The following is a 214,054-nucleotide window of genomic DNA, read 5'->3' as shown; positions in this document are numbered from 1 at the left end:
ATTAGACAATATACTTTGTTCTACTATTAATAAATATAGTAAGATTTTAAATTTAGCCTTTAATTAAGGTAAATATGTATTTTAAATAACACTGTATGGTCTTAAATTTATAGTGGTAACATAAATTTGAGTTTTAAATATTTCTGTAAGGTCCTAATATTAAATTTAGTAAGGTACATGTCTATTTTAAATAGCACTGTAAGATCTTAATCTTAATATTTATTTTAATTGGGTAAATTGGATTTGAGTTTTACATATTTCTGTAAATCAATTCAAATCTTTCATTCAGTCAAGCACAAAAATAAATAATACTAGAAAGTACTAATCGTAATATTTCATTTAGTCAGGCACATTTGTATTTAAAATATAGCATTAGGGTCTTAATCTTGATAACCTTGATTTAAACTTGTTTGGTTAATTCACAGCACTAATATTATTTCTCTCCTGTAAGGCATTTTTGTTGTTTGAAATGTGTTGCATAAATAACAGCAAATTGACTGCAGATTTGACTTATGAGTACGTTGCTTTTGCGTCGTCTGTCAAAGCAGTAGAACTCTTTTTAGAATAGTGTCATAAAGTTACTAATAATTTTGTTAGTATGATTTGTGAAAGAAGCCATCTTAGCTCTCAGAACTGAGGCAGGCATGTATAAATTCTTTGTTGTGAAGATAACTGTGTATAAATGTATAATATAAATAATATAATAATACAATATAAATGGCATCTCAGCAAAAGTTCCTAAATCATTGTACAGTATGACAGGGTGCTGTAGGATCTTAACGACCAACAATAAAATGACAGACAGTGAATGACTATACCACATCAATAAGTCATTTCTTACATTACATGCTTTTTTTGCCAAGATTTATTTTTGCTGTTTTTGGTGATGTGGAGACAACAGCATCACCCAAAAGGTGACGTGTTGCACCAGCATTCACACTGTTAAGTAGAAAAAAAAAACAATACAAGGCTACCAGAGAACAACAAACGGACCATTGCTTCTGAATGAGAAAAGCCAAACGATGAAATACTGCATAACAGTAACTTGTAGTATCTAGTTTGAACATACAGTACAAGTAAACTCAGCAAGAACTCCCTGCTTTCTCTTAAACTAAATACATCATAATCCAGTAGTTACATTTGTTTGTAGTGAAAAAAAATGCACTATCTGTCATATACAACTCGGAATAATTCATGTTTGCTTACCAACACCACTGTATCTAAACCTTATTTAGACATACAGCAATATTTTACATTTTCATGAATCCTGTGGGTATTATCAGTTTTCTTCTGAACGGTCATTTTGTCTGATAGTTCTTTAAATCTGACATTCGTAACTTAAATGTGCTCAGGAAATGCTGAATTAAACAATCTTTAACATAATAGCCATCAAAGCAGCACAGAGAAAGCAGTTTCCACACTCACAACTTTTTTTTGCCAAAGTAGTCCATTCAGTATTATGATGCAACTTTTTTTGTATTCATCAAAGAAAATGAGAAATGACATGCCGAGGAGGCTGACTGATGAATAGTAGGGATGCTGCTGTCTGTGTCTTCAGAAGAGAGGCTACTGTGTCATCAATAACAATCTCAGAAGAAGGACAGAATCAGGACAGGTAGCAGGACAAACAGAGGTGAAACTCAGAACAGCAGTTAGTCAATGTCCATTTCAGGGAGCTTGTTCTCCGTTTCCTGTTCCGTGCCCGCGGAAGCTGCTTTGTCTGGGTTGCTTGGCTGGTTCTCTGTTCCCTCCTGCCCATTGACTGGACCATTCTCTGTCTTCTCCTCCTTAGGAGGCTCCACTTTGGGCTTGGGTTTAGACACCACTGGGTTGCAGGCTGAATAAAGCTCCTGAGCAGTGAAAAAGAAGAAACCATGTGATAATAGTTTGTAATTGAAATTCCGTTGATCTTTACAACCAATTGGCACAATGAAGACCAATTAATTCAAACTTCTTTGTCATGACTACAAAACTACAGCCAACACCTTTTACAAAAACAGGGTTTCTACAGAAATCAGCCAGTCAAATTTAATTATTTTAATGCCATTTTAAAGCTATACTGTAAAAATTTTAATGTCACGACCGTGAACTCAACAAAATACACGTGTTTGGGTTTTTTTTGTAAAAGATGATTTTTATCTGAAAACAATCCACACATTTCACCATTTCTGAATCTGGAAACCACCCAATTATCGCAATGCTTCGGCATGTTTACGCAGATGCACATATCTGACGAATCACAGTCTACAAATAGATATTATTATATTAATTATTGTCAAATATTTTTCTTGAAACTGCAGAAGGAATTTTTAATGCCACTGAGAATCGATTTTAATGATTTTTAATGCCATTTAAGGCCTTCATTTTCGCAAAATCAACTTAATGACTATTAATTATTTTAAAGCACTGCAGAAACCCTGAAAAATGTTTTAGGTCTTGTATTCTTTTCCAATATCAAGTAATATCCTCACATTCATAATAATAGCCTAAAGGAAACCAGACTAATCACAAACTGTTTGGGATTTAGTGTGTATGACATCACTAAAACCCAAAGCTTGAGGCTTGTAGACTGAATTTGTGAGGGTAGCAAAAAGAAGATGTTTGTGAAGGAAGCCTCCGGTATCGACTTGGATAATTTAATCATGTAGTGTGCAGGTGCCTTTAATGCACTCTCTGTACCTTAGTCTTTGCCTGGATCTCTGCAACTTTGACCACTGGGTCCAGGGTGAGGTCCTGATTGTTCTGCTGGTTCATCTTGGTGTTCATCCAGACCATGGCATCGTTTACCTGCTTTCCCACCCTGGTCACCTCCAGCTCATCCAGGTGATCGTACAGTTCATCCTGTTGAGAAAAATACAAGTAAATCTGATCATCTGCTCGGTAAGAAAGTTGTTGTTAAAAATTGGAACATCCCTGCTCTTGATCACAAAGACTCCTGATACAGTTAGGGAGACTATAGTTGTTTAAACAGCAAAGCAGTCTCTGTGCCCACTTACCTTTGCCTTGTAAGCTTCAATGATCTTCATGTACATCTGGATCTGTCTGCCAAGCTCCTCAAACACTTTTGGTCTCTCCTGAGTCTCCATGTATCTCTCATGAATAGGTTGGCCAAATTTCTATAGAGAGAAATATCAAGTTTTGTCAGTTCACCATCCAGCAAGACAGCAGATAAGCGTGTACTGCACTGCAGTCATGCATCACAGTCTGCACAAAGGCCTTACAAATAGTTTTCTCCATGTTTAAACCTTGAGAAAATAGAGTGCAGTTTTATTATTTAATAGTGAGCAACTTCAGTACAATCGCTGCCATCTCTTACCATGAACACAAGCTTCAAAGCTATGCAGTGAGTCATGTCAGGCCTTTTTAAATTCTCCAAGTACCCTTTGAAATAAAACTGGTCTAGTCATACATTACACACTTGGTTACCTTCAGCTCAGCCAGTTTGTCTATGTAAACTTGTTTCTGTTGGTCCTCTCCATCCTCATACAGCCAGTTCTCTGTGTCCTCCAGTTTCAATGAGAATGAATCACGATCCTACATGTTGAACAAAATGTGAGATTAAATTTCCCAACTTAAAAACATCACAAGTGCAAAACATTAAATACACACGTGGACAAAATTGTTGGTACCCCTCAGTTAAAGAAGGAAAAACCCACAATTCTCACTGAAATCACTTGAAACTCACAAAAGTAACAATAAATAAAAATTTATTGAAAATTAAATAATCAAAATCAGCCATCACTTTTGAATTGTTGATTAACATAATTATTTAAAAAAAAAACTAATGAAATAGGGCTGGACAAAAATGATGGTACCCATAACTTAATATTTTGTTGCACAACCTTTTGAGGCAATCACTGCAATTAAACGATTTCTGTATTTGTCAATGAGCGTTCTGCAGCTGTCAACAGGTATTTTGGCCCACTCCTCATGAGCAAACAGCTCCAGTTGTCTCAGGTTTGATGGGTGTCTTCTCCAAATGGCATGTTTCAGCTCCTTCCACATATGTTCAATGGGATTCAGATCTGGGCTCATAGAAGGCCACTTTAGAACAGTCCAACGCTTTTCTCTCAGCCATTCTTGGGTGTTTTTGGCTGTGTGTTTTGGATCGTTGTCCTGTTGGAAGACCCATGACCTGCGACTGAGACCAAGCTTTCTGACACCAGGCAGCACATTTCTCTCCAGAATGCCTTGATAGTCTTCAGATTTCATCGTACCTTGCACACTTTCAAGACACCCTGTGCCAGATGCAGCAAAGCAGCCCCAAAACATTACTGAGCCTCCTCCATGTTTCACTGTAGGGACAGTGTTCTTTTCTTCGTATGCTTGGTTTTTGAGTCTATGAACACAGAGTTGATGTGCCTTACCAAAAAGCTCCAGTTTGGTCTCATCTGTCCAAAGGACATTCTCCCAGAAGCTTTGTGGCTTGTCAACATGCATTTTTGCAAATTCCAGTCTGGCTTTTTTATGAGTTTTTTTCAGCAGTGGTGTCCTCCTTGGTCGTCTCCCATGAAGTCCACTTTGGCTCAAACAACGACGAATGGTGCGATCTGACACTGATGTACCTTGGCCTTGGAGTTCACCTTTAATTTCTTTGGAGGTTGCTCTGGGCTCTTTGGATACAATTCCAACGATCCGTCTCTTCAATTTGTCATCAATTTTCCTCTTGCGGCCACGTCCAGGGAGGTTGGCTACTGTCCCGTGGGTCTTGAACTTCTGAATAATATGAGCCACTGTTGTCACAGGAACTTCAAGCTGTTTAGAGATGGTCTTATAGCCTTTACCTTTAAGATGTTTGTCTATAATTTTTTTTCGGATGTCCTGGGACAATTCTCTCCTTCGCTTTCTGTTGTCCATGTTCAGTGTGGTACACACCTTTTCACCAAACAGCAGGGTGACTACTTGTCTCCCTTTAAATAGGCAGACTGACCGATTATGAGTTTGGAAACACCTGTGATGTCAATTAAATGACACACCTGAGTTAATCATGTCACTCTGGTCAAATAGTTTTCAATCTTTTATAGAGGTACCATCATTTTTGTCCAGGCCTGTTTCATTAGTTTGTTTTTTTAAATAATTATGTTAATCAACAATTCAAAAGTAATGGCTGTTTTTGATTATTTAATTTTCAATAAATTTTTATTTATTGTTACTTTTGTGAGTTTCAAGTGATTTCAGTGAGAATTGTGGGTTTTTCCTTCTTTAACTGAGGGGTACCAACAATTTTGTCCACGTGTGTACATGCAACATATTTGAAGTTAAGTTTTAAACTTATTGAAGGTTAGATCTAAGGTTGCACATTTCCACTGAAAGGATAAGTGTCTGATGAAATGTTCAATCTGTACTCACAGCTTCATTAACAAACTTCTCCAGGACGCCGTGCAGTTTGTCTCTCATGTCGTACACGTACTCTTCTACATTGTTTTTTGCATCATTCCTCTCTTTCTCCAGCTTGTCCTGCATGATCATCTTGCCCTGGAAGAGTCACAGTGAATTGCAGATTAGTCAGTGCACAGCAAACACAGTGGAGAAGGGACATCTAACCCTTTGTATGTAGACGGCTCAATCATTTATTTCCTGATATTATATACTACACGTTTCACATAGGGCGTAAAAGTGATTTCTAAGAAAGTTTGTCAAGTTTAGGAGCAGGAAATTTCAGAAGCACTATGATGGGAAAGAAAAATTAGAGCCCATATCAATAATCAATCTTAAAATAATGAGGTAGGTAATATGTACGACATTATAACGATAAATTATCAACTCTCCTAAAGTCACTTCTTTTTGTTTTAAATATACCGGTAGCAAATTCACTCAGGACCAGTGGGCCTCACTAGCACATTACTTGGACAAATACTGTGTGAGCATGCTAGACATTCCTGGTGATTTTTAGAGCATTACCTCATTCTCCACAAACGTATTTAGTTCTTCACTGGACAGCTGCCAGTGCAAATTGTTCTCTATGGGCAGCTCCACTGTCTTCGTTTTCACTTTGGGCTTCTTCGCCTGAGGAGGCTGGTCATTCTTCTTTTCCTGTTTGGCATCCTCTGCCGATGTCTGAAAAAGGAGAGATGAACAATAAACACTGGAAAGGTTGAAATACTGCTGTTACCCACCAACAAAAACTACAAGACATTTGTGCCGTAACCCACCAAATGCCTAACACAACATGTGTGAATACAACCTATGCATGTTTTAAAAAAATCTTATCTTTCTGTCCTTTTGTTCTCAAAAAGATACCTTTATAACATAACTCCTCGTGTCAATTTCAGTAATTTTCCAGTGTTCGTCCCACACCTGTCAAGCTACAGCCTGTAGTTGAAGTAAGTTCTGTGCTTTTGCATCTTAACTGTGACAAATCACTCGCTTTAATGAGTGTTACACTGTCAGAATGAGCTTATTATGCTTTCTTGGTGAATAAATTAAATTCAATGAATAATCTAAACACCTTTTATTAATATTTCATATTTATTTCTCAGTTAGTAGTTCTATGTAAAATTTTCAGTCACTGTTATCTTCAAATGTCTTTGTGAGGTTATTATTTAATTCCCCTTTAACTCGTAAAAGCATGCATGAATAAAAATAAGTGAGCTTCCACACCAAGAGATAACATGCAAATGCCAAATTCCTTTATATATAGTAAACTTTTCTATATAGTGTGGGCGTGTGTGTGTGTGTTCATCTCTGTGGGGAACAATTTGAATTTTAAAAATACATTTTTGGAAAGTAAGGGCATTAAGGCTAATTCTCACTTTCCAAGACACCGCAAGGAACTGATTGAGATTTGGTGTCTGGGAAAAGACCAAAATAAGGTTTAGGCTAAGGGACTAGGGGACGCATTATATCGATGAGAGTCCTGACGAACACAGAAGCATTAACGTGTGAGTGTTCTAATAACAGACTGTGTCAAAACTGTGTTGCTTAAAAAAACAAAAAAAAACTGGTACACCTGATCCATTGGTTACCTAGTGCTGGGCGATATGGCTAAAAAAAATGTACACAGTTCCACAATTTCTGTATCATGCCAGCAATATTTATCACAACACTTTCTATTTAGACATACACATAAAAAATGTTGCTCTCAATCATTTAATATCACAGCTTATGCTAAAATGTATTTGATGATACAGTAAGAATAACTTTTTCTGTTAGAAAGTTTTTCTGTTGAAAAAGTTTCCTAAAGACTGATAACTTATTTGTGTTGAATCTAAAAACCAATAGTAATCCTTTAAAGGACTATCTGTGCTCCCCAAATATTTTTTTAATTTTGTTTTTATTTAATGACAGCTGTTTTTGCTCAAAAGCAGTCTGTAATGCAACTTGACACATTCTTTGGTGTATTTTGTAACAGACATTTTGGATGAAACACTGGAAATGCTGACATGGGAACATTTTTTTCTGTCTACCAATACATTAAGCTTTTCTGAACTGATGACTCCATCATGCCATCCTTGCTGAATTGTCAATCACATCATACTTTTACTTTGCCATCTTCCTGCCGTGCTCTCCATTGCCGTGTGAATTTGTTTTCATCAGAAGCAAGTGGGTTTCCTTTAACAAATATAAAGGCTTTTGAAGTCGTCACTTGCCCAGTACTTGTAAATGCAATGTCATTTGTTCTATATGTAGTATCGAAAATGTTTTGACATAATGGTTATTGCCTCATCGCCCAGCACAAGGTTACCTCCATTTCTTCAGTCTCTGATTTCTTGTCTCCGCTGTCTCCAGCCTGGAGTTTCTGATCCTCCTGGTCCACCTGCATTTTGTTCTGACACACGGTAACAAAGCAAAGAACAAACATAAATGACACACAAACACTAAGGTAGCACATGGTTCTCTGTGGCTGGTTTTATCTAATTAACCGGGATTAGACAACTTCAACATCAGCAAAATAACCAAATATCACTGAGAAACCTATAATTGCAGGCGTTGATGTTTTAACACCGATATTGAATTATCAAGATTCACTGGAATTGTACACATGATCTTCTTTGTTCATTTCTGTTGTGTCATGCAGAATATATGATCCTTTTCCTCTCTGTTTGAGGCATTGAGTTGGTTCTTTAACTGTCCAGGTCTTAATGATATTGCGTCCTTTTTTTTCCTTTTCTTTAGGATATTGTTTGGTCATGTGAAAACCTGCCTTAGTAGGTTTTAATGTGATATTTCGTAAGAAAAACAATTAGAATGCATTACTGTGCACTGGGGTGGAGACGGTGACAAATATCCCCAAATGAAAAGCTAAACAGAATATAAAAGGCATTATCATTCAGCCCCTTGAAGCTGTCTTAATGTTGTTACAGCAGAATGACTACATTTCACAGTGAAGATAGGGCTAGCAAGGTGTGGCAGCAAAAAGGTCTTACAGTGAAAAGGATGTGAGAGAAAACACAATGTAAACAGCATACAACAAGCCAAGAGTTTCTCTTCTGTCTCTTTGTCACACACACACCCACATACACGCCCTCTCTATGTCTTTCATGTCTTATAACTAGTGCAAACACAACAGTACACACCTCCTCTTCCTTCACTGTCTGGTCTGTCTCCATTGGCTCCTCTCCTTCAGCTGTTTTTACAACTTCTACCAGTGACGCGCTCGATACACTGAACACACCGTGAACATTGACCCGAACTTTCACCTTGACCTTAGCACTCTCCCCTGATGGCTGAGGAACCACATTCTGAATCAAGAACTGGCCTGCAGGGTGGAGAAAAGAGTCAAAGCTTAACACAAATGAAAATGTTAATAAAGTGCAGAGATCCAACACAGGGAGCTAAGTGGAATCACTGCCTCTAGCTTACGTATAACTGGCAGACTCTGGACTGAAAACTACAAACTATAAATTAAATTAGGAAATACAGAAGATTTCTGGGCATTATATCTTTAGCTCTAAGTCTAACGGGTTCATTAAGCAGAGCCCTTTTAACAGAACACACGTATCTCTAGCAAAGAAATTAAGCCTTAAAGAGGTTGTGCCTGCGGTACCTATAGTGGTGACAGGGTAGGTTAACTCTTTGGGGTTGTTGTAGTAGGCGTCAAGGGTGAAGGGCTCTTTCCGGTAGAACGTCAGCACTTTGGAGAAGGGAGCTGCATGGTTTTTAGGGAAAACCTCACATTCACTGTAGAAACACAGCAAAGAGAGATCAATGACACAAGTTACAATCTAAATCATGTGGAAACTCTCAATTATGATTTGTACAAAGTGCACTGGCTTACAGGCCTTAAATACCCTGCAACAGATGACAGTTACATTTTTTTTCCAAGAGCAAGAGTGGTGATAGAATGACCAGGAGACACTGTAGCCTACTGTTTGCACAGTGTAGGTTTCCACCCACGCAGCCACCCACCCACCAACACACCAATCTGCTATTTGGCAACAGTTTACAAAACACATACAAAGTCTCCTTCAAACTCTAACAGCTTTTGGGCGATATTTAAGGGCTTTAATGAGGATTTAGAAGTTTTTTAGTGAAATGTCAGTGTTTCTGGAAAAGAGCTCCGACAGCAGCTTTGGATGGTACAAATTCAGAATGAGTATGGGCAGGTGTGGCAGGAAATCCTCCAAGTACAAGTAGACATATCCAGAATCAAACTTCTATTCTACTGATCAGATTTTAGCACTGGCAACGGTTTAACATTTCCCTAGCTCTGGCAAAATCTAGCAGTTTCATTGAGAACTAAAAAATACAAAAACATATTACGCTGTTGGGGTAGTTGCCCTCAAGACGTCTTATGTTGGGCTATACAGGGCCTTGTGGTAATTTACAAAGTAAGAAGCCAAATTCTAACAAGGCATTGAACTGCATTTATACACCTCATACCTCAGTCCTTCCTCTCCAGCTGAATTCCATTTTATGGAGATGGAATAGGGGACAACATCTGTAATGGAGAACTCTCTGACTTTGAAAGCTGGTGACAAGATAGCACACTGAGGAGGGAAACAAAAAATACAAGTTAATGAAGCCCAAAGTGTAGTCTGAAAGTTTCTCTTACCCTGACCAACAGCAAAAACCCTCCACCCATGACATACAGCAAAGATAAACACGTTTTAGTTTGTTTTTTCACTCTTATTAAATATTATAAATTACTAAACTACTGTTGAAATTTCCAGAAACAGTTGTTAAACTGTTAAAACTATCTTATTTTCTGTCCATTGCCTAAGTGTTAATTTGTCGCAAAATATTCAACATATTCAAGCAGTTGAACACTAATCCTGCAGTGAACAGCAACAAACATGTTTCATCGTCCTCCCACTGTGCCATCACAACTGCCAGCAAGTGAGTCTGCTGTGTGAGTCACTAAGAGGACGTAAGCGTTTGTCATCATAGGCAAAACTGTACCTGCAGAGCACAGCCCCTGGCCACGGCCTCATCGGCGTTTAGAGTGGTGCTCAGCTCTTTGCCGAAGAATTTGCTGATCCGCTCTTTGATGGAGGGGATTCTGGAGGCGCCGCCCACTATCTCCACTGCATAGATATCTTCCTTTTTCAGCTCTAAATACAAGAAGCAGTAGACAAGGATGAGGCGAAACAGGCTTGTTAAGTTTACAAAGTCACAAGTTCACTTTCCAATACTCTGATTAAAAAAAACACTAAACGTCACAGTGATTAATTTGTTGAATGCAAACAGTACAAGACTGAACAGATGAAGCCCGTGTGTTTACAATAACATTTAAGGACTACTTAATATTACAAAGATGAAAAAAAAACCTGAATATTTTGTTACATACTACTTGGAATTGACAATCAAGAGTAGGCAGAAATAGCAAGCAGGTGAGGAATGATGAAAGGAAGGCAGGAAAGGCAGATATGCTGATGGTGTCTTGAGGGGAGGGCTGTCTCAGCAGAGCATATGACTGAACCTCATCGATGTGAATGTGCACGTGCTTACGGGGATAGTCCAGCTGCTATTAAAGTCGTATGTACTCACTGGCTTGTTCCATGACGCTGCGCAGGGGACCCTCTACTTTGGCCAGCAGCCCCGCACACATCTCCTCAAACTGGCCTCTGGGGACACATGGTTGTAAATTATTAATAGATGCAGCCGAACACACACACACTTTGGAAAACTCCACATGTGCAACGCAGCAGTGTGACATAGGTAGACTGATGTTAAGTACTTTTACAAGTGAATAACAAGACAATTTTTTAACGCACTTTTGTTTGTTTTTTACACTTATTACTGAGAAGCAGCAACAGCAAACAGCCCACAGAATAAACTGTTTTCAAGCCCCTTTTGATGATTTTAGTTAAAGCTCTCCTCTTTAAGACACCCCAATGTTCCACAACAAGCTTTGTTCTCTTAATTATTAATGTAACTTTGCATCTCACCTGTTGAGTTTACTGGAAACATCAATGTCATTCATGAAGCACTCAATGTTGAGAGGCAGGTCCGAGGAGTTGGCGCTCATCAGCTTTTTGAGCTTCTCGCACTCTTGGTAGAGCCGCACCAGAGCTCGGGGCTTGGACTTGACGTCCAACTTGTACTTCTTCCCAAACTCCTCACAGAAGTAGTTGACCAGGATGGCATCAAAGTCCTTCCCACCAAGGTCTGAATCAAATGCTGTAGCCAGGATCTACCAGTGGAGAAGGATACAGGGTGCTCATTTGAAGTGATGGAAAATTACAAAACTACTGGATAAATATTTCTCATAGTTTCATCTTGAGGTTCCTTTATTATTATGTACGAGGAGGGAAAACCAGGACAAGAAATGAAAAAAATCTGACTTTCACCATACATTTCTACTTATTCAGTACATTTGTTTGTGTTTAAATTATCACATTACTCACACAGGTGAGGCAAAAAACAGATAGTTTTTTTCTAAATTATTTTCAGATTTTAGGACATATATAGGGGGTATCAACTATAAACAGTAAGTTTTTTTCTTTCTGATTGAAAAAATTAACTCTATCACCACATTTCAGCAACATAACTGAACGCATGATTACAAATCACTGAGAAGGACCAGCACATACCACTGTATTTGTAAATGCTCACATGAACCTAGAACCTACATTAAGCTGCATCATTATAACCTCCCTAAAACTTCACCCCCGTCAGTATTTCTTTTCAAAATGGGCACAAATTATTCATCACTCACCTTGAGCTTTCCCTTGTTGAAGGCACAAACTGACACCTGGTAACCGGAGTGGCCCAGATCCACAAACACCACTATCCGGGGCTTTTCTTCTGGAGCTGGCAGGTCCTGCTTGTAAATTCCATATGCCAGAGTCACTGCAACAAACAGGCAGGTACAAGTTGTTGTAAGATTTTTGTCACCACTAAATATGCATACTAAGTCGTAAGTTGTATTTCAGCTGCCCTGTCCTAAAATAATTCTAAAATAAACGCACAATTGTGCCTACCACACTCAAAACACATACAGAAAAATATAGACAAAGCTTAGAAACATGAATCTGTTACACAGTATCTGACTGAGTTACAAACTCATACATAAATCAGTGTTTCTGCATCTCTCTGAAAATGTACTGTAGCACCAATGTGACATTTAAAAGGGTTTACAGATTGCCTAAAAGCTGGCAACATTTACTCAGCAATAATGTAGTTTTCTTAAAATAGAAGCAAGACAACATGTCTGACTAAAGCCATATTTGCACAGGATTGGTATTACCTCGGGACCATTGGTGATTTGTAATGATTGCCGAGGATGTCCGTGATCTAACCAAGTGTTTTTTGTGTCCAAACCTAATGAGACCATAACAATAGAGTTGTTACAACATACGCTTTTAATGTTTGTAATGTTTATTCGCGCGATCAGTGTCCGTTTTTCTTTTTTTGCGTGTACCGGCCGGCCACTTTGCACATGGATGTGACAACAGTGGATGTTGCAACGTGCACAGATTTGACATCATATCGGGGCTGTAATGTCAGTAAATTCGAGTAAAATACAGATTTCGCTTATCCCATGTAAATGCACTGAAATTCAGGTAATTCACAAATTACCAGAGATTCCCAGGTAATACTAATCCCAAGCGCATAGTACATAAGTATCCATGAGTCACGATTTCACAGCACAACTTTCAAGTGTTGCTATAAAGAAGTGTAAGAGATATTTAATTACAATGATTCAGATGTTGCCTGTCCTGCATAGTTTACCACGTTTCTATGTACCTGCAGTGGTTTCATTCATTAGTCGTAGACAGTTGAGGCCTGCGATCTGAGCTGCATCCATGACAGACCTCCTCTCTGCGTCAGTGAAATAGCTTGGTACCTGGATGGGGACAAAATTATTTAGTAAACAAAGAGACTAATGTCAACATTCACAGAGTGAGGGCAATGTCTGAACGCACAAATGATAAAAAGATATATAAAATTACTGAGGCTGATGATACACTTCAAATGCCCTTCATTTCTTCCATGTGAAAGATCAGTTTGGACACTAACAATGTATAAATCGCCTTCCTCACAAGACGTCTGGATAAAATTACCATGCTAGTTACCTTGGGTTCCAAAACAAAACATCTCCTCGGGGAAAAGCTCAAGGGCTAAATTTAGCCACTTGGCCACAGTAATGATAACATGTTATCCATCTCCAGGGCTGATGTAAACTGTAGATTTAGGCCCAGTGAAAGTAACAGCCTCTCTGTGTGAGATCTGTGACATTACACAACAGATGCTGTTGGTGAATGCATACAGCGAGCTCAAGAAATGCGCACTTCCCACACTTCACCAACAAGGTGCGAGAGAGGAAATAAAGCTTCCAGACAAGACATCTGGTGAGGTGCTCAGAGCTCAAAATGTCACATGAACAGGTGGTAATACATAATACACCTTGCAGGCAGCTTTCACTTCTTTTTTTTTATCCAAACTGCTTGGAAATGCAAGAGGATGACATTAATAGCTGCCAGTCAAATAGCAGGATATAAATAGAATTTAATGTTCTACTCAAGTACAGAGGACATCAGTACAGTAGGTAAAGTCATTTTATGGTGACTCATGGGTCCCTTGAAGCCTCGTCAGTGCAACGTCTTTAAATAAGCTGCGTGCAGAAATCCAACAAGTAAATTAACACCTCCTTAGACAATAATGCCAAATAGATTTAAAAACAAAAAACACTGCTCCAAAAATAAGTCTAGAAAACATGTAGCTGGATGAGATAAGTGGACAGCTTTTCACAAGCAACTAATGCACAGCACCAACAAAGCAGTCCAAGATGTTTTATAGATTTCTAGACACCCTGCCGTAGCGGTTGTTTGCAGGAATGCTTACCGAGATGACACAATCTGCAACCGGTTTCTTCAGTGCACTTTCAGCAGTCTCCTTCAGTTTGGTCAGCAGCATGCCTGTAACCTGCTCGATGCTGAAAACCTTCTCTTCCTCCATGTACATCACCTACAATTGGTGAGATGGAGGAAGATGATTATTTTCAAGGCAAATCATTTGTCATTTTGTACTTATACAAGGCAAAGAATTTTTATCTTTTTAAAAACAGGCAAACAATAATGTGACAGACAACCAATGCTTCACTGAATGCATTTAACAGACTGTCTGCTCATAAAAGAAGCCTCCACAAGATCAGTTATTTTCTCAGAACTGGGAAAAATATGTAAATGTAATAAAATATGTAAAATGAAAATTCAACGCAATGAATAATTTTGCAGACAACAACAGGCTGTTGCAGCTTCTTTGATTTGACATTTCTTCTGCTCCCATGTATCCTGAGGAGACACATTAATCATCTCCACAGGGACACAACAACATGTTGGGCTGCGTGTTTACAGCGTGCCTCGCCACGCGTTGCCATTTACATACTCGCAAAAACTGGGGGTATGCTTTGAGTTTTACACTAGTTATTTGATAGCACCGAAGACGAGCACATTTTTCATACTTAGTCAGCTGAGTGGAAGGCTCAGAGAGATAATATCATGATCATTCTGATGACAAAATAATATTCAGAGAGGCATAATAACACACAAAAACTAACTCAACAAAACAGACTTTTCTTTGGATAAAAGCACCGAGAACCTGGATAGAATGGGAAGATAAAGCAGAGGAGCTATGATTCAGAGGAAGGACCATTACATGAGGCACTTCTGAGAGCACTGCAGTTAAGTGTGGAGGACACCGTCTTCTCAAGAATAAACTGTCTGCAATGCTTTTTTTTTTTTTGCTTAATTTCTTCTGGCTGTCCCTTTTTATTTTTCACTGGCCTATTTGGGCATAAAGTACTATGACAAATTGAGGACAAGGCCCTGCTCAGAATTATAATACAATAATGACTTGTAATCTTACTTTTATACCAGTGGACCCAGAGGGCATCTGTGCCAAGTCGTACACCAAGTTAGACTTGGCTGACTGGACATAAGGGTCTGAGAATGCCCTGCCATGGAATCGCCTGAAGCCCTGCACTGTGTTCTTACAGTTGGTCACCACCTGGACATGATTAAAAAAACAACAAAGAAAACCGAGTTACAAACTAAGCATTAGCTAATTCAGTTCCTGAATTATGCATTCATTTTGAAAGAATTCTGCCAAAGATGACAGGATGGAAAAAATGATTTTTACCTGGCTCTTTGCAGCAGCTCCTATTGATCGATTTCGTGGTCCAAATGATACAAATGACCTGGAGAACAAAAAAGCAAAATGTTGCAACATGCCTTGAAAAGCAAGTTCTTTGAGCACATGTTGTAATCCGTCAGTTTGTGAATATACCCCATACCAAGACAGATTTACTTGCCAGTGAAGTTTTACGTGGTGTCATCTCATGCCTACACATGACATGACATGACATTTCGGAGCCCAACCCACGTAATAAATACAGACCATTTTCCAAGTCTGTAGTCACAACACTAGCAGTTTGTTATGGTTCGGAACAAAATCAGGATTTCAGCTTACGGTTTGTATAGTAGCAGTTCTACGTGTGCTGTTTCTCCTCAATGAAAACAAGAATACAAACCGTCACAAATCCAATACAAATTAGTTTTCTAGGAAATGTCTTTTGAATCCATGATTGAGGCTACAGGCAAGCTTGTTGAGATTCATCTCTCACACAGCGCTATATAAACACAGTCTGAAGTGGTGTGCTCGATCCACTTGAATGCCAGTGGGTTGTGGTCCAAACATGGCTGTCATCATCATCCCTATCAAGCACAGACGCTACTAAGAGCTACAGTTTCTGTCAACACACAAGTGCAGTTGGTGATGTCAAAGAGAGGCCAACACTACAAAGTATCTGAGGAGAATGGCTCAGTGGATGCTGGGCCACAGCTTGACCCAAGTTAAGATGATGTAGTGATTTAGTGATGTGAAGGAGAGAACACACAAATAAAAGAACATCCAGAGCAAACTAAAATGAGGAAATTTAAAAGGAACAATCTTGAAAAGTAATGTAAAATCTCTTGAAAGTAACATTTAAGAACTCTGTGGACTTGAATGGTTATTTAATTGTGAAAGTTGACCTCCACTATCTTTCTGTGCATTGATAAATCCAATTCTTTAAGTGTTTTGGTCATGAAAGGTTATTCAAATTTTCAAAATAAATGCTAACAAGTCCATGAAACACCAAAAGGCTCCTTGAAATCAATCCAGCTTAGATATGTTAAATCATACAGCCATATGATTGAGGTTATCTTTTTAATTTAATATATCCTCGTTATCTTCAGTCACAGTCATTAAATTACAGACAGGTCCAATCTGCATACACTTTTTCCTCTCCCATTGGGATACATACATTATAAGTAGCTTCTCAAACAGATTTTTATCTTCCTTCCAAACGTTTACATCTCTTCCGGTCAAAAAAAAAAAACACAAATCTAAAACTTTTCAAAGGGATAGCTGCATATAACAGATGTTTCTGTGCACCAACTTTTTGTTATTTTTAATATTTCTGTATATTGTGAAACTACACGTAACTGTTCTACACTCTTTTAATTAAGCATTTGATAGATTTTGTATGTTGTAGTACAAAGTGTCCATAATGTATTGAAACGTTGCATTTTTGAACCTTTTCTTTTTCCTATTTTTAAGAAATCATCCTGTGTGATACACAGATTGTAGAAACAAAAATATGATTACAAAAACTTAGAAACAAGACATGTCAGACTTTTTTAACACAAGACCTGAACTTAATCAGTTTCCATGTCGCTCTAAACGTGAGATATTTCAATAGATATATAAAATCATGGTATATCTGATGGGATAACAACAACTCTTTTAAAAGCTACATATCGTAGCGCTATAATCCAGTTATTAGTTGTTATAAGCAGTCCTATGCTTGAAGTTATCCACATAATCTACATGGGAGCACACGTAGACATGTCATCTGCTTACAAAGGATACTAAAATCCTCTTTATTATACATTTTCATTAGGAATGAAGACAGAACAGAACCAGTGGAAGTACAAAGTGTTCCGTCTAAGCCAAATGAGCTGAACTTAGGCAATATAAACGCCAACTTGACAATGGCAATGCTTATAGATAAACAAATGCGCTTTAAAATGTGACGATAAAGTGTTTATTTCTTCAGGGTAAGTCATTTCAGTCTTAAAGGCTCTAAATTTTGCTAGAATATTCCAACAGGAGATTGGCCGCTGTCGTCATCGCGCGAACAGCTCAAGACGCCTACTTTGCTATATGGCTTACACCGGTTGGACGGAGCTTACGCCTTCAAGAGTAATACAACTGCAATTAGAACGACAGGGAGGGAAACACCGCCCGCTCGTGTTCGCCGGGCTCAAGAAAGCCCGTCATCAAACCGCTCAGTGCCGTTAATAAAACTGTGAGCTTAGCTAACCAGCTAGCATGCCGGAGCTCCACGGTTGGGGGTTGAACAAGGTGTGTGAGTTAAGGATGATTTTTGGGCGGTTCCATGGTCGCCATGAACACATTGACACATGTGTCACTATTTAACTCAATAAGTCAACACATCATATTTAGAAAGACATAAGGACAGAAGTTTAGCTAACGGCTGCTCGTCAGTAAAGCCGCTTCACGTGAATTACCGTTGCCCTGTGAGACAGGGTTACTATTCTCCCTAGAACTCCCAAAAGCTAAAAATGATATTTTTGGTACTTACGGTGTACATCTGTCGCTGTACTCGTTGGCGATTGTCTCGATTCCTCCGGCTCGGGCTACAGCTACATAGCAGCTTTGAAAGCCCAAGTCAAATCCCACCACTGACATTTTCAGGGATAAGTCTGTCTTCTGGCTTTCACGTTTTCTCACAGTACGACTTAGGAAAATAAAACAAGGCTTAGCTACGGCTTTACAATTTTGTAAAAGTCAGGTGGAGTTGTTGTGCTGCGCTGTGTTAGCTAGGACTACTTGTAGTCATAATCCACACCGCTGACTATTACCGGTATCTCTGATCTGCTGGCAAGCTGCAGCAAGGTGGTTTTACTGACTTCTCGCCGCGAGTTATCGCGATATTTACGTAGTTCGAGATATCTCTGGACTTTTCTATAACCATGTGAGAGACTGTTCTCCAGTAGTCGAGGTTTTGCGGGAAATGTCTTGAGGTTTCTGTTGATTTTGACGTCATTTCGAATCTGAAGATTTACCGTGTTATCACTTAGCATGCCGGAATCAAGAACTGCTTGATCTGATGGTGTCTCGGATAAGCCCAAGGTGTGAAACAAAAATAGACTGTAATGCATGTGTGATGAAGTCATATGTCATAAACTACCACACGCTTTAAAACGACTGAGTGAGCGAACCACAGTTGCACATTTACTCTTAAGAACATATTAAATCTACTGTAAAATCATTTACTTCATTTTGTATAGATTATCATAATTATATATTACTTTTTATAACTGTTGTCTGTTACAAAACAGTGTACTGTACACGTGATGTACAACCCAACTCAGGACAAAGATATAAGACAAAATATGAGAATAATATGAAACCAATGAATGAAACTTTTCCTACTGTATGCCTTTAGCTTTGTTTATCTTATTATATTTAGCATACTTGTGTTTTGTTTTGCCTTTTTAAATTAACCAATGTGAAATATATATGACATTTGGATTCCCTTACATCTCATGCGTTTTGAATACATTTAAAAATATAATAAGACTGTAGAATTAAAAGAACCCATGAAATAGAAATGAGAGATGAAGGCATGTACATGCAGTTCTGACAAATAGTAAATATGGGTGGGTGTAAGGACAGTTGAATAGTAGGAGGGTGCACTGCGTTGGTAACCAAATGCTCAACCTAAGCAACCGTTGCCACAGTATGTGACTATATGGGAATAACACCAAGAAGAAAACGGACAAAGAGAATGTTTATTGTTTTGTATTGTCCATATGCTTGTGAAAACAGCCTAATATAAGCCAACTGGGACTTATTTTTGTAAAAGAATGGTGTCAAAACTGATAAAGAAAAACTAGAAAAAGGTGTTTTCATTGTAGATGTCAGTGAGCTTGACAAAATAAACACCATTTTAATATAGTCCAATACTGCCATAAAGTATACAGTAGACAAGAAATAGTCAGGGGAGTTTGGCATAGTATATAATATTATAAGGTCTTAACATTATTATTCAAATTTTCCAAGTCAATTGGTATTCTTCTTCATCTTCTTCTTCTTCTTATTATTATTATTATTATTGTTAATAATAATAATAATAATATTAATGTAGGGTCTTATCCTTAATAATAAAAAGTAAGTCGGTTAAATTATTATAAAAAGCACTGAAATTTTAATTATTTATTTTTATTTACTTAATAGAGACAGTGCACATTAATGAACGACTGTTTAGACATCAATAGATGTAAATATGCCGGATTATAGCAACAATGCTAATTTACATCAGCAGTCCCTATTTAACCTAAATATTTAAATCGGTCAGTTAAATTTGTATAATAATAATTACTGTATGGTCATTACCTTTATACATAAATGTGTGTAAACTTAAATAATAAACTTAATTTTTGGGTCCTAACCTCAGTATTTATACTTGAAAACCCAAAAGATACATACGTGTATTCTTTGGTATGGTTCTTGTTCTCACCATTAGGGGGCGCTGGCGGTATTAAATTAGTCCGAAACACTCGCTGACTCGACACCAACGAAGAAGTAAAAGTAAACTGCAACATGGCGACTCCCATGCACAGAATAATAGCCAGGAGGCAAGCGTGAGTATAATTTCTTCAACTAAATATAACGACGTCGTTTTGATATATTTGTGAATACAGCAGCCTTTTAAAACAGACGGCATAAAGCTCGTCGAGTTTCGTGGTAAACATAGGAGGTGAATGATGTAGGTCTGAGTTAGAGCCAAAATGCGTCGCTGCCTTTATGTGCATCACATTATTACTGGTATGTTTATTTGTACATAACATTATTACTAGTATGTTTATCTGTACATCACATTATCACTGGTATGTTTATCTGTACATCACATAATTATTGGTATGTTTATCTGTACGACTGTGTTTTGCGCTTACACTTGAAGTTAGCCTGTGAGGTCTTCAGTACTTGAAATAACTGACCGCCTCTGTTTTTTTAAATTAAAAACCGCATCAACTTCTAGTAATTACTTGTGTTTGTCCAGTTAAACTTATTTTCTTTTCAATTAAAACGCCGTATCATGGCGATTTCCCTTAATGACTGATTCAAGGGCAAAAAAAATCACTACAATCCTGTTTAGATATCGACAAATAGCTTATCACACTATCAAATCAAGATAAGAAAAATCTAATGTCCGATGTCTATCACTTCTAAGGCTATGGGGGTATTATTGTAGCAAAACTATTTGTCAATGCAAATCGAGAGTTGTCTGTCTGTATTTAATACCCCCATATAAGGCACACTGGAAAGAAGTCTCTTGAATATTAGGACCATTAAGAGTAACCAAAAGCCACTGAAAACATGGGAATCTTGAGATTTATCAGTAGAGGAGAAATATTTGATTGGAAGAGGAAGGCTATACCAATGCTTTGGAGCTGCCACTGGAAAGAAAGACTAAGAAATTAAATCTGGCCAGGGGCTACAGGCATGTATTTATACATGTGAAAAAGTCAAAAACAGATTACCGTTTTGATAATTTCTCTCTTCCACCATATCAGAAAGAAGGACAGTAAATTCTGGACAAAGCAAAGGCAGATATTTTTATGTAAAAACCTCTTCAGTGGTGGCAATTTTGAAATAAGTGTAGTAAGCAAGTAGTGGTTTCAACCTTTATAATAAAGTACAAGCTATATAGGAGATTATGTCAGACAGGTTAATTATTTGCATAATTTAAGTAATTTTTAATCCTTTGGATCTCTGCATAAAACATTGCAAATATTTCTATATTTGTTGATAGTTCTGTTATTATTGTGCTTTCTGGACTAAAGTGGGAAAACTGACCATTTTCTCCACATTCATTTGTATATCCAATGTGAAAAGCAATAATCCTAATTATCCTAACCTTACTGGACCTTGGGAATTATTCCCACCTTTGAGATGAGGAGAACTGCAGAGCTGTCCTAATTTATAGAACTTTCCAGCAGTTGGGAAATGAGAAGTCAATTTCTGTTTCTTGTGACATTTCCAGAACTTTAGCAATTACAGAATCTTCTCGTATCTTCAGTAGTTTCAGTTGCCTATCTGTATTTGCCACTATGCATGAGAGCACAGGTGCCAAATACAATGCAATGCATTAGACTTCGCTGAATTTAGAATAGTTGATTTGAAATGTTGGCAAGCATCGACAAGCTTTAAATCCGGAAAAACCAAGTTTGCATATTTGTAACATACATCAGTGTATAAATGAAGGTATGTGTGTATTCATGTTGTCCACCAGGCCTGCCATCGTCATGGCAGCTAGTGTATGAGAAAAATCCTTTGTTGGAGACGTTATGTTTTGGAGTGCTGTTTAGGATCAGTGGTGTTTGTTTGTAGAAAAGAACAAGAAGTCTGTTCAGAGCTGTTGGGGTTCACTGCATCTGTCAGCTTCATGGGAAAACTTCATAATTTATGTTCTGACTTGTCAATATAATTTTATCTTTTATCTATAATGCAGAAATGGCTCCAGTAGTAACTGCTTTTTATGTATATGTTATCAAATAAAAGCACAATTTGTGGTTCCACCGGAGCCCTTTTTTTAAAATTGTAGTTTAACCGCTTTTATTTTTCTTCAAAGCTAGCTTAGAATTTTTTAGTTGTTATTGACATTTATGTGGTAAAATATACTGTTTGTGATTTTGATATGGGAGCTTAAAATCCCTAAATTTGTCTTTAGTCACCCGTTGATGCTGGACAACTCAACATTGAATTTTGATCATATACTGCTCTTTGAAAATGGTGTTTTGGTCCACTTACGACCTTTTCCAGATCAGTAAAATACTCGACCTAAAAAAGTCGGCTGATGCTCGTCTGTCAATGAAGCTGCTGTTGTGTTATTTTTTTTTTACATTTCAAGTTGATGTTATTTTATTATTTTGAGACCTTACATTTAGAATTATCTGTTTTATTACATACAGGGAGGCAAACAAACAACATGTGCGCTGCCAGAAGTGTTTGGAGATGGGACACTGGACATATGAGTGCACAGGGAAGCGGAAATATGTGCACAGACCATCAAGAACAGTTGAGATGAAAAAGAAGCTCAAGGAGAATGAAAACAAACCCCTCAGCATCACTGGGTAAGGCATCTTCCTCTCTTCATCTCTTATGTCAGTGAAGAATGCTAATCTTAACCTGTAAAATGCCACCATTCTCCCTTGTGTCAAAAATGTCAACTCTGTTCTCACTTCAGCCTTCCATATAATGCACTGGAAGTTGTTAATTGACTGCATTTGAAGCAGAAGCAACTTTACTCAGAAGAAACACGACCAGTCAAATTTTGGACACACCTTCTTATTCAATTACAGTGTTTCCCCTCCTATATGATCGACGAGGCGGGCCACCTCGCTGGTATAGGCCACCGCCTCACTACTACAATTTTGGCGAAATTGCCGCCTCACTGGTCCGCGCCCAAAAAAAAAAAACGGAAAGCACCAAGCCACCGGAGCCGTCATCTTTAACTCTGCGGGTCCGCCGGCTGCTCTCCCCCGGTCTCTCCCGCTACCCGCTAGCTGGTCTGCTAACACCTGCTGCTGCTTGTCTGCCCGGGACAAACTGCGCACCCCCCCCCCCCCCCCCCCGCACCCCCGCACCCCCGCTCCCCCGCTGGCCATTGCCTACACCCAGTGCCTCACAGCCATTTCAACCCAGGGGAAACACTGCAATGCTTTTTATTTATTTATATTACTTTCTACACTGTAGATTAAAACTGAAAATTAACATGATTTTGTTTACGATATAATTCCATATGTATTATTTTATAGTTTTGATGTCTTCAGCCTTAATCTACAATGCATAAAATAATTACCGGTAAATAAAAAGCACTGATTGAGAAGGTGTGTCCAAACTTTTGACTGGTCGTGTATATGCTATGTACATTTGAAGTTGCATGACAACACTATTCATTCTTTACACGACTTCAGCTTTACGTCGTAGGCCAAATGTTTTCCTTGTGTTCAGGTGTCATGGCTCAATATTCATGGGAACAGAAACTCTTGTACATGAAGAGAAGTTTGTGTTCTCACTTTTTTACCTTCAGTTATCCACACTGCTAAGCACTTCGGATCAACGTGGGCGACCAAAGGGAAATGTTTTTCATCGTCAGTCAGGGACTTCGGCTCATCAAAAGTACAGCGAGGTGTCAAACTCAGATGAAATGTCATATAATAAGATACTGTATACTGTAGAGCAGTAAAGCACTCAGTTTCTGACCCATACCGGAAACAATTTAGCCTGTATATTAGACAGAGCCACTGTTCCACTCAGGAAAAGACACACAGAGAGCAACACTGTCTGCTGTGAGACTGTGACTGTACAAAAACTGGCTCATTGGCAAAGCTCACGGCTGTTGATGCTTATTTAATAAGCATGCATTGTTAACACCTGTGACCGTGAAATTAGTTTTGTAGTTGTTGTCGGTGCTTGAGCTGGAATTAACAGCTGTATTCTTTCAGAAGTCTGCACAGTGAACATCATAAACTCTTGGAAGTGTGTTTTGTCAGGTTTGATGACAGTTTTCTTTCCTTTGTGTTACTTTCTTCATGAGGGAGAACGGTTCATTGTATGTTTAAAAACACAACTACAACACTTAATTTCCCTTTTTATCTATCTATCTCTATCTTTTTATTACTTGTGGGTGTTGGTATAATTGAAACTTAGGCAATTATCATAAAGATGTTTTGTCTTTTTTCTTTGTTTTTGCAGACCAGGAAGAGAAGGATCCAGTGAGAAGAAAATAAAAAAGAAGTAAGATGTATATTGCACCATGTTTTGACAGTTTGAAATGTTCTTGCTCCACACAATATGTGTAATATTTACTAGAGGAGCACACTCTATGAACAACACACTTAAAATATATCCTCGCAGGTGAAATTTTAATTTTACACAGTTGTAAATGGTGGGAAATAGTTTATGCTGTTTAAATGAAATTAAAACATTCTGAACCATTATGGTTTTGTATTAATTACTGACATTTGAATATATTAGCAAGCAAAACTAAACAAAACAATGATTCATTAAGACTACATTTCGTTCCTATTAAATTAGGTCATGTAGCTGTTTCACATTTCTTTTTTATGTAATATGTACCTTGTATTTATACAACTGAGAAAATAATTTTATGCGTGGGGAGTCGTTTTATTTTCTTTGGGCCGTTCATATATTGTCACAGGACTGTCAATAAGGTCACATCTGAGTTGTTGGAGTCACAGTTGTGTTACCTGGTGTGATGATGGCATGTCAGGATGTGCTGTGAACAAGCAGTGCGGCCGAACTCGTATTCTGTTTCTGGATGAGCAGGTTTAATATAGATGACCTCCTTCACAGCATCACCGTCCCACTCCTGCTTCTAAACTCTGACTGAAACCCAAGTCCATAAAATAGACAGTGGACAGAAATGTAGCTTAACAGTGCCCTCTAGTGGAGAATCTTAACTGCTGCAAACGCTTCCAGTATCTGCTCCTACAGATCATATTGAGGATGACTTGTAAATTGTATTTTTATTAGAAAGTTTGTATTTTTGCTTTTAATCAGTGTATTTATTCCTGATCCAATCTAAATGTGTAACTAGTTGACAATGGACCGTTTTTACAGCATAACTTGAAACGTGACTGTATATAAAGCACAGGTGTTACTAATAAGATTCACAATGGCTCTGTTCTGGCCAGCATTCACAATGCCAGCCCCCAGAAACTGAAGCAGTTAAATAAAGCCATCGTTAATTTTATCATTTGCATCTGTGCTTTTTCTGCCATAACATGTCAAATTGCCATTTTGTGAAAAAGCCGACTTGACCCTCTCTGTCATCTGAGTGCCCTTGTTTCTTCATTATCCCCAAATGATTTGACTTTTTTAACAGGAGACTTTTTTTTTGACTGTAGGAAAAACACAGATGGAAGTAATAATGCCGAAAGGTGCACTGTGACAAAAGATCTATTTAACTCACTCCACATTTTGCCCCTCATATGCTAGCCACAACCGCTCAGAGTAGAGCACAGTCATGATCGTCAGCTACAAAACAATGTAAACAAGTGGATATTTTACACCAGTTTTGAGTTCTTTTGTTCAGACATGGAATGATTAGATGTTGATTACCTTCTTGACAGTTTCGGCGAAAGCTCTCACCTTCATCAGAAGCGTCTCACTTTCGCCGAAACTGTCAAGAAGGTAATCAATATCTAATCTAATCATTGTATGTCTGAACAAAAGAACTCAAAGCTACTGTATTAACAAGAAGACATGATGAACGTGTTTGAGCTAAGTGGATATTTTACTTCACATAACACACTTGTTCAGTGTGGACTTGGCCATCTCTGTAGGTAGTTGGGCTCCAGCATAAATTATAGTGTTGTGTTATTTGTAGCTGCTTGTTGTCAGTAATAGAGGCCATCGTTCAAGAGATATCGGAGATGATGATTGATGATGACTTCAGTGGTGTTGCTAACTGCTCATAGAAGGCACTGATGAAGCCCTAATAAGCAAAACTCCCTGTGGTGTGACTACTGCATACTGCTCTGGAAAACAAAAAGAGCACACATGCAGATAATGTTATCACCTTTCCTCCTATATTCTAACAAACATTCAGATTGACACTTGTAGCATTGCAGACATTGTGTCAGTCCACTTTCAAAATCTGTAAATAGAGCATGTGAGTGTTGCTCAAAAAGAGTCAGCAAGGTATAAAACACTTCAAAGTCCGTTCGTGTGGTCTTTTCTCCTTATGTGACCCCGCAACGGCCGCCACAGTCCATGCAATATCTCGGTGACCGTAGCAGTTGCACCGTGAGACATTAATAATCTTAAGCACTTTTCAGTTTTTTTGTGTGTTCATGTTTTCCCTGTCTTGCTCCGCCACTTGCTCTCAGGGCAAAAGACACGAGCGACAGCAGCAGTGATTCAGGAGGCTCCTCCAATGACTCATCTTCAGACAGCAGCGACTCCTCCAGCTCCTCTTCAGATGACAGCGACAGCAGCAGTGACAGCGACGATGACAGCTCTTCCTCATCTTCCTCTTCTTCCTCCTCCTCTTCATCTTCAGACAGCTCAGACTCAGGAAGCAGCAGCGATTCAGATCAAGGACCTCCAAAGAAGAAGAAAAAGAAGAAATAAATATTTTGGAAGAAGTGGGGTTTCTTGCTGTTATTTGTTTCTCAAAGTTTTTTTTCTTTTTTGGAAACCCATCACAGCTGATTGGATCTGAACGATTTGGACAGTTACACAGCTTCGTCAATACCGGATGAGAGGAGAACAAGGGACTATTTTGAGTTGGCCAGCGTGACACATGTTCTGTTTTCAAAACATTCCCCCTCTTACTTCTACTAGCGCTATATTTTCTCAAGTTTGTAGTTCTACTAAGAATATAAACTTTAAATATCCGAGGAAACGGATTTGCTTATTGATGTTAGATCTTGGGATTTTGTACTTGAATATATTTTTGGTCAAAACTTAATCTGTACAGCTCACAACCGTTATAGAGCAATGCCATACCTGGAGTAGAAAGCATAAAACATAATGTGACCTTTAAAAGGATACTGAATATGAGTTATGTTTTCTTAAATTTTGAATTAGTTTAAAGTTAGAAAGTCTTGTTGCTAAGATTACATTTGCTTGTTTCACTGTGAAATAAACTTGGCTTGTTCTTATTTCATATTTTAAAAAAAATTCTGACCTTACTCTTTAAGGTGAATATAAAGTGTTTTGTAATGGTTTTCTTGCTAGCATTGAATTTCTTAGAGCCTACAGTGTCTTTAAGGGTCCCTGAATATGGGATCATTTTTGAAACCGAGCCCATGATAATGATTTTGACAATAATGATAATGAGGATGAATTAGGATGTGTGGATGACCACAAAACTGTATTTAATGTCACAGCCTAGTGATTAAAATGTGCAGATCAATATGTCTGAATGTGTTTGATCAAACACTGCTATTGTTTTTGGAGAAGATTGTATGGATTTTTTTTTTTTTTTTTTATCAGGCAACTTTTCTGCAAGCTTACTTTGGAAGAAGTTAGGTTTTCAGTATCCAGGATAGACTAGTCGATTTGATGTCAAGATCTCAAACAGTTTGTTTTAGTCTTTTAACATGTATTTAAAAGCCATAAAATGAGAGTTTGGGATGTGATGGTCCTGGGTGGTTATTGGTTGCTTACAAACATATACATATGTATGGATAAATTAATCATATGACTTTCAATTAATTAAAACACAAAAATGTTTAAGTTATTATTAATGTATCACAAAAAAATAACCAGGTGTGTAATCAAGTACAGATTTATCTAAAATCTGTTTATATATCGATCAAAGGCGCATGACAGCTTAAATTAGCACTCCGTGTTTTGCATACTTAAAATTAGCTAGGCAATCAATCAACAGCACAGAACAATGAAACACACTCTGTGATTTCCGTCCAAAACGTCAAGTCTGAGCAACCTGTGCGTCACAGAAGTGTTGAGTTCATGGCAAGTGGGAATTACTAGTATTGTTAAAAACCGGTCGCTTTGTTACTGTCAAACTACCGAATACAAATTTAAATGGGACAATCTATTTAGCATGACGTCCTTAGTTACCATTACACTTAATACTTCTGATTTTGGGATCATATTTGAAATCTGTCAAAGTAATTATTTTAAACAAGTAGTATAAACCATCAGCAAACTAAAGTCATTGGTGTTTTTAAAATGGTCAGTCCCAAACAGTGTTACAAAAAACGCCTACTTTGACTGTTATATTTCTACAAATGCACTTTCCTGTCATATTTACTTGGTTAGGTGGTTGGGTTGAGATTTTTCCGACGGATATAAATGCAGCGCCGCTTGCTGCCATCCATGCATTCAGTCCTGTCTGTGGTACCTGCTGGCTGCTTAACTTAGCTAGCAGTCTTACCTATCAGACACTTCTGTTTAGGAGTAATAAAATGAACGGGAGAGAAAATGACTTTGTTTTGTTTTCCGCTCGATATACAGCTGCGTTTTAAGGAGAAGATGAGGACCATCCATGTGGTTTTAGTGTTTTAGCTGTTATAGCGTTTTGCTGAGTCCATTTTGCGTGTAACTGGAAGTGGAAAAGACAAAGAGAAAAGAGCTTTCCAATAGCTAGAATGGTTTGGGCCTAAAAGGAAGACAAGAGGTAAGGATGCCGAACATTACGAAATGTGTTATTTGGTGATTCACTGTACTTAGTGGTTGTCTTACATTTGGAGTGAATGTTAATTTAAAATTCCGCAGAAAAAATCAATGGTTTCGGAGCTAGCCAGCCGCTAGCCTAGCCTCTGCTAGCAGGTTGGGTTAGCTAACGTTACGCTAAAGCAAATATGCAGGTAGTCCTGTAGGTAGCGTGCTAGCCTCTTGCTAAAGATTATGTTAGACGTTGCAGCTACTTTTGAGTTATTATAAACGGAAAGGTTGGTTATTTAAAGGACAATAACGTTAAATGTCAGTTTTATACGTGCTGCTGTTCCCCTTTCTGGAAAACTGAGGCAAACATCGCAGTGATGGTGGTCATGTTTTTGTTCCTGTAATGTTAGCTAACAGGTCATGACGTCTGATGTTTGTGTTTTCTGTCTTTAGCCGTGGCTGACATAACTCAGGTTTGTTAACTTACGCTAATTATGTAATCGACGACTAGATTACTATTGTGTCCTTCCATTGTGCAAAAGATAAACACAATCTGATCAAGTTTACAGTTGATCGATAATGCAAATGTACTGTAATGCTAATTTACAGCTTCGGGATTTAAGCTCTTGATTAGATCAAGTCGGGTCTATTTTAGTCGTTGACAAAAATATTTTACTTGCTTTTAGTTTGCCCACCACACACAGGAAAGTTTAACTAATCATACGCCCATGAAAGTCGGTAGTTTTTTCAGTGACTAGCAAAAAGTTTTGGTTTGCTGTCTTCGAGCCTCTACACAGTGTATCCTGCATTTCTAGCAGCTAGCTCTCAGTGCCACTCCTAGCTGTGTAAAGTGTAAGACCTGATTATTTGCATCAAAATAACTATTGCGTATGTAAGGCAACACCTATGTGTGCTTTGGTTTAACACAGAGACAGCTGATATGCTTTTCTAGGAAGCCATTTTACGTGCCACAGTTGGGGGAAGGGCCACAAAATGCATCATAAGTCCAGAGTTCCTCTCAAGAGTTAGTAATGTCATGAATACATAGGAAGAGGGTAAAATTGGCACATAGAGAGGAGAAGGACAGAGAGATCGACTGGTTTGTCTTGGTTGACACTTCATGGTTTGAGAGGCCTAAGGTCATGAACTCATTTATGGCAGGTAGCTGTTAACCGGCGCAACTACTGTAGACAGAGTTTCGGTTGTTTGAGTTGTGGTTTCAATTGTTGAAAAAGCGTTCTCCTCATGAAAGTGTTGGCTCAAGAGTGTTTTAGTGTTATGGACATTATAGGTGTGATGATATGGCATATTTAAGTAAGAGAAAGTACTTCCTATCTCTGAGACACTGATGCTATGCAGTATTTGCCTGATTAAGGCCTTACCTTTGTAAAGGACATTTACAGATAAAAATAATTTTCTCAGTCTGACTAAGTAATAAGTATAATGGTTAAACCAGTCCTGATTTTTGAAACCAGTATACATTTGCAGTAAAATCTTGGCCTCAAAATGGAGAATACCAGAAATTTCAAACACTGACTGTTGTTGAATTACCTCAGTTTATTAAAAGAAAACTTTCAAACATTTTCCCCTCAGTATGCTGGTGTTCATTACGTGTGCCCGATCACATCGTTTTCTCAGCAGGACATTGCTCAAGACTACAGTGACAACAAATAGTTTTTTTTTTTTTTTTTATTCCTGGCTCAGACTGGGCCTTTGGGAGGGGCTACGCACAACGGTGAGCATGTTCGCATTGTGCACAGCAGAGACAATTGGTCTGTTTCACCCTATTTGACAGATCAAATCCAAGCATTTCCCTCTCATTTCAAACTATTTGACAAACACAAATATGTATTATGCTTGAGTAAATTAAACTCTAGTTAACAAAACGAGTTAATGCGTGAAATTGGTGTTTTTAATCTTTATTCTTATAATTTTGGCACCATTTGTTTTCTTCTGAGGCTGGTGAGCTTCTGTGGTTTGGGTGCTGAAAGTTTTTCTACAGAGAAAAAGCCGTGTATACATAGACGCAGCTCAAATTTGGAACCGATACACAGTTAAAAAGAATAACGACAGGACAAGTAATCAGAAAAATGTTGGTTGACCTCTGATAATGGCTGTAACATGTGAGCTTGCATTAAAGAAAATATAAAGATTCGAATGCCTCTTAGTTGGAATCGACATTTTGGGACACTAATGACAATATCCTTATTTAGTAACATTTCAAATACAATTGTAAGTACATAGTTATGTGTATTTTTAAACAGGTAAAACAATAACTCCTCATATAGCATGGTGCTTTATGTTTTTTTAAATGATTGAGATTTAGGGTTAAAGCGCAAGACTGTATGTTGACCAGGTGTATTCGTTTTGGGTAAAGGTAAAACTGACATGCCTCTCTCTGGAAAGCTTGAGCAGAAATATGAGCCACAAGCAAAGTTGGTTGACTCCCAGATGCCAGTTTTGATAATTGTGGGGATGCTAAGAAAACCTTTTTTAAGCACTCGAGGTAAACACTCTATTCAGATAGTGTGCAACTCGGCTCCCTGTGACGCAGCTTACTGTGAAATCCTCCTTGCTTCCTGTTTACATTTTGCTTGGAGGCTTTAGTATAACTGTTTCCTCTGTTGACCAGGCAAAGGGCACATGCTCTGTCAAGATGTGATGGCATGTTGTTTGTCCATTCCAGACAGAGCGGAGGGTGCATGTTTTCTTTGGCTTTGATGCATCCATTGTACATTGCTGTTGTACTACAGTGTGGTTTTGCAGACTGAATATTTGGACAATGAGACATGCCTGGTTTCAGACTGTTCAACAACACCTGATTCTATGACAGTCCTCCCAAAATTGAAGAGTCCTTGTCTGGATTCCTTATTTATCTTGACTCATTCCGTTCGTCGTCATCTCCTTTTTAATTACTGAAATGACTTTGACATATAACGGCAAAGAGGATTCATCTGGTTTGTCTACTGCACAGATGCTAGTGCATTTTAGAGTTCACTTTTTCTACGTTAAACCTCCCCAAAATATGAAATGATTATGCCGTCAGCTGAGGTCTGTAAGTTTAGAACCGAATCTTATTTCCTTCAGAAAGAGAAGCTTGTCAAAACTATGTTCTTTGAAGACTCTTCTAGAGTTTGCCAGTTTAATTAGCCCAGATCTAATCAGACATCAGCAGCTCTCTCTTTTTATCTCTCTCTGCTGTTGCTCGCACAGCAGAAAAATATGCTACTCACTGTGTCCTGACCTCATGCATCTGTTCTTCAGCTTTTGTTCTCTAGGATGCGAGTTTACGCTCTCATGTGGCTGTATAGTCCTGTGAAGGTGAAGCTCATTAAGGCCATTTCATTTCACAGATCAGGCGTAGATCTAACAATAACAGCCTCAGTTAGATTCTATAGCAGCAGCAGCAGTAAGTGTCATACACAGTAATGAGATTCATTGGTAGCTTATTTTCTCTGAGCAGGTTAAGTGCCTTGAAGCAAATAACATCATAAACAATAAAAATCATATAGAGTAAGAAGGAAGTATCAGTTGGTGTGAATTTCCGTAATGCATAGATAAAACTTTTTTGTGATTCATGCAGTAAAGACGTAAGCTTCTTATGCAGCGCAACAACTGGAGCCTGCAAAGGTATGAATCATGCAGTTTAAGTACTTCATCAACCGGTTTCTTCATTCTAAGGCTGCAGCTCATGATTATTTTCATTGCTCATTAATCTCTTGGATTAATTTGTCTATAAAATGTGAGAATATAATGAAGAAACCCACTCTGCTCTCTTCAGATATGTGACAAACTAGTCAAAAACCCAAATATTTTCCAGTTTACTTTGACAAAAATAAGCGGAAAACCCTCGTATCAGAGAGCATGAAAGCAGGAATTTTGATGTAAAAAATTACTAAAATGACACTCATTTATCAAAATATCTGATTAATTTTCCTGTAGTGATTTAATTAGTGGCCCTGGCATTGCAGCTGTACTAAACTCGCATGTGCCCACAATCTGCTCTGCAGGCTGCAGAGATTTATTTTGAGCTTCTGAGTAGTAAGCTATAGGTTGGCATGTTTCTATTTGTAGGTAGATACATATTTCAGCATCAAATTTAGTCCGGACTGCTGTGCGAGCGGTACAATTGTGGCAGATGTATGGGAAACTTTTGCACAATCCAGAAATTCCTGACTCCTCAGTACGGTTGCGGTATTGCTTGACCTGCCGTGCTGTTATCACATTTGGGAAATCTTTTACTGCACGTTGTCGCAGTCTACGTTTGCGTGGTGTCTGCAGTTTTAATGGCTTAGGTCATGTTTCAGTTGGTCGTTTCTGGAAGGCAAAATGAACTGACTGAGGAACACTTCATTCGTCTGTTAGGCTGAGTGTTTGTTGTAGGCAAGTGTTAATGCTTCAGGCCAAAAGAAGTTCCTATATGATTAAGTAGAGGGTAGATTTTTGACAAAGATGACTTTCAGATATTTTTGAAGGTTTTTTAGGCTTAGGCATATATATATTCTTATCAAGTAATTTCTTATTGCTTACACTGGAATAACCAGTAAACTTTATTTTATGACTGTAAATGCATTAAAAAATTATTAAAATTGTTGCTTTGACCAGGCAAAAAGGGCTGCATGATGCACTGTTGTTGGCAGTAAATGTAAGCTGTCAAAAACATCTTACCACAGTTTAGATTCATATGAAGAGGGTCATGCAGAAAGTAAAAGCCTCTTGACAAGCTTGGTGTGTGCACCGAAGAGCTTGAATCACACAGGTCCCTTGGAAACACTGCAAAGATAATTGAGGAGTGTGTGTCATGTTCCAGTAACAGTGTGGCAGAAAAAGTACCCAGTGCACTGCGTGTTATCTGTGTCAAAGCTGTGAGGGCGAACATTCTCTCTCGCTGTTCGTCTGGCGATATTTGTCATTTCAAAATCCACAGAACCTTTACAGGTACTTGCTTTTTTAACGTACAATTGCTGTTACTCTTTTAGGAGGTGTATAAGACAGACATGCTAATTACAGTTTAATAATGGAAAAGAAATTCATCTAACATCCCACTGTAGTGTCTGTCTAAAAGCATGAGAAAGTGGCTGCTAAAAGTGTCTCAATTAGATTTTTATCTTGAAATAAAGATGCCTTAGCCTTTGAGGGACCAAGTTTTCAGAGTTCACATTTGGAAATTAGCTTCAGTTTTGCATTCATTCTGCTCTCCCCTCTTGTTGATCAGGTTTACTGGATGCCAGACCTGCAAAGCTTCTAAATTAATGATGATTAATTAGTTTGTAAATGCTCAACCGTCACAGCGCCGGGCCCTGATTGGTAAATGCTAAAGGCTCCCTCTGATTCAGATAATGCATGCCTGCTGAGTGGAGGCATTCCAAGCAGTGAGTCAATTCAAATGGTTCAAACCTGCCTGTATAAAAGGATATAAGCAGTTGTTTAGAGAACATGTCAATCAAGACTTAAGTCTTGTTTTGATATGTTAATTGGAGCTAATCTAAAGCCACATGGAAATATTGAAGGATTGTCACCGAGGCATGAACACAAGAAAGCTAATTTTGACATTGTTCTCCTCAAACATCCACAGCTAAATACTTTGATATAAAAGGCACACAGACAACTACAGTTTTTCATTTTCCCTGTTGTTCTGAGGATGAGATTTTTCTGCAGTAGAGATGCAGAAACGTGTGCAAAAAAATCCTATAGAAAGCTATTCTGAACAATCATGTCTTCTTGACAGTTTCTTACAGACTCCTTGTCCTGGCTGCCTGTAGTCTTTATTTCTGTCCTCCCCAAACAGCTGCTTATATGAAGCAGTTTTGCAGCATTTGAATGGACACTCCCTCTGGAATTCCTGCAGTCAGCAGGTTTGCTTCAAAAGCACCAGGGGTGGTGGCACTCACTGCCCATCTGTACCCATTACTGAGAACCTGCTGTGTTCACATTATAGAATACTCTTTTAACCTGAGTTTGTTTGAAATGCAGAATGCTACTTAAAATGGATTCACTGTTGAGGGAGTATGAACTTGAAACTGACTTCATATGCAGGTTTATTTTTGTAATATACAGTTGAACATTGGTGTGTAAAAGCTTCAGAAGTGCAAAAATAAAACAAAAACGGTGTTGTAGTTAATGTAGCGTTGAAACCTCTTGCTGCTGTTGAGATTTTTAGATTCTGTAGCAGTTTAGTGGTATCAGATAGCTTTCTAACTGTCCTCCTTAATGAGCTCTGTTATTGATTGATTAAACAAGAGTAGTAGTCTGCTTCTATTTATAAAGCTAAATGGTATATGTAATTCAAGCACTGAAGTATCTGTCCCGCTTTGTACAAGCATGCACTTTAATAGACAAGGTGATCGGAAAAAATATGTTTGTAGATTCAATATTAAGTTTACAACAGTATCTCACAGAACATCAGCCCTGATCATAAAGACATTGAGTTTCTACAGCGTGTATCTATTATAAACTGAGTCAAAGGGAGTTGCCCACAGTTGGAATTTATAATCTTCAGGATTGTTTTTCTCTGGTTCACTTTGTACTTTCCTGCATATAACACCATAATTAAATGGCACAACACAATGATTATAAAAGGATTCTGAAGCACCATTGTGACTGTTCCCCTAAGCAGAACAAGAATAATCCTTATCATTTCATATTTGCTTGCAACTAAATTTCTTACTGATGAAATTGCAGCACTCATGGTAAAGTAAAAGATTGAGGTACTGAGGATAGAACTATACACAGAGAATGATGTGGTAACATTAAATATAGTTTAGAAGAAGTGTTTTTAGAAGAGATGTAAAGGGCTATATTTCGATTCTAAGTCTAAATACACACCTCTTCAGGAGTGAAGCAGCAGAAGTAAAATACAAATGTTTTTCAGATGGCGTGTAAAGTATGTTTAGCTGTTTTTGTGACTTTTTGTGTGTGCCTTAGAAGTGATTAAAATGAACCTTTGACATAACAGGAAACGTGTTGAAGGATACCACAGGTGAAGTGGCATGATTTAGTTCATTTGTGTACTAGAAAAACATCCTCGCACCATCTAGTGATGCCACAAATGTCAGCATGTGTCGTCATCACGTGTAAATGATGAAAACCTCCCGTTTGTTACAACCAGCATGCCGGAAACTGTGCGCTGTGACTTTAACAGCTTGCATGGGTGCTTTGCCCTGTGCTCGGGGCATAGTGGGGGAGGGAGGGAGGTTGTTGACGGAAAGGCGAGCTCTGATTGGCTTGGCCTTGCTGAGGGCAGTGACATCACACGGAGGAGAGGCCCTGTGGTGTAAAATAACATCTCCTTTTATGGGAGGAGGTGGACCGTGCCATTTTCAGAGAGAGGTGAGATTTATTCCCCTCTCGCTGATCCCTCAGTGCTGTTTTCATCCCCGTAGATGTTCTCCTTAATTGGCCTGTAAGGCTGTCTTGTAAATTATTATTGCTGCGAGGCTTTCTAGGATAAAGCTCATTTATTTCTTTAGCGTTAATCCTCTTTCTTTAAACCACCTCTTATCATCTTTTGCCTTTACTCTTCTTAAATTTAAGTTTAACTTGGAGGTGTAATTAACTCCAGCAAGACTGTTCCCTTCTCTTTTATTACTGCCTCTCCTCTTTGATTTAATACTTAAAGGTATAATTTTAAAGACGTAGCAGTGCGTCGCAGTATTTCAGTGGACTTTACAGATTCTTGCTGAGCATTGTGCTCGTGCAGTGCTTCCTTCAGATGATTCATATGCTTAATTAACTGAGATTAAAAGATTCCTCTGCTCCTTGCCGAGCAGTTTTTCCTCATAGTTGAAGATTAAAATTGGCCGACAGTGCTGTTAGTCAAGAATCTGGCAGGCTTCAAGGAAGGAGACATGCCAAATCTGTCTGTTTTTATCCCGTCTTTCTCTACTGCATTCACTCCTAACATTTACTCACTCTTATGCTTATCCACCCCCACCCTTTTTTCACTTTACTTGTTCTCCACACATGCTTTAACCTCAAAACACCCAGACACAAGCAGAAAGCCGTGGCTGCCTCCAGACTTCACCTAGCATGTGACCACCCCCGCTGTTCGTGAACGTGGTATCTCCCGAGAACAGGCAGTCACCTCCCCTCCCTAAGTCAGATTTGTCTCCACTCCAAGGAAATACACTGTACCTTCCAGTCGAGTAAAGAAACTGTAGTTACACTCTTCCAGCTGGACGCCCACAGAAACATTTAGGGGGGAAAGGGGTCAGGTTGTCTTCACTGGAGGAGGTTTGCGCACAAATTTTAGGCTGACAAGTCATGATGAGAATACTTCTGAATCCTTGGGAGATCCTCTGAGCCCTCCTCCCCTCCTCCTTCCAATGTTTCAGTGGTTGGGGCCATGGCCTCTCAGTCAGGGTAAGAAATGCACAACTAGTTGGCTACTTTACTCATTTCTCTTAATGTCTGGTTGGAAGAAAACACTTAATTTCCATATATAAGCCAGGTAAGATGTTTTTGTATGTTTTGGATGGATAGCTGTGTCACAGAAGCCCAGTCCTGTATACATGGCGCTCAGATAATCATCAGTTCTTTTTCTTTTCTTTTTTTCTCTTTTTGCGTGTGTTGGAGACGTGGCCTGACTGTTATGTTGTGAGTTAAAAAGAGCCAGATGAACTGATTAATTTAGGTACAGAGTGAACTGTCTTTTCAACTCTGGAGACTTTGACCTTTTCAGTTTGGCGCTCTGTTGAATGACTACAATAAACACAGCTGGCCATTACACTCCCATAAATGTTATGTAAAAATGTGTAAGAAGGGATTTGCGGGGGCTTGTTTTTGTTTAATTTTGAAATGATCAGCATATCTCACCTTACTGTGTTGGTAATGGATGGGCCGCTAATAATTTGGGCCTTGGATGGAGGCTTGGCCAAATATACAAATCAAATCTCATTTATGGTCTGTGTCAATAAGTACAAATGAAATTAAGATTTGCTGCTTTTGTGTGTATTGTAAAGCACAGGTGTGTGGTTTTATTAAAGGCTACAGGCAAATAATGATTACATTTGTGCTTATTGAGTCACATCTTACTTGTAAAGCCGACAGTGAGCTTTTTTTTTTTTTGCTCACTTGCGCCTCTCTTAAATGGGTAAAGACAGAACCTAATTTTTTGCGTTGAAATTTAAAGATTAAATTTGAATCTATGTTATAAATGCTAGCTATGATATGGCATTAGCTGATTCGAGGGAATTATGACAAAGACGGGGAACAAGCCTTCCATGATGCTGTGGTACTTGCTTTGACATGTCAGACAGACTTTCACAGTTTGATGAGATTAACTTTGTGAAGTGATTACACTTTATTCTATCCATTCTGTGTTTGTGACGCTAAGCCATGCTTGTACTCAGTAACTCGTCGGCCATATTGTAAACAGTGTGCATTTTGATGCTTGGTAGAGTGGCATTGCATACATAGCTTCAAGTTTTTCTGAAATCTAAAAGTTCTTGATTTGTACACATTTAGAACTAGTTTTTGATTACCCAACTAGACTTTGTACCAGTATTGAAGGTTCACCCTCACATTTCATTACTCTACAAAAATGTTTTAAGTGCTAATATTGACTTTATTTCAACAGAAGATCTCATAGTGGCTTTACTCTGGATTAGTGGAGAGGGATGTTTTCAGACATGTTTACTGATAAAGAGTTCCGGTTGTGGCTTTTAATTATCACATGGAAGCAGTCTTGATCTGATGATTGGTTTTCTTCTTCATATAACCTAGTTTTGTTTCTGAGTGTTGGTAGAAGGCCAACTTATAAACAAGTCAGAAACTTGCTCCACGTTCGCATCGTAAAGTTATGTCACCAACACTCGTTTGTCTTTCTTTTTTCCCCATTTGTGTTTGTAGAGTATGCCCATATGTACTAAAGAAGAAATGTACGCTTTGACTACCACACTACAGGGAATAAAAACCAGCACTTCAAGTCAGTCAGTTGGGCAGAAAGGACATGAGCAGAGTTTACAAAAGGTCCTGAGCCTGGGGCGTTTGATCATTTTGCACTGTGTTAACAGTCGCTCGTTCACACATGCAGTCACTCTCAAATGACCTCAACGGGCTCATTTACATAAACCTGTATTATGACTACAGCTCACTAAAAACACCCCTGGTACATTATCATTTAATTTAATCATTAGGCTGACCAGTCGAAATGTTAAAAGCTTCACTTCCAGTGCTTTTTTTCTCCCTAAACCATAGACATTCATTCATAGCATGAAAGCCATGCAAATGATAGTTGGTTCTTGCCAGCTGTGTGGTAGAGTGGGTAAAATAACTACCATTAAGCAGAATTTACCAGAATGTGGCATTCGTAGATCATCTGCACCGTTAGTCCCGGTAGACACTCGTCTGTACGAGGTAGTCTGTGGTTAGTCCAGTTGTAGCAAGTTGGTCATTATGGAAAGCGTCTGTTGTTTAGGTTGTGATGGTGTAAAGTCCAAGCGTGGTCCTTCGCTGTGCTGGAAGTCAAATAGTCCAGAGATGACAGATTGTCCAAACAATGTTTTCTCATTTTCTTCACACCTCTGCTGATAAAGCTGTTGCTTATGGTATGTTTCATTCAGTGGTTATGACCGAGGTCACTTCTTGAGCTGAGGCTTAACGTAGCGTAGCCTTAGAGTGTAAATCACGTTGTATGCTCAAGAGTAATGACTCACATTTGGGTGGTGTTGATGATGTAAAACAGAACTTTTGCAGGGAAATTACTGTTTATACTCGCAGATAAGCTTTCCCAATGCCCAGTCAGAAGTTGTAGTAATGCCTCTTTTTGTAAATGCCTGACTTAGTTCCAAGGTGTTTGATTGATCATCCTGATCACTTTTCATGCAAGTGTTGTTTAAATTCTCACAAGGAACTCATTGTTTCAAAAGTCTCATCTAGTCTGCCTTTCACATGTCTCATTTGACTTCCCTTTGTGTGGAGTGTCTTTCCTCTCTCTGGAATCAGTCTCCCATCTGCTTCTTTTCATCTTTTAGTCATACTTAGTAGAGATTAAAAACACCCCTGCGTGATGTGTTTATAATCTAGGAGGAGGCCGGGTGGTTGCTGCATAATCGCTCTGTCAACAGCCTTAAAATCATTGTTGTCATTGGCAGAGCTTGAAGCTGTCGACTTAAACCAGGAGGCGACACGCCTGGCTGACAATTTTGCTTGTTTCTATTTTCAAAGTTCTGTAGTTTCTTTCTGTTAAACAAGGAGCAAGGCAGAGAGAAGTCACATTTGTTCTTTGTCATCCTGGCTGTACCTAATGAGCCCATATTATTTTGGTCTAAATGCCCACGTTTTAATACTTTAAAAGTGGCATCAAGGAGAACATTTTATGTGAAGTGTTTTTGTATTTTAAAAAGACATGAGCAGCTTTGTGCTTTATTCTCTGATTGGGTGTGCAGTTTTATTACACGTCATGGCGATGTTTGTCTCTGGTGTCGATGTGTACATCCACTTTGAAAGACATGTTCTCTTTAAAAATGACACAAAAATACCATCATTTATCAGAACCAGAAACTGTAAAAGCAAACAATTATCAGATTTGAAAATTCATTGATGATCCTTAAACTAATCATGTGTGATGCTGGGTTACATCTGGAAAATTGGCAAAAACTCAGCCTGAATCTGACATTTCATCAAAATCATTTAATTTTACTTGTCTTTATTTATTTTTTAAAAATCTGTACTTCACGTTACCATAGAGAAACCACAAGTGGCTCAGCTACAACCAACAGTCATGTGACAAAAATTTAGGGAGTTTTCAGCTGAGTATTGAAACTATTTAATATGTAAGTAGTAAAGTATGTATACTATGTGGAGCCACAGTTTTTCCCCTCAGTATTGGTAACACCTGTGGACGCTTGCGAAATGTTGATGTGGATTATTAAACCTTCCTTTTTGATGATTTTTGGGAGTTTTTTGACTTCCATCTTCGTTTAACCGTGGTTGTGTTGTTTCCATAGAGCACAGGACTTTATTTTGCAGTGAAAAATGAGCCCACAGCGAGTAAAAATAGGACAGGAACCAAAAAACACCCAGAAACTGCTGGAAGTTCAGAGGGTTAAGCAGCCTTTTTGCTTTTATGTTTGCACCCCACACATAATGTGCAGAAGGAAAATAAAGGCAGAGAGGCGTGTTTAGCTCCCTGTTATAAAGTCAATGTCTTCCACTTAAGGTTTCATAACCGATAATTATTGTTTTATCTTTGTTAATGAGTGTCCAGAACGTCGCACATAGTCTACTTCAAGGAACCAGTATTTTAAACATTGAGTGTCTTTATTCGGGGTTTCGGCTGGGTACAAATTCACATTCTCCATCTGTACAAGGAGATTACTTGCAGTAGAAGTAGGCTACTGCACAGTGTCTAGACTAGCCTAAGCTTATTAGAGGCTACTTTCTCCGTAGGTCATCTCTGCCATCTCCCTGTCCATGATGTGTGGGGCCTCACTAATGATGGTCCTACTTATGGTTTCCCAAAAACCTGTGACGCAAAGTGGAGAGAACATAGCACTCTAGATTTTTGTGAATAGTTGACATTGGTGTATGCAAAGTAGTTAAATAAATCCACTGGACTTTATGAATGCTCAGATCTCTACGTAGGGGAAAACCAAACAGCCACTTAACAAGCGCATGGCTCAACACAGGAGAGCCAATTCCTCAGGACAGGATTCGGCAGTCTTCCTTCACCTTAAGGAAGAAGGACACTCGTTTCAGGACACCAATGTTCAGATTTTGGACAGGGAGGACGGATGGTTTGAGAGAGGAGTGAAAGAAGCCATCCATGTCAAAATAGAGAAGCTATCTCTGAACAAGGGTGGTGGTCTGCGACATCATCTTTCGCCAATTTACAATCCGGTCCTTTCAAAACTCCCCAAAAGAACTACTCAGCAGACTCATGCTAATGACCACCATTAGCACACGAAGGCTCAGTGACATCTGTGCATTTCAACGACCCCCACCGATACTCACAACGACCATCGTTGAGTAGTCACATGAGTTTTGGTATCGGTCGTTGGAATAATATCCCCGGACACACCTCACAGAGGTTTAAAAGCTGAGACAACACCAACCACCACCAGAACTGAAGAAGCCTCTTGGATGAGAGGTAAAACGTCTTCAAGGAACTTTCTTAAAGTCCAGTGGATTTATTTTAACTGCTTTGGATAACCATGACCTGGATGAATGAGAACCTACACAGACACATTGGTGTATGAAGAAAACTGAAGAGCTAAGACTGTTTTTGGTACATCGGCGCAGTCTTGTCAAGTGTACACTTTGATTTTACCGCCTCTCCTTTAGCCATCCTTGAATGGTGACGACCTAAAAAGTCTGTTTTCCGTCTCTCAGCAGCGTATTTACTCGTTACTCTTTTTGTTTTAATAGCAACATGAACCGTGAGGACCGGAATGTGCTCCGAATGAAAGAAAGAGAAAGGAGAAATCAAGAAATCCAGCAGGGAGGAGGAGAGGCCTTTCCAGCGAATTCCCCTCTCTTCCCTGAACCTTACAAAGTGGTAAGTTTGTTTAACTCGCATTTGGCATGTAATTGATTAGTCACTTGAGAGGAATTTGCACAAGCGACAGGAAGCGAGAACTGCACACGCCATCAGAAGTTTTCATGGTAATATACTTTTGTCATTGCGTATTTTCGAAAACATGAGAGCTGTGCCTTTTTTTTTTTTTTGGCTTTTTTTTGGGCTTTTTGGCCTGGTTTGTTCTCTAAAGAGGAATGTTTAGCTCCTGCGGCAAAGGTGGAAACACTCTTTCTTCTGGTCTTTCTACACGTGTTTGTACATTTTTTGTTATATTTGCTTGACTTCCTTTATGCATTGCTAAACAGAATAAGATGTATTTCATTTAAACTTGACGTTTTGTTGCTGCTTTTTCAGTGAATAAGAATTGTGCGGCTTTTTATCCCTTTTTCACAATGACCTTCGTGATCGTGCAGTCTCGGTCTTTTTTACAGTTTGTGTGATTCAAGTTAAAAATCTGTGCAGGAGTTGCTTTGTGTCATGTTTGAACAAGGTCTGCTGACAGTGATGTCCCACTTTCTTTTAATCAAGGTGATGTCAGATATTTCAAGAGTTAATTGACTTCATGTCGTCATGTTAATTACAGTCAGATATTTAAAACAGATGCTTTTACAAACATTAGTGGTTTGGAATAAATTATAGTTAGCTGTTGGATAATCAGTTGACAGGCTCTACCCAAAGCAAAACAGTCTGTTTGTGTTTTTTTGTTTTTTTTGATACCACCTGTCTTTGGTTAGACGTTTTGTAGCGCAACTGCTGAAAGTAAACAGAGGAACACGGCACTCTCTACGCTGCGGTTCCTCCCGTTTCTTCCTTTTTGTGCTCACAGACACACATACAGTAGATGTAGGCCAGCCAGCTCCCAGCCAGTATAATTGTAAAGAGGATTTGAGTTCTCCGTACTGGTCTAATCTTTGCCACTAACCAGATTTGAGCAGATCTAAGTGGCTCCTCTCCATAGCTAGAGCTAGCCATCAAAGAGGCAGCGAGGAATGTGTTCTGACAGGTTGGGAATAGAAAAGCCACCAGAGGTGAGTGTTGTTGTTGTTGTGTGTGTTTTGGACCACAACAAAGTAAAAGATAAAAAGCTGGCATTAAAGACGGAAGAGTCCTTGACCTTTGCAAATGAAAAAGTAATTTCTAGCGAATAATTCTGCTTTGCGTGTTTGTTTTTCGGTCTTTAGAAACCTACCGCTGCTTTTAAGAAAAAAATGTGTGGCATACAGCGCAGCAAAAACCTGGGAAAGCAGGCTGTTTAAGTCATTGGCTTTTCTGTACTTTGTATCTCTTGTCTGCTGCCTGTGTGAGTCTTATGTAAGCTTTAGTTTGACTCCCCCCCCCCCCTGTCATGCTCCACTAAGTAGAAGTTTACAGCGTTGTGCATTAAAGGCCATGTGTGCTCAGAGCTGCAGCTGTGGCCTCCCAGATGTAGACCAGCACAGCAGTAATATTTTTATGGCGCAGAGTTCACGCACTCACTCAGCTGCACAGAACCAAGACTATTAAGCTATCAATTAAGCTGCACACCATTTTGTAAAAGCTTATTAGATATTTTTGAGTGAAACTGAACCAATTTGATATGTCTGATATGCCACAAATGCATGCTGCATGTTAGAACTCTTTTTTTTTTTTTTCTTCTTCTTTTTTTTTTAAATCAAGGATCCTTCACATGTGGGGATCGAGTTCGCCCTGCCAACCAGATTGTGCTGAGATCTAACGAGACCCAGAAACGACGTAAAGGACGAGCCTTGGGGGAAATTAAAAATACATTGAGGGCATACATGGTTGCATTTTGACTGCATCGAATGAACCGCAAAGTTCAAGCAAATTAGATGCACATCACATGAAACACTGACAGCTTGCTTTGTTGTTTTCCGTTTGACGAGATCTAGAAGAGAAGAATTGGCAGTTTGTGTTCCGCTCTTTGTAATTTAATGTCGAGGGACTGCAATGTTTGAAGTGATTCAGAAAAGGATAGTGTGTGTGTGTGTGGCCGGTACAAAAGTCCTGCGTCAGGACTGAGGCTTTTTGAGGGGCAGAAACCAAAAACATTCATGAAATTTGCTACAGTTGAATGTGTAAACTAATCAGTGTTTCTTTAAAGATTTGCCATACATTTAGCACAGCACAATATGTATCTATGCATTGAGCAAGCACAATATTTATAGTAGAACTGCCTTGTTGTTGCAGACTGCATATATTCTGCCAACAAAGAGTTAGTTGAACAAACTGCATAAGGATTCAGTGGTTTTTTTTTTTTTTTCATTAACCCCAAGGTCTTTTACAAAAATTCTTCATTGTTTTTAGCTTCATGAGCCAACATACAGTCTGTGCTAGTATCAGTATGGATGGTAAGCTAACAAGAGAGCTGAATGTGAGCCAGGCCGTGCTAGCAGGAGGTAGTGGAGTGCACGTTATGACCAAGCTAGTTACATTTCCTGCTGCAGATAACGGCTTGTGTTTCCTCACTCTCAGTGTGAATCTGTCAAACAAAACAGAGGTGCGAGGCCACATGTGAAACTGGATACTCTGCGCAGACTTCTGCCTCGGACTGATTGCGAGCAGGTCGGCTGGAACCCGCGGCCTCAAAGTGACTGATTAACCTCTGTGTTGAAACTGTGGTCCGACCCTTATCTGTGCTCACAGATGGGTTTGGATTGATCTGGGCTCGGTTTGAACAAGCTAACTTTTGTGATTGGCTGGTTCGGCCTCTTGCTATGGTCAATTGAATATTGTTTCTGTGCTCAGTTATTTTAAATGTGAAGGTGGTGACACAACAGATTAGGCTGAAATTGGTGTATTTTATGTGTTGGATGAAAACCAGAATATCTGTTTCTTGTTTTGATTTTGTTTCTGTGAATAAGTGATGCTTTTTGCCTCATTGTTTTTAATTGGAAGAATTTAACAGGTGTTGAACTGTTCATAATCATGATGTTTTCTCTCCCCTTGTCTCTTTTCTCTGCTTTCTCTCTGTTAATTTCTCTCACACTTATTTTGCCCCTCCTCCTCCTCCTCCATTCTGTGTTTCTTACTTTAGTCCAAGGAAGATAAACTGTCGAGCCGTATTCAGAGCATGCTGGGCAATTACGACGAGATGAAAGAACCCATTGGTGACACATTTTCAAAGATAAAACCTTCTAACAGCTCATCTTCGTCTGAGGAGAAATCGGGCCCACCTTTGTTTGGGGACCAGCGTAGTGGTAGTAGTGGTGGCAGCAGCCAGACAAATAAGTGGACTCCTGTTGGCCCTGCAGCGGGCGGACCTTCATCCCAGTCCCAGAAACGCTCAGGACTCCAGGGCGGCCACAGCAGTCAGAGGAGCAACGGCGGCAGTAGCGGCAGCAGCAACAGTAGCCAAAGAGGGGAGGTGCGGGAAAAGAAGTCAAGTAAACACAGTGGAGGGTCAGAGCACTCAAAGTCACACACATCGAGTCCAGCCAAGGGCTCTCTGAGTTCCTCCAGCAGCCACTCGCGGAGCTCCTTGTCGGCCGAGCAGCATCACAACAAGGAGCGCTACCGCTCTAAGTCTCCACGAGACAGAGAGCCCAACTGGGACTCACCCTCCCGAGTTCATACCTCCTTCCCCAGTGGACAGCACTCAAGTCAGGCCTTTCCCCCGTCTCTTATGTCCAAGCCCAGCTCCATGCTGCAAAAGCCCACAGCCTATGTGCGGCCTATGGATGGCCAGGAAACGGCAGAACCTAAGAGCTCGCAAGCAGAAAGCTACAGCGGACAGTCGCACAGCAGCACCATGGGAGAGATGAAGTCCAACGGGAAGGCCTCGCTGTCTAAACTCAAGATCCCCTCACAACCTGTGGAGGTAATGCTTTACCCGTCGACCGGCCTTTAATCTCTCTATCAGTAGTTTAATGTGAACCCCGCAATTTATGTTTGTCACTCAATGTGTGTTCTGTGTGGTTTTTTTTTTTTTTTTTTGCCACTTAAAAATCAGGATTACATTTGTGAGGTCTCTCTTAAGACTATAGTCAATTGCTCTTTTTGCATGAGGTCTTACTTGCTGTGATCATTCTTTTTTTCCTACTGATCCTAAAGATATTTGTCACAATATGGGTGTTAAGGGACAAAAATGTCAACCCTTTTTGTGAAATCCTGAAGCTAGCTATTTAGTGAAATCAAGTTTGTCTTTTTTAGTCCAAAATGTCCTGTTTTTATACCGTTACAATGGGACAAATTTGTACCAAAGCAACCAACAGACTACGTAAGTGTCGTGTTAGCTTTGGTTGAACTGCTGCATGTATTTTTGCACAGGAGTTGGCCTGTGTTTTGCCCCTCATCACTCACACTGTATATGCATTAGAAAGGGACCTCTTAATAGCCAATATAAACATGTGGAATGATTACAGCAAACAGCCTGTTTGAGTGTTTATAGGGGCCACGCGACTCTTTTAGGACAGACTGAATCTATTTATCTGGACATAAATTGCTTGTAGACTTCACAAACTAACTGTGGAAAAGTGGCATTTCTGTTTGAAGCATATGCTATGATTATGATGGCTTAATAACCACGTTGAATGACCTCAGTGTTTTTCATGTGAACTGAATGAACTCCTAGGCCTCATACAATCCATATAGGATGACTCACGATGCTTAAAATGGAAGCCACCTCTCACCTGTTGTACAGAGATCAAGTTGTTTATGAACACATCTGCTAAGCATGGTGTTTGTGTCTTTAGGGATCCGGAGATGCAAACTGTGTCGACGAAATTCTGAAGGTACGTATGTAATTGTGTTCTGTTAAACGCTCGGTCTGTCAGGCCAGCAGGTCATCGCGAGTGTTTAGAGAAAAGACGACTGCTTCATATAACTGAAGGAACGTTTTGCATGACTCACACTTTACATCTAATTTGTGCATTTTTTTTGCTCTGCGTGTGTGTTTTTTTCCTCCTTTAATTCAGGAAATGACTCAGTCGTGGCCCCCTCCGCTGACTGCGATCCACACCCCCTGCAAAACAGAACCCTCCAAGTTTCCATTCCCGACCAAGGTCAGCGTTTCAATGATGACTGCGTTAACTGTTTAATTTAAATAATGATGTGCATTCAGGAATTAATAAAGCATAATTATTTGTTTATCGCCTTTGTTTGGTGCAAATAAACTTTACAGAGCGCATGCTATCAATCCAGAGAAACCTTATCTGGTTGTGACTTTAAAAAGAAAAGAAGCAGTTTTTGTTGATTCACTGTTTGATGGTTCAAGGATTTTTTTAATTTTTTTTTTACTGAATTTGGTGGTATTTCAGTTACTTAAAGTATTAAATGTTATCATATTTTACAGACAAGGTTTATGATGTAGGATGAAAACAAACAGGTTCTTGAAAATCAATTTTTTTTTCTTTTTGTTGTTTTTTTTTTACCTCAGGACTCTCACCCTTTTCCAAGTGGACACAGTAAGTATAGCATCAATTTCACAAAAGATGATTTATTTATTTTTGCTATATTTCTTATGTAAGTATATTTATGTGTCTTTTTTGTGTGTGTTACAGAACGAGGCAGTTCGTCCAAAAGCTCCAGCAGCCACCAGTCCAAAGCTTGTGATGACCAGCCCACGTAAGTGCTTCACCTTTGGTTTTTTTAAACTGTTTTTTTTTTTTTCATCATGGGGCACATATTTAGTTTTCCAGTGTAAACTGACAACAGAGCGTACAAAACCTAGAATTTATGAAGGACCAGGAAACCCAAAGTAATCCAAGCAGGCCTGATCTGCTGCAATTACACTGCCTTAAATAGAAAACAAAGATTAAATTATGTTTTATTCACTCAGTATGCTGGAGGATGACCTGAAGCTAAGCAGCAGTGAGGACAGTGATGGAGAACAGGACTCTGCCAAGAATGCCTCAAGGAACACATCAGCAAGGTAAAGCACAGAGCAGTGAAAATGTACTTTTATGATGTTTGAATGGGGAGTTTTTACTGCTACTGTCAAAAGGATTTAAGTGATCCAAGTTAAAGCTTTGAGGCCAGAGTTATTTTATATTGCCTAGCATTGTATTTCGAGGTGTTTGCCATATCACGTTCTTTATCTTGGGGAAAAAAATGAGGCATAACTTCAGTAGCTTTTTGTACTTTCTGTCATTTTATATCTTATGTGGCCTTGGAAATTAAATTGGAATCACCAGTTCAGTCGCACAGTGAAGTGAAATGTAAAAGTAAAGAACAGTATTTTAGCAATAAAAGCTAAGGAGGAGGAACATGCCAAAGAAAGACAAAAGGTGCTGTAAATGCTACCTTTCTTAAAAGAATGCATCAACACACATCTTTCTTTTGCTGATATGTCGCTAAGAAAAATCCTCAGCAATCCTACAAAGTGTCCTTGAAAATATCATTGTATTGGTCTTTGCAAAGCACCTGGACATTGAGCGATTTCCTGCTAACTTTGAGAGAGAACACTTGCGATCGTTAACGACACTAATGCAGTCGTTACTACGTATACTTGTGTAAAGCATAACTGAGTGTGTGCTCTACATCTTTTGCACGTAATTTAACGCAGTTTGACTTTCTCCTGTCTATCAACAGCAATAACAGTGAAGCAGCCGAGCAATCGAGGGATGACTCCAGTAGCCACAGCGGCTCAGAGAGCAGCTCGGGCTCCGACAGTGAGAGCGAAAGCAGCACGACCGACAGCGAAGCCAACGAGCATCCCCGACCTGCCTCTCCTGAAGTAATCATTTAACCGTACCTTTGTATAGAGCTGTAGAGCTCCTTAGTATTGATTGAATCAACCAGTTTTCACAATGGCACAAACTGCTGCTAACTGTATTTTGGACTCATATGACATTAACTGCTCTTACTTCTGGCCAAAAGACAGATTTTTAAGATTGTCTTTTATATTTGAGTAAGGTTTATGTTGCACAATACATAATTTTCCCTCAATAACTCAGTTGCTTTATTCTGTGTTTTCCTGTTCCTCCAGCCTGAACAGCCCATGGCCAACAAGTGGCAGCTGGACAACTGGTTCAAGAAGACTAAGCAGTTCTCCCCCTCTCCAGTGGACAACAATGTTCCACCCAAGTGCAAGAAAGAGAGAGATAACAGCTCAGGGCGTGGCTATGGTAGCCAGGGAGGGGGCTCAAAAGACTCTGCAGCACCCACCCCAAGCAGGGACCTACGGGCAGCGCAAAAAGGCCCCGAGGGTAGCCGTGGCCGACAAAAATCCCCGGCCCAGAGCGAAGGCGCCGCAAACCCACGAATCCGTGTGGGTAAAAAGCAACCTAAAAAATCCGAGAAGCCTCCTGTCGTAGAAGAACCCAAGGGAGGTCTGAGAGTGGAGAGCGAGCCGGCTCCAGAGATACCTTCTCATCGGCAGAAAGCTGCCACCAAGGGTTCACGCAAACCAAGCATCAAAAAAGAGCCCAAATCCTCTCCGCGGCCCACCGCAGCTGCCGTCACCACCACCGCAGATAAACGCAAGGCCAAGGCACCCACTAAAACTTCCCAGAAGTCTCGAGAATTTGTTGATACAGACTCTTCATCGTCAGACTCTGAGGAGAATGACAGCATCCCATCATCATCACAGACACCAAAATACACAGAGAGCATCAGGACCCCCGTGTGTGTGTTTTCTCCAATGGAAGAGAAAGAGTTGTTATCTCCGCTCAGTGACCCAGAGGAGCGCTACTCTGCAAGGCAACCTCAGCAGCAGGTTTTGCTAGTTAAGATAGGTTAGTCGGAATTTCTCATAAGTGTTCCAGTAATGTAATACAAATTCTCACTTTGTGTTTTGTGGCTGGAGTCCACGCTCCACTCAAGGTTTTCTTTACTTTGGACCAAATTAAAGCATGCTCTACCCTTCCCTTTCCTTCCCATTTCCTATAGATCTCAGCTTGCTGTCTCGGATCCCAGGGCGGCCCTACAAGGAGCCTGTAGAGATAAAAGTGGAGAGGGACGACTCTCTAGACAGAGACGGCAAAGACTTCAGCAAGCAGAGCTCTGAAAAAAGCTCGAGCAAGGCCAAGAGGAAACACAAGGTAGAGGAAATTTCTGGGGTTTTTTTTCTGTTAAATACATTCCATTTGATTTTATTTCTCCCTTCAAGCAGAGTAAAATGCAGGAACTTCTCTGAGTGTCCCTTTTTCAGCGTAATATCTCTTACAGTACCCCGACAACCAGATTTCCATTAAAGCCAGAAAGTGCTTTCAAGCCAAGGAACAATTGATTACATTTTGGTAGAGATCCAGACCTGGATTTTCTGCCAGTAGATGATTGTGCTTTTTTTTAAAAAAACCATAGCCGTGAAACAACCAGAGAAAGAAAATTAAAGTCTAAGTGGCAGGATATCTTTGGATGCAACAGTGGCTTAGAAAAAAATGTTAAGTGCAGAGTGGTGTACTGTACTGCTAGGTTTTAATTTAAAATAAATCAGGGACAGTTAACCAACCAATATGTCTGAATATTCTTTTAATGTGCTTTACTTTTAATTGTTTTTTTTCCTTTAACTTTAGAACGATGAGGAAGGCACCAAACCAGAGAGCAAGCGCTGCAAACTAGAGGACAAGTCTCTATCTCACCATAAAAACAGCAGTAAAGAGTGAGTATTCTTCTTCTTCTTCTTCTTTGTCCTGATTATCATTCACAGTAAAACCCCCTGCACTCCAGGAACACTTGGCACTCTTGGTGCAACAATAGTGCTCCCCTTTGCTTAAGCAAAATTAAGCTTGCCAGATGTCTGTTCCACTAATCTTCGAATTCACAAAATAAACCCAATAAACTCTAATGAGCAGCATCATTAAGTCAAAACATAAAAGCTCAGCGACATGGCTTATTTATTACGTCTCCGCCTCTTCAAGCTGCACCTGTTCACTTTTATTCTACATGTCTGCTGTGTTCTTTTGGATCACCTGGAATGTTAATGTTTAATCTTTGAATGTTAATATTTTATTATATTGAGCAGCAGTAGTGCTACTGCCGAAGCGGGCCCATTTAAATGACGCAAAAATACATGTAATCTAATGGTGACTGAAATCCTGCCAGGTCCAAGAGGTCTTTGGAAAAGAAAGAGGAGCCGGTCCCTTCTCCTTCCATGTCAGTTGCGCAGCGGACGCCGAAGCCAGAGCATCTGAGTCGGAAAAGGACAGTCAGCCAGTCGTCCACCTCGCTGTCCAGCGGGACGGGAAGCGGAAAAGAGGTGAGCCACAGCACCAAGGGCAGCTCCACCTCCAAACACAGAAAAGGAGAGGACAAGGGACGCAGCACACGTGATGGCAAGGTGGGTGTGAGTAACCTTATCACCAAACATTTGCTGTCTGCGTGAATACCTGGCAAACAGTGTGGATACTGTGAAGCGTGAGTGCAAACTTTGATCTCACCAACTGTGCTGTTATGTTTCCCTCGAGGAACTTCAATAACAAAACGAGCATGGAGAGAGAGGGGGGGAAAAAAGTTGTTGCTGTGGGAAGAGTGAGAGCGAACGAAAATATAGTTTGATTGATGGGAGGGAATGTACTTTATGTACATATTTGATAAAATGCTATGGAATGCAAGTTTTTGATATAATTCCAGTCACAAATCAAGCATTTAGACCCTCTGCATAACCAGCTGCTACTCACTGAAATTGTGTTCTGTGTTATATTTGAGCATCCACAGAACGCAATACATTTCCAGCTCCTGACTTTACACTCACCTTTTTCTCCATTTTATCGTTTACTTCAAAAAACTAGCCTCTTTTTTCTTGAAACTTTATTCCCTCTCTCTTGCTGTTTCTGCAGGAGAAATCCTCAAAGGGCTGCGATAACCAGCTGGCTGTGCCTCTGCTCTCCACGGACGGCTCCAAGTCTCAGAGATCTAAGCTGGTGTTTGAGGACAGGTAAGAGGAGCTGTTTCCACTGTGGATAACCCCTCAGCGGGACACAGAGAAAGAACTGCTGTGGGGATCTAGGGTTGCCTTTGATGCATAAAGCTGTAGGAGGTTGGGGAGGTCATGAATAGATGTGCCTGCATGCCAGAAAGATTATGTAAATTTCCATTTTAAAAGGCACTCTGCTGGGAATCTCTGTCCTTTTCATGCTGTGGTAAAGAAGCAACAGCGTCTTGCTTATTATTTTTGCATCTTTTGTTTCAGTTTGATTTAATGGTAGAAGAGATATTTAAGGAGTTTAGAGAATGTTTTTATGTGCGCTTTAATGTTTCTGTGCTTAGAGGAGATTTATGTAGAAAGTGAGTCGTGACAGTGTTTCTGTTAAATTACTGTGCTTCTTTCAGAGGTAATGAGATTGGTTTGACCTGCTAATAATTTTTGTTTCAGGGTCCATTCAGCAGATCACTACTTACAAGAGGCCAAGAAGCTTAAACACAACGCAGATGCACTGGTAAGAGCAAAACCTCAATCACTGTTTAGTGGTGTAACTGAGATGCAATGGTGTCATTTGTTGCATGCAAAGCAGTGAAAGGAGAGCACTGTTTAACAACAAGGTCTGCACCTGAATGTGAAAGAACATCCTGGTGATGCTTTACATGAAGCTTAATACTACAGGAACACAATTTATATGATGTGACTGCACAGTATTTATAGTACAGGGGGTACAGATTTATGACATCGACCTACGGTGTTTTGTCGTTACATCGGAGCTGGTTATGTGGAACTAGTGGACGAGTGCAGTGGACGAATACGTCGTCACGCGACATAAGACGGTTTTGTTTACATTCATTGGTTGTACGTCACCTTGGATTGTGGCACATTTGCTAACTTTTGGCCCTTCATTATGGTTCCCAAACGTAAGTCAGACTCTTCCGATGGCAGTGATTAGAAGAAAAGGAAAGCCATCTCCATGGAAGTGAAGTTAGACAAAATAAATCGCTTGGAACAGGGCGAAACACCGGTCAAGTTGCAAAAACAGTGCAACATGTTTTAGTGACCCTCTGTGATGAATGAATTTAGCGACTTTATCTGGTTCTCTGGTCGTTTATTGAACCTTCGCACACGCTACTGTGGGCCAACGCCAAAATAACTACAAAAACCCTATAACTTAACTCAAGAATTAGCCACCGTTCCCAGCTCTCTATCGCTTGATACGCGCACACACACACACACACACACACACACACACACACACACACACACACACACACACACACACACACACACACACACACACAGGTGAGCTAACTAAACATGACGAGTTCACTGACGTTGGGTAAATCTCGAACGGAACAATAAACATGAAAACCTCATCATAAACAACAATATCAGTCCGTTACAATGTTCTGTTACCTTCTTGTAAAATGACTCGTACGTGCATGAAAGTCGTTGGTATTCATGACTTTTCTGAAGAGTTGATCGATTTAGTGATGCACCTCGTGGCTTTGTTTGCATTTTCATCGGAGTTCTGACTTATGGGGAACATCGACTTGCGTAGATCAGTAGGAACGGAACTCCGATGTACGTCGAGGACCCCCTGTATTGACTGGGAAATTTGCCCTGTGTTCAGTTTCCAGTCTCTCTGTGCTCTCACTTTTTGAGCATGATTTCCAAAAGCCAGAAGAAAAAACACATGGTGTGTTACCTGGTCAGTGAGATGAGCAGGTGGCTATATTTAACTGCAGGTCTGGAATTGGTTGCTTACATGGGTATTATCAAATCTCCTTCCTTGCTGCATTACATTACCACTTAAAATTATATATATATATTATTTTAGTTCTTGCTCTTTTTATTTTTTATAAATAAAATGCAACACTAGTATAGAATATAGTCATGATGCAATCAAATGCACTTGTCCTATTGCTTAAAATTTTAGCAGTAACATTTAATTTAGTTCTAACAATGATATATCTATTTGTGTGGCTGGTGTGCAAAGGCTAACACAAACAAGCCGCAGTAATGTAATGAAAAGAGGAATCCACACTAAGTCACATACAAACACATCAGTTATACAATGTCTGAGGTTGCCAAATCGATGTCATGTGAACAGCATTTTGCTCTCAGCAGCTCCAACAGTCTGACGAGGAAATCCGATATTTGACTGGTACATGATCACTAACCAACACTGATTCTATTTTTGCTCTGTCTGTTTTGTTTTTTCTTTCAGTTGGACCGTTTTGAGAAGGCAGTTTACTACCTGGACGCCGTGGTGTCCTTTATTGAATGTGGTAACGCTCTGGAGAAAAGCGCTCAAGAGGCCAAGTCTCCCTTCCCCATGTATGCTGAAACAGTGGAGCTTATCAAGTAAGGACGAACATGAACACATTCATCACTGTCAGAGTAACCATTTAAAGGAGAATTCCGTCATTTTTACCCTTTAAAGTCTGTTTACAGGTGAATACTGCTGCATATATGATTAACGTTGTGTAAAGCTTTTTGTGCCTTTGAAATCACTTGGTTGAGTTGAAAGACTCCAAAATCTGATAACCTCTTCATTTCTGCTTAAGGCGGCCAGCTCAAGGCCACATTAGCCACTCCTTGCATAGCATACCTTCATACAGAATGAGCTGTCAGTGGTTACATTGTGGTTAATGTCAGCACCATGTTTTGACAAGGAAGAGGAATGTTAAGAATTAAAAGACTCTGATCATGCTGCATTGATTTATTTAATGCTTATTTCAAACTGAAGTACGAGTTGGTGGAGTCCTCTTTTAAGCAAAAAAAAAAATCCATTTTGTTTAAGTATAAGACATGTTTGGTTTTCTCTGAACTGAAACGTGTTTTGTCGGTCCATTCAGATACACTATGAAGTTAAAAAGCTACATGGCCCCAGATGCTACTTCAGCAGACAAGAGGCTAGCTGTGCTTTGGTAAGTGTGCTCACTGACATCAGGTGACAGATTTCCATTTGATGTGGTAAAGGTGCTGTCCTGTCTGTCAACCCCAAGCGCTCATACCTTTTGCTAATCCTGGCTGTTTGTTTATGAAGCATTTAAGCCACCCACACATTTCTAGTCTCTGCTGCCTTCTTTGCAAGTTTCAGATCAATATTTGTCCATTTCTCTTTCCAGCCTACGATGCCAGTCTCTTCTCTACCTGCGGTTATTCAAGTTGAGGAAAGACAGCGCTCTAAAATACTCCAAAACACTCACCGAACACTTAAAGGTACTTTTTAAGGCTGAGGCTGTGGAACCGGATTTTTCTTGGCAAACCCTCTAAACCAAAGAAAGGCAATCAAATTCCATGAATGTGGTTTGCTCTGGTGAATGAGTAACCTGCTTCCTCTCTGTGTACATAATGTTCTTCCTCTCTTTTCATTTGTCAGAACTCTCTGAGTAACACCCAGGCTCCCTCTCCTGGAATGGGAAAGTAAGTCATGTCCTCCTTTGCTGTTTGAAGAGTCAAAGTCATTGTAAAGGAGACATTTGTGTTTCCAGCATGAGTGCTTAATGTTGAAAGAAAAGGCTCAGAATGCTGAAAGAAATAATTCTTAATCTGCTTAGCTGTCCTTTCTTTTTATTTATTGAGCTACACAGGGCAGCAGTTGCATAAACACTGCCATCGATGATGATTTCCAGTATATTATAGATATTTTTCCCTTTTCATGTAGCCACAGATGTTACTAGTACCAGCAAACTCATGACCATGTGTACCTGTCTCCGTTTCTGATTGCAGTAAGGCAGCAGGCATGCCCTCTCCAGTGTCTCCCAAACTGTCACCGGGCACAGCGGGTGGCTACTCGTCAGTCAGCAGCAGCAGCAGCACCAGCTCGTCCGTGACTATACCTCAGCGTATCCACCAGATGGCTGCCAGCTACGTCCAGGTCACCTCCAACTTCCTGTACGCCACCGAGGTCTGGGACCAGGCCGAGCAGCTATCCAAGGAGCAGAAAGGTACAAATGAATGTGTGGCTTTTATAATATTTGAAGACATAGCTGAGGAAAGAAACTCCAAATGTTTATCACCTGGGAAGTCATTAAACATTCACATACTCTTTGTGAACCATGCTGAATTTATTTGATGGTCAGTTATTGATTGCTGCTAGGTTGCATCAACATATGTCCCACTAATTCAAGTTAGACATTATGATGCTCCGGATATTTGCTTCAATACATTTTCTCTGACTGGACCTCTTTGTCTTAATTGAACACCCCTGGACTAAACGCTCAATCACTGGCTTCTGTACTGACGTGTTGCCCTTCCTCTGTGTATTTCTTTCCCCAGACTTCTTCTTGGAGTTGGACAAAGTGATGGGTCCTCTGATCTTCAACACCAGCAGCATGACAGAACTGGTGCGTTACACACGGCAGGGCCTCCACTGGCTGCGTCTGGATGCTAAACTTATTCCCTAGCGAGGACTGACTCCCTGCACGCTGCTTCCACACACACCCACACCTCAGCCTCTTGTGTTCAGCAACATGTGCTCAAATACACACACACACACACACACACACACACACACACACACACACGCCCTCAGAGCAGACAGACACACAAAAAACTATGTACTGTATGCACACACACAAATCCACCTCTGGTCCTCCATGTACACACATGTGATGAACTTCTCAGACATATCTCCAACACTGTGTCCATTTTTCTACACCAGCTTGCCAAAAACACTGAGCAATTTAGAACATCTCACACCTTCGACCGCACCACACAGGGAGACGCATCGAAACTGCAACAGGAATCAAAAGAGCTTATCGCCCGGCTTCGTTTATCGGCACTCTTACAAAAACCCTCGAAGGCCATGTTTTTATCTCTTTGGCATGGAAGCGCTGGGTGAATTATTTATTCTGAATACACTAAAACTGGGGTTTGGTTTATATGCTACTTTGGCTTTTAACTTTTTATTTCACTTTGTCTCACCAAAGTACCTCCCATGAACACCAAAGGTGCTTTAAAATGAAGGTTTCTCTTTATCATTTTTGTGCCTTGTATGTGAGCTACAGGGAAACAGTCACCGATCATGTCTGATTAAATTATTCTTTTTGTCTTTTTTTGCTACAGCCTCAGTTGTTATGTATTTCAAACATTTAGCAGTTAATGGAAGCTGGCAATAATTATGCTTTTATTGCAGTTGTGATTTTTTTTTTTTATTTTTTATTCCAAGTCAAATCTTCTTAAAACAAAAATGGTGTTGGCCACCATGAATTAAGCTACCATCCGGATTCATCTTTCTTCAAAGTCTCCAGGCACTAGAGGATAATCTTGGCCCACAAGATTTAAGAACTATAGGAAGGGCTACCGTGCACAGCAGATCAATGCTTCTGACACATATTTATAAATGCTCTCTTCTATCAATCAGTGTAATAGTTTAGAACAATGTAGTTTATTTTAAAGAATCATGAACTTCTTCTCAACCCTGCTAACAAATCAAACGATCAGTTGATCAACATTTTGGTCCCATTAATGAAATCATGGCCTAGAGGCATCACTAGCGGGTTTATTGGACTCTCTACCTGACTAAAATTGATCACCGATTTTCCGCCTCTTCGGGCCTTCAGAGTTAGCCTTATAGCTCCATTGTTCATTGATAAATTTCCTCGAGGAAGGATCATTTTGCGACAGTGTTATTCTTGTTTTGATCCCTTTGTTTGCCCAGAGTGTATTTTTCTAAGAAACAGCAGGGAGTGTCTTCAGTATTGAGGATTGTGTCCACATATACGATGCAGTTATTTACACGGCAGGCATGAGTTCACCTAATTTGGCACAGCAAAATCAAATTTAACTGAAAGGGAAGATGCTCTGTAGAGAAGCAGACTCATTAGCGATGGCAGATTAGCAGTGTTGTATTTATACAGCGAAGAGTTTTAAATCTATGATTATATATCTCAAATTAAAAGTATAATGACCGATATAGATTTTATTTATGTACCGAGCAGTTGTTTTTCTTTTTCTAGCCAAGCAAAAGTATAACTTGTCAAATGCATAAGTTTAAAACAGGGTTGCAACAGGGGTTATAAGAAGTATTTGTATATGAAATTGTTCCTATTTAATTTTTTTAAAACCATAATCGCATTGTGTTACAAGAAAGTCGATGGTTCAGCAGGCAGAGCAGAGATGACAGAGTGACTGTGTATGCCAGCTGTCCACATACAAACATTTTGTTTATTTAAAATGTCTGGCCATCAGCAAGCCAGACATGCACGGCCATGGCAGTGGTTTCAAATGAAGATGTTATACCTGAGATTTCATTTGGCATTTGGGTGTTTGGTAATTGTTTCTGACATGAAGAACTGTCTTCTTTTTCTGGTTGTTTTAAGCCCACTTCCTACTAAAACATGCTGGAAATACTAAAGCCTGGGCCAAACAGTATTCATGTGAAGCAGATTTAGTTGTAGCTGATGCAGAGTTTGGACTAGAAAGTGCCAGAACATGCAAGACTTATGACAGATGTTGACTTCCTCATTCTATTCTTCTATTTAAAATTTGATAGAATTAATCTCAAGACAAAATGCATTACTATTTGGCCCAGGTTTTACCTTTTTTGTTGTGTTGTATTTTCCTTTCCTTCACTGGCTCCCTGGCCTTTATTGTAGAAGGGGATACTGTTATTTTCTCTTACACTTGAAAAAGAGAAAGTCAGAGGAGGTGTTATTTTAATCTATGCAGGATTTTTACAAAACATGAAAATGGGGAAAAAAAAAAAAAAAAAAAGAGGGAGATCCGTTTCTGTGGAAAAAGTTTAATTTTTAGGCTTGGGATTTTTTTCCCCACTTCATTTTTTTTTTCCGCCTCAGTGAGAAACCTGTTAAACTCAAGTGTCCAATGCCTTTAGCTTTTGCAATTTTGTGTACTGGTTTAGTATACATGTGTATATAAATCTGTTTTTATAACCAAACACAGATGGCTTGAGCCATTTTGTACCTAAAGCTGGAGGCCACTTTTCTCATAGGAATTCCTCTGTGGGTTTTGCCAGCCCAGTCAATGTCTTCATACACTGGTACACTTTGTAAGTACAGGTCCGCGCCTTGTGTTCCCTACACTATCTTGTAGTCAAATGTAAAAAAAAAAAAAAATTAGCATTAGAATAATTTTTAACGGTTTGCTACTCACACTTATTTATTTTTCTGCCCCTTTGCTTAATGTTTTTTTCTATTTTGCCTTTTTAAAGGAGTACCATTTTATGAAACAGGAAGATGTAAATGTATTGGAGTTGTTCATGATGAGATTTCATTGTAAGTAGTAATTAATATTAATTCTAACTTGAAAGAATCCAGGGTAAGATGAGTTTTTTTTGACATTCAGTAGGAAGATGTTAACACTTGCATGTTTCTATTTAAATACAAATGTATAAATTGTAAATATAACATTTCTTTAAGGGTGAATTTCTACTACAGGTTGACATTTTTATTAAATTTAAAAATGCTGTAAATATACTTGTGAGATACTTTATGCACATTTTTTTTCTTCCTCTGTGGGCTTTTATGTTCCTTTCTTCTTCCAAGTTGTTACGGACGACATCCCAGTCTGTTAACGCTGTATATCAAATTGATTTCTCAGTCTTTTCTTACTGTGCTCGTATACTTTGTCTTCTGCTTCACCGTCTCTCAGTATCATGGTCGCCACATAATCATTAATGTCTCTAGATCCAAGTGCAAATATTTTGTCTTTCTCTGTATTTGATATGGAGCTGTGTACTTTTCATGAAATGTATATTGTTGATCTCATGGGACGGATGGATGGCATGTACAGTCTGTTATGTAAAACCATGTCTGTTTCTTCCTCAGAGAGAGGTGTATTTACTGTGTGTCCCTTTTGAACAATTGGTCCAACATGTCTTTTGAAACAGAGGTATTTCTCTACACGTCAAAAACAGTTGTAGCAGTTTATACAGTATGTTGTATAACACCTTTTTCTAAAAAGTCGTCTCGAAATGTGAGACCAGCAGCATACACTATGTACAATAATCTAAATTGGATTAGTTTTAAGAGAACTGATGATAGAGATACTATATATGATGGATGCAATATGATTAAAGGTACTCATTGAGTTTGATCTTCAAACTTAGGTTATGTAATTTAAAAGCATTCTTGTGAAGTGAGTATTAATTGTGACTAATGAGAGTCTGTCCTGAATATTCTTTGTATTTTGCCGTATTGAGAATAAAATATATATGGATATGTTTAAAGGAGTGTTGTTTTATTTTCACAGCGTGAGAGTACACAGAGGGCCAGAAGCAACTGATGTGAATTCTATGTTACTCTTGCATATAAGAACAAAAGTTGGATAATATTAAAATGGAAGAAAACTCCTTAAACTTTCAAAGAGGTGTTGATTTTTCTAGAAAATAACATGTCTTGCACAATTAGAATCTCTTCACAATGTCTAAATAAATGCACACTGCATGGGCAATGCAGTCGGAACATTTTGTGGACAAATGTTTTAACTGGAAACAACTAAATTGCAGCTTTTTGTTACCTATAAATGCCACATGTCAGCTTTTGCAGTATTCACTGTTTATGAAGCACATAGTACAATGATAAATCTCTGCCCAGACTGCAGATGTATTAATTTAATAAAAAAGAAATGTATTTATTAAGTTGCATCAACACACAAACGCCAGTGCTTACTTCGTGTAATGTCGCGCAACAAAGACAGCTGCTGACAATGCAGTGCTTGGGTTCTCAGTGAATAAATTGCCACCATGTGGTCATGAGTTGCTACTGTCACCACTTCAGTTTCCTCCTTATAATCACTGATTGTCTTCTTAATCCCTGTGATTGTTAGTAGCAGCAGCAGCTACAATTAACACACACAATGCAATAATCAAAACATGAACAGGGAGGAGGGAGACTGAAAAGAAATAAAACAGTCTTAAAAGGGATATGTTGAAGGTTTGCTTGATTGCAGAAAAAAAGAATCAGTAAATGGATGACTTTAAGATTGAGTTAATGGTTTAAAAACAGAGAAAAATAGTCATTACTGTATCTAGATATGATTTGTGGTTATTATAGAGGAGTGCTGAGCCTGTAAAACCTTAAATATAATTCTCTGATTGTATTGCGTTGTAACTACTAACAAATAATAGCTGAATAACATGATTAGCCCTGAATCTGTTCCCATTTTTGTTCATAACATTCTGAACCATCCAAGCAGTTTCGTGTCAGTTGTTTGTCAATTTCAATAAGCAAAAAAGTGTGCCTAATCTTTCTGTGCATGAAACAAAAGTATTCAAAGTAGTTTATATAGCTTTGCATTGCAGAGCCTCTTAGAAATGATTAGCTCCTTTCAATCCACGTTGCACTGCCCTGAGAACATTTAACTCTTAGGTAGACTCTAATGGGCTTCATGGACACTTTCCATAGTTTAAAAAAATGTTTTGGTCTTTCCACACTTTTTTTAGTTACATTTTTTATATGAATATGTAATTTACTATTCAGATTTTATTATTTAATTGAGCCACATGTTTCTGTTAATGACAATAAAACTGTCACTGGTCAGTTTCTTCCTCTTTTCACTTGACTGAACAACCTCACAACAATACAGGGAAATTCGCCTTTTCCCACTGCTCCACCATTAACAAGAACCGACCAATAGGATGTCGTGTTTTCTCAACGCGCCCGCCTCCCGCTGCTTCTGATTGGTCCACTTGCTCCTCTGTTACCTTTCATCCGCTTCTCTCTCCAGGGAGCAAGGTAAGCTAACAGCGACCGGAGGAAAGGGAAAAGCTCATTACCAGAGGTTGAGAGACACGCCAGCCAACTAGAAAACTGTCTCTGTGAGTTTAGATATTTTTCTAAACAGCTGCTGAATCAAGAAGAGCAAACAAACTCGAGGGAAAGAGGGAGTACAAGTTGGAGAACCACGAAGTGACCGGGAATTGACAGGTACGTGAAGGGTACTCGGGGCAGCAGGTGCATCTAGTATCGCTTTAGCTGCTCAGTTTCGGTTGTCATCTGTCAACCTGTTGGTTGAACATGGTGAGGGAATAACTTCTTGAAATTAACATTTTACGATACATATTTCTTTTTGAGAGTGGTTTTAGAAGTTGTAATGCTTGTCAGCAGGAAAAATAAACTAACTTTAACCAAACTACAGCTGCTTTTAGTTCACTTCTATGAGGACAGGTTAGTTAGCAAACAGCCCTTGCTAGTGGTTGTGTATTTTTTTAGCATCTTCGTATCATTTTGATTTTTATCGTATCTTTTAATATTCAGTAGATGTATACTAATTTCTAAATAGTTTTTACACCTATGTATATGTGGTTGTAAAGCTCCAAAAGCTGCAATTTGCCTATTTTTAAAAATGTTTAACTAGCTATAAATGTTCATTTTTTTCATAATAATTTGTAAGTGCCTTCACATTTAGCTGATTAACTTATTCCAAATGAACAGACAGCCATTTGGAAAACTTGTATATGCTACAAAAATATTCTAGTATATTAAATGTAATTTTTATGTTTAATTTTCTAATCTGTTATTATACTTTGATCTATTTTTTCTGTTGTTTTAAAGCTTCTAATGCTATAGTATTTTTCATCTTTACCCAGCTATACATATTCAGTTCTTCTTAATAGTTTGTAAGTGCTGAAAATCATTAGATAGCCATTAGTTAAGTTGATACAGGTCACAAAAGTTTTCCACTGTAAACATTTTTGGATTTTGGACTGTCAGACAAAAACAAACTCTCCACTTGAAGCTCTGAGTAATACAGTTGACTGATAAGGCGATGGTGGAGAATCCCTGTAATGGATAGTGTAATAGTCTGGAGAGACAGACTGCAACTCTAACTACTGTTATCACCACATTTAATTGCCATTGCCATACGTTCTGTGTCGGGTATTACTCATGTGGTGCTTGTTGTTTGACAGTCACTGTGAAAACAACATAGCAATGTCCTTCCCCAACCTCATCTCCTCGCCTCAAACTGATACCTGGCGCTGAATTATGCACAGGAAGGCCTTTCTATTTAATGAGCCGACTATGTTTTATTTAAAAAGCGGGAACAAAAGGCGCCACAGCTGTGGCAGGGTTGCTTCAGGGGAAACCGGACACTGGTGTTTTGTGCCGTGGCTGAAACTGAAGCACTCATGCGGTGCGTTGCTCAGATGGTGGGAGCAGGAAGAGCACACTGGACCCTCTGTGTGCTGCCGCTAGAGGCCTGGATCAGGCCGCTGACCCGACCCAAGCCTGCTGCACCCACAGAGTCTGACCTGGAGGCTGCACAGAGACAGAAGTTAGTGCAGGATCAACGTTCATGTAGGTGTAATGCATGCGTATGTGCAAGAGATCGACCGATATGGGTTTTCTGAAGCCGATTATTGGTGATCAAGTAAGGATGATAACCAACATCTGGAATCAATATGGATTACTTGTAATGTTTCGAGAACATGTGATAGCAGGAACCTATCCTTCATAAAGTAGGCTTCTTTATTAATAAGGGTGGCTATAATTGAATATTCTAAATAGAAATGATTAAATTAGCTGTTTATGTGGGATCCACTGAGATTGGTCAGTTTGACTCCTGCATTTACACCTGATGTTCTTCTCTATTTGCTTAATCTTTTACCATTTTTTTCACTTTTATTGCCCACTAAGACCCATATCTTAAAGCATTATTAATTATTGATTTCCAGACTCAGTTTCAGGGTAATTTGCGGCTGCCTTCTAAGTTGGCCGCTAGTCATTAGCGAAGCATTAGCTGGTATGAGAGTAGCTAATTTCCTGGTTTGTGGCAACGTCTTGAGAGACATTTCTGAGACCACAGAGTGACTTCAGACAAAGAGAGACCTGAAGTAGCACATTTAATTGATCAGTAATCGGTCAATAAAAAATAGAATACCGATACGAATAATCGGGAGAATGAAAGATGCCGGCCATGATAATCAGCCAGAGCGATAACCAGACTGTCCCTAGTATAAACCCAATTTAAAAGTGAGACACCTGTTGATTACAATGTCATTTTATGCTGCATTGCTTGTATATTTCTGTGCAGATGAATGGCTGACCATGTCTGAACACAGTGCAGGATAGCTCAGGCAAGCATGTGGCAATATACACACATATTTGGCAATCTTTGCATACAGGTAATGGTATGCATTATGGAAGGGTAGGTGGTGTTTGCGTTTGCAGGAGGATTAAAGAAAGGAAGCCGGAAACAAAAGGTGGAAGCAAATAGAAAGGCAAGGTTATAAAATAGAGGAGGGTCACAAAGCCATGGGCCGTCCACGTAAACTCGGCCTGGGTGTTGAAACTTGAGCTTTGTCTTAAGCTCTGTCGCCTTCCATCTCACTGTCTCTTTATCTAAGGTAACAGAAAGACAAGAAAAAACAAAAAATGCGTTGTCATTGTCGTTAATTTGTCAAGATGCTGTGGCAGTTCCCGGTTTTAGGGACCGGACAGGGGTTTTCGGAAAGTATGTGACTGTTGTTGTTTTACTTGGTGGGGATTGCCATTTTTCAGGCAGTGGAAAATTACTCATAGTGTGTTTTGACTCGGAAGTTTACATTCTTTCTGTGACCTTTTAGACCACCCACCTCGACAAGGATGAACTACCTTAACCTTGTGGGTGATAGTTAGTTCAAATGGGTTCACATTATTTTTCTGCAGCGATAAGGAACCCCACGGAAGTAATAACATACCAAAAAAATCCCATTAAATTCCAGTGAAAAAGCAGCTACAAGTTCAAGATATCTTTATCAAATTACCTAATGCTGCTGTTGTTAAATCATTATCACTCTGTTGGGCACCACTTTGAACTCTACTGAAGGAATCAGAGTGTGATAATTGATGAGGATGTAGCAGGAAGGTGTCAGAGTTTTAAATCAGTTAACAACTCATTGGTTTCTATTGTTCTTACCTGTATTGTTTCCATATTCCCGTCAAGGACGTGCCATGCCATTGTCGGTATTTCCCCTCCTTCTGTGTACCTGCATGACGTGAGACTTTCACTGCCATTGTCGGTTTCAAGAAAACCAGCATGTCTTACCTTTGTGAAGGAAAGAGCTGATGTAATGAATACTTTGGAATGAGGAATTCGCTTTCTGTTACTTTAAAACAGGGAAATGATTGACTCAGAGTAGGGATTGTAATCGTATGTTTTAAATATGAATGAACTATTCATACCAGCAGTTTTTTATTAAGAAAGTAACTGCGGTTACAGTAACAGTAGTAATGAGGGATTAAATAAAGTATATGCAACGTATCAGACTTGTGTGATGAAGCTAAAGTAAAAGCTTCTTTGCTGACCAAAGTCCGTCAGATACGTTATGATCAAACATTTGAGGGGTAATAAATTCTGATAACTCTAAATGATGTATTTAAGATAAGTTTCATAGGTTATGTCATGCGTTAGTTAATCTTTAAGAGCTTCCATGCATCAAATGATACTGTAATGATTAAACTCTGCGTAGCATGGAGGTTAGTGACCCTAGTTTGTAGTGATCTGGATTAGGATCATTTTTGAAAGTAACATCCTTGGAAAGGCTGGTATAATGATTGGTGCTCATTTTAAAGAGCGTGACTGTCATATTGAGGTGTTTAGCTTAGGTGGCATGACATCATTGCATTATCTACAAGGAAGGCGATGTTTAACGCTGATAAGGAAATCAGCATGGATTCTCTAATGTAGGAGCTCAGAGGAGGAAGGAAAAAGCCAGATTAAGGCCGTGTACTCAAGTTAAAGTTTTCTTGCAAAATTAATCAGTAATAAGAAGAAAACAGAAGGAAAGTCTGAATTTTTTTAGTTCTGAATATGAGGAAATAGCATATTATTGAGACAAAAGCATCATTTAGTGCACTTTACTTTAACATCCATCATAGAGTAGAATTTGGGCTAATCAAAGCGTAAACACCTGTCAGAGGTTGCATTTTTGGGGGAGTCATAGCGAGTGATATGGCTCAATATGAGGAAGAGCTACCATAACATTAATACAGTTTATTTGATAAAAGTAAAGACTTTGATCAAATAAACTGTATTGCTGTTTCTATACCAAGGTTACAACTGGATTTGCAGGATCAGAAAGGCTTTTTCTGAAGTGTTTTGTTGACAAAAGCGAAAAAGATTGCTGGTTTCTACATGAGAGGACGTTGTTGGATATTTTGGATACTTTGGTGTGAATTATGACTGGAATGGATGGCCTTTGTTGTTGCTCTTTAATGATCATTTCCAAACACTTCATCAACGTACACTCACAGAACTTATGAGTAGATCGACCAAATCTCATCCACTTAGACCATCCACACTGTGAGGACAGCATTTAACTTTAAGCTGCTATCATCAATTATTTAGCATCAGCCGCCCTTGCAGTCTCCCACAGCTCTACAGAGCGTTTAAGCATCTTTCGGCTCTTTTGCAGATCACAGATTTATTCTTTGGTTCACTTTCAGCACTCTTGTCAGCATTTTCAGCTTCATCATGCAGCTCAACTCTAAAAGCCAACACCACCATAGGGAAGCACTGAGTAGCTGAAAAAAGGCAGATTTTTGCCTCAGGTGTTTACAAAGAGCAAAAAATGCTCTATATTTTTTCCTCAGGTGACCAGAAACTTGACTCCAGATAAACATTAATGTTGCTCTGTGGCTGCTGGATGTGCAAATATGGAAGTGTTTGCTAAATTCAACGTGTTGTGTTTACAGCCTGTTTTTGTTTACCACAAGTGACCCAAAACATCTGTTAATGTAGGCAATATCTATCCTTTTACTGCTCCCTTTTTGGGGCCAGTTAGAAGAGAGCATGTCTCTCCTAGTTAAAGCTGTCACTGATTTATTGTAAAAAATGTGCAGAGCCTAACAGAGAGCGCTCTCCTCTCAAGGTTGTGTCTGTGTTTCTCCACGTGTCCTTCACTTTGACCAGCATGTACACGGAGCAGGTTTAATGTGTGTTCACACTTCCTCCTCCTCATTAGTTGCTGACATTCCAGGCATTACGGGGGGTCCTTGACTGGCTGATTTCAAAATGCTCTATATTTGAGAAACAAACACAAAGCTTTTTGAATCATCCATACACCAAACTTAGGCCGGGTTTGGTGTATTTCCAGCTCTCTACCTTTTGTCTTAAGGGTTCTTTTCTGCAGGCAAGGGAAGGGGGCTTTTGTCTTTTTATACCTGGGTTTGACCAACCACTCACTCATCTGTAACTGTGAGCTATTGTCAGACCCTCCTTCTTTTGTCAGATGAGCAGAAAGGCCTCTTAAAGTCCCGTATAATATATGGACGTGAAGGAGAAAAATGACTGACAGAGGTTATCACTGGTTAAAACGAGACCCCCTGAGGGCAGACTGGAAAGTGTGTATAGTTATGTGTCTGTCCGCCTGTTCTGGTTCTCTGACATGGCCACACCTACTGTATTGTATGGCCCTGTAAGACCCCCATTGTGATGTGGCAGTGTCATATGACATGTAGGTATTAGTGCTGGTGTGTGAGTACTTGAATAGGCAGGCTTTATGACTATATCCTGCTTCTTTCCCTACCATTTAGGGAGATATTGATAGCAGATAGCAGCAACACACAGAGGAAACAATAAAATCATCTTAAATGTACTCTGTAATTTGTTTTTTAAAAGGTCTATTATGGTCACAGAGGAGTTAAAAGTCATTGTTCTTTTCTTTTAGAGAAGCAAAGACTACCAGTTTCATAGTGTGTAAGCTTTTTAAACTTACATAATTTTAATTCATGCAAACAAATGTATTCTCTCCTGCCTTTCCTGGCACATTTCTGCATGTTTTGATGCATTTTCCACCTTTTGAGAAACTAAATAATGTGGAAGCATTGACAGGAAAGTGTCCAGTGTGTCCTTCTGCATGTTTGCAAGTTTCATTGGTTTCTTGGCCAAGCCACACTTTAAAGACTGCATTTTTGATGCTGATACTAATATCAATATTTAGAATTTTTAGAAATCTAATCTCTAATATACACCATAATTATTATTTTTAAGAACTGTTACCAGGACTCACAATGAGTGCAATATTTTGCAGCTGAAATATCAGATGGTTGTAGCTCCATGGTGGAAAATCACCTCAAAGCTAGTTTGACTTTAGTGTACTGAAATTTGCTGTTACTTCTTGGACAACATATAAATCAATACCAGTATATCAAAAACAAATACTGGCTGAAGTATTGACCTGCCGATTTGTTTACAATTAAGTGTCTCATTTTGTTTCTCTCTGCATCAAAAATTGGTTAAATCAGGTCTTCCTCAATCTTTATTTAAATTGAAAACACACATTTTCCTGTACAGAAAATAATGCATTTCATTTTTTATCAAGTGCAAACAGCACAGTTAGCTTTAGCGGTAACACAAAATGATGCTACTGACAGAAAATCCAGCAGGACAAACTCAAAAACGCCCTACTCAACTGAAATCTGATCACAAATAATGACTTTAAATATTGTCTCTGTCAGCCAGCGCAGCAGAACATTGGGTGTGTTAGACTGTTTCAGTTTCACTGCAGTTTTGACAACAGAGCATCTCTTCATCCTTTTTTGTGTGTGCGGAGCGACAGACTATGTCTATGGGGTGTGTGTGTTTTGTCTGTGTGCACACCACACCTCTATAATACACTGTGCCGGCAGGTCTCCCGGAGGGCCTTCTTGGGTTTCATAGCCCCTGATGAAAAGGTGTGGGTGAGGGGTTGTCACTGAGACTTGAGCTGGCCTCGGACACATTAATATGGCTGTGATGTTGACTAATAAAAGGGGCATTTACAGCTGTCTGACATGGCTGGAAGTAGAGGCTTGATGTCTTTTTTTTTTGGGTGTCTGTGTGTGTCCGGTCAGAGCTGGAATGGCTTCACCATCTGGGTTGTGACGCAGTTGTTATAATAATAAAAGGAATAAATTTGAGAAAATAGGCTCAAACAATGACTTGATTAATTGGTAATCTGCTCATATTTTAAATGTCAGATTATGATTTTATAAAAGTTTTCAAGGGAGGTTAGTGAAAAGGTGTCAAACATCCTCAAGCTCTGACATCTCAAATCAGGGCATTTGCGGCTTTTCTGTGTTTTCCCATGATTAAAAACAAAATATCTATGGGTTTATGGGTATGTATGACTCGCTATTAATCAAAAAACTACCATGCTCAGTCATTGATAGAGAAAATAATCATCCATTAGGTAATTTCAGAACTTTTAAACTTTTGCCTGCGAGTATTCGTCCTAATTACCATACAGTCTGACTGATTCCTTTGGACCTTTGAGACCATTAATCTGCCGTCCATGCAGCCAAGACATACAGTTATATAATCGTTCGGTGCAAAAAAGCTAAATAATTGTGGAAGCAAAAACACAGAGGTCGTATTTTTCATCTCAAATGTCTATACATCAGAGGAAATGCCGTTGTTTACCCCAGTAGTCACACCAGTGCCTCCACATCACCACCACACTCCATATACAGGGCTACAGAGTCCAAAGTGTGTTGCACTGTTTTCTGGTGAAATTTAATCTCTGTGTGATTTGTTTTATAGTCTTAAACCCCCCTCCTTGCCACCTGCGCCACCCTTCCTCCTCGCCTAACTCCCCCTCTCCGCCCCTGTTCTGAGGTAAGAAACCTGCGCTGCCAGCAGTAAAATGAGCCCATTGTGATCAGCTCCCCCAAAATTAACCACGGTGGCAGACTTGGTGCTGGGAAACACAATGGAGATTAGAAATCACTTGACTCCTGAGCACGGTGATCAGCGCTATTAGGTTACTGTATTTGTTTCAAACGCAGGGCTATTAAAAGTTAACACCAACTATTTTGTCTCGGCAGAGGTATTGGTTCAATGGGAGATCATCGACAGCCTCCCATCTATAGCCGGAGGTGTAGGCGTGGCTGTAATTATAAGCACATTAGACACATATTTGTTCTTTCAATAGCGCTCTGACGTGTGTTCTAAAGTTGAAATTACTCAGATGGTGGTGGGATGAATGCAGTACGCTCAATTTAAGTTGTAACTGTGCTGCGTGATACAAAGAACTACTCTATTCTGGGTAAAATGATGATTTTCTTTGCCATTGTTACATTATTTGCATTACATAGCTTTCTGCAGCGTAAAGCAAACTTCACAGAGGAAAAGCGCTTACCCAGGATTACTTAGCCTGTTCATGCAAAAAATTGTTGGTTGCGATTCATTTATGACAGCCTGATGAATGACACAACTAGCTTCGTGCTAACAGTCCCCATGGGACACACTCATAAATTGGCCGTGTATTAGTAGCTAAGTGGAGCAGGTATTCTTTAAGTGTTATTTTAAAAATGTAGCGCCACTTGTGTTTTTTAAAATATCTGCCATGGGAAAAATCCACTAAGAAACATGCTGAAAGCTGAGATCTCGACACTTAAATATTTGAAAAATTCTGGTGTTAGGCTATCCACCAAACCAGATTTAGTCTGCGTTTCTTTAGACTTGACGTGGAGAATGATTAATAGGAATGACGAGACAACTCAGTGGTTTATTATGTACTGGACTTAAACTTTCCCTTTGTTTTTATGGGTTATGAAATATAGCGGTTTATAGTTGTGAAAAGCAATAACAAAGGCAGTACATGTCAGCTTAGTAGTACTCGTCAGGGGTCATCTGTCTGCCCTAAATTCTTTGTTTCCACATAAACTTAAAAGCTCAGGGCTTCAGAAATGACAGGCGATGCAAAATCAGATACTTCAAGAGATGTGATCCTGTCACTTGTTTTTTGGTGTGCTCTGGGCTTTTTCTCCTATCACATTATGCTTCAAAGGGAGAAAGCAATGTGTTTGCTGTTTTCAGCTCTGGACCAGTCAAGTTGATTTTTTAAGAGTTTAAAAACTTCTTGAGCACTTGCCTGGTGGCTAAATTTCCCCAGTGTTTCAGTACCCAAAGTCTCTATGAACAGAAGCACTATTCTGAATTGAAAGTTGGACAAAAAGTGATCTCTGGACTTGTGACACTATGAGAGCAGTCAGTTGATTTGCCCCAGATTTTTATGTGGTTTACGGTTATGTTTCCAGAGAAACCAAACTAGGCAAACAATTGAAAAGTAAACATTTATCTCAGGTGTTTACTCTCTCATCTACTAAAGCAGATAAGGTAAAAGATACACCCTAAATGTAGAAACACATCTCTCTGAAGGAAAGCTGTCAGTACCCTCACTTTTTTTAATGTTGGTCTGTGTCAAAGGAGTGAGAGGGAGGCAAAATGCAAACAAAGACAAAAAAGAGACAGAGATTTGTTCGTAGGCTGTCAAAGGCAATACAATTTCTGGATTTGGAGGAATAGTAATATTACGATGATATTGTACATGTTGGACACCTGCTACCCACAAGTAGGACTTACTGTTTAATGTGAAGATTAAAGCAAAAAAAAAAAAAAATACAGAAAGGGGCAAGTTTGCATCCTTTGAGAATCTTTAACTCGTGAATATTTGAAATTTACACCACTGGATTTTTATGTTTCAACTAATCGAGTTACTGCTTGCATCTCTATTCCCAAGACACTGTTTGGTTCAGGAGCTTCACTCATACTTGGTTATATCTGGTGGGTCTGTGAGGGTGGGTGCTCCTGATAATTTGCACTCATTGCCCGAAAACAAAAATGTGGAGAATGTGGGGCACTTTGATTTCTTTAATTTCAGCTGACATTTGGAATCTGTTGAGCTGACCCGGCAGGTCACAGCACCCAACAGGACTCTCCTCAAGTGGATTAAAAATCTGAATGTCCTTTCTCCAAAAAATGTTGCCTTGGCTGAGATCTGTTGTTGACCTCAGCGTCAGCCATGTTGGGAGCAGTGGACGAGGTGAATGTTAACCGTTTGCTCTCACACGGTGCCTCTGTCTGCCTGGCGGGTTCTTTTGCAATTCAAATCTCTGGCGCAACACTGAGCAAATGCTTCCTTGTTGCCCTAAAGCTGTCGCTCTGCAGGGCAGCGTATCATGTATCCCAACTGTCCTTTTCAAGCCCCTTAAAGCATCCTGGCAGGTATAAAAGGAGAGATTAGAGACATGTCTGTTACTTTCATCACGCCATAGTGGACAGTGACCTAGTTTCCTTACACCTTTTCCTTTTCATCCTCATATTTCTCTTTGTTTTCTACTGTTTCTCCTTCCTTTCTAGACATGATGTCACAGTCATGCCCAAGACTGCCTTGCATGAATAACTTTTGCTGTCAGTAAGCCTTTTCCTCTGACATCAGCGGCTATGCATGTGTGTTGCTCTTTGTGGAGCGTAAAATTCACAGAAAATAAGGCATGCAAGAGATGTGTTATTCTACTGGTGGCCTATTAAAATAACCACAGACTGCACATGTGATTAAAATCTGCTCCGCTTATTGGTTAAGGAATAAATTTGGCATCTGTGACTTTGTAAAAATACAATGGAGCTTGAGTGTGTGTTGAATATATTTCAATTTAATGGCCCTATAACAGCCACAGGTGCAGGCTAAAGTTGGGACTAGAGTATGCTTTTGAGATTACCAAAATCAGTTGGAATTATAAATGCATGACAGGGGAAGTAAAGGTGAAATTTTCTGTCAACAAAATTTAACCTCTCATTGGAAATTAATCGGAGCAACTATAAACCAACAATGAGAGCATCAGATAGTATGATAATGTACTAAATATAGTGATAGAGTATTGTAAAATGATCATTTATGTTATTGCGAACACTTTCTGCTCATCATTTTGTCAAAAAAGTGCATCAGAACTTAACGTTGCCCTGTGTGGCACTTCAGTAGAAGTAAATGGGAAGTAAGTGAATAGTTATTGACAGAAAATGTCCTCTGTCTGCATCTTATGGCGACAGACTTTCACTTCTTCCTGACTCACTCTGTACCTTAGATAAGTAATAAAACAACTGTAGGAGGGTGAAGGGGTCTTCCTTGATGCTGACATCTCTGTGTTTAAGCAGGTAGCAGTGAGGGAATGTATGTGTTTGAGTCTGGAATGTGGATTATGTTACTTTCTATGTTCCACAGCTGTCCATTCATTGCCTGTAATTGCCTCACATTAGACAGGTCCAGGGGAGCAATAAGGCCAGATGAGGAATGCTGTTGTCTTGGAGCTCCACAGGTCATTTAGTACTGTAACCTGACTTTAGCCACCCCAGGAGGTCGAGCAATTGAGAGAGAGGAAAACACCCAGTTCTAATTATGTAGTCTGAAAGGGAACGGGATAGTGTGTCGCTGTAGAAATTTTGGGTCTGTGTGGCTGCAGAAGGATAAAATATTTTTCCATGAAGACGGTGCGTCTGAGCTGACTAAGCCAAAGCTATAGTTACAGCACTTTCATCTGTTGCAAGAAGAAGGATATCAGATTAAACAAACAACTAAATCTGAAATGTGTTTTCTCTCAGTGCTAATGCAACTACTTTAATTTATGTCTTCATGATTGGTGCTAATACAAAAAATTTCCCTTGGCATATCATTGGCCTGGCACCGCTTCCCTTGGATTAAATGTTTAATGTCATTATGTAACAGGTATTGAAACTAAAACTTCATCCTCATGAATTAACAAAGCTTTATGATAGGCATATTTTTCGAGTCAACAAAGCTTCTCGATAGCAAAGTATGAAAGAGCAGTGTCAAGAGTTTCTGAGAGAGGAGTTTCTGATACCGTCTGAGCTTGTGGTCGAAAATTGAGACTTTCAAACATTCTCTTTTTACTGCTTAACCGAATGTTACCCTGCAGGTTTATGCTGCTCTGGTCTTCCTGTATGACAGTCCTTGCTCTACCAGGAAGTGTCCTGCAGACAGTCCTCTTATCAGATATATTCATCTGCCAACCACAGATGTCAACATATGACCGGGGAGATCATTGCACAGATGAATGTCAGTTATCTCGTAAAAGCAACATTCACACGCAGCAGTGTCCTCAAGTGATGATGCTGCTTACTAACTATCTGATAGCCCATGATGTGGATGTGTTACATAAACAGCAAATAAGTAAGCAGGGGGGCATTTGAATCTTTGAATAATATTTGCATGTGTAGCATCAAACAGTCAAACTGAGGGCTCTGTACTGATTACAACAGCCTGTTTCCTTTATCTGCTGTACCTGACCTAGCTGCTTATCAAGCACATTTTTTTCCATGTGCGTCTGCCAAGCATCCAAACCAGCCATATTGTCAGTGATAATGCCCGATGTTGCCATAAAATATCAGGTGTTTGGCCTGCTATTGGATATTGGCATCTTGCTTAGCCAGTGGATTGTTTTCTTTTATGGTTTTTATATCCTAGATGTTGAATCTGTTAGGTCAGAAGCGTCACTGTCTGCTGTTATCCACCACAGTTCTAGAAGAGCACTAAAATACCTAAAAGGTGTTGAAGACCCCATGAAGGACATTTTAAAAGTGTCATATTGAAGTGATTCAGGAATATACTTTTTCATTATTCATTGTAGTTCCAACCTTTCTTATCATGACATTACTTGGAAAGACCCCAGGCAAGCCTAAACTGAAAACACCAAACTAATGCTTCTGACATTAATGGTAATTAACAGATTCTGCTTAAACACCAGGAAATGAAGATTAAACTGAATTATTTCCGTTTCACACGAATAGACCGACAGAAGGGGCAGAACAACAGCTACATTATGCAAGTTTTATAAACCCGTAAGAAGGGAATCGGGTCATATCGTATAGCCTTTATGCCACACCGCCCTGTATAAGGTGTGATAAGTCCATTAACAGCTTTCACCTCTTACCAGAATTAACACATTCCATGAGCAGTGAAATACATATTTGGAAAACGTAAATCTTCAGTGTCTTGTACAAGGAATTCATTGTTTTATTATTTGTCTGTTAGCAGTAGGACTTCTGTGTTTCGCTTTACTTCTTGTCGACTTTAGATTTTATGAAAACCGACAGATACCCACTTGATGTTCCTATTAATGGTTGTGAAACATTTTGTTTATAAATGTCTTTTGTCCTCTCAGCAGTGTTTACTCTGATATTGGCATTTGTTGTTTGTTTTGTGAGCTCTATTTAGAAGTTAAAAAGTTACACTTTGTGAATGACGTAGATGTTGTGGTGCGATTAATCAGTGACTGGTTCTAGTACAAGAACAATACATGTTCTGTGAAGCCTTCTTCTCTGTGATAACTCCTGGTGAAGTCATGCAGTGTCATGGCTGTCGCAGTACCAGCTGAGGGGCCAACGTGGGTGAATACCTTTGTTATGTGTCTGTGGTCAGCTGGTCAGGCCACAGCTCATTATGCAACATGACAGAGATGGTTACGGCAGCCTGGCAAGGACAGATGACACCGAGTTAACAGATAAAGACTCTCAGCTGATGAAGTGCCCTGCAGCTATATAGTACAAAGCAGTCAGTAGATGTCTTAAAACAAGCCTTTGCTGTTTCTAGCTTATAGACATTCCCATAGGGATTTTATATACTCTGTAAGACTCTATTTAAAGCATAAACCTGCCTTAAACATATGCCATGTTTTCAAAATGAAGCGATAAGTGTAATCCGTTTCTGTAGCTCCTATTGCTTGGTCAAACAAATGTTGGTCATTATGTGAGTGTAGTAAAACAGTTTTTTTTTCATATTACTGCGTCTTCTTTTGTGTACATCCTTGGAACATGATGTAAAAGTTACTCATAGTCACGGTCTCTTATTCCTCATCTCGGGGAGACACAACATGAAATGACCTGTTTTCACACCTGACACATCCTTTGTTCAATAGGAAAATAAAACAGACTGAATACTCAACAAAATACGGCTGCAGTTGTTACAGTCTGTCTGTTTTTAGATTTGAATATAAAAAGTTTTTGTACAGTAATTTTATAAAATAATATTTTTTTTTACCACATATTACAGGAATAATTTGAATAATTACAAAAAAAAACTCTCACTGTCTCAGCGTAGGCATTTTTGTTACTGTCACTATTCACAATTCACGATTGTATATGACTAAATTAATTAATGATTGTACTAACATTCTGTGAGTGGAGAGACTAATTGGTAGATTAGCAAATTAGGAAAACAAAATCACTGTTGCTCTACTTGTTTAGCTAAGTGACAGACGTTGCCCAAACAACAAACAGGACTGAATTTCAGGTGAAGACCAAACTGAGCGTGGTGTTTGTCTTGTTTAGACTGCCGATAGTCTGTCTTTAGGGGCAGTTGAGAGATGAGGGCTGGACTATAGGAGACACTGGGGACCCAAGAACAATAGAGATTTTTCTTTTCGGGTAGCGTTTTTCCGTAATGATGGAGTCATTGAGACTTTTCCCACCTTTAAACGGGAAGTGGGTCATTTGTTATTGTGTGGTGTTTGTCTTTAGCTTCCTGCAGGGCCGGATCTCTTCTTTCTCACTTTCTGTGCTTCTTCTCTTTTCGTGCATTCTTCACCCTGGCCTTCTTTTGTCACCGTGGTTCCCTTGTATGTTGATGTTGTGACACATTTGCTCAGAATTAGTTCAACTCCTGCTTCGTAGAGGTGTTAAAGATGCAAGATGTTGACACTGTTTTGATCCTTGAGCTCTGGCGTCATGTCAGACTCCTTGATCAGGTGTGTCCTTGTCCTGGGTCATCTCTGAGCCACCTTTAATCAAATGATATTTATCGACTTCTTCACAAATGCATGGTATTTTCCCTGCAAGACACGTCGCATGTTGCATAACTTTTTATTTCACAAAACCCAGTTAAGTCCTTTTGTAATCATTTCACATCTGAATTCAGACTCAGGCTAGTATGTTCTCTGATTTTAATACACATACCAAAGATTGAAAAGGATACACTTCAGAAGTGGTGAATTTGCACGGCCCATTTTTAGACTAAAGCCATATGCAAACACAAATACACACAACTCAATGGCCTGCAGCTTTGCGCTATTCTTGTGCAGAGGAATTCCTACAGTATCCAGTTAAACTCACCATGACTAGATCATATTGCAAACCCCTGGGGGGTCCTTAATACAAAAGTAATTGTCTTCTCAGAGGCACTTGAAAGTAATAAGAAGTTTATCATTTGCAGAGGCCTGTGCTCATTTTTAAGCAGAACGCTGCGAGGCACAGTGCAGTTCCTGGTTAATGACTGACCAGGGAGGATACAGAATAGCCTTTTTTTTTTTTTAGAGAAGAGAACATTATTAATATACTCTTATTCACTTTGTCACATTTGTGTGTCATTAAACAATCATAGTTTAACTAAAGAGCTATACATACATTCAATCCACATTTTGTGTTGCTATCTTATCATTTTTAGGTATAAGCTGCTTTTAAAACATTAAAACATCAACAGCACATCAAGAAGACGACATGTTGATATTGTCAGCTAAGTATTTAGGTCGGATCAGAGCAGGAGGTTATTAGAGTGTGACAGCTTTTCTTGATCAGCTAGAGATTTTCGACACTGATGTGAGCACTGCCCAGCAACATCCACACACAGTTTCTCTCCACTGTGCACATACACACAGATAAATCGCTGTCTTTTTCTGTCTGAGGCACACATACAGGAGGAATTACACTGCAGGTGTCAGTGATTACGCTGCATGGCAGTGCAGCTTTCCCTTTCCCGCTACTGCTTTACAGTCAGCGCTCAACACCCGACCACTTCCACCTTTTCAAAAACGGCTTCCTCTGTGTTTATTTGATCAGAGACAATAGGAGTGATGTCTTTAAGGTCCTGTGGGAGACTTGAGCCAGAAGTGAAGCCATAGCTGAGGATTTGTGTGTTTGTGATGCCCCTTTCAACATTTTCTGCAAGTGTGTTGCAAAAGAGTTTGAATATGTAGTGTATATTTTCTGACTCAACATAGTCGTGCCTATATCAGTGGTAATAAATGAAGAGTAAAGCGCTATGTGTACTGAATGTTGAGAGTAAGTAAAAAAATATAACTTCACAGTCTTATGTTGACCTTCATGAGCCAAAAGATCAGTGTAACGATTTTAATCCTATAGAGAAGGTAGCTTAAATCAGTAATATTGTCAGCAAGGACGTTTCTTGCACGCTTCTTTTTTTACATTGACTCCAAATGCTTCTATGTGTCTGCTTCTTCTTGAGTTGACTCTCAGCTCACTCATGTCTATTTGCTGCGGGAGAACTTTTCTTAGAGTAAATGTTCTGTCCTGTAAGAGGGGTGCTGGAGTTTAAATATTTCCTAACACAGTAGGAGTTGTGGGCAATCTGCTGGTCCACTTTAAGCTTCTTCTTCTTCCGCATTCCTTTGCTGCCATCATCCATTCAGCTGTTTTTGACAGTGCCAGTCTGTTGTACTTTTACACAAGCAGTAATAAAGTTACCCGAATCGAAATTTTTCTAGGGGGGCAGAAAATGAAATAATTGTAGACCTTTAGAGACAGACAATTAGAGTCTTGTTTCTCACCAGTGAGTGAGAGCAACGGTAGTTTTCTGAGGACACAGCAATCTGTTTAGCTCCTCAGTTGGAGGTCCAGAGGTCCACAAACTCATCATCATCTTTATCAGCAGACTTAGCGAGGCCAGCAGGGCTAACAAGCTTAATGGTTTTGGCTTGGTAGTTGCTTGGCTGGCATTCCTGGCATCAGTCACTGCAATTTACAGAATTCCCTCTCTTGTCTTGTCCCTGTCTTCCCTGCTTCTTAATGTTGGTTTAGTTGTGTCTTTTTGTCCTTGTGTCCTCCCTGTCTCTGTCTTTTCCTGCCTGGTGGTCCAGTCTCGTGGCTGCATGGTGAAGGTCACGCTGGAACGCATAATCACCAATGAAAGACAAAAAAAAAAATCTGAAAGAATTTAACATTCCTCCATCTCTAAATCAGCCTCACCTCGTGCTCTCTCTCTCTCTCATTCATTCATTGGTTTTATGAATCTCAGGCTTCTTTAAGAAACCACGTTAGGCTTTTTTTTTTAAAAAAAAAAAAAAATGCTCTTGAAATTCTTTCAGGTCTTAAGACGCACTCCCTTCTCCATCCACCATGATATCATACTTAGCTCAGTTGCCAGGCAGAAAGTGGTCACGAGCTTATCCTTCTTTGCGCCTCACCTCAGCATTTAATCTTGACCCCTTTTATCGAGTTCTCTTTTAATCACGTGTTGAATTTTTTTTAAGCTAAAATGTCATTGACTGTTCAACAGCCATATGTCATCCCTAAAATAAATGAAAGTGTTTGCTGACCACACAATGTTCAGGTCGCTTACACTCTGTAATGTGTTGATTTCAATGAAAAACCTGAATTAAAAAAATTGTATTATTTCAAGCTGACAGTTGAAACAAATGCTAAATTTCAGCAGATAATTTAGGGTGAGGTATCATCTATAAATAATATTTTGCTGTAGTTAATGTTTGTATATCAGGGCATATATTTTTTTTTGTTTCTCTGAATGGACCTTTGGAGGGATGACTGCACAACAGTAAGCAGATCTGCATAAAAGCAAATATTCTTAAGTCTTGTCATTTTGGCATTAAGGATTTACCTTTGACACAGGCTTGGTGGCTGCCAAAAATCAATCTATCCTGGAAAGAACCCTGTACATGAGATTTTCTTTATTTTGCTCCTCAAGGTTTACACATTAATAGTTGCAACAGGTGGAATAAGCTGTAGAAGCAGCAAAACCACCAACAGAACATGGATAAAACTCTGTGTCCCACATTGTCTGACACTGTCTAACAATGAAAAAACTCACAGCATAGCTGAGCACTAGTGCTGCCAGCCTCAATAGAAAACAATAGTGAAGGCAACAAGGCTCTTTGTGTGACACTAGACAATCACACAGGAGTTTTGAGAGCTGTTGTTAGTGAAAGTGGGTTTGACCGTATAACAGACTGACCACTGTCCTGATCTAATGCTGTGGTTTATCTCATTAGTGCATTTTTAGTACCATATTTTCAGTTTTTGATTGCCTATTTTCCAGTAAATCTTCAAGGTTTAATGAACCCAACCTATCAATTAAAGGCCCCACTGTCCTTGTAATTAGGTGATTTATTGTGTAATTAACAAAGATTGTTTTACATTTGTAAAAAATAAAAAAGATCACTGGCTATGCTAAATGAATTAAACACAAAGTTTTTTAAAATAAATTAGAGTAATGTTGACTTTCCCATCAGTCATACTGCAGTAGAAATTACTTGATATTTCCGGAGTCAGTTAGGGATTGCCCGAGTAGCTTCTTTATCATTGAAAAATAAATCAACAAGAATAAAAGAAAACAGAGGAGACTAATAGATGTGGGGAAAAAAGAGTAATAGTGGGGGATCGCTAGTCTTTGTGACAGTGTTTTTTTTTTGTTTTTTTTTGGTGGAGGCTGGGAGGTCACCCATACGCCCATCCACCCCACCACCATTACCCTCTCCACCACCATTACCCCCTCCTCTCCTCGTTCCTCCCTCCTGCCTTGGCTAGTCTCCATGCGCTGGGCTCAGGGCCTTGAGAATGAATGGCGCCCGGGCTCTGCTCCGTCTTTGAAGCCAGCCAGGAATGCGAGGCCTCTTTTTTTTTTTTTCTCCCCTCTCTCTCTGTTGTTCGGGCGGCCGGCAGCACTAGCAGCTATCTGCAGCAGTGAAATATTCCCTCCGCTGCGCTCATTGTGCATCGGAGAGCTGGACGTCATCGGCTGGCCAATCAGTGGCTCCCACTAGGCAGCCTCGGGTCTCAGTGGGGGGAGAAGGGACCCGCTAGAAGTCTTCCCTCTAATATCTGGCTCTCCTGGTTACTTGGTCTGGTCCCTCTTTACAAGAAGAACAATGTTCTGAATGAGAAACAAGGACGGAAATCATTTGGCTAATCCTTATTTAGGATGAAACTTAGGAAAGTAATTTCTGTTTCAGATGGAAATCAGGAAAGTCAGTGACTTAGACACAAAGTTTGGGTGAGTTTTTTCTCCTTTTTTCTTGTTAATGCTGCTCTGTAAGGTTTTTAAACTTTCAAACCAGTCTGCAAGGAGCTGATCTCTGAGTAGTTCCCAGTTGGCTTTGCTGTTGTGACTGTTGATCCTCTAACTTGTGATCAGCGTTCCTCTGTCATTGTTCGGTTCTCTGGTCTCTTGTTGTTGTGGTTTGCGTGTGAGAGTATTTGTCTGGGCTGGTCACCCTCTGCCTCACCCTCCCTCCTCTCTGTACATTTTGTCACTGCCTGTCCCCTCCATCACTTCCACTTGAGCGCTCCCCTGTTTGGGAGCCTCTCTGTGTTCGCAGAGGAAAGAGGATGGCTGGAAACCACACACACACATAGACCCACTACAGATCAGAGAGACCTTCATAAACACACGGAATCCCCCTTAATACTGTAGAACTGAAAGGCTCTTGGGAGGTGGGTTTTGTGTGTATGCAAAACGACCACCTAGGATCATCTTTGGTGCAGGTTTTTGAGCTCAGCCAACAAACTTGGCAACATTTTGAAAATTCTGCGCATTGGAATTGATTGCAAGGTAGTTTTTAGTTGTCACTTTCTGAGTGAAACTAAAAGAACTTCTTGTAGGTAAAAACAAAAGAACCAAAATCAACTGATTCACAATGTGAAGATTTCTTGCAGTTCCCATGGCTGGTGAGGCCTACATGGATACTGCAGGCTCATTGCTGATTGACTGGTTGTTTTATTAGCAACATTTACCTGTGTGTATACAGGACCGGTATGTGGTTTCAGACTTGATGACAAAGTCAAGGAAAGGTATGTAGGTCATGAGAGAGTCCTGTTATTAGAGTCCACTGTAAAACTTAAACCTATCATTAACTTGCAAGGCTGGTTCCCTGCAAGTTATTAAATTCTGTGTGTGTTTACAGTGAATAATGGAACCTGTTATAAAGAATCAACAAGAATTCACATTTACCATTGACATGTGATAGACTGAAAACAGGATTAAGGCAAATGGGTTTCTGGTTTTACAAAGGATTGATCCCAGTCACAATGAATGTAGAGTATATAAGTGATGCGGCATTTTGAAAGTCCCAGACATTTCTGATTGAATTAAATTAATGTTAATGAACAAGTAGACTTTGGTTTTCGTAGCTGCAAAGCCACAACATATCACATATGAAATGGTAGACAGTATACACATACCACAACAATCAGTTACATGGCGATTTACATGGGAGTGATCTTATGTTTTACATTCCAGAAAGTTCAAAGTCTCTAATGCATGAGGGGAAAAAAAATGTTTTTGAAATTGTTTGACTTGGATGGCAGTGATGTATAGCGTCTTCCAAATTGGAATAGGTGATAACCCAGGTGGGATCTGAAATGTTTACATGGATTTTACAAATATTTTTATGGCTTCATTTTCCTGTGCTCTGTCTCAGTTGGAAATAACCTAAAATTACATAGAAAGAAATAATAATGGGTGTTGAACTGAGTGAAACATAAGAAATTATTACATTTTAACATTTCACAAAAAATGAATAAAGCAGGTACTTTGGTTTGCCACTAATAATAAGGGGAAAAAAGGCAGACCAGTTTTTATGGGTGTCTTGGCTGGAAAACAATGCATTATACATCTGTCACATGATTAGTCCTCAGATATTTCTGCAGTTCCATATGGAATTCCTGACATTTTTTCATGTGTGTGCTGCAACGTGCACCGCCATCCTCTAGGCCCTTAATTAGAGGTCTTATTCATGCAAAACGGCAGACAGACTCCTTCAGCAGGTGGTTAGCCGTACAGACCTACAAAACCAAGCTTCTGTAAACTGCGGGAATGGTAAAACAACAACCACAAAAAAGACATGAAACTTCACATATTGCTCAGGTAATATTTTTATCTTTGACTTCAGTGTAAGAGGAGGTGATGATCTTGACAAAAGTAGTTATTATGTATAGGGGAGTAGACTCTGAATTCCTTAAGGACTCCTTACTATCAGGTTTCTGATTTGATAAAGCCTTACTCATTATCATATTATCTATACTGCACCTATTTGATGTCAGGTAGCCTTAAAAATGTAATATTTTTGGCTCCTAAACACAAAATTTGATTAAGTATGAGTGAAAGATAAAGGTTTCAATGAGCTCACCCTGTTTCTGTGGTATGTGCCAAGGAGTGTGTGTCATCATTTAAAAAATCTTCACAGGTACTCAACTGGGTAGCCAGACACTTTTTTTTATCCTACTGTATGCTGAAAAAAAGAAAAACTAATATTTTTCCAGTGAGAGGGTATATAATTTGTCTTTACAACATGCAACAGATGGAGCAAAATTTCTCCGCACAGGAATCTGACCTAGAAATGCCAAGGAAGCAAAGATTTTTCACCGGTAACTTACTGTTTTCTGGCACCCTCATGTAGTGTTTGAGCTAAAATCTTTCTTTCCAGACATATACAAATGTATAACTGATCAAGCATTTTCTGCCATGCATCCAGTGTGGATAAAGTATGAAGGTACAGGTACAGTTTGTGTGCCATTGCACTAAAGGACACACCAAGTTGACACTCCAGCACAAGTGTTTGTGTTAAATTGTTACGCCATTGCAAACCAGCCAAAACAGCTATGCAAGGAAATGTTTGTGAAGATGATACTCGGCTAATATTTTGAGTATCGACCTTTGACACTTTTATTTCCCATAGCTGTTTGACACCATTACACTCTTGAGCAGTCTTTTCATTTAAATGCATGACTGGAGCGCAAGTCCCGATTTAAGATTTAGGCTGATAACCAGTCTGTGCTGTTTGTTTTTTGTCCCCTAGGAGCAGACTGTTTCAGGAGGCTTTGGATAAGCAAAGACAAGGCAGGAAAATGACCTAATTAGCGTCAACCGTGACAGACAACCTGGTGAAAATGTGTTGGTGGTAATTTCCCCAGTTTCACCCACAAAGAAGACACATGCATCAGTGCACAAACGCGTACGTCGTATTTGCAAACCCTGCCCTTCCCTTCCTGCCAATCGCCCCAGTCCTCCATGGATTCTTACAGCTTCCATTTTGAGAGAATGAGCAACGTGGATCTGCATCCTCTGAGCCTGCCCGTCAGCCGGCTTTCTCCAGCCAAGTCCAGCAGCAGTATCGTCGACCAACTCGCCCACCACCAACACGGCAAAGGAGACTCTGCTTACAGCTCCTTCTCCGGTGGGTCCACTGCCCCAGACTACCCCTCTCCCTTCCTCACAGACGACCTACAGTCCAGCTCCTTCAGCCAATATGCTGATCTGAAGTATGTAAAGTCCATTTACAATCCGACCCAGGTTGTGCAGTCTGACTCAAAGACCATGGACCAGCTCTATCGCTCTGTTGAAGCTATCTCACAGCAATATCGCAACAATAACAACATCATTGTAAACCACCATAACCACAATGGCAATGAGAGTTTCTATCCCAACAACAAAGCAGCCGCCAAGCAAGAGGTGCCTCTTGGAACTTCATCCCAAAGCGCTTACCCTCCTGTCCGTCCTCCTCCAGTCCCGGCACGCTTGGATAGTTACATAGCCATTAAAAACTTGGAGAACAGTGGAGTTCACCACCAGAATGCTGAATCTCAACCCAAGCAGCAACTCAGACCCCACAATCGTCTCCATCCTGGTCTTAATGCTACAAAACATGAGACGGCTAATTCAGATACAGGCAACCCAAACATCAATTCTGAACCAGTGTACTCAGTTTGGAGAGGCTCTCAACAGCAACAAGCCCAGCAGCCACCAAGCTACCGACCCCATCTCCAACCTCATGATCAGACCAGGGTGAACCCAGAATACCTTTTCATCACGGATAGCAAAGCAGCCCACGAGCAGCAGAAGTCAACAAACACAAGCCGATCGCCTCCCCGAGGTACAAGCCAGCCCAATCACCTGGCACACAAACAGCCCTCAGGTAGTGGTCGAGGTAGTGGAGACCATCTTAACAAACCCAGTAGCAGTAGCCATTTTGAAAGTCAGCGCAAAAGATCACACTCTGCTCACGATTGGCTTGGCTCAGAATCAGCCCGAGCTTCCAGCCCCTGGAATGGTGGTCAGAGTTTTATCAGCAGCAGCATCCAGCATAAAGGTCAGTTCTACTTCGTCACTGGAGTATGTAAGCAGCCTGAGTCTAGTACGAGGACACAGTCTGTGTCTGTTTGTGGGTCTGAGTCTGGAAGTGAGATCTCCACTGTGTTGGAGACACACCAGCATAGAGAGAAGGAAAGAAGCCATAGCACAATGGATAATTTGTTTAGACCTCTCCAGCAGAGTTCTCGCTCTTCCAGTGGTACGATTTCAGATGAGAGAGAGGTTTTCACCTCTGTGTCCCAGGGAAAAGACCTGATGTCTAAGAGCCAGGATCAGGAGAATCACAGACCAGCCCTAATTTTGACTCAGTCCTCTCGAAGCTTCGACACCTTAGAAGAAATCGACATGATGCAGACTCGAGACATTGGCCGCCACACTGCCGACAACCCTATATTCTACTGTGGACCTGAAAGGAACTGCCCAACACCGCATTCAACCACACAAACGAAGGAAGTCAACTCACTGATTAGTAATGAACAGCCCAACCACCATAAGAGGGATGAGCAGGCAAAGAGAGGGAAACGGCAGCCTTTGGGGGATGTTGCAAGTGAGAGGATAAACAAAGAAACAACCCCACTTCTGTATCATCTGACTGGAGCCAGCAGGGTGGCGTTACAGCCTAAGAAGGATCCAGATTTCAGTATAAGAAACAAGAAGGCAATCCTAGATAAAACCAGCCAAGGGGATGTGACAGTCAATGATAACGAGAGACCTTTGCAAGGTGACATTAGCAAGAGCAATAAAAGTGAAGTTGCGTCCGTTGCCTGTAACACCTTAGATGACTCATTTAAAAAATACTACAAAGAGAAGCTCAAGGATGCCCAATCGAAAGTCCTGAGGGAGACGTCTTTTAAACGGAGGGACCTGCAGCTGTCTTGGCCACACCGCATGAGGCAAAAACCTGAACTGAGACCAACAGTGATTCACTCGTTCTCCTCATCACAGGACTCTGAAACTTCCACAGACACACTCACTCCTTCTGTGGCCTCTGAGGAGACAGAGAAGGGAAGCATTATAGAAGAAGTCATTGAGAATCAGAAGGAGACAGACGAAGAGACTGTAAAGGAAAACGAAAGGCCGACAAATGTGGCCCAGCCTCAGGTAGCACGTATTGGAGGCAGGAAGAGACTGACTCCAGAGCAGAAGAAGATGTGCTTCTCCGAACCAGACAAACTCAACCAGCTCGGTAGCACACCTAGCCACTCGGCTTGCCGCTCCTTCGGCAATGAGAGCGAAAATCCATTTTCAGTTGAATATGAGCAGGAGGAGCATGTGCAGCAAGGAGAGCAGGGACTGGTTGCAGCACGGCGGAAGATTTTTGAAACGAGAGGCCGAGCTATGTCCACCTCAAGCAGCTCAAAGACAAACCTGAAACAACTGCAACATAAGGCTCTCGTGGAGTACATGGAGCGCAAGACAGGCCAGAAAGTAGCAGAGCCCCAGCAAGCATCACCTCAGCTACCACCACCGCCCAGACAGAGGCACTCTCTGGGGGAGAAACCATTTGACTGGGGTCCCAGGCCTCTATCAGGGAATCATGAAGGTAAAACTACGAAGAAGAAGCTCCACAGACCGCATTCTGCAGGCCGCATCCTTGATTCCTCCACCAGCTCTATCAGGTACAAAATAGAGGCACTAAAGTGAGAAAGCGTAGTTCAATCTTTGTAGTATGGATCAAATCAAGCATTTTTATCGTTTTGTGTTAATTTTCACTAAACAGGTATGCTCAGTTCTTCTCAGCACAGTCTTGTTCAGGCCAATATGCTGGCCAGCAGAGTCAGTCCAGATGGAGGGAGAGCCGAGGTCCATCTCAGGGAAAGTCTGCTTCAGTGGAGAGTCTCTTGGACCAACCAGAACCACCTAGTTTCTTCAGGAACCGTTCCACATCTACACCCCATGCATTTGAGGTAAATCAAGTTACAAGCGATACTGGTATAAAGTCTTAGTTTTAACCTTTTTCATATCCAAATGCCACAGTGTAGGGATTCTTTCCTGCTTGTAAAATAACTTTGCAGTAGAACTTGCACTGTTGTTTGTTGTAGATTTAACCTTTGTGTAAACAAGCAAACAAAAGTAAAATATTCTTTAACCGTAGCTCCACTGTCACTGCAGTATTTTACATTCATTAATTTTTTTATTTTCTGCTAGAAGAAAAATATATGTACAGATTTCAAATGTAATTCATGTTTTGCCCTTTTTTTCTTCTTTTCTGTCGGCAGGCACATGACTATGAGGAGGATCCATTACCAGTTAATGCTATGGAGACTTCAAGGTATGTGCCAGTACTGCAGACAAATTAGGACATTTTTATTGGTTTTAGGTCAGGAGAGTATTAGGTCAGTGATGTGTGCACTGTGGCACAGACTATAAGTCTCGACTTGATTCATTGTGGCACTGGAAAGTCAACACCCACCTGCTCCAGCAAAGCAGCATTCCTTTCAAAAGATTTACGCATGGACTGTAAAAGAAGAATAATAGACTGAGGTATTTTCAAGGAGTTGGCCTATTTCTCCAAACTATGTTGACTTCCAATTCATATTGCCAGTCTTGAAATAACATTTTCCAGAGCCCTTCTGTGAATGATTTATATTTAACCTCCAGGAAACTGCATTTCAGGGTTTTCTGTTTCTGAAATAGTCACAGTGTGCATGAATTACACATTTCAACACTGCATGTCAATTTCAGTTCCCAGAGGAATGTCACTGAGAAAGCCTTGTCAAAGCCAGCCCCTGAGGGCCAGCAGCGTGTCCGTGTGGTTGCACAAAGAGGGAAGTCCATGGAAGAGCTCGGGGCATCAAAGTTAACAAAACTGTCAGCCCTAAGTAAAAGTTCTGAGCAGCTGGATCAACTGTGGAGACATTCGACTGGGCCAGGAGGATCAGACAGAGAACAGAGGAGTGCTCCATACTTTGCTGATGTTAGAGAAGCCCAGGGGCAGGAAAGAGGGAGGAAGAAACAATATGTGTCCGAGCAAACAGGAAAAGAAACAGAGGTTGTCGTTCAGAAGAACACTCAGGAACAGACACAAAACCAAACCCAGAAAAAGTCCCTGTTGAGGCAGAGCTCTGATCCAGTGGAGGAGGCAACAGCAGGACCAAGGAACTCGAGTAGATCCACCTCCCCGACTTCCTGCTCCTCCGCCCGGGCCAGGGTTCACTCTGCTCCTTCTGGATCACACAGCCCCATCACAGATGAGCCCAAATCCATTAGAGCCCTGAGTGAGACTTATTCTAGCCCACCTTCCCCCAATGGTCCAGAGTTCAGTGAGAGGGAGATCAAATCCACCTCATCCACACCCATCCAGACAAAGCTTCCTTGTGAAAACAGGCCGAGCTCCAGGTAAGATTAGACTCCATGTGAATGCAGCAGTTGTTTCCCACTCTTAAACAGTTTGGCTAATTGAACTTAACACAATCATTGAATCTTTGTTTGACTGTATCAACCTTCAGGCGCTAAGCAAACTCAAACTGGTGTTTGTCATTCTATAAATATAATTTCCTCCGTATGCGTTTCTCAGCTACACTTTTATTTCCAGTAGAGTCAGGACTTGTCCATCTGTGACCGGATCAGACAGAGAGCAGTCGGTGGATGAACCCAGCAATGTGGCCCAACCGCCTGATTCAAACCATGAAGTGTCTCTGAGCTGCGGCGTCACCACAGATCCTTCGCTGTGGATTCTCCCACCAGAAGAAGAGATCAAAGAGGAAGTCCAGACTTCTCCACTGACAGACAGCGTTTTTGATGAGCCCAACAGCTCAGTCCCTCCAAAGCAGACAAGCGAAGCCTCTGTGTCCCCCTGCACCTCCATCTCCGAAGCAGACGTCAGTCAGCAGGGGGAAGAGGAGAAAGACCCTGACGTGGAAGATGAGAAGGTGGGAGAAAACCAGGAGATGGAGGAGAGGGGAACACCAGAGGGAGAGACAGAGAGCCTGGAGAAGGCTGCTGAGAGACCTCAGTGGGAGGAGCTTGTCAAAGCAGTGGTCAAGGCGGACCAATCGTTGACCAGAGTGCTGTACCCGCTGGCCAATCGAAAGACGGCATTGATGTTGATGGAACAGCTGCTGTCAGAAGACACGCTGCTGATGGAGGAGCACTACAAGAAGAAACAGGAGCAGAAAGGAGCTGCAGAGAGGTAAATGTTACTGTCACAAAACAAAACACCTGCAAAGAGTCACAGAAAATAGAAATTCTGCTGGCATACTATTGCATTTTATTGCCTCAGTTTGAGAAAACAGCACACTCCTGACCACAATAAATAAATGAAAATAAGCAATGAATGTCCAGGTGACTACGTATCGAGACCATTTATCCTTTATGAGTACAGCTGGTAGACAGAAAGAGTAATCGATCTTGCTCACACCTTTTAAACCATTTTATAGTGCAACGAGTTTAGGCTGCAAACTAAGCCAAGCTAATTAGAATTCTTAGTTTAATTTGTTTCCACGAAACTTGACACTGGGTTTCTAATGGCCCAGGAACTGAGCTCCACCAGTGCTGTGTTACCTTTTGTTGCATCACATGCACAGGCACACCTGGCTATTTGCTTACTGCTGCACACACACTCAGGTTTCTGCTGGTGTAAGCACACTTCAGATACGCAAAGAATGTGCGATTGCAGCTCAGAGTTTTGTAATTTGCAAATAACCACAGAGCCTTGCTCAAAGTGTACTCCGCAATAAAATGATAAATTTTAACGAGGTGAAACTAGAATTGCGTTTGAGCATGTCTATAGTGTGATGACAAGAATATCTGGATGCCTCTGGAATGTTATACTGACATAAATGTGTTTCTGTTCGTAGTGCTGAAACGGTCGAAGGGGCTGAACCATCTCCCTGTTCTGCTTCTGAAAGCCAGAAATCTCAATGTACAGACATACAAAGCAAAGCAGATATCATTGAGAAGAAGGTAATTATGAATTTATGCAAAATAGTGACTGTTGTACATGTTTAATACTTACCAAAACAGTAATAAAGCATTTTTAAGATGAAAAATGCAAGTCAATGTTACCAGTATGCAGGCAGAGTTATAGCCACCTCATAAATAAACACAGTATATGATGAAATTCTCACTGCTTTCTTGCATTTACTGGACAAGGAAGCAGCAAAAAAACACTTCCTTTTCGCTTCACATTTACACCTGTGGACTCATTCTGTTTTTCTTTTTAAAGCAGAAACTGATCAATTTCATACTGGTACCATCTGGATGCTATTTGATCTTAAGTAGACTCATTGAAGGCAGAGATAGTTGGGTCTCTCTTATCACATGATGTACTGTCTGTCTCTTATCGGTATCTCCTGCTTGTCTAATGTTGGCTAAGCAAGTAACCTCCCTCTTCTCGCTGGCTGACCTGCACATTCAGTCACTATATTTACAGTACAGTGTTATGCATGATCGTGTTTCAAATATGTATTTTAATTGGTTCACCTGTAGTGTAAAATCATCGATTGTTTTTCTTCAAATTTCTTCTGCCGTGTGTATCTATTTTCCGTAACATCAATGCCTACAATATCTCATGCATTTCTCTTTTCTGCTTTAATTCAATAGCGATTGTTAGTGTCCTATATCGAGGAGCGTCAGCGTTCACTGGAAGAGTCTCGTGGTGCCCTCCAGGCAGAGATTCAGGAGAATGCGGCCCGTGGAGAGGCGCTGGAGGTGCTGGTACGTGAGCGCTGTTTGCCCATGGAGCTGGAGAGGTACAACCTGTTCATAGGTGACCTGGAGAGGGTGGTCAGCCTGCTGCTGTGCCTCTCTGCTCGGCTGGCCAGAGTGCAGAACGCCCTGAGCACCGTGGACCAACATACAGATGCCGAGGAGAAGGTGAGGAGCCAGAACCTGCGATTGTTTTTTCCATCTCCACTATTCAGAGATGTGTGGGTTCACATTTTCCTTTTACCTTCCCAACCTTGACTCATGCACTTTACTGGAGGGATTATTTGAAAAGTTTCTGCAAACAGTAACCAAATTCATATAATCCTTTTCACAGCATTCATCCTGCCTTTGTTTGTCTTTGGATTTTTGGATTTTCTTTCAGTATCAGCAGCAGTTATTCCCATCATATTAATAATTGAAAGCACAGAACCAAAACTTAAATCTATGAATCTCGGTTCAACGCTACTGTACCAGCGCTTTCTTTGATGTTCCACTGCAAAAAGCGCTAATCTTGTGAAGGAACATGCAGCCCCCTCTGATATCTGAGTGATGTATTGGGTTAAAAGTCCACTGTTAAATAAGACTTGACAAGAATATCATTAGTGTGTTCTGACTCCACTTATGCCCCTGCCTTTTCCCCTTAATGCTGTTTACACATACACACTAACGCACGCGAGTGAAGGCATACTGTCAACACATGCTCCTCGGGGAATGCTATGTCATGTAACCTCAAGGATCTCATGATTCATCGCAGCTCATTTAGGGCTAAAAAGGCGACCATGAGTGTTAGAAGTGTGCAACTGCTCCCATGCCCTCAGCTATACTCGTGCTCTGTTTACTTTAGAACAGCAAACATACCACTTGGGAAAAGTTGAAGGGCGACTTTAATGGAGTCAAGGCTTTCACTGTGTGGAATGCAAAAAATGTTGCAAGGTTTATCTGTGTTTAATTGCCCGTTTTAAGCTTATCTGTGTTTGAGCTGTACAATTTATCAGACATTTGAAGTTTATTTTTGATAGATTTTAGTTTGATCGGGCCACACTTGAAGAGTTTGTGCCCAAAAGGCGTGATATGTTGAGAAATAATAACTTGAAATCTCTTTATTTCAAATATAATTTTCATTATTTCTGCATTAAATATGTTCATCCTGGAAAAATCCTGCAGGAGTAGTGTCATATGGTCTAACTTGAGCTCTGTGCTTTGCTTTGTTTCTCCTCTGAATATCCTGTTTCTTTGTGCCTCCCAGTATTTTCAGCATCATTTTATGTTTGCATGGATGCATTAAATTTCTAGATTTATCCCTGAAAGGCCCTCTTTGTTGGTTTGTCCATCTGTAAAAGCGTGGCAGAGCGTGCTGCATACTGAGGGCTTGTTAGAGGCTCATTTGTTTTCTTGCTGTTATCAGCAACGCTGGTATTTACACTGACTCACCGAAACTCCAGCCCAGTTTCGATGACATTTGTATCTACCCTGCCCTCTGTTGACCTAAGGAAACACTGCACCTTCTGTCTTGTGGCTCTTTTAACCCTCGTGTCGTCCTGCGGGTCAAAATGGACCCATTTTAAAGTTTGAAAATGTGGGGTAAAAAAATATATTTTCACAGTGAAACTCCTGATGTCCACATTTTCAACATTTTTGGGAAATCTTTTTACATTTTTGGTGGAAAAACAAAATGTTAAAAATGTTTCTTTAAGAACATTCACAAAAAATCAACCAAAATCCAGCCAAATTCGCTTTGGTTGATTTTTTTTTTTTTTTGGTGAATGTTCTTAAAGAAAATATAAGAAGTTTTACTGATATACATGTAATCACTTTAGATATTTTTAAGATTTTTTGGGAAGATTTTTACTCATTTTTAAAAAATATTTACAAGTATTTTCTTGCCAAATTTGAGGGATTTTTTTTAAATAAAACTTTTCAGGGAAACTTTTAAGGAATTATTGGAATTTTCTTCCTGAAGGTTTTGCAAATTTTCAAAAATTTTGGGAAATCTTTTGCTGAATTTTAAGATTTTTTTTTTTTAGACAGGGCAAATATATTTTTTGGTGCCTGTAAATGAAGACAACAGGAGGGTTAAACATAATCATACAGCTTTCACAGCTCCCTGTCACACAGAACGGGATATCCCCTTTCAATTCTGACAAAAAGTATGACTCTGTAATTCTGTTTTTATTACGTTCACTGCAAAACATTTATTTATGCATTAGCGCTAATGCTCTGCAAGGCATGAATTTAACACCAAGATAAGGTTAAAATTTCAGTAACAGACCTCATATTTTAATGTATTTGTTCCCAGCTGTGTCATACAACACAGAGAGGAAATGCAATCCTTTAAGCCTGTCAGGTATGATTAATCTTCCCCTTGCTGTATCTCCTTGCAGGAATCTCTGGACAGTCGCCACCGTCTGCTATGCAAACAGAGGGAGGACGCCAAAGATCTGAAGGACAACCTGGACCGCAGAGAGAACCTGGTCTCCACCTTCCTGTCGCGTCAGCTGTCCACTGAGCAGCTGCAGGACTACCGGCGCTTCGTGCAGACCAAGGCCTCGCTGCTGATCCAGCAGAAGGACCTGGAGGAGAAGCAGAGGCTGGGAGAGGAGCAGCTGGAGGCCCTTTCCAACAGCCTGAATCTGTGAGGGGGAACTGAATGAGGATGGCCTGTTAAAAAGAGACATGTAGCTGTATTTTTCTGGCTCTGTTAGCCTGATAGAGTTCTAGCGGACCTCTCCAAGCCTTTGCACCCCGTCATAAGAGTTTGGCAGAACCACAGGACGACCCATCATGTCATTCTCTTTAATATAAGCGGTACATGAGGTGAGCAATAACGAGTGCTAAGACTGAAGCTACTCGCCTTCCTGTCTTCTATCCAGACTGCTGAGAACGCTCACCGACTCTCCGCCCATCATAGTTCTCGTCCCGATATCGTACGTTTCCCTGTCCCTTTGAACGGGGCTGAACCGTATTTCTGTGCCTTGATATAGTCGTCGCTGTGGAACATTTACCATTAGAGCTGCTGTGCAGAAACTTTGCATCCCTTGTTAGCAACGTAGAAACTGCTTTTCACTTTTCATTAAGACGATAGTTCTGCAGCCCTGTATCTGCACCTGTGGAAACCTCCTATAAGCTTTAAGATTGTATTTGAGCAGCGGGAAGGCTTCAGTGGAAGAGAGTAGCCTGAGAGAGGGCTGGTGTACTGTATCATGTCGGTAAAATGTACAATAGATGTAGTAGATTTCATTTCTTTTTTTTGATGTTCTTATTTTTAAATGTGTTTCAAATTAAGGCACTAAAAACCAAAAAAGGTGAATGAAAAAAAGCACTTTGTAAAGATACATTAATGCACATTTCCTCAAATCAGATTCAGAATCATTTCAAGTGAAAGCCTTACTCCATCCACTTAAACAATATCCCTTTTTGTTTTTCTTCTTCAGTTTGTTTTGCCGTTAATTTCAGTACTTTTCCAGCTAATTTCATACTTTGTGTTGTGAAGTCTAGATGAGGTTTTGCTGGAACAGTCCCTCGTGCAGAGGTGCTAAACCTCTTTAAAGCAGATTACAAGTGAGCAACAATTATATCACTGAGTATTTTCCCCTCAACGTCCCTTTGTTGCTAAGTGACACGTGATACTTGAAATACTTTTTTCTAAGAGGAAAGTCCACAATCTTCACTTCAGGTGTCTTTCACTAATTCTCTCTTCTCTACCTCCACACTTTATCCCCTTGTAGACGTGTAACTCTTAGGTTTATTTAAACTTTCACACTGGTCATAAGTTCAAAAGCTCTTCTTGAAAACACACACTTGAATCAAATAGCCTCCCCAACACAAGATCTCACATTTTTAACTTCAATAATATTTCGTTTTTATAGCTGTATTAATTTCTTTTGACTGAATCTTGAACCAGAAACACTGGAAAGTAGTTAAAGAATACACAATATGTGCAGTGTGTGTGGACGCCACATCATGAATGTCTTAATTTTGTTTGTGTAGAGGTTAGTGGTTGAACAGAAAGACAGAACTCCTCTTGGTGTTTGCTGTGTTAGCTTTCAGCTAAACTCCATGAAGTCATAAGATGATCAAAATGTTCTCTTTTCCGTTGTGTGTATGATATTTATGTAATGAGGACGACAGTGAGGCAGAGCGTCGACACGAAAACACATTAACTCCCTCAGAATGTCAGAGAAGAGGACAAGTAGCAACAAATAGTAGTAAAAGCAGGTTTTCCTTAGATACTGGAAACCCTTCCACCTTGGATGTTTTCATGTTTTTGTGCAAAACACTTTCTCCAGATCCGCCACCACCCGTAAAACATTTCTGTGGAGATTTATTACTCGGCCGTGTTTCAGTTTGCTAAACAAATGTATGCTTGTTTTGGCCTTTGTGCTGACGCAGGGCTGAAGGGATAGAAAGACTCTCATGTTGTTCCCCGCAGCCTGCTGGAATTCCTGAAGAATGCAAAAAGACCAACTTTTTGGAGACGTCTCCTCCAAAGGGGCAGCACATGGAGAAATACTCATGTTAGCTCCTGCTGCTGTGTGCGTGCACACAAGCAAACATTTGACGACTTCCCGTGTCATTTCTTGTTTCTCTCTTGCAATCAAAGCAGTGTTTTGTTGAGGTCGCCGGAAAGAGGGGCTTTTGTTTCAAACACTGGAGATATACGACATTGATATGAACAGACTTTGTGGTAAAGCCAAGAAGGAAAGACATTTCGGTGAGCCCCGGCTGACAGTGATGACAGCAGAGACATTTTTAAATCTACTTTTACTGCGATATTTCACACCTGTTTTCTGTTGTTGTTTTGTGCCTGTTTGGAGTTTTAAATTCCATTATGTTTGTAATATTGTGAATAAATTAAGCTCTCCCTCTACTTCTACTGCGCCACATTTTTCACTTTTTCCACTAGTTTATGTCCAAAAGGTATATTAATGTAATATAATAAGCAGACACAGGTACTCAGCCTTACCGAAGTAGAGGATTACATCAAGAACGATGAATGAGAGACTAAACACAGAACTGTAATGTTTTGTTTTCCATTGCAATTGAAATATTTAAGCTGTGAGAACAGTCTGAATTGGATATTTTGTCTGTGAGATCCTGTTACATATTTTGGTTTTCTCAGCAGACTTTCCTGGTTTGCCGTTTGCAATCGGAGCTCGTTTGTGCCCTCTGCAGGAAAGTCGAAACCATCTCCACGCACGAGTGAAATGATTTACTGTCGCAGAAGTGTCCTGGGAGCAGCAATCACATTCCACACTCTGCTTTTTCATTAAAAGTTTTTCTTTAAACATTTGCAGGTGGAAGCCGATTGCATCCAGTTATTAAATCTATGCTTTACTCTTCAGAGAGGAAATTAGTTTTCAAGAATACTATAGGCAAAGAGATGATGGGAAAAAATGGGCCACTTCCCTGTAATTAAATAGAGCAGATTTCTAACTTTGTTATGCTTTTATTGTGATCTGGATTTTCTTTCCGACAGTGCATCTTTAAAGCTGCATTGCTGGGATTTGCACAGTCATCTCAGCTGTGTTTTATACAATGTCGGTGATTTATCTTGATTTAATTTTGCACTGCAGCTAGCATTCAGTTCTGTTGTTTTTGTTGTTTTTTCGACAAAAAAAAAGCTCCATTATGATTCATTTTCTCCCCATAACATGTCAGTATTGTCAGCTTACAGCAAGATAAAACTGCAGAAGGGCATTTACAGAGTCCCATTTGTCATATAAAACATTGTGAATCTGCACCAGAATTTATTGAGTTTTTCCTGTTGCCATCCTGCACCACATCATCAAATTTCATGTACTCGACGTGGTAGTTTTGCAGTAATCTAACAGTTAATCAATGGCCCTAATCACATACCTCCAATGAATAAGTCTGGAAAGTGGCACCAAGGGGCTAGTATTTTTTATTAGTTTTAAAGGAACACTTTGACATTTTGAAAATCCACTCAAAGGTAGCTTGGTTACCTTTGTTAAGTGTAAATGGTGCCATTTTTATCCCTTCATATATATGCTGCATCTAGTTAGCACAGCTTAGCATAAACAGTGAAAACAAGAGGAAACACTCATTCAAAGTTTATGTCTTGTTTGCTTCATCAGTTTGTTGAGCTTTGTACAGATAAACAAATGAAATAGCATATTAAATAGTGAAGTGGACACTAGAATTAGGAAGCCGTTAGCTTAGCTTAGCATAAAGAGTGGCGGTAGGATGAAACAGCTAACTTGAATCTATTTCAAGCTGTGTATTCAATTCAAATGTAAAAAAAAGGGCCACAATTTATTTATTTATTTATTTTTCTGTTTATGTGGTTAAATGCCAAGTTAGAATTAATTAGCAAGACATATTGGTTGCCATTTTTGAATTTGGACAGAGCCTGGCTAGCAGTTTTACCCTGCTTTCAATCAGTTTGCTAAGCTAAGCTAAGCTATGCTAAGATAAGCTTGCTACCTCCTGGCTCCAGCTCTGTTTTAAACACACAAACATGTAAGTCTCCAAGAAACTCTTCCTTCAAGGGGAGAAAGCAGATTTATAATGAGAGTACATGACGTATTTAGATATGTTTTCCACAGTCAGCTCGTGTCTTCCACCTGTCGTATATTTCATGCCTCTCTGCTCCCATTTGTCCAGAATCGCAGTGGAATGCCATCCAGTTAGTCAGACACAACAAAAGCTTATTAGAAAGAGTACAGAATGAACTGACAAAATACATAAATGGTTGTTTTCACACTGGGAAGTGGCAGATAAAACCCCAGGAGGACGGAGAGAGACAGCAGACAGCACTCGGTGTACTTTGGAAAGTAAAGAAAACACTTCTAATCAGATTGCCTCAGAGGCAGCAGACATACAAAACACAACCCAGGGAATTCTAAACAGATCTTGTCAGATTCTAATTGCATGGTAATGAGGTTTAGTGTCATTACAAAGACAGTGTATCGTGATGGGATACACTGCTGATAACCAACTATAGGGGACAGGGTGGCCTAAACACTGCAGCATTTCTGTCACAGTGCTGGATAATGAGGAGCTTTGCAGCTGATAATCACTGACCCTGTCTCTTCGTCTCCACAGTGATGCAGGGACTCAGAAAACAGTGGCTCTAACATAAAGTCCAGCTGGGAATTCACAGAATGAAGGTGCTTATTGCTTCGTGCAGTGAAATATTAGAGTGGCCAGAATACACAGTGGCGGGTCAGGAGGCTTGTTTATCAAGATGGATGAGTCAGTGATCGCTCTGCCAGGTGCTCGGCAGAGTAGTGGTTCGCTTTTCCACCTGAACTCTGAACTCTCCGCCCTGCTGGAATGTCAGCACACCCTCCATCAGCCTCCAACCTCTGCCAGTCATTACTCAGCTCAGCTATGAAAGTTAACAAAGGCTCCTGTCAAGCCAAATAGCTAATGGCAAACCTGTATATCAGCATGTTTTATTGCCTCTATGTGTTCCTGTTGACACTTCGCTCATATTAGGCTAATTTAAGGGATAATAATTTATAATGGTAATGAATTCCAGACCTTCCTCTTTACGCTCGGTGTCCACTTTATTTAGAACACCAGGTGTGCCATAAAATCTGCTTTTATAGTGCCTGTAAATGTATAAATATAGCTTTTGTTGACACTTTCACAGAAGTTTTTATTCACTTCTATACTTTTGTGTTGAGGTTGTGGTTATTGGCCTACTGAGTGGTGGGTTTTTTTCTAGTATTTCGATCATGTATAAAATGAAAAGGACAAAAATTTTTACCATTATTTCCACTCTGACCACATTAATGAACATAACTGAATTCACACATAGCTACTAATGCAACCAAATATCAGACATTATGGCTTTGCAAAATTAGATATTATAGCAGGACTGTAGTGGACCGTATCACAAGGATGCATAGTAAAATGTGTAGTTTGTATGTGTATGTTGATTTTAGGCCTAAAAACAGCAAAAATGTCAACTATGATACAAAAAGTTATATACTGACACTTGTGTTGCTCCAAATAGAGACATTACGGATTCACACATAGTTGTGTCCGCTACTTGATGAGTGGAGCAGATACTCAGCATCAGCCGACACTGATAAAATCATTTAATGACCCTTAAAAGGGATCGTTTTGGGAAATACACTTTTTCACTGGATGGGAAAATCAATACCACTCTGATGCCTGTTAGATCAATACGAAGCTACAGGTTAGTTCAGCTTAGAGCAGAAACTGGAAACATATTGCACGGTTCTGTCAAAAACAACTAAATCTGCTGGTTGCCCGGCAACCTACTGAATCTGGAGGTTCTCATGGGAAGACTGTAATGCAATCAGCTGATTTGGGTAGAACCACATTAGATGTATTAACCAGTTTGTTGTCTTTAAGTTAAGATCAACTGTACAGCTCCAGCTCGAAACTGAGTGTACTACCTTGAAATTCATACCAAACATCTCATCTAAATATCAGCAAGTAACAGGAATAAATGAAAATGTAAAAGTATTCCTTTGAGTCTCAGTAATTCTGTATACTGTTGTGGTATTTTTGTATTTTTCCCTCACTACTTTTATTGCCAAATTGGAGTTTTACACTTGATTTTTTGTTGGTTTTTTTTGCATTAAAGAAGAACAGATCTGAGCTGACCACATCTCAAGATTTTAGCAGCTATAGTTAAGCATTTAATTATTTTACCGATTATTCTTATAGATGCAACACTAAAAATCTCCCAAAAATGTAACAGTCTCAACCGAATATATTAAGCGATTATTGCATAAACACTCATAAAAAGGGCAATTTAAAAACAAGAATCTCTGCTTTGGTGCTTCAAAAGTACATTTTACAGCCCGGATATGTTGATTATAATCCACATCTATGCATAGTATAATTTAACATTAAATACTGCTGCTGGTGTTTCTTCTATCTGTGGGATTTGAGCACTCTGCCTCTTGTTCCTGACCTTGTGCTGGCCTTTCTCCTCCAAGCAGCCACAGAAAAGAACATTTGCTTAATAAAAGCCAGAGGCTCGGAGATGAAACATCGTCTTGACATAGGGACAATGCCTGCTGCTGGGGAAATAACATCACCAGACACGAGAGAAACGGAGGGCGACGACTTGAGGACAGACGAGCGGTGGGGGGGGATGAACGAGGGTGACCACAGGAGGTTTCTGAGTTTCTTTCCCTCTCGTTCGTTTCATTTTCCAAACACGTCGCAGCTGAGAATGTCATCTTTGTTGTCACCTAGTTAGCAACATCTGCTGCATAAACTGAACCGCAACAGACAGAAAACAGTGTAGGAAAGGCCGTTTTCTTCTGCTTTTTCTCGCCTTTGTGTAGTTGCAGTGATGCCATTAACACACACTTTCAAACACACACACACAAAGACTCGTAATCCCACTCAGCTGCTTATCTTGCTGAATCACAGCTGTCTCAACAAGCCAGAGGATGGATCCGAGCCACTTTTCACAGAGGGTTTGGCATATTAATGATTTATGGAACACCTGCACACACCTTATTGAATTACACACCTTTTACCTCTTTCTAGTAAAATGAGTTCTGTGAAATTCTGTGTTTGTTTCCTTCCAGGGTGCTTCAGCTGGTTGTTTGCTTCTCCTTAATGCTTCGCAGTATTTAATAATTCATCTGTTTAAACTGAAGAGGAGATGAAGTTAGTCCTCTAAATTTGCCTCAGAGGCACAAACGTCTCTCAGATTTCATTTAAATGTTTGATTTTTTCTTGCTAGTAGCAGTTTGATTCAGCCATACGTCAACACATCCTCATGAAATCACTTCCCTCTGTCCGTGTCTTACTCAAGAAATCAAAATATAGAGGAGAACAAGTCAGGTCTTGATGGCAGTAAATCAGATATTATTTATTCTGAATTGACTCATAAAACAGAAGTAAGAAATGTTTTCTTTAATGAAACTAAAATGTACAAAAAAATCATGTTATCTGTGAAATGATACATGCTAACATAGTGGGAGAAAGTGTAAAGAAATGTTTTTTTTTACATTTGTCACAAAGTTCAGTCTATTTCAAACCCTTATATTAATCAAATAAGCTATTTTCAGTTGTGCAATGCTCTGTTTTGTTGTTTTTATTGCTTGAACTGGAGTGCTACAGTACAAAAAAAGTGAAAAGAAAAAATTACGACCGATTTATAATTCACACAACGGGAATTAACAATGAAATGAACATGCTGCATCTGTACATTTGTAAATTTCATGGTGAATCTGAAAGACAACGGCTGAAACTGAACTGATGACGCCTTTAAGAGACCACAGACGCGAGTGAGTAATAAGACGACTCACTGGACCCACCTGAAGACGGTCTGAGGTAACATCTCAGACCACAAGTCTGCTGATTCAGTCAGTAAACAAACCCTGTGACGGTGTCGAGTCCTGATGACTTGGTTTCCATTCGAGCGACACATCTGTTTTTCCAGATGTTGCCAGAATTATGTGACTTGATGATTATCCCTTCACACAACAAACAAACATTACACATATATATGATCAGAAGTCAGATTTTCTGTCAGAAAGTATAAATGAGACAGAAAAAACAAGCCAGATTCCATGTGATTCCATCATTGTTAAAGAGACTGTTAAAAGTCTGAGGAATGTTGGTCAAATTCTTCAAAGGTTACTGGTGTGTTTTCACTATTCTCTCATGAAAACAAGAGCTCGGCCTTCACATGAAAACGTCTGAGTTCAGTCTGTGTCTGAAGCCGCCGTCTTCTCGCTCCTCACTGGGGTCATCACTCATGGAGTACAACGCCAGCCTCTGCTTGTGCTTCTTCTTGTGGCTCGTCGTGTTTGGCTGAAAGAGGCGGCTGATTGAATGCAGGCTCCTGGGGAGATCCGGGAACATCTCCAGCTCCTCTTTCTCAGGCGGGGCCCTGTCCTGAGCTTGCTGGGCTTTGGGTTCGCCCAGCATCTCCCTCACACTCCTGGCGATGCCTTTATGCAGATACTGGTAGGCCTTCTTCCCACAGTTGTCCCTGATGCTTACGTCTGCTCCGTACTCCCCCACCAGCATGGCCATGATGTACTCCTGGTTGTGCAAGGCCGCAATGTGTAAAGGAGTGTATCCCCCGTGTGCTTTCACGTTAATGTCAACGTCAACTCCTCCCTGCTTGGATAGGTCGATAATCTTCACAAGTATGTGGCTGTTTCCACACTTGGCTGCCCAGTGCAGAGCGGTGAACCCTGACATGAAGTCCCTCTTCTCGGCCAGCTGGTTGTCTCTCAGCAGCAGGCCGTAAACTTGACTCCAGTGGCCTGCGGCACATTGAACCAGCCACTCATGCTCAGACTGATCCAGAGGAACCCCAGAGGGAATCCTGCTCTCTTTAAGCTCCTCTGAGGCCTTGGTGCTCTTCACTGATCTCCTCAGCTGGGGTGAACTTACCCCGCCGTCCATCTCCACTGAAGGCGGCCTTCTCTTGTTCCTGGATGCATCTGGTTTTGGGCTTTCATCCTGGTCCACCTGCAGCTTGTGAATCTCCACTTTGGTTGCACTGGGTGGCATCCTCAGAGGCAGAGCGTAGGGTTTCCTCTCATTTGAGCTATGATCCCCATTAACATTCTGAGTGAGAATCTCAAAATTCAGCATCCTTTTAACACTCACGTTTTTATATTTGCTCCTCCGCAGAGCCTCCTGTATAGGAGAGAGTACCTCTGTATGACTTTCACTCTGCTCCTCTGGATCAGGCTCAAAAACAGCTGATCTTTCCCCTCCTGCATCCTCACAGCTTTCAGTCCGATCACTCCGCGCAGGTGGGCGCTGCTGCTCACCTGTCAGTGGGATCTCTTCATTTTCACTCTTTTTCACACCATTCTCCGCAGCTTGGACGCTTTGCAGTAAATGGCGATAGGTTTTCCTCAGGACAACGTACCGGACGCCGTCGATTTCTTTAACTGAAGCGAGGTTGTTGACAAAAGTCTTGAAAAGCTCCCGGTTCCGCTGTTTCTCTGCGGGATCGACGGAGTCCACAGAGTCTTTGAACTTTACCACCAAGTCGGATTTTTCCACCTTTCCTCCCTCCGCCAACAGCAGAGACAGGATGGATTCCTGCGTTAAAGCCATCGTTAGAAGCTGTCGACTCCAAAGGAAAACTTCTGACTAAAAGTTCCACCTTTGCTCTGGCGACGGTACAGCAGTTAGCCCTCACCTGGCCGCTCGCTTCTCTCCTCCCCACCTGGAGGAGTCTCTTTCCGGGGAAAGTGCGGACGTGGATGCAATTTGAATAATATATGCAGATATTAACCTGTTAACACTGAGACTGAGAGTTCAGAAAGACTGTCCGGTGGGTCAATATATAATTGAGGGACTTTTGGGGGACAGACCTTGCATACATTTTTATAAAAAGTAAAAAAAAAAAAGAAAAGTTTCTGTGTTCACTATAATCATGTCTTTACAAATTCCATAATTATTCATTATGAAAACAATCACCTATTAATAAAAAATTACTGGATATCACTAAATAACCATCTGAATTTAATAACAACCACCTTCAAATTAGCTAATAAAATGAGCTTATTCAAAAATTGTTTTGATTGTGTTCTTTTTATTAAGTTGAGATAATCATGACAGATATTTCTTTTTTGGCAATATATCAAATGTTGTATGGAAAATAAAAAAAATGTATCATTTTCAGTTAAGTTACCCAGACACCTCTCAAGGAAGTGTGTTAATTAAATCACATGACCTGCTCCACATGATGTCATTTCCTCCTGAAGAAAAGACAGGCAAGACTCCAAGGCTTTCTGAGTTATTTAATATAAAATAGTGTGTGAAAACATCTGAATAATTCTATCCATAAGGTGTTATTGCTGCAATCCTGACGCAACTTCTGCCTTTTTTACACTGTAAATAGTTTTTAGGTAATTCAGGTTAGGAGCATAAATTCCACATCCTTAAAATGTGAATTAACTGCACTTTGGTTTATTAATTACATTTAAATCTTCCAATGTGTAGCAAAAGTGTGAAACTAGATGACAGACATTGCAAGCCAGAGAAAGAAGGTTAATAAAGTTGGGACATTAAGTTGAATCAACTAGATGGTTATTGGTGTTGGTCAAATTTTTGATGATTAGGTAATGCTTTTTGTGTTTTGTGTTGTTTGTTTATTCACTCCAAAAATCTATCATGTCAATGTCACTCTATAAAACTACACTCACACAAGCCTACACAAAGTTTGTATTTACCTTATTTTAAGCTATGTTTAACGTGATACTTGAAAGTCAGCAGCAAATTGAAGAAATTACATGATATATTCATTTAAACCAACTGCAATACAGAAGCTCTGGTTCTCCAGTGCAACTATATCACGTTGTAGCTTGTTCTCCTATTGGCTGAGGCACATCCCAGTAAAATCAGTCTGTGACCTCATTAATACATTTAAATATTAATGCACTCTTTTGAAATTGAATTGATTTGGATTTTTGTTTTTACTCTCCGCTAGCTGTTGACATATATTTCTGCTCTACGCTGCTGCTCGCTCCTGTCCTGGCTTGCAATGTGTGCAAAAAAAGAGAAGACATTCCTGGACTGAATGGGAGTTTCACACATGTGGCCATATTGGAACGTATCTGTCACAGCCAAAGATGTAAACTGGGCTCAAGATAATTCACGCACACTACTCTAACCTGTCTTAGAGCGCCTGATAACGCTTTAAAATGCTTCCAATTTTATAATATATGATATTTTGTTCGGTATTTATTCTTCACAGCTAAAAATATGAGAAGATAATTAAAAACTGTTAATGTATATATTCGTGATAGTACGCATGCGCAAACAGAACGCGCACCGTTGGTAACTATGATAGTCGTTTTATTTTCTTTATTTTTTTGCTTGGGTGTAAAATAAGATAATTTAGGGAACATAATGACGCTTCTTTTGAATTTTATTTGGACTCACAGCCAAAGAAATAGTGAGGAAAAGCTGCTATTTAGTCCGCCCGAGCGAAGCTGAAGCGAACTGGCGGGGGCATCCTCTTGAGCCTAGCTAGCTAGTAGCCTCCCTGCCCAGTTAGCAGCTGCTCTCCGCCGAGTGTCCCTCTCCTCCTATCTCTGTTCGCAGCTCTCCCCAGTAGTTTAGCAGGGCTGGTACGGAGAGACGAGGGCTGCTCCCTTTCGCCTCTGCTCAAGTCTGCTCCTCCAACACCATACATTCCGCACCATGGCTGCCACGGATGTTGACGTATTTTCGGTAAGCAAAAGAAAAAAATGCCACGGCGGCTCCCTGTTTGTCTTTTGGGGAGTGGAAGCGCAACCATGGGAACACTTGGTTGTGATTAGTAGGAGTGTGTGCGTTAGCCGCTCTTGCTGCTGTGTGTGTGGGTATGTAAGCTAAACCTCCCCCGCTTTTGAAAGCCTGGGCTCAGCCGAGATGGTGGAAATGATTTCTGTGATGGTGACTGGGTTTCTCCCAGTTAAGACTTAAATAACGTCGCTGTCATGGTCTGCTATTTTACCGTTCGTGCCTTGTAGTGTTTTCGTGCGTACTTGCGTTTCTGCTTATGTACGCGTTGGTCGCCATATGGGTGTAGCGTATGGCACCGCTGTGTATTAGAAGTGCCTGTAAACACAACACGCTCAGGAGAAATGCACTGTTCATGCTAAATGTTTATTTTTATTTTTGAATCCAAACACGTTTCCATTCATTCTGACTTTCACATAGTGTTTTATCAGTTATTGGTTTAAATATTTATACTTATTTTGTCTTTTCTCTTTAGTATTATGCATTTTTATATTTTATTTTGATAACGTTTTACTACACGGAATTTGTTTTGTATAATATTTCATAATTTTGTTGATTTATTTTTGTGTCCTATTATGTTTTCTTATTTGGGTGATGCATAAATATCTAAATCTGTTTTTAACATCCGATGTTTTGTAAAGCACTTTCAGCTTTTATTTGTTCTAAAAGTGCTTTATAAATCAAGTATAAATCATTGATTGATATAACATTACTGGTTTTCTTTAATATAACAAATACAGTAGCTAGCTACTAGATAAACCTGCTGGGTTGCTTTAAAGACACCATTGTGCACAATCAGCACACTTAAAGTCCTTGTGCAGTTTATTAACTGTCAATTTGTTGTATCAAATTGTAATACTGTGATGCTTTACCAGATAAAATTAAGATTCAAGATTCAAGAGATTTTGTCACATGCTCATCCAGTATGAATACAAATAGAAAATGAGAAAAATAACAAGTCACAAAGTCAAAAATAATGAAGTAGATCTTAAAATAAACTTGTTTCTCACGAGCATCGCTTCTAACACTGTTTTGCCATGTGGTTTTACTTTAGCTCTCTGTTCAGGGATGCAAAATTAAACACTTTCTTGACTCAAAAATGTGATATTTACACCTCAGGGTATGTCAGTTTTAGCAGCCAGATGCTAAACAAGCTCTGGCTGCATTGCATCCAACACTACCAGTAGTAGGTTGGGCACGCAGTCAGGTGAGGGTGGAATGCTTCTTGCATTGTTTTCATAGTAATAAGCCGTTCAGGTGTAACCCAGTAGTTTCTGTAGGGTGGTGCAATACAGGCTAAAGAAAGCATTAATAATGCATAGTAAGGGAGTCTTGATGTCAAATATTCACACACGACAAAGAATGAGTGCATGGAAAACAAAATTGAAGTGACAACTGCACAGGAGGGGATTTAAAGAGGGTGATTAACTTTTTGGCAGATGCTTGAAGAGATCTCTTGAATTGGACAGTAATCAGCACTGAGTTGCAGGGATAAAGAGATTAAGAACACACTCCGGGTCACTCCTACCCTTTATTGGTGCAACACATGTCTGCAAAGGAAGGAGAGGATCCAAAAAGATGCTGCAGATATTGCGCACTTGGCATTTCTTAAATCAGGAAGGTATCCAAGAGTGGGTACAGGTTGCTGAGGATACTGCAGAGTGGCCGTTTCTAAAATGTCTCTTTTGGAATACAGAATTAGAGGATTGATTAAACAGGCCAGTGTGAACAGCAGCACCGCTGCTTGACTGCCTGACTTCCTGTCTAACTTTCTAAACTAAGTGAGACCACATTGAACAAACTGACATCCTGGCCTGGCCGCTTGTGTAAAGGCAACACTGTTAATTATGTGCAGCTATTGATAGAAATGTGTGGTTGGTTGTATTGTTGGCCCATGTCGATCCCATTCAATGGAGACCCTTGTTTTGGTTTAACTTTCTAGGCCGGAACCGCATGAAGTGATCAATGCAGCCACAACTTCTATTGTTTTCACACAGTGATAGCATTTGGATGTGTAGCATATGAGGACCATGTTCATTTGAATGGTTATCTAATGAAAGGCCCTATACCATATTTGGCATGCAGTGATTACTGACCCTAAAGAGCATTGTCTCTCCCGTGAGGCCTGCATGCATAAAATGAAATTAGCTTCATAAAGCGCTTACAGCAAAGTCGACAGGAGTGAGGAATTATGGGACAAGTCACTCGCACTGTATAACTGCAGCTTTGCTTCTTTAACTAAATGCATATATGTGCTGTAGTTACAGATTTGTTTTGTGAATTCACTGTATTTTATCATTTTATACACCTCCTCGGGCAGGTAAAAGCAAACCATTCCCATGTTGTTCAGATCAGATCGTAGTTCAAGTTTAGCGACTGTTGTGCTCCTTCTGTGTTGTCAGCTGTATATAGAACATACAGGCCAGAACTGCCTCGAGGCAAGTTTGTCAAACCCAGTAACACAGATGAATAATGACAGCCGAGCTGCTGCCTCTGTTGTGATGAGTCAATATCCATCTATAGAATAGGACAGAGTTTCTCAAAGTGTTGGTGCACTAAGGTTAAAATAGCTTTTCAGATCGTCTTGGAAAGATTTTGAGGCAGTAGTATTTGTCCGTCAGTGAAAGAAACACAAAATGAAGTCCACACTAAACAGCTGTTGAACAGGATGAACTAAAAGGTAAAGACAGTCTAATAACCTCCCAAGTTTATTCCCTGTATCTCCCAGTGAATCCATCAGCAGCCATTTATCTTGTGGTAAGCTGACTCTACAACTGAAAATGCCAGAATTTGAATGCCTTATTTGCTTCACATACATTGTAACAGTAAAAAATAGATGCATGCAGTCACACATCGCATTTTTTTCCAATTATTATCTTGTCCTCATGGCTGTTTGGCCGAGGGTCTAAGCAATCTGAATGCTCAAATCAAGTCAAACCTGACTTAACTTTGCCAGCGCTGGCAGAGTGGACAACAAAACAAAAAGTAACAGAGAGGCACAGTCATTTATCTGACAGATTACACTTCAGAACGCTGCATGCCCTGCAAATTCAGTTAGTCTGATGTCAGTAAATATCAACAACAAAGCCAGAAATAGAGCAAAATGGATTGGCTTTCTCTTTTCACAAGTCACAATTACATGTGCGTGTGAATTATATAATCAGTCCCTGCTGTTATTTTTTTCTATTATCAATCAGTCTTAGCAAAATTAAATGAAGACAGGACACACTGCATCTCAACAAATTACACAAAATAATAACTACGCCTCAGTTCCCAGAGTTTTTCTCTGTCAGAGTTTGTTTCCAGAGTTCCACAGATACCTCAGAGTGAGATTTTATTACTTAAAGTGCTCTCTACTGGGATCCACATTTTTTCAAGTGTGCAGTCTGTGATTAAATCAAGTTCGCCTTCTTGATGTTGTCTGTGCCAACAGCATTCAGTAGCACGCATAACTAGACCAGATCTTGAAGCAAGAATGCCTTTATCTTACTGAACACGCATGAAAGCAATAACACGCATGTAAGAGAGCACAGCTAACCAGATTCTGGCCTGTTTCAACACTGATTTATGTAGATTTGGACTTGTGGCTGATAAGATAGCCAACAGAACTAAACAAATAATTATTTTTTTTAAATTAGACTTTCTCCCATTTTCTTCCTTTGCTCGGTAATTGTAAGGAAACGGTGTGTTTTTGAACTGCCCTGTAAAGATGAGTGCGCTGTACATCTGTCTCATAAAATGGTTCCTGTCTCCTTTCCCATCTGTCTCACTTTTTTTTTTTTTTGTCTTTCCTGTTGGGCATAGATGAGTTGTGAGGCTGAGCAGTAACCAATGTGCATTAATGTGAGACAAGAGGAAAAACAAGTATATTTGATAAGATAACTAAAAGGAAAAACTAGTTTTTATCTGTGTGGTTGTGGAGTCCTGATGGCCCACATGTCATCCAGATCTCAACCGTCAACATTTTTACCATTGCTGCATCACTGCCAGCACAAGTAGCTGCAGGAAAACTGCAATACACAAGGGCAAAAAGTTAAGGTGTGGTCAGAGCTCACAATATTGCTCCCTCAAATGTATGTCTTGTTTTTAAGGATGAAATCTTTTTAACTGTAAGTCATAATGTGAATTAATCCAAAAATGACCCTTTCAGATAGCAAAAGTGCTTTCTACTAGTGCAGACATGGAGGCAGTTGAAAAGAAATCACACTTCGCTTTCATGAATCTACGTGTCCGTCGTTGGGCAGGAAGCACCAGTCAGCAGCCGCTTCATCTAAAGTGTACTGAATGTGTGTGTGGGTTTGTCATTGAGGTCGCAGTTAGCACGAGATCTCCTCCCCCCACAGATGCTAAGTTGAATCAGGCCCATAGTGTATCAAGAAGCCCCCAAACTGGCATCTGCACTTCCCTAACTTGAAATAGGCTAACAGGATGACTCATCCTTTAATAACTAGCTGACTACAGTACATGTGAAAATACAGTTGCAAGTCATGTTTTCATGAAGTAAATTTTCATATTTTAAATGCCAGACATTTTATTTCAGAGGCCAGAGATGGGAACATGTTAGTTAAGCTTGAATCCTTGATGTGCACATCTTATATAGGTTGCAGTTTAAGTACAAATTCTTCAATTCAGTGTAAATATAAACTGCAGTTACTGTCGTTAGTGTCAAATTCAAATGTAAGAAAACAAAGTCAAGTGATTACCAAAAAAATATTTAAATGCAGTGTCAAACAAAACATGTCATTCAGTAAAATAGTATTTTTCATTACTTAAAAACAATGTTATTTTGCTGGCACGAAATTATCAACTCATTAAAGTCCAAAACTGGTTTTAAGTTACTCAAGACACAACCCAAAGAGTCAACGTCTCTTATGCAAGACTGCAATAAGCTATTACTTTTCTCAGTCAGTTCACTTTAAAATGTCAGAATAACAATGGGAAATAGCACATCAAACTGTGTCAGGACACAAGGTGATGTCTTCTGATGGTATTTCCTGTTAGGCGAAAAGTCCAAACCAAGAATATGTACAGTTTAGAATAATGTTAAAGATAGACAAAAAACAAAACCTCACATTTAAGAAGCGGGAACCAGCAAGTGGTAGTTTTTCTGTTGTTGTTCAGCTCTTATTTGTTTAAAGAAAAAAGAAAAAAAGAAAACACTAGCTTGAAGAAACTTGTTGTAATATACATGCAATATTTATACTGGTCTGTCTTTACAACAACAAGCCTGTATAATATAGATAGAAATAGAAAATGGCAACCAAAGTGATTGAAGGACAAAACAAAAGTCTTTTCAAAATATGGAATACTATCTTCAGTTGACCTGTCCTCTTTAAAGTTTAACATGGACACATGGCATTTAAGGGAAGCTAGTCCTACACAAAGTGCACCTCGAGTCATTGTAAATATTTGAAGCCTTTCCTCAGTATATTCCCTCCCCACACACAAACATGAGCCACAGCTGTGTGTGCTTCAGTCTGTGAGGTTGCTGCCGTCTGTCTGTCTGTCAGGTGGAGGCTCAGTGAGGCAGACACAAGCTGGAAACACAAGTCAAACACAAGTCAGGTGGGGATGGAGGCCAGAGGGCAAGAAGGCAGCAGGAGAGGGAATAGAAAGGCAGCAAGAAGGGGTCTGCAGAGGAAGAGAAGGGCTGAATTTCAGGCCAGATCAGGGCCGGTTTCCAAAATGTTTCTGTGAACTGACGGGCGCGTGATGAGCTGAGATCTCTGTTTTGGCCTCAGTTTATGTCACGTTGAATCTGCATCACATAGTTTTTGGACCTTTAGGAGAGTTGATGTCACGGCTGATGTCAAAGTGCTGCCAGGGGATTCACTTATTACTGCAGAGTCTGAAATGCTAGTTACATTTTAAAGCATGATGGTGGTGAAAGAATGTGTTTAGAACAGTTGTCTCAATTGGTGTTCATCATAATATTCTGTTATTTTAAACATTCATAGCTTGACATACTGGCCAACGTACAATGGAAAAAGTCCTCACATTCTGTAGAAAGTCACACTGCGAGGTTGCATTATATCTTAAAAATACATGTCTTGATTGATTCATATTTAGTACAAGAGTTGTGTATCTGGATCTGTTGCAAGAATATAAAGTTGTAGAAACATAACACCTGTTGTTTACATTTTAGGAATACTTTATATCTGCTTTTAAAGGCCTTTTTTGCAGCTGACATTTTGCACAGGTGTCACGTAAAATGAACACTAGCTCTGGTTTATTTATGTGACAGTGTGAGCTAGCTTGCACAGTACCAGAGCCCTGAAACGGGAGCAGCTATCTGGAATTCAGCATTATTCATTTATTAATAAATCTTCCATAGACTTTTACTTTTCCTTCTGTGACCCTCCAGAGTGCCTTCAGAAATAAAGGCCTATTCCAGTCCGGCCAGCTACAAACATGCATTGTTGTGAACCAGCCGTTATTGTTTGTGCCTCATTTCACTTTGAGCCACCTGGGGCCCCTCTTTGCAGCCATTTCCTGCCTGGCCTGGCGATACGATGGCCTGGGAACCGTGTTGCCTCCTCACTCTGGAACAGTTAACCAGAAGCTTTTCATTCCTGTCATACTTTGTGCTGCTGCTCTTCTCTTCTCTTCTCTGAACTAACTTGGGTGGGTGGACAGATGGATGCCTCATAGCTTCCCTCACTCATTTCCTTTGCTGATGGCTGTTGTTATGCTCTTGTCATTCCATGTAAATGTATTGGAACTCATTGAAGCAGGGTTGTTTCAGGCTTTGTTGCACATTGTTGTTGAGATCCAGTTGGTTTTCAGTTACTCAAGATTTTGAAGAATGTACAGTGAACTCCTTCAGTCAATGTGAAAACAACAAAATAACCAGAAGTAGAGATATTAGGTTTCACATATTGCATATACATAAAAAATAGACTGAATGCAAGCGAAATCTTTCAATTCTTTTTATAAACAGTTTCATTTTAATCCAACTTTATGCTTCGACTCCACTACATTTCAAAAGTAAATAAATAATTTTTACCACATTACATTGTTTTACAGCTGATGATTGCAGACATTTTGGAAATTAAGGGGTTTCATCCAAAACACCTTATCCTCTATAATTGTTTATTGCACCAAGTTTGCTTCTTATTATGCCATCAAAAACCTGCCTTTGAGTTCTTTATAAGTGAAAACCATCAGTCCAGTCAGATTAATCTAACCTATTTTGTACGGCTGGCCCAAATAGTGGTTTCTGGCCTCCGGATATTCGGGCCCTATTAAAGACGAATATCCGGATATTCGTTCCGCCCTGTAACGTCCGTCCGACCGGGGGGGAGGGAGGGGGGTGCGCACGGCGGCGCGGCGGAGACGGCCCGAATATTCGGATCCGTTAGTCTGATCTCCCGGGTCCACATTTTGCCCTCGTTTATTCTTTAGTTAAACTGAAGAATTCCCAAACACCGGTCTTCAGCATCTTGTCTTGTGTTTATGCAATGAAGTGAAGCGTGACGTCAGAGTCGGCAGCCACCCGGCCATTCGGGTGGTGTTTACAAACACGAATGGAGGAGCCGAAATGAGCCGAAGAACACGGCGGGATGAGCCGAAATGGGCCGAAGGATATTCGGATACCATAATTAATATCCGGATGGTGCCGTAGCGAACGAATATTCGGATATTCGGGTCCAGCCCTACTATTTTGCTGGAATCCAAATATTTTTTTATAAATGCAAAGCAATGACTAAATATGCATAACTGAAAGTACTTCTTTTAATTAAGCTGCATTGTATTGCAGGACTTTTTCTGGCAGAGGAGTGTTTTCACATTGCTGTATTGCTACCTTTACTGTCCTATAGGATCTGAGTACCTCTTCTACCAGTCAGTCCAGTGCACACACTCTCTCTCTTTCAGTCAGTCAAGTAACTGCTCGGGGAGTTTGTGTCCACGTCTGCAGTTCTGTCCTGTCTGATCCTGAAAGATAAAAGTGTTGGTCAGGTCGGCGTGCTCACTTTGCGGCCTTCAGTCACAGACTCATCTGCTTCTTGTGTGTCACCCACTCATACACAAAGATTATGTTCTTCTGACAGCTTGGTCTGGTTCAGTGTAGGAGGCGAACCCAGAATTATCTCAAGTCAGAATCCTTGTTATTTTTCTTAATGTGAGAGTTTCACCGTTGTGGTTTGGTGAGTTTGGAGCATTTCCCACAGAAACAAGGTAGAAGAGTTCCTTCAAGCTTGACTTTTGCTACGCTTTTCTACCAACCAGGTATGAATTGAATAGACATGGCATGGTGCCAGAAGTGAGCTTGTGACTGAAATGTCCATTTTTAAAAGTATAGAGTAAGACCGAAAAGTTCACGAGGACGAAAAATGTTTTCAAGATGCCCTTGAACGATGAACCTCATTACCAGCTGTGTTTTAGATCCGGGCAGAGCGTGCAGGCCTTTATTTATCTTTTCCCATGTAAATAAAGGCTTATATAAATGATCAGCTTCTCCTATTTTAAACTCTACTCAAGAATCCAGAGAGTCTTTGCGCTGGTTTCCTTCCAGGCACGATACCAGAATCCACACCCTCCCCCTCCAGTAATCTATCTGAATATTTCTACGAGCTGCGTTCAGCAAGCCGAATACCACAGGGAAGCATTAATGTCGCTTAACAAGCTCTGAGTTTACAGTGAGTAACAAACAAAGAGTAGCCACTGCCTCTTCCTTTTCTTGTCCTGAGTGCTGCAAACTACATTTATCAAACAGATGCTTCAGTCCAAAGTGACTTACAATAAGTGCATGGAGACACAGCAACAAGAGCTAGATATCATTTACAAATGGAAACTGAAAGACTGATAAAGAGCTGCAATGAAAATTTTGAACTGGAGCTTTTTCCTTCTCTCTCGCATCTCTCTAAATGTAATATGTCATCCACACAAGCTTACTTAATGCACAGCTTTTTCCATTTCTATAAATGTGTTGTTCCATAGGAAACTACAGCAGCCTAAAAGGTATTGTCAAGTTTTTGACTGTGGGTGTGCCTCTACCTGGCTTGCCATTAAATACATTTCCTTGTTTCGATGAAAGTTTTACTAACTGCATGTGTTAATGTTCTCTAATAAACTCACAATATGCAGCAGCTCAGCTCATGTCAGATTACTCCAGCTGTGCTGTCTGACACATTAAGCCTCATTTCTTTTTACCCCCCTTGAAACCTGCAGACACACACATTGCTCATCCCTTTATTGTGCAGTTCAGTCAGGTTTATAAGTCATCTACTGTGCATTCAGAGCCTGCCTCCACCTCTCAGTTCAGTGGTTGGGTTGCGTTCAGCTGAGCTCTGCTCGGCTCTCAGGCTGCCTGTGTTCGGTGACATCAGCCTTCAAGTATGCAGTCCTTCGTGGCTGAGCCAGATGAGATCGAGTAGCCCCATTCATCTCAAGGTGCTGTCTGCTTCCCTTCTCTACAGCTTTTAGCACTCCTTTTCAGCACAGATCGGTTAAACAAGCCAGATCAAAGGTGAAAATGCTTACAACCCGATAGTTTTGTCTGCCAGTCTTTGGTTTGTTGTCTATCGGAAATCTTTTCACTTTCAGTTCCAGGATGCTCTCCTCTAAATCCACATTGATTACAAAGTGGTTGTGCACGGCCTCTGTACCAATTTACAGTTACGGTGGTGATTGGATATCATTTTTGGCCTTGCTTGCAGGTTTTGGCGGTGCTGCTTGTACAGTTCTAAGTGTTTGTATTGGGATGATGATGATGTAGTGGCTAAATTAACATAAGTGGTTAGATATCATTTATTCACATTGCTTGTACTACTGTGTCTGTGAAAACCCACTAGTGCTGAAGCAATAGAAAGGAGTAGTTTTGAAGTGTTGATTTATTTTTGTGAAGAGCAGCTAAACTTACATCTTGCAACTTTATAAGTAACTTTTACTCCTAGCTGATGACATATATTTTCCATACAGCATCCATAATAAATGGTTGAATGACATACTTTCCCTGGTTGCGTCTTTTAAAGTACCACTTTTCCCTGTGTAGAAAGGTCTTAAGTTCCTCATGCTTATGAAGGATTATTCTTGAAGCTCATCCTCCAGCAGCCCCTGATTACCCAACTCATAATGTGGTAGAGGGGTTTTACATCTACAGAATGAACAGAGGGTCTTTGATGTTTATTTGCAGAAGAATGTGAGTGCTCCGGTGCCTGTACCATCCAGCTCTTCCTACTCCTGACTAATGTGTTCGTCATGTGTTTTCCTCACATGCACCAGACTTCTAATGGTTTGTTTTGTTTTGTGTCTTTCAGAATGAAGAGAAGCGTAACCTAAGTTTGGGCGGCCATGTTGGATTTGACAGCCTCCCTGACCAATTGGTCAGTAAATCAGTCACGCAGGGCTTTTGCTTCAACATCCTGTGTGTAGGTGAGTAATAAACACTGTTCGTGTAATGACAAAATGTGATGTATGTTGTGTGCAGCCATTCGCACAAACGCAATGCTGTAAGTACTCAACATTTCTCCAGAGTCCCTTTCCCCCAATCTCTACTTGATTTACTTCCCTCTAAACAACATGTTTAGCTGTAAAAATAGCGGCATCATGTTGTTTTCCTTGACATGAGAGAAATACACGGGCCTCTCTGTTGCGTTCCTGCAATAAAAACCCGTGTCTGAAAGCTGATGAATTGCTCCCCGGTGACTGTGTAATTTAACTCTCTCTCTCCCTCTCTTTCTCCACGTCTCGTTCCTCTCTGCCTCCATCCATTCACAGGGGAGACCGGCATCGGAAAATCAACATTAATGAACACGCTCTTTAACACCATGTTCGAGAACGAAGAGGCGAGCCATTACCAGAACGGCGTGTATCTGCGGCCGCGAACGTACGACCTGCAAGAAAGCAACGTCCACCTCAAACTGACGATTGTAGACACTGTTGGCTTCGGTGATCAGATCAACAAGGAGGATAGGTGAGGACTGGCAAACGATAATTAATGATATTACAACAGTGATGTGACTAAAGCGCTGAAAGTTTTTGGTAACAATGGTGTTGGGTGATTTACTGCTGTCTAGAGCCTTTGGGTAAAAGATGATTACGTTTGTTGAAGATTATTGGATGTATAGGTTGCAAATAAATTTAATAATTACTCTCATTCAGCGTGAAGCAAGTCCTAGTTACAGGTTCATCATACAATAAAGCAAAGAAAAGAATATATCTAAACAAGACTCAACCATGTTTACCTCATTTTAAGCCTGACTCCTTTACCTTTCCTGACCTGCTAATCACCAGAACGATGCTTACTGAGATCAAATCAAGACAAGTAACGGCATGATTCTTGGCAGTGGTGGCATTTACCGCATCATGACTGTTTTGAAATATTCTGGCTTATAGTACCTAATGTATTGCCCCATGAGTTCATTTCTCTTCATCTGATTCTTGGAGCACACGTGTGAAAAACATACTTCTTTGAGTTTTCCATGTGACTCATCTCTGCTGTCACAACAGCATTTCCTGTTAATTTCTGTCCAAACCCTGCTTTCTGTTTGCAAAGAGACAATACAATAGTTTTACTGAAATGTTGCCTTGGGATACAAATGAGAGAAACAGACAGAAACTAGAATCACTCCAGACTTCTGTACATTTTTCTTGTCTCCGTGGGATGGAAATAGCACGAGGTGGGAGAGATATAAAGAGGAAGTTGCTGATTTTTTTATTTATTTTTTTAACATTCAGCTGCGGTATGAAGTGTACTTGTTGTGGCCTAGCCAGCAAGCTGCACTCTCACGCCCTTTGATAGCAGCTTTCTGTGTAGGCCGTACAAACCAGCGTGCTAAAGGACAGACCCTGCAGCGGACTGTAAATGCACACTGAGAGAGCTTCAAAAGGTCAGAGTTGGTGCATTCCACAGAGAAGATTGAAGATAGATGTGAAAGGAGAGGACAGATGACTGTAAACATGGTCCTGGCTGAGGAATAAGATACATTTTTGACTTATGTTTCACTCTGAGCTGTAAAATCTCAGTAATGTGGGACATCCTAGTGCTGAGAAGTAGACAAGATAGTGTAATACTCATGTTAACCGACCGATTTGGTAAAGATCTGTGTGTTATATGGGAACAGTTGACAAGACTGAAGCCCTCAACTTGAATTTAACCTGATAAAGTCTGCTTTTGTTGCCATAGTTTGCCATCTGTACTGGCACACAGTGTCACAAAATCTGTCCATATATCTCTGAAGCTGTGTATTTTCAGCTCATCTTGTTTAAGAGTCGTAGAGTTTCTTCTCACTTCTAAAGGCAAAAGCAAATATTGACGCTTTTACTCTTAAACATGAGGATGTGGGTTACATTTCAGGCACTTTGAGGCTCTGTGAGCTAAATGGTCTGCACTTACAAAGCATTTCTCTACCTCAGCAGTGCTCCAAGCACTTTACAATGGTTCTCATTTACACACTTACACACCACTGACAGAAGCAGCTTCTATTTTGGTGTCTTGCCCTAGGACAATCAGAGGGTCTGGGGGTCGAAACAGGGAACCTTCGATTGGCTGACAACCTCCCCTACTGCCTGAGCCCCAGCTGCCTGGGGAGCAAATATACAGAGGGTTTGGGGTCTGTGTGACTGAATATGGGTTCAAGATGTATCAGACTTTTGACACTATTTGCAGTTGCTTGTAAACATGTTTGCTTGTGAATCTCTCTAGCAACATGACAGAAATAATGCAGTTTGTCTGGGAACTACAGCAATGTCTGTTCAATGCTGGCAGAATTGTGGATGGCAGACAAATTTACCGAATGTCTCAAACACATATGATCACAAACAAATTATCATAATTGCAGAGATTCATCGTCTGAAAATGACTAGTGGTTTCATGATATCCAAACTATGACTGTGGGGCTTTTATCTGTGGTGAATGATGAACCAGTTAAAAGCGACCTTCATTTCTGGCAGCAGATGCACTTTATTAAGAATGTTCCTGGCTTCTATTGGTCTTGTTGTTGTAATTTAAATGAGTTAAAGCTGCAGGCTAAAATATACTACTTGGCATGAATGTGACATAAAGCATATTTGAATTGTCGCATAACCTACCTAATCAAATTAGTGACTGTTTAGGTGTTAAAAGAAATTAACAATATCTTTGACAGACCAAAAATAAGGCCATTTTAATAAAGGTTTGTTTTTAACATGTATTGACATTTATGATGTAACAGCTGTGATAAAGTCACAATTTGGTAGTAAAACATTTACAGTCTCATTGTTTGACATTAACACTAGAACTACAGGTATGTTAGAGGGAAATTAAATGGAATGCCGTGTTGCTTTTGTGTCGTAATTGAAAAAATAATTATCTATCTAATTTATAAGGGTGGATAATCTTTTTCAGTGCAGCAACCCTGGTATGTCACTGATAGGTGAATTTTAATAGATGTTTGTTATAGGTTCTGATAACTCTGCCAAATATACTCCAAGAAAATGAGTGGCACTGTTTATAAATGTATCTGCTGCTTTCCTAGAGTACTGGTCTCCTTTTTTCATGCCGGTGATGCACAGCGATGTGTTTCACCGGCGACACTCTGGGCTCCCACGGCACAGCTCTGTGAGACAAGACAGAATGTTTTGCAGCCACTGTGATCAGCTTCTACCAGACTTCCATAAGCTGAACAACTCAAGACCGAGATCTTGGCTTTGAATCAGATCACACAGTTACAGAAAACATAAGCAGCTCAGTTTATTTCCCCAGCGTCAAGTCCATGTTTCCTTTTAGATTCATTACCAATGCATGAATAAGAAGACAAATATTTTGCTTTTACCACAGACATAAATCCTCACAGTTTCCCTTTTTCTCTCTCCACAGTTACAAGCCCATTGTTGACTACATTGACACTCAGTTTGAAAACTATCTCCAGGAAGAGCTGAAGATCAAGCGCTCGCTGTTTAACTACCACGACACCCGGATCCACATCTGTCTTTATTTCATCGCCCCGACAGGACACTCCCTGAAGTCCCTGGACCTCGTCACAATGAAAAAACTGGACAGCAAGGTACACAAAAGTGACAGACACACCTCCGTATGTATGTTTTGACTTTCCCCTGTGGCAAAACGCACACACTCCTGGTCCTTTCCCATTGTTTGAATAATAGTGGTTGCTGTAATCTGACCTCCCTTTGACTGTGACTGGTGTGAATTTCACTGAGACTTCGAGATCCCTGATCTGTCTGCCAGGGCGTGGGCTCTCTGTCTCCCAAACCTGTTAAGGTAAAAGAAAAATGTTCTGGTGAACAAGGAAGTTTCCTTCTCATTGTGTCGGATTTCAAGAAGAGTTCACACGGCAATCTTTGGGGTCATGCTTGTACTTTAGCAGCCCTCTATGAACATTTTCTTACCTAAAAGCTAACATATTACATAGTGCAAGTGCAAAATATTAGATTTTCTGTGTAAAGAAAGCAAACCAATGCCATTATTCAATTTCTTATATGTAAAAAGACAGTTAAATCAAATTATTTAGTCTTGAAATACATCCTCATCATTTCCATGTGAGTTCCAGTTTGACATATTTGTAGTTTACATGTTTACAGGTCAACACACAGCTTCATACCAGTCAATAGTCACACTCAAACACACATTGATTTGTGGGTTTTTCATTGCGCTTGTGTGAGTATTGCGACACAGATTATTGGCTGGTTGATGTGTGTTTTGCCATGCATCCGATAAGTGCAGCCCACTGCGGATACAATTACTGGTGTTGCCTCACTTAGATAACTGGTTGAAAAAAATCTCATCACAGCAGCACTTGGAGCGTGGAAAAAGGAGTATAACTTGTAGTGGGAAAGTCAGAAAGAACCAGCAAATCAACTTTTAGGTCAAAGTTAGAGCCGTGTTGTATTTACAATTTTACTATTTATATATAAGTAGATAATGAGTGAATTTTTGTGATTTATGTTGCTGCTTATGCCTCTGACCAGTTCCAGTTCTTTCTAATACAAAGAAATATATAGTTGATTATTTTAAGCAAAGGATTTTGAAATGTTTTAGAGTAGTAACACAAACAATATGCCAGTTTTTCATAATAAATCATGGTTTCATGGGAATTTCAGGAAAGGAGGAGATCCTTGAAACATTTTAAAGCATATATTCACAAAGCCCAGAGGAGAAAGAATGACAGAAAGAGGCAGTTAAAATCCCGATGCAAAGATTTGTGTCTTCTACTCTGTATGAGCTTGTTTAACCTCAGGGGCAACGAGAGAAAAAGACGCTCGGGATTTTATTGACTATTATATGCTGGGAAAGTATGAAATATTTTGTGGTCAGCAAACATCCACATTTCATTCCATCTTTGGCTTTGACATCTGTAAGCACCTAGCATGAGAAACCTGCATGTGGATGACAAAAAGCTGTTGTGTGTTTTTGTGTGTGCACATTTGTATGATTTTACAAGTCACAGCATTAAAAGGTTCACTATCCACATTTTGTTACATCATTCAGTCTGACCTAAAGCGTTTCAACCTGAGGGGTTTTATTTACAGCCTCCACAGTATTTCAGTCTATATAAAGCTATTGATAGCACTGCTGTAAAAATGACAAAGTGTCGGCTACAGCCCTGTTTGTTTCCATTGATGCAATGATCATACATCCAGAAGAAAGCAGATGGTCAGCTTGTGACCGAAGCCTGCTGACTTACCTCTGCCAGCTATCAACGCATGGCTGCACATTTCTGCCAAATGTCTCCTGATACTATTCAGAAGAATGACTGCTCAGGCAAATGTCACTCTTAAGGGGCAGTTAATAGTTTTATGAGAAGAAAAAATAATACACTGTGACTCTAAACTCGATTTTCCAGGTCTTACACGTGCATACATTTGATTTCATATATTACGGAAATAACAAAAAAACATTGTGTTTTGCTCAAATATTTTGGTTGCTGTTTAATTACCTCTTTTCAATGCTTCAATTTTTCACAATTTTCGCCATCTGTTATGGTTAATGATTCCCACAAGGAAACCAGAATGCTGTTTTGACCTTAGAGGAAACCTACACAAGCGTCAGAAAGGATAGAGATCCAAATTCAGGACTTTTCTTGCTGTGAGACGAAGGCGCTGACCACTGAGCCTCTGTGCTGTCTTTACCAGCCAACAGAGCGATCAAACCCTGGCACGCTATGTTTGCCAACTGTCTTCCTGACACCGTCCAAACCACCACAGCAAACGCAGCCAAGTCTCTGTACCCCTGCTTTAAACCAACACATGGTAACTTACCTGAGCTAAATATAGTATCTCTATAGCTTCACATGAACCACATCAAAGCTGTTCACATGAGATGAATGTTTGGTATCTTGTAGCAGCTACCGCACTACACTCCCAGCAATATGAGTGAAAGAAAAGCAGCTTACCACAGCTAAACCTCCCTGCAGTTTTATGAGGCCCTTTCTTGTCTCTTGTGAACCTCCAGTGTGCCTACCAGGGACATTTTAGTTACTCACAAGCGTCTTTCAGTTCCTCAGCATCGGAAAGTGCTTCAAGTGTAAAATAACAGCAATGTTGGCAGACACTTTTATTGATAATGATTTACAGTGTTGTGAGTGCAACAATGGACTAGCCTGAGTGGGTGGTCATGGTGAGTAGCACTCTGACCTCAGTGGCTCCGTCCCAGCAATCATTCCACAATGTGCAATATGACCGCTGTTATATCTGAAAGCCAGCCAGTGATGAGTGACCACAGCGTGGCTGCGACGCTGTTTTGTTTTACAGAGCAAATGGGCTTTATGCAGTGGTCTCCTTCTAGACAGTCTCTCAGACAGTATTGGCAGCAGTTGTAAACCGAAAAAGAATCGGCATCTCGTAGTTTTCTCTGTTATTTCTCATTTCTGGGCCATCTATGTCTGCAGGGTTACCACAGAAATTACCTGACAAAGGCCCAGCCAATTTACAGATAAATTAGCGCTTTCACAATTAGTTATTTTCAATTCAATGAGTCATTTCATTGTACTGTCTATTTTTCAACTAACTGATTCCATCTGGTCTTTCAAATGCCAAAAATAATTAAAAATGAACGCCATAAGTTTCCAGACACCAAAGTGGCAGCTTCAGTTTTTTTTGTTTAATCTCATTTTCAGTCTAAAACCAAAATGTATGCAAATACACAGCTGAGAACATCAGCCAATATTCACATTTGAAAGGGAAAAATGAAAAATGATTATCAAATTGATGGTGATTAATTTATGTCAATCAATTATTCAACTTATTGTTTTGTACTGTAATTGTCAAACAAGTGTTACATTCAGTTTCACATTTCACTGAGACTCATTTAATGGGAGCTAAAATTCCATCCACAGTTGCATTTTTGCTTTCTGTGCAGTTCTAGTGTTGTTAGAAAGTAGTATTGTGAATATCAAGCTTTATCTGGAAACCAAAGATAAATGAACAGAGCTGTCTTTTCTGCCAGATCGCCCTGTCACAGGAAAAAGTAGGGAAACGGACCAGAAACAGCTTTTCCCTCAGTCTGTAGATTTTGCTGTCAAGCCTAGACAATGGTGTTTTTCTTGTAAATGGGTACAAATCACCCCTCCCTGCACATGATGGTTGAAGGCCCAGCAGAGGGAATGTGGCTTCTGGTGGACGAAGGCAGGAAAGGAGATAAGTCTGAAAGAGGCTTACTTTGTTTTAAATCAAGACTTGCTTTTTTTGAATGGGAGGAAATTATTACCCTTTAATTATCAGATATTTGGATGTAGATTATTCAGTTTGCTGTGGCCATTTGGCAAATAAAGATTGATATTTCCTGCTAACCTTTAAAATGTCCCACAATTTGCGCTACAATCAGTCTTGTCATTTGAGTGATTGGTGTTTTCCTACTTACTCCCTTTCTGTTTCTGGGTTAGATTGTTTGGCCAGTTTGCTACAGATCGGAGATTTTCAAAGTGAAGTTGAGTTGAAGGGACACACGGAGGGGACAGTTACATGTCGATGTTCCATAACAATGGGGGGTTAGTTGTTCCATTTGGCCTACTTAACAACACGACTAACATATGGAGCCGCTTTAAAACCCGTGCTGCCTGATTACTGCAGTTTGCTGACGTTATGCATGTGTTTTTAGATTTAATGTGACTTTGCACTCTCCAAGGATGTCATTATCCATAAATGACCGTAAACCAGCTTAGAAATCAGAGAAAAAAAGACTGTAGAAATTGCCAGAGAATCATCATATTTTTAACTTTTCATTAGTCTCAGTAATCCAGTTACTGCTGTGGGCACATCCCTGTTACCACTGCGTTGGTGGATATTCTAGCAGTTACTTTGGTATACTTTTAATGGTGGCAATTAATCAGCAAATATAGGTTGAAAAAGCTAAGTAACTGACAGCATAGCACCATTGTACTTCTTTGTTTACATTCCCCAAAGTCTCCACATTATGGGAACGTTCATTCTGAAAATTTAGTTGAGCAGCTAATTGTTCCCCGCAGTACTCTATAAATATTTAGAGGCTCAGCGTGGTTTTTATGTCCACTGAACACATTCACATATATATTTGTCCTAAGATTAAAGCATACAGTGCCACAAATATCAAATTGTTTTTTTTCCAGTGATTATCTTACATGTGAACTGCTTTAATGTGGCTGCAGCTGGTGTTCCTAGTTGTTCAGAACAAACACCAAGAACTATTTGGGACTGCTCTTTGGTCAGCTGGGAAAACCCAGTTGTGGGAAGTGAACAAATATGACTGTCCCCTCCTTCCTCAATGACCATTAAGTTCCATCTGCTTCAGTGGCCATACAAGGCTGCTGGATAGTGATTAGTGAACATGGTTTCTTAAATAAGGGTTAAAGCATGATAGTGGCTGCCCTGCTGCAAATTAATGATCCAGTAAAGTATGATGAGGTTGTAATTTGACTCCTAACAAGCTCTGGCTTTTTGCTCAGAGGCACACTGTGGAATTGATGATTGAAACTGTGGGAGTCCACCCCATCTTCCCAGTTGGTGATTTGGGTAATGCAGTCGTACGGAGGAATGTAGATAAACGGTGTTTATTTCTGCACATATGCTGGTGATTGTAAATGGAGCTTAGTTTGTTTTCATAATCGCTCTTTGTTTATTGTATCTGTTGGGATTGAGCTTAATCAGCGTTCAGTTTTCCTTTGTATTGTCTTGTATGCTTGCACAGCCATTTATAACTTCAGTGTGTTTAATCAAGCTTTTTTACAGTGTTTGTTCGTGAAGTGCTAATAAAAAGAAGTCAAGTGAGCAGTCTGTAACTCACTAGAAACATTTGATAGATTCCCTTAGCATCTTCCTATCTTACTCCTTTGAGCTCAACAGATACATTTTGTTCTGTCAGAAATGATCATCATTAGGCAAGAAGATGCATGTCAGACTGGACGTTACGTAATGCACAACACAAGCAGCTTTCAGTACAAGAATGCATCAGCATTTTTGGCAAACTCAACCGTAAAACCGAGAACACTGCGATGCTCCACATATTTAACCCCACTACTTGAATTTTTTCTCACCCTCTCCTTAGGTCAACATAATTCCCATCATTGCCAAAGCGGACACAATCTCCAAGAGCGAGCTCCATAAATTCAAAATAAAGATTATGAGTGAGCTGGTGAGCAACGGCGTCCAGATCTATCAGTTTCCCACAGATGATGAAGCTGTGAGCGAGATCAATGCCTCCATGAACGTAAGTTACTAGTATTCTCATTCACTTATGGTAGATGCTAACGTGTGCCTAAACTGGTGTTGGTGTTGACGTGTTGAGGGGGAAAAAAGGCTGTGTCAGACCTTTGACTCTTATTTTAGTGTTGCAGGGTTAAACATCTGCGTGCCTGTTGACTGTGCATTTTTAGCACCATGTGTTCACATCTGGTAACAGCACCATATGATGATGTTTGCTGTTAACACATGCTGAAAAGTAATGCTTTTTTCATGTAGACACTTTGCAATCCCACAAATCTAGGACTGTTTACTTGAAAAAATATAAAAATTTGCAGATACTAGATTTGCAGATGTAGTTCATAGATCCATTAAATATAGTTTTACGCTTAACATGTCCCATTACTTCTTATCTTATAAGAAATGTCTGAACTTGATGACAACACACTTTTTTCTTTGACAGGCTTTGTCACTTTGTTTATACATTTTCCTTTTGTCAAAACACAGTTCATTAGTAGTTTACAAATTCTGCCACAACATACTAAGAATAAGCTGTGTGCTGCAATATAAATAAACATAAACTAGTGACTGTTGTGCAGGCACAAATGCATTTTCCTCTTAAAATGTTATTACCGATGATATATTCAGTGTTCAGACACACACCCACACATGTAAAAATGCCCAAGTGGTAAATTCTCTTTGGATAAATAAGATTGCATTTGGTTCTCTGAGGCACTGTCCTTGTACAGTATCCCGATCTATTCATAGTTGGTTACATCAGCGCCCACACTCACCAGCTTGTTCCTCTGTGCTGCAACCAGCCAGCTGGTTTCAACTCACCATCTCATTTTTGAGGTAGCGTGTTGGGCAATGTTTCCCCTATGATGCCCAACTGTTGGTCTTAACGAGGCGTAGGAGCTCTGAGAGCAATAATAAAGTGTGTGTGTGTTTAATCACTTAAATAAAATAGGCCTCTCAGCCCCAACTGAGCCACATGTTAAACTTAAAACAGACCTCTGGTGTAGCTCGTATATAAACATGGTTACTCTCCACTCTGGTGTGGTCTGGTTGTGAAAGATAAGAGTCTGCAAACAAATTGAAACAAGTTTGAATTGTTACTCTTTTTTTTTATTTTTTTTATTAAGTTCGACACAACAAGCTAGTGAAATTTCACTTGTAAAACCGTTACTGCGCTGTGACGTATATTGGCATGAAGTAAACAGGAAAACAACTCTCTAAGAAAATGTAATCTAATGGATGGAGAAAGCCAGGAATGAGGCCCCTGGTTATGGCTCTGATTACAACTGACCCTCTTGCACTTTTTAACGCTCTAACCACTTTTTCTGTGCAGGCTCATCTGCCGTTTGCCGTGGTTGGGAGCGTGGAAGAGGTCAAAGTGGGGAACAAAACAGTGAGGGCCAGACAGTACCCCTGGGGTGTTGTGCAAGGTGAGAACGGTTCACAATAAAGTCAATCACGATGTGTCTGTTTGTGTTTCACAAGCCAACATTCCCTTAAGGGGACGGTTGTGGTTTACCTCCAATCTCGAGGTTGATAGAAGAGTGATAAGTCAAAGAGTGAAAGTGCATTATTATCATAGCGCAATTTCATTAACAAATCTCACAAGTTAGTTGGCAAATCTTGGAAAAAATATATTTCAGCTAGAGAAAAAGAGTCGATATGAGTTCATTCCATTGTGTGGCATTTAATTATCACTCTACCACCTCTTTCTAGTCACTAACTCTAAAGAAACTGTTAAGTGATGACTTCTCTTGTCTGTCATGAAGCAACAAAGAAGTCTTGAAGCATACTTTCCTGTGGTTGTGCCACTAGGAAGTGACACGTTTGACAGCTTAACACCTTTAGCAAGTTAAAAATAGTTTTTAATGCTAACTAGTTTCTGACGTCCTGAGAGGTGACAATGCTGACTACTTCATATGTACGCTGACTGTTTGATGTGAGATGTTTGCACTTAAATACTTCTCAGACAGTCAAGGCGCAGTGTCAGTGCTTGACCTGTCTTTATATTGCCATTGTATGGGTTTGCATTCACAGTGGTTTCTTTCTTTTTTCTGAAAGTGGATATGGTTGTGTTTCAGTGTTCATGTGGATGTCCTGCCAAACTGAGAGGCATCTGAAGCAGCCAAAAACTACAGCTACAGTAATGATGTATTGCAAAGACAATTAGTCTGCAACTACTTAGATTTTTTTTTTACTGAAATGTCATACTTGCCAAGTTTTCCATTATATGTACCATCATAAATGAACTATCTTTGTCAGACAAAACACATCATTACATTCATCAATAAGTAAAAGCAATATATCACTTGTTGTAATGGACAGGCCTGTTGTTTGGAGGATACTTTACTCAACAGTGTCTGTCAGTATCCCTGATGAAAGATGTTTCCTGCTCATGGCAGAGTGACGAGTGCATCCGACAGTTTGCTTGTTTATTTATACCCGCCCTGTTAATGCAGCGTGCAGTCCGCAGATGAAAGCGGGGCTTCATGCAGAGTGACACTGAAATGAAGGACGAGTGAGTAAAGATCGTTTTGCAGAGCTGCCAGTGTTTGTCAGAATGTACTTATGATATGTATATTGTTATTGTTGCCCTCTCTTTATGCACTGTATATTTCAATGTGTGCACAGCATGCTCATATTGATGTAAGTTGGCCTGCATGCATCGCCCATGGAGATGTCACCTCTTGTGTTGTGCGAGGTTTCTTGGGAATTTTGTTTCCCACAGATCATTCCTCTGTGGTTGTCAATGACGGTAAACAGTTTAATTTAATAATGTCACACAGGGCTGTGCTGTGAGAATATTACTAGTCACATGGGAGTTATCCTGTCAGAGAGCTCCCTTTCTCTCTCTCTCTCCCCCACCCTCCCACCCTTCATTCTTTCCTCCCTCCATCCCTCCCTTCTTCCTTCCTCTTCGGTTTACTTCTCTCTTGCTCGCACTCTCTTCCTTTCCTCTCTCTGTTATCCACTGACCACTCTCATTACCCAACCCTCAGAGGACGCTCTTTGGTTATTTATAAAGCCCGCTGTGTGCGTGTCTCCTGGGGGATAGATTCCTCTGGACTCCATCAGTCACTATGATGCTACAGTCCTGTCTCGTAAAAGACAGATTAGTGCCGTCCAGAAAAAAAAAAGTTATCTCGGCTTTCCTCTGAGCACGTCTTTGGGTTTTTCCCCACATCGTAACAAATGTTTCTCCAATGTTATCAATCTCCACCAGCAGTTAACAGGTGGCTACTGAGAAAGAGTTTAGATATGAAAGCTCCTAAATTCTGTTAAATGTTAAGAATACACAGGTGTCACAAAAACAGGTATAAAACCATGAGTAGAAAATAGGTAAAAAAGACATTTGTCTACTTCAAACTAAATTAATGTGTGGTAAAAATGTGTCATTATATTGCTTTCTATAGTCACCCATTGGTGGAAGTGCATAAAGAGATAATAATGCTGTCTATTATCCTTATATCTGTTCATATTTGCATTCTACTGTGCAATAAATACTTTATCAAATATTTATATTAGAGCCCAATCAGTACTGATTTTTTTCCAGCAACATATTTTACAAACTAATTAACAGTTAAAGTGAAAACACCTCCTGACTCCGCACCAACGTCTGCTGAGATTGTTATGTGCTCTGCTGCATGTGCTGCAGACAGTGTTGAAGAAAATAAGTGAGCCGGAGTCCATTCTGCTGGGCAAGGTGTGTAATGACACAAATTCTAAATTAGGAAGAAAAAAAGAATCCGATACTGAAAAATATATGAAAAGCCAATACTGGCTCTTAATATCAGCATCTAATCTGTTTATAAATGCTGAATAGGGTTGCGCCAGAGGATAAGTAGAAAATGTAGCTTACTCTACATTTATAATTTTTCTCAAATTGTGAAGCATTGTTTACTCCAGTCATGTAGGTAAACTTAGAGTAAAGCAGAGCCATCTCTAAAATTCTGATTAGGCTGCCTTATTATTTATAGTAAACAGCTAATGGTATGCTGTAGTGGGAAATATCATGTAAGATCCAAAAGTACATATGTTTCTGTTTTTGTTGTTCTTCTGTTTCGTTGTTTTGTGCTTCTAATTATCTTATCTATCATCTGTCTCTGGCTCACAACAGAAGTGTGGACTGATGAGATCTGATGAAGAAAACTACTCCCCTCTTTAGACAGGCCTGTTTCCACACTAATGGTGCATCTGTCACATAACACACTTTGTTACAGTATCTGAAGACGGATTCAGAGGAGGACAGAAGTCTCTGTGTTGTACAAAAGTTGCTGACTGAAAGGAGGGTCTCTGTCAGTGGAAACAGTTTGTGGTTGCCAGATGTCATATAGATGGGTTATGGTAACCTCTTGAGGAGTCATGAGAAATTTCCATTGACTTGAAGAAAGACAGAGGAAGGACTGTCTCCTGACAAAAGGAGTAATTGAAGAGGGGCTCAGTGTGTCTGTGTTTATCTTCACTCTGGATCTTGTTGCTCTGTTATCTGTGACCTCCAGACATCTGTGACATGTAGCAGACCCCTGGTGTTTGTTCCGCTGTGCACGCATGTTGCAGTAGGTGCTTGTATGTGAACATGAATGTCAGGCAGCACTGACTTTGCATTTTATTCTCAGTTGTTTTCATTTTGGGAGGTAAATTTAGGCTGGTTCTTGTGGTTAGAAAAAAGCTTTGTACTTGAATATGTGTAGACATTGTATCTGAGCAATTTTTTCAACTGTATCAAAACATCAATTTGTTGTGTTAGTTTTTTGCTTTTTTAGTCAGTTACTGTTACTAACGCAATTGTATTTTATTCAGTTATGTCATAACATCTTGACATAATTTCACTGAGAGCAGCTAAATGATGCTAATGAGAACCCATCTGTCATCCGTGCGTCCTCTGTAGTTATAGGATGGATGAATATGTCCTCAGCAGCTTTATGCGCGAGTAAAAGTCAAGGGCAGGCAGAGAATAAACCACGACCCTTGGAGACACTCCATCATCCACACAATGTACAAGGGCAAAGAAAGTAAATTAGAGAGTAAAAAGTTTTAGGACAGGGGTGTCAAGATCCGTTCCTGGAGGGCCACTATCCTGCATGTTTTAGATGTTTCCCTCTTCCAACACACCTGATTCAAATGATCAGGCTCGTTATCAGGCGTCTGCTGAGCTTGATGATAAGCTTATCATTTGAATCAGGTGTGTTGGAAGAGGGGAACATCTAAAACATGCAGGATAGTGGCCCTCCAGGAACGGATCTTGACACCCCTGTTTTAGGAGTTCATGCTCCGAAGGTCTGTATAGATTAAAATAGACCAACCACAGAAATGGTAAAAGTCTGAATTGCGAAATAATGTGAAATACTCATTTTTTATTCCATATTTTCTGTGCATTTTGCTAAAATCTTACACAAAACTACCAGATTTAGTAACACTATATACAACATAGCTTTACAGTGACTGTTTTTTTGTGTTTTATGTAGTTGTATTTGTAAAGTACGCCTTAGCCTTATCAAAAATACAGAAGCAGATGCTCAGCTTGAGGATAAATGGATCATTTTGATGTTCAGTGAGTCAACATGCTATTTGCGATTTCTATATTAATTTATGTTTGATAACTGTAGATTTATTTGCAGCCATGTCTCTGTTCTCCTCTGCTTGTGTGTTTCTGTTTTCATGTGAGTGCTCTTGTCTGTCTGTCAGTAGAGCTCTGTGCTCAGATGTCTTGAGGGCTCAATGCTGCAGTCAGTCAGAGAATTGGCCTTCATTCAGCCCTCAGCGGGGGTCCAGTACAGAGAGACTATTAGATGCCAAATGAACAGGCAATTTCAGTAGCCTGGATGCAGCCCCAAAGATCTGTTGGTTTCTTTTTTTTAAACTCCTGTTCTTCCACTAATGATGCGTGTGGTTAACCACCAGATTTGAGAAAAAAATACGAGTTGCTGATTCATACAGCTGCATTACCACTACTGTTTTACATTTTTTAAAATTCATTTTGGGTAAAGAAGGGCAAGTTAGTGATTATTCATTTGTGTTTTTGTTCCAGTCTAATAAGGGGACAGGCTTATGTTTTGTTTTGTTTTTGTCTTTTGGCTCATATGTTTGAGTCCTCCAAACACTGTCACTATTGTGTTGCGTTTTTGTTGTGCGACGCTGGTTCGCTATCATGCCCTGCAGGCTGCTTTCCCATTATTTTCCATCACGAAGAGCTAAAGGCTGCGCTAATTGGGCCTTTTGAATGTCACTGTTGTTGTCTTTACATTCTCAAAGCTCACAGCTTGTGGTGGTATTTAAACACAACATACATTCCATGACCTACAGCTGCTATGCTGGGATTCATGCCTGAGAGGCCACGTGCCTTCGCTCTGCACGTGGCCTTGGCCAGCACACACACCAGATGTGGGACAACTGAAGTCATCTTTAGAGCATCTACCTGAGTATTGCCAACAGGTTGATGACATTAACTTGCAGCACGTCTGTCTTACTGAGTCAATCTTTTATAGTGTCTTTGTGGTTTTGCAGTTTTTCCAACATTAGTCGACCAGTGTGTCAAGTTATGCTCTGGACCGCAGCTGCTCTTTGTGGTGCCTCAGATGGTTATAACTTTACAAGTTTGGCTGTAATTTTAAAATAGTCGGTGATAGAGCAAGAAGCAATTAGCAGTTTTCCAAGTTTCCATTTCGACTCTGAAGGTATTATCGAGGAAAATGAAGGAGTGATATTTTTTTTCCTGATGAGGACACTGTTAAATATAAACCTGCAGAAACAATCCTGGCTACACACGTTTCGAAAAGTCCTAAAAAGCAGCATTTAGTTTCCTTAAAAAAACAACAAAAAAGACATGAGAAGGTATTTAATATGTTCTCTTGCCTGCCATAAGCGGTAATGTTATTTCTAAGTATTTATTTTTTGGATTATTGTTGGGCTTTTAGTCCTTCTTTGTGGAGTTTCACTTGGCAACAGCAAACCTGTGGTAAGAAAAGGCTTAAATGGATGTATTGCTTTTTATTGGTTGGTTTGGATCATGAAACAAGTATTACGTTTTATATGTGCTATTGAAAAGGTCCTAAAAAGTCTTCAATTTAACTTTGTGGACACTATGACTATTTGCTATTTGTGCATTAAGGTATCATTTTCCATTTTTTAAAATCCAGCATAGAAACAGATTAATTGGTTCAGCCTTTCTTTACCGACCTTAGCTCTGACGTTGAGTTGAACAGGGGAAAAAAAGAACATTTTCTGGTGATGGACTAAAGTGACCTACCAGTAGAGGCTTCAAGAGAATGAGAATGACGCCCAGGGCAAACCCTCCCACCCACCCGCTGTCAGTCTGTCAGGCAGGAAACACTTCCTGCCCTTTCCCCACCATGGAGTCATTTAACTGTGAGGCTCACTCAGACATGAAACTTCAGTGAAGCTGTTCAGAGTTCACTCTAGTTGACAAACTGAACATGAAAAATGCAAAAAAATGAAGTAGATTTCAACAGCAGTTGTTTAATTTAATCACAGAGAGTAGTATATATATTTGTATATACAAGTCAACTGCTAACTCTCTGGTGTATTCTGTGCAGACTGCTTCACATTCCTGTCAAGATGTGATATAATTTCCTGCTTTTAAGATAAAGGGAGGGTTAACAGCATGACAGATGGGGTGTTAGAATAAGTTAGAAGTAGGGACAATGACAGCCAGACACCGAATGGCGGCGAGAAGCAAAGACTGAATTTTGGAACAAGACATGTCTGCACATTTCACTCATTAGCACAATGAAAACCAGTTTTTCAACACCAGTGCTGTCCATCATGGCAAAATAATTAAGACGATCGCCTGTAAAGGCATTGCTGTCCTAATCGTGGTATATGTTCTTTTTTTTCTTTAGTTGAGAACGAGAGCCACTGCGACTTTGTAAAACTCCGAGAGATGCTGATCAGGGTCAACATGGAGGATCTGAGGGAGCAGACACATGCCCGCCACTACGAGCTGTACCGGCGCTGCAAGCTGGAGGAGATGGGCTTCAAAGATACAGATCCTGACAGCCAGCCGTTCAGGTAGAGTGGACGAAGTAGACAAACACGCCATGAAACACATACACCGTGTGGGTAGAGTGAAAGTGTGCAAACTCATGAACACATAAACTTCACAACCACAGAGAGAGTTGTCTGTCAGCAGCAGGGAAAGCCTCTATTGTTTGCAGACAATCATCTATTTTTATCTGTTTTGACTCTCTCTTCTCGGCAGTCTTCAAGAAACATACGAGGCCAAGAGGAAAGAGTTTTTGGGCGACCTGCAGCGCAAAGAGGAAGAAATGCGGCAAATGTTTGTCAACAAAGTAAAAGAGACGGAAGCAGAACTAAAAGAAAAGGAGAGAGAGGTCAGTCTTGACAAATTACCTATATTTATACAGTATGTTTGATTTTAAATGTTCATATTGCAGCTTTAGTGGTACTTTGTTGTACAGAAGGTCAGCTTTTCTGGAAAACGCTGCCCGCTGACCACATGGCGGTACTGTCGCTTTACAGCTAGAAAGTCGTGGGTTTGAATCTCAGAGCTGGTTAGGGTCTGTGTGGAGTTTACGTGTTTTTTGTGTGGCTGTACAGAACTGCTGGCTGGAAAACCGAAACAACGATCTAAAACAGACTAAAAGGCTCTGTAAGGCTGCGGAATTAGAGGCAGACTCTCTTTGGGTCTTTTATGGTGTTAAAAGTGTTGATCAGTGCAGTGATGAATAAAACTGAGACGTATTTGTGTTCCTCTTCTAATATCTCTGCGTCTTTTTTTTTGCCACTCTGCCTTCAAATCTTTCCGTCCTCGTCCTGTCTGTCCGTCGCCTCGTCTCCTCCCTCTCAGCTGCACGACAAGTTTGAGCAGCTGAAGCGGATGCACCAGGAGGAGAAAAGAAAGGTGGAGGAGAAGCGAAGAGACCTGGAGGAGGAGATGAACGCCTTCAACAGGAAGAAGGTGGCAGCTGAGACGCTGTCCTTATCTCAGCCCCTCAAGAAAGACAAGGACAAGAAAAAGTAAGGCATTCCCTCCTTTCTATCACTCACTGCCCTCTTTCTTCCTTCCATTACAGGAAGCTGCTTTTCTTAACCCTTTCTTTAAGTAATCCTCTCACCTTCAGTCTTGAAATGCTGGCCCTTTTGTACATTTGCTTCACCTGCTTCTGGTTTTTCTATATGACCCTGTTAAGCAGGACGTTTGCATTCTTAATGAGCCTTTGATAGTGTTCGCTCTGCTGTTGTCGATCTATCTCCAACACACAAGCATGTCAGCTATTATAAAAGCTTGGCATATGTTAAGGAAACTTCTTCCCCTTTTTGTCCTGCCCAAGCTTAAAATTTCCTGTGCTTTCACTCTTTCCTTTTGCCTCGCTCTAATTATTCAGGATACTCAGGGAGGAGGCGGTGAACTCGCTCTCTGAGGCAGTAAAAAGCTTTTAAATTGGTGAAGCAGGACTCCGTTCAGGCACGGCAAAGCTGATTTTCAACAATGCTATGCTAATGGTGTGCACTGTGCGGTTACAGTGGCACAGGTATAAAAGCTGGCTTTTCATGTTTGAGCTCATTAACTACAAGTCATGTACCGCTTACTTTTTATTTCTCATTGCAGAGATGAATAACAGGTTGAGTAATCATCAGCAAGAAACCTGTCACTGTGTTGCATTTGCTTCCTTGTCAATAGGAATTGTTTTATACATTCCTTCTCTAACTCTAAACTCTCTCAGCTTTGACAAACAGAAATTCAGACTGAACTGAGCACATAGAGTAGTATAGAAACAAATTTAAAACGTAAGTAGCAAATTATCTGTAGTATCTAGAGCCATATTTTTTCAGTATTGGTGTCATCTGGGAGCACTTGGAAAAATCTTGTCCAAGATTTTCAATTTTTGGAAAATACATTTTGAAAGAATTCCAGTTTCCGTTTGTCCTGTTTTTGTCATTGATTCAGGGTGCGTTCAGGAACCTTCAGTTATTTGTAGATGTGCCTGTCCACATAGTTTGGGTTTGGCCCTTCAGTTCCATTTATTATAAATCTTAATGCTCCAGTAGACGTTGATATTTAAGGTAGTAATACTGCTCTTGAAACTTGCTGCAGAATTGTATGTTTAGACCTTCCCCGTTTGCTCTGCTAGACCTTCAGTTAGCTTGCCTTGACCTCCTCCCCCTACGTCTTTTTGGATAAATAAGATGCCGACTACATGCTAGGCATTATCACCCAACGTTAGCGCCTGACCTCACCAATAATCTTGTGTTTGAATGGGAGCAAATCCCTGCAGCTGGCTTATAAAAGCTTGTAGAAATCCTTCTCAGAGGAGCGGAGGCTGTTGTAGCTGCTTATTAATACACATGCTTTTGGACTGAACTGTGCAGCAGTGACACATGTGCGTTCAGGTTTCCATATTCTTGTGACGTCTTAATTTATTTGCAGCCATTTCTTAAATTGATGTCACTTCAAGCAGGCTTTAAAACTCTGCAGGTTGAATTTGAAATTAAATTAAGCGTTGAAAGTTGTAAAATAACCCTCAAAATGTATTGTAAACTTGTTGTGTGGACTGTCCATGAATTGTGGTTAATGTCGTCTTCTGCTCAGCTCCTCTGTGAGGTTAGAAATGTTAACGTGCAGATCTCTAGCTCCATCTTGTGGCTGCTCACACACATTGCAGTTGGTGCTGCTGTGGGAAACTCACCTTCCATTTTCTGATTTTGTTTAAGTTACAGATCCTCAGTTTCCTTTTTGTTTGTCTGTGCTTTTAAGTTCATTGCAGATTACATTCAGGAGTGATGTTTGAAAACAAAAATGCTGACAGATGCATCACACTGAATGTCGTTGTAACGGCTCACACTTGTTTTTCTCCCCCACTAACAAGTGTCTGTGTTTATTTTAACCGCAGCATGCTTCAAAGCTACTCACTTAGTCGTCAGTAGAATCTGAATCTTTACTGTTTACAATTTATTATTTCAGTCAAGTTGTTGTTTATTCATTTGATTTATTTTTGTTTACTTTTTGTCATTGTTTTTCAGTTAATTTATGGCCGCTGTACACCCTTCCACACACGACCACGGATTTGTCCTCCATCACCATAGCAACGGAAACATCTGTTCATGTTTGTTTATTTCTTTATTTTTGACATTCCATCTTGACATTGTGCACATGGACCAAAGACACTGAGGATGATGATGATGGTGAAGCCACAGGGGGTGAGAGATGATGAGGAAAAAAAAAATGTTCACTTTCCATCAGTGGCCATCTCATTAGTTCAGGATCTTTCTTTCTGTGTTGTTTTGGACACCTTTTCTATATAAATATATGCAATTTGTTTTTCTATGTTGTGATTTAAATATGTTCTGTCTGCATTTTATTCTTGTTTCGCCATCAACTGTCCACACAGAAAGTTAAAACCCTTCAAACCTTTTGGTACTACAACACACCTGGGCAAAGTATTTGAAAATGTTTAATACGCGTTTTAAAAAATGTAAGGTGTGCTTGACATTTAAACAGAATATGTCGGTGAAATGGAGCCTTTCCTAAAGTTTTTTTTAAATACATGATCTTTCTGAAATGTTGTCCAGGGTTAAACTTCACAGTAGAAGAAATCCCTGTATCAAACGAGCCCAAATAATACATTTAAATCGCTTTATGTCCAGCAATAACCGAGTACCTGTATACTGCAATGCAAATACGTAGGTACTGACAATCTAAAATGTAGTCTTTATAAAAACTTATGCAATATTCTGGTGCTGTTTAAGAGTAACACAGTAAATGTATGTGAATATTTTCTAGAGCTTAATGTGCAAGCTTAATATGCAAAATGTGCTAGTTTTTGAGTATGGTGTTATTGTAAGACGCACATATTGACAGTGTGCACTGTCCGTATGTGATTTAACTTTATTGTAATCCATAAGTGATCGTACTGATGTGAGTGTTATGACAGTGGACACCCAGAAACATAAAGCCAGTACAGACGCATAAACACAAGATTCAGGAAAACGTTCCAGCCTCGGCTCGCTGTAGAAGAGTTTACACTCAGAGATGGAGAAGAGAGCAGCTGTATTTACTGTCTGACGTTGGAAATAAATGCAAACCCCCTCCCGACTTTGATGCCTCTCTGCCGTGATTTGTTTGTCTGTATTCACCCGCTAGGAGAGATGAAAGGGAAACACAGGCAGGTGAAGTCTCTTATTCCCCGAGACGCGCATAAAGACAACAAGTCGGCCTTTGCTGCGCCCCGAACAGCTGCCAGCTTGAGACGCGGCGTTTCCTGTTTAGCGATTCCTAACTGAAGAGCTGAGTGATGTTTGCTCAGCACATAATCTTGCCTGCTTTCACCGCTGCTGTTGACCTCCGCTGGGTGTGTGTCTGTGCAGGGCGGTGTGTTTGCCAAAGGTGTAGCTTGTGTGTGAAAACAGAGATCGATGTGAAACTTATTGACTGCTTTTCGTCAGTTGTAGAAGCGTGTGTAAGATGTAAACAGTATGCTTGTGACTGCGGTGTGTTTAAACGGTTTGTGTTTTAGCACAAGCTGCAGCTGGTTGCCTAAAAACCACAGGCCTGCATTTCAACACTCCAGAACCACTTCCTCATGCCATCTGTCTTTGAGCTTTTTCTTCATTCTTGTATGAAAATATCACAATAGATGAAGTAATTAGCAACATAGATTTGAAAAATGGAGGTTTGGTTGAGATGTTCCTGTGAAGTGCAAGTCAGTTTTGTAATCTTTAAAGCAGGGGTGTCAAACTCATTTTACTTCAGGGGCTACATTCAACCCAATTTTATCTCCTGTGGGCCGGACCAGTAAAATCATAAGATAATAACCGATAAATAACCACAAATCCAAATTTTTCCTTGTTTTTTTTTTTTGCAAAAATAAAAGCCCATTCGGAAAATATTCACATTTAAGGAGCTATCTTTCTACAAAAAATTATAAAAAAAGTGAAATTTCTGAAGAAAAGTAAGTTCAATTTCAATACTAAAGAATTATGCCTCAGTTTATCATTTACACATTACAACTTACAGACCACAGTTTATCTACAAAGGCACAAAACATTTAGTCACAGGTATCTGAAACTGAAAAATACATCATTTTACTTTAAAAAAGACAAAAAATTAGACAAAATATTATAAAAATGAGACAAATGACAAAACAAAATAAAAAAATTACAAAAAACTTGAGAAAAAAGCTACAAAGTGACAAAAATTGAACAAATAAGACAGAAAATGACAATCGTGTAACAAAACAACAAAAATGACACTGAAAACAATGAATAAAGCTAAACACAAAATGACAAAAAATGAGACAAACAAAACAAAATGACTAAAACAGGGAAACAAAAGACAAAAATGTGAGAAAAACAGTAAAAGTCAGACAAAAAACAACATAAGACAAAATATTACAAAAATTAGACACAAAATGACAAAATTGGGATGGTTATTTAGTTGACATTTTAGTGCTATCCAATAATTTTTTATTAGTAAGCGATTGTTTCCATAATAAATAATTTTGGAATTTGTGAAGAAATGATCATAATGTACATAAAAAGCATTAGTTTTTCTTCTTACTTTTAATAAGAATGTGTGCAAGATAAGTCCCTCAATTATATATTGACCCAGTAAAATAGAAATGTTTAAACTACGTGTGTATTTATGACATTTTTTTTAAAATGTTTCTTCTTCAGTCTGTAAAACAACATCAAACTGTGAAAATTCCCAACAAAGTTTCATAGAATCCGTAGTGACGTCATTTAAATGTTTTTTCTAAATGATTCAGAAGCCACTGTACCACCACTGCAGGTTCCTTTATTTATTGTCATTTGCTGCATTAGTATTTATTCCAACATGCAGGATGTGTGTGTGAAAACCTGACAGACGAAGTCACAGCACAGTAACTGAGTTCTTCCCTCAGTAATGGTTTTGTGTTTACTGTGAAGGCTCTGCCAGCACTATTATTATTCTGTCCACCACCTGCAGGGCTCACTGGATCACATCCAGCCGCACAAGCTGTTCCAAGCTCTCTGTTCTCTGTCCTTTAGTACAGCAACACTCTCCACTAACAAAACTGAGTGATAATCACACTCCTCACAGTCTATGTACAGACTGTACGTACCAGCTGAGGACGATATTGAGGAACACTGCTGTAATCAAAGTGATGGAGAGTTTCACTGCATTAACAACGATAACTTTAGTTTGTCACAAGACTTTCTAGAACACTGAGCTCACATATTACACAAACTGCAAATGCTCTAATTGTCCTCTACTTTTGTTTCCGTGGCAGAAATGGGCTTCCACTATTATGGGAACTCACTTCTGCCTAAAAAAGTGGTCAGTAGGTCAAATTTACAAAAAAAGAGACTAATCCAGCGTGAGAAACTATGATGTTTACATAAGATTTCTCTATTTGATCATTTTTGAAATTCTTTTGACTGTGTACAATTTTAAAGTAGCATGAACAGAAAGATTGAAGTTTTAAAACTTCAAGTCTTTTTTTATTTGTTATCATTCTTCACACTTTTTGTACAGTTTGAAAACAAGAGATCACATCTTTAAAGGTGCTGCTAGGTTGACAGCCTTGTTTGGTTAGCATTTTACATGTTTCTAGTTAATCTAATCTATCTGCTTCCTGCAGCTTCAGAAGGTGAAGTAATTTTCTGAAACAGTGAATGTCAACTTCTAGTAAAACTCAAGTCAGCATACATCGTTCAGCCACAACATTAAAGCTACCTTGCTAACATTGTGCAGGACTCCTTCATGCTGCCGTAACAGCTCTGACCTATTGAGGGCTTGACTCCACAAGTTCACCCAACATGTCCTGTATTATCAGGCACCAAGACATTAGCAGCAGATCCTTAAAGTCCTGCAAGAGGTGAGGTGATGTGTGAGTCAAATGTGGACTCAACAGGTTTACTACAATAGCTTTATAGATAACTTTCAATTTTACTCATAGATCAACTAAAATATATAATATTTTAGGAGAATCTTTGTGTGAAAATGCCATGTGGTGTTTGGTTATAGGCGGCCATGTTGATTTTAGGCCTGAAAACAGCAAAAATGTCAACTATGATACCTGCCAGCTATGTTACAAAAAGTCCCGAAGTTCTATATTGAGCCAGTAGCTAAGGCTTAACTTACAAGCTACAGTAGTACAGATTGCCACCAAACCTCACATGAAGAACACTCCAACCTGCTGCAATGCTTTTAAATGATCAAACCAGAAGAGACTTTTGAAATCATAGCTTTATTTCTGTGGTTGACAAAACAGTAACATGTAGCTGCCTCAGTATCTGAAGGAATATGAAATAAAATAAAACTTTGACATTGGTCACCGTGTGGCTCGGCCCGGCTTGACGAATCGAAGCAGACTTTACGGTTCAGAGAGAGGACAGTAACCACTTCACATTAGAGAAACTGAACACAGCGAACAGCTCCAGTCACCTAAAGTCACAAAAAAAATGAAGATCAAAGTCTTTTCCGTGCCTTCAGGCTTCAACCGTTTGACAGCGGACACACTACATGCTCGTCTTTCTGCCAAACTTACACGCTGCTTAAATTGAAATGTGTTTTGTTGCCGTTTCAGTAACAAGATGAAACTAACAGCAGAGCTGCCAGAAGTAGGTGATTTGTACTAAATAAAAACAGGACCCTTTCATCCCAACACTTCAATCTTCGGTCACTGCTGCTCTCACACAGTATATCATAAAAAATATTGAAATTTTTAACAAGGACACTAATGCATCACCAATCGGTTAATCTCATGAAGTCAAAATGACCTTCTTTTTGGTCATTCTGCTCTAGTGTTGAACTAATCTCCCATATGTGTCTGATATGTAACAACAGTTGCATAAAGTAAATCAACACAAGCTGAAAGCATAGAATAAAATAAGAACATGTGCATAATTTAGTCAGCAAAGTAAAGCTTTTAAGTAAAACTGAGCTTTTTTAAATAAAAATTTAACAGCATAAAAATTTTTAGTACAAGTCAGTAAGATTAAAATAAAAAACGGTCCAAAAAATAGAATTACTTTTGCATTTTAAAAAAAAGCTTTATCTCAAAGTGCTAAGTGGCTCTGGGAGGAGGAACCTGAGCACCAAGAAACCGAACGACGAACAAAATCAGGATCAGCTCTCAAACATAAAAAACCCTGCATTTCTGAATCCTCCAACTTGTTTGAGGCGGATGTGATGCAGGTAGTATAAAAAGGAGAAAATAAAAAGAGCATTAATAAGTCGAGAACTTAAACGGACAGATTACTCTGCACCAAAAAAAACATTCAAATCTCATTACAGCTCTCCCGGACAAGTGCACAGAAGGGACAATAACTAAATTTGACCTTAGCCACCCTCTTCTTTTTTTTGAAATCAGTCTTGAAATGTTATTTTAAGTGAGTAACGTGGATATAAGAGCTCTGCAGCGCTGTGAGGTGGACGGTGTGACTGAACGCTGCTAGTTGACAGCAGGGTGTAAGGGTGGGCAGGGGGAGACGTCTTTCTGCTCGAACAAATCCTCCATGTCACTCCCCTCACCGCCCGAAGTCGCCTCTTCGCGATACAAACACCTAAAACCGTCGTAGTACTCATCAGAGTCCCCCTGCTCTTTGCTGCCGCTGCGCCCCCTCCTGGCCCGGCCAAGGCGCTGCTCCTCCTCGTGGATCTGGGCGCTGTCGAAGATGTAGACGGAGTTGGTCGGCAGGGAGAACTCCTGGCTGTGGAGGTACTCGTCCACCATCTCTTTGCAGTGGATGAACTCCACACTGTCGACCTGGAAGGAGGAGGAAAGGAAGTTTCAGAAGGAATGATTTCTGAGGCGGTCTTGTCTGTGGGTTTCTAGTTTCAGTAAAGTGGCATAAATACCAGGTAGCGACTTTTAGCCTCCTACGCTGGACGATACTTGTGCACAAGCTGGGTCTAAAGTGCAGGTTTGCATTATAATTTTAAGATTAAAACTGAGCGATCATTACAATGTTGGACCTGTAGGAGAAGCCAAACAGCTGCTTTGACTAAAGACTAAAATCTGTTGTTTATATGAATGTGCCTTTAATGAGGTGTCTTTAAGTGAAACAGCCCCTTTTGAAATACTAGATTTTAAAAAGCAGCATCAAAACATACAAACTTAAACTGTGAACAAACATACGCTACCATTCAAAAGTTTGGGGTCACTCAGGCTATTTTATGTTTTCCATGAAACCTCACACTTTTATTCACGTGCTAACATAACTGCACAAGGGTTTTATAATGATCAGTTTGTCTTTCAACACCACTAGCTAACACAATGTAGCATTAGAACAGAGGAGCAGCATTTAATAATGTCTAGACTGCATTTCTGATTAACCCTGGAAGACCCAAATATAGAAAAAAAATGAGCAAAAAAGTAAATAAATAAAACAAAACTAAATAAATATATAAATCCAAATAATTACAAAAAATTCAAAAAAAAATATAAATATACATAAACACAAATCTAAAAAAAATGAAAAATTTGTAAAAAACCCAACAAAAATAAAACCATATATATATATATATATATATATATATATATATATATATATAGATAGATAGATAGATAGATAGATTTTTTAAAAATGCAAAAATAATATATATAAATAATAGAAAACAGTAATTAAAAAAACTAAACCGATATGTTTTGCAACAGTTGTTTTTCTGGGGTTAATTTGATGTCATCTTCATGGAAAAAAAAACTGCTTTTCTTTCAAAAATATGGACATTTCTAAATGACCCCAAACTTTTGAACAGTCATGTATTTACAGTGTGCTCTTATATCATCCAGTATTAGAGCTTATATTGTGAATAACTGCAGATTTTTAAACAACTGTGATACGACATACAGTACAATAAGCTACAAATCGGACAGTAGTTTACAAAATATTTACGTTCCAATAGATGTAAGAAATGTATCGCCACACCCTTTCATCCAAACACTATCATTTAGAAACGGTGTCTCCCCGTGCCTTTCTCTTACCTGTGCTTTCTTCAGCAGGTCGGTAAAGACGGAGAACCAGTCGGGCGTGAGCGCCTCCAGCTCCAAAGTGATGATGGCCAAGGCCAACGTGGAGCCCTTGAACTGCCAAAGCTGGTGGCAGGCCATACAGTGCTGCACCTGCCTGGTCCACAACGCCACCTGGAAGCCCGAAGGCCTCTTCTGATGCCCCGGACTGGCGGGAAGCACGCCGGGGTCAGTTGCCGAGTCCCAGCCGACACCGGAGCCGAGGCCGATGGACGGAACGAGGTGGGGGTGGCCGGAGACGAGCAGGGCGTGGAACTAGGAGCCGAGATGAACAGAGAAATGCAGAGGAGCGAGACCAAAACGTTAGCATAATGATGTCATTGCTGTGTCATCGTCCACCGCTCACCCCTCATTACTCCTAGATCAAATACTCCAGAGCATTTAATGTCCAAACGCATCATTCATCCCTCTGATCCCAAATTCATTCTCATCCTGCCAGAACACTGTCAGTTTGCAGTCGGTGATTTTCTACTCTTCTCAAGTGTTCGTTGCCACATTAAAAGTTACTGTAGAGGTTCGAACCTGAAGCTCGGTGCAGCTTTTTACTAATGAAGCCCCCACTCTTTGCCCGAGTACTCATCGTAGCCTTGTTTGTATCGTATCGTACGTGCAGTGCTTTTCTGTGTTCCCATTTGTGGGCAGAAACCCGACCTGAGTGGGGGCTCAGAGTAGAAAAAGAAAACAACTTTGCACTTTAGTTTCTTCATGCTCTTGTTAGCTGACTTCGAAGAAGACAGCTGCCAAGTTACTGATCAGTGGCCGGTAAAGAAAACCATGCATTTATTAGATTGGAAAGCATCAACGCATCCTCCTAATGTTTGTTCCAGTCCAACGTCTTGTGTTTCCTTCATCGTGTTGAATTCATCTGCTTCAGTTTGTTCTCTTACTCCGTAGCAAAAATAAGCCATGGGTTTAAAGGAAAGTGGAATTTTACTGGGAGGTAGATTCAGCAATGTGGTGCCAAAGTCAAACAAAAACTCCCCAAAATCCCTCCTTCTCCCTCCCCTCCTTTGGGTTTTCCTGCTTCATTTCATTCGAGGAAATCGGATTGCAGGGCAAATGTAGCAAACAAAGGCGCAGTTGTGCGTTTGGATTCGACGGTGAAGGTTTCTCGCACCGCACGGCTGATTCTACCTTCCAAAGCTCTGTAAATCCTCCTATTTATTCATATCAAAGTGTCATGGTGGAGAGTCTGTGACAAATTATTGATAGATTTTATCGATCGCTGTTTTGTAGACAATGGAGAATAACACTGAGAAATTTGTTCAGGGCAGGGGGGAATGTACTTGTGAGATATTTACATTATAGGTCAAAGTATTTATTTGGAAAACAAAAATATTTATTTGAATAGTATAAAAAGAGAAAAATGTCTTTATTTTATTATAGTTTTTATGATTGCATTATGTCTCTTTATTTTGGAAGTCTTGGATTTTTTGTAATACCTAAAGTGAAGTGCTCGGACAATAATCTATAGATTCACTCTAATAATGATAATTATAACAACAACTCTGCACTCGGTTAACCCGTGACACAACTATCAGTCAGATTAGGAAGGGAAAGTGCCATTTTTTAGTTTTGCAGAGGACTCGGAATCAGCCCAGTTCAGTCCGAATGTGCCAAGCTGCTTTTTTTGGTGACAGTTTGTGGTTTGTGGCTTTAAGAATCAGTCCACTAATCTCAGCCTCAAACTCGAATCTAGCGCTGTTATTTATCTATCGATGGGAATGCAAGTGGTCTGGGATGAGAATGCATGACAATACTTCACAAATCAACTGTGATCAATATGTTTTTAAAAAATAAATCACTGTCAGATGTAGTTTAAAGATGGATTTGAAGCCGATGGAGAAATCCTACAATGTTTCTGTCGAGAAAATTTCGGGCTGTATTCATAAAGCATCCGATTTCTTCTTCATTTACAGTTAAATGTAGCTATATTTTGCTTAAAAAAGGATTTTATTTGTAGAAGCAAACACCTGCCTCCCATATCTTCATGTGACGTGAAGCTGTGGCTGAGCGACTCACTTTTAACGACACCGTTTTTCGTGATAAGAGCTCTTCTCATTAAAAGGCGCTATGAATACAGCCCTGGGCCCAAGTGCATGAGGGGACCTAAACGATGTTGTGTGTGTGTGTGTGTATTTGTTGACAGTTCAGTCAGTGGTTACTGCCTCGGCCAATGAGTTGCGAGGGTTTAACGATTACACTCCTGTGTACAGATCCAAGCCGGAAGCTGAATCACACAGCATGGGGGGAGGTTTCTGAACAATCCACAGCATGTTATCGATACACTAATCACCCAAAACTTCTCGACAATTTGAAAGGTTTCAGATCTTCAAACTCCCCTTCTGGTGGCAGCAGGGTTTTTAAAGTAAGGTGAGTTAGTCAGAAGTGCCTTGGCCTGATATGCAACACGCACGTTATTTTGCTGGCAACTTGCAAATGCAGCCTGATATTGTTAAGAAGAATTTCACAAGGCTCTAGTTTTTGTTTTTTTTTTTTTTTTAGTTCATATAAACACTGTTGTGCAACCGGTTTGGGTTAGAACTTAGGTGTGTCCTCTATGAAAATGTCAAGCCCAATATTCGTATTTGATTGCGACACAAGTTGAATTTTTTTCCGTCCGTTAGATCAGGAAAACAACTAAATAAGTCTGAAACAAACAACTGTTTTCATTATCCATTCATCTTTGAAATATATTGAATACTTTTGGTTACAAAATGTCAAGAAAATGTGACAATTGGCTGCTGCTTGAGTTTCCACTGCCCAAGATGACTTTATTTTTTTAACATCCAAAGATATTCAGTCATGCGTGACAATGAAAAACATCAAATTATTGCATCTGACAAGCAAGAACTTGGCATTTCTGGTTTAAAAAAATAATAATTTGATTATCAAAACAGTTGCAGATTAATTTTCTGACTTATTGTTGCAACTCCAGAGCAAAGTGCCAAGATAATAAAACACAGTTAAAGTCAGACAGCAGTAACCAAATGCAAAACCTTGAATCAGGCAGGGTTAGAGGCAGGCTTTTATTTTGTTATTTGGTTCAGTGATTGTGGGAGGGACTCACTTCAACCAGAACTGACTGGAGTTTGTATTAATGCTGATAATGGGCACATTGAGCCAAATGGAATGAATGCACAATCTCTAGTAGGACCAATTCTTTCTTGCGGGGGCAGCAGGAGGGAGGTGGGAGGCTTTGTAGACGCCATCTTGTCGCAAACACGATGCAAGCATGATGGTTTGATGTGTGCTTTTTGTACTGCTTGTGTTTTTATGCAAGACCAGGACCTGGATTTATTTAAGCTCACGATGAAGCGCTCTGATAGTTCAGGTCCAGTTTAAAAAACAAAAAAAAAGTTCTTGTCTGTCCGCTGAGTTCTAACTTACTATGTGAATGAAGTCGACCGGTGTTGCGGTGTACAAGTCCCAGTGCAGCTTGTCTAGAATGATCCTCTCCATGCGAAGAATCTCCGCTGTCGAAAAGTTGCATCCGCTCTGCACAACCAGGTCTCTGACAGAACCTATTACCTGTTAAAACAGACACACAAAAAGGGAAGCGAATAAACAGATTGTTTTGAAAATGCACTGAAGTCTTGGGTGGTATCTTTCTTTGTTTTTTTGAAAATGTAATTTCGGTTATTGCTTTTTGTGTCCTTACCTCATCCTCCTCATTGATTTTGGCAGCCAGGACCAGTGAGGTAAACGCGATGCATTTCAGGTATTTTGGTTGAGCCTTTAAAAAGAAAAGACTTGAATTTAGTTTGTAAAAGTGAAAATAGATTTAAGTTTATTTATTTTGAAGTTTTTTTGGGCCTTTTCGCCTTTATTATGTATAGAACCGTGGAGAGAGACAGGAAACATGGGTAGAAGAGTGGGGGAATGACACACAGTAAGCTGGATTCAAACCCATGACCGCTGTGTTGGGGACTATAGCCCTGTTTATGGGTCACCAGCTCAGCCAGCTGAGCTATCTGGGCGCTGAAAATAGGTTTTAAACTAGAAAATTTGTGCGGTAAAGGTCCAAAATTAGCACAGATCTGCCCATGTTTACCTCTTTCTGTAAAATAAATTAAAAAAAATACAACCTCTACTGTATGTTCTGGAAGATTTGCACAATGTAAGTTTGATTTTAATCTGCACAAGCAGTTGTAAGCCACACTTAGTTGAAAAGTATTTTAGATTTTCTAATTTCAACTATATTTTGAAAGAATACATTTTCATTCCTAGGGAAATTAAACAGTGTGCTAGTGTAAATTCCAGCTGTGCACCTTGACGGTGGACAGCAGTCGGTTGAGGACACACACTCCCAGGGCAAAGGTCTCTGGACAGAACTGGAACAGCCGGCTCATGTCTCCGAGCCAAAGGATCATTTCTTGGTGTTGGGAGGAAGAGATGTCAGCGCCCTGAGTGGTCAGAGGAGAGAACCACTAGTTAACAAATGACACATGTAGGATTGACCTTTTTCAGTGGGCTGAACTAAAATATTGCATAAACATGTGAGGAACTAGATCAGTTTTTAAACACAATCCTTTCATTTCAGGGGCTCAACAGAATTTGCCCACACCTGCACATGAAATGGCCTTTGAGTCAATTGTTCAATTTGGTCCCTTTTAAAATAGAGTGGCACATGTTAAGGAGCTGAAACTCCTAAACTTATCATCCAGTTTGAATGTGGATACCCTCAAATGAAAGCTGAGAGTCTGCACTTTATGTCCATTATATAACTAAAATTGGAATATGTTTCATTAAACAGGTAAAAAAAAAACAACTTATGACTATTAAGGCTGGTTATTCACTGATTTAGTACTTTTAATTTGAATAAACAACAATGTTACTAATACCTATAAAAGTACCATTTAGGAGGTAAAAGAAAGCAGGGACAAAAGGCTCATTTATCACACCGGCTAAACCATTTTTCTAAAGATGAAGAGGTTTCCCATAAATCTCGCTCCCTCCCGTCACATAAAAAATGCTCCTATTCTCATTTTACTGAAAGGATCAAGATTGATTTTGGTCTTGGCTTCCCTTCCTTTCTGTCATCATAAAAAACTCAGCAGTTTTCATGCTTATTTCTGTTTTAGGTGCACAAAAAAAAAAAGCCCATCCAGTATCAGTGATAAAATACTGCTCTCAGCTAAGCCGATAAATCACACACATCTCCGTCTCACCTGGATGCATCCGTTCTTGAAGACGGGCACCTTCCAGAGGCGAGCCTCCCTGACCAGGGCGGCATCCAGCAGGCCGACCAGCCGGTGGCTCTCTGCTGCTCCTGGATTCTTCATCGCCTCCACAGCACAGGCCAGGCTTCACCCAGGGCACACACACCTGATGGAGGCAAAACACTGGGTATTACAGGTCAATATAGAACTGCGGGACTTTTTGTGACATAGCAGACCGGTATCACAGTTGACATTTATCCTGTTTTCGGGCTGAAAATCAACATGGCTCTCTATAACCAAACACCACATGGCATTTTTACACAAAGATTCTTCTAAATATTATACATACAATTGAGTAAAATTGAAAATTATTTTAAAAGATATTGTAGTAAACCTGTTGACGTGATAAATCCACACTTGATTCACACACTACTTTATGTTAAATAACTCAGAAAACCTTGGAGTCTTGCCAGTCTTTTCTTTATGATTGTTTAGCTAATTAGAAGGTGGTTGTTATTAAATTCGGACGGTTATTTAGTTAACATTTTAGTGGTATCTAGTCATTTTAGGAATAGGTATTAATTCCACAATAAATAATTATGTAATTTGTAAAGACATGGTCATAAAAAACATTAGTTTGTTTACTTTTAACAAAAATGTATGCAAGATATATCCCATGTACTTCAAAAGGCCCTCAGTTACGTACTGACCCACATAACTGGTATACAGGAAGCAAGACATCCCTCCTTTTGTACTTTGGCAACACTATTTTAACTGCATTTTGTACACCTATGATACGTTATTTTACGGTAAATGCCATCAATCTTGTGCCTTATTGTAACAATTTTTGCACATTTTTGTAAATACCAGCATTTTCGGCACCTTATGGCTATTTCGACCAGCAGTCAGGGAATAATTACAATCATTTAGCCTCTTCAGATGCACATTTCAGCTTCATTTTCACATAAAAATTTATGGTATAAAAATAAGGGTCTGCCTTCTTTTTTGGAAGGTAAAGGGAAACAAAAGGGGTAAGCAACAGAAATGATTACATAAACAGAAAAGTTTAGAACTCCAAAACATTTTTCTATCCTCCAAATAGCAACTTGATCAGCTTTTATTTGTTGCAGCTCAAACAGCAAAGTGTGCAGCAGGAAATGAAGTGCGCCTTCGACAACAACAACGCCATTTTTCAGACTTTGCAGCCAGACAAGGCATTACTGAGAAGAAACGGAGCAATGCAAGAACTCCTACTGCAAATCTCTGGTATGTGACTTTTGCTGCAACACAAAAACACAGAGAGGATCCGGGCGGGAGAAACGGGCTGCAGCTGCTGCAGCTTCCTGCACAGTTGCTGCAGCAGACAAGAAAAACAAAAGGAGAAGAGGAGGGGGGGGGAGCACTTGTCTTTTTGTATCCATTCTGTGCACAAGCTCTCTTACCTCTTCGACTTTAAAAGCGGAGTATCTCCTCGACAGCAGGTGCATTTATACGGCTTTTAAATTAGTCCATGTTCACCGAAAGCAGCCAGCAAACAGACAACAGTAGGATGCTGTTTGGGGGGGCGGGGGGACAATCTCGGAGCAAAACGCGTTTCGAAAGGAATATAAAGGAAAGCAGCTGCATTATATAGAAACTGCAAATAACAGTTAAAAAAGCGCCAATTGTTCGGAAAAAAACTGGGTCAGTGGGAGAAAAAATAAGCGCAAAACAAGGCAGGAAGCAGAAAATCAGGGAGGATTGAGGGCAGTCTGTGTTTTGAACGCACTGACTCCGCCCCTCTGTGACGTCACCCCGCCGTCTAATAAACAGAAATGTGTTAGTGGGTCAGACATACGGGGTCCCGCCACAAAATGGTCGAGCTCACGCTGGAAATGGAAGATTTCTGCTATGAGACCCTTGAAGATGTTAGTTCAGGTGCTCAGATATGACATGCTGGTCTGGTTTTATCCATCGTGTGGATTCAGACTGTGTGCAGCTGATTCCTTCTGTCATTGTTCATCCAAATGCAGTCTGACGTTTGGCAATCAAGGATTTCTGCAAGTGATTTGAATCTGCTCAACTCGCCTTCTCACTGAAAACACATCACATCTTGAAATTACCTGCCTTGCCTGTCACTTTTGCATTTTCACATATGATTCATTCAAAAGTCACCACAAGGCTGAAAATCTTTGTTTTTCTCTTCTGGCTCTGATAAATGGTGTAATCTTGGTGCTTTTCTTTTAAAAGATAACATGCATCTTTTCAAACCTTGTGGTGGATTTTTGGTTTCAGAGGGTTAAGGTTGTTTTTAAAGGACAAATGTCTTCTGGCTATACATTGCAGAGAACTTCACTGAGGACAGGTGGAGTCCAGCCGCCTCATCTCTGTGGTTGTCTTTGACTTTATGTAACAGGCGTGTACACAGATTGATTAATTTCATCCAAAATCCAACCTTGTTTTTGTTTATATTGTTATTTAATTTTCTTTGGTTCTTTTTGTCATTATTGTGCATCAATCCTTTTTTCGGGAGCATTACTTTCCTGGGTTTCCAATACAGTTTTTCGCAAAATAAAAGCAATATTTCTAAAATTTCAACAAAGTATATTTGCGCTTTGAACGTGGGTTCTGGGCAGAATCATCGTAACTCTCGTAAAATATCATCCCGTGAGATTTCACTGCAGGAAGATGGACGCCCGAAACCTGTTTCTATCTCCTTATAACACTACATTCCTCTGCTGTTTGCTGTCTCGTATGGCAGTGATGTTTATCTCAAGAATAATGGCAAGAAAAGTCTTGGTCTCCTCTTCTGTCCACACATACTGCACCATGTTTACTCCGAGAGAACTGGTCGTGTGACCAGGTACGTCACGTCCAGTGATGCATAATTGCAGAAAAAGCGTTTCCATTGCGCTTTTGCGATATTTTTCAATATCGAAACGTCTGAAAAACCACCTCATGAGAGCGTGAAAACTTTTTAGCGATATTTTAGTCCTTTTTCGGAATTCAGGTGTTTCCATTACCAGTTTTTATTGCGCTATTTACATTTTGCGCTTATCTAAGGGTAATGGAAACCCAGCTTTTATTTTTGCGTTTTTTCCTTGCCCTTTGCCCTTTACACATCACTTCCTGTCTGTTCGCGCTCCTTTCCTCAGAAGGCCCGGATCCCGTTGGGAGCATAGGTGAGTGAACAGTTGTAGGTTCAGATACAGATAAAAAAAAGATTAGAATGTGGCTTAAAATCTGCTTTCTCACTTCTACATATTTTTGTCTGTTGTTTGAGTTTTATATAGTTGGTATTGGTTGGGTACAGCGATGTAGTGAGAACTTCTTTATCTCATTTTCAGCGTGGCTAGCGAGAGACCACATCGTTGTTGTATCTCATACTCATTTTATTTCTACTCGGTATGTGAGCTCCCTCTTCTTTTTTTGTCTTTTGTGTATATTGTTCAATCATTTTAATAATTCAGTTTCAATATTGTGTCTATATAATTTACTATACTTATATCAGACGGCCCGTGATCCCGTTGGGAGTAGAGCAGCTAGCGAGAGACCACATGGTTGCTGTATCTCTTACTCATTTCATTTCTACTAGAAAATAAATCGGTTGGCTGTATCGACGTGGTCTTCTGCTGTCATCATTCCCCACACCCGCACACACAACGCACAGAGAGGGTGAGAGAGTTGGGCCAGACCGGCTACATTTACATGCACTTTGTCTTGTCATAGGTTGAAAAGCAAAGGTGTAGCTAACATGAAGGATAGCTTTGTTCTGATTAACATACACTTTGAAGGTCCAAATGCACAACTACAGCTCAGGAAAAACTAAATAATAGGCCATGGAACAGCTCCTACATTCTTGATCTTGAGGCCATTTCTTAAAGATGTTCTTTCATGTCACCTATTAAGTTGATATAACTCAAACTAATTTGAGGCATATTTCCTAACTCTGTCACTTATTGCAGGCGAGTTGCTCGTTCTCTGAGGAGTTAAGACAAAAGTGTGATGAACTAAATCTGTCTTAGTTCATGCAATGTTGAGATAAACACATGCCTAAAATGTTCATATTCCCCAAACTGAATTAAACAACTCGGGTCAAGTCATAGACTTATCTATAAAATGGAGGTAGCCTTTGGATCTGAAAAGTGAAGCCGGTGTAAAAGTGCCTTAAACCTGCATTCTCCCTACCAGTCAGCAGGGGGTGACTGCTCTGATTGCAAAAAGAATCACAACTGTATAGAAGTCTATAAGAAAATGACACAAATTCTTACTTGCTTTCTTACCTCTCTAACTAATTAGTTCATGGTCCTTTTCTATTTTCCAGGCTCCTTCAATACAGCCTGATTGAATGATCAACAAGGACCAACAGGTGGGTTTTACTCTGAGGCCTCAGTTATATCACTGATGATTTTCTCAATCGATCAATTAATTGTTTTGTCAATAAAATGACAAAATGTCAAGGAATAGTGACAAATGGTGACCACATCCAATCGTGACATCTTTCAATATTTAGTTTGACAAACATGAAAAATATTCAGTTTGCTATCACAGAAAACAAGGAAAAACATTCACATTTGAGAAGCTGGTGTCAGTGAAAGGTTGTTATTTTTACTTGCTAAAACACAGAATAATCACATTTTTACAATGTTTACAATTAATTTTCTGCTGATCAACTAATCAGTTTTTGATGTCATGTTGCAGTTCCACACAACAAGACTTAGCAGCTGATTGTCCAACATTTCCACAAAAGAACCAGTTGCAGATGTGCTTAAACCACCAACACGTATGTCTGAAATGTAAACACAGTTTCTGATCTTAAAAGTAACATAATTTACTATATTTAGTGCCTTCACTAATATTGATGTCCGTCAGTGAACTTGTCATAGGATATTGATTGTTGGCATTAATGCAAACTGTAGAAAATCTTTTTTTTTTAAATCACTTTAAAGATTCGATTTTTTTATGCATAAACTATTTGTACACACGGAAACTAGGAGGTTTAAACTTGCATAACAAACCACACGTCATGCATCATGTCAGGACAGGACTTTCTAATTGATTTGTTTTCCTCTCATTTTCATTTTTTCTCACCTGAACTGATAAGAAGTGTAGTTTCTGCACTAGTGTTAACAGGGCACCATTCCTGATCTGTGGTGACCTGCTACAACCACTACGCTAAATGTGAGTACGGAAATGCCACAAATCTAAATGAAATTTACCGGCATCTCAGCTGAGAATAAAACTAAGCCACAGACTTTAACCAACCTCAGAAAAACAAAACATACCTCATGGGTGAGATTGCAACACTGGATGATGTTGCAATCCTTGCTCAATACAGTATTCTTTTTCCAATACAGAGGCTTGTTTTCCATTTTTGCTCCCCACAATCTGTTTGTGACATATTTTGTTATGAAAGTTCATGGATGAAAACAGAGGATTGATTGAACAGTCAGAATCAGCTATTTCTTACCCCAGTTTTTCCCACTTCTCATGTATCACACTACAGTCATGGAAATTTTTTTTTAGACCACCCTTGTTTTCTTCAATTCTTGTTCATTGTAATGCCTGGTACCACTAAAGGTACTTTTCTTTGGACAAATATAATGATAACAACAAAAGTAACTCATAACAGTTTAATTTAAGAGCTGATATCTAGACATTTTCCATGCTTTTCATGATAAAAAACAAAATCACTGAAGGTTTTACATTAGTAACTATGTAATTGTACTGCTCAAACAGCTTTTAGGATTCCATGTTTTCTTTTCTGTCTGTTTTAGTCACATGATTCACACACTTGATTGCATAACCGTTGTTTCTGATGACTGCAGCCATGCATCTTGGTATGCTCTCCACCAGCTTCTGGCATTGTTCTGCTGTCACAGCAGCCCATTCCTGTTGCATAAATTCAAAGAAATGTGTTTTGTTTTTGGGCTTGCGGTTTTCCATTTTGCGTTTGATGATTTTCCACAGGTTTTCAATTTCATTTAGATCTGGTGATTGAGCAGCCCAAGGCATGGTTCCAATGTTCTGGTTCTGCATCCAGGCTTTAACTGACCTTTTGGTGTGGCAAGGGGCATTGTCTTGTTGGAAAATCCAGTCATTGGAGGGAGAAAAGAGTTTTCCAGCTGATGGAAGAAGACAGTTTCCAAGAGTAGCCCTGCACATGACCTGGTTCATTCACCCTTTACACGATTGCATTTGCCCTGTTCCACCCAGACTGAAACAACCCCAGATTTCCACCGGTCCACCCCATGTTTTACTGTAGGGGCAGAGAGTCTGGTTTTTAGCTTCTCCAGGCCTCCTCCTAACCAGTAAGTTGGCTGGAGTGGGCATCAAATGAAAATTGGATTCATCCCTGAAGAGAACCTTAGCCCAACCATCAACAGTCCAATCCTTGTGATCCCAGCAAACCGTAACCAGGCTTTCCTCTGCCTTTGCTTGATGAAGGGCCTGTTCTGCCCTGTGTGACTTCACGAAGTTGGTTTCTAACTGTCCTTGCCGAACAAGTCACATTTCTCTACAGTGCCCACTCATTTTTAAGGTCTTTGAAGGCCTGACGACGATTCCTGACACAGGAACGGAGAAGTGCACGGTCATCTCATGGGGTAGAAAGACGTTTCCTGCCACGACCAGCTAGCAGTTTGGTAGTACCATGTTGGACTTGTTTTTTCTTGGTGTAATGAACAGCTGTCTTGGAGATCTTCAGGTTTTTGGCTACCTCACTCAGGCCAATTTCCAGCAATGCTAAGATGGCTCTCTTTGTGGCTTCACATAATTCGTTTGTTTTAGGCATTATATGAAAGCTGACAGCTTCTGAGTTGTGCTACGGATTGAATGTAAACAGGAAACCACTCTAGGCTTTTGCATGTGCAGTGCTGCTTATGACACGAAATGGCCTCTTATATACCCTGTAATACAATGAAGCTTAAGCATGTCAAATAGGACATAAAGTATGATGGAATCAGCTTATTTTTTGTCGTGTTCATTGTATTCTTCAGGTAATATACCTTTAGTGGTACCAGGCATTAAAATGAACAAGATATTGAAGAAAATGAGGGTGGTCTATTAATTTTTTCCATGACTGTATATCCGATTCTTGTTTTCACTAAATCCCCAAACCCCTGATAAATATCAACTAAATATTTCTGCAGATATTATTTGATGTATATATAAAGCATTTTGGGATTCTTTTGAATTGTAAATAAAGAAATACTATTCAGTGGTGTGACAGTAAGAATTCACACATCAATGCGCTTGTTGATTTTCTATTCTCCTCTGCCACTGTAAACCCAGAGAACATTCATCAATATGTCACTGCTGGCAGCAGGATTTGATTAATTTCTCCCTGCATGCAGTTCATACAGTTCTCCCACCACGGACGGATGATTGGATTATTATTTTACGTGAACGTTTTCTGACCTCTGTGCTGTCATTTAGTCTGATCCTGGAGTGACGTCTCTGAACACGAGGATTACCTTGTTTTTGAGTAGATTTGTGTCCTCCTCTAGAAAAGTGAGATTATGGCGCTTCGAATACTGTCGCTGAGCATGAAAGAAGTGAAAAACACAAAGCAGTTCATAAATACCGGAATGGAGACAGGTGTCTTTGTTGCATCGGCCTCATATTCCAGCACACTGGGTTTGAAATGAAACGATGACGGTGAGTTTAACACGCTGCCTTTTCTTTTTAAAGTTGAGGGTGTTTGCAGCCACATCAGGTGAACGATGTAGAAACTGCAGCTCTTTTTATACATGATTTTACAATTGTAGTCACTTTGTTCAGCTCAGATTCAGTCACTGACTGTGCTGTTTGCTCACTTTTTTGCAAAGTTAAGTGTCAAATTCAGTGTAGTACGCGACACACAACAGTAAATGAACTCATCATTGTGCTATTATTAGGTCAAAACTACCCTTTAGAACAGTACATGAGGTTTACAGATCAACAACCTCTTTTCACAACTCAGTTATGAGACTACAATAAAGCTTTTAATGAGGAAGTAAACAATATTTTGATCGACTTTTGAAGTCCATGGGATACATCTTGTATACATTTTTTTATGTTTATTATGATCATGTCTTTACAAATTCCATATAACAAATTGTATCTGTGTCCAAGAAATCACTTCAACGAAGTTACCCGTTACAAAAACACCTCTCAAGGAAGTGTGTTAATTCCAGATCACATGACCTGCTCCACATGATGTCATTTCCTCTTGAAGAAAAGACTGGCAAGACTCCAAGGCTTTCTGAGTTATTTAATATGAAGTAGTGTGTGAGTCAAGTGTGGATTTATGGCATGTCAACAGGTTTACTACAATATCTTTATAAATAACTTTCGATTTCAGTTTTAGTCAATTGTATAAATAATATTTAGAAGAGTCTTTGTGTAAAAATGTCCTGTGGTGTTTGGTTATAGGCAGCCATGTTGATTTTTGGCCTGAAAACAGCAAAAATATCAACTATGACACCTGTCAATTATGTTACAAAAAAATCCTCCAATTATATATTGACCCACATTTGAGCAGACAATGCCGTTCTCACCAGTTACCAGTGAGGGAAACTGTTAAAATCCATCTCTGATCATTGATTAAACCTCTTGAACCTCTTTTATGTGTATTGAAGTTAGATAGTTAGAAGTTTTTTTTTCCCTGAAAATAATGCCACCATGTCTTAAAATGACTTAACTCGACACCATTATCTGTATTCGAATGTACAGATATATGAAGTTTTTCTCCGCTCATCCCTCTGCTCCTCACTGCAGCTCCAGCACGCCACTTCTGCTTAAAAACTCACTGGAAAGTTGTAAAATTACAGGAATGAAAACTGACTCTGAAGAGGAATAGTATGGAAAGTCTTTGCCTCCAAGTTGAAAAATTTGGACAACTTTCTTGGAGTTGTTTTGTATGAAACCCTGGCTGTCTGAGTCTGTGTCCTTTAGGGCTGTAGGTAAAAAAAAACTCGGTATTTGTTTGCAGAATGACTACAGAATGGTGTTGTGCTGGAGCTATGTTCATTTAATGGCTTTTTAGTCATCCATCTAATCTTTAATGGGTGGAAAACATCATCTGTATGGTGTCTAAGTAAAATTTTGAAAACCTAATGTCCAAAGAAATGAGATTTAAGCAGTCCATTTGGTTTGTTGTAAATGAAATCCAAATGGAGATGCTGTCAAGAGAACGTGGCGTTCAATCACACATGCAGATCTATAAGCTGATGTATTGTATCATATTGGGGCGTGTAATTTAAAGCTAATGGTTTCATTTTGAGGTCTTTTATCATTTTAAATGTAATGCACTGGAGCAATGCCAAAATGATGAAAAATGCATCACTGTCCAATTACTCATGATCTGCAGTATTCTTAGCATGGTGGTGTATTAACAGTGGATGTTTGCTCCAATTAGCTACAGTGACATATTATTGTTGGAATGTGAATTTCCATTACAGGCCATAAAGCTGTGCCAGAGACCTGCCAGAGTCACTATTTCACGCCACTTTATGCTGAATGACGTTTCGGGATCGGACAGCTCGGTGTACAGACTGCAGACTGCACTAATATCGCACAGATTGTTTAATTCATGATTGACACCAACAGCACACACTATGACAGAATGAGAGAACACATTTGTGCTTCACAGCTTCCTGCCTGCGTCTGAGCTTGTTGTTCCTGTCAGGAAACCTCAGAAACAACCGAATCGGAGGCGCTGGACCTTCTGTCCTTTTACTTTACCTGATATTAGTCGACAAACGGAGCAGAGAGTGTTTGCTTTTCACTCTCACACAGCTGACTGATAAAAAACCAAGTTAAATCAGCGTGTGTGAGCCGAGGTCATGACAGGAATGCTGATAAGAAGCGACGGTCACAGCAAGCAGCATATCCGCATGTTGACAGAGTGTAACAAGCAGTGGGAACACAGTGGTTATGTACTCTATCAAGCCGGGGAGTGTTTGACTTCTACGTCTTGTTTGCTCGAGATGGTGAGTTTGTGCCGTTTAGGATTGGAGGTTGTTCACACATCGAATACATTCTGAGGCTTGAAGCTTCACATATCTGTCTCTCTTGCCTTTGTTTCCTGTCTCTGTCCTCATTCATCTTCATTCCCTGCAGACTGAACTGTATCATGCAGAATGCCACACTTGCTTACTGCTTCTGCTGATTGGACCATTTTTCATGTTTTCACAGTGTGTGTTTGTGTGTGTGTTTGTTTTTGCATTCCACCAACACTCCGATCACCAGTGGGAATATGACTGGCCGAAAAACAAATGTTGATTTTTAAGATCTGGACTGTGCCGGGAGTTCACAGTAGCAACATAAACTTCTGTTTCACTCAGTTCAGAGTGTTTTTAGTGTTTTTCGAGAGAAAGTTTATGATGCTAATACTGCTTTCTCCTACAGAAGCTACTGTCACTAGTGTTAAACATCTTGGGAGCCTGATAGAATTAAGTGTAAACAAATCATCATTTCAGTTGGGCTGTTTAAAAGATCAGAAATGATCAGAAAACAGTAAAACAAAGTAAAATTTTACAATTGAGCATCAAAATAGTTGCTCAGAAAGTTTAATCTCATGTTCGAATATGAAATATAATTTAAGATATAACACTTGCTGTAACTCCTGAAGTTATAGCAAAGCTTCAGCAGTCAGAGTATAAAATAAATCAAGCATATAGCTTCCTGTCTTTTTAAAAAAAAAACTAAATTCCTTTTTTTTTAACCATCTGTCTGCCTCAGCTCAGTGAACAAATTGGCTATTTAAAGGAGGATTTTTGGTACTAAAAAGTCTCAAGTTGAACTGTGGAGTAAAGTTTTCCATTAGAAGAGGATTGTGGCTTTTCTCCACCATCATTTTAGGTGGAGACTTCAGAAGAGGAACTTTTGAAAACTAGTAATCCTCTCTAGATTCTTCCAGTGTACATAAAGTTGTGAAATGCACTTTAAAAGTGACCCTTAGGCCTTCTTATGTAGCATGTTAGAAAGGTTTGGGAAAATGTCTACTGCAGTTTCCCAAAGCTAAAAGTTCAACTATTTTGTTTTGGTATTTAATTTACTGTCATGTGCAACAAAATGGAGCCTCAATTTAGCTTATTATTTGAGATGGCAGAACTGACATGTTTTGCTCAAAATGGTCTAAAATGACCATCAAATAATCATATTGCAAATTCATTTTCTAATGATCCATTTGTCAATTCATCCGACAGTTGCAGAAGAAGACTTTTTGTGTTGCGGTGCAAAATCGGAAATAACTGTTTTGAAAATTTTCAGCATATTACTCTAACTGTGAAGGCTAAACTGTTGAATAACTGAATGTAAAACGAAAAAATGATCATGCATTCATTAATTATGACAAATAACCATTTGAATCCATGACAATTCTCCAAAGGGAAAACATGCTGCATTAGTATTTCCTACAGTGCATTCATTGTGTGAAACGCAAATGAGAAATTCAGCCAGATAATCTACACGTATGACGTTTAAATGATGAAACAGCAGTTTCTCCATAGGAATACATACATAATCATGCATACAGTGCACGGCTGCTTGTACAAGAGATGAAAACACTTACAGAGCCTCAGGGGTACACTGACTTCGACTCCTTGGATCCTAAGTGAGAAGCACAGAAAGAGACTACATGTTTAGCTTGATGTCTCAGTGATGGTTTGAGCGCCGTCTGCTCTGATCAGTTCAACAAGAATTTACAATGTGTCTGCTGACCCCCTGTTTCTCCACTCTACCCTTGTAGCCAAAGAATGCTCCGCACCACACCGTAAATCAGTGTCAACCCTGAACCAACTTTGTCCTGTCAGGAAAGCTTTTGTGCACTTGACTGAGCACATTATGTTCCTAAAGTCACATCTGATCTCTGACTTTGATCACTGCTTGTTGGGGCAAACTGAGGTGGTTTTTCTTTTCTTTTTATCTTTTGAGGCCCCCCTCTCCAGCATTGTCGCCTCTAGCCACTGTTTGGACATAATGTACAGACTGCATGGTACAGATCCCTATGGACAGCTGCTCAGAATGAGGGAACATTCATCGCGTGTTCTTCGATCTCATTCTGCTGAATTTTGATCCAATTTGGATAATGGATGACTAAGAAGCTTTAATTCACACTGAATTGTCTTGACAATGGTCTCCAGAGGCTGAATCTGACCAACTTTGGTGAATGAGTGACATTTTACTGCCATCATGAGCCACCTAATTACTGTCAGAAGGGTTTTTGTTTGTTTTTCAGATATAACTGTCTCTTCAAGGAAGAATTACAGGTTTTTATGTTTTAAACTGTCGATTTCTTTGTTTTATGGCCACATATCTGCACAACTAACTACTAAAATCAGTCTTTCTTTCTGTTTAGTGCTAATTAGCAATCTAATGTTGCAATCGCTAATCGCCAGACTGTTGGTATTTCTATTGTGAGGTGTTAGCATGCTGATGTAAGGACCAAAACATTTTTATTTTTTAAATTAGAGGTCAAAGTACAGTGCAAATTACAGACTTTTGCAACAGTTTTTAAGGGTCATTTTAAGTCCAGAATGAGGCTCTGTCAGCGTGAATGTCATTTATTATATCCTAAACTGTTGATCGTTTTGAATGCAATTTATTTTTATAGCCCTACAAATTGATTAATCATTTCGTCCATATGCTGTCAGACAGATGTCCATCTCAAGTGCCAGGAGCTCAAGGTAACATTATGAGACGAGACCTAAAGGTGACAAAAGCAACAAATCATCACTGCAAATATCAAGTATTTTTCTGTGATAATGACAAAACTGAAAAATCCGGTCTTAGTTGAGCTTTACAATGAATCTTTTGTGGTTAAAACTGCAAAGAGACTTAAGATGCATAGTTTGCTATAGATTTGGTGATTTACGTGACATTTTGATGTCTGTGTAACTGTTGGGATAAATTTGGTCATCACAGTCACATAAAACCATTGTTTTAACAGCATTTTAAAGACTACACTCAATATCCTTTAGCGTGCTTGAAATATATTCATTCGCACCTCCAAATTTTCACAAAGTGATGGAGGACAATGAAACTATAAAGGTGTGAAATGAAATCTTGTGAAATCTTTTAAGGAGGAAGTGTGAGCCTGTAATGTTTTTAACGACATCCTCGTTAGCCTTTGTGCCTTTGACAACGTGTGAATCCTGATGAGGAAACTGCAGTGCCACAGAGCCACATTTTAAATATTTAACCTCCCCGCTCAGCTGTAAGCATTTACTGTGCACGTACAGTAAAGCCGTGTAAGCAGATTAGCAGATGGTTCCTGTAAAACAGAGCTAACTGTGTATTCTGCACTTATCCATCGACCCCTCGTAGTGCAGATGAAAGGAGAATAACTGGAAGTTGGCCAGTAAAAAATGCTGCTGGAATCACTGGAGGCATATATGCTCAGTTTCCTGCCAGCTCCCATTAGAATTAACATAAAAATCTTGAAAAAAAAAAGTTGCTTCTAATATCTACCACTGGAGGGAGACAGAGGCCAGATCATAGATGTTTAAACGGCTGACCACCTGAGCAGCTTCCTTTAACCCCAGTCGTGTTTCTTCTTCTTTTTCTCCGTCGCCTCTCTGGTATAAAGATGAAACTGCGCGCCCATCGTCTGCTCATTTTGAAACAGATATTTAATTCTTTCTTTGTTCCTCCGCTGAAGCACCCTACTGTGGTTCGCTCTCAGATGTCGGATTTCACCCCTGCTCGCCTTGAAAGGCTTTAGAGCATAATTTCCAGAGGGAGAGACTTCACATTATTAGAGAGGAGGTTAGAGAAGAAAGGAAGCAGTGAAGAGGTGGGTGATGGGAGATCTTGACCACCACGACTGGGTCCATCTGAATAATACAACAAAAAAAACAACACAATGTTCCTGTCTCCCTGTCTTCATGTCATTATGAAAGGTTGTACGCTGAAGGTGGAAAACATCGAGATAATAACCAGCGCAATCAATTTCATGGTCTGTTTAATGGTGAGATGGCAGGTTGTCCTATTGCTTTGTAGACAGTCACTGTGTCTGATGTGGCATAATGGATGGAGATAAAACGGTGGAAGGTTACATCAGCTGTCCGCGTCTTATTAAATCCAGAGCAACAGGGGCTTAGAATGAAATAAAATGTCACCGAAAAGGCAAATCAGAGCTGATTTCTGTTCTTATTTTGGTTGTGATTTAGTCAAAAAACAAAAACTTGAAGGCGATGAGCAGAACAACTCATGCAAAATCATTCACACATCTTGGATTTTGAAGTGTTTGAAGTTTGTAGCTGCAAAAACAAACACCTGTACTCCCCGAGTGAAATAAAGGTGCTGCAGTTTCGTCAACTCTGCGCCTGACCTTGGATATTTTTCCCCATCTTTGCTCCGTTTCCCTTCTGTGAGCTCCAACTTTCTCCAGTTTGCAGAGCCAAGTTGGAGTCGCATTCTAATTTCTGGAAGTGAAATGTTGCATTAGAGAAAGTTCATGAGATATGCTTTGCAGAGTGAAATTTGCTCTGGGATCAGAGTATGTGAAGCTGCAGTTGTCTTTCAATAGGGGGCAGTGTGGCTTCACAGGAGCTGCTCTGCCTTCAATAAGAGGATATTGGACTAAAGCTCTCGAGTACAAAGAGAGAAAAAAATATTATATAATAAAATCATCTTGGAAGCAGAGCAACAGTCGCCTAGGAATTTCTGGAAACTCAATATCTTTCATTGTCTGAGTCGGAGTTTCTGTCCTTGATTCTCGTGTTGCCTTCAGCCTTTTAAGCTGATGTTAAAAGTGTCAGTTGGTTTCAATTTAAGTATGGGTGCTGAGTTTAGTTTGTATTTGCTGTCTTTGTCCTGGTATTTGATTCTAAAATTGGAGTGTGAGCCTTGAGTTTTTACGTTCATGCTTTGATTGTAACGATGTCCTCGACTCTCCAGTTCACCCTCAAGTGTGTAAAATTTAACAGCAAAGACTCAATAATTTACGCTGTGAAAGAAGTTCATGTAATCGCAGCATCCACCATCACTTTTGCTCTTTTTTTCGAACTCCGGTGTAAATTATTTGACTGTATAGTTTCGTCTCTGATTGGGTGAGTCACTCTTGGAGCCATTTGTAAAAATACCTGTTAACTTTGAAATTAAATTCTAATCACCAGTCTCATGCAAGTGCTTGAGATAGAATAAGCAAATTTCCATTTAAATCACTTCTCTGTTGTATAGCACCTTGGGTGAAGAATTAAATTTAAGCCTAATCAGTACTGAGTGCGGGTTTACTTCGGGCATTAAACAAATTAAAATTTATGACATAAGATTGCTTTGCTGAAACCACCCTCTATATAATAATCGTTATTGCACTGCTAATTGTCCACCACTGTACATATCATTATGGTAGTAATACCTGCGAGGGCATCCTTTACTGTTATCTGGACTTCTCTGGAGATTAGGAGGGAAATTCTGCTCATTATGGGAAGTATTAGCCATTTTATAATCCACCCTGAACAATGAAATTGCATGGTCAGAATGACCTGTTAATATATGAAATCTGCATTGCTGCACCCGCAAACCACTTTGCTGCATAATGTAGGCTCCCTTTGTGAAACCAGCTGTACGTTCATATTGAAATATCAAAGCGCCGTCTGATCTAATTTCGCCGAGGTGAAGGAGGAGCTGCAGCTGCTGATTTTTCACGCTGCACCGCAAAGCCCTCCAACTGTTTCTCACCTGGCTGCTTTGCTTCACCGTCTTACGTAAGGAGTCAACTGCCCTCATTCACAACCCTGGAAATGTGAGACATTGCTGCCCTGGAAATGGAATCTCATGACTTTTTAGCAGCAGAACTCGACAGTTCACCACCATGGTCTTATCTCAGCAACCATAAGTTGAATTCCAATGAAATTTGGCTAAGAAATTCATTGTACCCAGAGGATGAACCCGAATGATGTGTCAGATATTACTTCTAACACCACAATGTTCAAATTTGTGATGCCATCATTGGGTCAAAATTGCTGTTGTCCAACCGATTGTCCAAAGACGTTTCATGCAGCTTCATATACTTTGCATATATTACTCATTAAATTAGCAGATGTTAACTTGCCTCAGTAGTTTCTTCAGCGCCCCGTAAACAGGGGATATAGTTGCCGAAGCAGCGGACTGGGTTTGATTCCAGCTCATGGCCCTTTGCTGCAGTTTTTCTCCCTACTTTCCTGTCTGTCTCTCTACTAACCTGTTCAGCAAAGCCAGCAAAAGGCCAAAGAAATAATAAAAAAAAAACTGACTTGATTAAGTAGGATTGTGAAACATTTTTGATATGTTTGCTGCTACATTGTCATTGTGATCACATTAGCAATCTGATGTTAATATTTAGCTTAACCCTTGTGTTGTCCTGCAGGTCAAAATTGACCCGTTTAAAGTTTGAAATTGTGGGGGGAAAAAAGATATTTTTACAGGGAAACTTCTGATGTGCACATTTTCAACATATTTGGGAAATCTTTGAACATTTTTTGGTGGAAAAAAGAAATGTTAGAAAAATCGAATTTCGCTGGATTTTGGCTGATTTTTATGGGAATGTTCTTAAAGAAAATATTAGAAGTTTTATTGATATATATATATATATGTTATCACTTTAGATATTTTTAGTATTTTTTGGGGGGAAGATTTTTACTCATTTTCTGAAAATATGTACAAGAATTTTCATGCCAAATTTTGGGGATTTTTTAAAAAAAATAAAACTTTTAAGGACGATTTTTAAAGGATTATTGTAATTTTCTTCCTGAAGGTTTTGCAAATTTTCAGAAATTTGGAGAATTTTTTGCTGAATTTTTGGATTTTTTCAGTCAAGGAAACAATATTTTTTGGTGCCTACAAATGAAGGCAACAGGAGGGTTCAAGCACTGCCACTGAGTTATTTGACTCATAAGCTGTTTGACAGATCAAACAGTACATCTACACATCTACACAGTATTTCATAGAATGGTCACATTAAAAACACATGTAACAACAGCAACAGCAACACTTATATAGTGCTTTTAAGAAACTCAAAGACCCTTTACAGAGAAGGCAAGAACACAAAAAATAAATAAAATATAGAGGAAAATGAAGCAGAAAGAAATGTATGCTCCAAACAGCGATTTTTTTTTCCAATAAAATCCTTAATTTCTAAGTGAAGGATGGACACTGTTGTCTTACAATGCAATGCACAAAGGCAGAAAAAAGAAGCTAATCAAAGCTGAAAAACATGCAAACTAATTGTGGATGACGATGAAACAGTTTCAGGAGCAACAAAAAAAAAAAACACAACTGCAAAGACGAGATAGCATTCTCCAGGTGCTCTGAGGCAGAGAAATAAAAACATAGCCCGGTATTGACCACAGCTGAAAGGGTGTTCTTGGGGTTTCTATCCTTTTTTATCCCTTTAATGGTGTTGCGACCCATCGAATTCATCTCTGGACCCCTGGGGAAGACCCGACCCTGAGGTTGAAAACATCAGAATGCTGAATTTTTTTTTCTTTGTGGGTGTCGAAAAGAATGCTCAAGCTACACAACGCACACGCAACATCCTCCCACGTACATTTTAAAGAACAGATCGAACAGCATCTCCGAGCCTCGTTGGTGCAGCTTGAAAACCATGACAACCTGTTGGTGATGTCATTACTTCTCAGGGAGTGACTGGGAGGGCTGCATCGACGAGAGCGGACGCTGTTGTGTGGGTGGAGGAGGAGGAGGAGGAGGAGGATGCACAAGACGTAGCAGAGCCTTTTGGTGGAAGCATACAAAAAAAAAAAAGAAAAGATGAAGAAGGAGAATTGCAGGAAAATCTGGCCTTTGCTCCTCAAAGGCATTAAGCTGTGAGAGACACATGAGCGGCTGGTTTGTTAGGCCCACTTTTATAATTAGACTTTGGGCTGCCACCATCATTTCTCATCTCTGTGGAAAGGAGAGCACCGGTCCTCATCACAGCAACCTGCCTGGAAGGTGCTCATTAAGAAGTGATGGACACACACACACACACACACACACACACACACACACAGAGGAAAAAATACTCACATCTACACTAAGGAGGCCTTTCTACTTTATTTACTCCAACAAGCTCAAATAATTGTTTTTCATCCCATTTCAAAATGAGGACAGCTTTATATATTTCTTTATTTTCAACAGCTGTGCAGAAATGCCTGCCCCAGCAGTTTGAGCATGACGGGACTCACACAGGAAATCTCTTAATTATCACGTTGGAGTCTGAGTTAAGGATGCTGTCATGCCTTTAGCTGGCCTCTCTTCATCATCCTCTCTCGAATATAAAGTCACTCGAAAAGATGATATACAAATGTCAATCATTTTTTAATGATTGAATGATTTATTTTTCATAACAGAAACAGTGGTGTAAATTCAATATACAGTGTTGTTTCCAGGCTGGCAGCTACTGCTTTAACTTCCTCCAGCTCTCCACCTCCGACCAGCCTGCGAGTATGCTGCTGTTAATAGTAACTTGCATTACTGTGATCAGCAAGTGCGGGTAAACATTATTTCAGCAGTCCTCTCCTCTGTTTCGGACTCTGTTTGTCCATTTTTGCTCGAATGAGTAATTATAGGTTGGTTTGATCTAATTCCAGGCTGTTTGTTGTTTCGCTAGGGTGCACCCCGAGGCCAAAATGTCCCAATAGTTCTGAGTAAATAAATACTTAATGAGCTGAAATCGCTTGTTGCTGGTGGTGCACAAAATTTAAATGATACATAAAAGCTACACAAAAAATCATAAAAAAGTAGCACACATGTAGAAATGCAAATCAAGTGACCTGATAACCCATAGGCCTTGTTACTATTTAGAAACTGTTTCAAGCTGCATTTGGACCATTCTAGCAGAACAATATAGCAGTTTAGCAGCATTTTTTAGATATGGGCCAGAATATAATAGTTCTTAGTGTGTAAAAGGGAAGATATAAGACTTAAAGCATAAAATAGGCCTCAGGTTGCATTTACATGGATGTAGCAGGAAAAATCATGTCGCTACGCTGCCTGCAGAAACAGCCGTATCAATTAAAATGGAAGTATGTCTGTTTCGTCAGACGTGCACGAGACAGATGACAGGAAAACGTGTCTGAAACGCCTCCTGTGGCTTTAACAACATTGCAACAGCTGCCACAGCTGTGAGGAGGAAATAGTTAGTTTAGATAGATACACAGAGGTATCATCTACATACAGGAACAAAATGGTGCTAAATCATTTGAGTATAAACTGAAGAGATGTGGATCAATGAGTCAGAACGCTGTGGGATATTATGTTATTTTTTATTGGCAATGATAACACAGCTGGAAATTTAAAGATTTGACAGATTCAGTTGCCTCAAAGAACAGAAAAATTTCACATAAGATCGTAATTGGCCAGTACAAGAATGAGTGTAGGTTTTATTTGAACATCAAGGGGGCATCTTCTGCATTTAAGTGAATTAATATGCAGCAACTTGTCTTTTTAGCATCAATTTATTGTGAAAATATCTGTAATTATGCAAAGGTATGCACACGTTTGTGGCACGAGATCCAAATACTGAGGGAGATGTATCCCCTGCGTTACTATCACCGTTTTGTGCTTCCATCTGTTGTGTAAAACTTTTGGTGGGACAGTTTATTAAAACAAGTACAGAATCCCTGTGAGAAAGATTGCTTGATCAGCGGATGGTAAATGCTTCTTTTACTGCAAAATTGTACCAGATTAGTTTGTCCTAATGCAAACAAAATGCATTAGTTTGTCCTTGTAGCTTGTTATATTAGCATTAGGTTGATTGTCTGTCGTCTGACACCAGCTGATACTCTAACAATTACACTGCAACCTACTTTGTGTGTGATGCATTGTGTCTGTATACATGTGATTTAATTAGGTGGTATTTTACATTTTTTGGTTATTTTATAAGCTAGTATTACAGATCTACAATGCAATTTTAGTGTTCATGGTGCAGCTGAAAGTTTTTTTTCCATTAGAATTATTAACCAGTCTCTCGCAGTAGGGATATGAATCTATTTTATTGCCTCATGTAAAATTACCACTTCATGCACCAAGAGTAATCTAAAACACTAGGATATTAAAGGGTACAGTATATTAAAGCATCAATAACGTGGCCATACATGCACGCCTTCTCATACTTATAACTGCTAATAGAATATCGTACGTTGGGATTTCGAATATTGCTTGGTGATTTTTATGACCGAGTGCCTCATGAGTGCAACTATTCTTAGCAGTCCTCACTGAAACCAAGGAGCGCCGACATCTTCACACTCCGTCTAGACCTGTGGATTAATATGAAAAGGTTTACCATAACTTGAATGTAGACATTACATGCCCACATGTTCAAACGCACACATGCACACACTGTGAAGTCGTATAGCACCGGACAGCGCGGTGGCCTCTAGCAGCGCTCATCCATGCTAATGTGATTCCTGACTGCTGTTCATCTCAGCTGTGACGGTGCCAACCTTCTTCTCAAGTGGCCGCTTCAGGACGTTTATGTTTGGGTTCTCCTCAGTTCACGTTTTATGACTCTCTTATCGTTCTCTTGCTCCGAGCGCTGAGGACATAAAGGTTGATGTATGGGAACAGCAGAGAAGAACAGCATGTGTCTGATGAATGGGACGTGTTTGAGGAGGGATGTCAGGTTTTCAAAGAGTGAAGCTTGAACAAATGGAGAATAACACAGAATTTGGAAGACTGTGTATGATAAAGTCATGTTGGATGGATCAATAGGCTGTGCAATATGTGAACGTAATTGTGAATTCAGTCCTACAGAGCGTACATTTTGAGCTGTAAAAGGTCAGTGAAGTTTGAACATTTTTATGTTATTTTACGACAGCCATATCTTGAGTATAATTCTGTATCAGTTTAAGTGATCTGTGATTTGCTGTCTCACCTGCTACAGGGAAGTATGTGAAGCACGATGCTCACTGTCTCTAACTATAACCACATCTCCTCGGACTGACAGTAAATTCATTTTCACACCTAAATAAGTATTATTGCACACATCTCATAATTATTATCGATAACCCTTTAAATAGATGTTACTTTATTAGAACTGAAACTCATTAAAAATGTCAGTGATTTTGCTTTAACCAGCATCATCCTTATACAATTCCGTCAGATCAGCTCCAGTATCCAATTACTGAACATGGATTTCCAGCATATAGGCCAGCTGATGCCTTTGTACTTATTCATTAAACATAAATGGTCCAACAGCATAGTAAGTGATGGTTATGGTTTTTCAAACCTAAATTATCCATTGCAGGAATAATAGTAAGCTGTAAAGCAGATGTCAGGTTTGGACACAAAGCTAGAGGACTTTTGTTGTGATGGTTTTAATAATAATCATCTAAGATTATGCCGTTTTGGTTTGAAACTGGAAATGAACAGCTATCCTTCGCCATCACAATCAACACAAGATATGGAGCAGTCAAAGTTAAAAGTATTGTTGATTTTTGTTTTGAAACAGGAAATGAACAATAGCCTCCTCTGTTGAAGTCCAGTGATTTTTTGTTTTGGTCTGTTCATCCACCCCAGCCTCCTCCCTTCACTAGCTTTGTGGATCTATATGTATAGACTGTATAAAATAGATAAGTTTAGCAACCGGCTCTGAACGCCACTAGGTGCTCACTCCAAAAACCTCTGGCTCCCATAGACTCCAATTCAAAAATTAGCATGGAAAACTCAGTCAATAATTTTTCCACGAGTCATTATGATTTTTTTTGTTAAAGTATATCCTTCTGGTCAGTGTTCAGGCAGTCCCTGTGAAAATAATTCCATAATTAAATAAAAATAAGGCCTCAAACTTTGTAGCATTTTGGGCTGACTTGATTAATATGTCTAGTTAGGAAAGATCATAAATTACCAGGGAATAGCAAAGTTAAGGCTTCAAAACAACCACAAGTCAGTGGGTGATGTCACATTTATCCTTCACCTTCTTCTTTGCTCCTATTGTAATTGCAGTGGTCACCAGAGGATACTGTCAAAATGAAATGTGACTAGCAGGCTGTAATAAATTGTTTGTTACAATCTATGTTGGCTTTTGAACAGTCTTGTGTGATAAGTTATTTGGAATATTAGCTTTCTCGCAGTTGCCTGAACTGTAGGAAAAACAAATCATAAACCAACAATCTGAGAACAATTGTAATTAAAATGGGACTTACAAGTTCCAACAAAAGCATTTGGAGTTTGATTAAATGACTGGATGCTTGATAGTACTTGCTGGATCACAGATCTGACAAAATGCTGGATGTCACAATGCCACTTGAAGTGCATTTGCTATGGCTGGTGACAGAAGACTTTCTGTAATGAATGTGTGACATTTATAACACAAAGCAGGGAATGTAGAAAAAAGATAAGCAGCTCTATTGACAGTATTGTGAAGCTTTGCATTGAAGTATGGATTAATGCTTTGGGACAACAGAGAACCATAGAAAATAGAAAACAAGGCCACCATGTTGCAGAGTAAACAGGTCATCTCCACACAGCTTGCATTCAGGCCGTGCCCTAATGTGTACATTAGAATTAAAAGACTCCAGCATTACTGTTTAATGGGCCTGAACCAAATTAAACATTTAAAAGGCTCCACCATCAAAGTGATGTAAAGAGAAATAAATATTAATGAATGAACCAACACTTGGTTCAAAGGGTTGGAAGCTGGGAAAATTAAAAGGGAGCAAGGGTCTGCATGAGGAAGGATACTCAGCAGGAGGGAAAGTATAACACTAAAGGGGTTTGATTCCCTGGAGACCACACATATAACCAAATGCATGATTGTTACCGTGAGGCATGTTAGTTCAAAGTACATCTGTTGCAGCACACCAAACTGTATACGTTCACAATCTGTAGAGCTCATATGAGGCATGAAATCATATAACAGTGTCTTGTCCTTTATGTTTCTTCACACTGTGATACATACAACCCCACTGCAGACAGGTGCAGTCCTATTGATTTGGCCGTCCATACGTAGAAACCCTGTAGCCGATACAGCAGTGGAATTCTGCTAAATATGGTTTCAAGCAGACCAGGACCCCCTGAGAACAGATATCTCATTTAAAGGCAATATTCGATGCTTTCTCATTTTCTGATAATCCCATCTTGAATCCTCCACAATAAACAACAATCTGGCACATTATTGATCAGACAAAGGTGATCAGGGTCAGCGACAACAGATGGAACATCAGGTCTCCTTTACAAGAGTTACAGTATTCTCAAGACTAGCTTTTGTTCAATGCGGATAAATCGTAAGCTGGTATTATTCCAGATCCCCTTGATCAGAAGGCTTAATTGCAGAAATTTGTCTTGTTGTGTTTGCCAACAAGCCTAATTTTGATGATTATGTGGATTCTGTTGTCTACTCTTGCCTTGTGTCTTGTATGAAAAGTTGGGTTGCAAAGAGTTGCACGAAACATTATTTATCTTTAAAGCTCAACAGCAAAAACTGCCAAACACTGGACATTTTAAATTTGTAGATGCTGTGTGCCATTGCTGAACTTTTAAACAATATGCTTCTCAAAACAGCAACACGTTTTAAAAGTGATATCTCTCCTTTCTTTTGAAGATTCTAAAATATCATTCCCGGCTTGCTTGTTGTTTTTGTCCAGGTACTAGTCATGCACAAGTGAAAAACAGCTTGTTTAAGTCAAGAAATAAGAGGAAAAAGTTGCAAAATATGATGTGAAGTAGCTGTTCAGATCAAAATAGCAAGACATATATAGAATAAACTGCATAACACCAGTGCGTATTTATCTTTGGCCCTGGGAGAACTTATGCCTGAAATAGCGAGGTCAAGATAAAAGGTGAAACAGCCGCGTAACTGAGTCTCCAACATTTGTGGCAGCTCTGAGCATTCTGTAGGCAATCCAGCTCAACACAATGTGATGACAAATGTGTGGGCGTAAACTTGACCAAAAGAGAGGAAGAAGTGATGACTCATGACTCATTTTTCTGACGCGAGGCAAAAAGTTAAATTTTTGTATGTAAGGCTTCCATATTTCACACAGGCGGAAACAGAGATGTTGGCTATGAGTCAGAAAGCAGTTAAACGTTTTCAGTGACAGAGTGTCAGAATGTCATTGTCTGAAACCCTCTGAGTTATAAGCTAAACCTTAATTATCGTCTATTATTTTTGTCACTTCTATTTAGCGCAAAAATTCAATTTTACATTGCAACCTGAGAAAGATGATTCTTCTAAATGCGCAGCTTTTATCCTGTCCATTTATCAGGAAGCTGACATTGCTTTATTATTTCAGCAAATCACATCTATGATTGCTTCTGTCGCTCACAGCACAGCCAATTACACACTTTGGAGGAAGCATGAGTGGACATGATGACAAATATCAGCAGATCTGAATCATTGCTTTGTTGTTTGATGCTCAAAATGTCCTGTGGAAGGACCTCCGGACCTTTTGCTAACAACATGCGCTGTTGGTTGACACTCAGCTGTGCTCTGCATCCAAACAGCCTCTCAGTGCATCTCTTAAGTATTTTGAACTCTCAAATCCCTCTTGGTAAAAGTTTAATTTATCCTTTGCCTCAAAGTTTCTGCCCCACTTGATCAGATATGTGAGTTACTTCCCTCCTTTAACTCACACTGCCCTCCTGCTGATTTGTCCTCATGCCAACCCCAATGTGTGGTGAACAGGGAAAAGAAACCTCTCCAGGTGGTGTTCTCCATTGCTCTAGTCATTTGCATGCATTTCTGGTATAAATGCGAAAAGGTTGATTCTGTAGTTGTATGAGTGCAGTATTATTTTGTTGTGTAATCAGTCTGTTTCCTGTATGGAATATAAGACAGGTTTGAACGTGGGTGTTTCTGCTAATTGGATTGTGTGGTTATGAGGCAATGATTGGTTCCTGACTGATGATGTGCAGCAGAATCACTCAGGAAGCGTAGTTTGCTCCTGGAGACTGTTAAGGTTACACTGGGTAAAGTTCACAGTCAGTCCATGTTGTCGCTGACCACAATCTCTCGGAGTTTCTTTCTATAATGTATAACTCAAACTAAAGCTTCATAGGTTTGTCCTTCCTTCTGCAGGATTTTAACTTGCAAATTATTCATACGAAAGGCAAAAAGAAATGTTAGATTGTTGATACTGTTTAGGCCTGCCTAAATTTTCTTCAAATTTAACAAATGTTCAATTCTGGGGAAACGGCGTATTGGCTTAACGTATAAATCCAAATCAAAAATACATTTATGCTACTTGTCTAGCATAAAAAGGAGAAAGCAAGGTCAAAGGAAACAGCAGCATGTAGCTGATTTAAAGAGGAGGGAGATGAGTAACACTTTGTTCTTGTAATAGTAAGCCGTCATTGACAAGAAGGCGATCATCTGCAAGCCAGTAGGGGCTCCACCAATCATCACCTCGTGCCTGCACACTCCACTTGGCATACACAGTATGCACACCTGAGCACATCATTTATACATCCATCCATCCATTATCTATACATCACTTAATCCTCATTAGTGTCCCAGGGGGGCTGGAGTCTATCCCAGCTGACTTAGGGTGAAGGCAAGGGACACCCTGGACAGTCTGTCACACTGCTACATACACAGAAAAACATAATTTATTACGTGCTGAAAAAACCCCACTGATTACACAACAAAATATGACCACTGTCATAGTCTTACATGGTCAGCGTTTTCGCATGTTTACCAAAAATGCATGCGAATGCCTGGGGCAACAGAAAACACAACCTGGGAGAGCTGTTTTTATGCTCACTACACATAAGGTTAACATGGGGACAAATCCAGTGTGGGCTACAGGCAGGAAAATAACTTGCATATCTGTTGATGTAGGCCAGAAACTTTGAGGATGAATTAAACTTTTACCAAAAGGGATTTGAAAGCTCAAAAGACAAAATAGAGGAACTGGGAGGCTGTAAACATGCATGCTCACCAACAACACATGTTTTGTCCCAGTTAGCTCCACTTTTAACACTCACTGCTCCCTTCACTACTATCATTCACCATCAAACTCCTATTGTATATTTCAGCAGTGAAAACTATGTTAACATACCTCATAGACTTTTAATGCAGTTGCTACTGTCAGTATTGAAATATAAGGTAGTGTGTGGTGAATTTTCAACCCACCTGTGCTAATGCTTCAGATCTGCTATTTGTCACACATTAAAAAAAACATGTCCACTCATGCTTTCTCCACAGTGCATAATTGGTTGTGCTGTGAGGGAGATTGAATCATGTGGTACCCACTCTGTTCTCCCGTAGCTTTGTCATACTGCTGGTTTTGTTTGTAAGGGCCGCTGTTCTTTCTGACCTTGTTCCCTACTGTTTATGCAAGACAAGGCAAGATTTTCACATTGTAGAGATGTCTAGAAGTTTTCTTTTCTTCCCAATCCAGTCCGTATATTTAATTTCTGTTGATACCTTTTTCCTATATGCACACTTCTAATATTACCCTGGGGAAGCCTCTTATTGTCTAATGCTAAAGTGACCAGATGAGGTGTGCAGTTCTGTGTTGGCAAGCAGAGAGCATCCTGTGAATTTAGCAAGCAAAAGAGCGCCATGACAAAGTCTCTTCAGAGGCTTAATGACCTCTGACCTGCATGCAGATGTTAATTCATGCTAGAATAAATTAAGACAACTTTTCCAGCTTGAATATACATGTCAGACAATGGATGTTGGCAAAGAATCTGGCTCAGCTTCCGTCTTATGGTTGGGTTTGAGGTAGTATTTTGGTTGGTTTTGGTTATGTTGGTGATGTTTTCATTAAATAGATCTATTAGCCTGATAGTTTTGGGTTTTGTGCACCCTGACTACAATCAGCTTCTCTTGCTGCTTGGGATCTGGGGAAGATATCTGGAAGATAGGTCACTTCCCTTAGCATGCGTAGGCCTAAGTATACAGGGAAGCTTTTAAAATAAATTTAGGAACCAGTTAGGATTCCTCTCCTACACTCCTAACATTCTCAGGTGGATGATTTATTAAGTTTTGCTGGTTTGACGTCACCTATCAAGGACATAGAAATGTCATAATTGCACTTAATAAATGCCCATTTTGGGAGCATCTCTTCGTAATTTATTTTGTGGATTGGCGCTATCAAAATACAACTGAAATTTATCACTAGGTGTGCAGTTGCTTTTTTCCCCCCAACCTTCACACCTAATATTATGTGGAGATGTTAATACTCTACCTTGAAGCCCAAATTGATTCATTAAAATGAGAACTGTTTGTTCATGCCCGGTTTGAGCTTCATATTTCTCAACCGAACCTGAGATGTGAACTTATTTGGGATAAATGTATGAATTATGCATCATCATCTACTTGAAATTACATTTACAGGCTACACATTTGTTTTCCCCACATACCTTTTGAAGGAAATGTAATTGCTCTGGATTATGTCCAAACAGTATGCATCATTTTTCCAGTCAAAACAGTGCTATGTTTTTGTACTACAGAGAGGGAGGAGGAAGGAGTCAGGCCTATGGTTAGGTAGAGGCAAGAACAGTATTTTGGTTAAGACTGTGGTTTAATTAATGAGGCTATGATCAAGCTTGTAAATTAAAACATTAACACTGCTTTTATTAGAATGTTCTAGCTGGTTAAAAGAGTTGAGAATATAGAAACACCTACAAATGAGTGCTAATGTTACTGTAGCTTTGGGACATGTAAATGGATAACTATTTTCTGATAAATTCACCACATCAGCTTAAAAAGTGATCATATGTCAGTTAAATCAGCAACTGCAGTTTTAAATGTTAATATGCTGTAAGTCACAACTGGCTTTTTCAAAAAAAATAAATGTATTCAAGGCCGTGATCATACTCTAATCTCAAGTGTTTTTAGTGCCTAAATATAAAAATGTGAGTCCTGCTTCAGTTGACACAAGCTGATAGTGTTTCACAAGAGAAGATGCTGTGGTGAAAACAAATGAAATTCACAGTCAGGGAACATTTAGCAGCTAATCTCAAGGGGAAGGTTTTGTGACTTGGCAGATTTGTTAATTAAAATAATTTCATCATTATGTTAATCACGAGTTAATGAACATTTGGGCGACATGTGTTTCTTCAGATGTGTTTGCTAGTGGAAAATGGATTGAAATAAACATAAATTATAGGAAACACCATGCAAATGATGTTGTATTCTGGTACCTGCAGAATTGTGTGTTTTCACCTTAAACTAACATATTTACGAAAACACATGCAAGGTCAAAGTTCCCACTGTAGTAATAACATTAAAAGTATGATGCCCAATGTCCAAGGAAGAAAAAAAAAAACCCCAAACAGCCATGATCGATGAACACACTTTTACCCTCATGAGGCTGAATTCATTATTCAGCAACACTGGCTGAACTGCATTTCATGTCAGTGGAACCTCATCCATCCCATGTACGCTTGTTTTATAATTTATTCAGGCGGTGCTTTCCTGTTGGTCACATCTGCACTCGTCCATGCATGGAAATCCAGCTTGTGTTGAGGCTGGGGGGTGGGGTGGGGTGGGGGGGACAAGTGAGTGGGTTTTTCGCTTTTCGTGGGTTTTTCGCTGACCTTGTGAACAGGCGTTTTTTTTCGTTCTGTTGTTGGTAGACTTCAGGTTGAGGTTGAAAGCACTTTCATCTGCCAAAGCTGAATATTTAAAGACCTCTGCAGCATAACTAAAGTCCCTTTTGGTTTCTTCTGATCAAACTGATCCACTGATGGAGTAAAAGATGTTTTTTTTTTTGTGGTTTATCATAGTCAAACAGGACTTTTTCCAAAGCAAATCTGAGATTTTTGGAGCAGATGTTGCTCAAGATACAAATTTTCGCTCACAATGATATGATAACGAGCAATATACGGCTTTAAAACATTATTATTATTACATTGCAGATTACCGATATCAGATTTGCTGTGATAAAATAAATTAAATGTTTTAATTATAAGCACATTTCTAATGTTTGGCTGGTTGGTGCAATCATTGTCAAAATCAGCATTCTGTCTTCATTGCTTCGGATTGAGAAAATATCTGCCAACTATCCAGCAAGTGAGCTGTAGCCAGTCTTCTATGTGCCTGTGTTTTAAATAGTCCATGATTTAAACTGCTCCCTCCCTCTGTTTCCATGGGCTTGGAGAAGATGCTGCGAGATGCTGTGTTATTCTGAAAAAGCAACTGGGGAGTAATTGTGCTGATGAGACGCTTTGCTGCCATTTAATGAAGGCTTTTATCATGATAGAGCTTCAAAAAGGACCACACTCATCCTAATTTGAGAATAAAATCGCAAGTAGGGGTTATATAACTTGCTTTCAGACAGTGCATTCATGTATTTTTATTTGGTTAAATTGGAAATCTAATGGCATTTACATGCTTTCAATCAGTATCTGACTGGTGTGTTTCTGTTTGTCTACTTCCAGCACATTTGTTATTGCACTCAAAAGTGTTTGCCATTGCAGCAAATTTTTTTTCCAATTACCTGATAGAACAATTGAAAACAGAAAAATATGAATAAATGAATCGCCTAAGATGAACGCCCAGGGTGGGGAAAAAAAGCAATAATAATATCCTTTGCTTGAAATTATTGCCTGCCCATAAATGCGGCATCATTAACGTTAGAAGAGAATAAAAAGCTCGGGAAGATCTACCACTTCTCTGAATATTAAAGAACAGATGAGCACATTGGAATGAATAATGCAAAAAGAAGAAATGTGTGAAGCATGAGCGGACTGCTTATGCGGCTGGATGTGTGTGTTGTGTATAGGTTTGAAGCTGTTACTGCTGTGAGAGCGGATGAGGTGCGTTGCTTCATTCACTTTGGTCTGATGGGTGTGTGTTTTCTGGTTTCAATCCCAGCACCTTGTGGAGAAGAAGACTCTCGCCTACTTTTTAAAAAAAAATTGTTGAGTTGCTTTGCCACTAAAGATCTGCTCAGTAGGGGGACAAAGTTGCTGCACGGCTGGCAGTCATAAAGTAATGAGGCTTAAGGGGAAAATGAGTGCTTGTCTGGGACTTTAAAGCATTTAAGGGACAGATTTCACTGCAGTATCTCATCTAAGATTCCACTAATTAAATAAGGGAACCTGGAAATAGTACACATCTCTCTGGTAATTATCTCGATCCTTATTGTCATGGTGATTTCTATTGTTATTTGTTTTGACATTGCACCATTTAATGCCCTTATAACTTGTCTGATAGACTCATTTAGTTTTATTATTCCTCCTTTATTTGCTTCGGATAAATGATGACTAACATTTATGTGTAGATTATGTTCCTGAGAAAGATCAGATTGATGTGATCCATCGTTGTGTACTTTATGTGTAAGATTTTTTTTCTTTGTCTAATGCGCTGATGTTTACAGCTTCATTCGACTGCTTTAGCCATGTCCAAATCAATCCAAATAACAATGTGGCCTTAGGGACTTTACTGTCTAGTTATATCTGTGGTTCCTCAAGCCTGGAGTCAGAATCCCCATAAAGGGATGAGATTGACCCCAAAGGAGAGTTTAGTGCCAAAGATGCTCTGTATACATACACTGAACAACAATACAAGCACAGCATGCAAATAGTCTTCTTTACCGACTCACAGAAAAAAGTTAAAAATTGAATTTCTGTGGTTTTGGTTAGAGGAGAGTTGAATTTAACAAATTATGCACAATTTTTTGGAGCTGTTTATCATGTGAAAAATTCTTAACTATCAAGTTAATCCACAGCTGTAGGTGTGGCTTTTAAGGGCAATAGTCAGCAGCTGTAAAAGGCCACCTTAAAAGGCAATTTTATTGTACTGACACAATGCTACAGATGACAAGAGAGAGACAAGAGAAGGCTGTTGGCTGCTGGAGGTTGTCATGTCAGTTCGGGTCGTATCCCGGCACTTGAACTCTACCATTCGTCGTCTGAGAAATCTTTTTAGACAGCACGGTACAACAAAAAATGTGCCACATGATGCTCTGGATTGATGTGCATGGATGTGACATTATGTGATCCTGTCCCTCAAAATGCACGCTTACTTCACAGAGCCCTTCAGGAACAGTGGGACAACATTACACAAGCAGCATCATGGACCTCATTAACTTAACTTGATGTTGCAGTATTATATGCTAAGTGTATCTATCAATACTTTATCGTAGAATGGCAATGAAAGGTATTGATTACTACAGAATCTTATACAGGATGAGCCATAAGTTTCCATAGGAAAAATAGACGTTTTATGTTGGACAACCGTTTTTATTTATAGAATGTGCTCTGTATGATTACCATTGTTTCGAAAACACATATTAATACGTTGTTTCCGCTGTTGATGAACTTGCATTAGCACAGTTGAAGTTATACTTGTAATGGTGTTGGTGATACGTTCCTTGAGATCATTTATGTCTCATATCTTCACCTGATACACCATGACCTTCAAGTGCCCCCAAAGATAGCATCAAACGCATCTTGTAGGGTATCTGAAAAGTAAAATAATATACATTATGCATTTTCCTATGTATGGAAACTTATGGCCCACCCTGTATATCATAACCAGTGGACCAAAAAAAAAACTTCTACAGAAATGTAATCAGTGCTAAGACATAGAAAATAATTTAGCTGCAGCGAGCAAGACTAGCATCCCTGTTTGTTCTAATTTCATTGCCCCCTTTTCTCTCTCTCCTCTCCATTAGGATGCCCTCAGGGTCTGTCGACCTCAGAAGCCATGGTAAATCCTTCGCAAGGCCTTTCCCTCCCTGCATCATCCTTATTCCCACCAATCCCACCCTCTTATCACTTTTCGGGTGTTTCACATTCACAAAACAATTACTTTCATCCCTCAGTGGATGGTGTGCTCCGCACTGTGAAATATTACAGATTTCAAGAAGAATTATTAACTATGAATGGGACGGAAAAAAATGTATGAGCTGCATTAAGTTAAGAGGTGCACTGCACAGCCAGTAGCGGGTATGATAAAACCAGCAGGAGGAAGGACTTAACAGCACAGCGTCGAGTTTGAGGTACATGATGACCGTGCAAGATAATAATCCCTGTCAGTGTCCAGCGGTGAGAGAGGAGCTGCACAGACTGATGGCGACTGGAAGGGAAGATCTCCCGTGGCGTTCAGGGTTGCTCTTTAATGGTATCAATCTGTTGCTAAAGTTGCTCCGGAGTTCATCCAGAGAGGCTTAAAGCGGGTGAGAGGTGCAGGTCTCCCAGGTGGATTTCCAGGTATTTTTAGTCTTCCTTTTGATGAAAGCCAGGGACATGGGGAGTATTTCCTTCCCTCCTTCTCCTGGACTCCATCCCTGACTTCTTTTTTCCAGTGATGTTGAGGTGCAGGTGGTTGAGCCCGTACTGTTCAATAAACCCAGGTCTCTTCTGATATACCTCACAATAGCAGTCATCCGCGAAATAAGTGTTATATCAGAAGTCTGAGGTGTGGAAGGAAGCAAGAAAGACGACAGGACTGCCTCTTGAGAGACCACAGTGCTTCATATTATGACTGACCAGTCTGAGATCTGGGATTCTTGTGAAGAAGACACTTACATTCCAAAAGGGGATAAAAAACTTCTTGCAACAGAATTATGTTTAGTTTTCTATATATTTGCTGAAATATTTACATATGTTTTACTGAAAGACTGGACATTTTTAAAATCTATTGGTCTTGAATGCAAAAATGAAGCAAAATGAGACAAGAGCATCACTGTGCGATCATGTTTATCGCACTGCAGCATCAGAGCCAACTTTCTGGGCTCTGCAGGCTGGTAACACCCAGTTCAACGCGCTATCGGTGTTCCATTCATTCCCCTTTTTCTTCCTCAACGACAGGGTGTGTTAAATCTGGCAAAGCACTCTTGATTCAGTCTGGATGTTCTCCTCAGATAAAAATCTTTGCCTGTAGGGTTGCTGCCGTGCTTTGTTTTTGTCTTTGTAGCCTCGCATTTCAAAGCCAACACTAAAAATAGACGAGATATAGCTTCATTGACACAGTTAACGCTCCCACATCCCACCTGCGTCATCGCCGTTCACGTTTCTGTTACATCACACCCCCTTCTGGAGCACCGTGGCGTCTTTAAATTGTGTCTTATTTTTTTGCCTAAATCAATGCAATATAATCCCATGTGTGAAACAATGGGGAGCTTGATGTAATTGCCTGAGGAGCACAGTTACTTCGCAAATGAAAAATATGCTAATTGCTACACATGCTGGAAAAATGTAATTTTCTTCTAAATGAAACAGTCACAAGCAGATCTACTCCAGGGGTTAGAATATAGTCATGCACACGCACATATACAATAAATAAAAGCATACAACAAAATTATTCAGTTTCCTCTATGACCTTTTTCCACTTTTCTATTGATCACACTGATACTGGGTTTTAGTAGCTCAGAGTATAAGCCAAGTGGGATGTTTTGCTCTCTGTGCCCTTTGGAAAACTGCAAAGCTTTCTCAGCATCCATTTCTGTGTAGGACATTTTCCAGCATCCAATACTGATTCATATGAGTCAGTCTGTATACACTGCACATGGGGCTGCATTTGCTGTTTGACCACAGAGAGATGCATGTATACACTCATTTACTGAGCAGGGGGTCAGCTCTTTAACACAATGGGCTGAGGGATCAAGTTGTATAACCACCCTGCTGCTGCACTTAAAGGAATGAATCACAGTCTGTACACGTATACATCTTTATAAGCAGCAGAGGATGTTGTTTTGTAACCAAACCCATCTGATTTTTTTGACGGAAGCAACAAGTGGTCACGAAAAAAGATATATAATCGAGAGAGTATCACACAAGCATGCACCCCCTTAAATGATTAAACAGCTGCTCTGTGAAGGTTTTAATGTACTGATCCATAAAAGGGCAACGTTTCACCTCTTCAGTACGTTTCCTAGAGTGCAAAAAAAGACAGCAGTGGTGCAGGTGTTGTTTATCTATATCTAGGATGCTTGAATGGATCAGGTGAAAAGGGAGACAGCAGCTGAAAAATAAGAAATCTGCTATTTCAGTGTTCTGATGCTCTGCAAAATGAGATAAACCCACCAGCTGTTTTTCACGATTAATTTTATGAGACTTTCATCTCCTAATGGTGTATTTTACTCAATTTGATTGTCTTAATGCAGCAACATAAAGACTTGACATTAACGTTCTGGGTGCTGTAAGAGCTCCTATAGGCTATTTAACAATTCAGTGTGTAATATTTAGTTATTTAGAGAACTATGGTGGCTGCTATAAATGTGTAAAATTCCCCCAAAAAGGCCCTCTATAGAGCCAGTATTTGGTTAGTCTATTCTGAGCTACTGTAAAAACAAGGCAGGGCAACATGGTGGAAGCAGACCTGCTCCTAAATACTTCACTCTGAGCTAATGATAAAATACAACCTGTATTTTGAGTTGATTGTATACTAATGCAAACATAATTAGGAATAGGAATATTGTATTTTATTTCTTCTCATAGATCCCCCTAAATCCTCCATACTGGATGTTTAATACATTTCATCTGTTACAACTAATCTTTCGTGAACTTCAAGTAGGTTTAAAATAAACACACTATTTTCTCCCCAACAATGAAACAGCTACATATAAAGGTGATAAATGGAGAAAACCTGTGAGATGGAGGCAAACAAACACAAATAAATGCAGTTCAGCTGTCAAAAGCACCTCATAAATTTGATTATTCATTTGATGTGGGCAATTAAAATAAAAATGGAGGCATTTAAACACCCACATACTGAACACATAACACTCCATCATGATATTGCATAAATACATATGGAACAGCGCCAGTTAAATGTTTGAATAAACCTGCTTGACACCATTAAAAAAAAAAAAAAAATCTTCTAAATCTGTTAGAATTAACAAGATTAATATTTGTGTTTAAAAATCATATTGTTGAGAACTAATTATGAAATTATCTGTATATCTTTCATGGTTACCAGTGCAATGTTTATGGGAAATTGATGCACTGTGAGAAATTGATCTTTTGAAATGTAATTATTTATTTATTTATTTATTTTTGCAGAATTTGTTCAAGGCATGCAAACATGGCTGTATCTGTATATTTTACATTGATTTTGGATGTGGCCATCTGTTGGAAGTCCCGTGTCTTTGGTCATCATTATCAATAAAGTGGAGCCACTACAGTGCTGCTTATTGATTATGCTTGGGGCCATGAAATAATCGACATTATAACGTCAGATTGGAGGATGCTTATTGGCTAAATTTACATGACTACTGCAGATATTGGTCGATCTATACCGCAGAAGAGCCGTTTAAAGACAGGTAACCAGCAGGGAACTCCATATGTAACGTTATTGAATGCGTTGCATGTTTTAAAACAAAGAATAATAATAAGCCTGAAAGTAATAAACGACTTTGCGCCGCAGCGTCTCCCAGTGGTCAACCGCACCTCTGCACACGTGACCCTGTCAGACACACCTGGAAGCCTGATGAGACAATTAACCTGCAGGTGATTTTCCTCCGGCAGCACGCTGCTTTCAAGCTACTTAATTAGCTAGTTGAAGTTTGTGAGTCCTTAAACTGCTCCCTGACATCCTCTAACAAACACTGGAACCTGGAAGCAGAGTTTTTCGGCACATTTCTGCGTTGGAATTTTACCCAAAGGTGGATTTAATCTTTCCAAAAAGGACATGAGACACTGCACTCCTTCATCCAGGCTACGGTAAGTGTTTGCTGTTTAAGTCAACAGGTTTATTATCCCCGGCCTCCACGAAGTGCAAAAGGGGGATATAGGTTTGGCCTAAGTCCGTCCGTCAGGCATGAAGGGGACAGCTTTTCTCGGAAACTATTACAGCTAGGATTACGAAATTTAGTGTGTAGCTTCACTCCATGGACACCTTGATCAAGTTCGAAAATGAGACCTGTGCGATAATATTTAACAGAGTTATGGCCCTTGATCACTATTTTGGATATAGACTCATAGACATCACATGTGGCGGGGGATATTGATGACCATGTCGTCTTGTTAGCTGCTGGTTTGGATTTTTCTGGCTACTTGTCTGCATTTTATGATGCTTTCAGTGCAAAAATGTTGTCTTATTGTAGGAAAAGCTCAGATAAGGAGGCTTATTTTACCGTTTTGCACAGAAGCTGGTTAAAACTAGATTAATTAATATTGGTAGTTACACCTGTGCTTCTTCTGCCCTGACATGTCAACACAACTGTTGTGAATATGGGTTAACATAGTTGTTTCAATCATATTTCAGGTTGCTTTTAAGACTTAATTGCAACACTGAGCTGAGTTGCTTTTTGCCTAGCTTATTTGCTCCTTGGTTGTTGCTGTTGTTTCCATTGGAGGTTTTCCTGCACAAAAGTTCAGATGCAGACGATGTGTTCTTGCTTGAAGGATGTAAAGATACACACAGGCTGCACACTGATTACTTTAATGTGAGATTTGCTTTATGGGAATCTCAGTCAGCCCACATTTGCCTCACGCTCTTTACTTTCAGCATAGCATTACCAAACATGTCAAATCAAGTGCAGCTGCATTATGTGACAGCTATCTTTATTCTATTTCACATCATAACACTCATTTACGCTCAGTGCCAGACTTGCTTTAATGGGAGTCTGCTGCTTAAGTTACATAACAATTTATAATGTGAAACTGTCTCTTCCAAGCCATAATTTCTGACATGATTAGACATGTAATTTGTTTCAGTGATGTGTCTTAATTAAGCTACGGCCTGAACTTGGGACCTATATGCTCACGTCAATTCTTTAGAGACAATTTCAGTCAAGAGAACCACAGCAATAGTGGATTTAAAACTGAGAAATGGAGTTTCAGTTTGTGCAGTTCTACTATGATAGGACAGTTGGAGGATAAACAGACAACTAAAGAGTTGAGGATGGCTGAAAGATGCAGATGGCATGATTTGCAGTATATCACAGCAATCAAGATCGCACTTTTAGCCACCACAGGCAAAACACCACTTCAGTGATGCAAAAACTTAAATTTCAAATAGATGTTTTGACAGCCGCTGTGTGCAAAATTAAACCGTGAAGCGATAGCTGACCAGAATTTCCAAGTTGGAATATAACCGATGGCCCAAGAAGCAGATAGTCCAGGGAGTTAATCAGACATTGTGACCTTCCTCCAAACTGCATCAGTAAACAAGCGATATGGCAGAAAACAGGCCTAAAATTATTAGAATTCAAGCTTAATTCATACAGGCTCTGCTGCATATCTCATTTCACGAGATATTTTTCACAATGTCTGGAGGCATCCTGATTGGGGAATACCCCCAGTGTGGTGGGTGTTTGTCCCTGATAGTATAGACTGTGCAGCAACTAATTTTGGAGGAAAGTTTAATGTTATCAGCGTGTTGCAGCACTAAGTTTGGTTTACACCTTGTAGGGAAGGGATGAGGTCACAGCCCGAATGCCGCATATGAACTGTTTTCTCTTCACCTGGTAAATGATTAAATCTGAGTTTGCAATAGCCTCGTCATGAAAAATTGCACATCTCAATAATTTACCATACAGGTGGCCAAATTGATTTTTAACAAATGTCTTGACGTAAACCAATACGAGACAAATGATCCCTACTTCGTGTGCTCAACTTGTCCCAAAAATCTCAAAGTTCCCGTTTTGTAGACAATTAAATAAAAAGGTTTCCATCCCTGAGCTCATTTAGCCGAATTAAAGGACAAATTACATTAGTAATGAAAAGTAATTGAGCATCCTGTAATTAAAACCAAGACAAACGGCCTTGTCATCCCCACTTTTATTCAGCATTTGGCCACATTTAAGTTTTAATTCTGCCATTTGTCAAACTTTCAAGGCTGCTACTGAATTCAGAATATGTAGCGGCAAGAAAAAGTTCAGGGGATCCTGATTATTGGCAGTTTCGGTTGATTAAATGTATGTCTGGATGGCGGAATAAGGACATGACTGACTGTTTGATTAAAATGCTAAATTCCTGCTTGTTTTTACTGTTTTTCTTATTTACTTTTTCCATAAGCTTTGTGGCACGTTGTCTTCTTCACATATTCCTGACTTTGCTCGCTTGGCACTTGGCTGACCTGATTTCCAACTGGCTTCACAGCAGTTTATCTGCCTAAATGACTGACTGACTGCCTGTCTCACTGATTGGCATGATCAAATCAATTTAAGTGTCCGCGTGCCAGATGTGACAGCGAGCAATGACAAAATGCAGCTTAGTTTTGACAGCCACGCTCACATATGCTAATTCATCCCTGTATGACCTGCATATCATTAAGCAATTCAGGAACAATTGCTTATAATCCTCTAATGGCTTAAATGTGATTGATTGCCAGCTGTGGGAGTGTGACAGTTGTATATTTAGGATTGTGAGAGTTTAATGGCCTGAAAGTCGGCAATTTACTGCTGTATCGTTCCCTCTCTGCGGAGCTGTTTAGTTGAGCTGTGTGCGTTTTTGCCTCTTGAACAGTGTGAGGGGGGGAAAAAAGCAAGCACCCCGCTTCCCTGAAGATTGTGATGAATTCCCTGCGCTCTGATTAGGAACTTGTTTGGCTGGCCATTGCTCTCGAAAGACAGTGGGCCCTAATAGGCTTTGCTAAATGGCCAGAAGCCAGTCAATGAGGGAGAAACGCAAGGTGGAGGGGAGGGGGACGAGGGACGAAAAATAACTGTCATAAACAAGAGTGGTAGAGAGAGCAATAGACTGATGGAGTCTGTACAGGAGAGATGGGGAGAGAGTGAGCCGTTTCCTTGACTAAGTGGCTCTAAATGGCCGTGGAATACAGTTAACGAGTCTGACCTGGCAGGGAACCAGAGGGTAGGCGTCTGTCAGGTCAGGCCTGACTGTCTGGGCCGGTGTGAGTGTGCATGCTCGCCTGTGTGTGTGCGTGCGTGCACCTTGTGTGTTTATTTGCTTGACTCAGGTACCCAACAGTCAAAATAATAGAGTTCATCTGTGGATTAAGTCTCCAAACATGAGCTCCCCTGTGCCAGTCACAACCGGGCCATAACAACCTTAATAATTGCTTCGGGCTGCAGTGCTGATGGTCAGCTGAATGTTTGTGTATGTGTTTGGATGCACAGGAAAAGGACAGACACTCAGATGTCAGTTTTAGTTGCAATTTGATATTAATTGTGATGCTGATTTAGTGTGACAGGCGTACACACCCACAAACTCGCACTAACTACCTGCAAGTATATGCGCTGTTACAAAACCAGTTGTGTCTGCCCCGGATTGCAATTAACCTTCAGCAGAACAAATGCGATGTGGAAGTGTAATGTTGCACACGGAGTCATTTTTGCACTTTAGTTTGTACCTTCTACGCTGGGGTTCAGCACATTGTGTTTCTTACCTTTCTGTATGTCATCTTGTTCTTCAGGGAACACTCGGGCACAGTATGTATGTATGATCAGTTTATTCTGGAAACACCATAAACTTCTTTATTTTCTCATAATGTAATGCCAAAAGGCTACAAACTAACTGAGGTAAATTTTAGATAACTTGGAGCTGAAATAAACATGGGTTCTCATGTTAGCTATTGGAGATTTTCATTGTTAAACATGTTTTCCTGTCCCACAAACTGTACAGTTGTCCTCAGGCTGTATAGCACTTCTGTGGGTCTTTTTAATTTCTTGCAGTATACAAGTTTTTAATTTCTGCAGATTAATCTTTAACATGTCTCCAGGTTGTTGATTAGAAAGTGAATTCTGGATGAATAGATTTTTCAAAATGCTACATCTCGATGTCAACTGAGGAAATTGTCTTGTAAATTTCATCAAATGTTTCTAAGCTAAATTGTCCTTTCTAGGACTGAAAGTAATTGTTTTTTTATTCCATTTTTTTTTATTTACATGACGAATGCATTGTTTAGTCTACAAAATATAATAATTGTCTGAAATGCTTATTTTTCTTTTGCAAAGCCCCAAGCTATTCATTTTACTATTAAGCAAAGGATAGCATAATATTAAACTGAGCTAATATGACTGAAAAGATTGTATTATCAGAATAATTACTGTTAATTTTTACTCATTGGACTAATTGATTACTTGACTAAACTGTAATCCTTGAGTTGATACGCTGTCATAGCTTTATTTTTTGCTCTTTTTGTTTGACCAAACTGCACACTCCTTAATCCATGTCTAGACTTGAGTCTTTGAATGTCCTCACAGAATGAAAAGGATTTGTTTACATAATGAGTTCTACATCTTGAGGATGTAGACCGAATTTTGTAAACACAATTTGGCTAATGCAGAGGTAATTTGGAGTCAAGTCAGAAAGCTCTTTCCAGAACACTTGGAGCTGCTTCTTCCCTCACATACAATGGAAAAGGGAACATGTCATTCTTAATTACATTATAAGCAGTTGTTAGAGGTAATGCTATCTGGTTTAAATGTGGTTCTGTTCAGTGTGACCCAGGGAAACATGTCGACCAGTGGCAGTGTGATCATAGAAATGGTAGATTTTGGCTGTACAGAGAGACAAAATATAATGGGTGCGAGTTAAGACATGTACAAGAATAAAAATCTACAGTGTTTGCCTGGCTCAGGACATTAGTCAAAGTCAGCTTTACTGTCAATTCTTCAATATGTACATGACATACCAAGAATCGAAATTACGTTACTCTCTCTTCGTGCAACAGTAGACATTAAATAAACACTTAGGTTCTGAGATTAAAAAAAGTATAAATTTAGGAATGTAATGTGCAAAATAAGATCTTAAAAGGCAAAAACTGTAAATTAAAAACTAGAAAGCAAAAATCAGTTAAACTAAGAACAAAGGAAGCAAAACTAGAACCAAGCAGCAACTAAGAAAACCAGAATTGAGTTAAATGTAAACACGACCATGAGATAAAGTGGCATTAACCCACAGTGATTGCACTTCTCTTTTATTGTACAGCCACTTCTGGCCCTGTGCTTAAGTCAAATATTCAATGTGAATGTCTTAGCTATCGACAAAGTTTTATGTCCAGATTTATATTGCTTATTAGAATACATTTAAACATTGCCAGATGTTACTTAACAGGTTAGCATAATAGTGTACAAACTGTCCCCTCATAATTTATTCCTCAGCATTTTCATGTTGCATAATCTCTGACAGTAATTTCAGCATATGCTATTTTTCTGCCTGTTTGTGCCCATTTGTGTATCTCTGTTTGACTGATTGACATTGACTGATTGTTTATTCATGCGAAAACACAGCTGAGCATTTACTTACAGATTGCGTTTGTGTGTGTTTCACTGTGTATATATTCACAAGAGGTGGGAAAACATGTGCACGCCTATTTATTTACTATTTGACATTAATTGTGATCCTGATTCATCCTGACAATGGTACACACAGGGACGCACGAACGTACCAACAGCTGCATGAACATGCTACTTACAAGCCATTTGCTTCCGCCCTAGAAAACAATTAACCTTGAGCAGAACGAATGGAATTTGAAAGCAAAGCACTGAACGATGCACGCAGTCCGGTGTTCCTGCTGTTGCTCATTAGTGACGTGTACATGATGTACAGATATGGAGCTGTGCCACGTGTTTGCATGAACACGAAGGCTTTTGCTGTTCAACAAAATTGACCGTGCTTCCATTCTCATCCAATGTTTATGTATGAGTCATATGCTGATGGATGGCCTCGATCAGCGCATGTTGTTGCAGCTGAATATATATCATGATGGGTTTTACCTGTGCTTATTCATTTGCATTTTGAAACTAACTGCTCTGCTGCATGTATCCACTACTGTGATGGTTTCAATGATTCAACAGATTACAGAATAATTTCAGCTGAAAATTGGGGTGTTTTTGAGATTAATGAAAGTCAGGTGGCCTGTGTGGAGGAGCGGATGGCGTACAGTGCCAGATGAGACTGAGGGCGGGGTTGTCATCACAATCTTTAAGCTTCATCAACTCGTGAGATCATCGAAAAAAAAACAAAAAGGACAAAGACACAAGGGCAGGGGGGAGGGACGGATGACAAGTGTGAGACTGACACAGACAAGAACTGCAGAGCTGAGCTGGTCTAAACAGGTGGTCGAAACATCGTGGGGCAAATGCATGATTGTCTCTTAATCAGAATGATGGATCAACATAACTCCACCTTAACTGTTGTGTAAGAAAACGTCCTCCAAAATCATTCAATGCCGTTGTTTTGCTTTGGTGCTAGCAGACAAGCTACCCTCACTTTACTATGGGGCAGTGTCACATCCTACCAGCTTAACGTGCGTCATCCTGCAGTGACTCGTATCAGCTTGCTGGCAGTGTAAAGGCACAGAAAACAGTGGGTGTATGTGTTTTGACATGTGTCATCCGCCGCATTGTCCTTAAGGAGGTGAGCAGCATTATGTTAGCGGTGCCAAAAAAAGGAGACCCTGTAACAGCTGGTGCTCCACCCACACAGTCGTTTCCACATAAATAGAGCTTTTCTCCAGGTTGTGCATACAAATTTCTTCTGATTGACGCCTTGCTCAACCTTCAACAACAAACTCAACAATTTGTTGCACCTGTTAGGGTGAAACAACTTTATACTTGACTCAATATTTTTCTTACGAGCACAGGTGCATTTTCTTTGTAGTAATAGTAATCATCATTTATTTACATGTTCACCTCATCTGGTTGAATTTGTGATCACATTTTAACTGCTAAACTTTGTTGTTCATTTGTGACTGTTGTTGCTTGGATGAGTGTGTGCTTTGTCGGTGAGTTTGGGACTTGGACAGCTTTTAAATGTCCCCTATCATTAGCACTAAATGCTGGACATCATGTGGTTCAGACTGGGCTTTCACAGGAGGTGCAGCGTGAGTTTAATTGCAGTTTGGACTCTCACCGTTGTCACTGTGCTATTTTCATCCCACCCATGTTGCTCCCACGGACTTAATTGCTCAGGTGTGAATGAGGTTTTTTTTGACCCTACAACCTGCCCACAGTGGGATCCTGCTCGTCACACAGTTTATGGTACACTTGCCCTTGAGACTGAAAAGGATTAAATTGATAGAAACAAAAATGGCTTGCAGCTGAAAATGTAATCTTTAAATCTCCATCGATATCAATTTATCTCTATTTAAATCAAGATGTCCTACTGCTTTCAGAGGAAATCGGCTGTACTACCACATCAGCATTAATTTGAAATGTATACGTTTTAAGACTGTGCTCAACCAATGTTTTCCTCTCCCCCTCTAACAAGCTGAGTCACTTTCAAAGAGCCGATGAAAGCCGCAGCTGCCTACTCTTGTTCTTTTTCTGCAAACACGTGGATTAGACATAAGCGAATGTGTAGGTGAAGTTAAGCACCTGGATCAGATTAAAATTCAGCAGCCGTTTTTGACTCGATTCCTCATTCATGACCAAATATCATTTATTCGCTGCTCATGTAATAGTTTCAGAATGCCAAGAAAAATTGCATGCCACAGTTTCAGAAGGACAGCATAGCATATAATTATCTCAACATTATATGCATTAACATCACATTAAATCACTAGAGCTGCTGCATTGTTGATCATTGTGTGAAATGGATTTCCTTTTCTTTGTTAGCCCGAGTCAATCATGTAAGCACGTGTTAAGCCAAACCCTGACACTGGGAATAACATTAATTGACTGCTTTCAGATTTCAGTAATTAGTAGTAATTACTCGGTTATGGTCGATGATTACCTTTCTGAGAAAGGCAGTGACTAAATCTAAATGACTATCGTGCTTGACAAGAGGGGTAATACATGTGGTATGCTGCTTAGAAATAATGTAATTTAACCCTGGTTTTCCTCTAAAAGGCTCTGAAACAGGATGTGCTGTCATTTGGGAAAGGTTTACAGATTGTGATTGTTGGCTTGGTTAGAACTGCACCTTGTATACTCTGAGCAGTACATCCATTGTGTTGGTGTGCTGCTGTGTCAACCTAAAGACACGTTTTAATTTTTTTTTTGAAGTTGTAATGCTATGTCAAAATCATTTATCGTCTGCCTTTTTCTCAGCAAATTCATTTAATGTACTTCATGACGGAGTCTGCCGTTCCTGTGCTAGATTATAATGGCCATTAAGAGGATTCATATAAATGATTCATGCATGTAATGCAGCATTATTGTATCTTAATATCAGGTTCTATATGTATTGCTACTCCTGATGCAAATCAGCTTCTATTAGTTGATGGTAAGCATTCAACTGCCAAAAGAGAATGAAGCCTTTACTATGAAGCACTTACAAAAAGTGAAATGTGTTTGCCAGAAGTCAGCGCAACACGTGATTGTGCAGCAAATCAGATCAAATGTGTCTCCTAAACAAAGTGTTGGCTGTTTTTTTGCAGTTATTTGACAGCAATTTAGTTTTAATTTTTTACAGCGAAATAATTGGACAAGAAAGACGAGTCACAGTGAGCTTTACTCCAACTCTGAGGCAAAGTATTCAGCTTCTATGACTGCTCTGCTATTGTGTGGAAAAGCTACTTGCAGCATGAAGTCACATCCAGGTTGTAATTATTATTGACCTTTATTAAAACCATGTAAACAGACAGGCCGGTTGCTCCTCTGTTGTTGTTCTCTCATTCCCTCTCCTCCCTTCAGCCATGTGTGTCGACTCGGCAGAGGCAGGCTTTTTCAAAGTGTCAAACATGGACCCAGTGAGAGGCAAAAGTGTCTCATAATGTATGCCAAAACCAGGCTGCCAACATAGACACAGGTGGGCCACAGCATCAACACTCACAACCTACCCCAAACTGCCAGCTCCATGGTGCAACAGCTGTGCCAGGAGACAAATACAACACAGCCAGCGCAGTAACCAGTGCCTGAATGCTTGATGAGAACAGACATGAGTCTCAGGGCTGGCTTTTTTTGTTTGTTGACCATTCTTCCTGCTCTGAAATGTGAAGATCTTTACAGATTCAGCATCTAGATGGTCACTGAACTGTGTGAATGACCTTCCATTAATGACCAGAGGGTGTGATGTGTTGCTCTGTAAGCAACCTGTGCTATTATGTACCACAACCATCAGTCATATTTTTAATAACTGACCCCTTCATCCATCTTCCACTCCCCTCACTAATTTTATGAAGAAATAGCCCAGGGCCAAACCACAAGTAATATCTCAGGAGTGAAACTGGCATTGTTTTAAGTGGCACTTTCGCAAGTTAACCATGACCCAATCTCTTGAATATGCACTTTCTGAGTGTGCAGAAGGACAGGCATTGTTTGTTTAGCTGATTCATTTTTGTCACCATGCTTGCTCAGAGTTGCCAGGTTACCAAGCAGACATTCCTCATGCACATCATGAATATGCTGACTTTCTGGGGCTGGAGAATGTCATGGCTTTTGTGTTGCAAGTTCACAATTCTTTGGTTAAAATTAAAAAGGAAGAGTTGTGCGTCTGTATGCTGTAGATGTAGAATAGGTTCATCTACAAAATATTGTTCCCCTGTCAATATTATGCTGTTTGATTTCTATATATGTGTAGTATGTAAAAATAAAATGACTAAAAATGTTGAAATTGACTTTGTGCTGTTCCTCCTTCCTAAAACTTTGATTTGTTGCAGGTAAAGCAATACTCAACAACAGACCTGTTTGTATCAAACACTCAACACATACAGGCTCAGAAGGCTGGTTTGAAAAATTTGGGACTTGCTCATCAATGTGTAGCAACAACTACTGTCAGCTTAACAGGCTGCTCAGACTGAAGTTAAATTAAGCAAAACTTACTGCGCCTCTGTTCATAGTGTGTTTTACTACACAGGTTTAACTACAGTTTCTATGTGTCAGTATAGCATGGTTGGTTATTTTATGTACCCAGGTGCTACAGTCCTATCACCCACTTTTATCTTTGAGCCTCTCTGTTTTAAAGCACCTGCTGCTGAGAAATGTTCTGTTTGTGAACAAAGGTCGGCCTACCAAAAGAACAGCGGCATACAAATAACTGCTTTTCTTTCTCTTTCTTGTCCTATTTCTGAAATCTACCAGTCTCATCCTGCATCTCTCTGCAGCCACTCCACACTTCCCTCACATCTGAGCCTCATAAGTGAGCTGTGTGCACCCTTTGTCTCATCTTTCTCTTCCCGCTAGCCTCCACTGCATCAGAGGCGAGGCGCGTTCCCTGCTATGTGCCATGCCTGTGGGGAGTCTCGTCAGTCACCCAGACCTAGGACACCTCCTGACAAGGTCATAGAGGTCTGCCACTCTGAGATTAAAACAGCTCCATCCATCCAGCCAGTTCCCCCCCTCTGGGCTGCTATTATCATAGCAGATCGCCATGCCAAAAAGCTCAAATGGATATGTAGTGCACAGGCTGTGACCTTCCAACAGACTGCTGTCATTTTCAGGTCTCTCAGCCACAGCGAGATGGGGATAGTTGGTGTCCGTAGAGCTCCCCTCCTTTCCTTTAGCAAGAACTGATAGTGTTTTAAGAGGGAGAAAAGTTCATCATTTCATGTTTGTCTACAGTTTTAATGCGAAGGTGAAAACAAGAGGTCACCTGAAAAATGTATCCCTTCTCTGGCCATTTTCACATTGTTTGAGCTCCTATTAGTTCCTCTGCGTGTTTATTATTTATGTACGTGTGTGTGGCTTCAGCTCGAGCCAAGCCAACTGCAGAGATGGGCAGGCAGCCTGGTTAAGGTCTCGGCGCCCAAAGGTTTCACATAAACACAGCTGTCAAAACTGGCACACAACCCCTATTAGTGCTTACTAGTGTGCACATGTTTGCTTGTGTGGGTTTTGTTCAACTCATGGTTTGCTGTGGGATTAAGAGGGCAGCCTGGCAACGGGACCTCAAAGCGCTCGAGCGTTTATCTATCCATCCATTATTTCTTTCCTGGGGTTAAAATTGAAGTCTGTCGGGCATCAAGTATTTTGTCGACAAGTGGCAGAAACTACAGCAGTGCTACAATTCATCACCTCCACATAGACAATGATGAACATGTGATGCTACTACACATCACCTGTGGCCTTAACTGTTCTTTTACTTTGTATGTTTTTGAAGAAGGCAAGGGACTTTCTATGTGGAGTTTCTTCTGAGTGCTCCAGTTTTCTGCCTGTAGGTGTGAATGTGAGTGCTTGCCTCTTTCTTCGTGTCAGCCCTGTCACTAAGTGGAGGCCTGTTCAGGATTTTTGTCCTGTCCACTGTCTGTGAGGTTAGACTCCAGCTCTGTGAACCTTTTTAAGAATAGGCAGGGATGGATGGATACTTCTCTTTTTTTTTCTTTCTTTTTTTCTGTGAGACTGGGATCTTTACCCCCCCCCCCCCTTCCAAAAAAAAAAAAAAAAAATCAGGCAAAATACCAGAGCAGTCACATCCAACATTTTTTGGAAAAGCTCTCAGACATAAGACCACTGAATGGCATTGTTTTTGCTCTGAAGGATTTCAGTTAAATTTAATGAATCTGTGTCCTGTTACCTGTTAGAGCAAGTGTGCAGTTAGAAGTTTAAGTAAAGAAATTGCACTCATGTTGACTAATTTGGTTCATTCTCAGCTGTGTAACCTCAAATCGTACTTATTCAGGTCTGTGCATCGTAGACAGTATAACCACTTATCCCTACTACTGTTACTATTAGATGACCTTTATCATGCCAACGCCTTTTGCTGCTGCTGCTTCCATTGGTCCAACTCCTTGCTTGTGTTGTGTTTTTTTTTTTTTTTTTTGTTTTTGTTGCTGATTTAGATTTTGTGACTGTTTTATTAAAGAGGATTATATCCCAGCAGAAACCTCCTCACTGCTGGAATTCACCATGTGTAAGCTCAGACAACATAACCTTTACTGCCAAATCTGACGTCATAACCATTTTGCTGTAAATGTTTAAATCATTGACTTAAGTGTCTTTGATTGAAATATGGATAATGAGCATGAGACAGAACCACTTAAAGATGTTTTCAGAACAAGGAAGATTCAGACCTAAGCAATATTCAGATCTGTTGTGATGCATCAGAAGGGTACTATTGAACTGACATGAAATATCCATCTTTTGTTTTAATTTGTTCAATTTTCAATAACGGCTTAGCCTTCTCGTGTGCTGTTCATTTTCTCTTTTTTCCTCCCCACAGTTTGTTCCATATTTAGACGGTTTTAAATCTGAATTGATGAGAGCGGGAGTTTGTGTGCGTTCGTCTACCCTAAAGCAACTTGGGGCCTAGTGGGGGCAGGGTATGGGGAGATTGGGGGATCTGATGTGAGTGTGTGTGTTTGTGTATGAACAGTGTCAGGAGGGTTGCCAAGGCGCAGGCAGCATGTGCCCGTGGGGTAAGAGGAACTGGGATGTATTTGTTTGGAAATGAGCGCGAGCACAAACACCGACATACACACATCCACACACACGCGTGCACAATGCATCTAATTGGAAGAAGACAGCTGCTGCCAACCAGAAAACACATAAGTACTCATCATGCTTTGGCCCACAGGCAGCCACGCCACACTTAACAATTTACCCTCATCGTAATGAGCACAAATGTTCAGCGAATTCATTTCCTGTCCAAAGTGTTTTACTTACAACTCATGTAGCAGCACAAAAGCTAACAACCTTTGATCATCGCAATCTTCTCATCATAGTTGTGGAATATAGCCTTTACCTCAGTGGACTGGGATCAAGTTGACAGACTTTGCTTCCTGTGGAGACAGTCTCTGTAATGTGTATTTTCATGAAATTGTAAAGTGGTTTCTCAAGCATGCACTCTATAATAATTCACAGTATACATTTTCAGTGAAGGTCACTTCCCATGTGCTCTTAAAGAACTCATTAGCCAGAAAATGCACTAGCAAACAGTGTTCCAAGAGTTTCAGTTGAAACTGCAGTAGGTAAAAATCTAAAAAAGGCAAGAAAACAAACAAAATACCAGAATTTTACAAATACACAGCTCTTCTCCCACTGCTCTCTTCTCTGCCCTCTCTGCTCGAAGGCCCTCCTACATGGCCATTTTAAAATCACCAATTACCCCATGTATATCTTTGGACAACAAAATGCTGAGCAGCAGGTTTGGTATTCAGAATCTTCTTGCTGTGAGGTGACCTGTGACTGCTGCACCCCCACTGTGCTGCCCCTGGGTTGTATTATGCGCTCTATAAAAAAAATTGTCGTAGTGAAAAACTAAAACTGTATCATTGGCAAACTACTATCAAGTTTATTTTTCTCTGCATCAATTCTATTCTGATTTCTTTAACACTGGACTTCTGCCAATACTGTAACTGAAATAGCAGCTGTGTCTATGTAAAAACACGCACCCGACCTTTTATGCAAGCTACTTGATCAGAAACACTGAAAGTCTCCTCCTGAAATTTACATGAATTCACTTGGTGCATTATTGACACAGAGTGGAGGTTCTTCCCTCACAAACAGTCTTTGGCTGAGTGGAGAAACCTGCTTACAGAGAGCACTCTAGGCTGACAGCAGTTACAGGGTGAACATTAATTACTGTCCGATGATACAATCTGGTGCAGGAGATGTCTGTCATTTTAACTGGTGGAAGTGATGGTTAGTGCAGCCTAAAATAAATGGCTGCTTACCTAAATGACCAACCATTCTGTGTCTGAATTCAAGGTCACTCAAGTTGAAAACAAGATAATTTGTCACATTAGCACACTCTAATTTTCACTCATACGTGCCGCAGCTTGCTTTGCACTGAAGAGTTCAGCTGTGGTAAAGAGCCATGAAGCAACGTAAGCAGGATGGACAAAATAAAGCTGTGAGGTAGAGATTTTATTGTAGTGGCTTTATTTTTTGCTCTTATTCACTGAATGTGAACTGATCAGCCCAGATTCTGTAACTTAGTGTTGACTCAGGACATCTATATGTCTTTTCACAGCAACTTTTTTACACAAACTGTTTTTCAACCCATACTTTCAATGAAAAAGTAATATTGCTCTCTTTGACCAACCCCAGTCTTTCAACTCTGAGTCCATGAATTTTCAGACCAGTTTTTTTTTTTTCACCCTTAACATGCACAGAAAATGTAGAAAATACCTCTGAGACAACATTCACTCAGGCTTTAGGAGAGTGAAGGATTGCAGAGGAGAGAGCTGTGAGAAAGAGGTGGTTAGCAGAGGAGACAGATGGCTTGGTTGTTTACAAAACTCCTCAATAAGCGTCATAAGTTAGTAACTCATTACAATGATCCTTTCACTGATTTGAAATAAACTCTCATTGATGAAAGACACCCCCCCACCTTCATCTCCCTGCAGTTTCCTCTCCATACAGTAGATGGAAGCAAAGTCCCACAGACCAATATGGGGGGGAAAAAAAAAAAAAAAAAGCTGGGTGTGAGTTTTTCCAGATGGTGAGTGGCACGCAGAAACTCCTCTGCTGGCAGACGGGTCCTTTCAACTCTCTTCAATCAAGTTTCCATAAAGGCAGAGAGAGACCTAGTGCTCCTTACAGCGGGGGCTTTGCGAGAACTTCATTCCAAAGTGACAGATACTGCGGTTTCAGATCCAAGCGACCTGCGCCCTGACAAGGAGCGCAGGAGTGGAAAGAGAATAATATTGGAGTGAGAAAAGTGAGAAGGAGGGCACCTGCATCGAGAAACTACAGATTTGATTACCAAATGCAGTTTATAGGAAGCCCTGAGGTCTTGAAAACACAAATGAAATAAAAGCAGATGGTTGACTCATGGATTCTGTACGTCTCTTTTTCTCTTCTGGCCCTTGATCCAACTGTGAACTTGTAGTTTTAAAGCCTTGGGTGTATGTAATACTGGCTCTTTCTTGTTCTCTCTCCAGCTCCATCTCCCTCTCTAATTAATGCTCAGCTATATGAACCCAGGATTAGATCAGGCCGAGGAAATCAATGGCTGACAGAACAGAAAAAAGGAGGAGGAGAGCAATAAGCAAGCTGTCACGTTTTAATCTGGGTGGGTGAGGATTGGAGGTAATGGTAATGATTCCCCTTTGAGGTTGAGTGTGTCAACTCGTCGCAATCATGCCTGTCGATAGTGTGTCCACGTGTAAGCATTCATAAAGGACGATGTCTGTGGGAGAGTTTGGACCCCGAAGTTCCCACCAAAGGACCAACTGATCCTTGGAAGGCTTGAAGGCATGCACGACTGCAGCTTCAGCAGCAGTCATGGGAATGAGCTATCCTGCAGCATGTTTTCACAAACTAGCCTCAAAGAGAAAACCTCATAGTTGACTACATGATTTCACCAGGGTGCTGAATCCTAGTCCTGCAAGTAAGTGTGTGTGAGAGAGAGAGAAAAGAGAATCTAGGACAGCTGTTTGCTTAAAACGTACGTTTTAAATAATAATAAAAAGTCTTGAACTTTAATGAGAAAAACATTGCAGCAGCTTGAGATTCATATTAGTGTTCATCTTCGGGGCATGAGCTAGTGTTCTAGTGAACTCGCAGTGATCACTCCAGTATGCTGCAGAACTGAGCTATATTAAAGCCCTCTGTTATGCCTTGACAATTGCTATAATAGACTGAATAGTGGGAAAGTGAATTAAGCTCCTCTAGATGGTTATTAATGGCATGTATTTTTTTTTTGTATATTGTGATGTTTAAATCTACAATTGGTAAATGTTGAAAGGAGAAAAGCAGTCTCATCAGTTTGTCTTTTTAAAGGTCAGTGTTTGGAGTGACAACACAGACAGCTATAATTTAGTTGAAACTTCACAAATGAGAGGATAGACTGACTTTTACTGAAATTTTACGGTCACCTGTCAACAGTGTAAGAAAATGGAAAATAATATGCAGTGTTTGTCCCCAGTTTTAAAAGATCTGTCTGTCATTCATGGAAGAGCCAGTTTTAAGCTTGCGATTTGTCTTTGAAAATCAGCAATTTGTTTGTCTCGAACACATTCTTATGCCATACTCGTCACATAACACCTAGGCAGAGACCCTTTGGCATTGCTGTTTAATGCACTTAATCTCTTTTTTTCAGTGTGCAAGGTAGTGTAAAATAGATAAATTTGTCCTTTGTAGGTGGAGTGGTGGTGATGCTATGAGCCGAGAATTGGGCATTCACCTTTAAAACTAGGGATTATGCCCCATGTTGTACCTGTATTTTCATTTTCGGTCACTGTTTGGTTAATTTTATACCACTAAACTGCTTGGGAAGATGTCTTGATGTGGGTTAAAATATATCCAAAGACAATGTTCTCTGTATGTTAGAAAGCAAACTTTCAGTAGTGTCTCCATTTTTCTGGTTACTGCAGTGATGAGTCCTGCCTCATCTAATATGAGTTTGTTGCTTGACAGGCATAATAATTTAGAGTTTGTCTTTAAATCCGTAAGTTGGAGAGTTTTTCTGGATCTCAAATTCTTGCTCCCTACCTGATACATGATGCTTGGAGAAGACTCTTTAGTGTCTTTTTCTAGTGTGCAATATAGTGTGATTACTTGTTAGGTGGGAGTAATGTCAGCCAGAAAGCTGGTGGCAGCATAAGTCAAAAACATTGCACCTTCACCAATGAGAGTCCATTATTTTAATTTTCAGTTGCTGTTTAGCTAAGTTTCTACAAGCAAACTATTTATCGTAGTCTGGCTTAGGGAAATAATTGCTTTGGAATTCATCCTGTCACAGTGTTAAATACATATTAGAAAGTAAACTTCTTCCATCTCCAACAAAAAGCAGCAGCTGTCTAAAAAGTAGCAGCAAAAAACATTTGGCAACAATCTTATGGTGTCTTTTTGGAAGTTGAGAAAGCTGTACAGAGTTGATCGGACAACCCTGCATGTTGAGAAATGACCCTAAAGGAGTACCCAGTGTGCCAAAAAGTGACACCAGCTTGCCCTGACCAAGACAGAATTTGTTGTTTACTTGTCTCGCTGTCACTTTGACTGTTGGACTGGTTCAGAATCGGTCTCTTTTTCCCCATTTCAACTTTTTCTTAGAAGTCCTGTATCAGTTGCATCTTCTTTACTTTCTCCAAGTTTTTGTCACCGTATAAAAACCTCCAATGCACCAAAATGTGTGTGCATAAAGTCTATGCAGTGTTAGTTACAGTAGCTGTGGATTAACAATTAGTGGGCCCGTGTTAACAGGATAGGTTTTAGCAGTATTTGTTCCTGTGTGTGGCCGAGTGTCCTCTGCTTCTCTTTGCTGTGTATTTATTACTGCCAGCTCCATTCCTAAGGAGAGCCTCCTGAGAGGAGCCACTGTTTTTACAATTAGTCTGCTAAGTGGTGTCCTTCCATTTACTGTGTGGTTTAATGCAAACCAATACATGTTGCAAGGCCCCCTCAGGACATAGTTCCCCGAGGCAGAACAGTTTGCTGGAAAGACAACGGTGCACTTTTACATCAATGATTTACATTGATTTTTGTAAGGGTTTGCAAAGCAAAAGATAGTGTATTTAAATGCAAGTTGCTTAGACAGATGGAAAGTTGAGGTCAGGGAGCTGAAAGACTGGAAAAGCACAAGTCCCGGGAGCTTTCCATGTTTCAAAAATGTAGAAGAGCTGAATGTGCAGATTAGAACACAAATACACCTTACATCTCTCACATCAGCAGTTGGCAGACCATTGCATATGCCCTCTGATGTTGGAACAGGCAGCACAATCTTTGTCAGGATACTATATTTGTACTAAATGTGTAAAGAAGTAAACATGAGTCATATTTGAGATTATTATGACTGTTCACCACTACGCTGACTCATTTTAGCAGACATACTGTTACGCTAATGTGTGACGCAAATGCAAACTTACATTAGTACATTCTTGTGGCTTTTGGCTCCAAAGCTTTTGCAGATAATCTGTCCACAGAACAAGTGTGCATCCTTCTAAGTACCTGTGTGTTGTGTCAGTGAGAACATATGCACATGGTACTGTTTGTTGCTGTAGATGAGCTGCTGTGTGGACTGTAAGTGACTCCTACAGCTCTGGAGGAGAGGGAAAGAAAGTGAAGAACAAATAAAAAGAAAAATGCAAAAGGAAAACAAGGAGAAAACACCTAAAAGGAGATGGCAATCAGTCCACATGGGCATTCCTTTTTTTTCAGATCCACAGTTGAATAAACTGAGGAAGAATAGCAGAATGTGAATTTTGCTATAAAAGTTACCTCACCAGTGAGACTGAATCATGTGTCTCTTGGAGCCATGATTCTGCAGGCCGTTTTAAATAAACAGTGCAACAGTTGATCTTGATGTCTGGCGCAACTTCAAAGCAGACAGCAGAAACCAATCAGTAAAATTAAAACCTGCCGACTGTGGGCCTTGATATGACTCACCGCCATCTGCCCAAAGTTCAACTGGCTGTTGACTAGACAGATGTTGGAGGATGTGCAGGACTGATTATGGATGAGAGTAAAAGGTAGTGAGGAAGGGAATGATAACAGAAGGAGCTAGATTTGGAGAACGCAGATTTGAAAATGCATGAAGACATGAGATTAAAATTGGGCAAAAAGTTAAAAGCTGTGTTTTTGTTACCTCAGTGCGGATTTGGGTCTTTGCTCAAGGCAAGAGTCATGGATTGCAAAGCTGCATCAAGGCAGCACACACTGATTGTAAAGCTGCATCAAGACGAGACTCGCTGATTGTCTAGCTCCATTGAGGCAGGACTGACTGACTATATATCTGAACAGAGCCCATTTTCATCATTGCTGTGGTTGATCATACTGTAGAGCGGTGGATCAAAGCCAATTAACTTAACACATAAAATAATAGTAGTAAACATCTGAGGAGCCTACAACGGAGACCACTGTCAAACTAAACGGTGACACCATAAGTCAATTCCTAAACTAGGAGCACTGGATAGGAAGTAGTTCTTCAAGAGGTCTGATGGCAGTTTGATCGACAGTGAATCAAATTCCTCTCTCCCTCTTCCCATGTTTTAGATACGACCTAGTCACAAATAGGAGCACATTAAGGGAATTGGAAGAACGAGCAAAAGAAATTGATTTAAATAAGTCTGATCTGAATAAATACAGCTGCGGGAGACGTTACACAGACGTTTTCATGCCAAATTTGGATAAATGGCAACGGAGTTATTTCAGTTTTTATGATTAGCTCTTAAAAATTGCACTAAAATTGAAAAGAAAATACTACAGCAAATAAATCTGCAAAAAGATTTTGGAATATCCGAGTTATGAAAAGTGCAGCAAAAAGACGGTGGGAGTTGAGACATAAAAGGAAAGGGAGCACTCAGGAGAAGAAATGAGAAAGTAAGAGAAGAGTTGTATGGCAACACATTAAAGAGGAGTGGGAAGATAAATATAGGGAACAAGTACCAGAGGAACAAGAGATGAAGAGGGAGAAAACTTGACTGAGGGACTTGAGAATGAGAACAGTGGAGCATAGAGAAATACTGTATGCTGGGCAGGAAAATTACTGAGCATGTGGCAGGGCATCCTTCAGAACTGGCACACATGGTCAGCAGACTGACAAATTAAGATAAAACAAACATAACAACTTCCTCATAAATACTTCTCTTAAAGAGGCAGATGCATTCACTAGGAAGGTGTTTGTAATAAATTAAACATTTCAGTGGTGCCATGAGGAAGCACTATTGTGTCTTCATAATTTTCCCTGAGATATTTATTGTAGGTGTGTTGTAATGAGTGAAGCCTCTTGTAAATGATGAATGATTTCTTGAAATGAAGTGAGCGATCCATAAACATTGTCTGTATTGCATTACGTAATATCGCGTCCATTTCTGCCTCCTGCTTAAAACTCAAATGACTCTCTGCTCTTAAAACCACTCCTCACAGGGATTCTTTTCCTCTTTTCCCACTTTCTCAGCTTCCTTTTACACTCCTCAGGCTCAGACTCCGTTTGGCTGCTGCTCTTTCATTCACCTAACTCACTGCACACCCCCCTTTAATTGTACACTCATCAGATGGATTGTCAAAGAAAGACCTGGCAGTCAAAAAGACTTAAGCTCCACTGTCTGTGTGAAACGGTGTCACTGGCAGCTTTCAGTCTCTTTCTCAAGATGGATCAATAAACTTTGCACCCAGGGCTCACGCAGAACCCAGCCAAGCAAGAGAAACAATTCAAGACAGGAGGGCTGAGAGATGTCAACATATTTACTTTGTGATTTTGACAACCCATATATATTTCTGGTTTTGTTGGTGAAACCTGCAGTAGTCGGTATTATATGCACTCTGTAAAAGAAATACAATGTACATTATTTGGCATAAACAACCCTAAGTTGTCAAAAATGTATATATCTGCATTTAGGAATAAATAAATCCCTAAAAATCAAGCCGACCTTTGTCTTTATACTTAAATAGCTACTTTAGCCGCCTTTACAAAGTATGTACTATTTCATGCCATATGCATATAGTTGGGACACACTAATTCATCATAATACTGCACGTTCCTCATATATCTGTCACAATCTGTGGTGAGATATGAGCTGTCATGTATCTGTGTGCTCACTGTAGCGAAACACAGTTACATATGTGACGTAACTGGGTGGGAATTATGAGTCAGAACGCCCAGGAAAGTTTGGTGGTTTGCATACTGCAAAATCTAACCAGATGTAGGAGGACATCCTTGTATTTGGAATACTGCATTAGATGTAGTGTATATATTAGGACATACTACATCTTTTACAGCCCTGATACATAGTATGCATCAGGGTTGTATAGATAATGAATTTGACCAATTGTTTCCATAAAAATGAGTGAGTCCTGGTTACCCTGAAACTAAATCTGTTCTAAGTTACTGACTGAGAAAGTTGTGTTCATTTGTGTTTTTCTTTTGTCCCCTGTTCAAAATAAAGTAAAAACAGTTTTCATTGTTTGCTTCATTTTTGTTCTCCTAACTTTAAATTAAATAATCTTTTCTTTTCTTGTTAACTTCATTTAATTTGTCAACTTTGTTTCAAGTTTAAATTGAACTTAAACTCATCGTTGTAGTTCTGATTATGTGGATTGTAGGGTTGAGCGATTTAACAAATATTGTCGCTATTAGTGATTGGCTGCTTTTTTTTTTTAAAGGTAATTTTTATGATTTTATTTTGCCAATTTAATGGTCTGCCTCCTTGAGAGTTTAACTCGGTAAATAATTAGCCTGTAAATCAGTTGAAAGCCTGCACTAATTGGAATTGGCATGAAGAGTTACATTTGTGTGAGAAGTAAGCTACAGCCACTGTGACGTGCATTGAGACAAACTCCTATTCGCCAGGGAGTGTCTAGTTGGACCCTCATTTTAGTGAAACAATCTTTTATGTGCTGGGTACTATACTTGCTGCACCAAATAAATATAAGGGTCTAGATCATACAACATTACACCAGCATCCCTGTCTGTCTCATGACGAGCCAGGCCAGACACGTAAAGGTAAATGGCCAGACACTTCGAAGGCAACACTGAACTACAAAAACTTATTGAATTTTCAGGTGTCTGATGTTGGCAGCTTTGTATTCAGAACAGATAAGCTAATTTATCAGTGTTAACTTGAATGCGTCAGTTATGAATACATTTCTGCAGACGTATTCATAATGTGCATTTGTGAACCCCAGATTCTTTTTTTTTTTTTTTTGTAGGGAAACGCCAACAACAAACCATCAGCCTCCTCATATTTTAATTCGGACTGTCTGTGGAGGGCTTTTCACATAAGTCTCATAATGTATGTAGGAGACAGACGGAGAGAAAGCAGCTTGGCAATTACATAAGATTTTACCCATTTCGAAAAAAAACTCATCGAAAATCAATATGTGGCAGTTATGGCTGATATTGTGGCAGTCTGTCACTTTTAAAACAATGTTAGGAAACCCTGATCTGATGCCTGATCAACCTTTTCTTTTTTTTAATAGCGTCAGACAATCCTGTGAATATATCAGCAATATCTGGTGGTTTGACTGACCATGATGGTTTAGAACATTTTAACCTCAGCTACACTTAATGAATTGTTCACTTAATGCATCACATAAAGCTGTTTACAACAAAATTAGCTTATTTGCATGTACTTCCCAGCATGCATGACACTGACATTTAAGTTTCCCAGAAATCTTTCTTTATTCATATGAAAAACGTGACATGAAGGAGATTATGCGTCTTTTTATACATCATGTATCTCAGAGGAGTCACATGGTCTTCTCTCTGATCAAAATTTAAGCTATGCGTTTCTGGTGTGCTTAAATTGTGTGACGTTTAAGCCTCTGCACCCCAAACATTTCTGGAAGTTCCTGTTTGAGTGTTTTTGAGTTCACAGTGGCTCTAAATCGAGACTAGAATGTACCAAGTGTGGGCCAGACGATCAGCACAATCCAGGACAAGATAGGGAGAACTCATCATATATAGAGTGCAGTTTTAACAGAAGCTGTATAAAGATCATCCGAACAAACAACTGAAACAACCAGATTAAACCTTATAACATTGTTTGAAGATTTTCAGTGCTCTGCTTATGGAAAAGAACTGACATGGTCAAAATCATTCCTGCAGGAGTTTTATTGCACCCAGTGAGTGAGCTTACTAATTTCAGTCATAATATGGGTCACCTACTATGGCCTCCAAAGACCTGTCCCTCTGGGCTGCGCAAAGTTGGTGCAATGATTAGAAATTCAAGCAGCCACTCTCAGCTTTTATATTCTATAGGAACATAAGCAGTTCTACACAAAAGTTGAGTAGTTCACAGTAAGTTGCTGTGGACACATGTACATATGAAGTGTACCGTTTTTGACCTGCTGTACTATTGAGTCAAACCCTCTAAGATCCTCCTACTGTAGTGCATTTCACTGCATCCATTTTTTTTATGGTCTCTAAAACTAAACTAATAAAACACTCATTGAGAGTATTAGAAATGAGTCCCCTTATCCTTCTGAATCTCTGCTGAATCAGCGCTGCCTTCATCAACCGGAGACACGCCTCTTTTTACATTTGCTGCCAACCTGCAATCAATTCTCTGGTCAACTGGAGTACACAGGGAAGACATCTGACAGGACTATTGAGCCTGGAGTTTATTTTCTGTTGTATTTGTGGAGAGGAAGTATGTACATGTCATACGTGTATCCAATCATCTGCAGTCATCAACAAAAAGTGTATTTATTTTTTCTCAATCCTGTAAATTCATATTATAGGAAACTGGATACTGGAAGCGCTTTTTAAATTTCAGTACAAATGTGACGAACGAATGAATAAATGTTCATTGTAGATAGTACTAAACTGAGTGTCTTTTTTAAAACTTTTTCTGTTTTGGATTGTTTGCCAGACAAAGTACAAGGGTCAGACAATGTCACCTTGGAATGTAGAAAATTACGAGTGCCATTTTTCACTCCTTTTGATATTTCAGATAAAAGGATGAATAAGAAAAACAGAGCAGATCGATCAACAATGGGGAAAAAAAAACCAATATGCTACTCAACATTTTTAACATTTAATGAAGGTCACGAATAAAATTGAATGTTTTGAGAAATCCAGAAGAGATTTAAAGTTCATCAGTGAAAATGAATATTTTTTTCCCTCTTCAGTGCTGCCAGAAAAGTTTCAGAACTCATAACAAAAAATTGGATCCAAATGAACAGTTTTCAGTAAATGGATAAGTAAATAAATGCCTACCAATAACAAAACAACCAGCCAAAAAACTAATGCAAGTTCACCAACCAGCCAACTAAATGTCTCAAATAAGAGAATAACCAAAAAAAAAATGAAGCTATTAATTGGTAAAGCACAAAATGATCAACCAACTGGGTGTCGTCCAGTTGGTGATGTTGTTGTGGTGTGTTTTTCGGTTGAGTGTGCTCTGGCAAATGTGTTTTATATGAAAGCAGAGACCACCTTGTCACAGTCTGGGGACATAAAGATCAAGTTTACTGATGATAGCATGAACCAAAAATGCTGGGCCGAAGCATAGAAGAATAAGCCTCAGGTTGATGGAGCATATCCAGTGAGCACCTTGTCCTTGGTAAGTTATTGCAGAAACTGTTGGACCCATTGTCAAAAAAGATGCTTAAGGATGTGGTCTACTGGCTGCTGCAATGGTGGACTTTTCTGGCAAAACATTTATAAGCAGTTTTGTCTCTTTTTGATCCTTTCTGTGCCTTTTATGTGCATGTTCTTGTCACAGCTGCCAGTGTTACCAACCTTTTTAAGCTAAGTAACAGGAGTGGTGGTATTTTTGCAGCTATTCACAAACACATGAGTACTTTGATCAAACAATGAGCGTTTCATTGTTGCGGCTCTAGTTTCCACAGAGACCAATATTAAGCCACTCAACTTTGCTCAGAACTGGTGTATTTGAGTCAGATCCTGAAAGAAATCTTATGGATGAGATGTTTATGGCATTAAAAAGTGCCAAACATGAGGTTATTAGTTAATCTGCTAGTGACTGCTTGCTGCCAAATCGCTTGGCAAAAAGGAAACGTCTCCGAAACGGCCAAGGAAAAGTCACCTCGACCTTCTGCCGAGTCAGCAGAGTGCCTCAGTCTGAGATGTCCTCACACCTTTGGCCAACCATCAATCAATATATACTTCAGTTGTTTGAACAGCACTACAGTTTGATCATCCAGCTCTGATTTCTGTTAAGATCACTCTTTAATGGTGCATAGATTAGCTCTTTTGGAGGATAGAAGCCACTTTCAACCCCTGCCTCATCCCAGGCCTGGTCTTATGAAGACAATGCAAAAAAAATATGCAACAGGTCATTCAGATCAGTCCAACAGGAGACATTTGCTTTCTTTTTATGGACTGAGTAATGATTCTGAAAGCGGTCAAGATTCTGTTTTCTACATGATGAAAACTGATATAGTAAAATAGTGAACTGGAACATGTGCTTCAATTGACATCTTTTTCACACATTCATGAAAATTGCTTGAAACGCCAAAGCCCAGACAACAGGTCATGATTTCTCTCTTTTCTTTTCACTCAGTTCTGCTCCACCATTTCCTGCTTCTTGAGAGGGTACCTCCTTGAACAATTCTTGAGTCATATTTCAGTCACCTTTCCAAAATAAAAATCATCTTTAATATGCATTAAATCTGTTTTAAATCTTAGATTGGTCTTTCTGGTAGTTGCTGTGCTTCTCCTGTTTTGCAGTACAGATAGATATTCTGATGTTCCCACTAGTGGTGTCCTAATGGAAGGAAATTAATATGAACTATAGAAATGATGTATTTCTCCAGAGATAAAACAAATGTGTTGTTACGAAGCGAATGTTAACTGTGTGAACAGCAGTACCACAAGCTTCCTGGGTGTTATTTTTTTAATGCAATTTGAAAAGTTAGAGCTACACTTTGGCATGTAAACAGGAGAAGTCGTGGGCTGAACCATGGACCCTTTGATAAATGGCCCGCTCTGTCCACCACCTGAGTCCTGCTGCCCAAATAGCTGCTTGGCAAACTTTAACTTAGGGCAACAATTGTCTTCTTACTTTATCTTTTCCTAATTGTAAAGATTGATGGCCAGTAATATGACTATCTTGTCAAAATGGCTTTCACATTAAAAAAAACTAAATCAGGTTTAAAGATTAAATATCTGTTTTCAGCCCACATAACCTAATCCTACACTGTCATGTCTAAATTACGCTGTGCTCATTTGTGGTGCCTCTGTTGCCTCACTTATGAGAAGTTGGGAGACTTCCTTGATTCCAGACCCCTAAATCATGGCCCACATATTGGGTCATTAATTTTAATTGAAACAACATGCAGTGTCAGTCTATTTCTCCATTTTTAGACATGTGTTTTTGCGACCGTTTCTTCAGCAGAGGAAGCTATTTTTCTTGATTTTTACATTAGCTAAAAGAGCAGCAGTGTTTTAGTCTACTAAGAGGGCAACGGTGCATACAACAGATAAGAGTAACAGAGCATTTTATGAATGCCCCCTACTGGAGCCCAAGGCGGGGCCTGTTGCGTTAATAGACTATGAATTTTAAGCATGAACGGATCATTGAAGGTTAAATATTTTTATTTATTTCAAATGGCAGCTCAATCTTCAAATAAACAGTGGCATCCCTAGTTCAGACTGCATGTGAAGCAAAGATTTGTTGACCCCATTAACCATGCACTGATAAGACTGTAGAACCAGAGACAGTCTTTTCCTTTTCCTCCAACATAATTCTCTGTGGCAGCATTTTCCTCCATGCAGTCTAAAAATGACTTGCACACAAAGTCAGATGGTCTCCTTAATTAATTGGACTCATAAACATTGTAATTGGTTAGATGTCACTGCCATGTGAGGCTAGCAGACCCTAACGATGTTCCCAGTAGTGACAATGAAATCTCCATTAAGCGTACATCAGTATAGCTCAGTCTGCAACCCCAGTTACTGCTGAGTCTAATGGCCATTAGACTCCAGTGCAGAGCAGGACTGGACAACTGCCGATGACAGTTAAATGAAATGCTCCGGGCGTATTCGAGGGTTTTGTGCTTTTTCCTGCAAATACAGGTGTCTACATCATAATGTAGTTTTGTGTTTGTCTTGCAGTTTGCGTATTTCTGCTTTTTACACAACATTTACTACATTTGGAAAGCATTGTGGACATCGTGTTGACATGAGTTGCATTTGTTATGTTTTTTTTTTTTTAATTCACATTATCAGGAAACTTTACAACAGTAAAAGGTTCTAGCATGCATCCAGGGAGTTATACTTCTAGTTTAACCCTTTGATGCGCAGTGTGGGTCAGGAGATGCCCATTTTCCATTGGATTTGGATCACTTTTGAACCATTTTGTGCATCAAAGGCTTAAGTTACTTTTCTTTACGGCCACAAAATAAGCAAGTTTAACCTCCATGTTCTCCTGCTCTTTTCAAAGTATGAACATTGCTTTAGACTTCCCGTGCCATGAGGAAGAACCTGTTTGCACACGTGCAAACTATGATCTTTTTCTAAACCTAACCGAGCAGTTTCGGTGCCTCGACTCAACCATGCATTTCTGTAGTGTAAAGAAAAACAAACAGTCACACAAAAAGGAAAATAAAAAGCAACTGAAAGATGTTTGAATGAATATATTTTAACAGAAAACATGTTATTTAGGACTTTCTAAGCATTAAGAAAAGGACAGAGCAACTGAAAACAGTGACATGAATGAAAAGTAAATGTTGATTGATAAGATCGGGCTGCATGAAAGTCAGACTTTAGTTTCTAGGGTAAAAGTCCAATGACTGAAGTTCTGTAGCCCCAAAACAGTCTCTTGCCTGCTAGTGAATCCGACCTTATATAACTTGAACAGTGGGCATTAGTTAATAGCTACTAACTGCTGTTAAGTATGGCTTTTTTTTTTTTTGGTGGAGGTTATAGAGGGCATATGTTTGTGTGTTCGCGCCTGGATGTCTATTTGTGTGCATTGTGTTAGGAATTGCAAATTATCAGTCACCAGCAGCGCTGACATGCTCCTGATATGGTTGATTTATTGGCTGTAGATTTGATGAATGCTTAAAGGCAAAAAGTCGTTAAGATGGCGAGAGTGTGATAGGAGGAACAGATGGCAAACAGCGACAAAGTTATTATAGATAGATGGCCTGTTTATAACCTTCCTGTAACTTCTGATGACTTTCACTCAGCTTGGGATTCATGACAACATGAGTCTGATTTAAAGTGAAGCAGGAAGACTCGCATTAGAAATGCACTTCGTAATGAATGACTCCACGAATTCTCCAGATTATATCTAAGGAACATGTCACTCAAATATTTCATGGATTTGATTAATATTATAGATATAAAACTTGCAAGCAGCTTCTCACGTGTGACTGACCTGCCTGACTTGCTTTCTTCAGTCTGCACTGTATCTTTTATTTCAGAAAGAAAACTTGATGTACTTCAGCTGTATTTCTGAAGAGCTCTTATTGGCAAAGCATCACAGAAAATGAGGAGACTCCCAGGTTTTGTCTGCCTCTGCTGCTTTGATGAATTTAACATGTTGACATTAACTCAGGAGATTACTTGCTAGTACATCCACTTAGCTGCAGGTGCTTTTAACTTTCTTGTCCTACAGGTGTTTGCTTGCTGTTTTTTTTTTTTTTAAAATTTTTTTTAAATATTTGCTCTTTACTTGGTAAACATGTCAGTTACTGCAGTTGCCTAAAATGCAAATGCAGAGATAATGTAATATAAACAAAGTATTACTTCAGTGCTTTGTTTACCATTGTGGCCAATGGACACATCTGGTTGTTTCAGCCTTGCTACAGCTGATGGAATAATCTGCTGCTATATGTGTCGTTTCCACCTGGAGTGTGACCTGAGTTCACACGTCTCTTTAGCCTGTTGTGCGCCGGGTCTATTTTTGTTGGAGCAGCTTGTATGAAACACACTTGTGAATATATTTTCTGTGAATACCTGCATTTATCGGCACTTGACTTAAATGTAGTTTAGACTGACACATTTCATTAGCTTTGTCTTCATACACGTGATTGTAGTTAGACGGAAGAGAAAAGCAGGTTCTGAGCTTCTGCCATCACCTCCACTGTGTTTTAATGCAGCCAAATTCACAGTATTGGTGATCTAATTAACATTTTAATTCCTTTGTTATTAGACAGTAATTTAAGTATGAAATGTGATCAGGGCTCAGCAACTCTGTATGTTTATGGGCTGTCATAACCAAGATGGTGAGTTACAGATAAATCACGTTTGATCACTTCAACAACGATATGCTTTACTTTAACATCGGCTACAATGACATTTAAAATGAGTGATGACAGATTGTAGGCTAGACCAAAAAGCATCTGTTACATTTACATGACCTCTCCGTTTTGAGTGTAGCTATAAATGTGGCTCAGCTGGATGCTGTGTTCATGCAGCAGTATATTGTTTCTTGGGGCTACAAGAGAAAAAACACACTTTTGGTCAGTGAACTTAATAAAATATCAAACAATTCCCTTTTCTCCTTGTCAGCCACGGGCGATTTCTTTTTCTTGCATGGATGTTAGCTATCCCATTTAAATATAGTAAATTTTTGTGTTAAAAATATTAAATCTATCACCTATTTTCAGTTCCCATGAAAATAGCAAGCTTTTCCTGCCAGAATAATATCATACAGAAATTGTGAGACAGACGGACTGTCAGAGAGGCATAAAATTAGAACTGAGTTTCATCCTTTTCTCCCCCCTGACTCTACACTCCACCCCTGCCCTCCTGTTCCCTTGCTGCTCCTGTGTACCCTTCCCCTCTCCCACTGGATAATGACTTTAATTAAAACACTTCAACTCCACAGGTCAGGATGGAGGTGACCAAGAGGTTGGTAAGATAAAATCCTTTGGAAAATTCCTTGCTCCTCTCTATACTCCTTATTTTCGCACCGAGATTTCTTCTTCTGTTGGGTTAAGCTACTCAGCCTCATCCGTGACTCGTAACCACAAAGTCAATCACAGCAGCCATCAATGTGTCCATCTGTGTCAGTCACTCAACAAGTCACTGGGTCTTTTCATTACGCTAACATGCCTCCTCGCTTTCCCCACTTGCATTGCATCCTCTCCCAGCTAGAATGTGAGGGAGAGAGATCCGAGGATGGAGGAGCCAAAGCAGCAAAATGAGAAATCCTTCTTTCCTTAGCATCAGTCTTAAGCGACAGCAGCTACTTATGTTGTGTGGCAGCGCTGTATCACCTGTCAAATCAAACTGACGCCCTCAAAGGTGTATGTTTACACGTCACACGGTTTGATCTCAGAGATCTATGTAGGATACACCTCTTTCCTCATTTTAAACTGCTCCTGAAGCGACTGGAAACTGGAAAAAGGGAGGATGATTTCCAGGCTACAGGACAAGAGTGGACATGAGGAGGCTTGAGTTAGTAGAATAAAAGACACAATTAATCTCCATGAGCTCTGCCATTGGCTCATTCTGGACTACTTTGGTCCCTCCTTGGTAAAACCTGTGCTGCATACATTACAGACATGTATTCTAGAGTATTAAAGTACCTTAACTATATAAATTTGACCTCTTTTGGCTTTGTTTTGCCATGATTGTACTTTATCATTTTGCTTGTTTTTCAGCTGAATGTTCTTTTTGCCTTATTTCTCTCCTTTGGTTTTGCTTCTGTCTTGACTTCTGAATTTCATTTTCGTTTCTTCGTAAGAAAAAAATCTGATTATATTCATTCAGTTGTTCTGGTTTTGCTCCTTTTGAGCCTTTTTTGCTCATTTGTCACAGTGTGTTGTCATGTTTTTGGCAAGCTTAAATGTAAATGTGCCTCTGTTTGAATACGCCGTGACTGAGGCATGCTAAGCTCTGTGCCACCATGGTAGCTTTACATACTTTATATACTCTGCTTTCGGTTTTCAAAAACAAATTCTCTCAGGTTTATTCATGGATCATGGCCAGATACGGCATTTTTTTTTTTTTTTTAAAGAGTCTGGCATGTAATTTTTATATCTGCTTCTATCAAACTTTTGCTTCAGAGGGGAGCTTTTTGGGATGTGAATACTTTTAACTTAAAATTTCTCTTAGTTTTAACTTCAGGATTGCTACAGAAACCTGTTTTGACAATTTACTTAAACTTATTTCCCCTGTGTAACTTTCACCGCCCATCCAAATGAATTGAAAAAGCCTTTTAGAAGAGAGATGAAATGTTGTCAAGAACCGGTTGCCTTCTATTGAAGCTCTTAGAATTTAAATTCTTCGATTGGAAAATAGAATAAACTACAACATTTTGGTGCCCGCAGGATTCACAGATTCTGTGAAAAAAATGTGGCTTTATATACGATGTTCTCCTGCTTGTATTTGTGATTTTCCATACTTTTAATGCAGTTACTTTACTTTTGGGAAATTTCTAAATGAGACCTGTAGAATAAAGCAATTGATATATCATGATTTAGTCTCAGATTTGGTTACTCTCCCTAACAGAATAGCACATAGTTCAAGGACCATCCGAAAGTCGTCAGAAATGGTGTAACTTAGGCATTTGTTTAAAGACAACATGCTTTTCAAACTTCCTTGGGGGTTTTGGGGGTCAGAGAGTTGAATTTAAATCTAGCATTTGTCTGTTTTTACAGTTTCTGGCTCTGGTCAATGGTATAATTTTGGATTTTTAAGATAATGAGCTTTTCAAATCTGCCGGTAGGTTTTTGGTTTTGCAGGGTAAAGCCT

At 39.7% G+C, this 214,054-nt stretch overlaps 7 protein-coding genes across 15 annotated transcripts; 4 read left to right on the top strand and 3 right to left on the bottom strand.

The window, feature by feature from the left end:
• Positions 1-830: 830 nt before the first annotated feature.
• hspa4a (heat shock protein 4a) lies at positions 831-18,364 on the bottom strand. Its single transcript, XM_022197498.2, has 19 exons — positions 18,035-18,364; positions 15,526-15,583; positions 15,253-15,393; positions 14,230-14,352; positions 13,132-13,231; positions 12,101-12,234; positions 11,331-11,575; positions 10,930-11,006; positions 10,342-10,493; positions 9,823-9,929; positions 8,987-9,120; positions 8,517-8,698; positions 7,685-7,768; positions 5,902-6,057; positions 5,350-5,475; positions 3,427-3,534; positions 2,997-3,116; positions 2,680-2,841; positions 831-1,850 (listed from the first exon to the last, which is right to left on the bottom strand). Exons 1-19 carry the CDS (start codon positions 18,139-18,141, stop codon positions 1,653-1,655), a joined length of 2,514 nt encoding a protein of 837 aa, XP_022053190.1. The 5' UTR covers positions 18,142-18,364; the 3' UTR covers positions 831-1,652.
• Positions 17,714-27,406, top strand: zcchc10 (zinc finger, CCHC domain containing 10). 3 transcript variants are annotated; one of them, XM_022197501.2, is made up of 4 exons: positions 17,714-17,793; positions 22,431-22,592; positions 24,217-24,258; positions 26,376-27,406. In XM_022197501.2, exons 2-4 carry the CDS (start codon positions 22,474-22,476, stop codon positions 26,617-26,619), a joined length of 405 nt encoding a protein of 134 aa, XP_022053193.1. In that variant the 5' UTR covers positions 17,714-17,793; positions 22,431-22,473; the 3' UTR covers positions 26,620-27,406. The 3 variants fall into 3 exon arrangements, with proteins under 3 accessions (XP_022053193.1, XP_022053192.1, XP_022053191.1); XM_022197500.2 differs by lacking the exon at positions 17,714-17,793 and adding an exon at positions 18,420-18,585; XM_022197499.2 differs by lacking the exon at positions 17,714-17,793 and adding an exon at positions 19,977-20,099.
• A 922-nt stretch (positions 27,407-28,328) lies between these two features.
• aff4 (AF4/FMR2 family, member 4) lies at positions 28,329-60,144 on the top strand. 3 transcript variants are annotated; one of them, XM_022197503.2, is made up of 21 exons: positions 28,329-28,636; positions 41,992-42,121; positions 45,177-45,959; positions 46,834-46,872; positions 47,056-47,142; positions 47,517-47,544; positions 47,641-47,704; positions 47,919-48,011; positions 48,671-48,815; positions 49,068-49,815; positions 49,970-50,121; positions 50,596-50,681; positions 51,125-51,359; positions 51,859-51,956; positions 52,395-52,458; positions 54,175-54,311; positions 54,806-54,877; positions 55,079-55,172; positions 55,333-55,376; positions 55,683-55,900; positions 56,232-60,144. In XM_022197503.2, exons 2-21 carry the CDS (start codon positions 41,996-41,998, stop codon positions 56,357-56,359), a joined length of 3,441 nt encoding a protein of 1,146 aa, XP_022053195.1. In that variant the 5' UTR covers positions 28,329-28,636; positions 41,992-41,995; the 3' UTR covers positions 56,360-60,144. The 3 variants fall into 3 exon arrangements, with proteins under 3 accessions (XP_022053195.1, XP_051793379.1, XP_022053194.1); XM_022197502.2 differs by lacking the exon at positions 28,329-28,636 and adding an exon at positions 36,733-36,984; XM_051937419.1 differs by lacking the exon at positions 41,992-42,121.
• Positions 60,145-61,643: 1,499 nt separating this feature from the next.
• Positions 61,644-95,302, top strand: shroom1 (shroom family member 1). 3 transcript variants are annotated; one of them, XM_022197504.2, is made up of 9 exons: positions 61,644-61,843; positions 83,495-86,405; positions 86,507-86,693; positions 87,006-87,058; positions 87,472-88,125; positions 88,322-88,918; positions 89,586-89,691; positions 90,331-90,603; positions 92,817-95,302. In XM_022197504.2, exons 2-9 carry the CDS (start codon positions 83,707-83,709, stop codon positions 93,069-93,071), a joined length of 4,824 nt encoding a protein of 1,607 aa, XP_022053196.2. In that variant the 5' UTR covers positions 61,644-61,843; positions 83,495-83,706; the 3' UTR covers positions 93,072-95,302. The 3 variants fall into 3 exon arrangements, with proteins under 3 accessions (XP_022053196.2, XP_051793446.1, XP_022053197.2); XM_051937486.1 differs by lacking the exon at positions 61,644-61,843 and adding an exon at positions 80,355-80,691 and having other exon boundaries at positions 88,325-88,918; XM_022197505.2 differs by lacking the exon at positions 61,644-61,843 and adding an exon at positions 80,356-80,691.
• A 4,944-nt stretch (positions 95,303-100,246) lies between these two features.
• Positions 100,247-102,714, bottom strand: sowahab (sosondowah ankyrin repeat domain family member Ab). The gene has a single exon (XM_022197486.2). The coding sequence runs from the start codon at positions 102,481-102,483 to the stop codon at positions 101,086-101,088; it is 1,398 nt and encodes a 465-aa protein (XP_022053178.2). The 5' UTR covers positions 102,484-102,714; the 3' UTR covers positions 100,247-101,085.
• Positions 102,715-104,413: 1,699 nt separating this feature from the next.
• On the top strand, positions 104,414-145,847 carry septin8a (septin 8a). Of its 3 annotated transcripts, none has more exons than XM_022197507.2 (10): positions 104,414-104,607; positions 114,918-115,032; positions 115,378-115,573; positions 118,457-118,643; positions 124,115-124,276; positions 125,600-125,696; positions 132,126-132,294; positions 132,485-132,617; positions 133,094-133,263; positions 142,230-145,847. In XM_022197507.2, exons 1-10 carry the CDS (start codon positions 104,578-104,580, stop codon positions 142,396-142,398), a joined length of 1,428 nt encoding a protein of 475 aa, XP_022053199.1. In that variant the 5' UTR covers positions 104,414-104,577; the 3' UTR covers positions 142,399-145,847. The 3 variants fall into 3 exon arrangements, with proteins under 3 accessions (XP_022053199.1, XP_022053200.1, XP_022053201.1); XM_022197508.2 differs by having other exon boundaries at positions 104,415-104,607; positions 142,233-145,847; XM_022197509.2 differs by lacking the exon at positions 142,230-145,847 and adding an exon at positions 135,268-136,339 and having other exon boundaries at positions 104,416-104,607.
• LOC110953481 (cyclin-I-like) lies at positions 145,275-149,219 on the bottom strand. Its single transcript, XM_022197511.2, has 5 exons — positions 148,864-149,219; positions 147,431-147,587; positions 146,531-146,665; positions 145,921-145,995; positions 145,275-145,790 (listed from the first exon to the last, which is right to left on the bottom strand). Exons 2-5 carry the CDS (start codon positions 147,542-147,544, stop codon positions 145,641-145,643), a joined length of 474 nt encoding a protein of 157 aa, XP_022053203.1. The 5' UTR covers positions 147,545-147,587; positions 148,864-149,219; the 3' UTR covers positions 145,275-145,640.
• Between the last annotated feature and the right edge of the window lie 64,835 nt (positions 149,220-214,054).

This window comes from Acanthochromis polyacanthus, chromosome 17 (assembly GCF_021347895.1).
Source record: "Acanthochromis polyacanthus isolate Apoly-LR-REF ecotype Palm Island chromosome 17, KAUST_Apoly_ChrSc, whole genome shotgun sequence".
Classification (NCBI taxonomy): domain Eukaryota; kingdom Metazoa; phylum Chordata; class Actinopteri; family Pomacentridae; genus Acanthochromis; species Acanthochromis polyacanthus.
This window is presented reverse-complemented; position numbering and strand designations above follow the sequence as displayed.

Bases quoted from the DNA above. Each gene is read 5' to 3' on its own strand.
- hspa4a (XM_022197498.2), bottom strand. From the start codon at position 18,141: ATGTCAGTGGTGGGATTTGACTTGGGCTTTCAAAGCTGCTATGTAGCT. The intron at 3,535-5,349 runs GTGAGTACAGAT...TTCAACATGTAG, and splicing joins AGAAGTTTGTTAATGAAGCT to GATCGTGATTCATTCTCATT. The intron at 1,851-2,679 runs GTACAGAGAGTG...TTCACTGCTCAG, and splicing joins AGATCCAGGCAAAGACTAAG to GAGCTTTATTCAGCCTGCAA.
- zcchc10 (XM_022197499.2), top strand. From the start codon at position 20,059: ATGGCGACTCCCATGCACAGAATAATAGCCAGGAGGCAAGC. The intron at 20,100-22,430 runs GTGAGTATAATT...TATTACATACAG, and splicing joins ATAATAGCCAGGAGGCAAGC to GGAGGCAAACAAACAACATG. The intron at 22,593-24,216 runs GTAAGGCATCTT...TTGTTTTTGCAG, and splicing joins AAACCCCTCAGCATCACTGG to ACCAGGAAGAGAAGGATCCA.
- aff4 (XM_022197502.2), top strand. The intron at 48,816-49,067 runs GTAATCATTTAA...CTGTTCCTCCAG, and splicing joins CCCGACCTGCCTCTCCTGAA to CCTGAACAGCCCATGGCCAA. The intron at 55,377-55,682 runs GTAAGTCATGTC...TTCTGATTGCAG, and splicing joins CCCTCTCCTGGAATGGGAAA to TAAGGCAGCAGGCATGCCCT.
- shroom1 (XM_022197504.2), top strand. From the start codon at position 83,707: ATGGATTCTTACAGCTTCCATTTTGAGAGAATGAGCAACGTGGATCTG. The intron at 86,406-86,506 runs GTACAAAATAGA...TTCACTAAACAG, and splicing joins TCCTCCACCAGCTCTATCAG to GTATGCTCAGTTCTTCTCAG. The intron at 88,126-88,321 runs GTAAGATTAGAC...TTTTATTTCCAG, and splicing joins GAAAACAGGCCGAGCTCCAG to TAGAGTCAGGACTTGTCCAT.
- sowahab (XM_022197486.2), bottom strand. From the start codon at position 102,483: ATGGCTTTAACGCAGGAATCCATCCTGTCTCTGCTGTTGGCGGAGGGA.
- septin8a (XM_022197507.2), top strand. From the start codon at position 104,578: ATGGCTGCCACGGATGTTGACGTATTTTCG. The intron at 132,295-132,484 runs GTAGAGTGGACG...TCTTCTCGGCAG, and splicing joins CCTGACAGCCAGCCGTTCAG to TCTTCAAGAAACATACGAGG. The intron at 133,264-142,229 runs GTAAGGCATTCC...TGCTTTCTTCAG, and splicing joins AAAGACAAGGACAAGAAAAA to CAGGTCGGTAAAGACGGAGA.
- LOC110953481 (XM_022197511.2), bottom strand. From the start codon at position 147,544: ATGAAGAATCCAGGAGCAGCAGAGAGCCACCGGCTGGTCGGCCTGCTG. The intron at 145,996-146,530 runs GTGCACAGCTGG...TTCTTTTTAAAG, and splicing joins GACTGCTGTCCACCGTCAAG to GCTCAACCAAAATACCTGAA. The intron at 145,791-145,920 runs GTAAGGACACAA...CTGTTTTAACAG, and splicing joins AAATCAATGAGGAGGATGAG to GTAATAGGTTCTGTCAGAGA.